Consider the following 282,970-nt stretch of genomic DNA (forward strand, 5'->3'; position numbering starts at 1 on the left):
AATTAGTACGCAATTTTCCAACAATAAAGCTTATTTTCTACGTTTTTTCTAAAATCTTTGAGCGAACTTTCACGAAATGAAACTGTTATATTATTAATAAGTAACCACGCTAACTTTTGATCAAGCTAATGACTTTTTTTCGATAACAAAAAGGAAATAAAAGCACACAGAACTTCTGTAAAAACAAAAATCAATTGTAAAACCTTTATTCACCTCGAATTAGCTTTAAATGATCGCAAACTTTGGCAAAGCTTTCATAAGATGACTTCAAATAATGTAGCCATCACTTAAGTATCCTTTTTGGCGACCACTAATCAGATGGAGAATTAATGTTTTTAAAAAAGAACAATTAAAAAAAGTTCAGAGAAACAAACAAGTATGCCAATGTGATGATATACGTAAGAAATTAATCATATAATTTAATTTATTTTTTAGATGCTTAACAAAAATGCTTTTAACATAAATGAAATAGTTCTAAAAATAATAATGTACTTTTGACATTGACTTAACGTCTTAACATATGAATTCATTGAAGCACCTTTAATTATTATTTTAACTCATAAGAGCTCTTAAAGGAATTTCATAACCAATTATCTCGTTTGAATCAAGAATCTAAAAATTCAGTCACGGATTTACTTACCATAGTTGTTTTGAAATGTTTTTAAAATAATGTAATTTTGAGCCTTTGTGAAATTTTAAAATAAAAAAAATAAAACTTTTTTTTGAGGGAGGGCATTTTAAAAATAATTTGCACTTCCCTCTAATTAGATAATGTTTCCTTTTTGGAGCATTTAATAAAATTTCAACCTCAATCAAATGTAAAAGTTACTTGAAATATTTAAATGTGACCAATTAATTATGCTTTGTAATCATCGCTAATTTTACTTATAATCAACGTTTGAGTTAGAACTATCACTGAATGTAATGGGTTAAAAATCCATTTTTCAATAAAATCAAGCCAACAACACCAAAATCGCTCCAGAACCGCCGACCATCCTTAATGAGATTCAAATTATCACCTAGAACACCCAGGTAAATCTCCCAGAGGATAACCTGAGATAGCGATTTTCCAAGACATTCGATCGTTTCATCGCACCCCCTCCCCTAGAGCTTAATCGAATGATTGCCCACCTCTGCAGAATGCAGAAGAGCAGCTTCCTTTGACATTTCAGTTCCTTCTTTTAAAGAGAAGTAATATTAAAAGGTGTGGATTAAAAGAAGCTGACGCCTCGTGTTTTATTTCTGTTATCAACTGCACTCCATTCCAATTTTCGAACCTCTCAACCCACCAACTCCCTACCTTGCTCCTTCCCCTTCCGCTCGGATGCAAGAAGAGGAGAGAGGAGGGGAGAGGGGAATGAAATGGTGCATGAAATCGTCTGGGGCTGGCAGCATCGAGTTGAGTTGAGGAGGTCTCTTAATAAACTTGTTGGCGACGAATTTTGGTTATTTTGTTTTGCTTAAATTCTATTTTGTTAAGTCGATGGCGTTGCTTTCGTCGATCATCTGAAGGTGAAGAGGGTTACTAGGATTTTGTTTTTCTTCATCTTTACATTAGAAAAATATAACTACCGACGGATCTATAAATTGTGAAAAAAGAGAAAGCTTTCTTCATTTTAGCTTTAAATGATAGGATTTATCCGTAGTAGGTAATAAATAAATTTGAATTAATTAAGGTCAATCCTTAAGAGACGTATATATGCTGTATCAGTAGAATTTTTTTTATAATGAGCATGATATAATATCATAGAAAATTTACGATACGAATCTATTATTATTTTTTTTAATTCTAGAAACACGATAGTTTACGTTTACGATTTCAGTATAAGATTTTTTTTTCCTTTTCTCCCTTTCGATTTTTCTCTATTTGTTTCTAACCAGATATAAACCTATTAAATAATTTCTCACTTTTTTCACAATAACAGGTTTTATGCGTAATATATGACTTTCTGTGTGACTTAATTGTCTCTAAAAAATTTGTCATTATATTACATATTTATTGAAAAGATTTATTGAAATTGATCATAAGATCAGAATCGTGTTTATGCTATTAATGCTATTAAAATTAACTATGATACATATTCCAATAAATCTTACGGCGACGATTTTGGAGTGGCAGTGGAATTGTATCACGAAATAAGAGATAATTATTTAGAATGATTTTACTATGGGCTAAATTAAGACGAAGTTACTATGAAAATTACTCAAATTGAAATTAGAGTTAAAATATCATTACATATATATATGTAATGATATTGTAACTCTAATTTCAATTTAATTAATTTCCAAAGTTTTATCTTAATTTAGCCCATAGTAAGTTCATTCTCTTATTTCTTGATCCAATTCCACTTTCTCTACTTAATTAATTCAAGAGAAGCTTTATAAAATTGCTGAATCGGCTAAAAGTCTAACTTTCCCATACTCCGCGTGAAGTGGTAGAAAAATGTCCAGTAAGCACATTCCTTTTAAAAGACCCCTGTGTTTCCCTTACTTGTGATTGACATGCAACAGAAATCTCTATTGGAATCTTATTAATATACAGTGGTGGAAAATACTTTGAGATCACCATTGAACTTTTTTTTTTTTTTTTTGCATTCAAAAATGCAAATCTTTTTTGTAATTTACATTTACACTTATATATAAAATGTAATAAATAAAAAAATGAATTTAGAATTTAAAATACGTTTATTGTAGCTATAAAGGAAAAATGTGTAATGTAATGAAATGGAAAAAGCTTTGAGACCAGTTTTAAAGAGTGATTGTTTGCATAATGAGATGACGTAACTTTTGCACGATTTTGTGCGGGACAATTGTGAGACTGAAAAGAAACACTTTCTAATCATTTCTTTGAGTGTTGAAGCAACTGAGACTATGGGTAGTGGAAAATTACTGACTGAAATTGAAAAAGGGAAAATCTTAGCATTTCGCGGAAGCGGAATGAGTGAAAGGCAAATTGCTAGCAAAATCAAGAGGTCTAAAACTGTGGTTCATCATTTTCTCTCAGATACATGCAGATATGGTACGAAAAATAGATGAGGAAGGCCATCAAAACTGTCAACCAGAATGAAAAGAAGTGTTATAAGGATGGTTGTTAAAGACAATGCACATTCTGCTGCAATAAAATCGAAACTTAAGCTTCCAGTTACGGCTAGAAAAGTTAGAAATATTCTAAGTAATACGAAAAACATCAAATATGCAAAATTCAAAAGTAAACCTAGACTTGAATAACGTCATATTGCAGCAAGATTGAACTTTGCAACATTTAATGTTTTAAAACCCAACTTGTGGCGAAAAATAGTATTCACGGATGAAAATAAATTTAACCTAGATGGACCTGATGGTTTAAGAAAGTCTTGGCATGATTTGAAACAGGATGCTACGCATTTTTCAAAGCGAGTTCAAGGGGGTGGATCCATCATGGTTTGGGCAGGTCTCAGTGCTAGAGGTAAGACTGATATTGTTTTCACTAAAGGTAATATGAACTCTTTTGACTATCAAGATTTACTGGCGAACAATTTTGTTCCATTAAGAGATGAACTTATGGATCAAAATTTTATTTTACTACAAGATAATGCGTCAGTGCACAAGTCTGCTTCAACTAGTGCTTGGCTAACTGAAAATAATATAAGTTTTTATGGATTTTCCGGCCAAAAGTCCAGACCTAAACCCCTTAGAGAACATGTGGGGTATCCTTGCACGCATGGTGTATGAAAATGGTAAACAATATTATTCTGTGTCTGAACTCAGAGCTGCTATTTTAAAAGCATGGGATAAAATACCGATTCTAACATGCAAAAACCTATCAAACTCCTTCCAGAATCATCTTTTAGAAGTAATTCGTGTGAAAGGAAAACACACTTGAAGTACTAAAAGTTGTAATGATATACATTTAATTAATGTTTAACTTTGTGGTCTCAAAGTTTTTTCCACCCTTTTATGTTATGAAAAAAAAATCATTTGAGCATAATGTATAATTACATTAATTTCTTTATAAAACAATATGAAGAAATTTTTATGTTTTTGTATTGTATATACTATTTAATGTATCTTTTTTTAGTAAAGTTAAAAGTTTTCAATTTCACATGTAGTCTCAAACCTTTTTCCACCACTGTAATATTTTCCCTATCAAAATCTCATGTTATATAAGACGAGGAATAATTTATTTCGCATTTCTTCCCCACTTCTGCTTTTATTCTGCGCTGTGGCGGACGTGCCATGTCCGCGCATTTTTGTAAATAATCATGCGTGCTTCTCCTACATGAAATAAAACGTCACGAAATCAAAAGTCTTTTCACTGTCTTCAAAACTGCATTCTGCTTCAAACAAAAAAATGCATATATATATATATATATATATATATATATATATATATATATATATATATATATATATATATATATATATATATATATAGTGTACGGAGCGTCCCCCTAGCGGCGTTAGCGGTACGGAGCGTCATCCTAGCGGCGTTCGCGGTACGGAGTGTCATCCTAACGGCGCTCGCGTCGTCTCTCAACAGCCAATAAGAAGCTATCTGATTCCCGCTCTAAGAACTGTGTTCGGTACTGTACTAGCGTCCCTCGATGTAAAGCGGCCCAGCCGTTCGTCCAGTTCATTAAATTTGTTTATGTTATATTAGTGTGTGATTTTCTTAAAATGAGCCATTTCTACGCATTAATCTCAACCGGGCTTTCCCCTAGAGCCCGTGAGAGATATTTAATTTGATATATAATCCGATTAGTAGAGGCATGTTTTTCGAGCCAGAGTTAACATACCTCTACATATATATATATATATATATATATATATATATATATATATATTCAATATTCAATATTCTTCAAGTCTTCTTCCTGAGATTTTTTAATTAGATTTTTCTGTACCTTTTTAATATGACTGAAGTAAATCTACATAAGTTGGCTTCATCTTTACTAAGAAAATCCGTATTTTATTCGGCGTTTGGGAAGATTAAGTTGGCGCTGCTACAAATATACCTAAATCCGGATAAGGAAGTCGAAAACAAAAAACAAAATCATAAAATAACACGAATTTTCAGAAGAATGATGGTGAAAGATAAAGACAGATAAAAAACACAAACTATCATGATAATAAAATTTATTTTAACATAACTCATCAACTTTTGTTATAATCAACTTTTATTAAATCAATGAGCAAAGCTATTTTTTATTGTGAAATTCACTTTGTCTTTCCAGAGAATGTGTAATTTTTAAATAAATTAAACACTTTGTAAAAATGAATCTTATTAAAAATGAAAGGTGCTTTTTGCTTTATTTTTGTGCAAAAAAAAATATCAATTTTTTAATCTTATAATAACTAAAAAAAATTGAAATTAGTTCAAAAGCCTTGATTCTCTACTAGGACATACTATGCCTCTTGAAGCTCGATGAAGTTTTTACGCATGTAAACTGAATCGCAACAACAATAGACCAAGCAACAATGAGATAAAATAAGTAATAAAGAAAAATATAAATAAATGTATCCACTTTCTATCATTAAATCTGTATGGTCGTAATATAATTAACCGAAGTTATGACACTGCTGTTTATAATGCTATCATTATTATTATATAGTGTTGATCTATAGCATTATTACCTAAAAAAGGGCTTGCCAAGAGGCCATTGGGAATTTAATATGAAATTTTACTTTAAGAAAAATATAAATGCCGTTTAATTAAATGTAAACAAATTCTCTCAAATTTAAGTTCTAGCATCTTTCACTTCTCCACATTTTCCTTTCACACATCTAATTAATTTAATGATACGTTTTAATGCACAGCTTTAAATATTTCATCAAAATAATAATTAGATTAAATAAAATAAAATTATAATTAATAGTTATATTAGATTCAATTAAATAAGATAATAAATTTATTTCATAATAATGAAATTTTAACATTAGATTTAAAAGCTATAATGTGAATTTTCTATTTAATAAAACTGCTGTAGTAAAAAATTGTTTATTAACGGAAACAAAACTACTAAAAATTCGACGCTCTAGTCTGAAAGATCATAGCATGTTAAAGATATGGCCTGGGTTTATCTGTTTTGTCTTTGAGTTGATTGCATCAACCGTCATAACGTCGTTCTGTGTGTAACGATTTTTGCATTACTTATTTACTGAAAGACATCAGTTTGAAAGCATTATCATAATAAAAGCGAAAATTTAAACTTTGCTTTGAAATTAATGACTGACTGAAAAAAAGCAATTTTTTTATCATAACATAAACAATAATAAAAACTGAAATATTAAATGAAAGAAGGGTATTTAACTAAATGCCATCATGATATCAATTAGTCATTAAAAAATTTTTTGCAAAATTTATTTTAAATTTGCCGGAAAAAATACTACTTAAATGAAACTGGTGCCATTAAAAAGTTATTTTTAATAATAAAATAGAATAAAAATGTTTTTATGTAAAATTCTTCTTCTTAATTATTAAGGAATTGTATGAATTTAAATGATTTTAATTTAAAATATCTAATTAAAATTTTGAAAAACTCTTTTTAGGGGAAATTATTGCCTGTGAAGTAACTACGAGCAAAATTTATTAGTGTTAGGTCCAGAATCCATGTAATGTATTACATGGCATGGTAATGGTGATTTATTAGGTTTAGGTAAAGCCATGTAAAATGTATACATTCTCTGAGACAAGATTTTTTCATCATATAATTTACCGAAAACATGCCAGCCTGAAAACATATTACGTAATACTTACTTATTTATTCGAAAATCACTGAACATTGATCAAAAAAGTTTCTTAAAAATGCTTTCGTGTTCTCGAAAGGAATTCAGTTTGTTGACTTTAGCTTCATTTTGAAAAATGGTATAGCTAACTTTTCACTAGAGACTAAACATTCAATCAAAATTATGGAAACTATACATTCGAAATATGCAATGAAAAAGATGTCTAAATTACAAATTATTCAAATTATTAGAGATTTCAGAAGAAACACGGTAATCACTTGTTTTAAAAATTACTTATTATGAAACATAATTAATTGCACTTACATAATATATAGGTTCTTATTTCTGAAATTGTAATAAAATATAATGAAAAATGAATAAATAAATAGAATCTCAAAAAAGTTATAATAGCAGAACAACGTTGATAATTGTTTCGGTAACATAGCATGGCGAAACATGTATTCTTAAAAATTTTTTAACTATTTAAAAATACTAAAAAATTCGACGTTTGATAAAATTCGTATGAGAATTTATATTTTGATTGGAGTAAAGCTACAGCTGACGAATATTTATAGACTTTAGACCAAAATTTATAGACTTATATTTTTCTATTTAAAAAGAGCACTGACTCATCTTAGTCGTTATGAAATTATATGTTGAAAGAAAAAGTTATTATTATCTTTTATATACTCTGCTTTTGAAGTATATGCTCATTTAAATAATTATTTAGTAATATGAAAACTAATAACATAAAAAATACTGTTCTTATAATTTAGAGCAGTATATTGCAAAGTATCTTTAAGTAGCAATGGCCTAAAAATTCTGCATTACTATATTACTGTAATTAAATTCTCAACACCTTCGAATCGTGGTACTTATAACTAGCTTATCAGAATTAGTATGAAACTTTTCTCATTTGCTTATGGGTTTTAAATATTATCATTGTAGTAAATATTTCAAAAAATTTTACAGTATGTTGAGGCCGTGCATTGGTTTTACTCACGAGAGTCAAATATCAGTTCAAAAATACGCATACAAGGATTACAATTGCTAAGAAAACTCATCGTTTACATTTTGTGTAATCTGCCTCCAGACGTATATGACTTTAGATCTCAACAAATGGTTCAGATATTTCCTAGATATAGGATCTACCTCTCCTTTTCCACGATATATATCATTAGCAGGACAAAGATGAGCCCTATAGTGATGTACAAGGACTTGACTTGCTGGTACGAATCTTTCTTCTGCCCCAGGCAAAAGCTCCCATACATGATGAACTCCTGCCATCACAACTTCAATTGTTTTAACAACATATTTTGTGCGCACAAGAAAAGGGTATATCCAGTTTTCCCTTCTGACACTACTCTGTGTGATGAATGGCAGGATATAATCCGGCAATACATCCTGTCTATACTCAGAACAGAAGACAGAACTCCTAAAGACGAAACTACCTGTCCTCCGACCAGCTTTCTCGTGAGAAAACAGCAATTCTTGCACATTCATAACATGCCGTGGAGTTATAAATTCATCTAAATCCACAACTGCAATGTAGGAATTGCTGCCCATATGTCTGTAAATGCAATCATTGATACTGGCAATTTGCCCCAAGGACCACATGTCCTTGATTTCAAATGGTAAATTCCATGGAATCAATTGGACTGAATAACTAAAATGTTGTAAATGATTTATTAATTTCCAAAGGATTTCAGTTGAGTCGTGGTTGTAGAATGTGAAGTGAGTTGCTCCTAGAGCTTCGTAATAGGCTATAAATTCAACAATTCGGAAGATGTTTGTATAATTAAATATTGGCCGTACACAAACACCCATTGTAAATGATGATTTATTTTTTACTTGGTGAACTTTCATCCAGTTCAGCTTTGATTGCCATGACTTGTTCCATTCTGAAGGTACTAATGATACCATTGAGGGTGGTTGCTTGTTCGACGGATTGCAGAACACGTAAACAGCCCTACTTTCCTTGAAATGATGCTCCATTAGAATTTTGTGAGTGGATTCCACTTCTTCAATCACACCAGTAGCATCTTCAAGCAACAAACATTTAACACCAGGCAGACTGCGGTTACCAATCTTTGCACCAGCAATAATTCGAACAAAAGGCTCGTTTGGAAATCTAGTATCCCAATATGAAGCATAGGAATAAACACCATCTGTTACTTCATGCCAGTCGTCAACATATTCCTCATTCACAAATTTGTACACAAACTGATTTCTAAAATTTACAGATTCTTTTCTGATTTTGCCACTGAACAATTTGATAGCAGGGTCGTGCATCCAGTTTCTTGTTGCAACATAACCATGGAAGTTCAAGATGTATGTGAATTCTTGGGTAATGCAAATGAGAAAAATGAGAAAAACGAAGCAAGAGAGGCATGAAAGGCGAGAAAATATGCATTGAGCTAGTAGTGGACCCCATGTTTTACTGCTGCCATTCAGATTGTTACTTGATCGTTGCAATGAAGACTCATATTGAACAATGGCCTGGAAAATAAGATGAACGTATTACCTTCATTATCTTTAATATTTAATTCTAGTTGGATAATAATTTATAAACATGTAAAGTCTGTGTGTATATAAATTTTAAAAAAATGATTGATGCAGTTTTAATTAGAAAATATCAGAAATTTATTTTTCGAAATAACTTGTGATACTTAGTCGACACATTCATTTCTCCTACAGGGCAATTATCCGACATGTCTTTTAAATCACCGTATATTCACATTAATTTATAAAATCTATAAATATTGTATAAATTATTGTTTAATACATTTATTGAAATAATTTATTACAGAAATGAATTATTCATTTACTTACTATACATCAGTTTATTAAGTTACTAAATCTGGTAGGCAAATAAATTGAAAGTTTAAGTTCTCTAACATCACAATATTGTCCAAATATCCACTACTGTAAGCATTTTTCTTACTTTTCCACTTTGAGGCTGCGATTCTTTTTGTGTCTCCGAAAATCGAATGGTCAACAAAAGTAGAAAAAGCAATAAAAAAGATAAATAAAAGAAATGAACTAATAAGTAAGAAAAATGCAAATTTAGTCGATTCATTGCGCACCCCATGAAAGCCAACTGCGTACATAATTGATTGGTTGATTTGAAGAATAAAGCAACCTTTCTCTTTTTCAATTTAAAGCGCTTCAGCTACAATCAGAACAGGCCAAAATATGAGCACTGATAATTATTTTTTCACTCCCATCCCGTTTTTGTTCTTCCTGTTTTTTTTTTCTGTTTCTCCCATTGGAGGTTTATGAGTTTTAGTTTCGATTTGGCTTGATACAATAAATTTTATTGAATATTCATTTTTATTTGGTAAAAGTTACTCTACGAAAAAATGAATTAATGTAATTTTCTAAAACATTATTCAGATAAAACTTTTATGAAGTTTGCTTATTACATGTAAAAAATGATGACTTTCGCAGATCATTTATTGTCATTCGCAGATCATTTATTGTATCTTATTTTATATTCATTTTCGAGCGAGTATTATCGAACTAACTGCGTAAAAACAGAGACGGAAATGTGTGGGATAAAGATGCTTGATAATTTATCTATTAATTTATCACTTTACTATTCAAATTATTTTCTATTGATGAATTTCTATAATATATTGGCTAATTAATATGTTTGAAATGCAACATACTCCATGCGTAGATTTGAAATTAAAAATTGTATGAATTTATATATATCTTTTTTTAAAAAAAATGCTAAAAATATTTTTGCAACGTTGCTAAGCACTGAGATGGCAAAACGCCATTGATGGTACATTCTATCCTCTTATACATATCTAGATATTAAATTCCACTTTTAAATTTATGTAAATCTTCATTAGTATGACAGTTTGAATATTGTCTTTTAAACAAATGACAATGAGATCAATTTCTTCAAAATAGTTCGTATGAGATTTAACCAGGGATTTCGGTTTACATCTTGGAGAGGAAGAAAAGTATTTTTCGTCTTAGCACAATGTAAAAAATCGACTTAAAGATTAGATAACATCTTGAACTAGATGTTTTATTCAAATAAAACGCGATGAGAATAAATTGCATTATCTGATTATTATTTCATTCTTTCATCACTGTTATCTCACAAAGATTGCTTGTTGTTAATTAATCTCTCTCCAAACATTTTTCAGATATACCAAAGCAGGTTGGCAAAAATTATACATTCTGAACCAGAACATCTGCTCTTTATTATCATTTTTACAGCGCAGTTGTTTTTATATGTTTACATATTACTCGATCAGCAGTGCAGACAATAGCTGATGATTATAATGTATGGTAGGCAACAGGATCATTGCTTAATTTTGTACGAAAAAAATAATTTCGCTTCTTAATTTTCTTTTATATAATTTTCTCAACATTCAACAATTTAATAATATACTTTCATGCTTTTACTTAAATGAGATTAATTGAGAATATTTCCTTTGGATTGCTTAGATGAAAGGAAATATTTGATAAAAAATGCATAACTTCCTACATTTAATAGAATTAAAAGTTTTATATTTGATTATCTTTTGATTTCAGCATGAAAGGCTATTTTTCTTTACGCTGTGCATGTAAAAACTTTACATATAACACATGATAATTTTATCAAAAATAATTCTTTCATATGTTCTAAATGTTTTTCTCTTTCTATTGAAAAAAATCTCTATTGCATTTAATTTCGTGAAAGGTCTTACATATTATTCTGGTTGTCCATAAAATGAATTAAACCAAACTTCATATAAACAATAGAATGTAAGTGTTTATGACAACAAGTACGATAAGATAACACATCTATTTCATTTCTTTTGCGTTCGTTTTTAACATTTCAATCGTTTTCTTGATTAAGTTGCAAATGATTTAATAATCTATAATAATGCTTCATAGTATTAATTACTTAGGGTTCATTAATTATGTTTATTTCGAAAAATGTGTCATCAATTCTAAATTTTTTAAATCGGTTTTTAACAAAAATTTATTCAATATTAAATATTATTTGAATTTTGATCAATTAATCGATCAATAAAACATAATATCAAGGTAAACTCATACTAACAGTATAGGAAAATCTGAACGATGTATCATTACGTACAATTAAATAACTGTGTAAATGATTCTAATATAAAATCACTTATACTGGCTTGAAGTAATTATTAGCTTTAAATCTATTTTGAAACAAAAATAATCTATATCTTTCTTTATAAAGCTTTCAGTTTAAAAAGAAAAAATAATTGAATTTTATGGTAATTTGTTTCTGCATTTTATTATTTTCGTTTATGATACAAGGACAAACATTTCAACTTACCATCAACTTCAGAAGTCCTTATCTATTAATAACGATTATATCGACGCGAAAGGCACAAAAGAAGAAAAGAATCTCACGTTATTTCTGGCAATTAGTTTCAGATTCAAAGCTTATATTTCAATATATATATATATATATATATATATATTTAAAAGCATGAGAAAACGTTTTCAATAAATATATATCAAGGATAAAGATAGAGAGAGAAAACCGCAAGTCTAACTAAAATTTATGATAGCTTATATGTGAAATGAACAACAGCAAAACATAAGTATCTTTAAAATATACTCAAGATCCAAGCATTTTTGACTGCATCAACAATTTTACGATCCTTTCCTATCCATTGCGAAACCAAGTAAAGGCAAAGTAAAAGTCATAAAAAAATATTGGAATCCTTTCTATATGAAAGCACCTCACCTGCATCGTCCAGCATAAAATTCCCTGCAGGTCTCTTGATGTAATGTTTTCATACCCGCAACCCAGCACATCTGCACTAGGAGCTGTATTTTTGACTATGTTTTAATGGCATGCAGCGACGAATTGAACCCGCGCGGTCGGGAAGTCCTTTGTTCATCTTATTTAAAAGGTTTTTTCCCAGAAGTGCTAGTTTTTACACTTCTATTGCCGGGTGCATATCCTGATTTCTGCTGTGTTGTCAACTGAGCATTCGTGTGAAAAGTTTGACATCTCACCTTAGATTTCGTTTGACCTTAGTCACTGTCTGGTTTAGTTACCGTCCCGTTTTGAGATTAAATGAGCACTGTTTGAGACAAAATTTGTAATTTCAAACAGAAGTCAGACGACGAGGATGATTCCTGAGTCTGGAATATTATGTTTCCATCCTGCTGAAAATCATAGTAACCTGATAATCAGGCTGGGATTCAGGACTGAAAAATTCTCGATTCTAAATCTGAAGAACTAATTCCAACTACTGATTATCTGCCGCATATGTGGATCTAAAGCACGTTAAATATGAAGCCACAGAGAAAGCAATTTCCGAATGGCTTTTTAAAGAAATTGCATAAAAAAATGCTGCACTCCAAAATTTTAAAATTTTGAAACCAGATGTGAGATTTATTTTGTTACCAAGCATCGTTTTATATATTACATTTTTTAAAGGTTTTGGAAAATTTTAATGCTTTTTTTTATTTTCTCAGAAATTTGATGTTAATAATTCACATCATCAACAGCCAGTGCATTATGTTCACTATAAAATAAACATGGAAAACAAAATAATGAACTTTTTATAATAAAACCATATAATTAAGCATGTCCAAAATAAATTTGGCCTGAAATTATTATAACGTTGGATGTTTGACAATAACAACGTTTGGAAGACGTTCAATATCAGCATAGAGAGATCTCTAATTCTTATATTTAGTGTTTTTTGCAACGAAAGCTGCAGAAATGCATTTTTTTTAAATATCCTCTTAATTTTTAAATATAATAGAGCAATTGATGAATCTTCATAAAAACATTAATATTTTAGAAAATAATCAATACATTTTTTAAAGAGAAGCTTCTAATAAAATAAAATGAATATTCAATAGATCAAATATGTTTCTATTAAAACAACAAAAAGCGAAACCGAAATTCATAAAAACTGTAACTTTGATACTTTAAAATTGAAAGAAAGAAATCGTTACTTTAGTTTCAAATGAATCAAGTGTTGAGCAAGCAATGGGCGTCCATGGACTACGCCAAATCCTGCATTTCTCTTTCTTGTTGATTCGTATTCTAACTTCACGTTTTGTTTCTTTTTCGGTAATCTTCAGAGTAAAAAGGTAAGCAAAGAACATCGAGCTGTCAAAGTAGAAAAGTAAGTAAATTCTATGAAAAGGAAAAATCCACTTAAAAAAAATAATTTCCGTGGTTGATGTAGGATCATAACTTAATAGAAAAGCCACCACTTACTTTTCCCTCGCTTTTATTATTTATGATCAGCTTTAGAAGAAGAAATAAAGTGAAATTTGATCAGACGTCCTGAAATAATTAAATTGGTCGCTATTATTGACTGCATATGCCAAAATGCAAAAAAAAAAAAAAAAAAAAAATCCCAAATTTTTCTCTAATTTGAGTCTAATGTCTCAGTATGCTCCAGTTTTAATTCATAGTCAGTAATTCCTATTGTAATCATGACTGAACTATCCCCGCCTTGCCATAGCATCTCATGATCTGAATGACTACTATTAAAACCGCAAAGGCGGGAACTGCGAATTTCTCATAATGGCCAAGATTGAAATAATAGCCTATTCAACTACGGCCCAAGATCTCTCTAAGGACGAAACGCTCTGTCATCATATTGAAAGCAACTCGACCCCCTACTAAAAATATAATCATAAAGAAAGGAGAATCTGTTTTCTTATAGAGTAACTTCTTATCCATGAAAGCATGGTGCCGACATTATGGAATAAATTATATAATAAAATATTAATCTATTAATTTTAATAAAGTTAGATCCTGTAATCTTAAGTATAGTATATTCTGTGAAGAAAAATTCTTTTCTAGAAGCTATCGTAGTGCATGGAATGGATGTCGATATATGCCATTGTAAATGAATCGATCTGAAGAAAAAATAGCAAACGTATTAACATTCCTACTCTTCTTTGTTTCTTTATTGCTTGGAGTTTTATAAACGTAAAGTCTTGTTACAAAAAAAATTTAAAATTTAGTAAAACTAAAGCACAAACTGCGTACATATGAAATTGATACCATTAAAAAATTATTTTTTTTTATAAATTTTCTTAACCGCTTAACTGTTTATCGAATTTTGATAGTTGTGAGCAAAAAATAAATCATTCATAACGATTATAATTCAATATTAAAAATACTTCGAATACATAGATAAGTCAAGTATTCAATAGATTTCCATTTAAATCAAAATAAGAAAATATTCTGAAAATAGATGATGCAATCTTATTAGATAGTAAAGAAAATAAAACAGTTAAGTGGTTAAAAAGTTTATAAATGAAATGGGCAAAAGTATGCTCTACATTTATAGAGGAAGAATGCAGAAATTTCTAATTTTAAATGAATTAAATTTCTAAATAAAATTTAGAAAAACCATTTCTTAATGATTATCTAATGGGGTTTTTCTACAAATATTGTTTAAGTTTGGCATCTTTTGAACCAATTTTGTGCGCTGTAGAATGTTCTGTACAGATTTTGTGTTATGTAATGTACATGCAGTTAGGCTGTATACAATGACGTTATAAATAATTTATCAAAAACAATTGCATAATGCTCATTTGAATTTCGTATTTCTAGAATGAATTAATGAAATATTCATCAAAATCTTTGGAAAATTAAGTATCGATTAATAATCCTTGTATATAACTAACATTGGGATTAAATGAATTAAATTTGTCAGCTCTCTGTACAGTGATAAAAAAAATAAGAGTTCACAACACTAGGTTTTTTTTTTTTTTTTTGATAATACGAAAATATTTTTAAGTCCGTCACTAGACATCGTCATTCAAAAAGAAATCAAAAAGGATTTCCTTGAAATTATTCCCCATAATTTCTTTTTGAACGCCCCCAGTTTCTTTATAAGAAGATAAAGAAATATTAAGATTTTTGTCTCAGAACTGATTTAACGCATTATATTCAAATATTGTGCCATAAAATTTTTATTATCATGTCTCAGAATTGTTCTTTTTAAAGGGCGGTAAGAAATAAAGCATCCCTATTCAAAGAGAATCAAAAATATTTAATAGCTACGATCATATCGAATAACAATAACAATACAATAGAGTGATAATAGAATATTCAATAAATATGATATCATTATAAAAATTACTATTAATAATCATAATCACAATCGTCTACTATGACCCGCCTGAAGGCATTGGCGAAAATCTGAATGATCAGAATATCGTAATAGCATAGGCGGGAACTACGGCTGAGTTCTACGAGCCATCACCGGTCACGATATAACCCATACCGCAGGAGGCACGTACTCATTGGAAAGGCGAGAACCAATCACCATATCGGAAGTTTTTCAATCCCCATTTCTGAAGTTACTCCCCTTGAAAATTTAGTAAGCATACGAATATCAAATCTCAGCCATCCAAGCAAAACAAAACAACAACCAAAGAAACATTAGTAAATAAGATGCAGTATTTTCTTTATAGGCTCTACGCCTCATGCATTTTTTCATATTCATATTTGGATATTTATGACTTATAGAACTAACTTCGAAACGACATTTTAAGATCCCATTGTTATCCCAATTCAATACAGAGAAATTCTAAATCTGTATTTTTTCCAAAATTAATTTTTGGATTAATAGTAGTGCAACTGTGCAACGGATTGCAAAATGGTGTGATTTTGAACGGTAAATAAGATTTATATAGGAACCTGCTTTGATAGTTATTCTGAAATTGATAGTAAGACTATTAATTTCTAATTAAATGACTTATCCACTTTATTTCGTTTATTGTACTTCTATAATAATAACTATTTATAATTAGAATTACCAGAAATCTGTTTATGCAAAGAAAATACATCTGGCGCTTATTTTCTCTTACCATTCAAATTCAGAATTATCCTGTATCACTCATTTCACGATGCTCTGAAAGGAATGCTGAATTCTATTTTTTATGAATATCAGTTATCTATAGATATTTTAACGAGAAATTAATTCTAAGTGAGCCTTTAAGTTTCGAGCTATCAAGCCTGTCACGGTCACGTATTTATTTGAGTATTCTTCCCTCTGAGGGTTAATAAATTTCATTTTCTAATCATGCCATCGAATAGTCAGTTTTTATGTAATTTTATTTTGTAAGAATCTTTACCAATCGCTCTATTTTGGAATTTTTTTTAGTCTCATTCTTTTTCTTATGCTTCGAAATTAATACAGATATAGTTCGCCATTCTTATGTTATAATGAATAAATTGAAAAGGTGAATGTTAATTCTAATTCTCAATTTATTTTTCAGGATCTAAAAAAATATTTTGCTTGTATAGATACTATTACACTGGAAGTTTTTTTATTCATAATTTACGTCATAAACAAAGCAAGATTTTGCCTTTTTTTTTTTTTTTTCTTAAAATAGGATTTTTTCTCAAGGAGAAATATATATAATAAATTTAAATTCCTAATTAAATCATTTAAATGTTTTCGGATTAATAAGGCTTCAAATAAGAATAAATTAGTATGGCAATATTTCCACACATTTTATGTATTCCTCCCCCCCCCCCCCTACAAAAAAAAAATCCGAGAAAATATGGCGTCATGTAAGAAGACGTGTTCAATTTGTTCTGTTTCTTGCTTGTTTATCTATCAAACTGTCTTTTTCAAAAGAACAGGTGAAGCTTCTTTCGACATCCGTAAGCTGATTTTCCGGCATTAAATTTAAGCCTTTTTTCCTACTTTGTATAAATACTATCATTATGTACCATAAAAATGACAAAGAAACTTAATCTCTTGTAAAAAGCTTATAAGCTGCTTTTCAAACATAACATACATTGAAAAACGTCTAATATGTTCCTCATGGCTTGTTATAATATATTTTACATTTTTTTCATACAAATAAATTCTAATCTTTAATCATAACTTTAACAGTATAAAACTGGTTCGAAAAAGTTGCCATGAAAACATATGAAGGATTTCAGATAGATGAATATAACGTTTTGAAACCTAATTTTGTACAACATAGACAATTAAATAACAGATGCATGAATGTAATGTTTTGAAATCTAGTTTTAGAGAATATAGATAATTAAATAACAGATAGACAAATAAAATGTTTTTGTTTGAAACTTAGCTTTATTCAATATAGACAGTTAAATAGCAGATAGATGAATATGATGTTTTGAAACCTAGTTTTATACAATATAGACAATTAAATATCAAATAGATGAAAATAATGTTTTGAAACCTAATTTTATTCAATATAGACAATTAAATAGCTGATAGATGAATATAATATTTTGAAATCTAGTTTTATACAGTATAGATAATTAAATAACCGATAGATGAATATAATGTTTTGAAACCCAGTTTTATAAAATATAGACAATTAAATAAACGTATTTACAGGGAACCAATTACACTTTGATAAATTTTGAATCACTATTGCTAACTGCACCTAAACTGGTGAAATTTCCCATGCTAATTTGAATCCAACTGAATCTACGGTGCAGTAGATTTCTTGTAATACAATTAATAGAATATTGAGAAAATATGCAATTAACTTTTATAACTTTTTATGAAAGACGCTAAGTCTAAAAGTATAGCTTTTATACGGTATACACCATTTTGGATAGGTAGATAAAGCTGGCAAGGGTACATTTAAAATAAAAACAACACAAAAACGTACATTGTCTCTAGATTTCACACTTGATATTGATTTATTCATTTGATTAAAATTAAAGTAAGTCGATTTAGTTATTATCGTATCAGCTTGTATTAAGGTCACAGTTGATACAAGTATATGGAATTTATTTAAAGCTTTTTAAGAACCTTTTTTATTATTTAAAAATACTTTAACTAATTAAATCTTTACATTCATTGGTTCTCTGGAGCAATAAAAATAGCACATTGGATTCCAAAAAAGGATTTTTTTTTTATCCATTTGACGTGTTTCACTAGAATATGAGCAAATTTCACTGTCATTATTGAAATTCTATAAAAGTGGACTTAGACCATCAGTTCTGATGAAGATTTAAAGTACTGTAATTATATTAACAAATATAATACACTATATTATTTTGTACAGTAGTTAAATGTAATACTAAAGTACAATACACTGTAAAGAGAGAATATTTCTTAGAGTCAAGTGAGCACGAAAACGCAACTTAAATGGAATTCGGTTCTATATTTACCTTATTTCTATATTTACAATAAACCATGATGAGTTGCAATCAACGATTTAATATTCGTTTATAATCATGCTAATAAACTGTTATGAGATACTATTATGAAATGAAAGAATAAAAGCAAATACAACAAGAGTTGTCTCCCTAAAACTTTCTCGCATACTCCCAAATAAGGGTATTATCCCAGAGAACGACTTGCATGGTACTGGCGTATGATAGTTACGAAATATTAACCTTTGGCATGAGTATAAGGTTTTTACTGAATCTATCATGTCCTCCTTGGCGAGTTATTTGGCGATTAATTCCTGCCATGCGGTTAATAGTATCCGAAAATCAAATTTGTGTTTTTGATCCGTTTTTACCAACTGATTGAAACAAAAAATTGACACAGATCACAAAATTCCATATTACATTTCTTATATTTAAGTCATTGCGTCTTTGAGTTATCATGTTTATATGTTTCTGAAAGTACAGACCGACAGACGATCAAACTCTTTTTGGATTCGGCTCAAAATTTGAAAGATGTCTCGACTATAGATGTTAATTACATGTACCGAATTTTATCTATCTAGCCGTATTCGTTTTATAGTTATTCGCATTAAATTAAATTCGAATAGATAGACAGACTTAGCGGATTTTGCTCAAAATTTGCAGAAACCCAAATATAGTATAAATACCGTATACCAGATTTCATTCGTCTAGACCAAAGCGTTTTTTTTATCTTTGTCACAGACATATAGACGGACGTTTTCCAAAAATGTGGTTTTTGAATTCAAGGAGGCTTAAAACGTAGAGATTCGTACTAGTAAAATGATAATTTATCATTTGTAATTTATCATTTGTACTAGTTCATGTATTGAGAAATTTTCTCTAGATATATAGAAAATATCAATAATCCTACTTAGTACATAAATGTCTCATTGAAACAGTAAAGAATTTTATCATTAGTTAAATATTTAATAAAATTCCATATTTGACTGCAGAAATTTTTATCAAGGAAAAACTCTGTTAGAAGAAATAAGACATCTGAAGTGAAGAACTAATTTTATACAAGTGTTGTATCTCTTCTTTAAATTTTTTTCTAAAAAAACTGATAATATATCTTTTTTGTACATTTCTGTTAGTAGAATAATCCGATTTTGAAATACCCCAAATAAAAGATAAAATATATGAAAATACTGCTTTATATTTTATGTTTTTTTATTCGAAACGGTAGAATTTTGTCCCGCCATTGATCTCTCATTAAGCTATGAAAAACTGAAATGTCATCCATGAAAAGTACTTTTGAAACAGATGTTAAAAAGACCCCGGAAGAAGAGAACACACAAAAACGTAACCCAAAACCACACCCAGCGAAGCGTGCTTCATAATTGGCAGTTTTGGTGACAATAACATAGTCTTAAAAGAATAATCATTTATAGTGTGGTTACCTTGACTACCGCTCGCCGAGTCCATGGGCGGTTTATAGGGTGAATGGCATGCTTGGTTGTCTAGCTTTTGTCTATTAAATGGTATATGATTCTGTATACCTCTAAAATTCTGAGCTAAATTTGTTTAGTTCAGACCAACATATGTTTATACTTGCTTTCAAACTAAGCGTTAAATGAAAATATACAGAAAGGCCAGTCCTTTTAAGAGGAAAAAATAAGTTTATATGGATTCAGGCGTCTGGAACTAATTCGTAGAATAATTCCAAGTGTTCTCTTTATACATAGATTTATTCTCTTTATTCATTTAAGTTCTCATTTATCTATTGCTTAAGAAAATTGTAGGCTCTTGGAGATGAAACTCCTAAAATAAATTACTTTTAAAATCCGTTTTGAAATTTATCCAGCTAAAAATAAAAGGTGGATATAGTTAAAAGTTTAGGATAAAATTAGTATTAACTGAAAATATAATAGAAACAATGTTGATGATTTATAAAATAAAACTAATTCTATGAAGGTAAAAAGATTTAGGATGATTTATTCTGTGAATCAGTTATTTGTGTATTCAGTACAAAATTAATAAATTTTGTAAATCTTCAGGCAGTTAAAAACCGAATTTTAAACCGAAGTCTTGAATTTTCATCCACAATCCTATAATTAAGTTTTCTAGTTTATCATGTATTTTTTTAATTATTTATGTGGAGTACATATGTGAAATAATAATAATAATAATAAAATGGTATAGCAGAATTTGTATTCCGAATTCAACAATAAATTGTTTCTTTATTATTTATTGTCAACGAAGAATCTATTTGTCCGTAAATCCATTTGTTTCGTCCAATCAGTTTTTAAACAATAATCGGAAATCTGTAATGCAAGCGCTCTGTGTATTCCGTTGTAGCAGCCTGCAAATTCTTTCTTTGACTCTTTTGCTTCAAGGAGCCTAAGCATTATAATTAATAAATAGTCAAATATTGCAGATTTTCAAAAGCGCATTTCAAGTTTCGTATACATATTTTTTCTTTATTTCATATATATATATATAATTTTTTCTTTTTATAAAACTTATACTGTAGACTAGAAATGTTAGCTTTTAGATATTTCACGTTTAACTAGTTTCAAAATGGAAGCACATAACTAAATTATTTATTTTGATTTTATTTCTGATTCGCGTTGCTGCATTACAATGTGATTGATAATATATTACTACATCCTACATTTTTGTACTATCAACCATATTGTTGATGATTACCAACTGGTTTAAGATTAAAATAATGTCTTAGAAATCGAAATAAAATTGTTTTTATAAAAGTTTTTAAAAACATTTAAAATCGACTATAATTATTATAATTTTAAATAGAATTCTTATAAAAAGATACTAAAAGCCACTGGAAATTCCGATTAAACAGATGAGAATGCTGTCTAGGGCCATTGAGAAAAAGGGAAGGCTAATTTTTAAAAACACATTAGCCTAATATATTAGTCAAAAAATGAAAATTCTATGATTAATAAAATTTTGGTGCAAAGTTAATATTAGGCATCATCAGTATAACTGGTCAATTCCTATTTGTTTCATTATGCTTTCTTTGTTAATGCACTATTTATACTGCATCTAATTGTTATTTAAATAGACAAATGTTTATAAGTAAAGTATCTATTTAAATATTATTATGTTGAAATGTTAATACTGAGCAATCATGAGTCATACAAAATAACAGCTCATGCATTTTCACAAAATGACCAAAACAAAAAATTAGTCTAAAATAAATCAGTGATATGATGATTACGTTTTGAAATGTATTAAAATATGAAATAAATAGACTAATATATTGACAGAAGCTCATATAATACACATTATCCAGTTCCATATAATGTCTGAATATGTCAATGCTAAAACTTCTGAATGAAATGAGTCATAATTCTATATCATTGTTATATCGAAAAATAGAAGAAACTATAATAAATTTCATTTTTGCATGCCATAAAGATAATATTCATTTAAAAAAAATGTTAGATTATCCATAAAATTAATGAAAGCATTTCAGAAATTAAGTAAAACTAAAATATAGGTTCATTATATTACGAGAGAATAGAGCATGCAGTTTCTTTTATTGATTTCTCCCCCACAACAGATTGGGTTCAAATTTGATACAAGTTTAAAATTTCGGTGTCTAGATCTAAATTTATTTATAGTTTATCACTTTTGTTCAATAGTACGTATGTAAAATTATAGTTGCATTTCATTATTACACAATAATTTATTGGATAGTGAAGATTGTGGTCTGGGAAAAAAGACTTGAAGACACATGTTGTCTTTTATGTGGTTTATTGGTAACATCAACAATAAAAGACACATGAATACGCCATAGTATAGCAGGCCTAGAGAACTACACATAAAACTTCTCGGGAGAAAGAGAGTCGAGATCACATTCCACCTAGTACAGGGATCAAGCTCGCCTCTACTGGAAAAATATATATATACTAAACAACAACAGGGAGACCACGTGATACATGACTGACAGCTAGCTCCGCCCAGTAATATCACGTGGTTAACTGAATTCTTAACAACGTATATATCTATGAATAAGACCAACAGATAGACAGCTATCTTTGAAGAATTTAAATAAGCTTTAATTTTACAGCAAAATACTAAATTTCATTAACTCTTTTTATGTGGATAGACACAAAGCATTACATTAAAATTTCATGGGAATACAGAATTTTCATTCCAATAACGATAATTAAATTAATTCTTACAGATGATTGATTTATTTTTAGTTATTGTGTCTACAGATAGATAATTCCGTTAGCTGTCATGATTCCCATTATGACATTTTTGCAACTCAGCGAATACTAAAATACAGAAATTTATCCAAATCTCGAGGTCGAAATTTTTTGAGGCTTATGATACTTTCTTTTTCGATGCTCCTTACTCACGAAAACTGAGTGAGCTTTTATAATACATTTCGAAAAGAATTAATATTAAGGAAATAAGCACACGAAAAGCGAAATGTATACTGTTATTCTCTGGTTGGTGCAAAGCATATATCATACTGAATATGCTCATTTACTTAAGCCTTATGTTCATTTTGTATAGTATACCATACATACAACTTTATAAAAATATACTGCCACTATAAAATAAAAATATCTATAAAATATAAAATATAAAATATAAAAAATATATATATAATATAAAATAAGCTACCTATATACATTTTTTTTTTTTTTTTTGCTTTTCTTCAAAAAAGCAATCTTGCCACGGTAAGGGTTAACATACATTAAAACTGATTATTTGCAATAAAGAAGACTAAGCTAATATTTGAAATGCATTTTATATTTTATATTTCAAATATATAGATAACTTTTTATTTAAAACGATAATATATCCATTTCATTTTGAAAAAAAAAAAAAAAATCTACACCACCAGTTGATGCTAATCCTCACATCATATTATGCCCCGAAAAAAACAGTAATAAACAAAAGTTTGTCATTTTTCAATTCGAAAGGGGTTTTTTTTCTGCACTCGGCAACTACAAGAATTCAGCCGTAAAGCGCTTTACACTTCTGAACTCAAAAGTAAATTTATCCGAAATACCCACGAGGGAAAAATACCACTTCCCAAAAATCTGCACGTCATTGTTGATATTTCTGACAGATGTTCCCACTCTATTGGGAACATAAAACCAACCGGCTGAAACAGAGTCGGCTATTTTGATCTCGCTCGACATGCGTGAACAAAACAAAGCAGAAATAAAAATTAGAAAATCCCAATTAAACGCCCTATTAATTAATGAAGTGACACTGAAATATGTTTTAAAGGATGTTAGAAACTTTATTATTATTTTAAATAATTGTAAATGATTTTTAATGCAAATAAATAATATTGCTCCATAGAAGAAAATAATTGTTATACGATTTGGTGTACATTCAATACATTATCATCTTTTTATAACAATTCTTAATTTGTAATTTTAAATAAAAATGTATGTTAAAAACTTTTTAATAATTCCCTCAATAGTGCATTGGTTTATTCGTATTCCTTTTAATGTCTAAAATAATCAGTCTCATTTATTCATTAATGCGTCAATTTATATCACAGAATTTTTTAAATAAAATAAATTTAATTCACATGGATTCAATAAATAGGTCCCAATCAAACGTCATAGCAATCAAAACTAAGTTCTTTCTCAAATAAAAGTCTGAACATTCCTTTGAAAATGTAAGTTAAAAGAAATAAAAATTATGATGTATAATTACAATTTAAATAATTATTTTTATTCGTATCCATTGTGATAAATTTATTTAAAATATTGAAATATATTAATAATGAGAAATAGCCTTCGATATGAGAATGACAAAGTATTGAAATTTTCAAAATTTTCAAATATTCTAAATTCTAAGAATATTGTTTGAAATTATTAGCTCACTAATGCAACAAAATTATTATAAAATATCATTAAAAAGTAACATATCTTTGAAAAAAATTAAGCAAAGCCCAGGCCACAACATTGTACCTGTAAAGTAAGTAGTTAGTTACATTTTGAAGTTCTACGAAATGACAGCAGGCTAATGAACATAATCCGACGAAGGTCATTAACTAAATTAATTAGTAAACTGATTAAAGACTCACTGAATGTTTTTCTTGTTTGTTTTCTCAATGGACGTTTTTTTTCTCTGCTCTATTTCTATTTAACCCTTTAAAGGGCCATTTTTTTCTAGTCATATTATGTTAAAATATTTTTAGGCTTGAAATTAGAATAAGAAAAGGGATTCATTTAGCTTAGTAGAAAAATTTAATTTAATTAATTAAATAATTTGGTTAATTAATAATTAAGTATCAAATCAAGACACATCATTTTGTGCAAAATAAAGAACTAAAGCATCTAAGTTTCTGTCTTTCTAAAAACAATTTGTCAGAACTTATGCCAACCTACATAAATTCATACAAAGATTGATAAATTTGGTATGAAGCATACTTCCCACGGCCCTAGAAAGGGTTAAACTAAAGATGAATAAAAAGGAATAAAGCGTTTGCCTCTACCAGCTAGACCATTTGACCTAGAGCTCCAAACATGGCACATATATACTTTGGAGGGTGGGAATGTGCACCCACCCTCCAAACTATTATGCTTGCAATCTCAATTAGAACATTAATTAATTAAAAATTAATTACAATTTCAGTGCTTTTCCCCTAATATTACAACACAAAAATGAGTTTCATACCATCTTAAATTTCGAAATAGTTAACAGATTAACTTATTAATAAATTTAATTATTTTATTATTAACAGATTAATTTATAAATAAGAAGCAATTCCCTTTAAAATGATACCAATTTTTTTAATGACACTAATTTTTGCCGTATAATTTATTTTTATTTTTTATTTAATTTTTACAAAAATATGTTAAGCATATTTTCCAATAATTTCTTTCACTGAAAATAAAACTAAAATTTAACTAGCACGAGCACGTTACGTATGTGTAAGAAAAATTTGCTTTTATTAATCTGTTTCACTTCGTTGATAAAAACTCAAATTTAAAAATTAAGATAACTCTCAATACAAACTAAATCTAAGAAATAGGAATTTTCAGCACATATCTGTCTGAAATGAAATAAATATGAACTATGATGTTTTCTTGATAAATAAATGCAAGAAAATGTTTTTCATTATCATTTAAAATATTTATATAATTAATTCAATAATTTTGTATTGTTTAAGGCAAACGCAATTTTTAAATGCAGAATTGGGATGCAAAATCTAAATTCTAACCGTTAGTAATCAACATATACTTATACTCGATAAAATTGTAAATTAAGTAAAAAAAAGTGTATAAAGTTTAAATCAATAAATGTTCTGATGAATTATGGCTTTTAGATTTCTATGCAATTTCTCGGTCCTATGTATCATATTTAATCAAACATTATTGAGAAATTAACAACTTAAACAGAAAAAAATTTCATTTATTATGGCTAAAACTTGTTGAATTATGAAACTCAGAATATAACTATTTTATGAAAAGGTACAATTTCAAACCACTCCTTCAACTTCGCGAAGAAGATAGCTAAGCAGATTGACCTAAAACGATGAATATTTTCTACTGTCCTAAAATAATATTCTTCAGATTTGGTCGCACATTGAAACCGTTTGTTTCCCTGTTATTATTGCTATTTAATGGTTAGTGTCAAGAATACTTTACTGAACATGTTTCAAAGGGCCATGTAAGATTTAGACTTCCAGAAGTGCGTTTACTATCTGAAACAAAATAAAATATATTCTTTATATCATTTGAGTATTTTTTCATAGTAATATACACCTATCTCAGATAGGTAATGGATTGGGCCATGATTAGAGTAGGCACCTTGTTAATAAAGTATTTCAGAGAACTGGTGATTTTAAAAAAATGTCCATAGAACATTAATATTAACATGAAGATGTGCAGAACACGCCTTTAGTTTAAACAAACAATTCGATTTATTAGAACGAAGCAATTCACAGCACAACGAGACTGAGAACTTATCCATCAATGACGGGGCTCAGTTTTTATACATATATAGAACGAGCAATCCAATTTGAATATTTAAGAAAGGTTTCGAACCTTCCCGATCTTAGATGAACAATAAATGACACATTAAATACAAGAATTCCAATCTGTGAATAAAACACCGTGCCTGGGGTTTGAACAACGGACCAACCAATCCGAAGTTCTACCTACTGAGCCATGGAGATTGCTAGTTTTTCTGGTTTATGCGACATTATCATAAAGAACAAAGAAAGAAATTTATGAAATTGCATTTCATCCAAAGATTGAATACATCTAAAAAACTCAGTTCAATGCAAATAAAAAATTAACTTTTATATACTCTGTTAATATATTGATATTAATTAAACTCGTTTTAAAAAATATTTTCTAAATTACAGCAATATATTACTCAAACTGCAATAGTATCCCTATTATAGTCTAGTATTTTTTGCTCTTAAAGTGAAATGATGTATCATCTACTTATATTATCGGAATTATTACAAAGAAAATATAATATTCAAGATAAAAATCAAGATTTTCAAATTTTAATGTCTTATTTACTACCAAATTAACATTAAGCCATTAAGACTAAGTTTTATAAAATTACGAACGTTAATCGTAGCTAATCTTTAAACGCAGTTGGTCTTGAAGTCTGACGATTTTACAGTACCATAAATATGCAGTTATATATAAATGATTTAATTAAAATTAAAGATGAGTAAGATTTAAGATGAACTCGTTAAAAGATACTTGCGTATAATAGCATTACTAAGCACATTCATGGTCTAGCCTACTTATCATTGTTTTACCTAATTTTTAAGTTTTAATTCAATCATGTTTTATTTTTTGTTACATGTTTATAGTGAGGTAGATAAGCTAAATGTACCAAAAAAGTTATGACAATGTACAGACTGCACAGGTCCATCTTTCAAGCTTGGTGTATTTGGAGTTTGGAAACATTGCAAAATGCGCTCATAAAATTTAAGCTTACATGTTATGTATATAAATAAAATTTATTTTGTATGTTCTATATAGAATTAACTTCTTCATACCATTTTAGTTACGATGATAATATTGAAAAATTTAAAAACCTTGAAAATTTCCACGTATTGTGTATTTTTAGTAATCTTGGTCATTAATGACTCTCATGGTATTCAACGTATTAACCTGAGAAGAGATAAAATTAAAGCTCACATCAAAGTACGAAATTAACGATGTCTACAATAGTTAACAAGGCTGGCTAATTTTAAAAAGAATTAACGTTAAATATGTATCAACAAAATTAAAAGAGACCTTAATTTTTTTTTAAATGTTACATTAATGTCTTATGATAATGTAACAGTAATATATTAAATTTCTAAAATTTTCTTAACCTAATTTCTTTCATATCATTGTTAGATATGTATTAAATGGCTTTAATATAATGAATTAAAAATGTATCTTTTTATAATGTGACTTGAAATTATAAACGCTAAATAAAAGAAACTAAACAGCAACCTATTTTTTTTTCAAGCTTTTGTTTCCAAAAATTTTTGCGTCATCCTTTCCGTGTTCTTTTTGTTCCTTCTACATGAAAGCAGGTGTTTTACAAGCCAACAAGCGTCACCCCATATGAGCAGACGACGAGTAGAACAAAAACAAACACGACTGTTGTCCATTGAGCTGGATTTTTCGGAAGACGTCAGGAACTTCAAGGGTAGCTGGTCAAGCGCAGCGACATTTAAATATCATAAAGAATGCGGGTCAGCTGCAGGGGTGAGCCCGGTTGAGCATTCGGTCATCCCATCTTCAATGTGCAAGATTAAACGAATGCGATGGAAATGGATTTGGAAATGCTCTTTTCGGATTTTCAGCTGAAACATGGTTTATAGAAGGTTAGTACTACTAAAAATATTGTATAAAATGGAACATATATTTTGTATATTTATTATTTACGGCTATAAATATTTCTAATTTTATCTAGTTATTTAAGATTTTAAAATTTTAATGCAAAAAAGACCTTAAAATTTGCCCATTTTCATTTTTGATAATGAATAATTTGCGATGTAAAGTTTGAAAACGTCTGAGTTTACATATATATGTGTATATATATATATATATATATATATATATATATATAATGTTTTATGGTTCATAAGTAAGTTTATAAGTTTAAAGGAATAATACAGTATTGAAATTCATAGATTAGTCAAATGTTTTTCGTTTTTTTAATTTGTTTTTCAATGATTATTCCATTAACTAAGTCTGCAATGGTGTTTAGAACAGCAAGACATCTTGCCAAATTTAAGAGTTATCATAGCAGAATATTGCAGAAAAATAAATACACACTTCGAATAAGTATTAGATGAATAGTTAATAAGATGTATAGAAATTTTAAAAGTTAAAATAGTTTATACAAATGAAATAACGAGAGTATTTAAATTATTTATTGTTTTGTCCATGATTCAAGTGAATTAATTATAATTCTTAATTTATTTAATATTTAATTAATAAATGTAAGCAATTTAAGAATTTGTAATTTACTTATAAAGCAGTGCGGAATAAACAAATAATTAAATATAACACAAATATTGAACAAAACAGAAAATAACATATCTAGAAATGCAGCCGAATTTAGAAAATAAACTAATAAATTTAATATGCAATACTCGAAATATATAAGGAAATAATAAAAAAATTTGGATTAAAACGATAAATGGCAATACTGATATAAACTATATCAAATAGTGCTATAATTGAATATAATATAGAAAATAAAATAAATTGTATTCTGAAGTAAATTTTCAATAGTCTAAAATCTCTAAAGCCTGTTTGTAATAAACTCTACCTAATACGGGTGAAGGTTATTTGTCTACCATTTGGTTGACAAATAACCAAATGAAATGGTCTATTCTCAGAGCAGATTGTTCTGTGAATAGACCTTAGGCCTTATTTGAAGAAGGTATACTTTAGATGCTAACAAGATGTGCACCTTAGAGGCTTGTTTTATTATATTTAATTACTATTGACCACTTTTTTGCTTTCTTGTATTCGAAATATAGAGAAAGCATCGTAATCGTCAAAAATTCGAAAATTTGATGAAATTCCACGTTTTAGAATTTCCTGATTTCGAAAAACACATTTTTGGCAGTATATCTCTCTATCTGTGACTAAGGTAACTCAAAAATGTTTTGAGCTCGACAGATGAAATTTAGTATAACGTCTTTACAACAAATTTGTAAATTTCTATCTAATTTTTAACAAAATCTGTTCAGAAGTCTGTTTACTCGGCTCTTCGAATATAGGCTAACACAATATTTACAATACGAAGAGAGATAAATGGATACAATTTGGTACATAGATTTAACATCAATAATGTAGGCACCTATCACATTTTGTGATTCTAACATTCAATAAGAAATTGAAAGTCTTTTTATCTTTACCTTCGGAAGCATGTAAACGACGACAATTGCAAAACGCAACAACTTAAAAATATCAAATTTGGTATGCGATTTTTTGACTATAATTGTAGTTCTGCTTTGAATATGGATTTCAGTCGGTTGCGAAAACATATCTAAAGCCTAAATTCGATTTTCTTGCTACTATTAACTGCATTCCAGAGATTATCAAAAAACGATAGATTCAGTAAAATATACACGTCAAATGTTGAATTTTCATTACTATTGTACGCCAATGAAGTTCTCTCCCTTATCCAATATCCACAATTCTTTGTGGAATCGTGGGAGAATAAAATTTTTATTAGAGTTTGAGAGAAAGTTTCGAAGAAATCCCACCCACTGGTTTTGGTTACAACTTTCTAAAGAAATTATTCCTCAAAATATATTTTTAATACATTTTATCCTTCCAGTGATATTATTTTAAGTTCTGTAGAGTACTTTATATTAAATAAAAAAAATAATAATATCGCTGTGCTGTCCCTTCGTAAATCAACAAAGATCAATAACGCAATCAACACTTCTATCTACAAGGTCACGAAATGTTGTTGAAAATGTTTTTTTTTGTAGTAGAAGGAGTTGTCTTTCCCTCCTCTTTCCTTGCCTGAGTATAGACAAAACATGACTCTTGCGTCAGCAATCGTGACAATCCAACTCCTGCCTTACCCATTACGGACACTCAAGGTTATTTCAGAAACTGGCAGATATTTGCTATTGATTTCTCTATTTTTCTTTCTCCTTAGCCACATAATTCACCATTCGCTGCATTAAAAGAAAATTCGAAATTTTTAAGGTTTTAATGAATTAGATTTAAGATGATTTTTTTTTTTTTACAATTATTCAAACATTTTAAATACGTTTTACGCTAAAATACTTCGTTTGCATTTTAGGATGGTAATTTAGTAATGGTAATTTAGTTATCTTTCCATTAAAATTTATTTATTCGACGTCACTTTCTGTGGAATTTTATCAAATTTTTATTCCTGCTTCAAATTTTATGTTCAAGTAGGAATATATTTTTGAAGGTTCTTTTAAATTCCTTTTTCAAAAAAAAAAAAAAAAAAAAAAGAATCAGCTACAGTACTTTAAATAGAACATAACCTATAATAAATATAGATAATAAAAAAATTAATTAATTTTTTAAGTTCATATAAACGGTATCTTTCATAAATATATAAATATAAAAACAATTTCTTATTCCGCATAATTATCTTTTAACTAATCCTTGTATTAGCTTGAATTAATGAAATTATTTTTTATGAATTTTTTCCTTTATATTTATGACATTTTTACTTAAAATTAAAGTGCTTTTCAAATAATTTCAATGATAAAGCAGCATTTGTTAAATAGCAGCTTATAACTTTGGATTCTTTGAGACTATAATCGAATAATTCATTTTCAGTTCTATATATCAAGAATAGATTTTATCAATTGAAAACGTTCGAGTAGTATATTTCATCCTTGATTTCACTTTTGATTTTGAAATTAATAATTTTATTTTTTAAATAAATATTTTTTTTAATATTCTCCTGTTTTATGATAGTTATTTGTACGACTCTTCTGTTTTATCAACCTTCTATTTCAAAAATAACAATTCATTATGTTAGGATATTTCAATCAAAAATTTCTTCTTCAAATAGTTTTAATATTAAATTATCTTTATAAAATCCAACAACAACAACTATTTCAAACAATGTCATTTTTTAATTTTTTTTTATAATTGAATTGTTATAATTAATAATATGAGATTTAATTAGAGATGGTCGGTGAAAGTATTTAGTTATAAACAAAATAATAATAATGTAAATAAAATATAATTAATAATGATACTAATGTAAATAAAATATAATTAATAATGATACTAATTTAAATAAAATATAAAATATTTAAAAATGTGCAACAAATTTTAAAAAGACAAGTTTAATATGCAATTAAATATTATGATAAATTTCATATGATGATTTTGAATTATTGGCATTTATGTCGGAATTTTTTAATAATTTAGTTTTAAGGGTTTTTGAAAAAAAAAATTGCAGTCACCTTTTAAATAAGAGAATTCAAGTCTTATTATTATTTTTTTATATTATTTATAAATTCATTCAATCATTATTTTTCATTGAAACTCATCTTAAAGAGGCTAACTAAAGAGCCTATTTCTCTTTAAAATCTCGATGAATGAAAATGGCTGCTTTGGCGATTTTTCATTTGAAAAGATCTTGTGATGCCTCTCGAAAATTGAAGATGTTGTCTTCTCAAGGAAAAAGCTGTTCTTAGCAAAAACAAGTAAATTGGATATTTGAACTCTGCTTACGTACTCATAAGAGCAAAAGAATTCCAGAAATAAAATTTCCTCTCTTCACCCGTCAATCAACTTAAATAGGAAGCTGCAGTCAGCAAATAACATAAACGCGCCAATTTATTGGCAAAATAGGATTTCCGAAATACTAGGATGTTCAGATTATGTTCTTGAAAATAATAAAAATTCTTTTCTCGTAACACGCTTTTTTAAATGTCGGGATTTTTTTTTTCTGTATGGTTTGCATTAAGCTTCATCCACTATATTTTGTATCTGACCACTCTAGTCGATTTGTCGATTCTTCAATTGGAGGATGTTCAGAGAAATTTATATTTTTCGAAGGAAAATAGCAATTCAACCAATAAAAATGCAATGAATTTTGGAAGATCAGTGACTATATATATGTGTGTGTGTGCGCGCGCGTGTGTGTGTGCAAACATATTTTAACAGTTGCGTGGCAGAATAGAAAAAAAAAAAATGAAATTTTAAACCTGCGATTTATTTCCCCACGAGAGTGATAGTTTACATATGAAGAATAAGTGGTAATATGTACGTCAGTCTACATCGCGATACAAAAGCGAAACAGTAAAAGAGTTCAAAGTTCTTCCCCTCAGTGATTTTACAGTGAGATTTTGATAGGGATTTCTGTGCCATGTGTAGTCTTAGGAAAGGGAAATTTAGGCATCTTTAAAAGAATGCTGTATGAATAAAATGAATGAAATAATTAGAATGAATAAAATTAATGTAATGAATAAAATGAAATAAAGCAACAAGACTCTCTAACCATGATGATAGTATTTTCTGTGTCGTAACATCATTTTGCAGATAAATGGCCGAAAAAAAAAACAAAGTTGGAACTTGACTTCAATTTATTTTCTCCCCCAAGGGTATTATTTATGCATGGGTAGAAGTGATAAAACGCGTGTGTTTATATTGAAACACAAGAGAAAGAGTGTGTGAACTTTTTCCATAATGGTTTTACTAAGAGATTCTTATAGGGATTTCTATGACACATGTCAATTCAAGAAAAGGAGTCGTAGGTATCTTTGGAAAGTATGTCATAGGCTTTATGGATTTTTAACCCTTCATTCGCAGCGGGTAAAATGCTGAAACCATCAGTTTTCTAGAGCACGTGTAGAATTAATTTTAAAAAAACGGGAATCGGATCAAGAAATAAGAGACTAGTTTAAAATGAAGTTAATGTGTGTCTTAATATGAGATAAATTAAGACAGGAATTAGGAAATTAATTAGGATTTAAATTAGACTAAGAAATTTTATTACATATATGTATGCGCGGTATAATTCTGGTAGATGCATGGCGGAACGATGCCCCTTTTGATATAGACTTCAATTTACTTCTCCATGAGAGGACAAGGTTTGTACATGGGGACTCAGTTGGAATTCGCTCATTCAGACCAGAAGACAAGAGTAAAAGTGACAGAAATTTTTCCCACCATCGATTTTACCAAGATTTTCTGATAGGTATTTATTTGCCACGTGTCGACTTAGGACAGGGAATCTTAGGGTATCTTTGAAAGGAATGCGTGGTTGTTAGGAATTTTTTTCCCTTCGCTCGGAGCCCGAGAAGCAAAGAGTAAAGAAATGTTTAACATATTTATATATATAATGTAAACACATAAGTTTTAAGCATTTTCGTGGTTGTATAGAGGTAACACTTTGGTAAATTTTAATACTTCGCTTTTATTCCAAATTGGCAGGCATAATTTATGTAGAAGCAAGAAGCGTCATACGTCAGTCTATAAGATACGTCAATCTACAGCAAGAAGCGTCATACGTCAGTCTATAAGATACGTCAATCTACAGCAAGAAGCAAGAGCATAAGAAGAGTGAAATATTTTATACTGTGTGATTCTGATAGAGATTCTTTGACAAGTGTGGATTTAGTTAAGAGAACTATAGGTATTAAAAAAAAATTGCTTAGCATAGCAGATTTTTACCCTTCACTCGGGGCGTCTTAAAATGCTGATTAAAGCAGTTTTACAGAACTCATGAAGCATTCATTAAATGAAAAAGGCGGATTTGGATCAAGAAATAAGAGAACATTTTAGAATGAAGTTAATATGAGCTAAATTAAGAAAAATATAGGCTAAATTTGGAAATTAATTAAGATTTAAATCAGATTTTAAAATATCATATATATATACATATATAATGATATTTTTTATCTAATTTAAACTTCATTTATTTCCTAAAATTTATCTTAATTTAACCCATATTAATTTAATTCTTAAATGTTCTCTTATTTTCTGATACAATTCCACCTTTTTTTAATGAATTCTACACGCTAAAACAGTTGACTTCAGAATTTTAAGCTAACATTTTGACTTCAACTCCTGGTGAAGGTACAAAAATTCCTGATGCTTCAAACATTCTTTTAAAGGTATCTAAGATTCCTTTACCTAAGTCAGCAGGTGGTAAAGAAATCCTTATACAATCTCATAGTAAAATCACTGAAGGGACACATTTCCCTCTCTTTTTGTCACAATGTAGACTGGCGCATCTCCTTCCAATTTTTTTTCTGTACAAATTATGACTCCCGTGATGAAATAAATCGGTTTTATTTATATAACTTCGATATATTTCTCTCTCTCTCTCTCTCTCTCTCTCTATATATATATATATATATATATATATATATATATATATATATATATATATAGAAAGAAAGAAGGACTATAATCTCTACGAAAAAAATTTATATTATATATATTATAATTAAAAGTTTATAATGAATAGTTTTGTCTTCAAAAGTAGATTTTTACCTTTAATCCATCTGGTTTTCATTATTTGGTAATCGATTATCTAATAATTGAAGATGAAGGAAAACTTTGCCATGAAGATGTAAAGAAAAAAATAGTTTTAATGGCAATCGAGATTTAACTTTCTATTTGTAGATTCCTGTTCACTATTGATATGATTTGTTTTAGGTGGAAAGTTTTCCATCTGGTTTTTATTGTTTGGGATTCGATTATCTAATAATTGAAGAAGAAGGAAAACTTTGCGATGAAGATACAAAGCAAAAAATAGTTTTAATGGCAATCGAGATTTAACTTCCTATTTGTAGATTCCTGTTCACTATTGATATGATATGTTTTAGGTGGAAAATTAAACCATTCGCAATTCATGATGCAGTAATCCTTTTTGGATAATACAACATTAGAACTTTTCCCATGTACTGTTTTGTTAAAATAAAATATTTAAAAAAAATCAGTTTTTTAGTGCTCCCCTATGGCATACTGGCTCCAGTATCGAAATTTTATGCTCCTACAGTTCTACTTAACGTCATTTAACTGAACTTAAGATTCTGTATTGAATTTTATAGCTTTATTCATCGAAATTGTAATTAAAACTATGAGTTATTACGATTTTTGAATAGTTAAAACTTTTAGCTCTGAATGTTTTGCATCGCTACAAAATTTATTTTGTATTAAAAAGCAGGTTTACTGAAACCTAGGACTTATCTACATTCACTTTTATGTTTAGCTTTTATCACCTTCAAAAGATTTCTTTGCATTTTCTTTAAGTAACCTCTTGGTAACTAACTCTTTAAGTAAAAACTTGGACTTTACAACAACAATATTAGCTTTTCCCCATAATTTTAAAAAATAAATTCGCAGGGATAAAAATCTTTTCAGGTACTCAAAAGCATTGTGAGGTTGAAAAAGAAAAAAAAATTATATTTTTACTCTAACGATGAAGATCCTTCAACTCCATTACTTTTCAGAAAGATGAATCTATTCTTACACGGTTCTACTCTTAATTATTGCGCGAGCACTTTACAAGTCTAGTTTACCTCCATAACCATCTTTTCAACAAATTTGAACTGTTTACAATGCAATTATATGAAACTTCCTAGAGAGATTCTTTACTTTGTCTATTGTATAGTTAAGGTAATCTGATACATGCAAAACTTCACATTGCAACCATGCAGTACTTGAAAAATCTTGTCATATGATATCATTCATCGTTCTGTAGAGTCCTCCATCATAGCTTTCTCAGAGTTCTATGTATGCTCCTCATCAGTGTTCTATTAATTGTCTTTTCTATGTACATTACTTGGATTAATAGTTTAATGTTCATAACTGTTGTCAATATATAGTATAAATATGAGCTACTTTAAATTTTATATTGAATATCCGTCATTATTATAAAGCAGTTTTTGTTTTACTTCAGATTATTCATAGAATCCTCTTTTAGTCATTCTTTAATATTTGCTCTTGCTATGAAATCCATACCATACCATACATATTTTACAATCTATTCATACAGCTATCTAAAATAAGGCCGGCGTCCTGGCATAGGGGTAGTGCATCTTCCCCGTGATCTGGGCGTTCGGTTCGAATCCCGGTTCGGGCATGGTTGTTTTTCATCTGTGTTCTATCTGTGAGGTGTGTGAATCTGCCTCCCTGTAAAAAGGGGGTGTGCAAGCGAATGTGTGAGTGTCATCTTCATATAAGCTAGAAGTCAGACTTCTGCTCTCGGGTGCTCAGGGGTCTTTACCCTCAGAAGCTACTGCACCCCCTTTCCGTGGTAACGCGGACACGACATCATCACCATCTAAAATAAGGATACTTCAATTTGCAATACGCAGCATACGATTACAAATAAGATATATTTAAGAAAAATGGTAAATTTTACGGAATCAATCTAACCATCTTTTATTAAATTTTAGGATAAATACTTTAATTTTTTTTAAATAAATGTTTAATTTTACCATATCTTCTCATTTAAGATTTATTTATTTTTGCACAAATTAAAAATTTTTTATGCATCAAATATGTAATTTGTAATGATGTCGCTCAATTAGTAACACCAAACATGCGTCTGCAAATAATTATTCCAATATTTTTGAAGATAATTTTAAGATTCATGACTAATTATACAGAATTCATCTACCATTTGTTGTTAAATTTTAGAATAAAAGCTTGTATTATATGAATTAAATATTTAATGAAACCTTATCTTCTTAATTAAGATTTATTTATTTAATGCGCATTTAATTTTTTATGTATTAGGTATGTAGATTGCAAAATCATTTTTTTAGTTTTATCATGCATCCATTTCTAATTTGAACAATTAGCTTAATATGTTTATTCTCAATATAGTTTTTTTATATGACATTAATAAATGTTTCTTAGTTTGCTTTATATTATCGCTGTTATAAATTAACGCCGTTATATTGTATCACCTTTGAAAAAAATGTAATTTCATCACATTTTTTTTGTTTTGTTGGTTTTAATTGTAACCCGAGTTTCTGTTTTTCTGTTACATATTTTTCATCAAATAATTAATACCTTCATCTGTTTTTATTTTTGTCATTGAAATTTTGAATGTGTCATGGTGATATATATATTTTAACTATTAGTAAAAACTCAAGCAAATAGTTAAAACTAAAATTTCTGTTTGAAGTTTCAGTGTTGCAGAACTTATGTCGCTGGCCGTCGTAGTGGGATTAGTATTTATCTGGAGCAGTGGATCTGATGGCCAGGTTTATGGAAACTATAGTTTGAAACACGACAACATCAGTCTTCGTCGTGAAAAGAGGCGAACCCAACCACAAAATGGATTCTTCTTCCCCATTGCCATGTACACAGTCCGACATCACAGACCCCGTAAGCTTTGTTATGCACATTTAATAATATTTTGAAATTAAATTTTATTCGCTGGAAAGACCGCTGATTAGGCTTCATTTCGAATTCGCATTCCTATTTCAATTAGCAAATAGTTCATTCAAAAAGCCCTTACCTATCAGAAAGGAATTGGAGGCAACGAGTGGATTTTCTGCATTTTATTTCAGAAGCAGCTAACACAACTACACAAGAACAAAGCGCCCATAACTAGATAACACATTATATAGATAAAGTCTGACTCAATGTAAACACATCCCATGAGAGGCGCACAGCGTCATCGAAAAGAAGAACCTTAGACTTCAAGGGTGCAAGTAATGTTTTAAGAGCCACTATCCTGAATAATATTTCTTGATAAACACCCAACAATTTATCCTTTAAATTTTGGCAAAGGTAAACATAGGGACACATAGTGTTATTTAGGCAGAAAAAGATGGAACCTTAAAGAAAGCATCATTTTTTATTAAAACAAACAATTAATGTCTCCAATTTTGTCTTGGAATCTCCAATGTCTTCAATTTTTATTTGAATATTTTTTTTGAAATTTCAGAATAAAAGAAAATTTCGAATTGTGTTTTATCATGTTTAAACATGAACTTAACCGCTGACCTGTTTTGCTAGTATGCCATACGTGCATCGATTTATCGCATTTTGATAGTTGTAAGAAAAAAAAGTCATTCATAAAGATTATAATTCAATATTAAAACTACTTCGAATGCATAGATAGTCAAGCATTCAATGGATTTCCATTTGAATCAAGATAAGAAAATATTTCTAAAATAGAAGGTATCATTTTAATAGATAATAAAGAAAATAAAGCAGTTAAGTGGTTAAGATGATACTTACATTCATTAAATTCACTTTACCCTCTGCCTAACTCTAGTTTATGAAATTATTTGCAATAATATGTTCAAAATTGATAAACATGAAAATTCCATAACAAACTGTGAAATCTCTAATAAATAACTGTCAAACTGAGAGTAATCTTCGAAATTATTGAGCATAACATTGACAAGAAGCCTCCTACAATATTGTGTGACCAGTTTGAAAAGCGTACACGAAAAGAACTACATAGTTTGAAAAAGGTTGATTTTTCCCTCATTTTATCGATTTTTTTCGATATTAAACATAAATTGAGATAACTATTACGCTCATTAAATTCAGTTTACACTCTGCCTAACTCTAGGTTATGAAATTATTTAACATAATCTGTTCCCAATTAATTAATAATCATGAAAAATCCATCAAACATTGAAATGTGTAATAAAATATTGAAATAAATAACTGTCAAACTGAGAGTAATCTTTGAAATTATTGAGCATAACATTGACAAGACGCCTCCTACAATATTGTGTGACCAGTTTGAAAAGCGTACACGAAAAGAACTACATAGTTTGAAAAAGGTTGATTTTTCCCTCATTTTATCGTTTTTTTTCGATATTAAACATAAATTAAGATAACTATTACGCTCATTAAATTCAGTTTACACTCTGCCTAACTCTAGGTTATGAAATTATTTAACATAATTTGTTCCCAATTAATTGATAATCATGAAAAATCCATCAAACATTGAAATGTGTAATAAAATATTGAAATAAATAACTGTCAAACTGAGAGTAATCTTTGAAATTATTGAGCGTAACATCGACAAGAAGCCTCCTACAATATTGTGTGACCAGTTTGAAAGCGTACAAGAAAAGAACTACACAATTTGAAAAAGGTTGATTTTTCCTTATTTTAACTATTTTCAGTTGTTACTGAAATTTTCAGCTTCATTAAATAAGTAATATAGTTGAGGAGACAAGCTATTTAGTTATTTACTTATACTCAAAATTGTAAAATATTTCAATCTTTATTTAAGAATATTGGTATTTCATTATACAATTTCAAGTCAGTTGAGCTTAAACGTGTTTCCGTTTAGCGAGCATTTTGTTCCAGACTTATTATGAAATGTTTTGAATTTTACTTATTTATTTATTTGGATTAAGACAGTGGCAAGAAAGGACAATTGCAATTCGAACCTCTTCATGTTCTGAACAACTATTTCTCTTAAAACTTTCTAAGTTACATTAACTCCTCAATCAGAGACTCCAAACGTTTGGATTGACGGCAGCTATTATCAAAGGAAAAAATCCAATTATTTGACAGAACAGAAGTACTTGATTGATTTATAAAAAATAAAAATTCAAAAAATTATGCATTTGGCCGAGTTGAGAAAGCCACATTAGTAAGTAAAACCCCGTAAATTAAATCTTGCTTGAAGCTTTAAGAAGGTGATATCTTCTACAGTGTGAAATATAAATTAATATACTTAATATAATTTTGCATATACTTTTCTGCTTGCCTCCTTTTCCCTGTAATTGACAAATTATTTTATTGAATCAATAAATGTTACAAAAAGCTAAAACATGTGTTACAAAATGTTTATAAAACTTAATCTCTTTAAATATTAAATCAATCAAAAATCAAAACATTTTTTTATTTAGGCATCAAGCAATTTTGTACATGCTACTCACTGATTGTCTACTTACAATGACGTCAACGGGATGTATAACAATTAAAAGAAATGTTTTCTTAACTCATTTACTCATTTTGATAAATTCAAAATAATTATCAAAGTATTCGTTGAACAAAAAAGAGGAAACATTACTCCGAACCAGTAATTCCTTTTTTTAATTGAAAATTAGATTTAATAAAGTTTTGCTTCCAAAAAATGGCTTATTCAATAATAAATCCATAAAATATATCCATATAATTGCTCATAATGCAGAAGTGTATGCATATTCATTCTGCTCTTATTTAAAAAGTAATATAGTGATTAACAAAGTGCGAAATTAAATTTCTACTCATCAAGGATGTATCTCGAATCAACATAATATAGTATATATATTTAATACCTCAAACAAATATATATATTTATTTGAGATATTTCTTCGTACAAATATATATATTTAATTACCTCACTAATACTAAATATTTTTTGGCAGCCAATGACAGAGGCAGAGCTGTCCGCCCGGAAACTTGGGAATACCGTGGCCAGTACTTCTACGGGTTCCGCCCCAGACCGAACAGTGGACGAAGGAGGGCTGCTAGACTTCTGGCTGCAGGCCTGCCCCTTCTTCTTGCCCCTCTACTCAGCATTCTTTTCTCATTCCCAGTTGTGATCCCAGTGGCGCAGATGACAGCCGTCACCACTGGAGCTACATTTCCTGGTCACTATGGCCGGCGGAGAAGACGAAAAAGGTCTGAGCCACCACCTTACTCACAAGAAAAAGCAGCTCGGTTGAAAGAGTTGGAAGTAGTTACTGATTATCTGCATCAGGTGATGTACCAAATATATATAAATTATAATGACATGAAAATATTTTTCATTTAACCAAAAAAAGAAATCCTTAAATTTAAACAATATTTAAAAACCAAAAATAATGAAAACTCTTTATTGGTCTCATTTTATAAAAAAATGTTGTTTCTTTAAGTTTCTCGTATAAGTACACAGTATGGCGCGATTCGTGTGTAACTATGCAGTTGAGTGTGAACAATTGATAATACGTTTTTGAACATAATTTATTTTCTTTGTGCTTGAATTTGAACGGACTATATTGTTAGGTTGCATATTTAGAGTATTAGACCACACATAAAAATTCATTTTTCTAATTAGTTGGATTGAATATTAATAATGCTTTTCTACGAAATTTGCCAAAATTCGAAAGAATCTAGCACTAACACTCTTTTTGAAATTTCAACTGTCTTATTTGCACAATTTTAGATTTCTGGTGTCATTAATTTTATCAATGTTGTAAGATCCCAAAAATTCGATCAACGAAGCTACGCGTAAATATCACTGCGAAATTTTTTAAACTTTTGCTAAGTGTCATTGAGTGAATACACTTGCCGCATGTTTAATTCGATAAATACGCTCTCCCAGATGGGTTTGGGTGACATTAGAATACGGTGTCTCAACCCCAATACCGTGCACGAAGCACATCGTTGGGGAAATGGTGGAACCCGAAACTTATCTACTGACAGCTACCCACATAGGTCTTAACCAAGGGAAACGCCCAAACCACCCGTTTGGCAGTGCAAACAACGATGGCTAACTAGAGCCGCGGAATAAAGTCATTTACCCATGAGATGATCTGATGGATAATGTGAATATTTTTAGGATCAAGAATGAATTCACCAACAATGTGCTTCGTGCACGGTATTGGGGTTGAGACACCGTATTCTAATGTCACCCAAACCCATCTGGGAGAGCGTATTTATCGAATTAAACATGCGGCAAGTGTATTCACTCAATGGCACTTAGCAAAAGTTTAAAAAATTTCGCAGTGATATTTACGCGTAGCTTCGTTGATCGAATTTTTGGGATCTTACAACATTGATAAAATTAATGACACCAGAAATCTAAAATTGTGCAAATAAGACAGTTGAAATTTCAAAAAGAGTGTTAGTGCTAGATTCTTTCGAATTATGGGAAAATTCCGTAGAAAAGTATTTTCTGTCCGCTAATATTCAATTCAACAAGTTAGAAAAATGAATTTTAATGTGTGATCTAATACTTCCTGGGGACTCTTAAAGGATGTTCGAGGTTTAAAGTTTGCTTAAAAGACATCAATCTAGCGGAATTCCATTTTATAAACCTTTTTTAAAAAAGGGCTGTCATTGCGTTTTTGAGGAGGTTAGACAATTTTCTTATTTTTGAACGAGAAACTGGGGCTTTTAAATATTCTGAGAAGTATTCGAATGATGTTTTAAATAATTAGATAATAAGTAGATAGAACATAATTCCAAAACTGTTTTGGGGATGAATCAGGGGAAATTTTCCTTTTTTTTATGAGTATTTTTCAAGATTTCAAAGTCATATATTTTAGCGAATATAATACAAATTCACTGTGTGCTTTGTGTACCAGAATATAAAAAAATGTCAATAATTTTGACGCCGTTTTAATTAGAGTGAACCGCACAGGTGAAAATTATGTTACTAAGAAAATTATCAGTTCCTGTAGCTTAAGGACTAATTTAAATATATACCATTTGTCCATCCTATTGAAGAAAAAGAAATGGTTGTCTCACAGTGTAAGATAAGGCATGCTTTGACGTTAGATGTCACTCGTATCTTTTGATTGTAACATCGCATGAATTTTCTTCCTTCTAAAATATATGTTAAATTTAATCTTTGACCAATATTTGTTTCAGCCATCGCTAAGTTTAAAAAATATGTAATAGGATGTAAAATTCACAACATTAACTTAGCAAATATTTTAACTAATACTTTAACTTTAGAAATTATAAGAGTGAATTTTTATAAAACATTTTTAATACATGTGTTAATAAATTTTACAAATGAGATTCTACCTATAATCTCAGGTGCCGTCCTCGTCATCTGAGAACCGTACCAAAATAGCCCTTTTGTTGCTTTAAAAGGGACGTTAATATTACCAAACTAAATGAAAGCCTCTTATTATGAATATGTTTAAAATTCCGTCCGTTATTTATTTAATGGTGAATCCTCTAATTTTTCACCCGCTTGCATGGATTTGTCAATTTGAGGGATGGGTGATAAAGTTCTTGAACTCAATGTTCTTAACTTCTGGACAAATACTGATTTGGGTGAATTCAATCTTATTACATTCAAATGCTTAGTGTAAATACGGCATTTTCATTTGGCAAGTAAGTATAGATATAAATATAATAAGATATGCTTTTATTATCAAAATCGAGTTCTGATCTCCTACAACAAAAACCGTCTTTCCACCCTTTCTTTGAAACCAGATCCATGATACCCATAAATTATATATATCCAATGGTATCCCATAAATTATGTACTCTGAAATTGCGCTGAATATATCGACTACTTTTGTTGCGTGCCTTTCATGGCATTGGTTGATGGATGGTAGAAAAAAACAGGCAATTTATTTTTTTGTTTCGAAATCAGGTAAAGAGAAGAAAAACTCTTCGGTAATATGAAAAAAAAGAGTGTAATCATACAAAATAAGTCAAACTCAGATTTCCTAGTTTCCTGCCGACCGACACACCAACAAATCCTCATTGGTTGAGACGTAATATGAGAAATATTTTCAAAAAAGATATAGCTACTTTTTCTTCACCTGGAAAATAAATTCTAGGTGCAGCATTTTATGGAAGTGGCTCGAGGCCTGTAATCCGTTTTTGTCAGATTTTTTCCTTCCAATCCAATTGGTCCAATCTTTTTGACAGGTGTAGAAGTTCGCGTGACCATTTCTGGACATAATCTATAGAAAAATGAAATGAATTTTTCCTGTTCAAATCAAAGGATAAAAAAGATTTATCCTAGATTTATTTTTAGGCAACTAGACGAGGATAACTAAAATAAAGATAAGGACAAAAAAAGATCAAATTAATAAGCTTTAAAGCTTAAGAAAACGATGAGTATAAAACTAGTTTAGTGACATGAATCAGAATTCTACAAATGACAAAATTCGAGAAATATTTCGCCATATATCGTGGATAAGTACATTGAGGAATTTTGTTGAAAAAATATTTATACTTTTCCTTTTCGAGCACTATGGATGATGTTCCATTAAAATTTTTTCTATCCTTTCTAATCCCAATGTTCCATCAGCAGATGCTGTTACTAGAATTATGCAGATTATATGTCACTTAACTGTTTCTGTTCAAATTCTACGCTGAAATCACCTTGCATATAGTTTAACTTCCATGCTTTATTATTTTATTCATAAGGGCTGGATTTATGGTTAATAATAGAAAATAATTATAAGCACTTATGCCTGAAAAATAACAACACATTTTATAGCTTAATGACTTAAGAAATGAATAAGAATTATCTTATTTTATCGCAGAAATCCATGTTTCAAAAACAGATTTCAAAATATCAGTCTCAAGTAATTGAATCATTTAGTAATTAAATTTCTTTTGTCTTTAGTAATTAAATTTCTTTTGTCTTTTTAGTAATTAAATTTTTTCTTTCTTTGTGTTAGAAATTCTGTTCTCTTATTTGCAGACTATCATTTCTAAAAATACAAAATATTGTTTGACTAAGTGTATCACTATAAGTTGTATTTTATAAGAGGAACAACCAAACATTGCCATTATGCAAAAAAGTCCAATTCAGTTTCTCAGTAATTTGTTTAATAATTCAGTAATTGCTTCATTTGAGTTTTTGTAATCTTTATCTAACTGGCATTACAAATTCTTTTCCAATAAAAAATTTATCTTTTTCATGTTGGATAATACAACTACTGCTGCATCAATAAATGTTTAAGATTTACCCCTTTACACTCTCAGAACCATCACGGGATTTAAAAGTCGTCGATTAAAACGAGGATTCTCCCCTTTTCTCGGGAATATAATTATAGCAAGAGGTCTAAACACCCGCATTTTGATGGCGGGACGTACCTCCTATGTAAGAGTTTGGGTTGCGCCTATTGATGATCCTTAGGACTCTACTCCCCTTTTACGTGTTATTGTAGTGTCGATTATCATTCAAATATTCTCGGATACATAGACAGATCGTATTAGTTCATTTGGGATTTAGACTGCAATTCGCCCGCTCCCACTGAATAAATATATCTCCTCTATAATCCCTTAATTGATCAGGGAATTGATTGGAGGGTTTTTAGTTATCCATCATATGTTATGGCTAATTTGTCTGATAATGGAGAAAAAAATAAGAATAAGAAATCGAGGGGCAGTCGTTACAAATCTCAAGCTTCATCTCGAAATTACTTGAAAAGAAGTAAAAACGATTCTATATTTTCTCCCCAAATCTCTATAGTAGAAAGAATTTCATCAAATTTTTAACGCCATTCAGACATTCCAATTTAAATGCAAACTGTCATTTCAATACCATTACCAACAGCAAACCATTTTTTAACAGAATTAATTCATTCTGAATTGATTGAAAATTTTTTAATCACTTCATAATTTACAGAAATAAGAAGACAAAGCATTAAAGCACAGTATCAGAAAACATAGATATGAAGAGCATATACCAAATTTTATTGGTCTATCTCGTTACAATTTTGATGTATTTTGTTCAACAGAGAAGTTTGTAAAAATATAATTTACATCTTTTAATTTAATTTGACTTAGATTGTGTTTTGTAACGATGGAATTTTGCATCGGATTTTTTTCTTTACATTTGTACAAGCTTTGTTTTTTTCGTTCTCGTTGACGAAGCAATTTAACACTTTCAGAATTTTATTATTTGTTAACTGATTAATTTAATTAAACTTTGATTTTATAGTTATGGCGCCACCTGCTAATAAAAGTGTGGATGATTCATTTCAAAATTCCATAACATTTACAATATTAAGTTATCAAACGCATTTAAGATTTAAAAAGTTGAAAATAATGATAACAATAAAGTTTTAAAGAACGCATTTATTACTGTACACAAATTTAGAAATCTTGTTTAAATCAAAAATTGGAAAAATCGATCAAGAAAATCTTAAAACTTCGAAAACAGCGTCATATGATAATCAAAATACAATAAATATCAAAAAGTAATCGTGATTATAGCTACAGTAACTGTCTTTTAAAAACTCAAGTAATTAAAAAAATCGATAGAAAATATTGATTTTTTGAAGATTATATAATTTTATATTATTTCATATTATTAATGTGCAATATTTTTTTTATATTTAACTAAAAAAAGGTAAAATATATGTAAGGTTATTTAGAATCCAGTCGGCTAAATAATATGTAACATTATTTTGGTTTAAGTAGAATTCAGGTTCAACCAGTGAAGAGACTTTGTATTTTTAATTTCGTTTTATTCTATTTCGAGTGATAGGCATGATTTTTTACAAGTACGCGCAGCGCTGCACAAAAGCAGAAGTAAGAAAGAAGCGAAAAAGGGCAGAACAAATGATCACTCGCCTTATATAACATAGGATTTCCAGCCACGAGCCAAAGGAATACATGTGTTGATCTTTGACACCTTTTCAAGGGCAACCAAAGATATCACTTTCTCTTGATACGTAGTACTGATGACGCATTGTTTTTACAGAGGAATTAATTAAACCGAAAGTGGAATTGGATCACAAAATAAGAGAATATTTTAGAATGAAGTTACGATGGGCGAAATTACGATAAACTTTGGAAATTAATTTGGTTTAAATTACAGAGCTTAAAATATCATCATATATATATATATATATATATATATATATATATAAATTATTTCTGAATTCGTGAATTCTAAAGGAGATTCATCAAAATTTCGAAATCAAAATTTTGCAATTGAAATACAATAAATTACCTTTTATATGATTCCCATAAGTAAGTAATTTAAGTTTAGATACCGTTCAATCCCAATCGCAATTGATTGCAATCATAATAAATCATTTCGTTTATAAGACTCTAAGGGCGGGTTGTTTCTATTAAAAGCCATTTTGCTCTTTTCTGAAATTTGTCAATTTTCTTAGTCATTTTTTTTCTATTTTATTATCTTTCTATCCTAAGGGGAAAACTCTGTCTTGTAAGGTAGCGTATAAAATCCCTCCCCTCCATGCCATTTCAAACAAAGGATGCCATAATGGTAGAACATCTAGGAACATCCAATGCCTGGAAGGTAAGGAATGGACAAAGAGCGTGTCAGTTCATTGTCACTTCTTTGGACTGGTCTGTTTGATACGCCCATCATTCTTCAATCTCTATGTCTCTGAGTTTCACGCTTTTTACTATAGTGAAACTCTGGCTATTTTTCAAAAACTTGAAATGTCTCAAAGGTGTAAAGCACATTAATTGGAAGATGAAATGATATTTTAAAAAGAATTCGACAAGGATGTAGGATTAACAAAAATAGAAGGAAAGAATATTGATGTTCCATTTAGAATTCTGTAAACTATTGTTTAGCAGCAGCTTCTGAAAACTCCATTTAATAAAAAGGATTTTATGGCCAATTTTTTGGGCATTTTTTATGAAGTTTGTAGCCCAAAGTAGTGCATGAAATATTCCTGCGAGGGGATCCATTACAGATTCCTTTCAATGAAACTAAATTAAAAGATTCTTATTTTTCAGTTGGATAGTTTTATAAATCCAAAATGCGACATGGGTTTTCAAGTGAAAGCGGACAATCTAACAATGTGCCAGACGAATTAATTAACAATTTTATCGCCAAAAGTGCTAAAATTCTACTAAAAGACATTACAATAATGATGAGAGGAATCAGTCTTAAGAATTGTGAAGCAGGGTCCTCCTTAGAAGTGCATGGTCCTATATTATATTAACAATATTCGATAGACCTGGTTCCCAATTAACCTTCAACCACAATATAAAAAAATTATGAAATTTTATAAATATAATTTTATAAAAAATTATAAAAAAAGCAAGTTTATTAAGGAATTAAGAAATATATATATTTTTTATTTTATTGTTTGAACTGTTCAGTCATTAATTATTATTATATACTTTCTGGTATCTTAAAATAATTTTTTGTGACATTCTCTACCAGAAGATACAATTTATATGCAGTGACATAGCGAAGGTAATTGACACTTGGAGAATAATATGATTTTTTTTCACACACACACCCATCATGAACATTGAATTAGCATTGTAAATGGCGTCCATGGCATGATATTGCTTTATCGACTCATGTTGCATAGCTTAATCGCGAGTGATTTGCTCTATGGCGCTTTAGGAAAAATTTTGTAACAGCAATATTTCTACTTTAGTTGTTCCAATAGTTAGACTAAGAAATTAGAATACGTCTATTTCATAATAAAAGAAATTTAATAATTGTACTGCATAACATTCAACTTCTCTGTAGTAACCTGAAAAAGACTTTGTGACCAGTCTGTATGATTTGTAAACATAAATAATTTTCTGATTTGAATCAAAATTATTGTTATTTAAATGACTATGTAGAAAAGAGTTAAATCATATTGTTTCCGACTATCAGAATTGCTATAAAGGACGGAAAATAATTTTCTGATTTGAATCAAAATTATTGCTAGTAATTTACTATGACTATGTAGAAAAGAGTTAAATCATATTGTTTCCGACAATCAGAATTGATATAAAGGACGGAAAATAATTTTCTGATTTGAATCAAAATTATTGTTATTTAAATGACTATGTAGAAAAGAGTTAAATCATATTGTTTCCGACTATCAGAATTGCTATAAAGGACGAATAATAATTTTCTTGTTGTTTAAGAAATATTATTTCAAAATCCAGCTGAAATTGAATTTTTTTTCATTATTATTGTGCCTGTGTTTGTGCCAAACAAGCAAACAAAAAAAAATCTTTTTTTCTCATCTGAATATTTAAAAATTCTTCGTTTATTATTTATCTATTTTATTATGAGCTTCTAATGATATATCTGAATATATTTGTGAAGCAATTTTAATTCTATTAAAAAATAATGTTTTTGTATGCAAATAATGCAAAATAATGAGAAAAAAATAATATTGGAAGCTGCTACAAAAACTGAATTTACCCAAAAATGCAAATTAAGTAAAATATCTAAAAATGCAACAAGAGAAAATGACAAGCATAATTGTCATTTTCTTAATTGTTTAAGCATAATTGTCAAAGAGTAATTCTGTCATAATATTTGATAATTTTACTAAGTATGGCATAAAGAATAAATAAAATATGTAATATGAAACAATAATAAAATAATATTTATTAATAAAAAATGCATAATTTTTTAATAAGAATAATAATAAACTTATATAAATTTCAAAAAAAAAATTCCATTGAATTTTAATTGTATAATCTATAATCAATTATATAATATATTGAATATATAATTTTTCTTGAATAGCAGTCAGAGACGAAAGGGGATCAAGGACCTTAAAAAGTTATTCAATAACGTTTATTTTTAAAGCTACAATTTGCAATATTGACTTTAAATAAAATAAAATAAAATGTCTTTTACACAAAAGATAGTTCTACACAATATTTGTAGGAAATTCAAGAGGTCAGAGAAAAATTCGAATTATCAATGAATTAGAATTAAAAACGTCCAAATTAGCTAGGTTGCACATTAATAGCAATTATTTTAGGTATTTTTTTAAATTTTAGGTTTAATGTGGAAGTCTTTGTATTCATTGATCATAAATTCTTTTTGCAGATTCAAATTATTTTCTGTATATTAACGGGAATACATTTTTATAATTAGCTATCCTAATTTCGGTAACACTTCAATTTATTTGCCCGATTAAAATATAGATGTTTCTGAGCTACGTTCAGCAACCATAAATTTATTAGGTTCCATTTACTTCGAACTCTTTTCTCACAAATGGTGGTAAACCGGAAACATTTTTAAATTACATAGACTAGGCAGACTAGTTACTGCCTAGTCTATGCAGGCGTGTCCACCACGAGAACACTTCCAGACAAATGTCTACATTTACGGTGGTTACTAAAGAAACAGATTACTGTAGAAAGAGGTAGGTAGAATTAGGTATAGGTAGAAATTCATTTAAGTTTCTTATATTAGCACATTTTGATACAAATCGGCTATTTTGGTATTATTACATGTAATATTTAAAAAAAAATCAAAAAATAATTCACTAAGATAAGATAAGATAAAAATCATTTGAAAACTCGGAACTGAGAATATCTCGGATCGAGAATATCTGATATTCCTTTCATATGTATATAAAGAACAATGTAAATCAAATAGAAAAACCGAATAATTATTTGTATGTCTAAAGACTGCACATAGCTTACCGGCGGCCTGTGGATCCTTTTACGCATATCACAGTCCGCCTCTCTCTCTCTCTCTGTGTGTGTGTGTGTGTGAAAGAGAGAGCTATATATATATAAAGAAAGGGAAGAATTTTCTCAGATTTACTAAGTCTTTTTGCGTCTTTTCCTAAGTAATTAAACAAAATATCAAAAATGTTATACAATAAATACGCAAACTCTTCTATGGAAGTGTGCGGGTTGAGGTTCGAACTCACAACGTTAGGGTTCGTTGCCGAGTAACAAAGCCACTAGACAAAAGAGTACACTCTTCTCCGGAAGTTGTTAACTGGCTTATAATGTCACCACCACAACAGTCCCCCACCAGTGAGTCGGTAGAGCTTATCGCGCCAGTTATGGCGAGCGACGAACGTGATTATCGCGCCAGGCGTTATGGCGAGCGACGAACGTTATAATCGCGCCAAGTGTTATGGCGGGCGACGGCGAGCGTGTGTGAGTGGTTGTTGCCGGTAGATGGAGCCACGACAGCTGAATGAAGGATGCGGTTGTTCAGAACCAGAGTCACCAATGTGCGGGTTGAGGTTCGAACTCGCAACGTTAGGGTTCATAGCCGAGTAACAAAGCCACTAGACAAAAGTATACACTCTTCTCCGGAAGTTGTTAACTGGCTTATAATGTTACCACCACAGAAGCTTAGCAGCAAGGACCACTCTGATTTCTTATGGCTTCTGAGGCCAACTGTAAGACGGAAGGGGAACCATCCCTCAATATAGAAAGCGTTAGTCTTCTGTATAAGGTAACTAAAAGACATCTCTTTCCTTTTCATCGAGTTGCATTTCAGCATAAAATTAATGGCTTTAAAAAATGCAACATATATATCAGCAGATAAATTGCAGTCACATATAAGTAGCACATGGAAAGATCTTAAAATTAATGATAAAAAATAAATCGATGTTACATTTTACTTTGAATAAGTTGAAATGCATTTGCGTGGCATTCCGGCTTTGGATCTTATAGGAAACAATCAGTCCTATCAACTACATGCTGGCCTGATATGAGGAATGCAATGACACTTCATATGCAATATGACAGTTATCCATAATTGATAAATCAGGTGCCTCATGGCAATTTAAGCGATGAACAAGTATAATATATATATATATATATATAAGTAACCAAACTAAAGTAAGAAATATTTTGAAAACGAAAACGAAACTAAATAGTTTCGGAATCGCAACTAAAAATTATTTCTTATTCAAACTAAAAACTAAAAACGGAACAGGAAAAACATCATAGTATTTAGAGCGCGCAAATACAGCTACTTCTAAAACACAGATGAATTGAGACAAAAGTAAAAAATCAAGTTAATAGGAAAACCAAATTGAATTTAAAAAAAGTTTTGTTATTTCAACTTTAAAATAACAAAACTTTGTAATTATCATTCCAATCTAAACTCTAAAATTTTCAAAAATCAAATTTTCTCACAATTTAACAGGATTAAAAGGGTTTGCAATAATAAAAATTCCTATATTGAAGCATCAAATATCCTCATTAAAAATTTAAGTAATAATGAATTGCCCAGAAATTACTGTAATATCAATTTTTTGATTAAACAAGGTATGGTTTGGGATTAATCTTTTACCTAAAATAAAAATAGAACTTTCCTTGCATAGTAGATCACTCAATAGATGGCGCTGTGATCCTACAATTGTTTTTACCTTAAATACGTTAGCTTGAAGGTGTTAAAAAGCGGGAATCACAATCGATAGCTTAACATTTCTTTGCCTGCTGCTGGTATGTCCTTTCCTTATTGTTTACATTACTGGTTTGAGTGTTATTATATGGTATTTTTGTAATTATTGTTATTTTTGTTATTGTATTTTTGGTTATTAGTGGATGTTTTCTTTTAATTTATTGTTTTGTATTTTCCTTTCTGTTAAAATGGTATATCTCTTGTGCCTAATATCAGGGGATTTTCGGGTCACGAGGAATCATTATTAGACTATCTAGTCTGCATTCCTTCACAGAAAAAAATCCCTTTTTTTGAATCCCTGCCTGAGGGTTGCCCTTGAAAAAGTCTTCATGCCGGATTCTTTTTTTATTTGGTTTAATTTGATTTTCCTATTAACTTGATTTTTTTACTTTTCTATATATATATTTAAAAAGTCATAATTGACTACATTGAAAAACGTCGAGTTAGTTTTATTTGCCAAGATGCTTGTGAAAAAGAATAGAATGAACTTATTCGATTCATAATGATATATTCATTATTAAAAAAAATCATTAGGTCAGATTAAAGACTTTTTTTAACAACACGTGTACTTTCATGGGTATAGGTCGCATTAAATTAGAAAAGCACTCACTCAAGATAAATAATAAAAACATGATTTTTCTCATTTTGATAATAAATGTTTAGTTTTAAAATGTATTTATTATTTTCCAGATTATAATATAATATATTAGTATTTTAAAAAATAAAATTATTACTTTTAAATGAATTTGCATTAAATTTGTAATAGTCAAAGTTGTTTATTTAAATTTCAATTTCACGTCTTTTCATTTTTACATCATTTTACCTTAGTCCCTTGAAAAATGTGTAAACTGTGCTTTACTTACTATTCCCTTCTTTTCTTAACTCTTCCTACGAGAGAATTTACACAGAATAAGACTTAATCATCTTGTGAAGCAAACGTGCTTCGTACAGTGAAAACTTTCCATCGTTTCCATGAATAATGTTTCGTTAATTGCCTTGCAAGCTCTAAAAGCATTTTAAGCAGGTTATCTGCACTTCCCAAAAGTCATTCGATGGTTCAGAATTATTAAGCGGTCGTCCCGTAATCCGATAATGAAGTTTAAAATATTTTCGGCCCCAAATCCGATGCATTTCGGAGATAATTTAATGGATATTTGGGAATTCATTGTATTATCCAGATTAGTTCAACACATTTCATATCTCGGAAATGAAATGAATTTCGGCAGCCTTGCCATAATGGTATTCAGAATCGAAGCTTTATTTACTTTGTTTGAGAGAGTAGTTTAAGGCTTTTTTTTTAAATTTCAGATTTAAAATTAAGCCAATTTAATATTAAGTAAAACAATATGAAAATTATTTATAAAAGAAGACCTTATTTTTGTCTTATTGTAGGAGCGAAATTATGCATTAGATTTTTTTAGTTCTATGATTTATTCAAATTTTAATGCAGATTATATTTATCTTTTTAAAATTTGCTTTGGTATCCAAAAAAAAAAAAAAAAAAAAAATGCGGCGTAACTAGGATGTTTGTTGCTATTTAGAGGCCTTGGTGGCCTCTAAGCCTACCGGATCGGAACCGGTAGGCTCCAAGTTCGAGACACGATTCCACCTAAAAACCACCGTGTAAGCAGGTCTGGTGCACGTTAAATCGGTCGGGGCCAAAAGCTCTCCTGCTAGAGTAGTACGGAAGTTTGGTGAGGTGGTGCCAACTCAGGTGTCATCTTCGTCATCTGACCGTGGTTTGAAATAAAGAGGACCGTCCTAAATTAGTTCTAGCGTTGTTTTGAAAAGGTGCGTTGATATAACTAAACTAAACTAAACTTCTCGAGCATTTAAGCAAAGAAATTATAGCAATCGCATAATAATGGAACTTCGATAAATGCTCACGTTTTAGATCTAACCAGAGTTTGAAAAAAAAGTTTCTTTTTTGGGGTGGGGGTGGGGGAATTATGTCAGTTGGATTTTATGTCTGTCAACTCAGAAAATCAAGAGCAAAAACAACTAGATGGCTAAAATTTGATATAGGGTCTTTATATCAAAGCTGTGGTCATGTTTCACTCTTTAGAGGAATATTTGTCAAATGGTATTTTTTTCTCCTGAGAGTGTGCCCATGCTCGTACGAACAGGACAGCTACTTACCATAAGTTAGAAAGCCGTTTTATCTTTAGAACAGAAAATTTGCTCTTCGGGGACACCTCGTAATTGAGGTTGAGAAGGTTCTGGCATGATGGTTGGTTCTCGCCACCCCTGTGGGTATAAAGAAAGGTGGGAGTTGGCTCTTCCCATCAATGACGGAGGTACTTCTTTAGGGAAGTGTTGTACCGTGGCCGGTGATGGCCCATAGGACGCAACCACAGTTCCCGCCAGTGTTGCTGTCGCGATGGTATGGTCCTCGAAGTTTTTCCGTGTGTCTTCGGACGGGTTGGAGTGGTTAATCTATGAGTTTAGAACTGTAAAGCTATCCATGGTGTTACACTAAATTCCTTAACAGATTGTTTGTCTGTTTGTTCCCATTTTTGTTAGTATACTATCTTAAAGGCATGAAATATTTCGCTTTGTTCATTTTTCGAAATAAATTGACTATAAGAAAGACGCCCCAAAAGAATAATTGACTCCATTTGCAGCATTTTTATTGATATCGGAATTGCTTTTTTTTTTCCTTCTAGAAATGAGTCATCATAAAGTGGATTGTCAGTAATGTCAGTAATGCCTTAATTCCTTTGATAAAAAAAGAAGAAAATTGAGCTAAACTTGAAGAACCGAAAGTTTTATAACAATTCAGAAAAACATTGTGGTGGTAACTTCATAAGTCAGATAACAACTTCCGGACATGAGTGTGCACTTTTGTCTAGTGGCTATGAACCCTAACGTTGCGAGTTCGAATCTCAAACTTGCACATTGGTGACCCGGACGTGATTTGAACATCTTAAAATATACAGTAATAACTAACACAATTATCGCACACATCTTGATTATATTTTTCACTTTGATTGAAATACAAATTCAAAACTAAGTATATTTGACAATAACAAATTAACAGTAATACAATGAAACATAATTAAGTTAATGAGTATACGGGATTTGATATTGAAAGGGAAGTTCTGATACGATCGATACTCTGCACTCTCTGTCGATACCTATATTCGAATTTAAGAGATATGACAAGGCTTAATCTTCTATGTATCAAACGTTTTCTTGAGTATCTGAGTTTTTGCATGTCTACGTAAGTTGGAGAGCGCAAATATTTTCATTAAGATGGCATATAAAGAAATTATCATCAATCAAATATTATCTTGAAAGAAAAAAAATGATCCACTTCCTTACAAGTTTTATACGAGTCTATAATAGAACGTACCTATTTGGTTTATTTCTCTTGATTGCAAATGTTATCCCTTTTTATTAATAAAAGGAATTCAGTGTATTTCTGAAACCTAAATCTAAAACAAGAGAGAGAAGAACGTACCTATTTGGTTTATTTCTCTTGATTGCAAATGTAATCCCTTTTTATTAATAAAAGGAATTCAGTGCATTTCTGAAACCTAAATCTAAAACAAGAGAGAGAAGAACGTACCTATTTGGTTTATTTCTCTTGATTGCAAATGTAATCCCTTTTTATTAATAAAAGGAATTCAGTGTATTTCTGAAACCTAAATCTAAAACAAGAGAGAGAAGAACGTACCTATTTGGTTTATTTCTCTTGATTGCAAATGTAATCCCTTTTTATTAATAAAAGGAATTCAGTGCATTTTTGAAACCTAAATCTAAAACAAGAGAGAGAAGAACGTACCTATTTGGTTTATTTCTCTTGATTGCAAATGTAATCCCTTTTTATTAATAAAAGGAATTCAGTGCATTTTTGAAACCTAAATCTAAAACAAGAGAGAGAAGAACGTACCTATTTGGTTTATTTCTCTTGATTGCAAATGTAATCCCTTTTTATTAATAAAAGGAATTCAGTGTATTTCTGAAACCTAAATCTAAAACAAGAGAAAGAAGGATTTAGCTTTAAAGACAATCTTATACGAATCTTCTTAAACAATTCCAAAACCATATTAAACCAAACGTAGTTAGTGTTTTAAAATTCTTTGATCACTCAATCAGAAAATAACCATAGCATCCATATTTAAGGTTTTCTAGCTTATGAACAAGACCGCCATTGTGTAAAAAGTAATAACTCTTTTTCAATATCCTGAACAAGTAAGTTTTTCAATATTAGAAGATGCTAGCGTCTTTAATCAGAATAATATCACTCGGCACTTCTTTTTTATCTCTTATTTCAGTGCAGTCTGACATGATAAAAAAATAATCTTTTCTTTTTTGTATCGAAATTGATCAAAACTTCAGCTTTTAAAGGACCATTATTTGCAGTGATAACTTTGACAACGTAATTACATTTTACAACTTATTACATTACAATGTATTACAACGTAATACATTTTTGTTTTCAAAATAGGAGTATGTGAGTGCATTTACAAATTTAAAAAAAGAAATAATATTTGTAAGAAACAGTTTTTAATGTACTGCCTTGAAGTTTTTCGTACGGTTCAGCTACTATGCTCTACCTGAAAAGAATCTGTTCTTTGTGGTATAGCGAAAAATATTATAAAACATCAAGTAGCTTAATTTTTACAGACTCGAAGACTTAAATTAAAATACCAACAATAAATATTAGTAATGAATATTTTGTTTCTTAATATTTTAGGAAAGAAATTCTACTTTCATTCTGAATACATAATTATACAGAGTTTTGAATTCGAATTTGAATGATTAATATTTTATATTAAACAACGAATCTGTTTGAATAGAATAGATTCGTTGTTTAATATGAAAGGGATTTACAAGCAAAATATTTATATTTTTCAAACTAAGAAATTCTCCTCTTTTACGTTTAATGTATCTCTAATCAGAAAACTATCAAAACGTTTAGAATTTATTTGAAAAAGAAACAGAAAGTAAATTTATTTAAACATGTTTAAATAAAGAAACAACGAAGAAACACTAATTTAATTACAGTTCAGTCACTAAACACATGCATTATTAATTTTGAAATGTAAATATAAAGTAGTTAATAGATAAAAACATTAATAAAAAAAGCCAATTTGAATTTAATTCCTACTTTTAGGAGATGTTAGGATTAAAAAAAATATATATATATTGACTTTTTCGCCTCTTTTCTAATTTTTATTTGAATGTTCTGGAATCAGTATCACTGATTTAGTATTTTAATGTAGCTAATTTTTTTCCGATAATATTCTGAACGTAATTCTAATTAATTCTCTGAATAAATTAAGATAATAATATTTAGAAATTCCCTCAGATATAGAGTTTTTAATTATTCAACATTTATTATTGCATATATAATATAAATGTATGAAGGAATCACGTCAGCTTTACAGCCATACCAATTCTCTAAGGAAGCGATGGAAAAGATATCAATGAGTACAATTTTTCATTTATTTATAACAATTTCTTGTCTTTAATATTTTTTCTTTATCACTTGATTTATATATATTTATGTGTGTGTGTAATGATATCTCTAAATCTAAATTAAATCCTAATTAATTTCCAAATTTTTATCGTAATTTAACCAATATTAAATTCATTCTAAAATGTTCTCTTATTTCCTGATCCAATTCAACATTTTTGATTTAATTAATGCTACTGAAGTTCTGTAAAAGTACTTAAATTAGCGGTTCTCACGCTTCGAGTGAAGGAATAAAAACCTGTTGATCTAAACAAATTCTTTTAAAGAGAATTATAGATAATTCTCTTTCCTAAATCGACACTTGTAAAAAAATCGTTGTCAGAATGTCAAAGTTTATAATGACTAGGGAAAACGATTTCGTTCTCTTTACGCTCTCGTCTGTTCTTGTATCATTTGTGAAAGGGCGTCAGTTCGTCCTCGTTTCTTGTAAGTAAATTATGCTTCCCGGGATGGAATGAAAGCGAAGTTTAAAAAAAAATTCAAAGCATCTTCTCTCTCTTTGACCACGCAACTGCTCAAAAATATGTGTTTTGTACACACACGCTCTCTCTCTCTCTCTCTCTCTCTCTGACACACACACACACACACACACACACACACACACACACACACACACACACACACACACACACACACACACACACACACACACGTGTGTGGTTAGAAAAATAATGGGAACACTTGTAAATGAAAGTGACATTTGTACTATGTAAGCAATAATGTATAATCCTAGCTGCCAGTTTTTTAATGTACAAAGTATATGTCATGGTAATATGAGGTAGCTTTAGGAAATTGTATACGTCTTGCATTTTTGTAAATAGTTTAAAATGCTGGACCTCACAAACTTTCAAGGAGGACAAATTATAGGACCACTATTGACATGGGGAACTGTGACATCCCAGTTTTAGGCGTTTCTAGAAATATGGTTCTAAAGTCATGACAGCATACAAACAGTAGTACAAGGAGAAGCTGACTGAACGAAACTGACAGCGACTTACAAAGCCCTAAAAAGTAAGGAACGATAGCCAAAATGGTGGGGGAGGTCAATCACTAATGGATTCTCCAATGTCAGCAGTTATAGTTAGGAAGCCCCCTTATAAACTGAATATTTATACAGTTAATATGACATTTGGCACTATCACTTGTTGCAGGTGATAATGCCAAACGTCATATTAACAAAACATTATTGATGATATGATCAGACGAATCATTTTTCACAGTTTTTCCTATAAGTGAATGGGTACATGTTTAAGGGACAACCACATAAGTTGCAATCGTGATTGTCTGTTTCTTGTGATCAAGCATGGTGGTGCCAGCGTCCTGGCAACCTGCCCATGATCTGGACATCCCGGGTTCGAGTCGCGGTTCGGGCATTGTTCTTCTTCTTCTATGTTCGATGTGTGAATGTGCCCCCCTCTGAAAAGTGGTTGTGCAAGCGAATGTGACGCATGAAGTAGCTAAGTCGTACTATTGGCCTAATTGGCGCTACTGAAAAAACAAGAGACGCCCACTTGGCTTAAATCCCTGACAGATAACTGTCAGCGGGCTTGCAAAGTGTCATAAGTAACACCACCACCAACAACAAGCATGGAGATGGATCTATCACGGTTTTGGTTGCAGTGTAGTGGTTTCTGCTCGCCTTATCGCAACCCTGAAACGAAGGATCACTGAAGAGAAGTAAGGAGAAGCTTTAGCTAAGTCCATCCTGTGATACAAACTTTGTTTCCTACAAGAGATGGAATTTTCCACGATAATATTGCTCCTCTTCATGCAGCCGGATTTTACCAATTTACTTTTGCTGAACACGAGAATGTAGTGACATGGCCTGAATCCGGAATCCATATCTGTACCGTCATCTCTACCAAAGTTTTCGCAATATATCCATAAAGAATAGTACAATATTTTTCAGAACATTATTCAACATTTGTATCATTCGATTTCCAGGCTAACCCAAACAATATTTAATACCAAAGGTAGAACTACTTTTTATTCATAAAAATTCTTATATATGTTTGTGGTCTTTCATTATTTGATATATATATATATATATATATATATATATATATATATATATATATATATATATATATATATATATATATATATAAAGAGAGAGAGAGAGAGAGAGAGAGAGAGAAAGAGAGACTTTTGAACATTTTAAAACTTAGCTTTATTCCATCCCGGGAGACATAATTTATGTACAAGCAAGAATCGACGATACATGTCAGTCCACGATACAAGAAAAGAGCAAAAGAGCGAAAAGAACCAGAAATATTTTTCCTGAGTGATTTTACCCCGTGAGATTCTGATAGGGATTCTTTGATACGTGTAGACTTAAGAAAATAAAATAAAGGTATCTTTTAAAAGAATTTGCTTAGCTTGACAGATCTTTATCCCTCCAATCGCCTCCCGTGTCAAAATGCTGAAATGCTGATTAAAGCAGTTTCACAGAGCTCGTGTAGCATTAATTAAATAAAAAAAAAGGTATAATTGGATCAAGAAAATACTTTGGAATGAAGTAAATATGAGTAAGATAAAAATTTGAAAATTAATTAAGATTTAAATTATATATATATATATATATATATATATATATATATATATATATATATATATATATATATATATATATATATATATATATATATATATATATATATATATATATATATATATATATATATATATATATATATATATATATATATATATACAGTCAGTCACAAAAATCTACATACACTGATCAAAATAAAGGTTTCTCAAAAAGCAATTAAATTTCAATTTTAAAAATCATATCACTCCTTCAGTTTTCTTTAAAAAATTTGTTTTCCATAATAAAAATATTCAGAAATAATAATTTCTAGGTAATTTTGTGATTTGTATAGTAATTATCAAGTCGCAAAAGTCTGCATACACCTGATTGGCGGACGGAAAAAAATTTGCATACGAAGTTATTTTGGAAGATTGTCTTAGTTTGAGGTTACATGTTTCGTTATCTATTCTAATATTCATTTCCCGAGATTTTTTGACATTGTAACTTCAATAAAATGAGCCAGGGAAAGGAAACATCTTTAGAACTTCGAAATATGATAGTAAGAATGAAATGTGAAAAGAAATATTATGCAGAAATTGCAAAAATTGTAAAAAAAAAAAGTCGGTCAACTGTTTAAACAATCTACAGAAATTATGTTATGTGCTTAACAAATATCGATGTGGTTGTCCAAGGAAGCTTAATGATCGTGATGCAATAACCATAGTAAGAAAAGTGAAGAAAAATCCGAAAATTAGTGCTCTAAAATTAGCGAATCAAATTGCAACAGCTAGTGGAAAGAAAGTGCATCCAGAAACTGTTCGTAGAATTCTTCGATCAGCCGGCTACAATGGTAGAGTTTCTATACGAAAGCCGTTCATTTCATCTACTAACAAACAAAAGAGACTTGATTTTGCTTCTGCACATATTGTCCAAGATTTTAATTTTTGGAAAATAGTTGTTTTTACAGATGAGAGTAAGTTCAACGTGTTCGGGAGTGATGGCCGCGGAAAAATCTGGTGGAAAAAAACAACAACAACAACAACACAGAAATGAATCCCGAGAATTTGACTCCAACTGTGAAACACGGTGGAGGCAGTGTTATGGTTTAGGGAGCAATGGAGGCCACTGGGGTGGGCAATTTAGTGTTTATCGATGGCATAATGAATCGATTTGAATACCTGAAGATTTTGCAAGACAATCTACTTCCATCGGTTCGAAAATTGGGACTTGGGAACAACTTTGTCTTCCAGCAAGACAACGACCCAAAACATACAGCTAAGATTGTTAAGGAATGGCTACTCTATAAAACACCCAAACAGCTCCATTCGCCGCCACAGTCCCCAGACCTTAATCCCATCGAACACTTTTGGGAGGAAGTTGATAGGAGAGTTCGGGAGCAATCGGTAACAAGCAAGGAAACCCTAAAGAAGGCAAGAGAGCTTGCATGGTCTCAAATTACACCTGAGACGACAAAAAATCTGGTTATGTCGATGCCAAACCGAATTCAGGCAGTTGTTACTTCAAAAGGGAGGTCTTACAAAGTATTAATGTTACATTTTTTTGACATTTAATTCTGAAAGTTTGTATTGTTCTGTCTATGTATGTAGTCTTTTGTGACTACATAATTTAATATGTTGTTAATTTTTGTTATATTAACGAATTTGTTCATAATTTTTTTGTTAGATATGAGTTATTATCCAAGATGTTAACGAAAATAAAGTTGTATATTCAAAAATATGAGTAAAGTGCTAGATCTGCGAAAATTAACGGGTGTATGTAGACTTTTGTGACTGACTGTATATATATATATATCTTATTGATTCCTGATAATGTCCGAAACTATTATCATTCAGAAAATTTTTACACTATTTCAAAAATTATTTTTTTATTATATTATTTTAAGATCATGCAAATTTTTGCTGGATTTTTTTAACGTTTTTTTTTTGCTTAATTTTTAACAATAGATTACGTTGTTGCCCTCAAGTTCAAACCATTTTCATTGCTTCATTAACTATCTAAGCGCTTGAGTATTTTCTGTCATTGAAAAATAAAGAAAGCTGATGTTTAATATATGTGTAGTTTACGAGACTGATAAAGAAAAGTGAAATTATATTACTGCGAAAATTATAAAATAAATGAACCAAACATTTACGTATTTATTAATGCTATGATATCATGAATCTGGTCTCCATTGGAAATTAAACAAAGCATTTTTATCATAATTAAAGCTATACATCTTTAATGTCAGGTGATTTTACGGTATTATGGATATCAAGTTATATATAAGAAATTTAACTAAAATTAAATAAAAGATAAAAATTAAAGTATTTGATTAACGAGGATGGCGGATTTCTTTTAGGTATTTTTACGAAATGTTTACTTATAGTGATGAAATTTTGTACTCGTATGTTTTAAAATATGTCAAATGTCTTAAAAAAACTCTCAGAATTAGAATTTATATTATCTTTTTAAATTAAAAATATATAATTTTTAAAAATTTAAGACTGTTTAATATTTTTTTCTATTATTTTTCCTCTTATTTTCATGAATGAATTGATTTGAAACAAAATTAGGTATGATTTTTTTTAATTTTACTTAAAATTTTATTGTTTAGAAATGTTTTTTGCACATGCTTTTAATTTTTATAAGAATTTTGCGCTTTTTATAAAACTAAAGTTGATTTTTAACTATCTAAAAGATTTCTACACATAAATTGCATACCCAATTTCCTTTCAATGTTAGATCAAAATCTTCATTATCAGTTTTATGAAATTTCTTCAAAGGTTAAGACACCTGGGACATTTCAAACATATTTCAATCTAATTAAAACCTGGTTTTTAAGAAAAACGTCATTCAAATGTACATTTATTCTTCTAAGTATGCGTTTTGTTTAGCACTATATATTTATAAGGTTGCTTTAGTTGAATATAAGCGCATATTTTGGTGATAAAACAATTTTTAAATAAAAGTCGTATTTCCGTAATTTTTTGAGTATTTCTCAATACATCGCTCCTTTAGAAACACGAAGAATAAATATTCTGAAACTCAACTTCACGTATATTTCTTCAAAGGATGTTTAATACCCATACACACATGGCAGAATTTAATTCCTTCATTAAATGGGAAGGCAGAACAACAACTGATATTAGAAATTAGATTCCGAGCCCAAAAAGCTTGGGAACTTACAAATTAATCTAAAATTAACTGCTACGTTTTAATTGAAACAAATTTATTTAACTTGTTCCTACCCTCCTTAGGAAGCTCTGGGAAGTTAACATTCATTTGTCCATGTGGATTCACTCAGCTTACCAATTTGATTAAGGCGCTGATTGGGAAGGCGGGAGAAGTTGCCATCCGTGATATAGAAATTTGAGAAGATAACTCTTCAGTCATATTATGTTTAACTTGGAATGGCACGGTACCGTTTCCATAGTTACCATTAAAATGTGAGCCATCTTCTGATCATCGGCGGTTCTTGTGATGTATATTGACAATACAAGATATTCTGTTTATGGACTAGCGATACGATATTTGCTGAAGAAATTCAATTTTACGGTAGCCGAAGACGCTCAGAAAGACGATTGATTATCTGCCTTCGTATTAAATTGAAAAGAAAAAAAATCTTTGATATAAGGATACTATTTACAAAGTTATACGAAGAGCACAATATTTTTGATGCTTATTGAATTTAATCACTTCCATATTTCCATTAATAAATGGATTTTATAAAGTGCCAGTTAATTATTACAGTTAATTCAGTTACGCGATTGTATTCCAATAGCGAGCTAGGAATTTTAACATCCCACTTACAACTTCTTGTTTTAAATTAGTTTTCGTCTAGAAAAGCTGAAAAAAATTGGACATACACAAGAGATTTATTTATCTTATCTCTTTTATTTTTTTATGATTTTTTTATTATTTATTGTTATGGTTATAATATCAGTTTCATTAATCTTTAACAAACTAAAATTTTGTAAGACGATTCAGTATCATAAATTTTTGAATGCATTTGATAATTTTTTAAATTAAGCCCAAAATCTAATTTTCTTAATTGAATGCGACAAAAAAAATCTTCAAAATAAAGTTGTTTCTTTAAATGTCATCTTAGTGATAAGTTAAAAACTATCAAAAATGATTTCATATGAAATTTTTATGAGAAAAACTTAATTTTATTACATTTTTTTACCAGTAAAATTATTCCAATTAAAGTATATATTTTTATTTTCTTTTACATTAAGCACACAAAAAGAAAGTATTGTAATTTTGATAAATCTCCACGTTTTAGACTTCCCTAAATGTGAAAAACAAATTCTTAGAATTATGGTTGTCTGTATGTTGACGCGATAACTGAAAAATGCGTTTAACTAGATGGATAAAATTCGATATATGGACCATTTGTTCCAAATTTGTAGATTTCTACAAATGTTTGTTAGAAATCCATTCAGACGAAGTATTTATTCGATCATCCAAGTATAAATGAACTTGATAGCCACCAAACGTAAATAGCTGGTTACACGAAATTTGATAAACAGATTTAGCATTTAAACTGCATCAAGTTTGAAAACAAATCCTTCAAAGAGTTAACCTTTTACCGATTTCTACTTTGCGATACATGTAAATGTAATAATTTAAAAACTCAGTGACTTTAATAAATGAAATTTGGTACATGATCTTGTGATTACAATTGAAGTTCAATCGATATGCGAAATAATCGGGCAAAATACATAATTGATTTTCTGATACTCGCGTATTAATCGAATGCCAAAGATTAATCGTCAAAAAGAAAATTGCCTAACATATCGCACTAGACTCACGTCAAAAATAAATATTTCATAATTATTGTTCGAGTAACTTTGCCATACAATTAGTACCTAAGTACTGGTTTTCTTTGCCATACAATTAGTACCTAAGTACTGGTTTTCTTTGCTAGACTATGAAACACACAAATCTCATATGTAGGAATTTGAAAATTAAAGTCTGCGCATTTGATGTGTTCACATTCTTGCCCACAGTCCATAATTTTTTGGGCGGGAAAAAAGGGACAGTACTTTTTTTAGAGAGTATCCAAGAAAGATTTGGGGAGTATACTCCTGATTTCTGTTGTTTCTTATGGCACTTGCCACAGACAAGCCCGTTGTTTGAAGACAGCCGATTTAACCTGAAGGCAGCGTCTCTTGTTTCAGTAGCGCCAACTAGGGCCAAGAGTACGACTTAGTTACTCACGCATCTCTCATTCGCTTGCACAACCCCTTTTTACAGGAGGGCACATTCGCATCTCTCACAGATAGAACAACGGAAGAACAACCGTGCCCAAACCAGGACTCAAACCCGGTACGCGCAGATCACGGGGAAGACGCACTACTCCTATGCTAGGACGCCGGCTCCTGATTTCTTAATATATTCATAACTTTGACATATTCAAAAGGACAGGTTTTTTCTGACAATGAATTGATAATTCTTGGATTAAAAATCTGAGCTTCTGGTTTAATTTTGGTGTGAAATTATAATAAAAATATTTGTCTTGTTTTTTATTTATATACTCTCTCTATAAGAGATCTCTGAAACAAAACTTTTTCCTTTAAATGACAATAAAAAATATAAAAGAATTTAAATACAGAAAATAAATAAGTTCTACATTTTGATTGATATATGTCTTTTGATACTCTAACTTTATATTCTGCATAAGAGATTTTTTGAAACAAAATTTTGCAGTTAACAGTTAAGATTGCCATAAAACATTAAAACGCATTTAGATACAAAACATAAATAAAAATAAACTTTGCTTTAATTTATAGTCTTTTTTCTGCAGGTAAATTACGACGAGAAGCAGCAATCACGAGTGATGGTGAATTATCTCCAATGCAATGGACTTCTTAGTCCTGAAGACCACTGTTTGGAGAGACTGTCTTGTGAATTCGGTGATCCTGCCAACGAAAAGGCGCCAGAACTCGAAAGGACAGTCACCTCCATGTAAGAAACTTGTTTATATTGTTGGGTAGATGAAGTTAGCGTAGATAAACCGTGTGTTAACTAAAGACAAAGATAACACCTTCTCATCTCAACTCGAATCTTTATTCAAGGAACTAAACATTACATCTGTTTTTATACGTAAAACGAAATAACTCAAATCTTCCAAATTTAGAAAGATACAGAAATTATAAGAACATTCTAGAATGAAAGAGAAATAAAAGAAAGTAAATCAACAACAAAGCAATTTTTAGGTAACTTGCATGCAGTCAGATACGGACTTGCGAACTGTCGCTTTCAGTTCATAGCTTTCTGCCACTGAGCCATTCAGTCCGCGTCAAGTTAAAACAAGTTTCACTAAAATAATTTTCAGAAGAAATAAGATGGTAATTTGTTATTGACAATAACTAATGATAACAAATAATTTTTGACGATGTATTTTGTTAATAAATTAAAATACTTATACTTGTTTAGATTAAACTTCATCAAATTCAAAATTTGCTGCATTTAATGCTCAATTTAAATGCTCATATTACTGCATTTCTTTCTTTCTGAAAATATTTGGTTAAACGCACTATAAAATTTCAATTTATTTTTAAAATATTGTCCATTCGTTTGTGAGCTGTTAGCGAATTACTCGGAAAAAAAAAAGGGAAAAAATAGCTTAATATCCGAATCTCGCTCTAGTGAAAGGCTTGATTCCAGCTCTTCTTGAAACGTACCGATCTTGTATTCATGAAATCGCTCACTTTCAAAAGTGGTTTCTAAACTTAAAAAGCACTTTATGCTAACTAAACTTGACGTTTCTGTCAGTTGAACACGGCACATTTTAGTTAGCTCCACCAGGTTTTGCTTTCCGTTGGAATGGTGTGAAAGTTTGGAGAGGGGGTGTCAGCTCTGGTGTCGTCCTCATCATCTGACTGCGGTTCAAAATTACGAGGTCCGTCCCAAAATAGCCCTAGAGTTACTTTAAAACGGGACATTAATATAACTAAATTATACTAAATTAAACCCCCACGTTTGGTCATTTGGCATGTTAATTTCCAAACACCTTGTGTATAAATGTTTCCATTTGTTTCAGTCTCCTTGGTCATATGCTGGGCAACGAATTCATTCCCAAACCTTTCAAGAAGCGTCTCAAAGCTGCAGCTACTCACGGAAGACACAATTCCGGCAAATGCAACAAATACTTCTGCCACTACGTCGACAATAATTGGGACTTCACCTCCACGTATCCCCAGTCTTCGGGAAATCCAGAAGATATTGATCACGGAGAGCAAGAGATTCATCCTTCACAAGGCTGATGTCACCATTATTCTTCATCCATATTCATGCTTAATATTTAAGAGATTTCGATTGAAAGTTATTTGGATCTTGTAAATTAAATCCTTCGTAGATTTTCAAAAGATGATTTATTTGAAATAATAATAACCATTTCTTGATGTTATTTAACTAAAACTTTAAAAAAAAATTAGCTGAATTCAAAATTATGCAATTAATATTGATTACAATGAAAGTGTGGCAATAGTGGATTTCCAAAGTAGTTTGGATGTTATTACCAAATTGTAGGAAAAATGTAGATGAAAATGTTTTTTTTATATATATATATTAGGTTCTTTATATGAAATGCAAATAATTCTAAGAATCTTTTTTAGAGAGAATGTAGAAAGAGATAAAAACCAATATCTAATGAACCACCACATTACATAGAGCTCAAAGACTTAATTTTTCACTACAAACACGACCTTGAAAGTTTTATATTAATATAGGCTAATTTAGTATAATTTAAGCCGATTTCTGTTTAAATGTGGGATCCAAGATGTAAAACATTATCACTGAAGATTGCTGATTGCCTCGCTTTACATAATGAATTCCTCGTTTGAGTAGGAAACCAGGTCCAACGGTGTGTAGATCTTGCACGGCTAGTTTGAACCAGCTTAATAGTGAAAAGTTTAAATACGATTAAAAAACTTGACAACTAAATTGTAAACAGGAAGAAATCTAGTATAATTGGTCCATGCTAGGTAGAGCAGAAGTACATAACAATGGGGCTAGACATAACATATATAGGTACATAACATATATGGTATATAGACGTAACATATATGGTACATAACATAGCTAGGCAATATGATTATAGAGTAAACACATTAGTAGTAGAAGGAGGATTTAGATTTTGGCCAGAATGGAGTGTAGATTAGTCATTGCAGAAAAGTTAACTAACTGAAGTGATTTTTTTTTCTTTTCCACTGTCCTCCTTTAAAAGGATCATTTGAATTATGGTTCCAGTTTTGTCACTGGCCCATGCTAGGTACAGCAGAAGAGCATAGCAATAGGGCTAAATATGATTATAGAGTAAAAATAGTAGTAGTAGGAGGGGGATTTAGATTTTGGCCGGGATGGAATGTAGATTAGTCATTGCAGAAGAGTTTAACTAACTGAAGTAAAAAAATTTTTTTCCACTGCCCTCCTTTAAAAGGATCATTTGAATCAGGGTTCCAGTTTTCTCATTGGTCCGTGCTAGGTAGAGCAGAAGAGCATAGCAATAGTGCTAAATATTATTCTAAAAGGATAATGATAGGATTTAAGTATTAGTTTGAATGGATTGTAAATTATGTTCATGATCACCTAGTAGAGTTTGATTTCGATGAAAGTCGATAATTTTTATATCGAAATTTCTCTATCTCCACATCATTTGATTATCCGCAGAGATTTATTTACGATTTGGCTGTTGCCTAAAGCCACTGGAGATTCAAGAAAATCGATCGAAAAATATTATGTCTTATTTCCAAATAATGAATTTTGCAAAACATACAGATTTTATGAATACAAAATATCAGATCAAGATTTGTCTTGTCATTTATAATTGATTAGATTCCTATTTCATTGACGTTTGCTTAGTTATTACAATCTTTATAAAAATTATCATTTGCTTAGGTATCAATTTATACGGATTTAGATCACGCGAAGTCATGAATCCTAATCAATGACTAGATAAAAGCATATATCTTTTCACTAAGTAAAATACTGAATAAATTCATTAACATATTAATATGAATCTAGATATATTTATATAAAAAGTGCCTATTAAAAAGTGTTTCTAGGACCTCAAAATGCATAAATCCACTGCTGATTATCCATTGTATTAATGATCGCTTGAATGTTATTGGAGGTTTAGAATTCGCTTTGACAAATCGTACTTCAAAATTAGATTTTTACAATCAAAGATGTAGATTTCGCGTCATGATTGATTGTTATTTGCGAAAACAGCCTATTTTTAAAAAAAGTTACTTTTTTGACACCAAAAGTTTAAAACAAAAAAATCAAAATCTAACTGCATTTATCATATAATAAATTGTTTTAGCATAAAAAATAATGAAAACTCTTTGATTAAATCTGTGACATTCGCAATTATTTTGAGCATAGATTTTATTCGTCTAATTTCAAATAACCCTAAGTCTTTTATACAATGAAAATTCAAAAACATTTTTAATCTTTTAACCTTGTTGTTCAACTATTTTAAGCATCCATATATTCGTTTTTGAAATTGTAATGACTTTCTTATAAATTATTGAATATTCATAAAATCTTTTAAGCTACCAACAATTCTTAATTGAATTCATATTTTATTTAACTTCTACGTTAATGTGATTTTTAGATGATAATAAGATGAAATTTCTTATTTTATTATATTATTTTTATTTTATATCGGCAACCATTCTGGGAAGAGCAAAAGATTGAATTTATTCTTTTGAATTCTCATCCATCATATTTTATTTTTTTTCCTAGGAATAATTTTAATTTAAAAGAAAATTGAATATATGCATATATGTCGGTACCTTTGAAGAGTTAATTTCATCGAAAATATCTGAACAGATTTCTCTATTAATAATAATTGAAGTTTATGTGAATATATTTTTAAAAGATAAAAAAAAATAATAATTTTTACTATCACTAATTACTACAGTAATTGCTTTTCTAAATATATTTTCAATGACATCTTTTATCTATAAATGATTAGAATGAACATATAAGAATTATTTCTGCTTTCATTTATACATTTTTAGTTCAACTTTATCAGTATGAACTCAGGGACAAAAACAAATATATTGCTTATAAGCATAATTGCTCTTTAGTTTATATATCAATAATTAACTATACATTATTTATTTTATTAACATTCATAGTTATTTAAGTTCATTTATCAGTAGTAATTATGTTTGTTTTGTCACATTTTACTTATAATAAACAAAAAAATTATATATTATTGATTAAAATTTTTAGAAACAGTCACGAGAATTTCTTCATTACGAATTAATGCATACAAATAGAATTAAAGGTAAAAAAATAGATAAATATGTGTTAATTTACAATGATTGATAAATAGAACAGAAAAAAATTTTTACAATGGTTTTTTTTTTCTAGAAAATTAACTCCATCCACAATAAATAATTTGTATGATTAATTATACATTTGGTTTGAATGCCATGCATTTTATATGGTTATTCATATATTTTATGTAAAATAACTTACAAAATACCTCAATTATTTTATTTTGACCTATAAATACCTCAACATTTTTCATTATTTCTTGAATATAATTTCATCATTTATTTTCATGTAATACAATGTATTTCTTTTAGTTTTCTAAGGAATGTTTATTTGGATTTTTATTTATTTATTAAGCATTTAGTATTGGAGTATTTAAGAACAATAAAATCAATAAAGTGACCTCTGATTCTGTTGTTTTGATAGATTTCAATTTAAAATTCTTAAAGAAAATTCTCAAAATATGTTTTACATTAGTTTACGAGAAAATTATCTGTGTCATCACAAAAGAAAAAAATAATTTTTACAGCAAGTTATAAGTAAACACGTTATAATTACAGTAAGACAGGGAATAAGTCAGGTGTATAAATAGGACTCCATCATTTTTAATTTAAAAAAGATTTGTTTGATATAAAAACTAAATTGATTGATTTAAAGTTATTACAATTACAATAATTTTTTATATTTACAGGATGTGTGTAAACTTGCATTAACCACCATGCTGGTCATGTTCCATATTGATATCCTCCGCCAGAATACCTGAAGATAGTAATTGCATTTTATTTTCACTTTGCATTAAGCTTAAAACGACCGTTTTGTCCCTTGAACAATTTTCAAACTATTTTGGATTTCAAATGACAATAATTATCATTATTGTAAGATCCTAACATTCTGGCATTATTTCATTTCACTTTACATCTAGATATGTTTACTTTTTTATGCTTTATAGACCCGTTTGTGATCCATCCTTAAAAACTATCCAGTGTATTTATACATAAAACTAGTTTTTGAATTATTGAGTTCATAATATAGAGGAATATTTGTACCTGCAGGTAGATAACTCTGAACCTATATACATATCTATTTTTTGACAAGAAAACCACATGACGAATTTCTTCATCCAGCTCATGGCCTTTTAACATTATTTAGTTGATAGTAGATAGGCAAAACTTCATTTTTTTCGCATCAAGAACTGAGATTCATAAAAAATTTCAATACTTTCTATTCTCCTTATGTATCATGTGTTCTCACACGCATATGTTCATATGGGAGAGAACATATGTGTGAGAATTTCAGTAAATATTATGACCTATTTTTATATATTTATATCTCTATAAATAAGTAAATATTTCAAAATGAACAAAATTCCAGCAATTTTCACTTTAACTTTTAATTACAATCAGTACGAAATTGATTTCGCTAACTTAAATTGCGTTCTGATAAAAACGAGTGCTCGAAATTGGTCTTTCTCTTAGCTAAAAAAGTCTTAATAAAGAAAGAATGCATTTCGGTTTCGATTAAAGGACAATTTTCGATGCGTGACACTCAAATTAAATCTTAAGATTATCTTTACGATAGAAGCAATGCTCTAAATAGAAAAATTAAGTTCCATTAAATGATGGCTTCCAAAATCATCCCTCATCATGGATGAAGCCTTTTTTCATTTCATTATGGGACAGGAAGAGGAGATAAATCAAATGCCATGGCAGAGAGGCAGTCGATTGCCGTTTTGGTAATTACTTTTTGCCATCCAATCAGCTGGATGACAGAAAAAGCCAATTTTACGTTTTTGTCACGCATTAGTAGACTTTATTCCTTCTCTCGTTTAATGATTTTTCTCTCCATGTTTTATCTTTTATCGAGGAAAGAGATTTCGAGAGACAGTATAGAGGAAAATAGGTCTTTCATTTACGCTAAATGATATAAAAATGATTTCTGATTGGTTTGTCATGGTTAATATAAGGCAAGATTTAATTTTTAAGGGCGTTTGAAAGATATTTAAGGTAAAGTTATTTGGCGAAACTTCTTCCTGCCTCATTTATGAAAAGCTGTGAAGGCAATTTAAAATAAGTAGTCTTCCTATAGGAATCAGCCTAAAAATTACTGTCAGGAATAAATGAATGTCCATTCTCTTAGTTCGAAAGAAATGTTTTTGAAAGATGGATGCCTGTTTATGAATACAAAAACTAAAAAATAGAACAATATATACCTCCTACATCAACGAGTGTTCCGAATTGTTTGCTTAAACTTCTTCCTGCCTCATTTATGAAAAGTTGTGAAGGCAATTTAAAATAGGTAGTCTTCCTATAGGAATCTGCCTAAAAATTACTATCAGGAATGAATGAATGTCCACTCTCTTAATTCGAAAAAAATGTTTTTGAAAGATGGGTGTCTGTTTATGAATACAAAAACTAAAAAATAGAACAATAGAACAACAATATAAACTAAAAAATCAACGAATATTCCGAGTTATTTGCTTAAATTTCTTCCTGCCTCATTTATGAAAAGTTGTGAAGGCAATTTAAAATAGGTAGTCTTCCTATAGGAATCTACCTAAAAATTACTGTCAGTAATAAATGAATGTCCATTTTTCATTCTCTTAGATGGGAAAAAATGTTTTAGAAAGATGGATGTCAGTTTATGAATACAAAAACTAAAAAATAGAACAATATATATACCCTCTACATCAACGAATATTCCGAGTTATTTGCTTAAATTTCTTCCTGCCTCATTTATGAAAATTTGTGAAGGCAATTTAAAATAGGTAGTCTTCCTATAGGAATATACCTAAAAATTACTGTCAGTAATAAATAATATCCGCTTTTCACTCTCCTAGTTCGAAAAAAATGTTTTTGAAAGATGGATGTCTGTTTATGAATACGAAAAATAAAAAAATAGAACAACATATATCCCCTACATCAACGAGTGTTTTGAGTTATTTGCTTAAACTTTTTGCCCCATTTATAAAAAGTTGTGAAGGCAATCTAAAATAGGTAGTCTTCCTATAGTAATCTACCTAAAAATTACTGTCAGTAATAAATGAATGTACTTTTCACTCTCCTAGTTCGAAAGAAATGTTTTATAAAGATGGATGTCAGTTTATGAATATGAAACTAAAAAATAGAACAACATATATCCCTACATCAACGAGTGTTTCGAGTTATTTACTTAAACTTCTTCCTGCCTCATTTATAAAAAGTTGTGAAGGCAATCTAAAATAGGTAATCTTCCTACAGGAATCTACCTAAAAATTAGTGTCAGGAATAAATGAATGTCCATTTTTCATTTTCTTAGAAGGGAAAAAAATGTTGTATAAAGATGGATTTCAGCTTGCGAATACGAAAACTAAAAAATAGAGCACATAGTAAAGCAACATATACCATTATGAACAACAAATATGTATTGATCGGTAAAAAGTCCTTACATCACACAATACGTCACACTTAATCACAGCAGCATACGCAACTTATTCATGAGTTTTAATTTGTATAATAATATAATGTATTTGATTTTTTTACTTCATTACACGTTTACCATTGGTGCATAACATTGTGAAATGAATGATAAGCATTAAATAAAATATTAAACTGTATGAGCACGAATAATTCTTTGAAATGTGTTAAAATATATCCCTACATGCATAAAAAAGCAAAGCAGATGGTGGGAAATTTTTAACTCACTTAGCTCTGAAGAGTTATTCAAATCTACAGTGGCTCCCAAAATTGAGTATACACTTTACTCTTTCTTCTTTAATTTTATTCTTTTTGATCTTAACATTCCTATTTATGGCCAATATTTAAAAGAACGACAAAATATACATTAACAAAAGTATTAGGCTAAAAAACAAAACGGTGGAATCAATAATATTTTTATTACAGTAATTTTTATGTCAAAGTTACAAATTTCAAAGTCCAAAATTGAGTATACATTTAGCAAAATCTGTCAACAAAAAGAGAAAAAGATAAATTAATATTTTGTTGCATATCCTTTTGCATTTAGAACAGTTTGTAAACGATGTGGCATTGAGTGGACAAGTGTTTGAGTTTTTCGCCTGATATTTTCGACCATTCTTCTTGTAATACTCTTCTTAAGTGTTCCTTGCTCCTATTATCGTGCTTTTGAACTGATTTTCTAATTGTGCCCACACATTTTCAATCACATTGAGATCTGGAGATTGTGGAGGGGTGTGCAATTGCATTTTACAAGTATACAACAACCATAACTTAGCCATTTTAGCTGTATGTTTCGGGTCCTTATTTTGTTGAAACAGAAAACTTGACCCTAAACCCAAATTCTGGACACTTTGTTTTAAATTGTTCTTCAACATATCCAAATATTTAATTTTTGTCCATGATTCCATCAATGAAAACTAAATTTCCCACTCCTTTTGCAGACATACAGCCCCATACAAGAAGTGAACCCCCTCCATGCTTGACAGAAGGATTGGTGTTTTTAGGAAGAAGTTCAGAATTGGGGCTTTCTCCAAACATAACATCGACCATCACTACCAAAAACATTGAACTTATTTTTTTCACAGAATATTACTTGATTCCAGAAGTCAGGAGGCTTTGAAATATGACTTTTAACAAATGAAATTCTTTTCCCTCGATTTACTTTGGAAATGAATGGTTTTGTTCTGGCTACGCGACCATTATAATTTGCTTTTCGGATTTACTCTTCGAATTGTTTCTGCAGAAATACACTTTCCAATTGTTCTTGAAGTAGATGTAGCAATTTTTGTAGCATTCGCTTTAGGATTGTTTGCTACCTCTTGAATAACTCTTCTCTTGATCGTGGCACTGAGGATTTCTTTTCTTCCTCTTCCAAGTTTATTATCAATTTGTCCATACATTTTATACTTCGGGGTAATTTTTTGAACTCATCCGTGACTGCGTTGAATTTTCCTTGCAATGTCTCGTAGAGATTTACCATCTTCAGACAATTGAATAACAAATTTCCGAATTTCAACATTTGTTTCATTTTTGGAGCTCATTATGATAACCAAAACGTTTGTTTTCGCTTGGAAATCAATGATTACGAATTAAAGTAACAAAACTATTTTACTTATTCATTTGGAAATAAATAACGGTAGTCAAATCACATATTTTAAAAAGTGTATACTCAATTTTGTGACTTTGGAATTTGCAACTTAGTCATAAAAATTACTGTAATAAAAATATTATTGATTCTTCGTTTTGTTTTTTTAGCCTAATACTTTTGTTAATGTATACTTTGTTGTTCTTATAAATATTAGCCATAAATAGGAATGTTAAGATCAAAAAGAATAAAATTAAAGAAGAAAGAGTAAAGTGTATACTCAATTTTGGGAGCCACTATTTGTCTAATTTCCATGTTTGAACAAGAGTGTGCAAATGCCACCTGTAGAATAAACGTTATGGGGTGGATATTGCAAGTTACATTTCCCCATTTGAACCGTACAATTTAAAATTACTTCTTCGGTATCACTTATTCAATTAGTTATTACAAGTATTAAATAAAAATAATTCGGGTTAATTCTTTCTACCTATACAGAACCATCCTAATCATAGCACATGCATGTTTCCCGAAATACTTCGCAAATGATGGTTTTATTTTCTAGCAATACTAAGAGTATTTGATGTCTGTGTAATGATATATACATGTAATTAGCTGCCAACAGAGTGGGCTGTAAGGAAGATTAAGTAAAGAAGAAGTTTCGGAAAAGATACAGAAATTTACCGGATTTAATTGGTTCTCTCTGATAACATCATTACATTTCTGTTTTTCCTGGATGTTCTTACCAAAGACACAAACGCCCTTTTCTTGCTATTTGGCGACTAAGGTCTTCGTCTTCCTAAATCTTCTGTGGAGTGCAGTGCTTTTAGAAAGGGAAGGTATATATTATCTTATGGAGAGCACTTGCCCATATCTGTGCATCTTTTAGGCAAATCTTGAAAATGATTTTTTTTTTTTTGCTTTCTTTTAAACTTATCTATATATATATTTTTACCTATTCTGACTCACATTTTGCTCTATCATTAAATAATAAGTTTATTTACTTGCCAACAGTGTTATAGAATCGTCAAGTAGTGTTGTTGGAAAATATAAAATTTAGGCACTGGTAGTTTGAATAATGTATGCATTTTGCTTTCCGTAATATATATATTTATATTATCAATATTGAGAATATTTGTGTCTATGCAACGATACAGACATGTAACTGAATTCATTAGTGAGAGATTAGCACATCATTTCACGACAGATATTACGTAGAACAACCGTGTTGTCACATGCTGGATTGGCATGCATCGTCTGTGTTGAGCGCTTATTTGCAGAATGTCCTTATGCCCTTATATCTACACGAAAGAAATTTTGGTCGGATAGCGTTGTAGAATACGACTCCGTAAGATTTCGGTAAGTGCCTGGGCAATTTTCATCAACGATATTTTGCCTTGGGCCAAAATTAGGAAGTAGAAGTGCACAGAACGATATAGACGAGCTGGTGAAGAAATTGCCAGAAGCCGAAGAGTTTATGGAGCTTCAAACCATTTTCTATGTCACGACAAAAAGTTGCAGGAGAAATTTGGAAGAAATAGTAGATTCAACAGAATGACAACTTTTAGGTGAAATAAGGGAGATGCTGAAAGCACAAGAAATTATTGCATCGTATATTGAGAAGCATCATCCTGATAAAGCAATAGATATGCACGCTACAAATTCTTCTAACCCAAGTGCTATGTGTAATTCAACAAATTTTAAAGCGTAGTTACAAAGAAATATCTTTAGACAATTTTCTTGTAGCTAAAAGTCAAAAATTATAAATTTATTTGAATGTATTTTTTCAGTGGAACGGATTGTCTTAGTTTACATGGATTCCTATTGAAAAAAACATTATTTTGCTTAACGAATGTTTCGCTTTACGAGTAAGATTCAGAAAGGAATTATGTTTGTAAAGCTAGGTTCCACTATATTTACATTTTTGTACTCTTATAATTACTGCATAACATGATTTCAAGAATGATAAATTTAAAAAAATACTACATAACATGATTTCAAAAAAGATAAATTACAAAGTTAATACACAACATGATTTCAAGAATGATAAACTTCGAAGTTAATACATAACATGATTTCAAGGATGATAAACTTAAAAAGTTAATACGCAACATGATTTCAAGAATGATAAATTTACAAAGTTTAAATTAAAGCGGATCATTGTGCAGCGTTGGCTTAAATCGAAAGAAATAAGAATTTACATTTTTCATCTCAAGAGGAGTTATTAATAGAATGTCCGCAGGGAAACAAAGCCGCATGAAAGTCGAGAAGATATCGATCGTATTAAATGCGAAAACCCATAAAAATTAATTTATCAATTACTTGAAATTCTTTTGACTAATACACCAGAAAGATGGATATTGAGTCGAATTAAAATCAAGCAATATCTGAATACTGCTTTGCAAAAGAATTTAAATAGATAATTCTATTTAACGACATCATATCTTTAAACAAAAGTGGCTAAAACACTGACATCAAAATGAAACAGAATCAAAAATATTTTGTAGCAACAAAAATCGCTTAGAAGACAAAATTTAAACCTCGGCAATTCTAAAATCGTGCAGTTTGTTTAATTATTAATTGTACTGTTTAATAACTGATTAATTGTATTGTATTAAGGTGTTTCCAGCCCAGGTGTTAGTAAAAATTAGTTCGACCATTAATTAACCATTTCTTTCAGAATTTTCGTTATTATATAGATAAAGAGAAATACTGCCCATGGTTTTATGAAATCCATTACGCTATGAAAATATGATAAAACTCCATCGAGGACATCGAAAATCCAATCGAAAATATCGAGAATCCAAAAGAAGCTTTAGAAAACAATTAAGGCAACCACATTTCAGAACATTTGAGGAACATTTTCAGAATAATGAAGGCAACCACATCGAACATTTCAGGAAAATGACTGTATTGTCATATTTTGCAACAGAGCAATGTATAACAAACTCATTTATGTATATGTCAGATAATGGATAGAAAACTGCAGATCCTTTTAGATAACTCGCCTAGGATTTTTTTTTCTAAATTTAAACTTTATTTCACTATTATTATAAGCGTATACAAGAACCAAAAAAAGGACTTGCGTGACTTTGTTTAATAATTTCTCAAACAAATATCTCATAGCAATGCGGATTGAAAGCAAAAACTGTCACAATTTGTTATTTTCTGCAGTAGCAAGGCCAACGAACTCGCAGCTATACTTTGTGAAGATATTGAAACCAAATTAAACGAAGCGAAAAACATAAAGCATTTGAATTACCAGCTTAATCAGAAATAACTACATTGATGCCGTATTTAAGCAAAGTGAAAATCGAAACGATAGAAATGTTGTAAAGATAGAAATTCAATCAAACGCTGGCGATGTTGCAATGATTGAAACGAACTGAATAGTAGAAGCTGAATTGCAGAAATAGAATCAAATAGTGGAGCAAATCGAATCGATCTTAAATGATTGCATTAAAGCATTGAATGATTGAATTTCGAGGCAAAAGAAATCATAAACGTTGGAAAAATTTATTCACGTATATGCATTCTGGAGAAGGAAGAGAGAAGAGGAAGAGTGCATGTCTAGATGGTCTTAATTTAAATTAAAAATAAATATTTCCTTTCAGCTTAGTAGAATTACCACTAATAGAGATAGACATTTTATGGTGACAGAAACAATAAAGTCAGACAGATTACAAACTTTTATAATCAGAATGCTCCTGAAAAAAATTTTGAAATAATAAATACTCAATACAAAGGGAAAAATGAATTGAAAATTGACATATCTATCTATCTATATATATATATATATATATATATATATATATATATATATATATATATATATATAAACTTAATATATAATTTTCCTTTCTGAAATTATAAAAAAAAGAGATTATTTCATGAAAAACCTTAAAAAGGAGAGGAAAAAAATATTTTATAATAAATTTAAACTTATCAGTAAAAAGAAAAGCACAATATTTTTCTGCAAGGCTGATACATATTTCAAATTTCCAAAAAGGCAATTCAGCTGAAAAGTGAGCGTTTCGGGAGACTTTTTGAGCTGCCCATCGTTTTTAAGAGTGGAAATAATATCAAAAATGTATTTTTATAAGCCTACTTCCTAGCAACTGAGGCTGTACTGGCCTGGTGGTTAGGTATCTTGTAAGCTGGTCTAGTGCAAGTTAAATCTCTCGGGGCCAAACGCCACCCCACCGATGTGGCATGGAAGTTTGAAGGGGGGAGGCCAGCTCAAGTGTCATCCTCGTCATCTCACCCCGATTATTCTTGCAGATACAATTGACCATCTGTAAGACGTATTTGCGAAGCATATATAACTGCTGGGAAAGGCTTCGATACTTTTAATAGAAGTCCCCCCCCTTCACACGCCTCTTCTGATTACTATTTTCTAAAACTTTAACAATATATTCATATGACAATCGAAATGTCAATTTAGAAGAGGAATTTCTTTCATCCCTGCTTTTACTTATAGTTAGTTTTCCTTGTAAAGATCAAAATACAGCGAAAGCCCTTTTTTGTAAACATTTCATTATGTACAAGATAAAACAGAGACAGGGTGGCGACGTAAATAGTGGATCTCTAAAGAAGTCCTTTGCCCTGAGAGGAATAGTCTCGGGAACAAGGAATATATTGGATTGTCTTCATCTGCAGTTTATCTTTAAATGACTGACACCCACTTTGTGATATCTTTTTCTCTAATATGAATAAAGCAAAATGAAACGGTGAATGGAATGTTTGGATTTTTTTAGACATTCCACAATGTTATCCCTTTTTTAATTTTTTTTAACAAATCTTTGAAAATAAAAATAAAGTAAAAAGAAAACATGTAGATCTTCTAAGAAGCAACGGTAATTGTTGACATCGTATCCATTAGAAACATCAGTTACTTTTTTAAACGGAGCTTCGATGGTGATTTCTAAAGACAGGAAAAAAAAATGCAATATATTTTATTTTGGGAAAAATTATTGCTTTATGTTTTAATATTAGTTAAATAAAAGTTGATTCCAGAAAGCTTTTTAATGGAAAAAGTATCGTTGAAGATATTGCTTAAATAAGGATCTGAAAAATAAACATGCGAAAAATGAATGATTTAAAAACTTAGATTCGAGATATGCTTATTTTTATGAATATATTTGAATTATGAAATGAGACCAGTTTATTCTAAAATTAGAAGTCATTTTTTGAGTTTCAGCATACCTTCAATATATTTTTTTTTTAATAAGAGTATTTACTTTTAAGAACTTTTCCTCCGAACGATTTCATGCTTGATTGTACTCAAAAATAAATTTTTTTTGCTCATTTTTATGCAATCATTTCTCTCAATATGATAAATACAAATATTTTATTAACAATTCCTTATTTCAACGTCATTTTAACTAGACACCTTTATACCTAAGTCATTAAAAGAAGCATTTGGAATTATTTAATTTTTGTATTAAGTAACTAAATGAAGAAGATAATACACGTATTTTGCATCCCGATTACTTATAATATTAAATAGGCTTTTGAATATTTCAGATATCAATTCATTCACCAAATTAAGATATTCTTGAAAAAAACCTTTAAATGTGTGTAACAAACTGTTACATGATGCATATTTACTCTTTGTCACCAGATTTGTGCCTGTAATATTTTATTATCTTGAAATAGTTATAATTTAATAAATAAGGTTGCAATAATAATAATATTTTATAATTTTTAACTGTTGTTATAATAATAATAATAATGTTTTAAATTTTTTAACTGTTGTAATAATAATAATGTTTTAAAATTCTTAAGTGTTGTTGTAATAATAATAATAATAATGTTTTGAAATTCTTAAGTGTTGTTGTAATAATAATAATAATGTTTTAAAATTTTTAACTGTTGTAATAATAATAATAATAATGTTTTAAAATTTTTAACTGTTGTTGTAATAATAATAATAATGTTTTAAAATGTTTAACTGTTGTAATAATAATGATAATGTTTTAAAATTTTTAATTGTTGTAATAATAATAATGTTTTAAATGTTTTAATAGTTCCATTTATACCTTACGCTTACTCCACGAATTAATTTTCCTTATTATCAGTTTATAACAAAGTAAATCGTCTTAGAATTCTTATATTGCAAGAGAATTATTTTATTGTTCTAGTGTTTGCCAAAGTTGTTATTAGATTGATATAAATCACTTACCAGGTTTTATTCAAGGAGTTATTGTAGTGAAATAAAATATAATATATAAACTGTATTTGTTTCTATTTATCTGTTATGACTATATGTCCATTTCTGCATACAATATTATTGAAGCAGTTATTTGGTTTCCTAAATATTCTTATAACTAAGTGAATGTAATGAAACCGGTGAAAGGCTGTCCAATTACATTAGATAAGGTGTTAATATCATCTTAACATTTTCTCACACATGAAATCTCTATTTTTGCAAAAAGTTTTAACATCTGAATATGGAATTTTTTTAATTGACTTGTCTGCGATCCTAGGCAACTGCCTAAATTGTCTAATTGGAAATCAGTCACTGTATATAAGGTTTACTGATTTGGGATGATATTTCATTTAGAAGTGTTTCTAGCTCTTTTAGCAATTGTCGTCCAATTGTTGGGGAAGCATAATTGATATGAGGCGGACGTTTAGTTTTATGTAACAAGTAATTTATTTTTACTTGACAATTTGCATTGGGAACTAATGATAAGGTAGAGTTCATTATATATAGTACGAACATTATTTGTATAAATCTTTTTCAGTATTTTTAAGTACTTGTGTAAATACACTAGGGTAACAGATAGATGATTAACAGATAAGTGAAAGATGAGTACTATTTTGTAATATTCAACTGTTTCACCCACATCGCAAAACATACCTTCAAGGAAATAAAAATATATTTCTAAATTTTCTCATTTAAACATCCTTTGCGAGAAGTTGAGATCTGGAAAATTTGATTATTAGAAATCTTAAATTAGTGAAAACTGAAGTCATTATTTTTATCGTTATTTGCAAAAATACAATTTACTGCAATGTGCTAAGCAATTTAAATCAATTATATGAATTAATTTTATAAAAAAATATTCATATTTCAAGCCCTCACTAGATGGCAGCAGGAACTCACTGCATCTAAATAATTGGCGCGTTTAAATTACGTAGTAGAAACGAGATGAAATTTGAGCTGCCATCTATTATCAATTTATAAGACTATTATCACAATTAAAATATGTAAAGTTTGAATTTTTTTATATTTCGGAATTTTAAAAAAAAATTCGTCGTTATATAAATGTTTCAAATGTCATAATTTTGAATTTGTTTCCCTTAAAACTGAAATAAAATAAATATAGATGTATTTTCCTGTAATTATTGCATTGTTTTTTTTTCTGGACAAATCTACATTGACTGCAAATTGTATCGAAAAGGTAGAATACATTGGTGTAGCAAAAGCCTGTTGGGGATAAAGGTGGTGCGGTGATGACAATTATTTAGTATTATCAAAGTGAGAAAAAAAATCTCTTTTTTTTCTCACTTTGATAATACTACAAGCTGAAAGTAAAAAAATGTGAGTCTCCCTTCCCCCGTCCGGTTAAAGAGGAAACAAATTTAAAATATAAGGAGCATTTTTTTTTTTAATATTTGTGCAAGGATATTATTCATATATATATATATATATATATATATATATATATATATATATAAGATATTAATGTCATGACAGATCTTATGTGATAGAAATAGCCTTTGTATTATACGCCTTTAAATAGTTGAAACTTTGCTTATAATTGCAGGTAAATTAGAGAGAAGGGAAAGCATTTTGACAAACAGTTATATTCTTATTAATAAATTACCCCCCTTTGAAAATCAGTTGGCCATGGTTATGTTTAATTTCAATTAAATCTCTTATGCGTAACTTGATGTTCGTGATACCTCAATATTTAAATAATTTTAACGCGACAGACATTAAAGGTTAATTAATAGGTTAAAAATATAATCAATTCCTAAGCTAAAAATTTCTATTTTTACTAGTTTTCACAGTATACAAATTTTATCATATCATCTGAAATAAGAAATATATATATATATATATATATATATATATATATATATATATATATATATAGAGAGAGAGAGAGAGAGAGAGAGAGAGAGAGAGTTTTGTATGTAAATCTATATTCAAACAAATTAAGATATACAGCATGGCCATTATTTAATATAAAATCACGAGCAAATAACTATTAAATTGCATGAAAAAAATAAAAATTATAGAACTGTACGAAAAAAAAAAATATGAAATTTAAGAAGTGCCCCTGTACATCTTAATTTTCATAAAGGTGTTTCATTAATATAATCACATCTCAAAATGGATTATAAATTCTTCGAGCACAAAAGATTTTTGTTCTTCATTTTGATTTTTTTTTTTTTTTTCACCAGATACAAGTCTTAATAAGATCTGCCTAACGGAAAAATGAAAATTTTAAGTAAAAAAGTAAAAGCAAACAGTAATTGGATTACATAGATGCAACCTCAGACATAATTAAGACAAATAACTAAATTGAATTTGAAAGAATGCATTATCAAAGATAAAAAATTGTTTATCAATTATTAATCGGTTTTATTTTTATCACTTGGCAAATAATATGTGACAGGTTTGATAGGTAAAATGCATCAGACACTCATTGAATTTCTAACAAGTGTAAATTATTTAGAAATTCTTTTTATAAAAAAGCCCTTATAAAATTCTTTTTATAAGGGCTTGAGAGTTTTAATACTTGAACACAATCTCATCAAAATTATTTAAATAAATTTTCAGAGTGCACTTTGAGCTGACAAGACTTTAGACTTAAAAATTGTATTTACAGCATATAGTAATACAAAATAACAGCTGATTCAACTATCATGTTCATTGAATTAATTTCGTAATTAAACGATGCAATAGGGTTGATATAAATTTTAACAATCATCATCTATATAATATCTAGAAATATTTTGAAAAATTTGTCAAAACTGGAGAAATTTGTCAAAATTGTAAAATTGTATAAATCATTGAAAACATGATTTTTTTTTTAAATTTTAAGCTGGTGTAGAATTGTGTTATAATATTTCAAAAGTTATCATTCAAATAAGTCAGATTTTTCTTGATTTTTGATCAATTAAAACTAATTAAAGTTTCAAAATTAACTAATTCAATTTCATTTCGAATTCAATTTCTTAATTTCTAATTCAGTTTTGAACTACATCACAGGCATATACATCTCCGCTTTTAGTATTAGTAATGATAACTGCATCATGTATATTAAATACGGACGATTCTTTCATTTAAGAGGCATCGTAATGATATAATATATTTATTATTAAAATATTTTTAATTATTTCAAAAAATTTTAATGAAATTTTGTTAAACTTGCTCATAAAACATCTGATATATTGATCCTTCGATTCAATTAAACAGGTATTGGACGAGAAAGTTGAGCAGTTATTTCTGCGTAAATTTTAAATTGTGCTGATATTCTTCGAATGAAATATGTGCATTTTAATTGATCAGGCATTAAGTTTTGAAACATAATTTCAAATGCTTTTATTTATTTTAATTGTATTTTTATCGCTTTTATAATTGCTATACTATTTATTTCTTAAAAATAGTTTAATTAATCTGTTGAATGATTTAGGTGTATTTAACGGCTACTTGACTATATTATGTATAACTGTGTTTTTATAACTATATAGATTTAATTTCAGCTCTAATTAAGGGGCAGAGGAAGGGGAAGCATAAGGATTGGAGTTTTCAAAAAAGCGGCAGAGGGCGCTGCTTTGGTATTTGCCTTGGGCGCCATTTTATGTAGGTACGCCTTTGTACATCACTTAGGAGAGGCATTTCATTCTTACAAGAACCCCTTTGCTTTTGGTCAGTAAATTACATAATTGTTTACATCCCACTTGCACCCTCCTCCTCTTAGAGCTCAGGTGTCGTCCTTGTCATCTGAACGCAGTTCAAAAGTATGAGGTCCTTCCATAAATAGCCTTGGTGTTACTTTAAAACGAGGCATTAGTATAACTGAACTGAAATAACAACGATTTCCTCCAGAATTATTCCCAAAATATTTGTATTCTTATGGAAATTCATTAGTTCAGGAGATTGCTGCAAAGACAGAATGTTAGAACATTGCTTCCGGTGTCATTTATAATTGCTATTCCAATATATAAACTTAATTACAGTATTTCATGCACAATCTCAAAAACCTAAATCAACACATGTCAAAGGAAGCCCTATCATAATCTCATAGTAAAAACCATTGGAGGGAAAAATTTTGCTCTCTTCTCCTCTTTCGCTCTTCTGCTCTTGTGTCGCGATATAGACTGACATGTCGTTTCTTTCTTGTACAAGTTATGCCTACAGGTATGGAATAAATAGAAGTTTTAAATTGTCAAAAGTTTCTTCTCACTTCAGCCACGCAACTACTAAAATACGTTTACACACACGCGCGCTCATATACAGTGGTGGCCAAAAGTGTGGACATTTTTTGAAAGTTTCATGTTTTTCAACTTTGCGTGCTTGTAGAATATATTAATTTTCACTTAAATACAAATGTTTATATATCAAAATTGAAGGTAATTTAATGTAGAATTTAATAACAAAAACAGTATTACAATATCTGTATTACAAAAAAAAGTTACTCTCATTTTAGTAAGATCTATCTTAGATTTGCATTTTTTTAAAGTGATACTTACACAATCAATACTTAGTAGGATAACCCTTATTTTTTAAGACAGCTTCACAGCGTCTTTTCATCGAGTGAACGAGTGTTTGGAGTTCATCTTTCGTAATCACATGGTGTCAAGAATCAATTATAGATTCAATAAGTTGTCTTTTATTGGAGGGACGTTTTTTTCGTACAAGAATTTTCAAACGTTGCCGCAAATTTTCAATTGGATTGAGATTAGGACTGTTTCCTGGCCATGGTAATACATCTATGCCTTTATTTTGAAACAATGCTTTGTATAATTTTGCTGTGTGGCATGGAGCTGAATTCTGCTGAAAAATAAATGGTGATTTGTTGGGGAAGAAATCCCTGATGGAAAGTATCAATTTTGGTTCCAGGACAGTTTCAATGTATTTTTTGGCATTCAGGATGCCATCAATCACTTGAATTCGGCCCACACTATCTGCAGAAATACATGCCCAAATCATGGCATTTGTTGTAGTTTTTATAGTTGCTTCAATGCAATCAGGATGAAGTCCTTAGAGTAGGTTACTCTATGTCTCACATATTTTCTACCATCACTACCAAAGAGCGATATTTTAGTCTCGTCGCTCCAGATTACTTGCTTTCATTGATTTTCTGACCATTTAATGTGTTCTTTTCACTTAACTCGTTTTTCGCGTTGCTTTTGATTTAAATATGGTTTTTCCTTGGAATTCTAGCTTGTAGTCTAAATCCTGATAACCTTCTTCTTATTGTTCTTGAACTTACTGCAATAACCGCTGCATTCATTTAACATCTAATGGCATCTGATGAAATTTTTCTATCTTGAAGGCATAGCCGTTTAATTTTTCTATCGGCAGTAGCACTTGTGCACTTTTTTCGGCCTGATTTAGCCTTATTTTCCACTGATTTCGTTTTTTCATAACGTAAACAGAACTTTCGTACACCAGAACAAGTCACTGAACCACCAACTTGTCTTGCAATTTCAGCATAAGAGAGGACAATTTCTCTCAATATGACAATTCGGCTTCTTTTTGTAGATGTGCAATCAGTTCTTCTTGTTGTTGACATTGTTTAAAATTAGTTTAATTAGAAAAAAGGACTTAAAATATTCAAAAACAGCAATACTCTATTTAATTGTACTTGTATGCATCATTCCACAAAATATTTCCACAACAATAACTATTTTACATACCAAATAACCTAAACTATAGTTACAGACATTTAATGGGGTCCTCAGAACAGTGTTTGTGATTGGCTAGTACGCTTTTATTGCAAAACACGTCATTATTCAAAACGATTTGTGTTTGTTTGTTCTACTAAAATGAGCGTAACTTTTTTTTAATACAGATATTATAATACTGTTTTTGTTATTAAATTCTAAAATAAATTACCTTCAATTTGATATATAAACATTTGTATTTAAGTGAAAATTAATATATTCTACAAGCACGCAAAGTTGAAAAACATGAAACTTTCAAAAAATGTCCACACTTTTGGCCACCACTGTATATACATATATATATATATAATATATAAAAATCTCGTGTCACGGTGTTTGTGTTCGTACTCCTCCGAAACGGCTCGACCGATTTTTATGAAATTTTTAATGTGTATTTGGTAAATATGAGAATAGGTCATAAAGTATATTTCATAACGTTAGGTAATTAGGGTATTCCTATACGGATTTTTTTTTCTATTTTTTGACTTTTTTTTTTATTTGGCATCAAAAAATACCTATAGCCCCAAATTTTCACCCTCCTACCCCCACCCTCCCATCTTTTTAATCACGATTTTAATATATGAATGTAATTTAATATTGTATGAACTGTATCCAAATAATTAACCCGTCGTTGGTGTTGGAAAAAGAACGAAATGATCTACGTATTGTATGACAGATGGTGTTCCGTGCGCCCGGCGATGGAAAAGTTGCTGTCTATAAAAATACTGGATGCATAAAATTGCCCACTCATTTCTGCACTATCGTTGATTCGCAAAATGCTCTCATTGATCGCATATTTCCCGATGTACGCGCAAAATACATAAATCATGCTTGGTTGGCAGAAAGAGCCATTTTGGCAGCAAAAAATATAGACGTCGACGATTTAAACTTCAAGATACAGCAATCATTGCCAGGCGAATTGGTATCATACAAATCGATCGATACAGTTTGCAATGCTAACGAAGCTGTAAATTATCCAACAGAGATTTTGAATTCACTGGATGTGCCAGGCATATCACCACACCTTCTACGACTGAAAGTTGGATCGGTTATTTTACTTCGGAATTTGAACCCAGCACTGCTGTGCAATGGCACGGGATTTGTCATTAAAAAAATTGATGAAAAACGTTATCGAAGCCCCCGTTTTGAATGGCAAATTCCGAGACGAAAATGTTTTGCTGCCACGAATTTCAATGATTCTCAAAGACGTGCAGATTGAATTCAAATATGTTCAATTTCCTATTAGATTGGTATTCGCAATGACAATCAATAAGTCGCAAGGCCAAACAATGTCTGTTTGCTGCATAGATTTGGGCACACCATGTTTTTCACAAGGACAATTAACGTGGCCTGTTCTCGCGTGGGCAAACCATCTAGCTTATTTGTGTTGCCTAAAGATGGACTTACAAAAAATATCGTACACTCAATTGCTTTTCGACATGAATATTGATTTTCTTTATTTCATTTTTATACTTTAGGATAAAAAATATATTACTTTTTTCACTTTACGCATATATATATATATATATATATATATATATATATATATAATGTAATATTTATCCACTCTAATCATTCCTATTAACTAATCTCTAAACTGTTGTAAACAAATGCTTCGAGTTAAATAATATTTGAAATGAAGGAAGAAATTATATTTTATTTTGCATGAATCAATAAATATATATATATATATATATAATTCCTGAGTTAATCATTTTTATCACTACTTTGGCTATTTTAGAAAAATCACTGAATGGCTTTTTTTCAGGTACAATCCCACGAAGGGGTTTGGGGGCACCTCGTAATTGAGGATCAGAAACTTCCGGCATGGTGGTTGGTTCCCACCACCCTGGTGGGTACACAAAAAAGGTGGGGGAAGTGTCTGGCTCCTCCCATCGATGACGTAATGTACTTCCTTAGGGAAGTGTTGTACCGTGGTCGGTGATGGCCCTTAGGACTCAACCACAGTTCCCGCCAGTGTTGCTGTTGCGGCGGTAAGGTCTTCAGATTTTTCCGTGTGCGGTGCCTTCCGAGGGGTTGTAGTAGCCAGTTTAAGGTAAGGTACTTTCAGGTACACCCATGTAAGTCCAAATAACGGTTAAGAGAGCTCTACTGGCTTGTGTAGTAAAGGAAAAAATATATATATATAAAAAAAATAATTTTTCTCATATTTTTACTTTAGCAAAGATTTATTTACCTTTTATTTAGGCAGCTAACTGATACGTCTAAAGCAGCCGATACAAGTTCAACACGTGGAACCTGTTTCGGAATGAACATATATTTAACGATTAATTATTGAAGTCATTCAAATTTAATATGCCATGATGCAATCATTTTCGTATGTCTATTTATATGTCTTGTTTCTAACCTTTTGGTCAATCTATGAAAAATATTGCCACATAAAATGTTTTAATGACAAATACATCCATTAAAACAACAATTTAATGAAATCAATTCACAGGACGTAACAATCACACCATAAATGTAAAAGTATGCCTTTTTTACATCCATTCGCGCGTTAGAATACTCCCTGAAATTATATACCTAAATTAAATATCTCACTTACTTGATGAATATTACTTGAATTTTAATGACTCTGTATAGAAGGAACAAAAAAAAACTATATTAAAATTTAGTAAATAATTCCAGAAAATAACTTTGGACTTGTCACTTTCGAAATATTTATACCTTTGTATTCACGTAATATTTTGCTGGAATGAATACTGAAAATCTTTTTTTGAATTCTCGGAGAACTTTCTCGCAATTTTCGTTTGCTTTAGATCAGCTTTTCCAGAAGGATTTCAAATTTGGAAACAAAAGAAAGTCTACAGTGTAAAAAATGTATATTAAAGTCTTTTTTTGATATGCTTTGTAAAGTACTGATCAGTATGTAAAAATTCTGACAGTTTTTATTTAATTATGAGCAATTAACGTCTTGTTCAATAATCAAATGGTAAGGAGCACGTTTTGCTGCAATGTGATACATCTAAAGTCATAATTGTGTAAAATGAATTTATATAGATGTCTAGATTAGCTTTATCAATCTCAAGACGTTTTAAAAAATTATTTGCATGAATCAAAACACGCTCATCAAAAAGTAAAGATTGTCCATTCATATAAATAGCTGCACGTTTTCGGATGCCTTTGAAAAAAATTCAGATCGATTTTAAGCGTCTGTTACTATTTATAGAGCTATAACCGCTAGAACAACCTTCTCCATACGTTTGTCCGAAAATTTAAAATGTTTCAGTAAGAGGTTTTGCCGAATTTAAGCAATATATAATATGCACTCATTTTTCTTCCATTTCAAAATGTATAATTATCGATAAATTCATAATATTCTGCTTCATTTTATTTTTCATAAAATAGTTACAAACTGAAGTAGTGTTCTCGCTTAAGTGCAGCTGCAATTTCAAGGTTAACGCTGTGTAATTTTATTAATAACGAAACTGATGGGTTTACTTATTAAAGCTTTAATTTAACAATTTACTTTCTGTTTAGTCTTACCTTATCGAAAATTTTCTTTCCCGAAGTTACCGGCAATCGAGAATAAAATGGAAAATTTTGAAAATTACTGAGATATCTGCATTAAAATTAAGTCTTAACGTTGTAATTATCAGTTGTTTCAGGCGCAAGGAATAAACCTCATTTGCTGAATGTATATTCTTTTTCTTATGATGATATAAATCTCAGAAGTGTTTATTAACATGTAATTTATAGAAGTATATGGTATTCAGAAAGTCTTGCACTGATATATAAAATTTATTATAACGGGCTATTGAATCTTTAAAAGTTAAAATAGACCTCGAATGTTGGACAGATGCCACTCTCCCTAACATAAGAAAAAATTCTTAAACTTAAATAGATTTTTGACTATAGTTTTATAAGACAATTTAACTTTATAGTTATAAAATATGTCATTGAAATAATTTTCAATAATTAATACATTTGTAAAAAAATATGTCCGTGTAATTTGTAGAAAGCAGAATTTTCTCCTGCAAAGTTTTATCGAAAATAAGCAACTTCTATTAATAAATGTTGTACCAATTTACTCTTAGAGAATATAACTTGATAACGCAAAGTGATAAATAGTTTAATAGATTTACTGAAGTTATTTTATTTTTTTATGTTGTTAAAACATGATTACTCTTTAAAAATATTTTTATGATATTAGCAAGCACTGAAAAAAAAGTATGCATAATTAGGCTTCTTCTTTGCATTTATTTTCTTTATTGCATATGTATGAGCACACCTGGAAAATTTCATATTGATATGTGAAACCATTTTTGTTTAATCCTGCGCTTAGATTATATAGACTAAAATGCAGTATTGAGAAAAATTACTTTAAAGTAAAACTTCCTGAGTGAAAAATCAACAGTGATCTTCATGTTTTTTAGTATATATTTTTAAAAAAATTAACACACTCATATGTGCAATACCAAAACAATGTTCGGAAATGTTTCGGCTATCAAATGAAATAATAATAACAATAATAATAAAAATTGAAAAATTAAAAGTTTCAAGGTCTTATAGCCCCTTAAAAAAACTATTACAGATGCAGAATTACTTCTTTTTTTTATTTTGATCCTTATTTCAAATATTTTTTATGTATAGTTCTCACACACTTCAACGTGTGCATTTTTCGCGACTCTGAGAATAGCTAGACGATCTTCAATTTCGCGCCAAATATTCGCCATCATATCTGTGTTTACCAATGACATCGCATTTATTATTCTTTCCTTTAACGTGCCCGTATTAGGGACTAATGCTGCAAACATTTTACAACTCCGTCCTCGTTTGCACCCATATGCCTTTTTAAATCTTTTTCCCACGCTAATCTTGGGTTATTCTCACGAAACCACAGAACGGCCTGAGGTTATTCCATTCATAGACACCATTTCCAGTTACCGATGATAGTATCACATTAGATAATATCGCACTGGGATAAAAAAATTGTTTGAAATGACGATCAAAATAAAAAGTAAAGTATGTCTCTATCTGAAATAGTTTTTTTTTCTTCCAAATAAATGTTCTTTATTAACTGAAGACTTTCGTACCTCTTATGTACATCCTGTATTCCTGTATCATTGATAATGTAACAATGATCTTTAAGGATACTAGGAATCGGAAATACAACTAGGTATACTGAAGAAATTTGGTTTACGTTTCACGATTAGAAATGTATATCTAGTATCGAATTCTTGATCTAATCCATGAAAGTGTTGAATGCCTGTTAATCTTCATATTTATAAGCGAGCAAACGATTTGCCGATTTGATGGATGGGTCACGGAGTTGTAGAACTCGAAGTTTTTAACCTTCGGACATAACAGATTATATGGGTATTGACATGACATAAAGATTACTTAGCAACTGCCATGCAAACGATATGAAAAACTTAACATGATGCATGAATTAATTTCAATAAATAATCACAGTATTAAAATCGGAAGCATATGTCTGATTTTGAACTAAATCCATTGAAATTTGTAGATATGGATTTATGTAACCAAAAATACAAATGAAAGGAGGAATGAACTTGATATCAAACTTGTAAATCTCCAAATAAATCTTTTAATCTTGTAAATCGAATGAATTAACCCAGCAATCAATGAGAGAAGTGTCATATGCATGTTGATTCGCTTTCCTGCTTTATATATCAAAATAAAATATAATAAACTGTGAAAGACAAAGGAAGAATGCTATTTTTGTTTGTAATTTTTGGAATTCATGTTCGTCTGGTTGTACATTTTTTTTATGTAATGAAAAATTCTTCTTACAAAGTAAATAAAATAAAAATCAGACATCATACAGAAGCTAATGCATTCTCGATATAACTGTAATTGTAACTTCATGAAACTTGTTAGGTTAAACCAATAAAAAGGATTTATCTATTGTTAAATTTGTCATTTCTTTTATTTTTAAACGAAGAAACATGAAACATATTAAACCAAACGAGACAATTTCGTACGTAGTGCAATTTTCAAAACACAAATTTTAAGATGTAATCGGTTTACAAAATACTAAAAAATAAATATAATTGTGCTTTCTTGTTATTTAATCACTGAATAGTATGCAATAGGCTTTACAATCGTTAACAATAATTTTAAAAAAAATCATTGGTATACTTATAAAACTAGATTTTTTTTTTTTTTTTTTTTTTTTTTTTTTTTTTACCACAGCGTTACACAACTGGTATTAATATAAACGGCTTGAAGTTACCTACTCATTCAGATAGACAAATTAATTAACATAATTAATGAGTTGTGATCTCAAATTTTTCTTTACGGAAAACCAAGATTTTTAATTAATGCGTATTCTTTACATTGACGTGTATCAAATAGAAAATTTAATATCAGTTCCGAATTCGCTCTGTTTTGATATATAGTTAATTTTATTTATTAAAATTTCAGCTAGAAAAGAATCAACCCACTAAGGACCCTATATTAAACAAATCTTAATTGAAAATAAAGCTTTTCTTCAACCATTTTTATTTGGCCCGTTTTGGAAAATTAATCAAACATGATTAAGTCTATCTTTAATATGAGAATTTTTGATGAAGTGATTTATGCTCTTCCGATTAAAAATTTGTCTTTCTTTACTTTAGCAATCTTTAAAAGGCAGCTTTTGTATTTGATCTCATTCTAAAGACGTTTCATTTAAATCCTGAAGTTTTTATTCGGGATGGCGTGCATTGGTTCAATTGTTTTTAAACAAAATTTCTGATCAATCATTCAAAACGATTTCTCATAATGACATTTTAAGGCAATGAATTTATCAGGCTTGGTTAAAAGAAATAAAAATTCAGACGAACGCTATTGTTAATCAGATAGAAAATTTATTTAAAAATATTTCTTCTCATTAATTATTAATAAACTTTATTAATTAATAACTTTTTTGTAAATTAAAATTAATTTATAAGTCACTATTTTTTTTTGTTAATAATACAGATGTTTCACATTTTAATTTAATCTGAGCTCAGCACTATTTTAATAGGAATAACAAAATCAGTAAATGTTAAATAATTAAAGATTTTTTTAATAAAAAAATATAGTAATATGAGTTTAAATTATGGGAATAATATTCCAGGAAAATAATCAACTGATGTAATTTGGCTGAAAGAATTGCATTACATGTGATTTTTTATAGCTATAAAAATTTCTGGTATACCAGACGGACCATAGAACTTGTAAATAATCTGTCCTCAACATCTTGAAGATATTTTTTTTTTCGTTTTAGACTTTAATGTATCTGGTAAAAACATTTTTTAAATTATTTCTACCTATCTATGAACACAATAAATCAGAAATGGAGTAAAACAAAGAACTGGAATTTAATACATGATTTTGATACCAAAATTATGTTGTCGATATATTTTTGTATGTCAGAATAGAATGATGGAACAAAAAACAAAAAGAAAGCAATCAGTGTCAAATTTTGGATATATTCAGAAAGACGGTCGATTATGAAATTGTTCAAAATTGCAACAAGGACGTGCATAAATTTTGATATTTGATCCTTGCACTAAAACTGAAGATTTCTACTTATTTTTGTACTACATACGAATAAAGGCAGAATACTTTTTTATCATTTAGAATGTTAACTCAAGAATGCAAAGAACTAAAATATAAAAATTTTTGTTTATAGTCTTGGTACAGCAAAATTGTAGAAATGTATCAAATTTTGAATCAAATATTTCAAAAGTAATGAGTCCAAAATATATATTCGTTTCCCTTTAATACGAAAGCTGAGTTCAAGAAATATCCATACTTCATAATACCAGAAATTCTAAGGACGAACAATTTTTTTTTTTTAGTTGTTCTTAACTTGAATTTTAATTCTTTGCATTTTCTACTCTATTTTTTATTCGGTTTTGTAACATTTAGATCGTTATTTTGATATTGTAAAAACTGAAAAAGAAATGTTATTGACATCGTGCAATTACCAAAAAATTTTCATCCTTCGAATCCTTTTTGATTCTCGTAAAGGATGAATTTTTCATCAAAAATGAATTAAAAGAAATAAATGAATTTAATTTACAAAAATGTTCATTTATATTTTTATAAAAAAAGAAACAATTTTTATTCCTCAGCGACAATCAAATAAAACGCAAGATAATGTAAAATCCATTCAAAAGTTTAAAATTTAAAGAAATTTATTGTTCATCAGATCGTAAAATCTGTCGTGCGTGTTCCTTCCATTTCAAATGCAAAAAGGACGAGCCTTTCTTGCCTCCATATTTAGTCGAATGTCTCGGTTCGGCAGACACGCTTTCAATAAGCAGATAGATTCGAGGGAAGTTTTAATAAATCAGCAAAAAAGAGGGTTCCGCTGAAAACTGATACCCGAGAGTGGGATGCTGATCGCGCCGCTCAGGCGGACCACGGTCAGGAGATTCAGCGCCTTTTGGCGAAATGGGACTCTAATTTGGCAACGAATCTCTTGCTTTGGCGAGAGAAAATTCAAATCTGCTAAAACGCATCCTGCGGAATTTTTTTTTTTTTTTAAGTCTTCAGTATTCATGAGCATAATCGGTTAATATGATAATGTTCTTAAATTAAAAAAGTACTGTGGAACTTAATAAATTTGAAATAAATAAATGCACAATAAATATGCATTTATACATATATAAAAAAATCGGTTCGGAACAATTAAATTCATAATAAATAAGTGTATATGAAAAAAAAAAGGCAAGAAAATGCTTTAAAAATTTATTTTTAACTTTAACAGTTTTTGTAAATAATATAATTAACATAGAGTAATAATCCATTTAAAATTTATTTACCATATGATGCCAATAATAAGTAAGTAATTTCTAAAAATAAATTAAGTACATTCCTTTCATTATAAAAAATTTCTAGAATTTGATCAATTCCAGTATCTGAATTATTATCAATAAAAGAAATTGGAAGGAAATAAAAATTAAACGATGCCATGAAATGAAATTAAAAAATACGATAATTTAAAAAAATTAACAAAAAATTTATATCTTTAAGCCTAAATCTAAATTAATGTGTAACAAAATAACTTAAAAATAAAAATTAAACCCTTACTATCAACTTTTTTTTATATATTTTATCAAAACTTCCCTTTTTAATAATGTTTTAAAAAATAAATAAGGAGCGAAATTAAATTTGTTAACGAAAGCTATAAGTAAAGAGCAACGTAAAGGTAACAGTTGTTAAAGTTAACATCTATTAATGGATAGCGTCTAAAGTGTATATAGACAGGAAAGAAATTCTACATCTGTATCAGGTACAAAAGTATCAGGTGAAATTATCACATACCATCGAGTATCAATATCTACCTTTCAATTGATAGAGTGAAGCTGGGTTCAACTCAATTTTACTGACAACAAAATTTCGAATTGGTTTAAGAGCTCGATATAGGAGAGAAAAGTCTAGGAAGTACATTATTAAACAATGTAAAATGGTGCTTTATTCAAGTTCAGAGATTTGTTCTTCTTAGAAAGAAAATTATTATAGTTAGTAGGTCGTATCAAAAACAAACAAATTCTTATAATTATTTCTTATAATCCTTTTAATGCTGAAAATACTTGATGCGATACACAAACAAATGCAGTTATCACAACATAAAAAATGATCTGGAATTTTTTACTATAAATTTGAACATATTCGGATTTTAACAAAAAAAAATCAGTAAAGTATGTAAACAATATATAATCTTTAATTTCATAATGGCTGTAAATCAAAACTCTAAATATTCTAATCAATATTAATGTTACCAGTAACGTCATTTATTAAACAGGAGGCAATGTTCAATCAAAACTCTAAATATTCTAATCAATATTAATGTTACCAGTAACGTCATTTATTAAACAGGAGGCAATGTTCAATCAAAACTCTAAATATTCTAATCAATATTAATGTTACCAGTAACGTCATTTATTAAACAGGAGGCAATGTTCAATCAAAACTCTAAATATTCTAATCAATATTAATGTTACCAGTAACGTCATTTATTAAACAGGAGGCAATGTTCAATCAAAACTCTAAATATTCTAATCAATATTAATGTTACCAGTAACGTCATTTATTAAACAGGAGGCAATGTTTCAACTCTGTGAGTACAAATTCAATGAATAAATAATGCCAACGACTTAGTTAAAAAAAATGGTGGATTTTATTTTTATCCCACTCAAAATCCCATCTGCAAACTAGAGGTGTTGCAATGGCACGTGAAAGTGAACTATGCTCCGTAATTTGTGGTCGCGTGTTTTGTGTTTCCACTTTACCCGCTTCACTGCATTTTCTTTCCCTAGAGTGGAAACCTTAAGTAATTTGCATCCCGATAATTGAATTTCTCGTTTTGCATAACTATTTATCTATTTCTCAAAACTGTTAAATTTGTTTTAACGTTTAAAAATGAGATTATTTAGATAAAAGATGATTTTATTTAGATAAAAACAAAAGTATTTTTCAGTCCCTAAATAATGGAAAACAGTATAATGTTGCTAGAAAAATATTAAATAATATAAAGTATCATCCAAAACATTCTATCTATTCAGATTGTGCTTTTGTCATTTTTATTTACTCGTGTATTGAATATAAAGAGAATACTGCAATAGTCAAAAGAATTCAACTCGAGATTTTGACGATTCTCCACTTCTTTGAGTACGAAAAAACAAATTTTTGTCATTTTGTCAAAAAGCCTGTCTTTGAACATGATAATTCAAAAACGCTTTGAGCTAGGTGAATGAAATTTTATCCACGGATTTCAGACAAAATGAAATTTTGAAAGAATCCATTCTAAGGAAGATTGTCTGTCTGACTTTTCAAATACAAGTGAGCTCAATATAATTTCAAAATGTAAATAGCTAGGTAAGTATAATTTAGGACATGAGTTTAGAATTCGAAATGAAGATTCTTATCGAATTTTAATTAAATCAATTATGACTACAATTGTAGTCTCCTGTCAAATTTTAGTTACATTCGGTGGGGAGAAAGGTGCTCAAAATAAATATTGACACTATCAATTTGATTAAAAATATTAGATTCTAGCCAAAGATATCTGTTTCACAACTAATGTTCGCCAATGCCTTACATGACATTGGCGACCTTATACAATGTTGGAAGGGAAGGAAATTTTGAATTCCATCCATCATAAGGCATTCTGTCTGTTTATTTTCTTACCAATCTATATAATATGATCCAAAATTGTAAGGAGTTGTACAAAAGTACACTACTACTACAAGTATATTACTATACTACAATAATATAGTAATACTATTGTAATACTAAATTTATATATCTGCTCCAAATTTTGCTGCAAATTGAATTGGCGATAGAAATAGTGTTCTAAAATTCATATTCGATTTTTTTGATTTCACGACATACTGAAATAAAAATACGACATTAACAGAAATGTAGGAAAATGCATATGTATATATATAAACGATTTCCTTCTATAGAAATTGGCGAGAAAAATCAGTGTGATGCTTCTAAGCAATGTAGATTATCAATTTCAATCGCCATAAAATATTAAATTACAACATTGTTTAAAAGTGTCGTATTTAACTTATTAATTATTGTTAATATTATGAACTGTAATGAAATTACTTCATAAATTTCTGTTACATGAAGATTAGGATTATTATTATCCTTGTAAATGTCATTATACTTATAAAGATTCAATGCTGACCTTTGTTAATTCCGTTATTCCTGACCAAGTTTTGGCGAATTACTTCTTCCTAAACTGTCACATTTAATTTCCGCGCCTTCTAAAAGGGCCCTTGGCGATGTCTTGGCGTACCGCAACTTGTTGGATGAAGAAACAACCCTTGAAGAAAAACCATCCCAGAGCGGGAGTTCTCGAAAAAGTTTTCCACTATCGCATATGTCACATGTTCCTGTCTAAGAACGTCAACTAATTCGGTGGACGGAATATATCATTTGGAACTTTAAAATATACAAAGAATATTTTATTATATCATGGAAATAACTGGATTTTTATTGTGATAATTATCGTCTGCTTTAAATTTTCGAATCAAGCATTTTTTTCATTTGGATAATAATCGATGTTAATAAATTCTTTTCTTTAGAATTTTCGTTTGATGAAGAAACTGAAGAAAAGAATGAATCCGACATTGAAAACTTATTGAAAAAGAAGAAAATTATGGATTTAATACTGCGATTTAAAAAAAATTAGATGATTTGATTAATGAAAATATGTTTTTCAAAATCTTTTAACTATTATATTTGTTAAATTAGTTTTAAAAAAGGGAGCATTAATTTTATTTTCCTTTTATGAATTCTTTACGGTGGTAAATTAAAAAATATATATGTAATTATTCATCTCTATCTGTGATAAGTTTTTAATTAAATGAAAAATGAATCCCTAAAACATTTTTCAATGATTGTCAAATTATGTTAAATATGGTTTGACAAATTGATCTTTGAATAATTTAATTCAAGAATGAAATATTAATTGGCAGTAATATATTCTAGGAAGTTTCTGAAGAAATTATTGAACGATGGATCGAATTTTCTGTTCTAACTTGTTTGAAGTGCTCTCCTTTTGGTTTAGTTGTTCACAATGCAAAATAAATCTGAGGACGTTGTGGTTATTTACATTGATTTTATTATGCTCACCATTGAGGTCATTATGCTTTAATGTGGATACAAGGACAGCATTGGTGCATCAAGGAACGAATGGATCAATGTTCGGGTTTTCAATCGCTATGCACAGAGACAGAGACTTCAGTTGGTAAGTAGTTTCGTTTTCACTTGCTTAAATTTGTCGTCTTCAATTTATTTATCATAGAAAAATAATATAACTATCTATTTATTGCTGAATATTTTTTAAAAATTTCAATTCATTTATATTATATCCGATGTATTTCTTAATGTAATCTGAATTGTTCATTGTTTCTACAGAAATTCTCGAATTTTTATAATACTAATAAAATGCCGCTTCTGCACGTGCTAGGGGTATTCAGATTTTTAATAAATTAGCTCCTTTTTATTGGAAGATTTGATTTTGGTAAAAAAGAAAAAAAAATGCTTTTTGTCGATAAAAATTCATTTTTTTTAAAAAAATTGCGAACACTCCATAACGTGCCAAGTATCCAATTAAACACAGATGTTTTTTTTCTCTGAATTCTAGAATATATAAGGTATTAAATTAATGTGTTACATTCTACATGTAAATCAAACATTGTGCATGCAAATATTCTGTTATTCATTTTTAAAATCATCAATTGTAATATTTTTTTTACTTTATTTATTTATTTTGTGTCAAAGCATTTTTCAGTATAATATGCAGTTACTGCACGCTCTTCTAGGCATTTTTATATTTTCAAGGACAAAACACACACACAAGCACACACACACACACACACACACACACCTTAGTAAGATTTTGCTTCCAATGATTTAGATTTCGAAATATAGAAAAACTATGAATATTCTTAATGAGCCTGCTGTTCTAAATATATTGTTTGAATCTTTCGTAGAAATAGTGTTTTTTGTAAATCCAAAATATATCAGAAGAATCTTTTGTTTATTAAACTGAATTAGAAATCCTTCAAGTATTAAATGAAAAAAATCAGACTTTTCTACTTCTTTTTATATAACTATTTTGGGATTTATTCCATCACTTTATATGAAATGAAAATAAGTACATATATGTTATTTTCTGCGATTTTAATAATATAGCACAGAAACGGATAATTGTCTAGATCTTATCATTACAGCAGAAAGCAGTGTTCAAAAATAAAAGTTGAAGGGGGAGGGGGAGAGAAAAGAAGCCAATTTTTCTGTAAAGATAGCACTTTTATAGCTCTCTAATGGAAGATAACTCCTCGAAATAATGTGGGAAAGACTCAACGAAATTTCTCTCACAATTTTACGTACGCATCTTTTTTTTTTTTTTTTTATCAAACATAATCATGAAGACCTCGCATGGTTATATGGAAAGAATTTCATCTCTGTGATATAAAGGTTTTCTCTTTTTGGAAAAGTAACGAAGTTTTAGAAACTCTTATATATATATATATTATTATTACATGGAAATGCATTTGTATTTATATATTAGAAATCTTTGACTTCTAATATATATATATATATATATATATATATATATATATATATATATATATATATATATATATATATATATATATATATATATATATATATATATATATATATAAACTAATGCAATATAATCAAAAACTGCACGAGTCAGCATATTTTTATTATTTAACTGTAGTTGTAACAATTCTTTATTTGTTATTTCATAAGACGCAGAATTCACAACACAGCAAAATGAAGTAATACGACATTCGTACCATTTTCACGCTAATACTTCGCTTTGCCTTGATCATTATTCTGTCAAAATTATTTCTTTGTTTGAGAAAAAAAAATTTATAACTTTACAGCTGTTCTAAAGAGTGTCGCTGATAATTATAGAAGAAAAATTTTAAGCGCTTAAGATATGGTCAGTTAGATTCTTCAAATGCCAAAGTGTTCAAAATGTCAAACAAACGTCAAAACCAACAAAAAAAAAAAAAACTGTGTAGAATAGTTGCAATACAAAAACATTTTAATTTGTATTCATTATATTAAAAATTAAATCTGAAATATAACTGTTTGTTTCTTATGGCACTTGCCACTGACAAGCCCGCTGTTACGAAGACAGCGATTTAAGCCTGAGGGGAACGTCTCTTATTTTTTATAGCAGCGCCAACTAGGGCCAAGAGTACGACTTTGCCACTCATGCATCATTCATTCGCTTGCACAACCCCTTTTTACAGGAGGGCACATTCACACATCTCACAGATAGAACAACAGAAGAACAACCATGCCCAAACCGGGACTCGAACCCGGGACGCCCAGAACACGGGGAAGACGCGCTACCCCTATGCCAGGACGCCGGCGAAATATAACTGTAAATCTAATAAAGAGAATTTCATTTTGTTGAATGTTCGGTGAGAAAAATTTAGAAAATAAAAATTTAGAAAATTATTATTCAAGGGTTATTAGAATAATATTAATATATTTTATTTAAATATTTAAAAAAATGGAATTTTAGAAGTTTAAACTCTTATTAACATTGGCTGAAATTATATCCATAGTTATATGCTGAAATGATTATGGAATTTCGTTATAAAGTAGACCTTATAAACAAAATAATAAGGTATTATAAGGTAGACCACTATGTAGACCATTTTGAACCAAGGTTCAATAGATAGCAGTCTCATTTATAGATCGGTTTGGAAGCATAGGAAGAATGTAGTATTAATCCAATTAATACTACATTCTCCTTTCTCTGCATGTGAAATCAATTTGTTCTGTATTAAAATTTTAGAAGTACTAGGGGAAAAAATACAATCCAGTTAAATCAATATAATCTGATTTAATAAAATTAATCATTTTATTGAAGCAATATTCTTTGAATTATAAACTGCGCAATATCAAATTCTTATTGAGGGAATCTTACAAATATTTGGATATTAAAAGCATGAATCGACATGCTTTTATGAATGAATAAAGTGAATCGGCAAAATTCACTGTTCAAATATTTGGATATTAAAAGCATTAGCCATTTATTAGCTTCATTAGCTTATTTGTACAGTGAAGGGTGGTAAATGAAGGTTGATTATTGCGAAACAAAATAAATTTCCATTTCCAGTCAAGAATAATAAATGGTTTTGTTTAACTAAGCACTGAAGGGGAACTAGTAGTTTTATTTATTTAATCGTTTACATCGATTTCATTCTTTCTGCTTACATTGTATTTGCTTCTTTAGCTGACTGCTTGCTTCAACTGTGAATGAATGAAATTTAAATAACTAGAGACTTAAATAAAATAATTTACTAATAAAATAGTATAATAGTGCAATAATAAAATAATTCAATAATGTAGTAAAATTGAATAAATATGCAATTTTTCTTTTGGATTAATGAATTGTAAGTTATAATCCTTGTAATAATTGTTATGAACAGAAAATATACGTTGAAAACGCTTGAATATTAAAAATACTAATAACTTTAGCTTTATTAAAATAATTACATTTAGTTTTATTAAAATAATTATATTTAGCTTTATTAAAATAATTATTGGAATTAGAGTATTATTTCTATGATAAAAGTAACTTTCAGGGAAAGAATATAGTTGTCTATATTTATAAAATTATGTTTCAGAATATATTTCCTCATACCGCAAGTTTAAATTCATACTTAAATCAAAAGATATTTAATGCATTAATTTGAATATTTATATTTTCATATAAAGAGAGATAATCCAAATTGTTTTAGTAAAATATAGTAACTTTCTTTCATTCTTATGAACATAATTTAATTTTAAATTCTTTCTAATCCTCCCCTTATGTGTACGAAAATCATATAAAAATGTACAATGAATAAGACGAAGTAAAAGTTTAAAAAATTTCTTAACACGATAGATATCCATCTTACTGAATAGATACCCATCACTTAAATTCTATGTTAATTTTTACCATTATATAATTTCAATTTTAACAGTTATTTTGAATAAAAGTCCACCAACATTTAAATCAAAGAATAACAAATTAAAGAGAGTAAAAGTGAAGCGAGACAAACAGAGTTGGAAAGTGATTTCCAAGCTTTAAGCTGAATTGAGTTCACTGACCAAGATAGTCTAATTCGTGGTCAACTGCGAAAATTTTTGCGACCTAACAGACACGTGGCCAAGAAAAAAATTGTGACAAAAAATTTAATAAATATTCCGTAGTTCAAATTTTAAAATTCCTAATTGCATTTATTTGTTACTAGCCGCCTTTGGCGACCAGCCGGTTCGCCAATCTTAATGTTCGTTAAAGTTTTAATAATTAAATATTTTATGCAATTCCAACTTTAAAAGATTCTTCAGCAAAATATTTTAAAACTTCAAATTTTGATAGTCATATAATTCACTCATAATATTATAAAGGCCTTCAGTCATAACGTGATATGTATGCCTCTAATTTTCTGTTACCCCTCGTAGAATTTATGCTTTAAATTAAAGTGTAAATGATTAATCTGCAATTAATATAATAATATTTTTTACTGAAACAAAGCATTTTTTTTAATAATATGATTACCGATAATAGAGTCACTGAGCGTTTAAACTTTATGAGCACTAAAGAATATCTTTCTTAATTTATGTAATATCTCAAGAATTTGTCAACAAAATTTTCTCAGATTCATCATGAACAGATCGATTAATGAAAAATGTTTCATTTTAAATGCATCAAACACTAAGAAAATAAAATGAATCGTTTAAAATAATCGGTCTAAAACAGGTTTAAAAAAACTACTTAAAAAACGATGTGCTTAAAACTATAAGCATATACAAAAAAATATATAACTAACATAAATACAATTTACTTACAAAAGCATGCAACTAACCTAAAAATAATTTAAATCATCCGTTGATAGTGGTTGTCATGACAACAATCAGAACAATGCGCATGCGTGAATTTTCTTCGCCAGTTAGGTGACGCAAATGCGTGAATTTTTCTACGCCAGTTGGGGTAACGCTATGCAGATTATACATTTTTAATTTCCTTTATTCTTTGTTATTTTAATTCAAAAGTACTTCAGAATGAATCTGAAACATGGATTAATTAACAATGTTTATTTTAAATGCATAAAACATTAAGAAAATAAACAGAATCGTTTGAAATAATCCGCCGAAAAAAGTTAACCCTAGCCTCATTACTGTTGGGAGAAAAAAAAACAAAAAACCTGAAGCCTTACTCATTTGGCGGTGGGGAAAATGGAGGATTTTTTTGGCGGGAAAGTTAGTTTTTAATTAATAATTAAAATTTCAAAAAAAAGGGACCCCAGGTGCACATTCCCGACCTCTAAGGTATACATGTACCAAATTTGATAGCTGTATGTCAAATGACCTGGCCCTGTAGAGCGCCAACACACACACACACACACACACACACACACACACACACACACACACACACACACACACACACACACACACACACATTGAGCTTTATTATACGTATAGATTAATGAATCTTGATATTATGAATAATGTAAAGCAGGATATAAAAATTACGAAAATAAAAAAATGCGCTGAAAAATTATAAAACTTAGAACTGAATTTGAAAGAACAGCTGAAGATTTTAAATCCTTGAAAGAAAAATATTATTTACTTTCTGAAACAGTATCTAAATATATGTAAAAATCTCTTTTTATCTATTAAAAAAAATTTTTTCCTATTATAAAATTATTTTTCTATAACAAATATTTTTCTATTATAAAATTTCTATGCTTATTTAATTTTCTATTATTTCCATAATAAACTATTTTTTATTTATAAAATTATTCTTCTGTTAAAAAATTAAAATAAAAGAGATGAAAATATGAAGTTTAAGAATTCCAAAACAGGCTAGTATGAAATTAAAATTTGTTTCTTAGCTGACAAAAAAGTATCGCAGTAATGTGTGTAAGATGACAAAATGTGACAAAAATTCTTATAAAACTTTTCAAAATCCAATAAGCTGTGATTAATTATGATTCGACGACATTTTTAAAATCTTGTTCTTTTAAACTTTGATATTTCTCAAATTTGCTTTTAAGATCTAAATGCTTAAACTAAATTTCAAATTTTCTCTTTTTTTGCATGTTAATGTGATAAAAGGAACGAAACATCCTTCAATGAATCTTCGGCCAAATTTCTAGTTATTATATTTATGAAATTATTCTAGGTTTATGCTCCTGTAAAACTAACATGAATAAATTTAGTTTAGGCATATATTAGTTAATTAGTTTAGGCATATATAGTTCAAAAGGAAACAGAATTAAATAAAAAAGTCAATTTTTAACAAATTTTTAGTGATTGATAAATCATTCATCCATCAAATATATGTGAAGTTAACTCTATAATAAATTCATTAAAGTAAATAGAAATCAAACATAAAATAAATTATGTTTCGTAAAAGCAATATTTGAAACCAATTTTCCAAATGAGAAGTATTTCATTTAAATTTAATCTGCTGTAATATATAAACGACAATGGTTTTGGGTTTTACCAATTTGCTATTGTTTTATTGTTATCATTTTTAAAGTTCTTCATTTAGTATTATTCAGTTACTCAGTGTATAAATATCCCAATCATGGAACGCTATAAATTTCATTATTGATATTCATTACTTTTTTTGGTTTATTTGAAGAAATCTGCTGCCAAAGCGCATTAGACGCTTTTAGAAATTTATGGGGATGTTGCTCCATCATTTCAAAATTGTTGGTTTTGGTTTCAACGATTTAAGAGTGATGATTTTGATGTCAATGACAAAGAACGGCCTGGAGAACCAAAACAAAATTAGCAGATAATCATTTGCAAGACTTATCGGACGAAAAAGGGGAAAAGTTATAGAAAACCCTAGGATCCTGCGTGATCGGAAAATTCTTTATTATTGAATCTGCGTAATTGTGCGCAGCTAGAGGTTTCAGCTAAACTTCGAAAAGGTCTTCGACCATTCTAAAAGCTTAACCTTCCATTGGGCGCAACTAATCTGTGAGATGAAGTCACGAAAAAATTATTTTGAAACAATTTCATGATTTGTTCAAATTTATCAATAAAAACAGCAAAGAAAAATTAAAATGTTATCTAAAAGCCTAAATATACTCAAATGTAAGTGAAAAGTTCTTTTTAATATGTTTTTTTAACATACATTCAAAAATTGCATTAATTGAGTGCATTAATCTCTTAGATGAATTGCGCCCGATCGTGTTAGGATTTGCATTACGCTCGACGGAAGGTTAAACAGAACAAGTTTTCTTGTAATATCTTCTTTGATTCAGAATTACTTCTTTCTAGTGGCATTAATTTCTTATCTTTTTTCTTACCATTTTCTTCTTTCTAATCGTGTTAATTTCTTATCTCTTTTCTTACCATTTTCTTTTCACAGCTAATGACTTTCCTCACTCTTCGTCCCTGCTTCCATTCCGATAAGGGCCGTCTCTGTGCTGTGGATTTATCTGTCAGTTTTTAATAACGTGGAAGGCTTTTAAATAAACATTCGATAGGGTGGCGCCTCGCCTGTCGGCAAGATTGCTGGCCCGCATGGTATGCGGCGCGTCACTCCCATATCGATGGTCAATGCCATATTTTTTTTTTCATTACATACATCTATTGTATCTATGAATCATCGATAGAACTGAAGACATCCTGTTTGATATTTCCGTCCTTTGTCTTCTATGAAAATGTACTGACCTTCATTTAACTAGGCTTTCTCAGAAAATATTGTATTGACAAGTACGTTCAAGTTTGTTGGATTTTTATAAAATGCAACTTAATGTATCTATGGATCATCGATAAAATTGAAGGGATCCTTCTAGATATTTCCGATTTTAGTATTCCATTAAAATGGAATGACCTTCATTTTGCTAGATTTTCTCAGAAAATATTATATTAACATGTACTTGCAAATGTGTAGGATTTCCATACAATGAAAATTATGTGTCTATGAATCATCGATATAATTGAAGAGATCATATTAGATATGTCCGTTCTTTGTCTTTTATGAAAAGGCACTGATCTTCATTTAGCTAGATTTTTCTCAGAAAATGTTATATTGACAAGTACGTTAAGTTTGTCGGATTTTTATCGATTTCAATTGGATTAACTGAAATGTTACTTTAGGTGACATTCAGGTTTTCTTTATTTCTGCTGTTGTTGTTTCTTATGGCACTTGTCCTAGACAAGCTCGCTAACTTCGTCAGCGATTTTAAGCCGAGAGAGCTTAAAATCGCTGTTTTCAGTAGCGGCATCTAGTATCAAAAGTACGTTTTGGCTACTTATGCGTCACAACCCTTTTTACGGGGCGGACTTCATTCATACATTTCATTCACGCATCCACAGGAAGATGACACACACACACACATTCGCTTGCACAACAACCCCTTTATACGGGGGAGGGGGGGGGGGCTTTTTATCGCATCTCACAGTTAGAACACAGGAAAAGAACAACCATGCCCGAACCAGGATTCGAACCCGAGATAAAAGGGAAGACGCACTACCCCTAAGCCAGGACGCCGGCTCATTGTTTCTTCAATTTTGAAATTTTTTCCCCACTTATTTTAAGTACAGAGATTTTTTTTTATCATTTTTTTTGTAGATAAATGTTTTATGTACTATAATATATCTCCCCATGAAAAAAAGCATGTTTGTAACTTAGGTTTCACCTTGCTATTAGTGTATTTATTGATTAGTTCAAGCATATAATTTTATTTTTCTTAGTCATTTTAAGTCATTGGTATCATTTGGCATGTCCAACAGTCATATTAATAATTATAGAGGAAATTGACCGAATAAAATACATGAATAAAAATTAATGAATGAAAATCACTACATCAGCAGTATAATCAGCTTCTACATTGCTAGGATGCTAATTTTATGACCGAACGATTGTCAAATGCCTACCACACCTTAGAGATTAAACAGCCTCATTTAGCGATTGTTAATACAAATAATATCTTTCACTCAGTGATTTTAAATTAATTTTTAATTGATATTAGTTAAAATAGAATACCTGAGAAATTTTGAAAAAAAAAATATGACTGTTTTTTTTTTTTTTTTTTAGTTATATATCTTAAGTTCTGAAGAAATTTCTACCCCTTACAAATTGACTTTTGTGATCAATTTGTTCCAAAGTCTTGATAGCTCATTAAGCATTTGTACTCTTCACAAGAAAGTTAAATGGTATTTAATGTAATATCTTATTATTGAAATTAAAAATGATTGATAGCATATTCATATTAAAGTATTGATTATGACAAATTTGCCTGTCATTGTTTGGCAAATATTGTATCATAATTTCCACTTTAACAACTGGATTTTGTAAATAATAACAATTACAACATAATTATTGTTTAATAATAAAATGTCCCAAACTTTGAGTTGTATAATTACATTTTCTTAAGTAAAAGATAACTAAATTTAAACCCATCTAGAAATAGAATCATATAGAAAGAATAATTATTTATGCATTTTTAATAAAACTGCGATAATTAATGAGGGTTTTTTTTTTCGAAAAGCCTTCTTAAACCTAATTGTTTGGATAAAAAAATACATATTTTGTTATTATGATAAAGATACATGACTCATTACATTTGTCCTAAAAAATATGTTTGTTGAAAAAATGCTAGAGGATTTTCTAAATTGCTTAGTGCTTTGCAAAATGACAGTTCTCTTTGAAGTAAAATTTATTTTTCAGTTGCCTTTCAGCACATAATTATATATTATTGCACATATAATTTTTAAAATGCCAAAGGAAGTGTCTGAGGATTTTATTAACCAATATTATTCATCATAATTTAAATTTTTACATCATTCTTTTCCCTGAAATCGTGTTGTAGCTCATCACGCACGTTCCAAAGTGCATCCATAAAATAAATCTGAAGTGCATTCCCTTAAGGACCTTGTTATCAAATGGAATTTATTTGCCTAACAGACACCCATTCCGTCAACACACTCTTAAACTTGATGATACCAGCTATTACAAATTTCATACCAACCGCATTACGCAAACCAAACCCCGGAAATCAACTCGTGAATGAAAATTCTTAGTCCTTATCAATTGAACTGACCGTTGGTGACGTGATTACGTGGAGACAGGGGCGAGTGTTAAAAATAATCGGGAGAGCAAAAACCCCAAAAACAAAATGCCTCTTCGATGCAACGAAAGAAAATACCGAGACATCCTATTCCATTTCCGTCCACCCTTTTCTTTATAAAGAGGTGCTTTGTGCCTCTTGTGCGATGTGTGAAGGTGTGGACCGGAGGGGAAACAAAGGGTGGCTTGTTTGGGGAAGTCTACAAGCGAGATGGACCGATTCGACAAGGGGAATTTTCGACGTCGTTGGACGAGATAGCAAACTAAGTGGATGAGTGTCTGGTTATTCGCCGAATGCTAACAGATTGGATAACCAATTTACAAAGCAGTTGTACAATATTTATCAATGTTTCCTTGGATGCTAAATTCGCAAATTATAGTTAAAGTTTCCTTCTAATTATGTAAGAAAACTTTAAAAAAATGAATCTATAAAATCACTGTTTTAGGCTGGAAACCTAAATTTAATTATCAGTATTTCATTTTAAATAACTAACTTTATTAATCTTATGTTATATACAAAGCCAAATAAACGCCATATACAGGATTATTCAAAACAGTGCCACCGAAACGAGTATTATAACTTTTATGTAAACAACAGCTATAAGAAAAAAGTGTAATAAAAATGGAAGCAGATAATTGAATATTATACAAATGGAAGCAGATAATTAAATATAATACGAGTGGAAGCAGATAATTGAATATAATACAAATGGAAGCAGATAACTGAATATAATGTAAATGGAAGCGGATAACTGAATATAATCTATATATATTACCAGAAGAAAGTGTAAAATTTCGATAGTGTGCGTAATAATTATTCTAAATGTCTTTCCTTAGTTCATAAGTATTTTTATAGTCATATACTAAACAATTGACTGCCACCATACAGTAGACCCGATTCCACCGAAGAACCGTCGTATAAGGGGTCTGTTGCACGTTAAATCCGTCATGCCAAACGTCCTCCCGCTGATGTGGGGTAATGTGGAGAGGGGGGGGGAGACAGCTCAGGTGTCGTCCTCGTCATCTGACCGCAGTTCAAAATTAAGAAGTCCGTCCCAAAAATAGTCCTAGTGTTGCTTTTCAACGGGACGTTAATATAACTAAACTTGGCCCCATACAGTAGTGGGGGCTAATTGTTTATAATAACGTCATTTGTAATCAATGTAAATTTGTTTGATTGCTCTATTTTATTGAAGATAAATGACCTTTTCTTTCCTGGCAGTATTTTGCTATACTTGCACGAACTCAAGGTTAACAAAAAGTTAGAGCAAAATATCACCCTGAAAATATATTAAAGAATCCAGTTTAATCCATGAAATTTAATTGAAAATTAAATAATTCACTACAGAAAGTTAAACATTTTTGAAAAAATTAAAATTTCAAACCGAAAGGATTGATGTGTTATCATTTCTAATTACTGCATTCCACATCAAATTTATTTCCCTAACTCTTTTTTCGCCTAAAATATAAAAATAAATAAATAAGTATTAGAAAAAAACTGAAAGGAGATTTGAACTTAAAGCCCTTAAAATCACCGTATGATAATGTTTCAGCTCGCTTTGTGATCTGCAATTTATTTTTACATTTTATTCTTACCTAAGAAAGTAACGGAAGCTTATACACAAAAAAATATACTTATAATTATCAGAACTCGCGCTTGTTTTCAGTGATCATGAATTCATCGTACAAACTGTAAGGGTTTGTACAGAACAGTGTAGCAATCATTAATTGTATAGAATAAGAGATTAAAAGAAAGACAAAGTTTTGATGCTGAATGTCACTTCTGCAGAGCTATAGATTGGATGTGATAGATGAGTTCTATGGCCACCTTGATCTCCCGATTTATATAATCTCGATTACCTTCTTTATAGGGATGTCTTGAAGAGTCTTGTTTATACGATTCTAGTTGATTCAGATGAGAATTTCATTGCTCAATTATCTGTTGCTGCTGCACGTGTGGGTGAAATGCCTGGCATTTTTGAACGTGTAAGCCATACGTGTCATTCACAACGCTTTCAAGCACGTATGAAATTTTAAACTGTAATTATAAACATTACACTTGTCAACAACGCTGTCAATAAATATTTTGTCTTTCTTTTCATAGATTATTTCTAGTTTCTGTGGCTCATCGTGTCACTTGTGCGGAATATATTCCTATACAATAAATGATTATTACAATGTCCAATGCCGAACTTTAATATTTGTACCATGAATTCAGCATTTATCTAATATATAAAACTGCTAAAAAAATATTTTTCTCGATTTTTTTTAATTAGAGAAAATTAAATATGGAAATAAAATTAATATGAACAAAAATCTTTCTTTCCCTCCTAATCCTAGGTAGCTATAAAAATAAATTTTGTCTTGTATGTTTTTCAGGTATTTATAAACATTGATTGATTAAGTATAAGCAAAAAATATAATTAAAATTTTAAAATAAAAGCCATTCTCAGTTGAAAACTTTTACATAAAGAATTACTACGTGCAAAATATGATAGCTTTAACATCAAAATCTGGGGGAAATTCTAAGTAAAAGAAATTTTATATATCCTTTTATAAAGCCTGTTAAATATGAAATATTTACTTAAGAATTAAAAGCGAAAAGATACTTTATTATCAATTTAATTATTTTTCCAATCGGAGATAAACACTCAAAATTGGGCAAATCAAGTTTCAGTCCAAAATTAATCGTTTCCCTTATTCCTGGAAAAGATCGCAGATCTTTCAACTCTATAGATGCATAGAATCATTTTTCATACTTGTCTATGAAAATATTTACTCAATAAATGGAGTTAGATATTGACCTTCACCCCTTTCTTTTAATAAAGCTGAGCATATAGCAAATGTTTACCATCGTCGATTGCTTTCGGCGGGATTCCGAATAAAGTTAATGTTCAAATATATTTCAAATTAAGCGTTCATTTTTCGTGCATACATTATTATTAAATTCAGAGAATATTTTAAAGGTAGTTTCAGAAAAGGTCAATTAAGTGATTGTCATTTATTTTTCTTACTTAAAAATACAATAATTCTTTTTTATTACCTATTTTGTTTTGAAAAAGATAATATAATATTTATTTATTGCCTAAATTTTATCGCAAGAAATAGTTGTTTAATGATTTTCTAGAAAATACTGAACCTATTTAAAAGTTACGGAAAAAAAATTAATTTTTAAATTATAGAAAGCATAAGGTTTTCATGACTGTTACAATGTTATAACTATCCTCCTCAAAGTAAAAATCAAAGTAAATTGCCCCTTAAAGTAGGAGCCGTTTCACTGTTTACATGGTAATTATTTTGTATAATTGTTAAATTTTACTTTATTGCTAATTCAGGCAAGATGTTTCGCAGAAAAGCAATAGTCTAAATTTATTTTATGAAAAAAAACAAAAAAACCTCAGGAATAGGAAATAGAGAGGAAATTATAAATAATCGTCTATTTCTGTGATAACGTGTACATTGTGTAGCTTTGTAGTGTAGAGAATTTAGATAACTCATTTTTGTACAGTACATTTACCCCTTCTCACAACAGGTCCAAGACTTCAATACCGACCAATAATTACTTTAGTGCAATGACCACATATAATTGTTTCTTTTTCTAATTTATTTAGTTTTTGAGTTATTGGGTTCATATAAATAGGAAAAGATCAATTGATGAAAAGTCAATTGTTTAAATTTCATATTTCCAGCCCATTGCATTTGTAAATTATATAGCACAAAAAAAAAAGCATATTGGTAAACTTTTTTTACCGAATTTTATCTGAAATATTTTATTCTACAATGTTAGTGCTAAAATAGCTAATTAAGTTTTGTTTATCTAGCTACTTTATGTCTTTAAAATATCTTGACCAATGACATATTGCCCCCCCCCCCGAAACATTTTTTCGGATTCAGAAAGATCTAAAATATAATTATGTAGGAAAATTTTGTGATCGTTATGATGATTATCATATTTTTTTCTTATTTGGTGCTTGCGAAAGTAAGTCAGCCATCTAACTCTCCGACCCGCCAAAAAGGCGCAAGGATTTAAACCATAAATACTGAATGACCGGACTGCCGCAACAGCAACATTGGCGGGAACTGTGGTTGAGTCCTAAAGGCCGTCACCAACCCTCCCCAAAAGGAAGTACGTCCCGTCATCGATAGGAGGAGTCAGATCCCCCACCTATTAGTGTACCCTCCAGGGTGACGAGATCCAACCACCATGCCGGAAGCATCTCATCCTCATTTCGAGGTGCCATCCCCGGGGGTTTGCTTGAGAAAGTAAAAAAAAAAAAAAAATGCGGTTTTATAAAATATAATCCAGTTATCAGAGACTGAATATGTTACTTTCTAAAAAAAGTTCGATCTATTCCTGAGCAAAACGACAGTATTTGTTAACACGTCGATTGCCGCTTGAAGGGACTGCTTGTGATTCATACCTACTAGATGACCTTTTCTTACTATAGTGAGTAGATAGAAAGGAAAGAATCACCTAATTGGATAAAATATCCATATCACAGGGATAAATCATGGCAATGAACATACTAATGATTTCAATAGAGGCCGCGAAATCTTCTTGATAGTCATTATCATTCATCGTCCCGATCATTCCCATATGCCATTAAAATAGCGCAATGTGGCGTATTGGTATGCGTAAGGATAGAACCTGGGACCTTGTGGTTCGCAGCCCAGTAACATGACCACAATATAAAAGCAATTGCTCGTGTAGAGTAGCTGTTAACTGGCTTATAAACTTTCATCCCAACTCCATTACATGATATTCTATTTCTTAATTTATCTAGATCAATCATTCATGAACCAGGCTTGTTTCAGTCCTCGAGGTAAACACCTTGCTAGAGTGTACTGCTAGACCCATTCTATTTACCCCAGACCTTTCCGTCCCTGTTGCTTTTATTGAAAATGACTCAAGGGATATTGGGACTGACTGGATATCCAATAGTCAACTCTATGCCAAGACAATTCTGACAGGTTCGTATTGACATTCGATTTCGTGCATCGTCTTTGCGTCGATGTGGCATGAAATGATCTTTGACAAAAGCATTTTGTTGATATAAATTAAACTAGCTGCCTTTGCCAATCAGTGTTTTCGCCTAGATTGCTTTTAAGATTGTTAAATTATTAATATAGGTTCGTGGTGAATAGAATATAAGCGAGTTAACAACTACGCATCACGAGCATATGCTTTTGTATCCTGGTCATGTTACTGGACTGCGAACCATACGGTTCCAGGTTCTATCCTCGCGTATCTCAACCACCAAAGTTTTTTTTTTTTAATTCTTTAAAAAAACATTTCACTTTATAACTTGATAAGGCTAAAACACGTGAATTCAATTAAAGCAAAAGTGTATATATTATGAAATAAAAACGGAGATAAAAATCCTACTATGGTATAATGATTGGAAAAGCACATACTTGAATGTTTTGATGGAGAGTGGGAATTCCATCATAGCATTTAAAAACATTGTTTCAGATAGTGTATCAAATTGAATTAAAAATAATTGTGAAGTTAAATAGAAAATGAAATTTTATGTCATTAAATAAAGCCTTTTTTTGTACCTTAAAACAATACATAAAGCTTTTTTTATAAGATGATTGTTTTGGAAAATATAAGTATCAATTTCCATTGGCAAGTCATAACGATTACGGCAAGACTTAAGATTAACATAAGGCGCTGAAACTGAAAAATTTTGGAGCGATTTCTCGTCAAATATAATCGTGACAATTTTTTATTGGAATTTAGAAAAACACATTTATTAACGTTTCTGGTAAACACCCAGAATCGCAGACCTTTAGAGAATTTTTGGACGATTGGTAGGATTTTGACGTGCTTGACGAGAAACCGTACCTTAATCATAAATCTTACCTCGATTACTTATCTAGCAATTGTTAAGTCTATATTTGTGCTAGATTGAGCTTTTTGTTTGAAGCCTATTTTTTGATTTCATTTATATTTTCGTTTCTCTGACTGAATGTCCGTTTTGATTACATGGCGAAATATCTTCAGAACAATTTTAATAATATTTTGAAGCTCCATTAATTAGCTAAGCGAAATGTTTGATTCAGTACAGCTGTAAAAATGTTAAATGACTGCAGTCTGAAATTAGTAAATTTGTATGATATTTTGTTTATATTTGAGTGTTGCCATTCGACAATTAGTAATAAGCTCGATTTCCGTACCACTTACTTCAGTGTTTTATATTTCTAGATAACCATATAAAATATGGATAAACATCAGCATCAACAAAAACGTTATCACATTGTATTTTATATTACTGAACTATATACATTTTTCTTAACAATAAGACGAAACTACTTGCCACTCTTTGATGTAGCAGATTACTTTACTTTGAGGAATATTTATTTACTTTTCAGTTTAGTTACGTTTTTTGGAATCCCTCTTTAAAATAACAAAAGACGACTCAAAAGAGGTCTTATTTCTTTTCTGACATTATCAGACCGTATTTTATATTATTGGACTAAATCATTCGCCTTAATAATAGGGTTGAAACTTCTTGCTAAATTTTGATGTAGTAGATTAACTTTACTTTGAGCAATATTTATATACTTTTCTGTTAAGTTTCTTGGAATCCCTCATTAAAATAACAAAAGGCAGCTTAAAAGAGGTCTTATTTCTTTTCTGACATTATCAGACTGTATTTTATATTACTGGACTGGATACATTTGTCTTAACAAGAGGACGAAACTTATTGCTAAATTTTGATGTAGCAGATTACTTTACTTTGAGCAATATTTATATACTTTCCAGTTTAGTTAAGTTTCTTGGAATCCCTCGTTAAAATAACAAAAAGCGGCTCAAAAGAGGTCTTATTTCTTTTCTGACGTCATGTCTTGAAGTCTTCTTTTCTCAGAAAAGAGCAAAAAAAAATATAAACTTATCGTACGTGCTCTTCGTCACTCTGCGCAGTTTTCACTCATTTTCCCAAGTGAATGTTTGTTTGCATGCTCCTTAATAATTGGGGTAAACATAAGGACCTCGTTTTCCTTTTAATAATATATCTCTATTTTAGATAGTGTTTGGATGAATAAGGACAAGCCTATTCAATTTAATTTTGCATTTGGTGAAAAATTTAGAACACTGATTAAAATCTCTCACAAGTTTTATTTGCTTAACTACAAGAAGTATATCTGAGCAATTATTTTATAGAAAGCTACGTGTTAAATTTTAATTGGAAAAGAAATTTTATATTGAACATTATATAATGAAACATCATATTGCTTATGGTTCAAAACGATATGCGAAGTGATGGTAACTTAGGCAAATTTCGTGGTATCTTTTGTCTTCGAGTTGACAATTTCACCGGCACTTTATACGAGTCGACTTAATTTTAGTCTACGTCAGAAAAAAAAGAATGTTACTTTTCAGTGAATTACGAAGTATGTTTATTACTCTTACTTTAAATTTTTCTCAACATTTATCATGATTAAGTATGGAGCATTTTAAGGTACTAATATTTTTTTTCTTGCATATGAATCATCCAAAGAAAAATTTATAGTAGATAGTTTTGCAATATTAAATATTTGCTGCAATATTAAAAATTATTTACCAAAATGAAATTATTGCATTCTTCAAAATCATTTCATTTCAAGATTTGAAAAATCTTTGCATTTTGGAGCTGTTTAAAGGAAAGGTAAAAAAAGAATTACGGTTATATGTATGTAAACATAATGATTCAACAACGGACAAATTTAGTAGAATGAAATTTTGGTATGCACATGTTTTTATTCAAAATATTGCTTTTACTAGATGCAATAATTTACAATAAAGCAATTAGATCTGAAGTATCTTTAATACTGGATACGTTCTTCTCGATACTTTTCTTTTGTTAAGACATGTTTTTATTAGATTTGTATATAATAATAACAAAAGTGATTAAGTCCTTTTAATTTGAAAATGATTTTGATTAAAATTTGTTGAATATATTTATTTAAAAGTACTTATCTTATTTTTGGAGATTTAGAGTGTTTATTAGTTAATAATTAATTGTTTTCATATCTATATGCATCTTGAAGAAATGAAAAGAAAAAAAAAAAGAATCAGGAAAATCGGGTGTTTTTCCTATTGAAACAATAAAGTAGCAATATATATTTTTTTATTTTAAGGAAACATATTAATTGGAAATAGAATTTAATTTTTTGCAAGAACATTTAAATTCGTCTTAATTATAGAAACGTTTAATAAGCATGGACATTGAATTTAATCCAACAAAAGCTTTGACTACAGTTATAGTTATTCTTTAAGTGTTATCTTCTTTGCTGTTGAGATTTTTCTTTTCAAAGCAAAATCGTCATAAAATCCAGTCAAATAGGGTTATTAATTTTTACACTCTCATATATGAAATATAACCAAGAGAGACTACCGTAATCGTTAAGAGAATTTTATTTGAAGATAGTGACAAATTACCACGATTTATACCTTATGGAATTCAAAATTATCATTGTTAGAATCAATAATATTGTATTTCTAATATTTTAATTTCATGAATGATATTTATGAAGAATTATTAAGAAATCTTAACATTGTAGAAATGAAATCCCTGCCAGAAACTACTTAAAGTTCGGACGGGACTTTCCTGCTACTGTTGGAGTGAAAGTTCAAATTTCAAAAGTATCATTTCAAGCTCTTATCTCTAGAGAAGATTTATGATTCGTTAGATGAAAGATAGATAGACCCTCATTCAGGGACTATCGAGGACAGAAACACCCAAACAATTTTTGCTCCAAACTACCAATTACTGATTCATGATTTGATTTATTTCATCGTTCTTCTTCTCCAAATTAAAAAGAAGTGCTGATATATATGACGAACAAGATATAATTAAATCCTTTTCGGAGATTTGGATATTCATTCAGACTATGTTTTTTCTACTTTGCGTGTTTGTAAACATAATGTCTGTCCTCAATTTAAGGCTGCATGCTTAAGTGCGATCAATCATACAAAAGTAATTTTTAAATTCTTGTTATATATTTCATCGTTGGTTGTTTATTATTTGTATAAATTATTTATTTGAAACAATTTGTTTTGCAGATACAAGATAAACATTTCTAATTTTTAAATCTTTGAGTAATTATTTCTCTATTCATTTTCATATACATTCTCATGTTGTATACTTGCATTATGATTAATTACAATTTCAATATCAGGAAATGGTCTAGTTCTCATTGCTAATTTTTTTTAATACTCGAAACTCTCTTAAAGAAGGCCCGCAATTAAATGCTTCCTCAAGTTAATTTGTCGCAGTATTTGTTACATAAAAATGGTTACTTATATTGATTAAATTAAATCCAATAAAAGTAGCTAATTTTTGAAGTTCAGAAAGGGGAAAGACAGCCCCTAAAATTTGAGTTATGTAATGGTTCCCTTCCTTAATACTATCTTGTATATACGTTGCTAATACATTGTAAAATAATTGGCCCTTTTTAGCTGAATTTGGCTTCAATGGGTAAATTGCGAAACATTTTGTAAATGAACATTGCTAAATAATAAAATGAATGTGGCCAACATTGCTAAATCATATTTAAAAAAAGAAAGCCTTTAAAGAATTACTTGTTGCCATCTAGGTGATTGTTGGATTTTCTACCAAGGGAAAAGGCGAAAGTAGGCCTGTTCCCCAAAAGCTTCCAAGGAAGGCAACCTACCTTCCTGCTTTGGAGCTACATTTGAATTTCTTTATTTACAGCTTTTTTGCTTGCTTCCATAAGGTAGGATGATTCATGCTTGACTTTGCAGTATTCTGAAGAAAAGTGTGGCTCATTTTGTGCTTCACTTTTCAGTATTGCAAAGAAAATTGAGTATGAATTTTCGTTTTATTTCCTTTCATTTATTGGGTCCAAAATTAGTATAATGATTCTAGTGATCAGACTATTTTTGAGATTTTTTTTTATCGAACTTCTATTTTTTTTAATAATCCAGTTCATATATGTACGGAGAAACAGATCAATAGGCAATCAATTTGTTAACTGATTTCATCAAAAATTTAATAGATATTCCTAATTTTTATTTTAGTACTTTACGTAGAACGTTATTACGCAGTTCGTTCGTTTTTGAGTGATACTATTACAATTGTAGCAATAAACAAACAAATTTTTCATCGATTCACTGTAGCCAAACTTTTTTACTACTATGCAGCTTATATATAACAAGTGCAGATAATTTCAATATCTTTTTTGTATAGGAAAAATTTCAAATTCCATTCTTACAACTCGATTCATCTTTTAGTAATCATCAAACACAATCTCTAAAGTAGGGACTAGTAAAGTAAATAGCAATATAAACAGTGAAGTTATAGGCTAAAAATATTTAATCTATAATCATAATTCCAAAAAGAATTTTAGGAAGGTACAACAAATGGAGATCATTCACAATCTCAAGATCAATTCACTATTCACAATTTATTGAGAACTAAGACACCTTTTCTGTTTTTTGTATATGCAAAAAGTATAAATGAAGTATTCAATAGTGATAAACTACATCAAAAAATTACTATAATGAGTCCATTTCTGAATGAGTTCAAAATGTTTTCATGAATTATTGGATCATATAAACCTAGTTAAATGTATCCATTTATTGCACTATTTAATATTGAAATAATTAACTGAAGTATCTTCTACCAATATTTTCAAGATAATAAAATAGAGTTATCTTTGTATTAGGTCACATAACTTAAGAAGACATGTTTTAGTGCAATAAAAACCAGATATATTCGTTTTAGGACACATAGTCTCAGAAGACCTGCCTTAGTGCAATAAAAATCAAATATATTCATTTTAGGACACATAGTTTAAGAAGACCTGTCTTAATTCAGTAAAAATCAGATATTATCATTTGATGCCACATAGCCTCAGAAGAACAGCCTTAGTGCAATACAAATTAAGTATATTCGTTTTATTGCACATAGGTTAAGAAGACCTGTTTTAATGCAATAAAAATCAGATATATACGTTTTAGGACATATAGCTTGAGAAAACCTGTCTTAGTGCAGTAAAAATCAGATATATTCGTTTTAGAAGACATAGCTTAAGAAGACCTGCCTTAGAGCAATCATAATAAGATATATTCGCTTTAGAAGAGCTTAAGAAGACTTGTCTTAGTGCAATAAAAATCAGATACATTCGTTTTATTTCTGTTACCAAGACATAGCAAGAATACTAATATGTGGGATGAATCATTGTTCTTAAACACTTAAAATGAAAGCGTGAAATAGATAACCTATTACTCCACAGCCGGTGACTTTTGGAAGAGATTACACGCTCTGCAAAATCATGTCCCCCAAATCCGCAACACCTATCTATCATCCATGGCACACTTGTGCTAAACGCCGTTCTCGAATGTTGACGTTCCCATCTCGCGAGTTGTATTTCGGGGTGAATCACGGTCCGATGAACAAAGGACACTTTTGTTGTTTCGTAAAGGGGAGAGAATTCCTTAGCAGCTGGCTTTGTTGTGGACGAAGGTGTAAGGATTTGTCTAGTGACACAATGATCTTTGTTGTCTGTTTGACGTTTGACTTTCTGAAGAATCGGCTTTCTTAGAAGATATTTAGATAGGATTTGTCGTTGACAGAAAATAAATTGTGGACGAAAAGCAGACCATGTAACAGTACCTCTTGCATCGAATAATGGAGAATGCCATCGGTAAAAATAATATCAAAATTGTGATTAATTTTAACATAAATTATGTCTTATAGATGGTTTCTATTCAACTGTTGAAAAGTTAGCTTCATACTGTTTGATAAAGTGTAAACTGTTTGGATCTTTTTTTCTAGGACTGGTGTAAATGCTGTTTTAGAATTCTTATTAGCTAGTATATGTAATGCGGAACAATTTTTATATTATGGATAGAATTGATTATTATGGATTTTCAGAATTTTTACTTGTCAGCTAAAGTAATTTTCTTTGGTTCTATCGTTTTAACATGTCACTACTTATAGGATGCACACTGTTTGTAAAGTGCGAAATCTATGATGCAAGAATCAAGTAAAACACTCTTTAGGTAAAATCATTCGATTAAAGGTACCACAATCAGCAGATAGTGGTACTTGGGAAATAAATGCGAATTAGTGGCGGATTTTTGATTAGGAAGCTACCTAGGGCACTAATTTGGGGGTGGGGTGGCGTAGGCATATCCATCAAAATTCTTATTAACTTAGTTGCCAAGTAAGAGTATTTGTGAAAAAGGCAAATTCTATTAAAGACAAAATAACAAGTTAATATTAATATTTTGTCATAATAGTTCAGATTCCAATCTGTCACATAATATGCATTTAATTAATATAATATTTAAAAATATCTGCCTTTTAAAAATGTTGCATGCAAGCATGGATGCAAAGTCCTCATAAATCTTCATAAATAACAAAATAAATAAATAAAAATATAATATTTTTAAAAAATAAAGGAATTTACCGAACAATTTAAAAATGTGTTCGACTGTCGAATTGAATTGATAATTTTTTTTATTGAGCGAACTTCATAATGAATTTTGTCTAAGGCCATAAAATGTTTAAAGTTATCACAAATGATCACCAAGAAAGGTTTTAGCTCAAGTTTTAATCAGAAATTAATCGAAATTGTAACTTTTTTTTTTTATAACTTCAAGATATTATTGCACAAGTTATGTTTACATTGGTTTAAAATAAAATAAATAAATAAAAAATTAACATTTCCAGGGATATTTTTTTCATATAGTTTTCTTTTTTATCCCTATTTCTTTTTCTTAAATTTGAAAAGAAGTACATTTTTAAGTGCATTTCATAACAATATTTCTCATTATTTTTGTTTCTGCATTTACAGACTTGTTCTTTGAGACGATATAAAATAATTGGCGTATATTGTTCACACTGTCATTGCTATATAATTAATAGAAATTTTTTTAAAAATAACATAAGGTCGGACTAATCAAAGCTAAAATTATTTGTGTACCCCACTTCTTTCGAATTCCTTAAATTCAAAAGGTTTGAATCTTCTTAAATTTTTCTTTTTATTCATGCGATAAAAAGTTCATTAAATGACCATTGACATATTCATTCCTCCATACTTAATAACCTTCTCAGACAAAAGTTTCTGACCCTACTTGTCCATCAGACCTAATCGTTCCATTTCGGCTACGGCCAATTGAAAAAGAACCTTAGGGAGCCTCTCCTGCATTTGAAAAGTAATCCGATGCGGCATCTGCGCAGTTTCTGAAAATGATGCGGGGAGTTCTATTACAAGAGCGGTGACAAGGCAGGCCATAAGGTGGGGGATTAGGTTACGTTTGGAGCTGCACCCGCCTTGTATATCATATCTTAATCAGGTAATTGGGAGGAAGGGAAGAGAAATCTATCTTTAGCTTCTGGGAAGAAGATAAACACAAGTTCAGTCTCCATTATAAGGGGAATATCGAATGGTCATTAGAGTAAACAAAATTGAACTCATTCTGTGAAAAATGGAGGCAATGCATGTGATGGCACAATCACATGAGAAACACAACAGCACTTGTCATCGACTCATGTGCTAAATGCAGCACTGAATCATAGAATATGTGTGTACGTGCTATTTAACAACTTATAATTTTTTTTCTTCTTTTTTTCATATTCAAATTCAGATGGGAACCAAATTAACAAGGCCTGAAATAATATGAATAAAAGACTTAAATTTTTATTTAAAAAATCTTATTTATTTCGAAAACAAAATATAAAACACATTAAAGTTAATGTTTTCTTCCTGTTTGTTTGTTTGTTTCTTATGGCACTTGCCACTGACAAGCCCACTGTTACGAAGACAGCGATTTAAGCCTGAGGGGGAACGTCTCTTATTTTTTATAGCAGCGCCAACTAGGGCCAAGAGTACGACTTTGCCACTCACGCATCACTCATTCGCTTGCACAACCCCTTTTTACAGGAGGGCACATTCACACATCTCACAGATAGAACAACAGAAGAACAACCATGCCCAAACCGGGACGCCCAGATCACGGGGAAGACGCGCAACCCCTATGCCAGGACGCCGGCGTTTTCTTCCTGATACTTGACATCTCTTTTCCAGTGCTATTTTCCTTACTTGGAAAGGATATTTGTCCGTTGTAATTGATTTAACGGATTAATTATAGTAAAACTTATTGCATGCATGAATTGAAATCATTGAAGTATATAAATATGTTCAAATAAATTAAAAGACAACAACATTTTTGCAAGAATAATAATCTGCATCAGCTTTATGTTCATCAAACGAGTTTAAATAATTTATGTATATATATATATATAATGAATGTATAGGAATATGAAGCAATAATAAAGGGTCTTTTTATATTACTTGGTTTATTATTTTGATTTGAATTGTAAAGCATATGCTAATGTAATGAAGTAAATTTTCTGATATTTTCAGTTATTTCCATTATTTGAATGGATGATAGCATAAGGTATATAGTTATTGCACATTTAAAATTAAAAAAAAAAATCCGCAAGGTCAAAATAATTTTTGCAAGCAAAATATTAGCTTATATGAAATTGAGAAAATGTTAAATCAAGACATAAAAATATGGAATTGAGAAAATGTTAAATCAAGGTATAAAAATATCTTGTAAAATGTTTATAATTATATATTTTATAGGCTATTTATAAATACTAAGTATTTTTTGACGCAATTTCGGTTACGATGTCAATTCTATTAATAACTAGACGCCTTTGGCGGCCAGCTGGTTCGCTGTGATTAACTATTGCTAAAAATTAAATATTTTAGAAACTATGCCTTAATGAATTCCTTAACAAGACACATTTATATTACTACACATTTGTGACATGAAATTTGAATATGCTATTCTAGGGTCCATTTTTTTTAGGTAACTGCGATATTTCTACTATTTAATATCGTTGATTATTTGTTTCTTAAAACACCTAACCAAACAATTAAAAAAAATGTTAAACTTCAGTACTTTTTCTGGACTTTAACTTTTCCTCATCTTGCAGCTTCTTAAATAATTATTGCAAAAAGTGTTTTATATGCTAGCTTAAAGTATAAATACCTATATTTTCATAAACTTTGGTTTAAATGTTGTAGAATGTATCGTTGCTTTTTAAATCGTCCTTGTTATTTTAAGTCTACATAACATTTCTGAGAACTTTTACCGATGGAGGAAATATAGTAGGCTATGACGACCGGTTGTTTCTTCGGGACTATTTGTTATATTTGATTTCAGTAAATTCGTTAGATATAACTTCATATGTATGATTCTCACAAACAGTCAGATATTCAAGTCGTGTAATTTTAATTGTCTTACATATGCTCCGCTGAATTTATACAAACACCTTTCTACTGGAGATGATTTTCATTACATTATAATACTATTAAAATCTCAAATGTCCGGTCATCTATCTATTAACTTCAATTTTTTTATCCGTCTCGTAAACTGCATGGATATTAAATAAAACCATTCTTCTTTATGTTTCCACAATGAATGAAAAATCACACGCCTAGATAATTGATGAAACTATGAAAAGAGTTTGAATTTCAGAACAACAATATAATCTATTGTTGGAAATTAGCCAAAAAATATTTTCAAAGAATTGCCAAAATTAGAAGAAAATTCGCACGATTAATAAATTGGTATAATTAAAATGACATTTTTTTTTAAATTTTGAAATGTTGTAAAATTTATTTTTGTGCGATAATATTTTCAGAACTTATCACGGAAGAACTCAAAACTACTATTAAGCTTTCCAATATGTGTGAAATAATAAAAAGGTTGCGATTGAATTGTGTGTGAAAATAGTGAATGAATTATTGAAATGGCGCTTCTTTTTTTTTTGTGTCAATATTCTCTACCAGTGTGACATTTTAAAAACATATTCTTTGTAAACAAAGTGCAAATTTCTTTATCAATTCGTTAATTTTTTATAATGAAATTCATAATACTGTATGATTTTTTTTCTAATGGCGTCTCTCACCCCGACAATCAAATGCATCCTGTGGCCTTAGAAATTTTGAACATTTTATGCCTTCTTCGAAATAAGGCATTTAATATTTTATTTTGTTGGGTACCGAGTCACTCGGGTATTTCGGGAAATGAAGCAGCAGACTGTGCTGCAAAAGCTGCTTCTTCATTTCTTTCACAAAATCTGCCATACAGTGATGCGAAGAAGTTCTTTATTCTTCATTATTCCACTTGGCAGACAAACTGGAATGAACAGGTTCATAACAAATTACATACCATCAAACCTTTCACTGGATTATGGCCTGTACTCCCTATACGGGGGTTGGATGTTAAATTGACCCGCCTCCGTATAGGACATACACGTTTTACTCATAAACATCTCATTTGTGGAGAGAGGAAACCCATGTGTCCTACATGTTGTACTGATTTTACTGTAAAACACATTCTTATTGAATGTCCAGATTTTAAATCACATCGTGAGTTATTTTTCCAGTCAACGTCTGTAACTATGCAGGACTTGGTGGGTGAAAAACACCACCCAAAACTTTTTAATTTTTTAAAAGATATTCGCTTTTTTACGTGTATATGATAAATATTTATCTTGGATAAACTTAATCCTTTTTTCAATTGCGCTCTTTTTATTGACTTTGTAATTTTTTATCAGTTGTATCTTGTTTTCATATTTGAGGCACTTTCTTATATTTATAGTTTCATTGAACTTGTGTTTTAATTTTTAAATACTACTCTTGTTGCTGGATATGATTTATTCTTAACCATATGTATGGCGCAGTTTAGCCAAGATTGGCTCTTGTGCCATTAAACCTCATAAACCCCACCCCCACCCCCTAATGGCGTTTTGTGCTTCTTGAGGTTTTGTTTATCATATGGTTTATTTATCTGTTAGATAGGAAATAAAAAGTTCAGCTGCGAATTATATGCTTTAAAATGAAAAAGATTAAAGTATAACATTTGTTTATATATATATATAAGTAACCAATTTAAAGTAAGAAATATTTTGAAAACGAAATCAAAATGAAAACGAAACGAAATAGTTTTGGAAGAATAGCAACTAAAAATTATTTCTTATTCAAACTAAAACCAAAAAAGGAACAGGAAAAACATAGTATTCAGAGAGCGCAAATGCAGCTACTTCTAAAACACAGATGAATTGAGACAAAAGTATTAAAATCAAGTTAATAGAAAAATCAAATAAAAAAAGAATCCTGCCTGAAGACTTTTTCTTCTTGCATAGATTTATTTATTTATAAATGAATTGTGTTTATTGTTATTCTATATTTTTACTTTTTTGTGGTTATTTTCTTCTAATTTGTTGTTTTGTATTGTCCTTGCTGTTAAAATGGTATATCTCTTAGGTCTAATTTCAGGGGATTTTCGGGTCACGAGGAATCATTATTAGACCTTTTGTCTGCATTCCCTCACAGAAAAAAAAATCCCTTTTTTTGAATCCCTGCCTGAGGGTGACCCTTTTAAAAGTCTTCAGGTCGGATTCTTTTTTTATTTGGTTTATTTGATTTTCCTATTAACTTGATTTTAATACTTTTGTGTATATATATATATATATATATATACTAAATAATGATGTATTTTCATATACGAAGGAAATCAAATACTTTGATTTTGAAAAAAAAAATATCACGAAATTGAATTTATTACAAAAGTGAATTCAAATGTTACTGTCACTTATACAATTCAAACTGATGGATGTATTATCTTGATTTAATACTTTAAATTTGGATTTTACTGTGACATGATAAGGATTTCTTTTTTTGTGTGTGTGTAGTAAAACAAGAAAAGAAATTTAAAATAACAAACAATGAATTGCATTCATTAATAGAACAAAGGATCTATTTAATCTTCCGATCTGTTTTTAACACATTATTCTGTGCTACTCAAGGAAATAATCTTTCGCTGTATCCTTCCTGGACTAATCTATAAGCCTGATATCTTCATCGGAAGCTGTGTGAAAAAGACTCGCACGCATTGAGTCGCTAAGAGGCGTGAAATATTTATAAGCCTGGGAGAAACACTGCAGTGCCTACGTGCGAAGTAATAGTTATTAACTAGCACCACGGTTGTTTGGCCATATTTAGACCTATCAGTTTCCGTAAAATGTTGCTACGGAAATTGAAAGAACTAAAAATGAACAGAGTTTCGTTTTGATATCATATCGAGTACAACAAACTTGTCGTTGGTATCATGAGTATGAAGTGCGAACAGTTGTTTTCAAGTACATTATAAAGAATAGGATCTATGTACTGTTCCTTGAGCATTCTGATGCTAACTCTTTTCGACGATTGTACTTCGATAAAGGGTGGTATGATAAAGATGGATTAAGGGATTCGAGCGGTTATTAGTCTTCTAATAGTAATCTGCATTCACCTATATTTTGTACTAATTTTAAATATTTATTGTTCATTTTTAAATATTTTTATATTATTTCAAAATATAACAAAAGTAGAGAGCCAGATGATTCATCGATTGATCACTCATGAAAGATTAACAATACATTTTACATAAACTTAAAATATCTCCAAACTTATATAATTTAATAAAATTATGAATGTGGCTTTACATTTAAAGATATGAAAATATTTCAAATTTTTATTAAATTAGCACACTTTTTTTTCTTTTTTGGAGTTCAATGAGCTTATGAAATTAAGATATTGTACGACGAGATATTTACTATTCAAAGTATTGGTACATTAATATGTCTTGTGTAAATTTCACCTTATTAGAAAAACTTTTCAAAATTGTTTTTGTTTTATAGAATTACTTTTTTCCAATGAAAAAATCGTATTTTCAAACAGCAGTATAAATTGCTTCAGTAAATTTATTTATTTATTTACTTTTATTGAAAACAATAAAAGTTTTGTCAGGATTTATTTCTTTGCTGCACTGCAGCTCTTCAGAACTATAAGTTGAATAGCGTCACTTCTCAACTATGTTTTATTAAGATTATTTACTTATTATTAGACTATTTTAGTTTAAGGTTTTCATTAAGAATTGAATTTTCTATTATTCTTTTCTTTTATTGAGATCAATAATTTTTAGGATCAAGCATGGATAGTCTAAGAAGTATGAGTCAATGATAATTAGAATTCTTAAATGATACTTAATGATCATTTGAAGAAAATCTGCCGAGAACGGACGCCAAAGTGGCTGATTCCATATTTCTAATGCGGAGTTAATTCGAAATAAAGTTGTTTGATACTTTGTATCAAATATTCAAAAGAATCAGGCACACAATATTTTATAAAGAATTTCAAGGGCTCGGTATCAGTAATTGGACTCGATAATCTCTTCGACATCATTCGTTTTAAATCGGATGATACTATATTAATCTGATGCAAAATATCAGGTCGATGTAGCCTATTTCACCACTCTGCTTCAGTGTCGTTATCAGCATGCCTGATGTTTTTTTTTTTAATTATATATATTACGAGTGCAGCCGTTAATGTCTTTTACTCTACGTTTTTGCATACAGTATGGAAGAATCATTGCCTTATCCCTTGCTAATTATATCAAAAATGTCTTCCCTTTCCTCTTCTCACCCACCTGTTAATCATTATCACACCCAAGGACATCGGAACATCGTCATCAATACTTCTTCGAAGAAGCGAAATCCATATTTAGAATCCCATTCGTATGAGTTCCCAGTTTCGTCTTAAGTGCAAGAACCATTATGTACAGAGTGCCGACGGAAAAAGAATCGGTGTCCGACTGCATCAGGTGCAATTTAGTACCACATCAATATCTGATACAGCAAAACCAGTTATCAATACAATCTTGATACGAAATAGCTAACTAAAAGAAAGTGACTCTCAGCAAAAGAAATATTTTTGCCTAGTGAGTTAATCTATTGCTAGTAGTGACTTAGGAAATAAAAAATTATCTACATCAAACGTAGCCCGAGTTAAGGAACTACGCACAGCGATAACAGCACGACCTAGTGACCCGAAACTCAGCCCACAGAATAGTCAGCTTATCTACTGAATAAAGGAGGGGGGGGGGGTATCTACATGCTACTGAACAACTAGAACCTGCTTTGCAAAGCAATAAAGAATAAGAAACTCACCCATAATTTTCACCGAATTTCCAATCTCAAAGCTTATATCGGAAAAAAAGAATAAATAAAAAAATAAAAGGATACAAGAAAGAAATAATGAATTAATTGAAAAATACTAAATGTCCCGATGCCGAATAATCTACAAGCGATAGATTGTCTGTGAAAATCACTGTTGGACTTTATAAATTACATTCGATGACCAAGAAAAGAGCTCATAGCGCGATCCATTAAGCTAAAATCTATCGTGATGGCAACTTGACCGGTTTGAATATTTAAAATAATACAGAAGTATTTCTTTTAACGCTGAAGCATATTGTTCACTTCGTCATCTTAGTACTTTTTTTAATGCTTTAAATGGATGATCTCGTATTTAACAATTATTGAAAACTCCTCATTTAAGTCTAATCAATAAAGTGACAGCTTCGGATTTTTTTCAAAAAAATATTATTAAAATGAATGGATTTTTTACTCATTAGCTCTAAAGTAATGAATAAACACTATAAATAATCTATCTGAACTAGGTTTTTGCGATTGTTTAGCCGGAAAAATTTGAAAGACTTCCTAAAATATATATTAACCCATTTCAATGTTTAAAAAAAAAAAAGATATTCTTCATTTCGGCTTCCTTTCCTCTTTTAGTTTTGGGGCCCTAGATTACCCAGTTTTTTTTAATCCGGATTTATTACTCTGGGAAACGTCACAATGAGTTTTGTACAGTCAACCATTTCTGTTCAATGTGCTCTTAAGTTATGGACGCAGTCCTCTAATGTTGACAACCGTATAACTGTGGTATGAAAAGGTTGAAGGAACTGACAGTGTTGGAGTTCTTCTAAGAACAAATAAGCTTAGATCGAATGATGAAAGCGTGGATCTGTGTCCCTCATTCATGTTGCATTTCCTTTCACTTTTATAAAATCACTTTGTAGTACATAATGGGAATTTAAAATTTCAAAGACAACAATCCTTAAAATTATTCATAAAATGTTTAATTTGCATTCATTTTAATTATAATTTCATATCATTGTTTAGGCTTTGCAAGCATATGGTTGTTCCAGGCATGTTAAATTTGCAATAGAAATTTTTCCAACAAAATAAGGGACAAGGATTACTTACATTCTGATTATTTCGCAAATGAATCGATTTCACGAATAAATTAGCGAAATGCTTGCATCTGTGAATCGAAAAATCCACAAGATGGTTTGCAGGCAAAGAGAGATAAATTTGGTTCTCTTCATGTTAGTTAAGAATCTCGTGCTGAAATTGTTAAAAATGTTTTTAATGCAAACTTGAATACGTAATTTGCAATTAAAAATAAGCAAATAAAATATATACTTTTTTTTCCTGCACAATAAATTTTGTTAACTTAAAAATACGATAAAATGGCTCAACTTTTATATTAAGTTATAATTGAATTAATTATTCATGTGATATCTCGTGAAATAACTGCATCATTAAGTAACTTTTTAACAGCATGCAACATTGTTTTATATCGATTAACTAACTGATAATTATAATTTAACTAAGATTTAATGAAGTATTCCATATTTTTATTACTTTATTCATTTATTTCAAATTGCAAATATTTCTGATCTTTAAAATGAAGTTTGGAACTTTGCTAATTAATAAAATCTTTGTTTTCGTTCAAACCCATTCGTATTACAAAATAAAATGCAAAAGAGTTTTCATTGTCTGATATAAATGGAAATTGTTGCTGCCTGTTAACAAAGAAAAGAAAAGAAAAAATGAAACATTTTGAAAGTAAATGACCATGTATTAATATTCATTGCGATATTCTTCAAGAAAAGAAAAATTGTGTAACATTCTTATAACTTAGATTTATTATAATTAATGAAGATTAAATAAGTCTTGTTTGTTAAATTTCGTGATGATGGCTCCTTGCATGTTTAACTATGTCATTATGTCATCTCCTGAAAAACATTACGTCATTACATGAGGCATTCTGCTAGTGTTCAGTGTATTTCAAAGCATTTTCAAGAGAATTTTGTCCATTCTTAAAAGTCATTTAGATATCAGTGACTTCTCTTTTCTGTTCTTCTTGCTCATTATTAAATAAAACAATAAGGAAAGTTCATTTTGACGGTATTTTCATTTAAACAGTTTTCTTTTTGAATAGGAGAAAAAAAATTAAACTGTTTAAATGAATAATTTTAAGTAGCAGAAAGTAGTTAAAAATAATGAATTAATGTTAGCACTATCTGAGGCGTGCAATCGGTTTTGAACTTTTAACAACACAAAATATAAAGCTACATAAATATCTCATCCCTATTTACTTTATTTTTTACATTAACCAAACAATCACCCCAAACAAACTACTCATGTCTACGACTAAATCTAGTCGTAAAAACTACAGAGTATTTCTTATTACAATTACTATGTAAATTTGTTTAGAACAGAAGATAGTTTTAACAGAATGTTGGATAACAGGAATTCAAATATAAGCAGTGTATGTTAGAAAAGAAGAAGTTTGACATGCAAAACGTGTATTAAGACAAAGAAAAAGAGCAACCTTAGAGAATATAATGTTTATCATAAAAACCTCAAAAAAGCAACAGGATTTGTCAGAGTAATATTAAATAATTTTTGTGCCATGATATCTTCACAAGATAAGTACAAGTCAGACTTTTGGTATGGTCGCAAAAAGTTGTAGCAGCACATTCATGATTTAAAATAGTTTTTGTTTATATTGAACATGTAATTATGCACTTCTTTTTCATTTTATTATCATCTCGTATCTTCCATTTGCCATTTGGAATAACGAAAAAACTTTTCAGACAAAAATGGGGACATTCGAATTGTTTTCAGGTTTAAAGGATTCGATTATAAAATTCTGTTTATGAAAAACAATTAATTAATACTTTGGAAAAATATACCAGAAAACCAATCTTGATGAAGATTTTGATTTTGAAGGTACATTATATTTTTCCCACACTCTTAAAATAATATGTAAAAATAATTTAGCTGAATTTCCCTCATTTTTGCTAGATATTGTTGAAAGAAGTCTAATTACTACAATTTTCGTTTTATCGGAATATTTTTCCAAAAATATAGAATATTTTATTAATTCTTTCATATCGGTGGATGTAATTCAGTTGTTTGAAAAAATTAACTGAATATTTCGATTTTCTTAGGAAATATATTCTGACAGAATATTTAGATTTTTTTGTGGTTCACAATAAATTACTTGCTATTAAATTACGAATGTTTCTGTTATCTTTCTCCGTTTTAACAATAAAATTTTTTATCACTCTTCATCATTTAAAGAAATATATATTCTTTTAGAAATATCCAGAAAAAAAGAAGGGGGGGGGGAGAATTTAAGAAAGAAAAATTTAGAAACAAAAAAAGGAAAGTCTTTTATATTTAAAGGTTTCAGTAGTGACGCATGATTATAAAATTCTATTTATATAAAAAAAAACAACAAAAAAACATTAATTAATAACCTCAAAAACAAACTAGCAAACAAATCTAGGTGAAGATTTTGATTTTGTAATCACAATATTTTTTTCCCGCTCTCTTAATATAATGTGTAAAAATAATACAGTCGAATTTGCTGCATTTTCAGATACTGTTGAATGGAGCCTAATTACTGCAATTTTCGTTGTTCCGAAATATTTTTCCTAGGAAAAAAAGAACTTACTTTTTATTCTTTCACATTTGTGGATGTAAATCGGTTTGTTTGAAAAAATTAACTGAATATTGCGATTTTCTTAGAGAATATGTTCTGACAGTATATTTATTCTTGTGGTCCAAAATAAATTACTTGCCATTAAATTACGAATGTTTCTGTTAACTTTACGAATGTTCTGTTAACTGTCCGTTTTAACAATACATTTTTTTTAACACAATGCATCATTTTAAAAATAGTTTTGTTTTAAGAAATTTTGAGAAAAAAAATGTGGAGGAGAGCATTTAAGAAAGTAAAAAAAATTAGAAACAAAAATGGAAGCTCAAATTTAAAGGATTCAAAAGTGGCAAATGATTATGAAGCTCTGTTCATGAAAAATTTTAATTAATCATTTGAAAAAACAAACTACCAAAAAAAATCTAGGTGACGATTTTGATTTTCTAAGAACAATACATTTTTCTGTTCTCTTAAAATAATGTGTTAAAATAATACAGCCGAATTTACTGCATTTTAAAATATTGAGGATGAAGCTTAATTACTGCAATTTTCGTTATTTCGAAATATTTTCCAAGAGGAAAAAAAAGAACTTTTTCTTTTTAATTCCTTTAAATCTGTGGATGTAAAACCATTTGTTTGAAAAGATGAATTAAATACTTTTTTTTCATAGAAAATGCGTTCTGACAATACATCTAGAACTTTTTTTTATGGTCCATAATAAATCACTTGTCATTAAATTATGAATGTTTAAGCTTTCATTTTCCTTTTCAACAATAAAATGTTTTTAACAGTCTTTATCTTTTATATTTGCTTTAAGAAATATTCAGAAAAAACAAAGATGGAGAGGAGGAATTAAAGACAGAAAAAAATTTAGAAACAGTAAAAGAAAATCTCCCCATTTCAATGAGAAAATATCTGAGAGAAAGGGGGAAAAAAAACTTATTTGCAGAAGAAGCTATCGTGTTCCCTACTGTGTGTTGCGAAATTATCTTCCGCCATAAAAAAACGAAAGCTGGAGTCAACTGCATAATATACAGCTGTCCATGAATATTGCTATGTCACTTTTATGTCACCAGTGTGGTTCTTGAAATACTAGGAGGATCTCAATTAAGAAAATTATGAAATACTAAATAACTGAGCTTCCTTTCAATCTGATATTTTGACTGATAATTGCAGTAGCTTCTAGTATTTTATTGCCTTCTTAATCATTATTGTTTAAATAATACTTGAATTAATTTTCAATTTTGAGACGATAATGAATGCTTTTTTGGTTTTTTTCTTTATTCGCTTCATTTATTTAATTTTTTATATTTTTAATTTAATATAAATTTTACTTTTTTCATGATAAATATCAGATATAGTTGGTTTTGCTTTTTATGATTAACAAAATAGAATTATTTAATAAGATAGACTTATTTTCAAGCTATAACATAAACATATTTGTCTATTTAATCATCTCAAGTTTGAAAAAGTTCTTCATTTTCTATTTTTTGCAATGTAATTACTATCAAATAGCCAAAATTCTTATGCTTTCAGTTAAGAACTAATAAACAAGTGTATTTATTTTTTAAATTATAAGTTGAAGAAATAGTGTAGGGATAATTTTGTCCCTACAAACGGAACAAGCAATAATTTTGTGTCTTGTATGTGACTGAAAGATAATTAGTAATTAATTTTCCTTTGTTTAATTTCTAGGCTAAAATTATTATGTTGCAAGCTTTTTTTTTTAATTCTCTGATTTTTTTGTTGAAAGTCATATGTTGTGAATCAAGAGTTATTTCATTTTCCATATGAGAGAAAAGAAGAATATATTCAAAAAACTTAAATAACAGTTCTATTTTTGTAAATAAATATTTATTCATTTTTTATGATTTGAACTAATTCACAAATGAAAACATAACTTTTGCTTATTTCCTTTGCTAAAAGGATAATGTTGAAATCATTTTTTTAATTCTATGATTTTTATAATGAAAGTCATATATTGTGAGCCCCAAATTATTTCATATTACGCATTAGAGAAACGAAGAGCAAATTCAAAACAATTTAAATAACAGTTCTATATTTTAAATAAATATTTATTCATTTTTAATAATTTAAGCTAATTCACAAAAAAAAAAAAAAAATGAAGAAATCTTTCTCGGGAAAAAAAGTGCTCTGAACATTGTTGTAAATAGGAAAAATTTTCTAGTGAAGAATATTATAGTACTAGTTGACATGCCGGAAGTTACTTGGAACAAAAATACTTTCATATACAACAGTTTTAATGTAAAAACTAATTTTATATAAAGTAATATAAAAAATGCAATCCTTTTATTATGTGCGTAATGGCAGTTCAGCAAATTCTTATAGAGTGCCCACGTTTTAATTCCCAATAAATTCACTGTTTTCACTCTTCTCACATTATTTTAAAAGACATCCTTCATAAAGTGCTTCATCCTCATCTTTTTATCTTTTTAAAAATGATTGCTTTCTTCTATCTTATACAAGTATTGTTCATTTTTTAATGTTTTATAACCTATACAACAGTTTTTTATGCAGATCAACAAAATAGAATATTTGTAACATTAAACAGAATTTTAAATTAATCTTTTAAAATATGACCATACTTTTTTTTTTGTGAACTATATGTTTGCCTATACCTTATGTTTAGCACTGCATAATCAAAAATAGTTTTAGCGCCAGTAAACTCCATTGAACTCAAACCCTTTTTTATGCCACAATTGACTGCCCTTGAACTCTGTCACTTGAAATCGCTTATGATGAAGAGTGCATCAATTATTTCTTTCAGTTCTTTTAAGCACTGTTAAACAACTATTTTAAACAAATTAAAAAAGTTAAAAAAGCTAAAATAGGAATTTCAAAAAAACATTGGTAAGTAGATTAGACTGCTGCCGTATTTTCAACATTTTCTGCGTTAAATTTTTAAAGAATTAATGACAATTGCAGCAAAAAATGTGCAGATAAAAATTTAATATCCCTGAAAAAAATAAAATTTTAATTTTAATTAGAGATTTAGAATAATAATTAGATAATTTTTTTTATCTAATTGATATACTAGTGTTGTAGGAATTAAAATATTTTCATGTATAATATTTTAAAGTAAAAATTAATTTTCCATAAGTTGTTATAATACCCACAATATTATTGTTTCATAATTGTTGTAGATATTACTAAATAACTGCTTTAAACCAATGAAAAAACTTCTAAAAGAAATTAAAAAAATATAGTATAAAGTATAAATAACAACTACATAAGAAAAATTGCATACAAAGGATTTTGATGTCAAAGAAAAGGTAAAATTTTGAATTTGACGATGGCATTAAAATATTCCTTTTAAAATAATTTGTTCTGAATTTTTCGCAGAAAAACTGCAAAATTTCTATTAATTCCTAATTAATTAAATATTTAATTATCTTTTTACTTTGAAAAATGTATAAAAATATTCTGTGTAAAATACTATATATATTGAAATCAGCCCAATCTTTTAGAAAAAGATTTGGAATATACATATATACATGTATAACCATAATGACTTTTATACAAATTAAGTTTTCTGTAGAGTGAAATGTAGCTCATCAGTTATTATCGATTCAATGTACTTATCTCACGTGATGTCACAGTTGCATGACAAATATAACGCTGACATGCCAAATATAACTCTGCTGTACACTAACTTACATTACAGTATGACAGCATACTGTGCAGACTGCTTACATAGTATAACAGTATGTTTAAAGAATTGACGCGGCGCAGTTGACTTTCATCACCTAATCATGAATTGACCACATTGGACAATAATCCATGTTCTAAAATTTCACATGTTCCGTTATCATGTTCTGTATTGCATTCTGAAAATTTCAAATATGTAAAAAATTTTCTATTAATATATAAAGCAGAGTTTCTCACGACATACATTTCTGTTTATTATATTTCCCAACTATCTGTGTCCTTATGGTCCACTTCCGTTGTCATGCTGACCTAAAGATAACAGATAAAGCTATTCGGGTTATGACCAGCTGCAAGTCTGCTTTGTTTGGTGTCCGTCATGACGTCATTACAGAACGGAGGACCTAAATATAGGCAGTTTTTTGGGGGAAAAATTCTCACGGTAACAATGCTTAAAGGCGAACCTTTAAGCAATTTCATGGATATATTAAACCCTTAGAAATGTACCCAATCGAATTGCGATCCAGTAATTTAAATTTAGTTTTCTTCGAATTAAAATATGTGACTATGTTGGTGTTGAATTTTTTGAAGACTGCTCTAAAATAGTTATATTTTTGAATTTTTATATAAAAAAGTTGAAAAAAAAAAACCATGTATGAAACCAAAATATGCAAATAAAATGACATCCCCCCCCCCCCCCAAATTGGAAATGGCTTAAAAAAAGAGGTTATAAAGTAAAAATCTTTCAGTTTAGAAGGTTTTCAAATGATTTGCTTAAAATTTTTCATGTAACTTAAGAAATATATTACCTAGTTCTTGAATTAAAAAATAAGCTGTATTTCTATCCATTCTTTATATATTGGCTTTTGACAGATAAATAACATGAAATTCTCAAATTTTTTCACATTGTAAAATGTTAAAACAACTATAGAATATATTTCTGAATGAATATGTTAATTAATATGTATTACAGGAACTGTGGAACGTTTTAACCATTGTAAATCATTACACCAAATTTGAACAAAATATGCATTAGATTTTAATTTATGAGTTTTTTTGTAAGAAAACTATCAAAGATCAAATGGAGGGAAAAAAGAAGCTTTTAAAGATAAAATTGCATTAAAACGTGTAGAATGCAAATTTAAAAATGAGTGTAACTTCCCAAAAAAGGGACTTAGAAACAAAATTCAAAAAGTTTTATTAAGAAAATTGTATAAGTATTGAGAATATAAAAGAATATAAAATGAAAATTTCATATTTTCTCAAAGAAAGATGGAATTTTTAATAAAGTCACCTACCTTAAAAAAATGAGACATTTTTTAAAAAAATTCAGTGTCAGCGATTACGATTTTTTATACATAATATTTCATTTTCTATAAGATGAGAACAGAAAATATTATCTGATGTATATAAAAACATTTCAATCAGAAGTGTTAGGAGTACAAATGAGGAAAGAATTTGATTGGATCTTAAGAAACAAAGCATTTCTCTTTCCTTTGCATTGTTTTTGAACTGCATTCGGTATTGTTAGCATTAAAATAGGCGCCATTACTTTGATTAGAAATGGTTTACTCAGTGACAGTAGAAATATTTTATGTTGTACGTTTCAGAAATGATGTACACAATCAGGAAAGAAAAGTCGATAATTTATGAATTAGATGTTTATATAGAAATAATGCAATATAAATTATTATTATATTATTAGAATATTATATTATAGAAATGATTATTAATAACAATCATTTTTATTGTTATAATATAATTATAGAAATGGTTATTATAGCAAGCATCAAAAATAGTTTTCTATCCAACAGATGACCGCATTATTTGACAAGAAACATGTAATACTCAAATGTATAAAAAGTTTTTTAGTTTCCTTAAAGTGTCTTATATTGAAGGTTTTTTTTTAAATAGTATAATAGTTATTTGTTTCGTTATATTAAAGTAACATTTTAAAGCAACATTAGGGCTATATTGGGAGGAACCAAACTTTGGGCCACGGTCATATGACGAGGACGACACCTTGCATCCTCCCCCTCTCCAAGTTTCTAAGCCACACCTTCGGGAAGACGTTTGACCCTGTCGGATTTGGCGCTCGCCAGGGACGCTTATGTGACGATTATTCGGCATAGTCAGGTCTCGAGCCTGAAGCCCTCCGGTTCCAAAGCCGCGATTTTACAACAAGCCACCACGGCTCCACTGTAGCAGCTAAAGTAAATTTAAGTGAAACAGATGAGATAGCGCTTTGTCAAGAATAATTATTCAGATTCTTAATGTTGTATAGTTTACAGAATTTATGTTTTTGCAAATTTATTTCTTTAGCAACTAGGCAAATAAATAGTTTTTATAATTAAATGGGACAATTTTCTTTTTAATTTGTGGCGCTGAGGCTCTTGGCTCACTCAATGAAATGATTCCATGTAATGTACCTTCCGATTTCTCATTCATTACATTCTTAAATTATAATTTCAAAAGTTTTTATATATTTTAATATTTTAACAACGTTTTTGTTCATAATTGTCTGAATTCCGTCTAATTCATTCTCGATCATGCAACATGATTTCATTTGGTAGATCAATACTTTCAAAATAAATTCAGTTCTGATTTTCAGGCAGTAAAACTCTGCAGAAAATTTGATTTATAGTTTTAGATCTCCTTGCATATTTCAGAAAAAGAAATTAACTGATTTTATTTTTCTTTCTCTTAAGAAATAAAATGAAAACATTCATAATACCACAATAAAAAATATTCTACACTCAAGTGTAATAGAAATATCATGTTTAAAAAAGTCTCATATACAACTGCATGAGTTCAGTAATCTTTTATCGTATTGCTCAATCTGATCGCGTTGATAGAAGCGCGCTTTTCTCATCTCACATGCCACGGTCTGACCTTAGCATTATTTTCAAGAAATCCTTCTTAGAACTGTAGTGAGCAATGAAATTTGAGTATTGCGAAGTCTTTTATCGAGACGCAACCTCATACTTTCACCCTCAATTCCAAAATAATAATTTTTTAAACCTCATACTCTTTTATTTGAAAGGAAGATTAAAATTTTGGATTCCTGCTTGTAGAAAATATGTAGTTTGATCTGATATGAAAGAAAATTAAGAAATAAGTGTTAAAATAATGAACTAAATATTTTAAAGCAAAATTATACTATATAACTTTTATTTTTAAGTATTAAGAAAGCATTATGATCTACAATTTAAAAACTCCTTAACTACATTTGACATTTTGTTAAATTGTATTTCGTATGATTTAAGATGAGAAGTTACATATTTTCGTGTTGCTCATAAGTCGTATCAATGTGTCAAATTTAATTTACCTTCGCATGTAACCTATAAATGGTTACTCCGACCCGCCCGAAGACACACGGAAAAATCTGAATGACCCGAGCGCAGCAATAGTAACATTGACGGAACTTTGATGAGTTCTAAGGGTCATCACCGGTCATGGTTCAACTCTTTCCATGGGAAGTACATCTCGTCCACATTTTTCTATACCCACCAGGGTGGTGAGAACTAACCACATGCCGGAAGCTTCTCATCCTCAATTATGAGGTGTGTGCCCCCCCCCCCCCAGTGGGAGTACCTTCGCAAGTAAACATGAATTTAGGCCAGATTCTCTAATAATTCCTTCAGTAAATAAGACAATTTAACAGCAACAATGCTTCGTTTTCATCAGTCGCAATGGCCATTGTCTCAACCCATAGCAATGTTAAAGAATTTAAAAGACAATGTAATTTATATATTAGGAAACTAACAAGGTTTAGTCTCTCAAAATTTTCTAGTATACTCTTTAATAAACGTATTTGTGCATTAATTATCGCATACCATTGGCGAACAGTGGTGATGAAAAGATCTATTAGAGTGTAATTTTGGCCATTAATTCCCCGGGATGTGATTAATTCACAAACATCAGAACACCGCATGCGTATTTTGGAACGCCTTTTCTCTGACCAATCAAAACCAAAATTTGACATAGAAGTACAATTGTAATCATAAAATCATATACCGAAGTTCATATATTTAAGTCATTGAGTTTCAAAGTTATCTCGTTTAAAAAATTGTGTAAATACAAATCGATAAACGGTCAAACCCTTGGCAGATTTGGTTCTAATATGACTCATATCTACACTTTAGATGTTAATCTGTGTATCATATTTTATCTATATAGCTCTTTTTGTTTGTAGTTGCTGTGTTAACTCATATTCGGACAGTAGCAGAGATAAACTTTCACTGAATGTATTTCCTTTAGAAATCTAGAAACTTTTGGTATAAAGTCCAAATTTCAATCATGCAATGCAAATCGATTTTCAATTATTGTGTTCATGGTCTCACCAACAGACATATTTCCCAAAATACATTTTTCGGATTTTGAGTGTCTAGAAATATGGCGATATCTAGAGTTTGAATTTTTAATGATTACAATACTTTCTCTGTGTAAACTCTGTGTACGAAAATGTGAATTTTAGAAACTTGGCCCTTTGTTTTATCACGTATCCTTTTAGAACTGAATTAATGTTACTGATTTAGCATTCATAGATTCCTAAAATTGTTTCTAAATTCATTGGATAATAAAACATTATCTATAGATTTAAACTGAATGGACATTGATATTCATTCTTTCTAGCTATTTATGACATATTTAAATTACTGAAACAGTTATAAAATATTGAAAATTAATATATTTTAAAGCTTTGTATCTAATTTTAGACTTTTTTACATGATTTCTTTAGCTTTATAATAATAATTATTATTATTTTATGTTCGTAAAGATGAAACTTTGAAGTCGGCTTCATATCTGATCAGCTAGCATTCTGAAATCTTGTACTGTACTGATAATGACTCCAAGATATTTTGTTATTTTCAGCAACTTATTGTTAATTAATCAATTATTTTTAATTTAATTTTATGGAAGAGACTTATGCCTTTCGATTAGAGAAATAAAATGATTTGGACAGAATTGCTAAAGAAAGATGGAATTATTGAAAAAAGGATATATGAATAATAAATCTTAAAATGTGTTAAATATTTTATAAAATAATAATAAAAAATCTGAACCCCGTCAAAATCATGATGATCTAAAAATAAAATGATAAGGAATTTAAATCGTAAAGACTATCATAAGCATTCAGTAAAGTTATGATATATTATAAATATGATCAAAATTCTTATTTACTTATACTATTTCTATTACCTTCTTAGACATTCATAATGTTTCCTATGGCCTTCACATTTTAAATAAAAAATATTTTATTTTCCTAAATTATTAGTTTTTATTTTCTAGAGTATTAATAATAATAGAATAATAATATTTTATTATTTAAAATGCCATTTGAGTAACTTTATTTCATTTTTCTATGAGCAAGTATCACACTTTAATAATTGATTTTAGAATGAAAAATGCTCTTATTCCCCAGGTTACTCGTGGGAGCTCCCAAAGCACAGACAGAACAACCACATGTTGTGGAAGGAGGCGCGGTGTACCGGTGCAGCATAGACAGTCCGAACATGTGCCAAATGATCCCTTTTGATACTTCAGGTAAGGACACTCAAGTATTTGGCTCCTGTTAATTTTGTATGCAATTGAATAAAAGTTTTACATGATTTCTACACCATCACAAGATGGGTAATACCTATACTTTAACTATAGAAATTGACATTCATATCTTCCAAAACAATTATCTTCAAAAATGGTTTTATCGTAAGACTCTTAAAGAGTTATTTTTTTAATGATATCGATTTCATTTCCATGCTATTTTCTCTTTAAATTTAATATTTTAAAAATTCCATTTGATACACAATTGATTTGGAAGAAAGTGTTTTACTGTTATGATGGTATTAAAACTCGTCCATCAAAAACATCAATTGCGTGCTTTTGCCATTAACACCGCAGCAAGACTTTTCCATCCTCTTTTATTTCATAATGAATACACTTTTTTTATTTGCAGTAAATTGATTCTTTGAATTCATGACATTTTTTTTGTAAGAAATAACAAGGAAATTTTTTAAACTATATATATATATATATATATATATATATATATATATATATATATATATATATATATATATATGTTCATTCTATATAGAATGCTTATATATAGAATTATATAGAATTCTATATATAGAGAGTATAGCTGCATAGAAAGTCTATAATTTGGGAGAACAAGCTGGTCGCCAAAGGAGATTATTTAAGATTATACCCATTGTTGAGATTTAATAATAATATTGCAATTAAATATGTTACATTTTATTATGCTCCTCTTAATGTCTGCAGAATTTAAAATGTATAGGTTGAAAATTAAAACAAAAAAAAATAGTTTGGAACCAATGGTTGAAACTCTGTTCATGTTTTTATCTTTTTATTTGGTAGCGAAGGGTTTGGGGTACTTCTAAAACCTGATACAATTCCTTTGGGAAAGTCTTAGCAACATTTTCAGTAGTTTAATATTCCTGTACGAGGTAGAATAGTATAGATCTAATTTATTTTATGATCATTAACTTTACAATTGTTTATTATTTAAACAATTCTGATGCAGCTCTGTTTTGAAAAGGAAATGTTAAAATTTTGAATAGTTTTATAACGAGTTACAGTACAATAACTTATTATGTATATTTTTCTCTACTTCTTAAAGGTCCTGGCCAAATTAATTTAAGGGGAAAGAAGGAGAATATGGATGACAAATCCAATCAGTGGTTCGGTGCAACCGTCCACAGCTCAGGCGAAAATGGTGCAATCGTGGTAAGCTTTTTTCTTTTTTAAGAATTCAATTTTAGCTTATCCTTTCAATCAAATTGAATAGATGTTAAATAGTAAAACAAATTTTTACTGTACTTTATGTGAGTCTACAACAATTAACATTTGTATTTTCTATTTCTTTACATACGTAATTTTTATTATTATTAAATTATTAATTAAATTCCCAAAAACTTCAGTTTTGTGATAATTTTTAGTCATATATTAAGAATCTTACTAAGTATCAAAATTGAAGTATATTTTAAAAACTGTCCTCTTGTAACTTCAAAAATGGGATGATAATTTTTAATTAATTAAATATAAATGATTGATAGTTAAAATACATTCAATAATTGTATTTTCTATATGAGGACAAGCATCTAGAAATGAATTTGAGAAAATGTATTAACAAGGTTTCATAATATTTAGGATAATAAATTAAGAAATGTCTTAAAAAATCAGAAAAAAATAGCCAAGATAAGATAAGATTTTTATTAATATTTTTAATTAAAATTTAATAAACTTCAACTTTATAAGCCATCAAAATTTTTTAACTGAATCTTAAAAAAAATCTAAACTACCAGAGCTCACAAAAGGAACTAGAATTCACTATCAAATGAATTACAATATTTCCAATTAAACTGAAAGGCCTGCATAATCCGACATCACAATTTAAAATAATGACTTTAAGATGATTTTTAATTTGAGATGAGGAATCTGATAGCTCACTGTATTCTACTTTTCGTTCCAGTATTCTCAAATGGCCACTTTTCGGCGGTTCTATCTCACTAAGGGGTGACGCAATGAAGAATGCGCACCATTTCCGGAATTTACTTTATTGTTAAATGTAAACATCTCCTCCCTTCCTCTTTCCTCTCACCCTTATTTTGCAGAACGAAACCCATCCTAAAGCATGAGCAAAAACGCGGAGAGTTTTAGAATCCGTTGGAAAACACTATTCTGTTCCAAATAATGTAAACATTCCACACATTAGTGTTCATGGTGGAAAAGAAAAATAATGGTTTCTAGATAATATATCCTAAAACACACTTATATCCTAGTCGCACTCTTTTTTGGTATAAAAATTCTTAAAATGTTGCAACAGGAAATATTTTTAAATGACATACTCTCACACAATGAACACGGTATGATGTCAAAAGAGCCTGACAACCATCTAAACTTAAACAAAGATGAACGTATAATCCTATCTATCACATTTAAAATAAACGACATTATAATCTCTTTAAATTAGAGATGAAAAGTCTGGCATTATTGTTTATTTTATTAAGCTTCGCATAATCTAAAGAAGTTCAACTTCTGACATTACTATTAACTCGAGTTGAGTTCTACCAAAATGCCATCCGACGCAAGAGGATTAGGAAAACCGCGTCCATTTTTTTTCAGATTCCTGCATCGCGTCATTCGAGATTCGCAAATAGTTAAGAATTCCTTTCCGTGAAGCGAGTCGCATTACGAGGAATCCGAGATCGCAGCGATAGAGATCGACACGGAGAAGGAGATAATTTTTAAGCTCTGTAAAAATAGCCACATCATTAAAGGGCGGCCTGATGTTTCATCTACACTGCTTCATTTTTTTTATCAGGCTATCTTATCAACAAAACTGCGTATTCGGTTTGAAAATCATGGAAGGTTCATTTAACGTGGAAAAATTTCTCAAACCAGCGTGTTGACAATGAAGAGCTATAGAGTAAAGGATTTCTCAAGTTTTGTAAATAATAGCATATAATTTTTTAAAACAATATTTCTCAACAACAACCAAAGACACTTTCAAACATAACTTTTTATAAAAGTAGAATAACATTACAAAAATGCTTTTTATAAGAGTGGTTTAGTCATGCATTAAATATTTCATTAGTATTGTATAATTTCATTAAAAGTTTTAAAACAACATTTCTAATGTAAAACAACTACATAAACCAGGGAATTTTAAAGCAAAATAATCCAGGAAAATTCGGTCCAGATACAATAATTTGGAAGTTTATCTAATGATAAAGAATTAGTTACAGAGTATTTATATCAGCATTTCATGCTTTTATGATTTCTTTTGATTAAAAAAATATTTTCGCCATTTTAGTTTTATAATAAAAACTTAATTTAAAAAAAACATTAAAAAATTTTTTTGTTATTTTTATCTAAATGAATTTTTTTTTGTCTATTTGTCGCTCTAAAGAATGCAAAAATTTATTATCAAATGTAGTGATGTAATGTAGCAAACAAGTGGCTTAAAAGTATTTTTGTTACGCAGTTAAGTGCCAAATTAATTTGCTATATGAATGGTAATATTAAACATCCTGAAATATATAACAAATATCGAAATTTATAACCGTTTTAAAAATTGCATTGCAATCATATATCGAAATTTATAACCGTTTTAAAAATTGCATTGCAATCATTTTTTTAAAAATTGTGGAAATTATGCATGGTGCATTTTTGTTTAAAAGGTGGCAACTTCTCACTAGCATAATGCTGTAGAATAACAAGTAATGGTTGCAGCGACTTCATTGAAACAGTGGTCACATTGTTGTCAAAAATGCAATTATCCTGGTGCCACGAACTGTGGTTCCTGTGATGTTGTCAAAATGTCACTAATGTGGGTATAATGGCATTTACAGTTGTTGCGTCTTTGTTAATCATTTGCGATTTTTTTTTTTGTGCTGTATAAAAAGCTAAAATTCAGATTAAATTCCACCATATTATTTTATTTATATAGTTTTTCATTTCCTAAAAATTGATGTGTGCCAAAGTTTCTTTATCGTATAAGGGATACTACGTATGCAAAGCAGATAAGTGAAATAATGACTTTCACGTAACAAAAACTATACCCATATATAAGTCAAACAATTAAGCAGTATTCTGAAAGAATTCAAACATCATATTTTATAATATTCTTGAATGATAAATAATCATAGCTGACTACTCTGACCCACTCTGAGGCACAGGGTAAAAAAAATCTGTATGACCGGACGCCGCACAGTATTGGTGGGAACTAAGGTTGAATACCACTGGCTGCCGTACAACCCCGCCCATAAGAGGCACGTCCCGTCATCAGTAGGGGTAGTTGTCCTACATCATTTCTGTACCAACCAAGAAGACGAGAACCAATCACATTCAGAAGATCCCATTCCCATATTTGAGGTGTCTGTCCGGGGGATAAGTAAAAATATAAGTAATGTGATATGATAAATAAGTCTTGAATAATAAGTAATGATAAGTAAGTGTGAAGTAAATATTATGAAAGATAAAGACACCACTATAGATGAGATTGAATTTAAAAAAATAAATTGTTTTGCTTTATATATGTTATGCAACTTCTTGGATTTTGTTTTTCTCTTTTTCAGGCTTGTGCACCTAGGTATGTGTCTTTTTCCAGTAACTTAAAAAGGAGAGATCCCGTTGGAACATGCTGGGTTGTAAGGGGGAATTTCCAAAATTTTCAAGAATACGCTCCTTGCCGGACAGGTCAGTAATTCTCAGAAATATTGCCTTCCATTACAATATTTGAAAATGATCATAATTCTACAATCATGTAGTGTTATCGGAAACACGAATTAGCCAATTATTCGAACGATTACAGTTTCATCTGGATATTTTCAATCTTTAATTATCGGATACAAAATATATTCGATAAATAATATTGAAAAAATATATAATAAAGAAAGAGTACGATGATTTATAATACTATTGAAACAGAATATAAGTATGTTTCGATATATTATCTAAAAATATCTATTGTAAATATATATTTCTACAGTGCGTCTAATGAAAGATCTTTCACTTTTTTTTTCTCTATCTTTTACTTTTATTTATATAGTACACATATAATATTAACAATGGGAGTACACCCATGAACGTTACAGAACTTCAAATCTCTATGGAATTACATTGAAAGACTTTTATTTCATTTTTTCTTTTATTGGTTATTCATTCATATTATAAAATTCGATGCACTACGAACATGATAAAGAACATGGATCAATAAACAAGAGGTATACAAGTTGGAGCTACTAACAAGACGGCATCCAGAAATATTAAAAATCGTTCAATACTCAACAACTAAGCAACGTTTTTTAAGTCGAAAACTATAATTTCCTCCCATTCGGTTAATCGGCTGTAAGATTCGCAGCTCAAGTTTGGCGGAAAGCCAAACATGTGTTGCTGCTTTTTCCTTCCCACTCAAAACTCTTATCCATTCTCTTGATTTGTCTTCTCCCATTTTTTACTTTCTAGTTTACGAAGTATAGAAAAAGTTTTGAAATCGTCAAAAAAAATTCGAATTTCAGATTTTTATGAATCTTCAACTTTTAGACCACCCTGAATTCGAAAAACGCATTTTGTTTCTTTTGACTGAAGGGATTTTTATATATATATGATCCATCTCCATGCAATTTACATCTTTTCAGGCGTCTGAAAAATCATAAATAAACGAACCGCAAGTGAAAGTAACGAGCTTTTTCTTAACACATTTTAATCATTTAAACACTTAGCCATGCTTTCTTAAACAAACTCTTGTCATTTTTAATAGCTTCATTTCGTGAATTTCGGGATCTTCCTTTAGTCACTTCAACCCCATGACTAATCCTGTCGCCAAGGCTAGATGACATTTTCCCGTGCCATTAATAAAATCATTATTTTTTTCTTTCCCCCTTCTTTTTCCCTCTTTCGGTTTTTTTTCATAAATCCCTAAGCGTCTCTAAAATCTCACAACCGTCCCATCCATCACGCCAATCGCCTCATCCCCTATCTCAGTTGCGGTCGCAGAGCCATAAATTTCTGGTAGAGAAACCGTTTGGCGAAGCTGAGAGTCCTTTGAGTAACGATTGCACTTTCAGAAACTTTTGAGTTACTGCACCACCCAGTATAGGATATCTTTGACGTCATCGTGTTTATTTAAACCTTGTTTTTGCATTTGAAAAAGAAAGGATAGTTAAAAAAATAATCAGAGTTTTGAGAATTTTGTATTAAAAAAAGTTCAGAAAATATATGGAACAAGAGTTTACTGTAATATGTTATCTCCGTTGCATTTAGCAGTCTTTTCTTTTGTGATGGAATGTGTGCTTTATATTTCTTAGACGTCATTTCTCCAATGATTTCCAATCAGCTTTTTAGTAATGTTGCATGTCCAAAATATTGGTATAAATTTATTTGAATTTCTTCATCAAGTATTACGAATGACATTGTTTAAGCAATGATGAGAGATTTTTGTATTATTCAGTCAGAACACAGTGAAACATACTATAGAGAATGTAAAAGAAATAACATATGCTACATTGAAGTAATATTTAAAATTTTTTAGATAATATAAAAAAATTCTCAACAATGCGAGTTGCAATGCAATATTTAACAGTGGATGAAGAACATTAATAGAACAGAATAATTAACTTTTATGAGCAATTCTATATAAAAAAATAGGCTGACATATCTTTTTTTTGGATGAATTTTTATTACTTTAGAACTGCTTCGAATAACAACATACAAAATTACGAAACCGAATATGTATTTTCGGCACCTTTTGTCCGGCCGATTAAAACTAAAATTGGACACACAACTACAATTGCAGTCCCAAAAATCTCACACAAAATTTCATACATTTGCATCACTGCGTATTTGAATTATCATATTTACATGCATACGAAAGTACAGATCGACTGCCAGTCAAAACTCCTGCACGGATTCAATTGAAATTCTACATGGATCTGTGACTATTGACTGAGCGAGTATCGAACTTGCGACGCTAGACTCCGTAGTCGCGTAACATAACCACTAGACAAAAGTGATCACCTCTGTCCCGAAGCTGTTAACTGGCTTATGAAGCTAGCGCCACAGATCTATGCTATGTGCTGAATTTTAAATATATGTGCTAAATTTTATGCATTTAGGTCTTTACATTTTTATTGCTCTTTACCTTCTTTATATTTACGTTAGTTACAAATTTGCATTAAATACCATATCCAAAATTTTATCTTTCTAGCCCATGCATCTACTTTTTCAGTTATCGAGCTTATTGATAGACGCTTATTGATAGATTTATTGATAGATAGCTTATTGATATTGATTTCTAAAAAGGTGATTTTGGATTTGAGGAGAAGAATGTGGTGAAGCGTGTCGATAACTAAAATCATAATTTGGTAATTTTTGACGATTACAATATTTCTTTCTTTTTATACTTCATATATCAGAAAATAAAGAGAATCTTAAGAATAATATTGTGTTATGCTGCTATCTAGGGGGGAAAATTCAATCGTATTTATTAAAAAAATCAAATGACTTTTATTTCTTCCGTAGTAATGCAGCTCAAATGACAAATAAAAGAATTTAAGCCTGATTGACGAGAATGACAATTGAAACAGCAGTCATGGTGCTGTCATTCAGTTTTTTCCGTGAGCCTTCGGGCTGGTCGGACAAGTCAGCTAAGATTACTGCGACTAAGCATGTGATGTTGACTCAAAATCCATGGAAATGCAACTGTTTACTTGCTGAACACAATCTTGCCTTCAATCAACCTTCTTTCAGTAGGTTCATAAATGAAAACAAGAATAAAACGATAGATTCATTTAAAATACTAAATTTGTGTCAAAAATTAATATATCGTAACTATAGCATGCCAATGCAAATAAGGCACTCTTTGGCATGACAAATTTATTAAAGAGTATGTCAGAAACTTAGCGAGACCACTTCCGCTGATCTTTCTTTTGCTTTTTTGACGAAAACTGGAAATTTGTGTTTATTTTAAAACCATATGTTTTATCTGCCCCACCCTGTATATAGACTATTTTTGTCAAGGGCTCTTTTAAGTGTAAAAACATTCAACACGGAAGCTGATACTTTCGAAATGGTAGTTACAAGTGATAAAATGTCAACTGGTGAATAACCCTAGAGAAAAATAAGTGCGAAGGAGTACTTAAACGCTCTTTCGCAAGCTGTGTTTTGCGTGCTTTTAAGTGTTTCCTATCTGAAATGGGATCTTTTCAAAAAGCTTTATGCAGTTCTCTCCTGTCCATTTCCAGATCTCGCACCAGTGGTTTGTTAAAATGTAGGTATCTGTTATAAAAGATTACCAATCTCTGAACGGAAACATGATAATAAAGTATAGTTTATGTGAGCGAATTTCTTTTTAACCATCTTGAAAGATTTATTTAATAGCTTATCACAACTTATCTGATGAAATAGTTGGAACCAATGATTCATTTAAAATAAACTATTTCTCATATAAAACCCATATTGACTTGAAGCATAATAATAATGCCACTTTATATTTTTTAGATAAGATTTATTGAATAGTCTTTCTTAACTTTTTATTAGAGTAAATATTAAAAAAAGAAAAAGGAGTGTATTGATTGGAAATCATAACTTGGCCATATTCATCATTTCTGTAAAAATTTATCATATGGAACTTTTCAGTGGAAATGATTGCTTTATTAGTTTAATAATTTCTTGATTTGTTAAAGAATGACTCTGAGTAAGAAAATTGAAGAGAATGAAACTAATATCTCTAAGGAACTGAAATTAATAACTCTAAGGAACTGAAACTAATAACTCTAAGGAACTGAAATTAATAACTCTAAGGAACTGAAATTGATAACTTTACGGAACTGAAATTAATAACTCTGACTCAAATTGATAACTCTACGGAACTGAAACTAATAACTAAACTAACAATGTAAATTTCACTCAGTTAAAAAATTACAATAAAATAAATTAATTTAAATTAAAAAAAATAGCTGAAATATAGTTTAACTCTTACAAAAAAATTCGAACTTCTTTGAATTAACTCAAAAGTCAAAACAGTTTCGAGCTTTGAATTTTTTTTTCTCACTAAATTGGAGATAATACCAAATTTTTTCATTTTATTGATTGTTATTTGTCGATTTTTTTAAATCCTTTTTATGAAAGAATTTTAAATCGAGCTCAGAGCTTTCTAAAATTATAAAATCGAGTCTTAATTTTTTTTAGAAAATATACATATTGTAAATCATTTTATTGTTTTAGTGCCATGGGAGTTAAGCACTAAACCTGCATAGAAATTCAATAGACATTATGCTTTTTTCAATATACACATTCTTTTGTCCGGTATAATGAATTCCTGATTGCTTAAAATGAATGTCAGCTTATGTCTTTTTAAAGTTTTAAACAATTTCAGCTCCTTTCTATACCAACAAAATACTCGTGTTCAGTCAATTAAAATTTTTGTTGATCTAAAGACTGGACGATAGATCTCAATATGCAGCCCGATATTCCAGCTATTAAAAAAAGAATGAAAATTCAAAACAACAAGTATTTTTATAAACAAACAATCAATTTTGAGTGAACTTATTTATTACATCTCTTGACATTATATACTACATTGTGTTTTTAATATATATCAAAACTAAAACCTTATCATTTAGCATCGAACATTTATTTTGAATTTTAAATACTCATTTCCATGATTAATGAATTTTATTAAATATTTTATATAATTTAATGTTGCACTCTTGAAAATTATTTTAAACTTTTAATAAATTCTAACGAAAGAATTGATTGTAGCACAGGAATAGCATTTAAATCTGTGTTCTTTCTTAGCATATATCTCTTAATTTTGTGACATGTAATTTATTCCATATGGCAAAATTCTATGAATAACCCAAACAGATATAAATTCCAACCGTAATTCTGACCGAACGATGACGTTCTTAAATTCTAGAACCATATCTTCCCTTACTCTAAGAACAACTATCTTTATTCTGTAAGCTCTTTGAACCGCACTGTGAAGTTTTGATCTCGGTTTTAGAAGATTGTTTTCGGTTCCACCTTCCCGTCTCTTCAAGTCTGAGTATAAACAGCCATATCTGGTGGACGGAATTCTCCATCACAACAAACAAGCTGAAAAGAACTTTTCATCTTTTACCGCCTTTCCGTCAATGGATGGATTCATTTGGGTGACGAGGGGGTTTTCTGGAACTCAGTCTCATCACGGCGTATCTTTGACACTCCATTGTGGATGTTGGAAAGTTGCCCTCAACTGTAAACATCGCAAGACACATGTTTTCGAGAATTTATTATCTTTTCAGTGTTATTGCCGATCGCGTGTGGTGGTGTTAAGCAGTGTATTGAGGTTCTATAATATTCTAAAAACACATTCAGAGACGTTAAATGCCTGCCAGTCGTCGGGTTTTCCCTTTTTTTTTTAGATTTGGGTCAATTAATTAGAAAATACGAGAAAATGTGTCCTGGAGTTCATTTTGTTGTTAGGTAATGCGATTTGAAATACATTATAAGCCAGTGGTTCTCAAATTTTTTCGACTCTCGACATTATTAGTACACACAGCTTTTTCGTTGGAATCTTGTGTGTGTCCAATAAGTACTTATATCTAGCCAATAATTTTTGCACAGATTTCATAAAAATACTCACATTTTAGTCACACAAAAATTTATAAAAATAATTACTGTAACTAGATCACATTTCTTTTTATTTAATAAACGTATCAATGGGAGAGATGAAGATTTGATCAATACATAAAGCCGTGGATCTAAATAAGGTACATCTTTCTGACGTTGATTTTTACAATTAATTTTTTAACAACCTTGAAGAGTTCATTTTCCCAAAAATGCAATTTAATTAACAGAACAAGAATTAAATTATTTCTTAATTAATTTCTCTGATGATGAAAGCTAAATAATTTTTCACTGCGTTCCTGCTAAGAAGCCGAGACTTCCAGAGCCCTGGTGAGAACCTGAAGATATTAAAGTATAGTTGTATAACAAATTATTATAAATAAATTTCTGATGCAAATGCAATTTTATTCGTTTTTTTATGATTGCTAAAAATGGAGAATAAAATATACTTGGGGGAAAAAAATGAACATTCTCTCATTTTCCAAAATAATTTGTTTTGTTCAAAAGGATATAAGTATAAATGTAGTAATAGCAAAAAAGAAGATACTGATATTTTCGTTATTTTGTTTCGCTATTGTACACAAAGTATTCAATGTAAAATACTTCAAAATATATCTTTTGTCAAATTCGCAATATTTTTAAAATTTCTTTAAAAGCTTTATTTCTACAGATTTAAAATAATAATTAGAGCTAATTAGATTATTTCAACAGATTTAAATTAATAATTAGAGCTAATTAAATTATTTCAACAGATTTAAATTAATAATTAGAGCTAATTAAATTATTTCAACAGATTTAAATTAATAATTAGATTATTTCTACATTTAAAATAATAATTAATCATCTGTTACTAAACTATCAAATAGTGCCGCGTCCTGGTATAGGGGTAGTGCATCTTCCCAGTGATCTGTGCGTCCTGGGTTCGAGTTCCGGTTTGGGCATGATTGTTCTATCTGTGAGATGCGTGAATGTGCCCTCCTGTAAAAAGGGGTTGTGCAAGCGAATGAGTGATGCGTGAGTAGCAAAGTCGTACTCTTGGCCCTAGTTGGTGCTGCTAAAAAAACTAGAGACAATCTCCCACCGGCTTAAAATCGCTGTCTTGGTAACGGCGAGCTTGTTCATAGCAAGTGCCATAGGAAATAACTACAATTATCAAATAGTGAGCGTAGGAGCCGAAGTATAAAGATAAAGGAAAGTGTTAGATATTAGTGTAAAGATAAATAAAAATAAATTATTAATTTAAATAATGTTGATGTGAAAAATATTATGGGTGGAATGGATGAAAAAAAATCAGACACTATATCTAACAATATAAACATAATAAAATTTATTCTCTCTTCTTTTTTTAAAGTCCTTATTATAAAAAAATGAATGCTATTACTAACAATTATAATGTAATTTAAGCAATAAGAAAAACTTCTTTTGTATCAGGCAATAATATATTGCTTTATTCCCTAAAACGAAAAACAAATGGTTTAAACCAAATTGACATCCTATCATGCAATGCCCCCATACCTTTGGCATAAATTCTTATGCTGCACTGGGCTCTGCAATTCAGAAAGCTTTTTTTAGAAAGAAAAGTATTGGTTAACCACAATCGTTTTATACGCCTGCACTCAACTAATGCTAAAAAAGGCAAACAAAGACTTAAATTTCTTTTTATAAGTTCCCATTTCTATTCCCTATTCCATTCCTTTTCTTTCGTGAGATTCCTAAGTGAATGCTAATAGATTACATCATTGTATAACTTCAGATTAGAGGAATAGAGGTTGAATACCATCCTATTAACAAAAGACATCTCTAGAATCTTCTATTAACAGGATTTTTGTAAAATATCTCTAGAATAATGTTTGCTGTTCTGAATGTTGTAGAATACCGTGAGGATATTGTAACAATTTTGCTGTGCCAAAAAAGTCGATAAAATATACCGCATTTTACCGCTGCAGCTCGTTGATGCTAGATGATGTATTAAGTGAAATGAACTTTCTTTACTTTCTTGTACACGAAGTATAGAAAAAGTATTGTTATCGTGAGAACGTTTGAGTTCGAGATTTTAATTATCTCCATGTTATAAACCTCCCCGAGTTATTTATATAATTTATTTGAACAATATATTTTTGAAAAAAGTTTCTTTGTCTGTGACAAAAGTAATTCAAAAACGTTTTGAGTAGAGAGATGAAATTTGATATATGGTATTTACACCAAATTTTAGATTTATATCAGATTTTGAGCAAAATCTATTCAGAGGATGTCTGTCTGTCCGGCTGTTCGAATGTAAGCAAACACGATAAATACTAAACGGAGATATCTAGATAGACAAAATTGGGGCACAAATCTAACATCTATAGTGTAGACTCCTATAAAATTTTGTGGCAAATAAAAAAAGGGTTAATTGATCAAATTTGGTATCCATATGCTTAAAAATATCAAATTTGGCATGAATTCTTTTCCTACAAGGATATTTCAGTGTCAAATTTTGATTTCAATTGCTTGGGAAAAAACACTACTAAAACACAAATTCATCTTTATAGTAATTTTATTACTTTATTAACTGTTGTTTTTAATTGCTATAGAATGATCATTTTGACTCTTTATTGCTTCAACGTGCAGTTTCTTTATGAAAATATCGAATACAGATATTCAAGATGTCCCCCTTTGAGCAAGAAATATTTTTTGTCAGAACATCTTTTTTAGCTTCACGCATGGTAGACTTACCGAATTTCTTTGTTGGTTGAATTTTTTGGTCGGGGTGGATTCGTTGTAATTTCGCAGTCATTCTCAAAGAACAATGTTCTTCGTCGTTCAATAAGCTGCAACCTGTTTTATGAATAAAAAGACCGAAATTGATTGCGATGATCGCCACGATGCTGTGAAAGTAATGCAAAATCCCTAATTGCGCACATTTTTGTATTCACTTTTTTTTCGTATATTAATATTTTGAAGACATGTCAGTTGGAATGAACATTGATGTCACAACTCTAGACAGTTTCGAGAAAGTGCCATTGGTGTCTGTCTTTTTGGACGACTGAAAACTCACCTGTATGGGAAACAGATTCAAGACGACAACAAATTCCTTACGCGTGTGAAGAACTTGCAGTGATCATCAAGAATTTTATAAAAGTACATTCGCGGTATGGTATACAGATGGTTGATCTGTAGTGAAACAAATGAAATATACAGGGTGTTCATTAATTATTGTCGGGGTTTCCATACCTCATAACTTTCGAATAAAAAAATATTACGCAAAAACCGATTACGTATTCGTAAATTACAACTCAAAGAATTTTATTAATGATATTAAAATGTAAAGCTTGCACAATTTGCACTTTGTAGGCATTCAGCTGAAGGCGATTCTTTGAGTTGTACTTTACGAATACATAATTCTTTGAGTTGTAATTTACGTATTGATAATTCTTTGAGTTGTAATTTACGTATTGATAATTCTTTGAGTTGTAATTTACGTATTGATAATTCTTTGAGTTGTAATTTACGAATACATAATTCTTTGAGTTGTAATTTACGAATACATAATTCTTTGAGTTGTAATTTACGAATACATAATTCTTTGAGTTGTAATTTACGAATACATAATCGCCTTCAGCTGAATGCCTACAAAGTGTAAATTGTGCAAGCTTTACACTTTAATAAAATTCTTTGGGTTGTAATTTACGAATACGTAATCGGTTTTTGCTTAATATTTTTTTATTCGAAAGTTATGAGGTACGGGAACCCCGACAATATTAATGAACACCCTGTATATTGAGAGATATTTCCAAAATAACAATATTCCTATCTATAAGAATTCATACTTCTACTGCCTGTGTTTTCCCAGATAAAATCGATTTTGCATTAAATTTGGCGAATTTTTGCATTAACAAAGAGCTCAAGATTGATATTATTTTTCAGGAATAGTAGCTATAAATGCTTTTTAAAAAGGAACGTAAGGCAGTGAAAATTGTAAATCTGATTAAGATTTAAAATTTTATTCTGGAGTGGACATAATACCTTTATTAAAGAGTAAGCCAGAAAGGTTTGAGGACCATTTCCGCTGGTTTGCATAATGTTTTTTATCATTTAATGCGTTCATTAAACACATTCTATGTTAGGTTGGAATATATTGATACAGTGTTTTTTTTGTTGTCAGTTTTATGCATTTGGAATGATTTTTTTAATTTTGAATATACAGTGGCGCTACTCCTGGAATATTTTGATAAAAAGCTATTCTCAGCTTTAAAATTGCTCAAAAAGAAAATAGTCTTTTCTGGAGCATATAAACTTCAAGCACGTGTTCTCTTCTCAGTGAAAACAGTAACATCAAATCCGTGTTTTGGTTGACGCGTCTGAGATATTTCGAGTATTTTCTTTCGTTATCAAAATTATCAATCTCTTCACTTTCGACCGAAGGACGCAATTAAAATTGTGCTCTAAATATCAGATTTGATTATCTGATGATAAATTTTCAGACTGTGAGAAATAGCGGATGCTGCAATGCAGTTACTGCTTTGATGATTGTAGGGCATGTGGGGTTACATAAACTTCTGTTTCATACAAAGAGTTAAGTGCTGTTTAGATGTTACTTTTTTATATATCTGCTGATTAGTGCTTCTTCTATAATTTGAACTAATAATGGTTGTTTTCTTTCTAAGATCATGCTATATTTCATAAGTTTTTCGTGGTTTTGATTAGAAAATGTGTTGCTAGTTTTCTTATTAGTACCTGGGAAACCAAGCTTCGCTCGACAGTTTTTTTCTTTTCTTTATAACATCGTATTTTTTCGGAGAAAATGATTAGATACGAATCACAGTACTGATTACGTAAGAATATTTTTCAATCTTATCGACATATCAACTGGTCACTTAAATAATAAAAAAAAAATCATAAATACCTGAGTTTAGCATGTTATTCGAACTTTGGTTGTGTAAATTAAAATTAAATGCTTTTTCAAAGGTTTCCTAGACATTGTAAAGCGCACAGATTGGCTATAAATACACTTTATAAGTAAACCTTATGATTTCCTTTGTCTAACCAAAGAAAAACATATCCCAGCATTGATTTGCTGCCCAAATTCGGTAATGTTACTTGTACGACAAGTTGATTGGTTAACACAATAAATGCATTGTTGCTATTGGATGTGAGCCGAACATATTCTCATTTGGATAATGTCATATAGCACCATCTCACAAAGTTTTGTGGTATCAGTAGGTCAGTAGGTTATCATCTTATTTTCGAGATGGTTCTCTCTTTATATATATATATATATATATATATTGCTCGTTTTAAAGTTATAAGATGTACACTATCACATCATCCAATTGAAAAATATGATTTCTTTTCTTCTTTCATTATGATTTCTTTTCTTCTTTCATTTCTTTCTATTCTTTTCATTTATTGCAAAATGTCATTCCTATAATTTAATAAAATGAATGTTTTCATTGTCATTTTATACTTTGTTTGCAACTACTCAAATTTTCTTTTCATGCGTTTAATTAGAGTTTACAGAAATTTTGAAAAAAAAAAAAAATTCTTGTTAACCCTTTCGGAATAAATAACGCGCATGTGCGTTTGCGGTGGATTTCCCTCGGGGTAAACCGGTGAATCCTTGCGTCGAACTTATGTACGAAATTATTTTTATTAAATGACGTTACTAATTGTTACAAATGACAAAAAGGCTGTGACATTACAAAAGGTTGGTCCTATGTATTAATATTTCTTTTTCTGAGGTCAGACTGTGAATCAATAAATTTTAGCAAATATAAACAAACAGAAACACGTGTTTGTTAATGTAAAGAGAAACATTTTCTCATTTTCAAGTGTTTTTTATATTTTTCCGCATGTATCCGTTCCAAAGAAGTGAATTTCATACACACACACACACACACACACACACACATATATATATATATATACATATATAAGTATTAGAATCAAGTTAATAGGAAAAACAAAAAATCAAATAAAAATTAAACCAAAAAAATTATAAAAAAATGTATAAAAAGAATCCGGCCTGAAGACTTTTTCAAGGGTCACCCTCAGGCAGGGATTCAAAGAAAGGGATTTTTTCATTTTTTCTCTCTCTCTCTATATATATATATTACTAAAATGAAAGGGATGAATAATTCTTGTTAGCAAATGACAAGATCACGAAAACACATTATTACTATCGCCTTTTCAATAGAATTTTTTATTTTCAAAATAAAATAATTTAAATATGAAAATAAAAGTTGAAATTTAGTTTGTAAAGCGCAAGAATACCACTAACAAACAATACTTGTGATTAAGCGTTCTATACCGGCGTCCTGGCATAGGAGTAGCCCGTCTTGCCCGTGGTCTGTGAGTCTTGGGTTCGAGTCCCGGTTCCGACATGGTTGTTCTTCGTCTGTTCTATCTATAAATTGTGTGAATGTTCCCTCCTGTAAAAAGGAGTTCTGCAAGTGAATGTGATGCGTGAATAGCTAAGACGTACTCTTACAAGTCTCAAAACAAGAGATGCTCCCTTGGCTTAAAGTCGCTGACTTCATGAGCGGGTTTGTCCATGGCAAGTGCCATTAGAAACAACAACAAGCTTTCGATAGAAGGAATTCAATTTTAATTTGATGTAGATTTAGTTTCAACTCAAAGAGAATATATGTGTTGAATATTCAAATTTCGTTTATTTAATAATACTTATAAAGATAGAGTGAATTTTGTGATTTGATAATAAAAGATTTTGAAAAAAAAAAAACCCATTTTTTTGTTTCAAAACGAAACTAAAATAACCAGACTTGGCGAATTGGCAAAGAAATCGTCCTATTTGATTCCTTTTCCTAATCGTGAATAAAATTGATCACAAAAATGTTTCACAGTACTTTTTAAATTTTGAATTGCATTTAAATTTAAATAGTTTTCAGATTAATTATTTCTTGCAGCTTAGTGTCCAATCTAATATAATTTAAATCAACTTATAATTACAATAATTATTTATCATGCTCCTTATTATTATCATTAAATTTAATTTAAAATTTTCCAGAATGTAGGGGTAACCTAGGCTACTGTACTGATAATTTGTCCCGAATTTGCCCATTCTCTCAAACATTCCAATATCTATGACGTCTCGGTTGAAGTTCGATACCCTAGTCATTTACGTCACTTTCTCACAATTCGATGTGTTACAAGCCCTATTTTCCCGAAATGTATGTGTTTTTCGAAATCTAGTTTTTTTCTCTCTTCATATTACTATAGCTGAAAATTTTGAGGGTTTTTTATGTGGCTCGTTTCCAAAAATGCCTTCGAGTACATTCAAATATTAATTTTATAAAAATAAATCAACAGAAATCACAGATGTACGAATGTTAACTACAATGCACGAATGTTAACTACAATTTAACTTGAAACTTGTCATAATCAATTTTTTGTCATATATTTTTTTCTATATCTAAAACTGCGATGTATTTCAAAATTATTGAAAAGATTTAACCATTTATTTAGCATTTACTTGCCTAATTAACAACATAGTAAACAGTTCTTTGTCGAATTGTTGAATACCGTGTTTCTTTTTTCTACGAAACTTTTTCAAACATTTCATCTATCTATAAAATATATTCTTTTGAAATCAGTTTGATATTCATTGAAATCCTTCTAAAGTATTGAAATAAACGTATCTCTCTTTTCACTGAATTCATTAATCTATGTCATAGGTTTTGATCAAAATCGGTATGATGAAAGATATAATTTCTTCTTATCTTTCTGCCCACTCACCTTTTTAAAAAAATATTTTCAACCATTTCTGATTTGGAAAAACGTATGATTTTATTAAGCATAAACCACTTCCGATTTGGAAATTAGTATGCTTTCATAAAGCATATTCTTTTCCGAATCGGTTTAATGAATGTTACGATGCCATCGGCGACGGATCTACCATTTTTGTTTTATCGCCTGTTTATAAATACGAGAGAGGAGCTGGCGGAAGTTGTATTTAAGTTCATCTCCATCCTCCGTTTTATGAAGAACCGGAAGCTGCCTCTTCCTCTCCCGTTCGCTAATAAAAATATTTAGATGAGAACAGAAACATTTTCCTGCCTTAATGGGGTGTTCCACCGGGTGGACAGCTGCACGGTAACATGCCTGCTGCCATGCATGAAGATTTCCAGATAAGACTGTCCAGGAAACAAATGCAAGGAGCATCATTAAAATGTACCATATTATATACTTTTTTCCCGTCCCCTGGTTTTACCCTTCACTTGTATAAATTATAAAAAGAGGAAATATTATTATTATCAGAAAATTCCATTACAGAGATGTTGATAATTATTATATTTTTAATCAGAAAAAAAAAAGGAATTTTTGGAATATTTATTAATTTTGGAATTATACATGCCAGCCTATAAAAACATAAACAGATAAAAAAGAAGACTTTATATATGATATATGTAGATAAGTTTTAAACTGTGTTAAGAAGAAATTCTGATCGTGTCTTAGTCAGTGCCTATGTGAAAGTGATAATTAAAAAATATAACAAAATAGATTAAATATAGAAACACATACACACATTTTATTGTGTGTATATATTTTATAAATATATATTATACTTCAGTTCAGATCCTTCAGCTTGATTTTCTCTTGATATGTTTTCGAGACCCGATTCCATCGCAGAACCGTCGTGTAAGTGGGTCTGGTGCATGTTAAATCCGTCGGGACCACACGTCCTCCCACTGGTGTGTGGAAGTTTGGGTGTCAGCTCAGGTGTCGGCTTCGGCATTTGATCGCTGTTCAAAATTACGAGGTCCGTTCCCAAAATAGGCACAGTGTTGCTTTAAAACATAACGTTAATATAACTAAACTAACTTGATATCTTTGTCCGTGTGTGTGTGTATGCTATGATTCTACGGCTGCCATGGCATGTTGGTAAATTCTCGTCTTTCATACCGCAGGGGTCCATGTTTGATGCCCAAATCCACCGACGAAGTGTCGTGTAAGCGGGTTTGATACATGCTAAAATCATCAGGGCCAGGTATCCTCCCGCTGGTGTATTGTGGAAGTTTGAAGTATGGGTGTGGCCTTATATATCATCTTAGGATCGCATCTCAGAATAACGAGATATGTTCCAAACAGTCCTTCTTTAAAAAAGGACGCTAATATAATTAAATCTTAATCCCTCAAAGTGTATTTAAAAAATTTACAATAAAAATAAAAATAAATATGCATAAAAAATGTGCATGTAGACTTTGCATCAGAACGGTAAATTAGTGTGAGATTTTAGAGCAAATGGGTCTGCTCTCAGATGTACTGTTCAGACTTCATTTTCTTCCCTTTATGACAGAAATAAACAGAAAAATGCAGTGTATAAAGGAAAAAAAATACAATGAAGTCGACATGATATACTCCGACTGCACTTTTTTTTTATTATAAAAAAAGCACTGAGAATTTTGATATTCTATCGAATGCAATTCGATATTGATAAATTATTTAAATACTTAGATTATCGATCAGTTCCATTTCCAATGTGAATTGCACGAATTATTTTTCCATTTATTGAAAAATAATTTATGCTTCACTTCATCATCTCACAAAATTACTTTCTTTTTTCTTTCGCAAAATCAGTTACTTTTTCTTGATTTATAATATCGATTGTTTTCTAAGTTCGTACAATTGAGTTTTCAATATGAATCTCATTATTTTTTTATTAAAAATTTTAATATAATTTCTTAGATAAATATTTGCATTTATTATTATCGAAATTAATAAGTATCGAAATAAATTACAACGGTAATTTATATTTATGATTATCATAAATAATTTTTATAAAAATTAATTAACTGAAATACATGACAATATTCTGACAAGTCTAATTATATGCATAAAAAATTTTTATGCACTAAAAACGAAACAAAAAATTTTCTTCGCTGGAATTTTTGTTAAGAATGTTCAGGAAATCTCAAATTTTGATATTTTACCAATAATGGTTTTAAATTCTGAAAGTAAATAATTTGTATAAAAATATTAATTAAATTTTTAAAATGTTGAATACATATAAAAAAAATTGTTAGTTTTAAATTTTCAACTTATGCTTCTCACCTAAAGGGAGTAGACTAACTGTCCCTGACTAACAGGAAAGTTACCGAATTTTTACTCAGAATTTTAGAGTGGAAAACGTTTCTGAACTTATTCTGTTATTTTTTTTGAGCAAAGAATTGTTCTTATTAAATAAGATTAACAAGATTTTTTTATTTTTTTTTATTTTTATGTGTTTGTGAAGATTTCTATTTTTTTTTTTTTTTTTTTTTTATCAAACGTGTTTGATCACCCTATTATGGACAATTTGCATTAAACAATGTGAAAAAAAAATAATATAAGAAAAACAAAATATATGACTTCTTCCTGGTTTTATAAAAATTTTAAAGCATTTTACTACTAAAGCATATTTCTGAACTATATATATTAGCTCCAATATATATGGTATCAACTGTATGAATAAATAGAAAAGCAAAATATGTATCACTTCTTTCTGGCTTGATAAAAAATGTTTAAACCATTTATTATTTTACATTTCTGAATCTTTATTTAATTCTATTTACATATTACTTTGACTTTGTCTATATCCTTTCATCTTTACCTAGTTCAACGATCTGCAATAAAGTTTTAGAAAATTGGATTAATTTAAATTTGATTTAACTGTTTTCGCATGACTTTAGCTTTTACAAAACGTATTTTTCATTTTAAAACATAAAGCATGTGTTTCATGTCCTTAGATAATACTACTCACCCTTTTCAAGTTTACATTTACTTGTTTTTTGAGTCCTCCCCCTTTCAGTTGGGGTTCCTTGAGAAACATAAACTTGGGAATCCATGTATATACGGTATCAACTGTATAAATAAATAGATGCGCAAGCCGTACTATCGAAAGATACAAGGAGTAAATGTAGGATGGATTGTCTGGGTCAACTGGCTTCAATTCTCTCTCATCACTCACTCTTGTATCTCAACAGCAAGTCAGGTCCTGTCATCGCATACCCCCTAAAAAAGGACCCGAAATAATCATGGGACCGCTCGCTCATAAACGAAGGCTATCCCCACAAAACTCCCCAGATAAGAACTTTCAAAGGCACCTCTTTAAGACGTTTTTTCAGGCTTGATTTGAAGAAAAAACTTTTAATGCTTGGGTTTTCAGAAAACCGCAGACGATTCTGAAGAAAAACAGATGAACTTTCCACTGATTTGTGATGTCAACACCGGAAAGGAAAAGAGAGGCCACGTGGTCGGCACGTGTTTTAAACGATAAAAAGCAACATAGCAACATCACCGGTATTCCGACCCCTCATTTCACTGATTTCCTGTTTTCTGAAGAAATTTAGTGTGAAAATTTCTGATAAGATTTCTCTATTTCGTTTAAATTAAGGGGAATAACAACATAGTAATGGGGAAAAAATAGGCGTAGGTACCTGAATTTGGTTTGCATTTACCTGTTAACCGGGTAATCAACTTATATTCCATTCGTTTTGCATTGAAATATTTCGTCATACCCAGTTAAGAGGTTAATATTGAAAATTTGTTTTATTATGTGAGTTAATAAATAATGTCAATAAAAATCCGCATCAAAAGGGTTCCGAATCAATTAACTCGGCCTAAATTGCTTCTAAATATTTAATCGAGAAATATTTTTTCAACTAATATTTAAGATTTTGGATTTTTAATTCCAATACTATTATTTTAGACATTACTGATTATTGTTAATTTAAAATTTAAATAAATTAAGTCCGAAATAGAATATGCATCAATAGTATAGTTAGAACTGAATATTTTTGGTTCATTACGGATTCGAAGATCAGGATGTTTTTAAGATCCAGAATGGGTCAGCATTCAGAGTTATATAATATTGGATAGGTAACTTTTAGAACTTAGACAGATTTTCATCCATTAAACGATAAGAGAATTTACAATTGGAATTTGAAAGGTGAGAAAGGGCAGAGAGGATAAAATAATGTAAAAAAGAGTAATATTTGAATAAGGACATGGTGGCATTATCACCATTAATACGCTTTGATAATAATAAATTACATTTGTAGAGTTGCATTACTCTATTTTCTCTTTTGGGCAACAGATGGAAATGCCTGATTAGGCACGCATCCCATAATGCATTGCGATCTTGTCTTGTCTTCGTGTTTTGTGTTTGTTTTGTGTGAAATGTCATCATGAAAGAAATGTTCCCGAAAACATGAGTCCTCTTGCTCCCACTACACTGATCATAATGATCTTCATTCCAACGCATATTAAATTTTCACCTGAAAAAATATCATTCATAATAAGATGAGATGAGGTGCATTTTCTTAGAGCCTTGGTTACTGAATATACTGACCAAAAAACTAATATCGTAGCGATTTGAATCATAACTGTATATAGGCCCCGGGAGCTAGTCTCAGGGGGCATCATGTAGCGCCATTATTACTTTTATGTCAGTGCCTAAAATCAAATAAAATGAATGAGTGGGAACAATAAGTTGTACCATGTCTCAGACGTTATTCGCTTTTTCTAAACTACTGAAGACGATAAGAGGCGAAATAACCATATTATGCCCTGTGCACCGCCTACTTTCGATACGCCTCTGAACGAAACATTAAATAATTTAATAAATAACAGAAGCAATTATTATGAAGAAAAGGAATATATGTATATATAATTTCTATTAATTCAAAAACAAGTGCAAATTTTTCTCAGAGTTAAATGTCTATAGCCTATTTATAATTAAATTTTAATCCTATTTTATATAATTGTTCAATCAAACGGTTATTTATTTGAACAAATAACCGCCGGCCGAAGACTCTCCGTGTACATTGTGGCTAGAGCACGTATAAATCTATCTTAGCCACAAAGTCCTCCAAGTCGGGAGGAAGAATCAATGGAGATACTGGATTAGAGGTGATCGTTCCCCGATTCAGCTCTAAATTACGATCTGTGGATGAGTGAATGAATGAAACCATCCTATGAAAAACGGCTGTGACGCATGAATAGCTAATACATACTCTTGGCCCAAGATGGCGCTACTGAAACCAGAGGCGCTAAAGCTCGGCATAATCAATGACTTCGCCATCGGGCTAGTCTATGATAAGTGCCATAATTAGCAACAAGAGGATCAAACGACTATTAAATCAAAAAGGATATAAATGTATTATCAAATGAAAATTTAAAAAAAAATGAAACGCATTCGTCAGTTTCTAAATTTACAAATAATAAAGCACCAGAAAATCATGAATTACTTTATTTCTGTTGTCATATGAGAAACATACGTATAATTTGAAAAAAAAAAAAGACTGGTTTTTGTCGTTACAATTTAGCAAAAAGGATCAAGAATGAAAATAAATTTAAATCTAAAATTGCTTTTTCTTAGCTACAGAAATCATTATATTAATACTTTCCCTTTTATATTAATTAACATAGTTTCCACCAATCTATACATCATTAAAAATCACTTGAATTCAAATATCTTTTCACATTTTATTTCTGTCAATCCAATTTTTTAAGTGGGCAATTAATACGTCACTTTAACATCAAATGGTTCTTTTTTTCCAAAGTGACCACTAAACATAAATTCTGGTTTTATTAATAAAAACATATTTAATTAGCCTCAACGTGTATGTAATATTTCCAGATAATTATACCTAGTAATTACTCTTTTTTATTTAACATTAGTATTAATATTAAAATGAAGACAGATTTATCTTTTATAACGTCATGAATTCGAAAAATTCCATCATTTACCGTGAAAACAACGCGGCTGTTGTATATCCTCTTAACTTTGTCAACGCCGCTGTTAATGAGTTCAGAATAAACACAAAATTTCATTTATTTTATTTTCGAATCTCTCAGAATTGCTCTTGTCACTCACCCCCCCCCCCTCCACCCTCCTTTGTAACTGTAAACCGCTGAGAGATGCCCAGTGTTCACCACTCAACATTTCACCGCGAAGTAACTGTGACGTTTCGCAGAAGGTCGTGTTGTCGAAGTAAAAGATGGGAATTCGGTTATACATTAAGGAATGTGCTATACAAAGTTTCTTTTGTCGTTTAAACGAAACAGATTCTTTATACTAAAAATAGAATATTTATTAGAGTTGATTCTATTCTCTTGTTTTTATTTTTCTAATTTATTTATATTTTTTTGGTACAATTTTTACCATTGAATGAATATTTTTTTAGCGTCGGATTAAACTAATATTTACTCTCAGATTCCGATTTCTGATAGTTTTGCAAAATAAAAAGGTGTCGGTTTTTTTGTAATCTTTTAGCAAGAATGCTACAATAATCTCATATGTATAAGTTTATTTTAGTTTAGTTTAGTTATGTTAACATCCCATTTTAAAGCAACGCGAGAGCTATTTTGGGACGGACTTCGTAATTTTGATCCGTGGTCAGGTGACAACGACACCTGAGCTGGAACCCCTTTGTCCAAACTACACCGCACCAACGGGAGGACTCATATGTATAAAGTGTAAAATATCAGTCAAGATGAGTAAATGAAAATCAAGAAATATTTTTAATAAGTTTTTTTTTTTACCATTTCATTAGATGTTGCAACTATTTAACTCTTTACTTTTCTACAACTATCCCATATCTTGATTTAGTTACATCCTTTTAGATTATTTTATATAACTTTTGGGAGAATCCTAATAAATTAATTTGTAAACTTTTGTGTTAAAAGTAATTCAAACAAATATTTGCATTCTTACAGAAAACAATGAGTTGATTTTCATTAATCTAATAACAATTTTTTTTTAGTATTTCGCTTTTGTTATATTAGTCCCTTTCGTCTATTTCGTTTCTCTTTCTTCTATATTTCATGAAAATTTATCCATCCGATGGTAATATCAGATATTTTTGAATATGATAATATTTTTTTAAAAAAATATCAACATTTTTGAGTCTAAAAATAGTAAACAAGTTTTCAACTTTTCTCAAGGAATATTGCATATGCCATCATGTATCATTCGTGTTGGGCAATTTATGGAAGAATACAGGTGCATAGGTCCTCCCCTTTTGACCGCGAATCCAGATTACAAAGCCATTAAAAGAAAAGCCACTAATTGCTTCAAAACAGGACATTAATCGAAATACATTTCTGATTCATAATTATACTTAACCTATAATTCAGACCAATTAAATCTACCATTGCACCCTACTTTGCATACAAGAAAAGTATAAATCCATGATGTTTTCCACATTTATGTCTTTTAAATTCTAATAGAAAATACTTTTTGGACTATTTTAAACACTAAAAGCGTTCCGTTTTATAATCATATTTAGGAAAAGTAAGTAATGATGAGGATAATTGGGTAGATATTTTGTATTTGAATCTTTTAGCCCGACATAATAAATTGTATTAGTTTTTTTTCTTGTTTTAAATTCATCTAAATGCTGATCTAATGTAAATATCTTTTTTTTTCAGTTGCTTGGGGCTATCATCGTCAAGGTTATTGTCAAGCTGGATTTTCAGCAGCTGTCACTAAAGTAAACTAGATTCATATTCTTTAAAAAAAGATTTGTATTTAGTTTCCAATAATCTTTTCATACTATTACTCCAAGTCATATTAATTTTTTGCCACTTGTTTACAGGATGGAAGACAACTTTTCATCGGAGCAGTTGGTAGTTGGTACTGGCAAGGTAAAAAACTTTTTAAAAATAAGCTTTTAAACTGCTTTTTTTTTCTAAAACCGTAATGCTGTTTAAAAAAAAATTACATAAATCTTTATTATTAATAATCAAGTTTTTCGTGAGTTTGTAGATATGTATTGAGTTATTTTGATGTAATCATATGAAATATTTTACAGAAACATAATACTCTTTGAAAATATAAAATATTTTAGTACTTTTCTTTGGTTTCACAGTTAGGAGTTTAACACGGAAAAATAATATCATTAGATAATGTAATTTTGTAGTATTGAGATTATTTCTTAATTAAGATAAGTTTATCTTCTTTCAAAGTTATAATTTTAATGAACTCAATTTCTAATATTTCATTTATTAATTTCTGATATATATCTTTATCTGTAATTTAACAGGCATCAACATTTAGAATAAAAAATAAGTTTAAAAAGATTTTTATTTTTGAAAATATAAGTATAGCATACAAACATCAGCAAGACAAAAATATAATGCAAACAATATGATCATAGTTTCTTTTACAAAATTTTATTGAGTTATGGTTAGAATCATGGTATGGTAGATATGAAAGTTTCATGGTTTAAAATATTCACATATTCCCCAATTAATCAGTAAAACCTGTTTCCCATAATTGGCAATTTTATCAGCTTTTTTTATTCGCTCAAAGTATTTACATTCATGTATAAAAATTTGCATTTTATGCTTCTCTTAGTTTATGAATACTAAATTTTTAATTAGTTCGGTTTTCAAATAAAGAAGTAGAAATATACTCATAGAGCATTTAATTTTTATTTTTTATATCAGATTGAACTGGCATTTTTTAAAGTTTTGAATCCCTAAATTGACTTGGGTAAGATTAGAGATGAAGTTTTGTTTTATTTGATCGATATTGAGTACAAGGATTTTTTATAATGCAGTTTTATACAATAATAATTTTCATTAATAATGAGGTCTTAATAAATGTCGGAAGTGATTATTTTTATGCTTCAATAATTTCTTTGTCACATTCCTTCATAAAATTTCACATTTAGTGAATGAAGTTAGCAGAATTTTAATTCTTTATCTAAGGTTTTGTTCAGTTTGCAATTAATTTGTAAAAGCATCAAGTTCGGCCAAAGTATTGTTTTTTTTGTTTTTTTTTAGATATAGGCTTTCGATATAGATCTTTTTAGATATAGGATTTGCCTTCATGAAATAGTTTATAAGTTATGTCCAGTTGATAAGTTATGATGACATAATAAGTCAAGAGTGATTCATTTGATATTATTTTTATTTAAATCAAGGCCAGTTATTTGTAGGACTTGCTAATATTAATCTGCAGAGTGCATCACGTCGCGCGAGAGAGTAGTAATCAGAGTGCATCATTAAAATTGAATGACTGACCGCCTCGCATCGCTCAAGAGGGCTTTATGCTTTCTGCGAAATCAATCTTATTACGACTTGCTCCATTAATCGAATTCTGCACAAAGAGATGTAACCATTCATGAAAGATAATATCTATAAGCACTAAAAAATATTAGATTATTATTAGATAAGCGAATTCCTCTTTAGATGTTGATTTTAACGCAAAATTAGATAAATGTTTTGTCTTTTCATAAAATGATTCTCTTGTCTCTCGTTTTTATATTAACGATCTCGACGTGGTCATTAATATTATTCGCAGTACATAACTTATTTTTTTTATAATGGATTTTTTAGTATAATTATTGGTAAAAAAGATTCTGCTATTTTTAGTTTCTGATTGTCGAAAAGAACTTTTGAAATATTTGGTTCAATAATATTCTATAAGGAAATGTAATGCAACGAAAATATTTCATGTCTGCATTTTATGAAAGAATTAGGCTCTTTAGTTTTTAGCTTATGTTTAGTATTTATTTACACATCACTGCATTTGATATGAGTTATTTATAACGCTGTTTTTAATTTTGAAGGTCAGTTATACTCACAGGATCTTCTTTCAAAGGAGACTTTGTACAACACACCGGAAGGGCCAGCTGACGATGATGATAGTTACCTCGGTATGCGTTCAATTATTTTATTCCAAAAAAAAATATTTCTGCGAAATTTAAAAATAAATAAATAAAACTTCTTAATGATGGATTACATTACATATGACGTTATAACGCAGAATAGATATGCTGACAATTTCTTTTAAATGTTAAAATTATTTTAACAATTATATACTAAAGAAAATACATCACTAGAATATTTTTCTCATCTACTCATATTTTTTATCATGTATTTTTTTGGGATTAATCATGTGATATTTAAAATTAAAAGAATATAAGGAACTTTGATCAATTTGATCATTTTTCTATCATTTTGAAATGATGGATTTTTGTAAATAGCTTTTTACTCACATTTTCACATTATAATATTGTGAAATTTGTAGATTTATACATCCTCGATGACATTCATTATTTTTTTCACTGTATGATTAAAATTTAGATTTATTTTGAGCATTTCTATCATTGGCTTATATTGTTACGATTTTTTTAACAACCATATTTTTTAAAAAATAAATTATTTTCATCTTTTTATACTTTAATTGGAGTATTTTTAACTTTAAATTTATATCTGTTTTTAACAATTTTATTTTTCACTTTTAAGTTTATGAATCACTATTAGCGTTTAAGAGGAAAAGATGCGGTGTTCTTTGATTTACTGAGCTAAAATGTATATTCTAATGTCATATTTGTAAAGTCAGTTTTTTTTCTTTAGTTTTTTAAAAAGTCAGAAAGATTACTTTAAAAATTTTTTTAAAGTTTTCTGTAGTTTTTTAAAAATTTTACTCCAATCTTTTGGCATGCTCAATTTTATATTTTTTGATTAGTATTTTTACTTAATTAAATCTATATTTGATTATATGATTAGTATTATAACCGGTATGCTTCTTACAGGTTATTCCATAGCGATTGGCGAATTTACTGGCGATAAAAATCCAGATGTTGTAGTAGGAGTACCTCGTGGACACAGACTTTCTGGAAAGGTAAATCTTAAGAACAATGAAAATTAAATTATTTGAATACAAATGGTGTAATCAGATTTCTTGGGTATAAATTAAAAAGATAGTAGAAAACAACATTGCAAATATTTTATATACATGTATAATTGTATATATGTTGAGCTGAATAGTTCCAATGAAGTATAAACACAAGAAATAAGTATATGATAAATTACAATTTACTTAATAGCAGCAGCGTTAACAACTGCTTCATTGCAATATTTACTTCAATTAAAATTCAAAATTGCACTCACTAATTTTCCATTGACACTTCAAACTATGGTGCATGCTTGGAAGTATTGATTGATTGCTTAGGTTACAGTTTTAAGGCATTGTGGATCTCGTCGCTCGAATATACTGTGACGTTGGAAAAAAAAATATACCTGCCATGTTGGAAATTTTATGCCAAGCATTCTACTGGCGATGCCAATTATACTGATGGTCAAGCTATTCAACGATTATTGTAAAAACGCCATGAAGAATCAGTAAAGGAACAATTCTACTCTCGGGTTTGTGCATCATCCCCCTCCCCTCCACCCCCCCCCCCCCAAAAAAAACTTCCAATAGCCAACATGACCACGTTTAAAATCTATAATAATGTGCGCCTTCACATGACCAAGAATGCTTACAATGTCGTCGCCAGTCAAAGATCAAGATGATTGACTATACTACATATAAGATTGCTTGAAGTATTAATCTGTTTGCTAGTTTTGATTGCCAAATTAGTGTCAAATTCAAGGGGGAAATTTATGTAAATTTCAATTTCTAAATTCAGCAAAAAATATGCTTTCTAAAGCACATACTGATTTGCAAGTTTTGAATAATACTAGAACTCATCCTAGATAGAACTCATAATCTTATTATTCTATTTATTTATAAATACTTTAAATTCATAACCAAGTGTATTAAACAGATTTAAACAGGATATAAAGCTTATCTTTTCTCGTAGTTTTAATATAAATTGTCATCAACTATTGTGAAAATAAGTCCCGTACTCGTAATTTTAATATAAATTGTCATCAACTGTTGTGAAAATAAGTCCCGTACTCGTAGTTTTAATATAAATTGTCATCAACTATTGTGAAAATAAGTCCCATACTGGTAGTTTTAATATAAATTGTCATCAACTATTGTGAAAATAAGTCCCGTACTCGTAGTTTTAATATAAATTGTCATCAACTATTGTGAAAATAAGTCCCGTACTCGTAGTTTTAATATAAATTGTCATCAACTATTGTGAAAATAAGTCCCGTACTCTTAGTTTTAATATAAATTGTCATCAACTATTGTGAAAATAAGTCCCATACTGGTAGTTTTAATATAAATTGTCATCAACTATTGTGAAAATAAGTCCCGTACTCGTAGTTTTAATATAAATTGTCATCAACTATTGTGAAAATAAGTCCCGTACTCGTAGTTTTAATATAAATTGTCATCAACTATTGTGAAAATAAGTCCCGTACTCGTAGTTTTAATCTAAATTTTCATCAGCTATTGTCAAAATAAGTCTCATAACAATTCTTATTATAACTACACCGCTTCATTGTGTTGCCACCATAATGCAGAGCTCATTTTAATTTACTAATTGCTCTATTATTTTTAAAAAATCATTTTGAAGCATTTTTACACAATATAAGCATGACTTTTCTAGGACATAGCATTTTATTTAAGACTTCATTAAACATAACTAATCTGAGGGAAAAATGTCAACAACAGGGAAATTTATCATTTTAAATTTCATGCATGCTGAATGTCATCCAGATCTTAAATTTAATATTGCGGACGGATGTATCCTTGAAAAAAAAATTTCTCATTTTATTTGCAGTTAAAATAAATAGTAGCTATTTAAATAGCCACGTGTTTGCGTCTGTTAGGAAATAATTTTTAAAAAAGAGTGCACAATTCTTCTTATGCTTACTTGATTTGAAATGCTTCTTTGTAATTATGGTTTGTAAGACAGAATAGCCGGGAGTCATATCTTATTCGATCACTGATATTAAAATTTTGATATCGGAATAATGGAAAAAAAAGAATTAAATTCTAAAAAATTATTATATATTTCTTTCAAAAAATTATAGAAAACAATATTTAATCATTATCCTGGTTTCACTACGCATTTAAAAATAAAGCTTTGCGGTAAAAACAAAGAAAATATGAATTTAATTATTATAAATTGATAGTCAGACATATATTTACCGAGCTGCCATCTGTGTATAAAAAATGAAAGTTTTTCGATAATTTTCAAAATTAAATTTATAAATAGTAAAAGCAAAAGATCTTTAAATTACAGCAGAACTACGTTGAATAAAATAAATATTGAAAAGTTCAGGCTGAATTCCCTGATGTGTGGGATTTAAAGCAAGCATCATGTAAAATTATGCCATGAAAACATAGCAAATTTTGGGATATTTTTTAATATAGTATATAAATGTAATGATTTAATTTCACAACGAAATTCTCCAGTTTATTACAAAATTATGCTGCTGTAATTGAACTAATTCTACTTGGATATATCTTCAATACTATCTCGAAATTTTTTTGATATCATCTGTAATATTTATAAAATAAACCATAAATCTGACTTCTTAATTCTTACCGCTCCATTCCTTTATTCATTCATGTCTTAGCATTCAGTGACAGCATTCACTTGAGTACTTGATTATGAAAAATCCTCAAAGAATCGCGTTTGAATCCATTTTGGTTATCAAATTGTAAACTATTAGTTTTAAATAGTTTTTTCTACTCTATGTGTAATCTTTTAATTAAAATTTTATACTGATTTATAGCTGATATATTAAAAACTATGTGCCTTCTTAAACGTGTGGTATAAATTTGTATTGGAATAAGGTTTTTAAATCTGCTCTATCCTATGTAGCCGTCTGAAATTCTTTTTATAAAGCGTATTAATTCCTTAAATCAAATCTGCATTCCATTAAAATACTAATAATTGTGACACATAAATAAGGATCTATGAACTAAATTAAATGTAAATTAATTAATGAATTGAATGAATGAATTAAATTAATTGAATTAATTTAAATTTTGAATTAATTAAGTAAAATTAAATTATGAATTAATTAAAATGAATGAATTAATTAAAATTTTCTACTGATTTATAGCTGATATATTAAAAACTATGTGCCTTCTTAAATGTGGTATAAGTTTGTATTGGAATAAGGTTTTTAAATCTGGTCTATCCTATGTAGCCGCCTAAAATTATTTTTATAAAGCATATTAATTCCTTATATCTGTATTCCATTCAAATACTAATAATTGTGACACATAAATAAGGGACCATGAACTAGGATAAATAAATTAAATTACATAATTTTAAAACTTTCCTTATGATATGCAACCCTGTTGCTGATCCGAGGTAAGACAAGTGCGATGGTTAATTAAATCCGTTACATCACTGAATTTGAATTTAATAGCACAACGAAGAGGTTGTCTGAACGCATGCGATTTAGCTTGATTTATTATATGCTTCAGTCTTCTCTTGAATTTTTCATCTATTCTGTTAATTCTTGAAATTTCATACATTATTTACAGATAGGCATATTCAATACTACCTTATACAGCTTGCACAATATATCTGGTGAACAACTAGGTTCCTATTTTGGGTATTCTCTTTGTGTTACTGATATCAATGGTGACAGGTAAAATAAAGATTTTTTTTCTTCTTCGAAACTAATATTTATTCATATTAATTATTTAGTTAGAGAAAGAATTCATTTTAAAAACACTATGATTCTTCTTATGTTTTATACTTTTAATTTTTATTGAAAATATACCAGTTACTTATAATAAGTAATTAAGTTACTTGTATCCTGAAAGCCTGAATAATACATTTTACCATGTTTTAAAATTCCTTTGAAATTTTAATTTTGAAGAAATTTTTTTTTATTTAAATGTTTATATTGTTTTTAGCTCAGTTTTGTCTCTTATTTACGTTTAAAAAAAAGCATTTATCAAACGACTTTCAGCATTCCGAAAAAAAAAAAAATGGGAAAATAGTTAAGAAGAATTGCTGCCAATAATACTTAACATAATAAATTGTGATGAAAAACGTATTAATTAATAGTTTGGAAAGAAGAATGAATTATAATCCAACTATGCAAGTTAGCAATCCTATAGTAGCCAAAATCTACTTAAAACATTATTTGTTTAAATTTATCACCTTACATTCACAAATTAATTACTTGGTTCACGGCTCATTTAAAAAGTGGAAGACATGGTTTATAATAAATAAAAAGTAATAATGATGAAGTCAGTTTACTATGAATGTTATTTACTACCTAATTCCATTTTGACTTATGCTGTGATATTACGTCCAGTATATTTTTATTACAAAATGTACACTAAATTTTAACAGAAAATTGGGACAGTGTTATTGATATCTTTCACTTGAACATGGTTTTTTCTGTTAAATTTTGGGGAAAAAAAACCAACATTAAAGTGAAATCGTAACGTTTATTTATAAATGCTTATGAAATTTTATTAAAATATCCTCATTTTTTTTTCTCTTCCCAGTAATATAACTCATTGAAATATTATTTAGCATTATTTTTTTCTCTTATTGAAAACACTGAAAAATTACTCATGCTTTTGTGTCTTTTTGAAGGTTAGATGACATCATAGTCGGTGCCCCACTCTACACGGACCTTTTGGCTAAAGATAAAAGCTATGAGAAAGGAAGAATATATGTCGCCTATCAGACGAGGAAGGTATGTGTCTAGGGGATTTTTTATATGAATCATTTTATAATCTTTTATGATATTTTCATTAAGTTTAATGCTTAGTTTTTAATCCAAGCATTTCGAATCGAAAAATGTCACCATGAATCTAAACATACGCTATGAATTTAAATATAAGTCCTCCTGTTTGTTTGTTGTTTGTTTCTTATGGCACTTACCACTGACAAGCCCACTGTTACGAAGACAGCGATTTAAGCCTGAGGGGGAACGTCTCTTATTTTTTATAGCAGCGCCAACTAGGGCCAAGAGTACGACTTTGCTACTCACGCATCACTCATTCGCTTGCACAACCCCTTTTTACAGGAGGGCACATTCACACATCTCACAGATAGAACAACAGAAAAACAACCATGCCCAAACCGGGACTCGAACCCGGGACGCCCAGATCACGGGGAAGATGCGCTACCCCTAGGCCAGGACGCCGGCATAAGTCCTCCTAGAATTGCTATCGAGTTAAGCTCTGATTGGTGATTTGTTACCCCGATTTGAAATTTTTAACATTATTTTCATTCAAATAGTTAATAAAAATACAAAAATTCAATCCATGCACTTATAATTATTAAATGTAATATAAAAATTATGAATTCAACTCACTGTAAACAAAACTGAAATATATTTTTGCAGCAAACAGTCGAATCATAAATAACCAATAATTCACGCTTGGTATTTCCACCTTGGTTATTAGGACAAAAGTGTGATTTATGTAATCTAAAAACTATCGCCTGCTAAAAATGTAAACTATTATTATATTTATTTTCTATGTAGCTACAACGTCCTCTCCCCTTTGTTTTTCAAGAAAGGTAGACTATTACGCAATATCAATTGTCAAGGAACGGCATGAAATCATTGAACAGGGCCTACACAAATATTTGGTCAACTTCAAAACTGATACTGTCTTCAAGTTAAAATCTCAGCAGCATGTGCGTAAACAGACGCTAAAGTGGAGAATATGAAGTCTAAACATTTGACAGATGTTTGGCTGAAAAGAGAAAACTCTTGAAGTTTACTTCATTTTATTTTACGACGGGAAATATATTTTGCTGTGCTGTTGTTTTTTTTTTCTAATAGCACTTGTCATAGGCAAACCCACTGACTTTAGAAGTCAGTGATTTTAAGCCAAGAATATGTCTCTTGTTTTTTCAGTAGTGCCATCTAGGGCCAAAATTACGACTTAGCTACACACACGTCACAACCCTTTTTACGGGGAGGACTTCATTCATGCATTTCCTTCATTAATCCATAGATCGTAATTTAGACCTGAATCAGAGAACGATCACCCTTGATCTAGTACACCCATTGGCATTACTCTCGACATGGAGGACTTTGTAACCGCGATAGATTTATACGTGCGCCAGCCACCACATACACGGAGAGTCTTCAGCTGGCCAGGTTCGAACGATTGACCCAAGGAAAGCGAATCCAACGTCCTACGAATCAGGCGAGACGGCCCAGTGTATTTTGTACAGTCAATGATGACGTGTCTGTTTATATCTCAATACGCGCGCTGTTTACACCTCGCAAGCAAAATGAAAGAATTTTTCCCTGTGTGATTTTATAAAAAGATTAGGATAGGGATTTCTTTGAAACTTGTCGACTTAGGTAAGATAGGTATCTTGAAAAGAATGCCTTCGACGTTACAGATTTTTATGCCTTCGCTCGGGGCATGAGAACCAAAGAATCGGCAATTTTTTAGAGCTACTGCTAGAAATAATTACATCAAAAACTAAATTTTTGATCAGGAAATAAGAGAACATTTTAGAGTAAGTAACATGGGCTAATTTATGATTAAAAAGTAAGGAATTCATTAAGATATAAATAAAATTATCTTTGCATTTGCACGTCTTCCACAACTGTGTTGGCATTACGATTATATAAGGCATAAATCGTCAGTATATCCAAGCGTTCGTGATCACTGAAACAAGTCATTCTTTTAGAAAGCATTCAAGTGCGAGCAAAGAATTTTATTTTCTTGTCCCAATTATACTAGCATTTCTATGATATATTTCAACGATCGACTTCTCAAGTTTCTTTTTCCTTCTTTATTAAGATATTGCAGTTACCAACTAATGAAAGCGAAATATATTATGAGTGAATCCTCAAGCATTCATATTTCAAATCATGAATGTTCTGTGTTGAATGATTTTGAGTTTGATATAATAAATTTGTTTTGCTGAATAAATTTGTATTTCTGTATTCATCTAAATTTGTGATTAGATTCACTTAGAGTTTAAAAATAAATGTATCTATGCAAATTTTGCAGATAGAAATGTGAAACTTTGTATATACATGGATAAATATAAAAGAAAGAAGTTACTAATTAACATTTAACATATAAAAATGTATTCATTTTTAACATTTTGCTACCAATCTCCAAAAAAGCCAAAGAGTTTTCATGCAATTACACAACTTATCTAATGATGCTTTGTTGTTGGAAGCATGTTTAGATGCAATATTTATCGAAATAAAAGCTTGTTCTATTATTTGGGACACCCTGTATACAGGCAATCCATTAAACAATATTTTCTTTTCAGCATAATTTTCGAACAAGAAGCCATATTGATGGAGTTTATTCGAAAGGAAGATTTGGACTGTCTTTAGCTTCCCTCTCGGATATTAATAAAGACGGATATGGCGGTAAGATAATAAATTACATGATATGTTTTAATAAATGTTGGATTTTATTTTCTATTAAAAATGTTGAATGCCATGCACACCATTTGATTAACACTAGTGACTCATAGCCATCATCTAAAAATGACCCCTCTCTATTGTAGTTAAGAGGTACTTTGGCAAACATGGTCATCTATATGGATAAAAAGCGTGAATCACAAATATGAGTCACGATAACTAATATATTGAAAAATAAGAAACTAATTTAAATTATCAGAATGATTTTACTCTAGAAGTAAAATAAAAAAAAATTTACTTAATAGCTGTTTTCTCTTCATGAATGTTATGCATAGTTCTTCAGCTACTGTGCAGTATCTCTACGGTGATGTTCAACATTCTAAATGCCGTGCCATGATTTTATTTCCTACTTTAAAATGTTGAATGCCGTGTGCGCCATTTGATTAACACTAGTGATTCACAGTCGCCATCTAAAATTGATTTCTACTCTGTTAGTTAAGAGATACTTTGGAAAATAAGGTCATGTATATGGATAAAAACTGTGAATCACAAATATGAGTCACGATAATTAATGTATTAAAAAATAAGAATCTAATTTAAAATATTCGAATAATTTTACTCTAGAAATAAAATAAAATAAACTTTACATAATAGCTATTTTCTGTTTATGAACGTTATGCATAGTCCTTTAGCTACTGTGCAGTATCTCTACGGTGTTGTTCGACATTCTAAATGCCATCTGATTTAGGCTAATGCCATGTAATGGATTTTATTTCAAATGTTGAATGCTGTGTGTATATTATTTAATTAACACCAGTGACAGCACCATCTAAAATGATCCTTTCTCTATTAGAGTTAAAAGATACTTTGGCAAAGAGAATCATCTGTATGAATAAAAAGCGTGAATCACAAATATGCGTCATGGTAACTACATTAAAAAAATAAGAATCTAATTTTAAACTATCCGAAGGATTTTGCTCTATAAGTAAAATGAAAATCAAAGTTACTTAATATCTTTTATTTGTTCGTGAATAATACGATGGGTTCTATTAATAAAAGATATGCAATATCTCTACGGTATTGTTCGACATTCAAAATGCCGTACAATATTGTAAAGGTATGTAAAAAAAAGGTACTTTTTTGCTAATCGATAATGGTGGATTAAAATTACTTCAGAAACGTTCTCCACTCGCGAATTATTCTCGGTGCAAAGAAAAAAAAATCTCAATCTCATTTTAGTTTGGTGCAACATATTTCAAACTAAAATGGCACTAGAAATAGTAAATAAATATGAAATAAAAGCATTTATGCATAGTAAATGGGAAAAAAAATGTGTTTGGATGCTTTTTCTATATTTGTGAATGCAACTTTTTAAATTTAATCCATTTTCTAAACAATTTTTTTAATGTTCTGGACTATGAAAATTTCGGTGACGTATTTCTATGTATTCTCATTTGAGTTCGAGCTTCACAGGTTTTACGAAATCCTGATCTATAACAGTGTACTTTTGCTTGTTTTGCGTTGATATATGTCTTGTATTAGGAACGGTCGCTAACATTTATTCTATTTATATATACATAACATTATACATGTATTATCAATATATAAATACAAAAATGGTAATTCTAGTTAGGTAATCTGAGCTATTCAAATCAAATTAAAAGTAGCAGACTTTAACAGCTGGGAACATATTTTCTCTATGGCGGTGTTTAAAACAAATTCATTGGTAGGCTGATTGCTATGATAACTGAAATACAGATTTATACCTTAGTTTTTCAGATGTAAACTTCTTTGAGATAGGAGCAAAAGGAAGAGGCGTATCGTTGCCTTTATTTAAAAGTTTTGGCCTTATGACCGAATGCGTGTGCATTTAAAACTCGATTTATCTAAAATCCACCTTAAGCCCTTGGTCAGTATACCCATGTGTGACAGGTACAACGAATTATTGTTTCTTAAGCATATAAACTGAAATTAAATCATTCAGTGATATTATAATATGATGCAAAAATTTATGCATAATAGAAAAAAATATCTGACGTTGACATGGATTCTTAATTAAATCAATAATTTTTTTAATTAGAAATTATAGAACTGCTCGGAATTCATTCAGCAATAACTTACATTAAAGTTTAAAGCTCATTTTGTATTATGATAAAATTGTTGCAATTTTATTAATAATATATTAATTATTTATAATTATTTTGCGTTAAGAAATAAACTAAAATGTCAGATACTATAAAAATTCTAATAATCAATACTTCAAAAATAAAGTCAAAATATGCATAACATCATTAACAGAAAGATTTCGAATTTTAAGAAACTATAATTGCGTCCATACGTTTTGTACATTTTTAAAAGTGAATGTTGAATTTAAATTAAAAAGGTTCAATAAAAAATACTGATAATTAAGTAGATCTTAGGCATAGGGAACACAACACAGTCGTGTTTCATTTCCGAACACTTTTTCTGGAATTAAAATTTAATGAAAAATGTTGAAAATTAATGTCGTTATGAAACCCTTGCACCTTAACGGGTAGTTTTTTAATATTTAACTATAGGCTTCATGTAATTCTAAGCATTTAAAGTAGATCAATCGAATGTTAAGCACCTAATTATCCTATTTATCATTTTAAAATACCTTTTAGAGCCTTCAGAAAAACTCTTTCCCATTTGATAAGTATAATTACCTGAGAACTGTAAAGGGAAAAGCACCATTGCAATATGGAAGCTTTCTTAAAGGAAACTATCTAATTTAATCCTTTATCAAATGTCTTAGATTCTACAATCCCATATACTATGAATGCATCGAATATTTGACACTTACGTGGAATTTTTGTGTTAAAAAATATTTTTCTTTTATTAGATATTGCAGTTGGATGTCCTTATGGTGGTGACGATGGTCTAGGTGTTGTATATGTATTCCATGGAAGTTCCACGGGCATTGTTACAAAAGCGGCACAGGTAGGCTCCGTGAATTTTATTTTATTCGAAGAAGAGAATAATATAACTCTACTTTGACTGTTGTCCAATTATACATGATAAACCATTTATCACATTCTATATATATTTTATTTATCTTTTGCCTCTCTATTTTATCAGAAATTTATTAAAAGTTGTATGATTAATTCTTAAATAGACTCAACATTTTTATGTATGAATTTTTAAATTTGTATATGCATTTAAATTTAAATATGCATAATTATTTAGTAATTTAAATTTTGTATACATATATATATATATATATGTCTGACATTTCAAAATAATATTGATCATAAAAGGATTCCTTATTTTAAAATACATCCTTTCTTTCATTGAAATTTCAATTTGCTTCAAACTTTGGGACTAAAAAGTTACTTAAAAAACGTATATAAAAAAGAAAAATGCTTTTTTACAATCAAAATTAAATACTGTTTTTTAATTGATAGTTAATGACGATTTGTATTTATCATACAGTAAAAATGATCTTAAAATTTTTGTTTCAAATGATTTATGGCGCCATCTATTATTATTATTAGAATGATCAAAATACGTTTTGGTAATTATTTTAAAAAAAATTTATGTGTTAAGAAGGTAAAGACTTTTAATTTATCAAGAATTTTGAAGATTCAAAAAGAGAGCACTGTCTTAAAATTGGGATAAAATTAACTTAAATAATCAAAAACCATCAGCAATAAAAATTTATTTTATACAATTTTCTCTCAAATGTCCCATATACTTTGTTATATCCTGTATATATATATATATATATATATATATATATATATATATATATATATATATATATATATATATATATATATATATATATATATATATATATATATATATATATATATATATATATATATATCTTATCCTATATATATTATAAATTTACCCTATATATTTCATCCTGTATTATTTTATTATTGACTCTTTATGATTCATTAACAAAATTAAGTTACACAACGCTATTAATACTCTTATATTATATATTATGCTTAGTATTATTTAAATAGTTTTTTTTCCACTAGACGATCTTTTCTGCTGATGTACACCGTTCTGTTCCTGTATCCACCTTCGGTTTCTCTGTTGCAGGTGGCATGGACTTAGATAACAACCAATACACAGGTAATAAATAATATATAGAAAGAAAGATAACGTATCAAATCGGCATAATATAAAATTTGCTACAGTAATATAACGTATTAAAACCTTTGTTAGAATGATATGATATTGACATTGAATTACGGTGAGCCATTCAATTCCAAGAGTGGTTTATTTAAATAACGGCAAATATTAATAAAAAAAAAACTTATGTCTTTTACAAAAATAGAAAAGTTTTCAAAAAATGTTGGTCGAAGGTGGTCGCATAATGAATTCTTAATACTTATTGCTCGGATATCTGGATGATATTAAAAGCTTAAAAAATCTCCCTTTGCGCCTAGTTTCTGAAATTTGATTTAATTATTATCAGTTTGTTGTAATAGAATTCTTAGAAATTATCCAGTACAAATATTTCGCTAATGTTTAATTCTTGATTCGTAAACTTAATTCGTGTTTATCTACAAATTGTAATATTTCAAAAAAATAGTAAAATCGTAGGTTTACTGTGAAACAAATAATAAAAAACCCATTATTTTCAAAACAGCATGTTGCTCATGCTTGAAAAATGAAGAAATACATAATGCCAAACAGTTGCAAGTATAATTCTGTCAGTATGTTAAAATCCTTTTTTTTTGAATAAGTCCAACGATAAGTTACTGTCTCATAAGTAATTGCCAATTAATTAGTAATTAAGTTCTGTTCCAAGGACAAAATTAGGTTTTCATCTGTTTGAGTGTGTGGAATTATTCGTTTTTTAAATTTATGATATATATTATCTCAAGGTCACTTTTTGTAAATAATTCCTTTGACATTAAGCCAAATAAATACCCTTCTTTCAGAATGTTAATATCGAATAAATATTCTTCTTCTATTTATATTATTACTTAAACTGCTTTGATTGCCTATTATCTCTATAATGAATTGCGAGTCGAAAATCTGTTTTACATCCTTGTCGTTAAATATTTTAGACTTAATTTCTTTAAGAACGTAAACTTTTACGTTTTCTGTTATATAATTTATTTAATTTCAGTTTCGAACTGTACACTTTTTGTGACTTTTCTAATAACTTGTCCTTTCAGATTTAGCTATTGGTGCATACGATTCAGACAGAGTTACTTTTCTCAGGTAAGACGTTTTAATAAGAGAATTTTAAAAGTTTCTCTTATAACATTAAGTCTTAAAATACTATCTGTATAATGGCATTTCAGAAAACAATTTTCTTTTTTATACTTGTCCAAAAATGTTTATATGTAAATATTTATCCAAACCAAAAATGATTAATGGATTCAATACAAAAAAAAAGTTGAATGCGATCTTACGTCATGTCTTACAATAGAAATGCATCGTTGTGGAGGGTTGCGTCGGGTTTCAAGTTCGAAATCCAATTACACTAAAGATCTATCACGCATGTAAAATTTTATTTCGTATGATAAACACTCTCTAGCTAGTGTGGGGCAGAAATTTGGAAAGAGGGTGCCAGCACATGTTCTATCTTCGGCATTTAAGTGGAGTTCAAAATTACAATGTGCATACCACAATAGTCTTAGCGTTGCTTTCAAACTGGTTGTCAATATATTTAAACAAAACTAAACTATACTATTGGTTTAAAAATAAAATTGAATTTATGTTGATCATGAGCTTCTCTGTCATAGTTTTCAGCTTGAATGAATAAAGCGCCCTCTAAGCAATCAGAAATATCATTGTAGAAAATTTACAACATAACAAACTAAAATATGACATAATAAGAAAAAAAATTGTTGGTCTTAACATTTTATTTAGATAAATTAAAACATCCAATTAAATTAATTTTGTATGTAAAGGCTAATCTATCATTTTTCCCAAGCATCTTTTTGGCAATTCTAGAGATAACCCTTCATTCAGAGAGACATTACCACATGATAACTCTTTGTTATCTTTAGTTGAAGCCCGTGTGTTTCAAGAAACACAGAAAACTCATACTTAATTAAAAATCTTATTTTGTAGATATATTTTGTTCCTTGTCATTAATATTGTGTTAGATATTTTAATCGAAATCTATTCAAAATAATGATATATATCATCTAATGTTTTTTTGCTTCCGTTCTTCAAGATCTCGTCCAATTGTTCAAACAACTGCCAATCTTAAAATAAATCCAGAAAAGATAAACTTGGATGAAAAAAGTACAACGAGCTGCAAATTACACGACGGAACCATCGTCTCTTGGTGAGTAACAGTAATGATTGCAATGTTTCAACTTAAAAGATCAGAAATCGTAGTCAAAATTGCAATTATGAGACGCAAATTTATATTAATTTAGTAAATTAAAGTATTTATTAAAGTGAAGTAAAGTAAATTATTAATCAATTAAAGTACTTAAATAAAGTAAAGTAAAAGAAACAAACTTTTTGGAACCGCACAATAAATCTTCTCACTTTATATGTATTACCTTAAAAAAATATGAAGCGAAGAAATTTTAAAATTTAATTGAACCTTTCCTTAATGAAAATACATCATTATTTTGACCGGAAATGTATGACATATGATCAAAAATATAATTTTATATTTAACTATCATTACAGCTTGAAAAATTTATTAAATATTTTCTTTTCATTAAATAAAGTCTGCAACAAAATCAGAAAATAAATTTTCATTTTTTTTCTAATACATTTAGTTAACTTATTTCAATGTTTGAAAAAAAAATTGATTTTTCACATTCGCTAGATTTGACGATATTAAAATCGAATGTACAACTATTGTGTTCTGAACAGAGCTAGTATGTAAACATGGTAAATTCGTATCTAACAAAAGTGTTCTCGAATATTAACTTAATTAAGTTTCAAATTTGTAATATTTTCAGAGATTTGTTATCAATTAATTGATTAAATTAATTAAATTTACATTCGATAAATTTCATCGCCAGATGAAGAATTTGAGGGAAAAGAAGCTGAAGATTCTTATTTATAATGATGAATTATGAACGAATAAAAAGTAAAATAATTACATAAAATCCATTTTTTGTATAATAGTAATAATAATGCATTTTAAAATATATTTTTATATTTCCCAAGAAATTTTGATAATGGATATGTTTTATGATTCAGTCTTATTGAATGAAACTGGTTAAGAAATAATTGTATTCTTTTTTTTTTGTAGTGTTGTTGTTTCCTTTTGTTTGGAATTTACCGGAGTTGCAATTCCACCAACAATAGGTATGTTTTTTAATAATTTCTAAATCCATTAAAAGATAGTTTGATTCATAAATACTAGGAAGTTACTATCTATTCTCAGATTCGGAAACTATCCGCGTCTTAGTAGTCATTTATTTCCTCAGAGAAGGGGTGAGAGGAAAGATGAAAGCAAGATATACTTATATTTAGCAATAGGGTGAATTCAGATTATTCGCGAACTTAAGAGGTGCAATAACTGCTCATCTTTCAACGTATCACCCTTGAGCGTAGTACAATCGCCGAAAAGTACTAGCCTCGGGATCTGAAGTGAACAGTAACCAGCATTACTACAGATCTCTTTATTTGAATTATCAAGACAGTTCAACGACTTCAAATAGTCCATGATTTCCACATTGCTGCACATGTTGGTGGCAAAATTAACTAACCTCAATCACACCAATCATGATTTAGAAACTGTTTTAGATTATAGAGGCTGGGGTAAAAAGTTGATTCTTCTCCCCTTTGATCACACAAGCTAAACGCTCAATATCTTCTTTTTGGAAAACGAGACCTAAACTGGCCTAATTGTGATATGACAAACTCTGTTGGCCATATTTTCATCGAATACTTTAGTTTTAATTGTTATAGTTTAACGTTCTTCTTTTTTTAATTTTAAACTTTAAACACTTCGTGGATGAAAAATTGCATCCTAATTTCTAATTTTTTTAAATTTTTTTTCTGAAAGCAGTTAGTATCCTTCGGTGCATTTAAAATTTTAGCATTTTATCTTTTGTCAATTTGTTTTCATTTAAACCTATTATTTTTTTCTATTATTGAAATATTCTTTTACCTTTTGTTTCTGCTATTTTTTTATGTAGTTCAAGCTTTTATCATTCAATCAATCTTATGTTTGCCACAGTATGTCCTACACTGGCCCTGGTGACCTAAAAATTCCCCATACTACCACTATCATGACGACTACAAACGCGCTTGAAACTAATACTAACGTTGTATCGATTATAGCAAAAGGGTTTCAACCAATTAATTTTCAAATCCTTATATAAAAAAATAATTGTTTGACTTAAACTTTTTCATTCGAATCTTAATCAATCCTTCATTTTAATAATGTTTAATGTATTGGTCTCGCATACATGTTTTATATGACATATAAACTCTTCTGTTATAAACTATCTCTATATATCTTAAACACCAAGCATATGGCACAGAAACTGCTCTTATTACCTGCTGTCGAATGGCAACAATCAAATGTAAACTAATAAGCTCATCCATCTGAACATTCAATCCAAACTCATTCATCAATTTCAAGCTTTTGCCATTGTTAATATAAAGATTTAAAAAAAATTCGTTCTTTAAGCTAAAATTCCTAAGTAAAATTTCCAATTCCGTTTTTCATAGCATATACACGTTTTTATTTGGTTTGGCTTATTTAATTAAATTTATGTTATTGCTCTTACTAAACAGTAAGGTGGACATATTAAAAAAAAATGCATTTAAAATTAATTTTTAACCCCCCTCCCCCCAAAGTCGATAATCTGAGTGTACAAGCTGGTCGTGAAAGGTGGCTAGTAATATTTTAAACCAACGATATGACATTAAATTAATTAAAAAGTGTTTGAGATGTTGAAGCAAGACATTTTCTTCTGTATCTGATAAAATAGTACAAACTTCCGAATTTATAATAAAAATTGATTTTGCATATCATACGGCTGACATATTGATCAAGACAAAATTCTATTTTAATGACCTTAATATTCGTCTTCAAAAAATATATCAAACATTTAAAAATAGTTTCCTCATTTCTTTCATCGTGCATATATATATATATATATATATATATATATATATATATATATATATATATATATATATATATATATATATATATATATATATATATATATATATATATATATATATATATATATATATATATATATATTACTTTGGTATACTGAATTGCGAGTTGTTTTCATTTAATAGTTAAACAAAAGCTGGTTCAAATTTTTCCAGTAGAAAGTGTTATTTCCAGATTTCCAGAACAAAATAAAATAAGCAATGTCATTACTGTTAGTGGAATTAGCTTCAAAATGTTTATCGCCTTTTTGCTTTTTTTTTATTTTAGGCTTCATGTACCAGATGAGATTGGATATCGAAAATAAAGCGTCGAGGGTGTTTTTCCTGACTGACGAAAACCAAAACGAGCAGAATGTTTCTGTTAGTCTGCGCAAAGACTCGAAATATTGCAAGAGCATTTATGTTTATTTACAGGTTTGTATTCTTTGTCTAGTCCATAGTCATAAATTAAGCATCCACTCATCTCAGTAAAATGTCTTTAAAATGTCGCGAATTTGTACGTCATTTTGCATCGGCCGTGCCTCATTCGTGTTCTTCAACGTGTAAAAATTCTTTATAACATTGCAAACATTCAATCATTAGAATTTTTAAGGCTAAACATTGAATTAAAAGTGATATAATTAAAATTAAAAAAAAAAATAACATGACAGGATCATTTTATTGCAAATTTCTCAGATAGAGATAGGAATCAAATGGCATTACTGTAAGAATTTTTAAAAAAATTTCTCTTATAATGAAATAATATCGAGTATCGCAATATGTATATTCTAAAGTAAGAATGACATTTTTTAAATAATTTCTATAATAAAAGACAAGAAAAAATAACCACTAAAAAATGGCTGCTCAAAAAGAATTATTACAATAATTCTTTTCCTCATGCCTTATTTGATAATTTAAAAAAAGTTTTTTAATATTTTAAATTCAATTTATATCATCCTAATAATAAACATAATATAATAATTATAAAATCTGATTTGAAAATAGATATGTGCTATTATACTTATGAGATTAATTAAAGTAGTTCTTCATCAGTGATAGCTGATCCATATGGGCTGCAGAATTGCAGCACCACATGAAAATGTTTTTTAAAATCGAACTTTCTCCTCAAAGAGTTCAAAGTTCTGTGCTCTTTTTATCGTTCTGAGAGTCCGATGTCTAACGAAAATGGATAAACAAAGAATAAAAAATGTAAAGAAAAGGTGGGAAAGAATCACTGCCCAAAAGAAACGTGCGTTAGGGCTAGTCGTCTGGGAGCTCACGAAAGCCCAGTAGGCTCATAATTTATTTGAATGGTTTGAAGACTCAAAGCGACTTTTTCTTATTTTGAATTTAGAGATATCAGAACTGCAATTCTGCCAGATATGCCTTGAGGCACGGCAATTGATCCTTTTTTCTCTCTCATCCGAAGATCGCCTTCGTCCTTTCAGTTTTGTACTATTCTTCCTTTTTCTTTTTTCCTTCTTTCTAATTGAGCATTTAAGAATTTTAGTTTCCGACTCTTATCTGGATATTTTAAAAAAAAGTAACGTTGCTGATCTTCAAAAAACATTTTAGTAGTTTTAATTCAGCGAGGCATTGGAGATGAAAAAAATACAAGTCACTCTATACCATATCTACATGCTAAAAAAACTCAAGATCATCAAAATTTCACAGCCAAATTTATTCTAAACATGAATGTTCCCATGACTGTAACTATAAAAAAAATTCTTTAATTTATTTCCTACATTTACTTTATAGTGGAGATGTTGCATGAAATGCCGATAATTTATGTCATCTTGGAAAAAAAAGTACCGAAATTCTAAAAAGCATTTAGAAATACAATAAATTTAGCGATGCTTGGCCACAACCAATTTCATATCTTTCATAAATTTAAAAACTAAGGCTACTTATAGATAAAGTAGCAATTTTTTAATAAAATTTCTTGATAAATATTTTGGTAGCATTGCAAATTTCTTAGAAGGTGAGCCGCCATATTTATCACATTATAAACCATAATTCAAGAGTACCTATGCTTTTCATTGCTTCCTCGAATGATGTGGTAAATAGGTTTCAATGTATGTCTGGAATAGTGCGATGAGAAAATTTAAAACATGATGAAATTCATTACTTTTATATTTGTCACTTAAAAAATTTTAAATTATTGAATTAGATCTAACATTTTAAAAATATATATTAGCAGAAATTTAGTTGAAATGACTTAAAGCATTTTTCATTAAGGTAAATTAAATTAATTCCTAGCGCAAATTCGAACTGATTTTCAAAATTTCAACAAGGTATTATTTTGCTCATGGCTCCATCTACCGACAATAATTGTAACTGTAAAATAGAAGGAAGTTATATTCACGAACCCGAGTCTATTTTTTAAAATTTATTTTATCGGATTATAAGTTGAAATGTGAATCTTTAATATCATAATTTTTTATTGCTTATCCAATATCTGAATTTGAAAGTAAAAAAATGATGGCACGTTTGGTGATAACTATAAAACATAATTAATTTATAAACATTTACATAAAATTAAATAGTCCATATAAATTCTACAAATATGCAGATTACACACAGCAAAACAATTAATACATCAGGTTAGTACTGCAAAACAATTAATACATGACCTTCATATGATTAATATGTACTTTCAGAACAATGTCCGAGACAAACTGACTCCAATAACAGTGGAAGTGACATATCATTTATACGACCCATATCCTGATCTGCTTGAGCTGAAACCAATTCTCAATCAGAATCAACCGAACAATTTAACTAAACAGGTGAGTGAATTATTTTTCTTTCGATGGCGAAAACGTTCAATCTTTCTTTTTTATTTATTCCGGAAATCAACATAATTTAAGACTTTGCATGAGTACATTTCACCTTTATTGAAAAAAGAAAGAAAGAAAGAAAAAAAAACTTAAATATTTGTACACTACTCTCACAGAACACAAAAATTAATAGTATTAACGACAATTTAATGAATCAAAATTAAATCATCATCATTAATGAAAAAAAAATGATTCGATAATTTCCACAAAACATAATTTTATTTCATTGAATTTTGCATCCAATTTGAAATTATGATAATTTTAACAAGATATATCGTCACTGTTTTAATTTACGAAAATAAATTTGATTTAGCTATTTCATGTTGACAAAACGCATGGCAAGTGTGTCATGTTAAAGAATTAAAATCCCAAAAATATAAAAAATAACGCTGTTAAAACGAAATAAAGAATAATGCTATTTTTATTATTTATAATGTTAGTAATATCTTCGGAATAACAAAACAAAAATGAAAAATCGAGGGGGAAAAAAGGAAATTATAAAGTTTACTATAAATAATGTTATTAGAATTTTAATTATATAAAAACAAAATTCATTATTATTTATTTCTGTGATGGAATGAAGATCATTATGATCCATGCAGTAGAAGCTAGAGGACGTATGTTTTCGGAAACATTTCTTTAATGATCACATTTCATACTAAGCAAACACAAGGACAAGAGTTTAGTTTAGTTATATTGACATCCAGTTTTAAAGCGACTCTAGGGCTATTTTGGGACGGACCTCGTAATTTTGAACCGCGCTCAGATGACGAGAACGACACTTGATCTTGCACCCCCTCTCCACGCCAGCGGGAGAACGTTTGACTCGGACGTTTAACGTGCACCAGACCCGCTTACACGACAGTTCTTCGGCGGAATCGGGTTTTGAACCTGAAACCCTCTGGTTACGAAGTCGAAATAATACAACCAGGCCACCGCGGCCCCACACAAGGTTAAGAAAAGACATTCACGCGTGCACATCTTAACAGAACATCATGTCATTCATTATCATAACAATCGAAATGCATTGCGGGGCGCGTACCTAATCAGGCACCACCATCTATTACCCAAAAGGGAAGATAGAGTGATGCAATAGCTACACTTCCTAATTTGTCTTCTTGTTAAATCAAAGACGAAATGAAACTTCTCTCCTCGGGTCGTATTTCCTACCGACAATCAATGAAGAAAATCTGTAAACTCACCTGGAGAATAGTTAATTGAAATCCAATGAAAAAAAGGTAATTTGATCTTCTTTGTTTTTAAATTATAAAGAAATTAATTAATAATTGGTTTTAAAAAGTTAAAAAAAAAACATCAAGGGATTAGAATATCAGATGCAGGGAATTTATTATACGTTTTTAAAAATTTGTGGGGAAAAGAAAGACTTATTTAGAAAAATTTCTGAAAATTCAATAAATTACGTCATTGGCATACACACACACACACACACACACACACACACACACACGCACACACACGCACACACACACGCACTCTCTCTCTCTCTCTCACACACACACACACACACTCTCTCTCTCTCTCTCTCTCACACACACACACACACACACACTCTCTCTCTCTCTCTCTCTCTCTCACACACACACACACAAATAACCTACACATTTTTACAATTTTTTAGTTTGGTAGATCACTGATCCTTTTCTTACAGTTACTCGCATTAGATAAGTTATTGCAGGCAGATATGCGCAAACAACAAAAACAACAAAAATTATTAAACATAAATTTTCTACATTCAATTTCCAAATCCTGGCTTTGAGATATATTGAATCATTTTTGCAATTTCCAATGTGTTAAATTTCATAGATTTAAGTGCGATAGATGTGTCTGGATACATTTGCAACACATTCTTTTAAGAGCATATGTGCTATCTGTTATCAACACCTTTCTACTCAATTTATGCAATGGTTGCAGTGATAATAAATAAGATACCAGTAGATATGATTTAGAGGTACATTACCAGTGACGATTTATTACATGTTTCTGACTTAGCATATATTCATTATTTAAATGATTGTTTATTTAAAATTTAATTTGCAATGAATAATCGGTCTTTAAATATAATAATGAATAACTGTTTATTTTCCTTTATCTTATAAATTTCCACACTCATTGGTGAATATAGGTTGGGGTATTATTAAAAAGTAGCTATGCCCCTTAAAGGGACAGACGTATGGTAAAACGATTTTGGTTTTTTTCTATCTTAATTTAAAACATATCATCGCGCATATTCTATTTGTGTACCATTTTAACTCAAAAGATTGAGCATCAGTGATATTAATTCTATTTCCTACGTCTATTTCTCTGATTGTAACCAGACTTTGAAAGTTTAATCACAATTAATAACGATTCCGGTTCTTTTGTTGAAGCTTTAAAATTAATGCACTAATTAATGATATGTGTAACTCAGGCACTTTTGGTAATGTTAAAATTAAGTTGGTTTTTTTTTTTCTTAAAAAAATTCTTTTTTTATAAATACCTTTTAAACAATGTCTTTAAAACTGTTGCACTTTTTTTTTTTACTCTTCTGTTTAATTTTGTCTCATATTGTAGTACTTTCAAATTTATTATCTCATTTGGCGTAACATAGGCTTTTTCATGACTGTTTTTTCTTTAGCTTGGACTTCATAAGATTTTATTTCACATAATACGTTTGTAAGTTTTTATTGAATTATTATATATTTCATTGCTGTGTTTCGAAGTCATGCTGATTAAAATGTATCAGTTGGCCAATTCGAATTTTCTGCACTAGCTATAATTTTTTTTTTTTGTATCTTTTTAACTTCAAATTCCGGCATTTTTTTTTCCCTGGTTACCATTGTTTTGGTATCATTAGGGCTAAATTCAAACACCGACATTTTAATACTAGATAAAGCATTAAAGAAAATTTGAACATCTCATTTTCAAAAAATGTTATTGGTGTGAATGCAGAATATAAATTCTGCACGCAATTAAATTTTAGAATCAAGGTTCTTAAAATATCTTAAAGATTGAACAAAATAATATGAAATCTCTGTGACATAAACGTAAATGTATTTTTCTTTTTTTTTACAAACATATAGAGCAAATAGATGCAGAGGTGTTTAAGGATCCAGTATGGATTGTTGAAACATGTTTTCTCAATTTTGCTTTTATTTTTGTGAGTTAAATGTTTCTGTTTGAAAATGAATTTTAATATTAAAATCTACTGAGAGATGTTAAAAAGTTTTACAGCGCCATTTATATAAATACTATATACCTCATGGTTAAGCGCAATTGCCTCATACTTTTTCATCTATTTTTCAGAAATAACCTATATTACGAAACTAGTATAGTTTTTTTCTAAATATTATAATATAATTGTATCATGTATCAAAAGAAGTTACTAGTTAGTAAATTTACCAAACTATTCAAGATGATTACACTGTGAGATCAAATATAGTAAACCCACGCTTATACGTCATTCGTTGTTTTACGTCAAGGGACTGACGCAAAGCAACATAAAAAAGAAAAGATGAATGTTTGTAATTTTAATAAACGAATTCGGTTATTTCAAATTTATTGCTATTAATGCATATTCTCTTAAAAGTAACAAATTTAGGATAATATTAGTATTAAATATTACGTAATACTGAAAATAATTAAATTTTCAAAATTAATATTTAATATAAAAGAGAAAGATTTTAGTATTACTGCTTAGTTATATAAAATAAGCTAATTACTTAATTCGGTTATTGCAAATTTATTACTATTAATTCATATTCACTTTAAAGTAGCATATTTAAGATAGTACAAGTATCCAATATTGCGTGATATTGAAAATGATTAAATTGTCAAAATTAACATTTATTATACAAGTAAGAAAAATTAGACTATTACAGGGTTGTATAAAATAAGAAAATTACAAAATTTCGTTATTGTAAATTTAATACTATTAATACAAATTCACTTTAAAGTAAAAATTTAGGATAATACTAGTATTTATTCAATATTACGTAATATTGAAAATAATTAAATTTTCAGAATTATTATTTATTATAAATGTGAGAAAAATTATACTATTGCGGCTTAGTTTCGTATGCGCTTTATTTCATACGCATTTTATGTAATTTATGTACATACAAGCAGGTATTTAATTAAAAAAATTAACCTTTGTTTGATGTATTGATTGACTGTGAACATTAAGTATAGCATTATGAATCGAATTTTCATTGAGTATTTTTTTCACTGATGTTTTTACAAATAAATTGAATTTGGTGCTTTTTAGGTATAAAAAAGTAACTTCTCATTTATTGCAGATGCTTATATTTTCACAGACAATTTGTCTTTTATTGATTTATCAATTGAAGAAACGTTCTTTATTTATAGGAATTGAGAAATAATGTAATTAGTGTATTTAAGAAAAAGGAAAACTAAAGTCTTGTATCCCTTATGTCACTTAAACAACGTATTTTATCAATGCAATGGCTATGAATGAATCAAGGTTGTGATTAAATGACGTATGAATAGTGCCTTACTATATTATATGCAAAGATATATTTTTATATGGTAAATAACTTCATATTAATAGTCTTTGCTATTTGGTGTATGCAATTTCTTAAAATTAAATCTCAACTTTTTGACAAAAAAAAAAATGGCAAGGTGATTGGGAAAGATTGAATGTGCGAAAGTTTTGCACGGATTCAACTGATTTAAAATATATTCAAGGGATAAAAAGGGAGAACGCGAGATGAAATTAAGTATAAAGAGTCTTACATTCTTTCTGATGTTTGTTTTGATTTTTCTTTGTAGGTGAATATCCAGAAAAATTGCGGAAAAGATAACATTTGCATTCCAGATATCAAAATACAAGTCTTTCCGTAAGTGCTTTATTTATGTTCATTTAAAAAGAAGTTTAAAAGTACAAAACTATTATTTAAGACAACAAAGAATGCACTTAAACTATCTTGCTAAGTGGAAAAAAATAAACAAAAGAAATACAATTTTAAACAATTTTCTCTGTATCTTGAATCAACTATTGCTTGATTTTTGTTTATGAAATTTTGTCTATTAAAGTAAATGCAATTTTATATCTTTATTTCAGTCTTATTTTAGAAATATGAGAGTAGCATTGTCTTCTAAAGAAAACCATTTATTGAGAAAACTTCAGAAGAATGATTTTATAAACAAATAAATAATTTTTTAATTTAGAAAAGTGAGTGACAACAAGATCGTATATCTATTTAACATCTATTCTGTAGGTCCCTATATAAAAATTTGAGTCAGATCCAATAAAAGGGTGATATAAACACGATAATTTCAGAAGCATGTAAACATTATGAATGACTTAATGTATCAAATTTGGAATGCGATTATGCGATTGCAATTGTACTTCTGTGACAAAATTTAGTTTCAATTTGTTTTACAAAATGCTTTTAAAGTTCAAATTTGATTATCGTATACTATTAATCACATTTCAAGGATTATTCGCCAAAACAGTCGCCAGATCTCAATAAAAAATGCCAAATTCACCCCAAGCATTAATATTTCATAATTATCCTACGTTAATGCCATGTAAGACGTTTTCTGCCTCATCCAAGGCTCATAATTTTTTGCAGGGGGTGGGGGATAACACCCGTGTTAAAGAGCAAGCAAGATTATTTTGCAGGAACTATCTCCACTGATTATCTTTTATTATACAAGAATTATCGCAGGTGAACCTCTAGGAAAAAAGACTTTTAAATAAAGTTGCTTGATATTGATCAGTAAAAACTAAAGTTAATTTATGATAATAATGCAGTCTTTGCTTTTGTTACAATAAGTGGTGCTAATTTAAAATCTTATTGGCACTTTAAGTCCCATTTTAAATTTTATTGACATTGTATTAATAGTTTCTTTACGTGCTTTGTCTTTTTTGAACTTTAATTGAAGAAAAATGAAGTTTAGTTTGAAGATAATTTACTGACATGAAAATTCTATTTGAAAATAAGTAAAGCAAATGATACTATTTTTCTAGAAGTATTTATTGGTTTATAAATATTAAAAATTGGACCTGCTAGATAGTTTTTAATGAATATGAAATAAGTACGTTTCAATATTGTTTAATAATTATAGTTTTGAATATTTTGAAGCGTTATGAATAATTTAGAAATTTGTTCATCCACTTCTTACTTTTGAAGCAAGTTTTCTCATTTACGACATGCTAAAGAATTAATTTGGAATAATTTCATTTTTTTGTTAATGCAATGGGTTAAAGATAGTTAATTTTTCAATCTTTTTTTTCTTCAAATTTTTAATTTTTTTTCAATATTCGGCATTTGATGAAAATTTAAGCAACACTAGCATTTGATGACGTTTTAAGCAACACTAAGTTATTTGGGGATGATTAATTAATTTTAAACCTCAATCATATGCATGCAATGAGATCCCTCTTATTAAACTTCTACATCACACTAGTGGGGATGCATTCCAAGAATGTTGAAAAAAAACCCCGAACTATACTGAAGATGTTTTTTGAATTCATGCAATGTGAATAGTATTCGCTTCTATACTGTAGGATTTTCAGTGCTGTTAGTTTAAAAGGAATGGATTTTCCACGATGACATTTTTTCTCCAAAGGGCTTGATTTAAATATATATATATATATATATATATATATATATATATATATATATACTTTAATAGCTGGCTTAAGATACTATAACAATCATATATCGCAAAGGAATGTATAGGGGATGATTTGAGGCTCAAACACAGGATATAAGACAAATGAGAGTTAATGGAAAGGATAGATTACATAAAGTTTTAGGATGAACTGAATAACGTGTTCTCTGGCCACCCAGATTTGTCGATTTATAAGCCTCGATTACTTTTTAAGGGTGCATCGGAAGAGCCTTGTATATGCGAATTCATCTGAAGCAGATGAGAAATCTGGTTGCTTGTATATCTGTAGCTTCTAAATGTTTACGCAAATCGCTCCACAGATACTGTCAAGCATGTATCAGTACTGATGGGAGAAATGTTGAACATTTATTGTAAACATTGCACTTGTAATCAATGCGTACAATAAACACTCAGTCTATCCTTTCATCTCTTTTTCCCAGTACTTACCACTCCCCGTGTCACTTGCGGCCATCCATTCTTATACAATCTTACGAGTGTTATAGTATCCTGCACCAACTCTAAAAGTTTGTACCATGAATTCGGTATCATTTTGTATAACTGAAAATACATTTAAGAAACGTTTATATGATGATGAGTACACTAATGTTATTTAGATTTTATTTTTTAGGTACATCTATATTCTTTCAATTATTCACACAATTATCTTTTGAGAATAAAGAAGTAACTGTTCTTAAATTCTTTCAGAAATATGAGGGAATTCCTAATCGGTAGTCAGAAGAGGTTGGAACTAAACGTCATTCTCATCAATGCTGGTGAAGATGCCTTTGAATCCATGCTGTATGCTAACATACCCGTGGATGTAGATTATGTAAACATCGGAAAAGTCAGACCCATGGTGAGTTTTCCAATAATAAGGTGGTACTAACGGTTATAATATAGACTGTTTGTATGAGTTTGAATTGCTTGAAAATTGATGGAGATGAATTACATCATTGAAAAATGATGTTTTCTTTCTTTTAAAATTACATTTATATTAAAAGTCTGTCAAAACTGGCTAAAAAATTTGTGTTTGAGTTTTATTTCTCTGCGAATCCTTCGCTTGGCAACTCTGAATCTAATGACGATGGAAAACAATAAAAGATGATAGATCCAAAAAAAAAAAAAAAAAAAGAATAAATCATTAGAATAATTTTTACTCCTAATAAAGTAGAATATGTATGCTTGCGTATTGACGCTCAGCAAAGCACAGAGCTATTAGATCAGACACAAATGTATTTTGGTAAGCGGAAACATATATCCCGGAGGGATTTGATTTAATTTTGATTAATCAAACAAGCGAGATTTTGGCTTCGTTTAAAAAAGAACTTTCCTAAATACACCATTTTAAAGTTTTTATGTTATGGGTCTTAGGTCCACTGGGATTATTCAAATGCATAATCAGTTCTAGACTATTAGGAGTTCAGATCTAGACTATTAGGACAGATCAATTCTAGACTATTAAAACATCATGGTTTTAATGTCTAGCACAATTTATTGTTCAAATGCACAAAGGGATTATGAATCTATAAGTCATGCATAAAAGAAATAATTGAAATTAAACACAATTAATGAACCCAGTGAAAGAGCAGGTCTTTCAAGGTGGTTAGTATATAATAATATTATTGTTACAAAAAATACACCCACTAAAAATTTTCTGAATTAAAATATGTTTAAATAAGTTCATGCCTTCAACTGAAGCATAAAACCCAGTGCTTCAATGTTAACGTTGTGATAAAAAATGATAATTTTTTTTAAACATTAATTTTTAAAAAAGAATTTTCATATTTCCTTTTGTCAACGTGGCAGTGTTTTCATGTTTCCTGTAAGTTGCATATTGTAAAAGATTTTTAAGCACGGAAAGCAAAGTCTGACGCAATCGAGAGAGATGAAGAAGGCTCTGATTTTTTTTAGTAGTTGCTTTGGATCACATTTTAGTATGTAAATAGTGATTTATTATTTCTTAAAACTTGTGTAATCATTTTTTGATTAGGGTAAATTGATTATTGAGGTGCTTGACTATTCCAATTATTACAAATTCCCGGTTGCGTTTAAAAATTGTAAGCCTTTACAAGCATTAGTTTGGTAATACTTAGAATTCCATCCTATTTTGCGAAATTTTATGATTCTATGCAACATAACATTTTATGAGTTTACGAAATTACCAAGAATTTAATTTTTTTTTTCGTGTTTTAAATGCAGGACATCCCGGTTAGCTGTACTAACAATAAAGATGATGCTGATAACGGGGACAGAAGACTGGAATGTGATGTTGGCAATCCACTTCCTGCCAATACAACTGTATGTTTAATTTTGAATATTTCAAATAATTTCGTCGACTTAATAAGTATAATTTTCTCATTAAATAATAAGCATAAAAATGCGTATTTATTTAAATTTACTAATATTATTTTAAATTTCTAATCCTGATTATTTTGGATAGATCAAGAGATATTAAAAAAATAATTCACCAAATTAAGTCAAAAATTAGAGTTTTAAAATGCAAAAAAAAAAAAAAAAAAAAAAATGCGTTTGAAATAAATTAACCTTCTATTTGGTTTGTATCTTCCTTGATATTGGCGTTTTTGTGTTAGGTGGAAACAAATTTTGAAAAGAAAATAATCATAAATCGGAAATAGTTTGTTTACCGTTGATTTTCATTGCTAACCTATGTTAAAAATTAGAAAGGCTGAAAGTCACGAATTGTTGCAAGAACTTATTTTAAAATTTTCAATATTAAGAAGCTCAAATTGCTAAGGAAACTATTTAACGTGAAATATCTCATTCAGCTTATAAAATGATGTTATTAATTATTTTTCTTTCAGTTTTCTATAAGATATGTGAATATGTTGAAGAGAATAATTTTTTTTTGAAAAATGCTATTAAAACTTATATTTTTAAATTTTTACTTAAATTAAATTTTTAAAAAAAGCATATGAAATAAAAAATATCAATTAGAAGCCAAAAAAAGTAAAAAAAAAAAAAAAAAATGGTGGAAAATAGGTAAAAATTAAAAATCTAATCAAGCGTTTTTTTTCCCTTCAACATTTTTGGACAGCATATAGATAATATGATTTAATTTCTGCGCTAAAAAGATAAGTACTGGAATAAATAATACTGGAGCTTAAGTGAAAGATAGCATAAAATTTTCAATTGTTCTTCATATCATGAGGCATTTAAAATATGATTTTTTATAATGAACGGATTGCTTATTTCGTAATTCAAAAAGTGCAGATTCTTTAAAAAATTTCAACTCCAAATTTTAACAAAATGTTTACATTATATTTCGATTTATGAAGCTTTTTGTAAGAAAATAATACAAAAATTGCAAAATTTGAGATTGTATTATTTTGAAAGAGAGGTTATATTTTGATAGAAAAATGTATTCAACAAAATTTGAGAGTCTAACATATCCAAAATAGTTTTATAATATAAGTTTTATAAATAAATGACTATTACTTTTTAAGGAATGAACATAAAACGAAATCCAAACGATTTTATAGAGGAAACTATTTAGTCATTAAGAATAATGAATAAAAGAGTGTTCGATATTTCCACCAATACTTTATCCAATATTTAATTTTCTTAGAATTTTCAAAATTTGGAATCATCAAAATAATTTCCAATGAAAATAAAGCCATTTTTGGAATGTTTTATTAAACTTTGATTTCAAATAATGTAATAGTGACATTATAATGTTGTTTCATTATAGCGTTATTCAATAATTCTTAAGTTTATGTTTGAATAATTTTTAAAAAGCGTCAAATGATTAAAATATTGTCACATGATCAAATGATTAAAATATTGTTTTATATAATTAATGTTATTTGAAATGAAATTTTATTAATCAAAGAAATTCGTTATTCCTGTGAATCACAAGTATTTCAATATAACTTTCATTAAAAAATTTCAAATGAAAGTTTTAAAAAATATGTAAGCGTTAAGAAAAGAGACTTATAAGCAATACTTAATCGCAATTATTACGAATTTTTGAGTTTTATTTTATTTTATAGCTCTTTCGATATGTATTTTTCATTATAAATTCGTTTTGTCTTTTAGTTGAGCTTTAAAATTTTGCTGGCACCATCGAAATATTTATCAGCCAGCCACGATTTAGAGTTCCAGTTTGAAGTAAACAGGTAATTTTTATTTAGTTTCTTGATCTCAGATTTTTTTGAACTGTCTAAATTATTATTTAATTAATACTAATTGAATTTATATTGTAGCACTAATACGGAAAGAAACACTACCCTTGGTGACAATAAAGCCAAAGTTCAACTACCTGTGCGAGTTGAAGTTAATATAACAATACATGGGTACGTAGTTTAATCTATAAAAATATAAAGGACAATGTTCTCATTATGTTACTTATGTACTAAAAAAAACTACAAGGCTGATTTAGAGCGTTTTTTTTTTGTTTGCATAATGATCCGTGTTGTGCTGAGGATGTTTAAAATTATTGAAATCCTCGGTCTGACCAGTAGAAAGAATGTTGGAGTTTAATAACATAATATCAATAATCGTAGTACTATTATTCGAGGGTAGATGGCGCCACATGACATTAGAATGCGTAGGCTCCAGTGCATTTACAATCTGACTTTCACTCATAAATGAAAGTTAAATTTATCAAGTACCTCATGAATGTTTTCTAGTTACTCTTTAATGTTTTACATTCATTGTGGTAATTTGCTGCATTATGAATTGAAATTAATCACAAGATCGATCGCTGCAAATATGTAGATCGAATTTGGAGAATTCTTGATTTCTCATGACCATTTATATGTTGTATACTTACATATCGGCAAATTGGGGGATTTGTTTGAATACTTGCCAAATGGAATTACCAAAAGCATTGCATATCTAAGAGCATTTCTATAAATTTAAAGTTGAATACAAGAGTAATTAAAATATATGTCACTGAAAACACAAAAAATACTAATATATATATAAGTTTCTAATTTTAATTAAATGTAATTATCAATATCAAATTTGTGATTGCATCATTTAATCTATATACTCAAATCTAACATTAGTATACTATTAGCATATACTAGGTTCTTCTAATACATTCATAAGTGAAAAATAACTGACTAAATTTAACATTTTGCGATGCATCAACAAGTATATATTAAATTTAAACGATTTTCTGCTTGTTTTTTTGTGTTTTTTCATACAACTTGACGTGCTCGTGCTTGGTTCACATGTTCCTTAGCAATTTGCAAAATTAATTATGTAATTAAAAATTTCTATGCCAATGCCTAAAGAGAATTAAATGATTTTATATCGTTGGCTGCACATAGGGATTGCAATACTGGGATACCGAATACCGGTATTGTGAGCCATTTGTACAATTTTGTAATACCGGTATTCACAAGTTTAAATACCGGTTTTTCGGTATTTACTAAAAAAATTTTAAATTCTCTCCACTATATGTTCAGGGATCGCCAACAAAGCAAAATAGTATACGTTTTTGTTTTTATGTCTCCCTAACGAGAGAAATTAATTAACGGCTTAATTAATTGCTTAAATCTAAATTAGCGAAACATGGATTATCCCTAAAAGAAGAAATTGTATCCATAATGTCTGATGGAGCAACAGTTATGAAAAAAAGTTGGAAAGTTGATTGGTGCAAATCAGCAATTGCGCTTTGCTCATGGAATTCAATTAGGACTAATAGATGTATTATACCAAAAAAAATAAAGAACAGAAGAATCCAAATACTGTGAATATAGAAACTTCGGATTCCAAATTTGAAGAGAGTAAGAGTGAGAGTGATATTGACAATGAAGATAATAATGTAATTTTTGAAGAAGTTATTGCTAATGAGGATGAAATATTAACCCATCAAGAATTGCTTCCTATAATTTATAAAATTCTAAAAATTGTTAAGATATTTAACTCTTTAACATCCAAGCACTTTTCAAGTGGCACTCCCTTTAACATCCAGACTTTCTCAGCGTGTCTCTGAAAGACATGGACTCGTCCTAGCTGAGGGGCAGTTACCCCCCGCACTCTGAAGTAATAAAACTGTCGACGCTCTACCTTGAATAATTGCCTTGCGGTTTTCGACAACGAGATTCATTTTCCATCCGTTTAAGAGTTTTAATCTAATGTATTTATATTTTTTAGTGTGAAGTGTTTCGCTCATCATCTTTGCGGGGCATTTTTCTTTTTACAAAAAATTTGAAATTTATTCTATAATTTAAAAAATAGTTTTTTTTTTTTTTTTTTTTCCGTAAGTTTCATGTTAGGCTTCCAAACCATTTAAATAAAAACTGGCTTTACTAGCAATTTCAAAAACATCTTTATGTTCCATTTAATTCTCAATAGGCTTTTACATTTTTTTGTTGCCAAAATTAAATAATATGTCATATATTACCATGTAAAAAATTTTTACATAGTAATGTAAAACATACATTATACATATATCAATGTAATTACTACATTTTTTTTTTACATAGTATAGATGTCAATGCTTTTCAGTGATAAACAAGATAATGTTTTAAATCTTCATTTAATACCGAAATAAAAACAATCGTTGGATAAAAAAAAAATGTTATTACTCTTTTTGAAAGATGTTTCGAAAATAATATGTTCTTTCAACACTCAGCGAAGATTTTTTTTTCTTCTTTTTATTGTCTTTAGCATTTTTTTTTAGTATAAACGATTATCTTTATTGAATTTTTAAATATAAAATATTATTTTGCATTTTCGATAGTGATACTAAGAGAAAAATTTTAGAACTTTAATTAAATTTTTAAAGAAGTTTTCACATTTTTTTTTCCTCAAAACCTTACGCATTCTTGCTTTTACATTAAATAATCGAAAAAGAATGTAGAGTAAGTATAAATTCCAAAAATATCTGTATTTTGCTACTCATTTTTACTAATCTTTTAAAATATAACTATTAAAATTTTTTTCTAACCAAGGGAATATATTACGTCAAACGTTATATATCTCATCTATCGAATTGTTTCGATAGATGAGATAACATATTTTTAAAACTTCATTTAATACTGAAACACAAAAATTTATGAAATAAAATTCGGGGGGGGGGGGAAATTACTCAGCGAAATATATTTCAAAAATACATTCCTTCAGTTTTCAGCCTGAACATTTTACTAAAACATTACATTCTTCATAAACTAAATATGAAGATTTAACACATTTAAAATTGCATTAATCATAAATATTACTTTTTTAGTATGAACTGTCATATTGAATTTTTCAACCTGAATTTCTGATTTTAAAATGTTACGTGAAGTTTTCTATAATATTGTTAAAACAAGATAAATTTTTGAACAAAAGCTTCATATTAAATTTCCACACGAGGGAATCATTTGCAAATTTTTGATAATATGTATATTATATAACATTTTTTGACTCCTCATCTCTATTTCTCTCGTTCACCTGACCCTCGTTAGTTTCATCTCCTGCTTATTTGCTTAGAATAAACGAGAGATCAGCTAAAGTATCATTTTTTGGCCAACCATCATCTTCGCTGATAGATCACTGTCACTTTCATCAGAATCAAGTAAAATTGCTTTAATTTCTTCTTCAGTGTGTTCACGATTTCTTTTACTCATAATGAAGAAATAATAAGCGTTTCAATAGAAAAATTACTCTGATAATCCAAACACCCGATTCACAGTACATAAAATAAAGAGTAGAAATTCACAACTGAAGAGAAATTTTCAGAATGGCATTCTAAAAAGGAACTCAGTATTTATATAAATTATCTCATTCTTTAAAGAGGGCGATAAAAAATACTCCAAATCTTCTTTTTTTTTTTTTTTTGTCTTTAATTCTATTTTAAAAGCGGTAGTTTGTACACAGCCTCAGAATTTCTGACAGTCCTTTGATGAAAGAATAAGATGCAGTGTAAAACGACTTCCTTCAATAGTAACAAGTATCGCTTCCCATTTTGTGAGAAAACTGCGATGTGAATAGGCCGCATTGACAATGCAATGGTTTGTCTTTATATCATTACAATAGTCTTACTACTGGAAAGGTCTTCTGATGCTTGTCCGAAAAATAAACAACGTGTCGGTATCCTTATATATCATTCATCGTTACCAGAGAACTTCAGTGGAAAATTTCTTTTATAAATGGCCATAAAATCTTTCCAATTTTGAGCTAACAACACGTGAAAATAGAAACTAAAACCCTTTTAAAATACAAAATAAACGCCAATAACCTATTTAGTGAATTCCTCCTCAACCCCTACCGCCCGAAGGCACAGGGGAAACTACTGTGAAAAAGCCGCGATTGTCGAAGATAACGAGGACCTCCTGGAGTGTTCAGTAGAATAGCCACTTTTAATACCCATCTCCCCTAAAACGGCTAGCAGCCGCCCCAAACCGCCCCACGTGGATGTTATAGGGTAAATTCTCAAACCGCCCCAAACCGCCCCGCTGGAATCGAGAGGGTTAAAACGTACCCCTATAAAAAATGACATATTGCTAAAATATATACTAACTGAAAATAAAACAGAATATATGTTAATATTAGATTTTAAAACACGTTTGCACCGTGTACTCCTAACAGCACACATCACTATCTGAAGATTATATATTGCATTCAAAAATCGCACAGAAGAAAGGCATATCGAAATAGAAAATGTCTTATTGTATTTACATAATTATAATGATTCTAAAAATGAAAATGAAAAAGAAGAAAAGAAAATAACCAATTCAAATCTGATTAAGTTTAGAGTAAAATTTTTTTACCCACAAACCTATCCACATTCAAAAGAATTCTGTTCAGTTATCGAAGATTATGATGACACTAATGTCGATAGTGAAAAGGAATTGTCTCTTGAACAAAAATTAGAATTAGCGATAAATAAGAAAATTTCAACGAATCAAAATACAATACAGAAATCAGCTATATCCAAAACCATCCGATAAGAAATCGATTTATTTGAAGATGAGGGATTTAGAGGTAAATACTTGAGAAAAGTATATCGCGCATTGCTAACAGCACCACTAACTATCGTAGATGCCGATAGAGCGTTTTCGATAGCTAGTAATTTTTGCACAAAATTACTTTTCAGGCTTAATGACTGTACAATCGATGCATTATGTTTTTTAAAATCACATTTCAAAAATTTGTATTAGTACCACAGACTGAATAGTGATATTTACAATTTTTTGTGATTTAAATAAATAAGTTGTTCCTTTACTTTTTTGTGATTCTTTATATACTGTTATAATTTATAAGTTACAAATTATTTTTTGTGATATTTACCCTTTCTAATAAAACTGGCAAATAAAACAAAGAAACACCTGTGTTTTCTTTCTTTTTCTAAAATTTCTAATACCGGTATTAAGATCTAAAAAATACCGAATACCGGTATTGTAATTTTGGTCCGGTATTGCAATCCCTAGCTGCACATAATATGATTTTCTTCTTCATAAACGAGTGCGTAAACAAAAATTTTTTTATACGATTGCATGCATTTTGCTCTAGTTTCAGTTCTCTTGTAAATCCCCTTAATTAATACAAATAAATGTAATTTCAAATAAAATAATAATTATTACGATATAGCATTTTTTTAGTAAAATATGGGCTTAAAAAATACTCTAAATGCTTATATAATAAAATCAGCATTCCTTTTTATGTACTTTGTGTAGCATAGTTGGAAAAGGGTCTGTCTTGAGTCATATCTATCCCTCTTTTCATTGTGCAAAAATATTATTAATTTTTACAACACATTTTCATTTATTGCTTTATATTAAGGTGCTAATGGGTAAAGCTTCTACATATTTAACTTTGGAAATATATATCTTGCTCCATTTGAAGATGAAGATAAATTTCTTTCGTCGTAAAGAGAGGCCATAAAATTGAATTTCCAAAGGCTATTCAAGTTCTGAATTCCTCTAAGATTTCTTCCTTTGTCATTTCTATTAAATAATTTAATTACCTACAGAATAATATTTGTTTAGACGATAGTAATTTACTTTATTTTATTCCAGAATTTCAGAGCCTCAGATCATAGCATACAACAAGTCGGATGTTTTACCAGTAGACAAAAGTACAGAAAGTGAAGCTGGACCTGAAGTTATCCATGTTTATGCTGTAAGTTGTAAGATTTTATGTCAAAAAAATTTTCTTTGAAGTATATTTTATTTACGTTTTTAAAGTAAACGAGAATGGAAACTCATAGAAAATTAGACACAAAATAAATGGACGCTTTCAATGTTTATTCTCACTTAAGTCCATATTATTCATGAATGTTTGAGACACAATTGTCTTTATATAAATTTTATTTTTTAAGCGAATAATCGTTGTTTATTAGTAAAATAGCCTCTAATATTTCTAAATAATAAATTTTAGACAAGCAGTGAATTTTTATCTTTCAAATTCCACTCGGATCAAAACTATGTAAGGCTGCCTGTAGAGAACAAAGTTACCTTAGCTCACAGGATACAAGGAAAGTGGGAAAAGATCTTTACTAAACCCTGTTAAATTATGTTTTATTGGTAATAAAATTTGAAATTTAGATGAAAATATGAAAAATTACAATAAATTTTTAAACATTAGATTAAAAGGTTTGTTAAAGTCATTAATTTTTAATTCTAATATCTTATTATAAATTATCCATATTAATAATTTTTCAAGCGAGATATTTTAAAAAGTTATAGAGCAGTTAATTATATAGTCTCGTATTATCAGGTTATAGGGATGAATAATGAATAATATGTATCTCTTTTTTAACAATTTGAAAATTCATTAATTAACAACTATATAGTTTCAATGCAGGGTACATTAGATAACCAAAATATTAAATGATAAATTAAAGTTTTGTAAGCTTATTTGATGATAAACGATGATTATTTAAGAAAAGATAAAAATTAAGAAAATTTAAATTGCTTTTCACGATTGAAAGATTGTCGTTAAAGAAAAAAAAATGAAAGCAATGAAATTCTTGCAAGTTTTAAAAATATAAGTTATTTAAAATACATATTACATGGGATAAAAACTCTCATAATCTTTTATTGAAACGAGAATTTTATTAATAAATATTTTGTACTTAAAGAACCCCTTCATTTTGTTGGTAGTTTTAGGAGGAATTTATTTATTAATTTTTGAATTTTTTTTCGTCATACTCTTATGAAATATTTTCACGATGCTGTTTAAGATATCAATATTTGAACGTTTATTTATTTAGGTGGGTAACAGAGGCCCAAGCATGGTCAGGGAAGCCGAAGTGGATATTTTATGGCCCACGTACACACTTCAAGAACGACCTTTGCTATATTTAATGGACCAACCAGAAGTTCAAGGTAAAGGAAAGTGCGAAGAAGTTTCTGGTGTCAATCCTAAAAATTTAAAGGTAATTTTACTTTGAACATAATTTTTATGTTCATTTTCTTTGAATGCGTTGCATATTACTTGAAATAATTTTGTTTCCTGCATCAGTAGTGAAATATTGTTACGAATTTGTCAAAAAAAAAGCTATATGCACCTACTTTATTTTTATTAAATAATATTTTTAATTATTATCTATAAGAATGTTAAATTAATATATTTTTCAAATCTACATGTAAACATAAATCTAATAATTTCCTGACATGCAAATAAGCGAAAAAAATTTCCAAATAAGGCTTGGCTTTCGCATCCTATTTAGAAATATCTAATGAAATATTGTAAAGAAATAAAAATTACAAAAACCCATTGTTATGAATAGCTCATTCTTGTAATGAAGTTACCTATTTTGCACGACTGTCCTAATAAATACTATGATTCCTTATGAAGCAAGATTTACTTAAAAAGGCAATTATAGATGGTCTTGGGAAAAGTTATTTATAGTGGATATTTGCATCAAAAAGGATGAAATAATTCGAAATTTTCATGAATTTTGTATATTTATTTAATAGTTTTACAATTTGATTATTCAATTATTTAATTACTATTCTTGCCAATTAATGGATTTTAAACTTACTCTATCGTCTTAAAATTTTGATAATCCATTAAAAAGAAGTTTGAACTCTGCATTTTTCTCAAGATTAAAATCAAAATATTAAAACACGTTGAATTTCAACTCACGTTGTAATCATAACTTTCTTTTGTCGTAGAAAGTAATTTGTACATGGATATGTAATTTTTATTTCTCGAAGACCTTATCTTCATATCAAAATTCATACAAAATCCGGTATCTTCAAATTGTAACATTCAGTTGCGAATGCAACCTCAGATTTTCCAGATAAGCTCGAATGCATGTATTTTTATTGCAGAAAGTTCCTGGAAATATTTGATTTATGAAATAATAATATAAGAATAAAATCTGTGGAAGTTGCCTGGATGAAAGACAAAATGCAATTCTCAAAGTATGATTGACTAAAAATATCAGGGCATAAAATAATATAATAAATTTATGAATGGAATAATATTGGAATTATATTTTAAAGTTGTTTCAGTTAAAAAATAAAATTAATTTTTTTAAAGTTATCGCCGATTTTCTTTTTTGTGGTTCTTTCTATTGAAATAGAAACTACCTCAATAGATGCATCATCAAAAATGTCCTCAACTGATATTAATTTTCATGTAATGAAAACTTGATCATGGAAATTGTTTTCTATATATTTCGGAGATTTTCAAAAGAACAATATAATGATCAGTTTTCAGCTTCTCTAAAAATAATTCTAATAATGTCCTATTTATAAAGTCATAAACTTAATAAAATTTCTAGAATGTGCCATTATTTTCTAAATCTAAATAACTTATGACTATGTTAAATTTCTAGTGTTGTAAGACACTGAAAAAAAAATTAAAACTGTAATCAATACACGAATTTAATTCAACCCCAATGTAATTTTTGGATTTAAAATACCCTCAATATTATAACATTATAACATTTCCCATGTAATGCAGTACCTTTCAGATTTTTTAATTTCTGTAAAAAAAAAAAAAAAAAAAAAAAAGACCTACATGTATGTAACTTTATTAAAAACATCAGAAGAAAAAGATCTTTATGAAAAGATCTATTAAAAATCACCGATAACTGTTGAATATGGTTTTATATCAAGAAAAATAGACTCGAAAACGGAACTATAAATTGATATATCCAATATGTATTTATAGATAAAGAGGTGAGTATAAAAAAATTTTATTGATAGTTTTTGTTTGCCTTTTTTTCTTATTTTCTTTTCATGTGCATCAATAAAAATATATATAATTTTATATACGCATTTTAACAATAGTTTTGAATGTATATCGTTTGGTGCATATTAACGTGCTCGAAGGCCTAGGTATGAAATATAGAATAAGCTATTGAAAAATATAACGTTAAGGAAATAAGGAGTTATAAAAAGGACTTTTTGCTGCTTTTTTCATTTGAGACAGCATCCTATGTCTTTCTTTGCATATACTGTCTATTCTCATGTACGGAAATCTCCTCCTAACGCATGCCCCCAACTAGTGGTCCGTGTATCATAGCCTCAAAGTGATCTGCGGACGGGGCACGGAGAACATATAAAAAAGCAATAAATAGGTGAACGCAATATAAAAGCGTCCCAAAATGCACATTTTGGCATCCTTTTTTTCAAAAATTTTCCACTAAGGTGAGGATTCTTTAACCCACCTTTATATAGGGGTATTCCATAATTCCGAAGAAAATTTTTTCCATATTTTGTTGCTGAGGGTGATCTACACATGGTTCGGTTTCTGGCTTAATGTTCCCCAGACTTCTGTCTGTTGGAAATACAGAACCCTGATTATCAACGAAATTAGACATTGCAACAATTTGAGATTACTGGTAAAACCAAACAGTTATATATCAGTAAATATACAAATTTAAAATTAAAAATACACACATATATTAAATAAAAAAAGCATCTAACGAGATGAATAATATGATGTCGTTTTAATTAAAATTCTGGAAATGCACACATCCTATTTACTTGTACCGTCCATTGACTTGGGAAAAATAGTCCATAAATAATGGTCTTGGTTTCCTGAAACTAACAATACCTCCGGTTATTTTGCTTTAAACGCCTAAAATGCGTTAGAAAGGTTGTAAACGTGAGGAAAAAATTGGAGGTTTACTGGAACATTTCTAGAAGATATGAAAAATAAAATATCTGATAGTAATACAATTTAAGTAATTTAAGAGTGAACATTAGTAAATCAAATGACACATTTTGCTTAGCACTTTTAGATTAAGATCAATAAAAGGTGTTCGGCTACATTTTTGATGGGTCTTTACTAATTGATTATACCTATTGATTTTTCGATCGTATATTATATGTACCATAAACCAATCAATTTTCTTATTTCCACTTATTACAGAAAGAACAGAAGCGACCTCGAAGCAGCAGCTATTCCATCAGTATTGCAGATCTTGAAGAAAAGCTGGAACTGCAAGAGGAAGAAGATGTTCTGGAGGATGAAATGACGTACTTAAGAAAGCGACGCTCCGTTCCACCCAATCTTACCGACAAGAATTCTGGATTCCAAGATGAAATGGTATAAAAAATTATCTTTGCATTTGGTCTAGAGTTGATGATTCTAACTTATTTTTGTAATTTTCGGTTATATCTCTTTCTTCGAAATTTCTTTTAAAAAATTGATCAAACAAAGTATATATATTGAAACCAATGAAGTGTGTATCATACAAAAATGCAATGGGATTTTCCACCTACATCTCTTATTTACTTATGCTCCATCCTAAATGATGTAAACCTAAATCTCAAACTCTTTTAATAATTTTTTTTAAAATTTATTTCTAGATGCCAAATAGTGTGTTTGTCTGAAGTTCACCTAAATAAATACCATTTTAATACATTTGAACATTTACAACATTACAATACAATACATTTAAATTTTGAACAAAATGTAAAACTATAGTCTTTTTTTTTGTTGAGGGGAGGGGGGAATTCTTCTGTTTCAAAGATAAATTTCGCTGAGAGACTTTTTTTAAAAAGAAATTGAACAAGTATGTTAACTTTCGAATTTTATTGTTTCTTTTAAATTAAATGCTAGTAAAAAATGGTTTACAAAAGTAACTGAAGTGTTTACGGCTACATTACTGAATGTAAAAAATAAAAAAAACAAAATAAGGTATTTTTTATCATTTAAGGCATATTTCTACATTGCAATATTTTACAATAGATTAAGTTACAAATGAAAAAAAAAATATCGAGCATTTTAAGTCATCGATTTCAAACCTTTTACTCTCTCGAATATGAAGTATAGAAGAAATATTGTAATTCTCAAAAAATCTGAATTCGAGAGGGTTGTCCGAAATCTTAAGATTCTTAAAACTGAGTCCGTAAAACACATTTTTGGTCTGCCTGTTTGTGAAAAAGATAATAAAAACGCTTTGGCCTACATGTATGAAATCCGGTATATGGACTTATTTGATATAATCTATCGATTTCTATCAAATTTTGAACGAAATCCATTTGTAAATGGATTACATTCAAAATTTAGGCAGTAGGCAGATTCAAAATTTAGGTAAGTTAAAATCTAGGGAAAATCTCCTATAGGGTGTCTACCTAGCTATTCGATTAAAAGTGAACTCGATATCTCCAAAACGCAAAGAGCTAGATAAATAAAATTTGGTACACCGGTTCAAAATCTTAAATATAGGCTCTGGTCTAATTTTTATCCAAATATGTCTAAGAGAAAACCGTCTGTATGTCTGTACTTCTGCATGCATGTAAACGAAATAATTTATAAGCGGAATAACTTAAATCAATGAAATTCGCAACTGTAACCCCCTGTCAGATTTGGCTTTCGCGCATTCAAAATACTTAATTGCACGATAGATTCTATAAATATTTTAGATTCACTCCAAAATTCTATATTTCTTAATTATTGTACCCTAATGCAATTCAAAGTATTTGCGCCTTTATTTAATGCTCATGATTTTGCACGAATGGAAAGAGATAAAACCTTAACTGGAGAGTGTACGAGAAAATTACGGGGGGAACCAGTTCTGCTAGTTTCATTTAGTTTTTAATGTATTAAAAAGAAATGGCTGTTCCTAAATTTCAATAATTAGATTGTAGTAATCGCAATTTTTATTCAGTTTCTAATTCAAAAAATAATAAATTTAATAAAATTAATAAATAACAGTAATAAATAATAAAATAAGTAATTTTACCAATTCAGCAATTGATAAAATTTTCAATTCCAATAATCGCTGTTTTTATTAAATAATGATATATATTTTAAAAATATAATTTTTAAATACAAAAAAAAATGAAAAATACTTTTATAATTTGGCATGGAAATTACCTTTTTAAAGTAATTTACAATGAAATAATTTGAAATATTTTTGTAAATTTCACTGTAATTTAAATTAATAATACTTGCTAATTACTTCATTAAAACTTAAATTGCTTCATTAATATTTTGCTAATTACTTTATTAAAACATCTAATCTATTCTGCAATTTTATAGTTTGAATTCAATTCAGTAATTTATAATTGTAGTTTTTTTGTTGGAAAAAAAAATTGAATTGTAATACACAGATTCTAATAAATTTCAGGACAATTTTTTTTTTTTATATTTGTGAAGAAGTAAAAAATAATTTCGAAAATTTTTGAATTCAATTTTTATAAATTGTTTTATTTTTCAGTCCTGTGGTCCAACCCTGTGCACGAAGATAAGATGTGCGGTATTCAATTTAACAAAAGACGAACAGGTTATTTTTACCATTCGATCTCGTTTATGGAAAAATACTTTAGATGAGGTAAGGAAAATCTTCCTTTATTCTTTACGTCTGAAAAACCAGGTTTAATATTTTCATATAAATGAAAAAATAACTCATTTATGACGTTTAATATTTCTTTAATTGATCGATTCTCTATGATGTACAGTGATTCTCTATAATCTACTCTGATTGTGATCCAATGAATAGTTTTTAAACGGTAAGATATAGGCATAAAGTTCCACTTATTGTTAAAATCGATAAATATACGAATAAAACAAATAACGAAATTTAAAATTCTGTCCATTTTTAAGTTTTATCAATCGTATTTACCGAAATATTCTTGACATGCTGAAAAGATTTTAAAAGTTTCGAATTTTTACGATTGTTTCAAATAACTTAAAAAGATTAAAAATTAACAGAACTATGAAAGTTTTAATTTCATTAATTTAGATATATGCCATTATTCCAATACGGTTATTGATTGATGGATCTTCTTTTAAGCAACTGTTGGCATTGTCTGAAAACGCCAAAAATAATGAGATTTAAAGTTTCATACTCTATCAGTTTTTGTTACAGAATTTAAACGTTAGTGTAACAAGATTATTTTACTAAACATGATTGATAAAAGTGGGGAATATTTAAAAATTTAAATTTTATAATTTTTTAAGCAAAAATATATTTTCTGGTTCGTAAAAATAAGTGAAAGTGCATTTTATTATAAATAATAATACATTGTTCCCCAGAGGTTTTTAAGGTTGTAGAATAATTAATATACTTAAAATATGTAAGAATGATTTAGCAATTTACTTATATTATCAAAAAATGGTTTTTATTTAAAAATTCGTTGAGTGTAAACTAACATTATAATTTCTCAACAGAAAATTAACATCATTATATAGTAAAATTCAAGAAAGGCATTGAAATTTGCAGGATACGGTTTTATTACTCCCGTCAAGCATCTTTTGACTAATCTGTGTTACATTATTCTGTTAATAGTTATTTCACAGTCTATATTATCAAGTGTAATTTCTGGTATTTCCTCGTCGGAGATATTATTATTACCCTAGTATAAAGATAGGAAGGAAACGAAATTGTTCTTCCAGCTGTCGGAAAACATTACATTTGGCACTGCTTGATAGTTATAATTTAACGAACTGTACAAATTCGTCAAACTTGTTTTGACTAATCTGTTACATTATTTTCTTAGTTGTTATTTCACAATCCTTATAATCAAGAATAATTTTTGGTATCTTCCTATGGGAGAGATTATTCTTATTCTAGTATAAAGGCAGGAAATAAATGAAATTGTTCTTCCAGCTGTCGGAAAACGTTACATTTGGCACTGCTTGATAGTTATAATATAACGAACTGTACGAATCCATCAAACTTTCTTTGACCTTTATAGATTGACCTGCTACATTATTTCACTATTAGTTTATTGTTTCACAATCCATATAATTCAAAAATATTATTTGATAATTTTGGATGAAAGAGGCTATTGCCTCAGATTAAAGAGAGGAATGAAATGAAATTTTCTCCAGCGATTGAAAAACACTACATTTGGCACTACTTGCTAGATATAACTTAAAGTACTGAACAAATCTACAAGTCCTTATTTTAATCCCAATAAATTAAGTTTTAACTTAGAAACCTTTTCATTAAAAATTATCTTATTTTAAGACAGTTTTATCGCAATATTCGTATTTGATTTTTTTATAGCGTCTTCGCAAAATTAAATGAAATCTCGTATTATTTACTTGCATGAAGTTATAATCGATATGACCATGTGAGATTTATTACGATCTACATTTAGATCATGATATTTAGACCATAAGTTATCCTTTTAAATACCCTATTACAAATCGTTCTGCATTCGGTATTTTTTATGCAATTAAATACAACTATTTTAAAGTTTTGCCATTGACTATGAAATTTTATAATACGGTGTTTAGGTTATTATGTACAAGTCGTACAGTTTTATATATTTAACCCATATGATTTCTTCTGATAAACATGCCTATCACTTTAAAAGAATTTGCATTTCTCTTGAACGGAACGTGCATCCACGAATTTTGTATTCACATTTTAAACATTCTTACCTTATTAGAGCAAAAATCACTCAAATGTATTCAGCTTTCGTTCACAAACAAAGACGTCTGAAAAAGCGAAAAAAATCCTATCAAAGATCGTGATTTTCTTTCCGACTTTTCCTTTATCGAATCAACTGATCAAACAAAGATAAAAGATTCGAGTCTCCAATCTGCGTCACCTATCACAGAGATATCCTTTTCAACAGTGGCTGACGAAACTTGAAGCTGTTATATCACATTCACTTAATTATGTTTGATCCAACGTGGAAGTTTTGATAATACACTAGTGACAGAACATATGCTCTGTCACTGATGTTTAGGTTTTGAGCAGGTGTTATTGGAAAGGAGAGTGTTATTTTGGGTGACAGTTTAAAGAATAGTGAGATCTTTTTGTATCATTTCATGACTACTATGGACATGATTGTAAAAAATGGCTTATTAAGTAATTAAATAAATGAAACAGAAAAAAATAGGGAAAAAGAAGGCTTTGCTTAGAGTAATAGTCCAAAGTTTCACGAGATGTTTTCTTCTATAGAACGGCCGATAACATGAAAGTGGGGCAAAGATTTATCAACCCACGAAGGCAGGCGATCTTTTGGTTTATTCGAAAATAAACCTCGGACTTTACAGATCCGGAGAGCTATTATCTTAACAAAGCATAATACATAAAGCACAAAAATATCTTTTTCACATAATATCATGTTTAACATTCCACATTTAGAAACATTTGAAGAATGAAGTTTTAATAGAATTTTAAGGTTTATTGCGCTTTAAAAACTTATATACAGAACTTAATTAAAATCATTATTTATTGTTAACAAAAACAATTTATACTATTAAATTCTAAACAAGCCGTTCTTGCCGTTTTTTTCCAAGCAGTCGAATTCTAAATGCGATAACTTGTATTATGGGGTTTTAGAGGCCCGAACATTTATTTTTGGAGGTAAAAAAATTATAGAAATTAATGAAAGGCCTGTGCTCAATTTCCAAATGAGCTTGAAATACAACTATTAGAAAAATGGAATTTTTCAACTTAAAAACTTTTGGGGGGGATACATTTTAAAATTCCTGAGCCTTGGTGGCTCAATGTCCATCCTTCTTGAATAAAATGACAAACTTTGAAAAAAGGGAGGGGAGGGGGGAGGTTACAAAATACTTTCTGTAACATTTCAGATATTGGGAGTATATAATGAGAGTGACAAAGAAAAGATTAAAGGCATCTACGGGTAATTCGGAAAGTCTTGATAAAATGAAGCGATATAGCTAGAATTTACACATGATATAAATGAATAAAGTTCATAGAAACTAAACCTAGTATTGAATTAGAGTTACCGCAAGTTTTGTATCATAAAAGATAAAAAGGCATTATTGATACTAATTTTTAAATTAAATATTGTTAATCTTTCTTTAATGTAAAATATTTACATATCTCTAAAATATAGGTTATTTTACTCAAATCTGGGAGAAAATATTAAAATCTGGGACGTTTAATAACGTTTTATGCTGTATTTAGATTATAGGCTATAAAAATGGTTAACAAAAAATGATATTCGAAAGCTAACGAAACTTCCGGCTGGCTGAATTTAATATATGCACTCGAAAATTCTTTCTAAATTTTCTCTGATACATAGAATCTGAATATAGAAATGATTAATCCTTTTTTGAAACCACTAGAATTTAATATTATTGGAAGAAGAAGAAATGGCATTTTCTTTGCCCCGTTAAAGTAGAATTACCATATTTTATAAGTAAAGGTTGGAAAGAAAGTTTCTTCGAAAGCTACCTTCTTAAAGATTTAACTGTAATTATTCCTTTACTGTGTTTTATTTTTCGGTTAAAAATTATTTAGTTTTCATCTCTAAGAGCAGCAAAGGCTATTTTTCCACTCTAATATTTATGCTAATTCAGAAATTAAAAATTGCCCGAAATGGTTGACTCAACTGAATTTAATTTGAAAAATAACTAATAAATATCTTAACTAATAAATAATAAAAATAAAAAAATAAATAATATATAAGTAATAGTCTGATTACTTTTAAACAAAAATTTTAATTTATTTCTTAAACGAACTCAATTACGCACCAATCATGCATAATTCTTTTAGAGATACATTTATTTTAAACCAGAGATCTTATTTTGATCTCATTTTTTTTTATTAAAGATTATTCCTATTTGTAGATATTATTTAAAATCCTTTTATAACGTTTACTTTTTTATTATTTTGAGCCTACGAGGATTTACATTCGGGTGAGTATTTAATTAATATACAGAATGTAATGTAATTAATATTATTAATTATATTATAATATTATTGATTATATTAATTATGAATAGAATTTAATATTATTAATTTGAGTTTTAATAAATTAAATAGATTTTATTAATAATGGTAAATGATCCTTTGTTGCATGATTATAATTGTTATTTATTTTTATTACAGTTGGGACTGGATGACGTCCAAATATCATCGAAACTTGTAAGCCGAGTGACTTCACTTCCACATGATGTGGACCCATCTTACTTGGGTTACAAGGCTTTATTTGTAAGTATCTTTTGTTTTACAATAAATCCAGATCACATTTGTAAATGGTACACATGTCAAAATTATTCTAAAGTTTAAAAAAATCATTTGAATTTATTTTTAATTGGAAATCATATCATCATTTACCATCAAATTTTAGTGATTGGATTTTCCTATTCTATTTTGTTCATCAATGCAGTTTCATGAACAAATAAAAATGTAAAATTAATTGCTGAATATCAAGTCAATGATAGGTTCGCAATACTGTATCCTGAGTTAACCGATAAATATCACAAGGTGTTTGTAATTCATATTTGAAACAGTTATAGCTCATAATTGTTCATCATTCTTTCTTTTTGTTCTCATAATGATGGAGACGTATAAAAGAAAAATGATGTCTGTAGTTTCCGAAATCACAATACGTTGTGCAATACAGCGAAATTTCCATCGAAAATACCAGGAAGGTGTCTCGAAACGCATTTGTTTGATCGAAATGAAAGCATTATCCAACTTTTTATACGATCCTATTTATTGATGAGACATGAGATATATTTTGAGAATTAAGAAATGTAAAATAACCATATTGAGCCATCAAATAAATATATATTAGCTCAAAAAGTAAGCTATGCTATTTATAGTCTTTTAATATAATGCATAGTCTCCTGTTTGAATGTATCTCTGTATAATAAAACATTATTTTTGACCAATTAATTTGTTTGGAACCTGTATCGCTATTTACTGGTGCAGTACATTCTCTTTTTCCTGACTCTCTTGATGTCGCCATTGTATTTTTCCAGAGAAAGCAAATTTTAATTTTTTCATGCATATTTAAGTTTTTCAACTTTCTAAAGATGGAATTTTGAAACTGACGCTTATGTAGTCAAAATACATTTAACTATCGTAATATTTTCAGTTTTAATCATAAGTTAAACATATAATCGAATTAAATTTTGATTCCATTTATGTGATGCCATCTGGTAGTGAATTCGAGAAAGAAATTGATTTCAAGACTCTGTAAGAGTTATAATATAAAAATTAAATTAAAGTGGTAGAACTAGAAAACAATTGAAATAAATTGATCTAACGACAAAACAAACTTTTTAAATTGTTTTAAAGAAATTCAAATAATATTATTATTAATTTTATTATATTCCTTATGATTTCAACGACTCCTTTTTATCACTAATAAAAAATTGTCAAAACGTATTTTTATATTGGTAATATCATTCGCATGTATCTTTTCTCTGCTGTTTTAATTTGAAATTCCAACAATTTGGTCTTAATGAAGTTAAGTGACTGTTAAAATTTTAGCACTTCATCTTTCAACAATAAATTAGGGCCCCGGTGGCTTGGTGGCAAGGTCTCGGATCATGAGCCGTAGGGTTTCAGATTCGAGACCCAATTCCACCGAAGAACCGTCGTGAAAGGGAGTCTGCAGCACCTTAAATCCATTAGGGCCAAACGTCCTTCCGATGGAGGGGGGTGCCAGCTCAGGTGTCGTCCTCGTCACCTGACGGTGGTTCAAAATTACGAGGTCCATCCCAAAATAGCCCTAGCGTTGCTTTACAACGGGATATTAATATAATTAAACGAAACTAAAAATAAACAATAAATTGCTCTCTTGAAATTTTTACAATTTTCTTATATAAAAATATAATGAATGTCTCTTTTATTTTCAGGTGACTACAAAAGTGAATCCGGAGAGTGTCGCTCCTCAGTTACATATGGTACCTTGGTGGATCCTCATACTCTCTGTTTCAATTGGTCTCTTGATTTTAGGTTTATTGGCCTTAGTGTTATGGCAGGTATGACCATCATTTAAAATTATCTAAGCTTAGAACGAACCACTCCAAGAACTCTGCTTTCCGTTGATTGCTATTGTAATTATAATATTTCATTCGCATATCTTAATTATTGCGAGAAAATCAAAAGGTGAACATTACAAGGGCTAATCTGATATTTATTGCACATCTATTGATTTTCATGTCAAATTGTCAATGTCATATAAATGCTTAGTTACAGACTAAATGCATAAAAACAACAATCAAAAATTATATTTTATTGTCTAAATTTAAATTCTATTGAAATGGTATTTTTCAAATAAAATGTTTTTGTTTTAAATTTGTATTAAATTTAGAGGACTATAATAATTATATTGGTTTTTAAAATTTTTTAAAAAATGTATTTGACAGGCTTTGTTTTCCTATTTTTATTATACATCCACATAATATATTTTTAGCTGTTTTTTTCCATGTCGTTTTTTTTCATTTTCATGTAGAAATCTTATAATATAACAAAAAAACTTTTGTTTAAATATATTTATTTGACTTTCAAATGTTTCATTACATGACGATTGAGATTTTTTGGTATTTGAATGATTGCACTCTACTACTCTTGGAGTTTTGATTTCACATATGCTTTTGAAGATATTCATTTTTTATCTTTTTATAAGTATGAAGACATTAAAAATATTAAATATTTCCTAGTAATTATGTTAATATGAAGCGATTTTATTGCAGTTTAAAGTAATTTAAAGTATTACATAGTAAGTTTGCAATGAATTTAAAATTATTAAATTGACTGTACACACACAATATGATACACAATTGATTACTTTCACATTTTTCACACACAATTAATACACACAATATGATACATAATTGATTACTTTCACATTTTTCACACACAATGTGATTCATAATTGATTGCTTTCACATTTTTTTACACACAATATGATACATAATTGATTTTTCTTTCACATTTTCCACACACAATGTGATTCACAATTGACTGTTTTCACATTTTTTGAATATTTAGTATTTATATATGCTTAAATAACATTAATTTTCATCTCGTTCGACATGATAATGTAATATATATTCTATATTATTATTTTATATTAATTATTCTTAAACATCGTGAAAGTTTTTGTAAACGAATAAAAGTTGTGAAAAATGCAAAATGTTTTGAAAGATTAAAATCAATTTGGTCTCAAGAAAATTAATATAAAACTAATGACAGCAATCTTCCTGAAATTTTCTTATGCCCTTCGTCATAAATATATTATTTCCTTTTTACTCTAAAAACTGTGGATTTCGAGCAAGGCTTTGAATACCATGAATGCTCATTTTTTTTTATTTTCGAAGTCCCTTGCATGTGTTTTCTTTACTATGCAGTATAGAGAAGAAAATCAAATATGCATTTTGCATGCTTTTTTTGTCATTCAATTGAAAGCAAAATTTGTCAAAAAAAAAAAAAAAACCCTATGGTTTTAGTAATGTATATGTAATGTAAATTTTAGTTTTTAATGTTGTATATTAAATTTTATCCACGATCTTTGCGTTTCATATTTACCATATTCACTTGCACTCAGACAGGCAGATAGACAAATTTTTCCTTTAAATGTATTTCGTTCAAAATTTGGCAGAAATGCACAAAACCTAAATGACAAATGCGTCAAAATCTCGAGTTCGTTTTTTCTTCACTATTTCCATATCTTTTCTTTTGATAATCTGTTTACGAAAAAAAAATGATTATAAATATGCACATTTATAAGTATTATCTTCCATTATCAATTTAAAAGTGGCATGCAATCATTATGATTAAAGTCCACTTCCTTTACTTATTTCAGGAATGTGCTCCTATGTAATCAACAATTGACTGTTTATATAAGATGATGATTAAAAAATAATAATATCCAAGAATTTTTAAGAAAATTATATGTTTTATTAACATTATATCTAATATATTTTATGTCTATTTTTAAATTTTCTTATTTTTTTTCCAGCTTGGCTTCTTTCGCCGAAGACGCGTGGAAGACCAGATGCAGGAACCTCTTCATCATCCATACAGGAACGGTTATTTACTCGGAAGAGGAGACGAGTACCTCTGAACCTTGCCAAGCACTGTTCAGTTTCCTCATTCATCAGAATCAGAATCATTTCTACTTATTAGACTCACCAGTGATTCTCATCCTTGAGTCTGGAATGAATCTGAAATACCGAGTTGATTCGTAAGCATCATTTTCCCCTACAGAACTTTGCCCTATATGCAGCTATTTCGTCGTGACCAGTGATTTTGCCTCATAGATTCAATCTTGCAAGGCATTTACCAACTCGCTTGAAGAAATTTCTGCTGTGAATTTTCATGTCACAGATTTATTTCGTCTGATCTCTGCTAATAGGTTGGAGTAATTATTTATTTAATATCGTTCATTTTCGTTAGAATCTTAATGACTCTCATTTTGAGCGTTGTAACACAGAAATGAGTTTGCACTTTACAGACATTGTGATTACATATGCTGTCATTGCTTTGATGCGCCCCTCTGATGACTCACAGCATAGATCGAATGTATCTGGATAAATCAACAGCCAAATCACATGATTTTATAGATAGTGATTTCTAATATAAAGTTTAACGGTAAGATGAATATGAGTTTTAGCTGCCGAGTACTGAAATCTTCTGAGTTTGAGCGTGTTTTTGCGTATCAAACAGTCTAAATGTTTATGATTCCTTTGAATTTGAATCTCAGCTGCTGAGTTGTGAAATATAATTTTGAACGAGTTCCTGCGTGTCAGAAAGTCTGAATATTTATGGTTCCTCTGAATCCGAATCTCAGATGCTGAGTTGGGAATCCTTTCAGTTCGAATGAGTTCCTGCGTGTCAAAAAGTCTGAGAAACTATGTGTACTTAAATTAAACTTGAAAGAAAAATCAGTTTTTTCAACTCGTATCTGCTCATCAGACTGAATATTGTACTGGCTTTCTCTGTCAGATCATGGTATAACAATACGGATAAGCCATAGAAATTGTAGAAACGTGTAGTAGTGAAAACCTCACCAATACTGTTGAATACTCATATTTAAAACCATATATATCTTATTTAACGAGACTTTATTAATTTCATATTTTCAGCATTAATAGTCAATAAATTTTGGATCTCGTTTCTAATTTACCTTCAGATACTAAAACTCAAATTCTGATATAATTCGGAACTGATGAACAAGCAAGTTTTAAACTCCCTAAGAGAAATTTGCGTGAATATGTGTATATAATTTTAATATGTCTCACAAAATAACTAGTCTATGAAACAAGAAAGAAACTTAACCAAAGATTCGGAGGAAAGAAACTGTGTAACTCTTCTTCTGAAATTGGAATGCAGTTGACTTGTTTCATAAAACATGCGCATTTATTATAGACGGATATGAAACAGACTATTAAACATGTAATTTAATTTCATAAATTGAATTGTGGAATGAATTATGGATTTACTTTTATCTGAAATCATAAAATTTTTGAAAAAAAGGCAATTTATGTATATGTGTGAACATATTTGCTGTTTTACAAATTTCGAACCAATTGCCAGTTTACGGGCATGAATTATTAATATTCTGCGTTAATCTTGGAAGTAAAAAAGCAATATATGTTTTATATGCAAAGTGTATTCTTATGTGTGTTTTTTAATTCCTATGCATGGATTTACTTATTCTCATTTTTTATCAGATCTTCGTATTTTATATTAAAAATACTTCTTTGAATTTAATGGCAGATTTAACTAAAACAGTATGCATAATGCTTTATAAATCAATTAAAAATAATTGAGTGCTTTATATTCTTTATAAATTTATTATAAATTTTATACAACTGAATTCGCAATTTTATCTTTATTACTTGTGTTTCATATTGTGCATTTCGTTTAGGCGCAATATATATGAGATAAGTGATATAATTGAAGCTTCTTAAATGTTTTGTACCCGAATTTAAATGTTTATTTATTTATTTATCGTGGATCAACGTGCCATATTTTCTCAGAGGAACAAATTCAAAATTATTATTGTTGTTAATATTATTAACTAATTTCGATAAGAAGTTAATTATCAAATTAATATTAAGTATTAATCTAAAGTGATATTACTTAATAAATGAAAAAAATAATAAATAATTTTCACAATAATTAATAATGTAATTAACATCAGCATGTTTTATTCAATAACCATAATAAAGTAAATTCTAATTGAATTTCTGACACAACATATTAAACTATTAAATAAATTTAAAAAAAAATGAATGAATTTTTTTAAAACACTTTTTTTCCTAAGATTATTCCATTAGCTGTTTGTCATGTGTCAGATAAATGTATTAAAATTATATTTCTGAAGTCTTCTGAAGTATATATAGATTTTTAAATAATTATTTTTAATTAGTTCTACTACAAAAGTTGTCACCATTAATATTACAAATAGCATTATTGCATTAAATAGACCTTAAAAGTCTTAAAAGACCTTAGACCTTAAGTCTATAAATATCCAGAATGCATTTCTGCTTGATCAAAATTATGTTATACTGGTTTCTTGTCATGTATGTTAAACTTAATTTTGGACAGTGAGGATGATATGAAATCTAAAACTGTTGAATTTTTCATAAAATTTTATTTTGAAAAAATAGTTTTATTTACATACATAAATAACTGTTTTATATTTATTACAAAAATAAGTTGTTTGTAATCTGTGTTTTATTTAGTACGTGTGTTAAAATCTTTTTTCTAAATATCAAAACAAATTTTAGAGAGAATCACTCTTAAAAATTCTATAAAATCTGAATTTCAGTTTACATTTGATTTTGATTAATTAAAACGAATTTCAATGATAGTTAAATTTTTAATGTTGTATTTGTATAATACCTTTATTGAAAAAATCTGTCCTAACTTTTTGTAGATATTCAGTCAAAGACGAAACAAATATATCTAGAATTTTAAACGGTCATAATTTTAGATAAGTTTAATGTACGGTCACTTAAGATCATGAACATCATAACTAGATTTTTATCCAATAATTTTAAAATAAAATGTTTCAACTAATGCACAAAATTTTTGTTATATATGAATTCTTGCAAAATTTTAAAAAAATTACTCGAAAATTTTATTAATAAATAATTAATGAATTTTTGTACTCATTTCTGAGAATTTTTAATGCTTTTTTTATATTCTAATAAGACTGTGAATACTTTTTGATAAGAGACGAGAATTTTTATTCGTTAACTTTATCAATATATGTTGTTATATATTTTTTGTCATTTAATTTAGCTTTCGAATTTCGAGGTCTAAGTGCTGGACACTTGATTTCTTTTTTAATGAAACGAAATGAATGTTCTTATCATTGTGTTTGTTTTTATGTTTTTTTTTATATATATATATACAATAAATTAAACATTTTTGTTCGAAATCGCTTGAATATTTATTTTTAAAATTTTAAATATTGATACTTTAAATGTTTGACAAATTGTGAAATATATTTATTCTTATTAAAATAATTAGATATGGAAAGTTTTCACATTGGAAAATACATTTCAAAATCCTCTTTAGAGGAACTTCAGATAAATGTCTTAGGAATAATTTCTTGAACAGATAAAAATTTTTGCAAAATCCTTAATTTCGTGAACCATTATCTCTTTGCTAATAGTTTCCTAATAATCAACATTTATAAATATGTTTGTTTAGTTTCCTATTGATATATTTAGTTTACTATTGATATATTCCTTGATATGTAAGTGGGAATCGATGGGAGGAATTGCTCACCAAATATACATGATATTTAATCTGTATTTGATGACAACACAAAATTTGAATGTTGAACGTAAAACAATAATAAGAAAATAATGCGTTTTATCTTATTTTCAGTACAATTACCGAAAAACGTGATTTATCTTACCAAGCGCAAATAATTTACAAATAAAGTAGCTCCTTTTCTGATAAAGGTAAAAAAAAATTAAGGTTAAATTTTAAAATTAAGTATTTGTTGTATAATGCAATTGCAGATATGCTATATATTGCAAAGCAAATTCATTAGAAGTGTTGCATATTAGTTGCGATATAGGTTAATCTATTACATACAATGTGCCTATAATGAAAGTTCCACTAACTCGAAGCTTTTATAGCTATAATCATTCATTAGAAAGATGTGGTTGTTGTGTTGTTTCTTATTGTACTTGCCATGAAAAGCCCGCTGTTAGGAAGACAGCAATTTTAAGCCTGTGGGGGAGTGTCTCTTGTTTTTATAGTAGCGCCATCTAGGGCCAAAAGAACGATTTAGCTACACACACGTCACAACCCTTTTTACGGGGCGGACTTCATTCACGCATTTCATTCACTCATCCACAGATCGTAATTTAGAGCTGAATCAGAGAACGATCACCCCTGATCCAGTACCCCCAGTTGTATTACTCTCGACATGGATGACTTTGTGACCATGACAGATTTATACGCGCGCCAGCCACCAAGTACGCGGGGCATCTTCGGCCGGCGGGGTTCGAACTCGCAACCTAAGGGACGGCCGGGAATCCAACGCCATCCAAGAAAGATGTGAAATTCAGTGGAGGCCTTAATACATGATTGTCGCTTCACTCACCATAGATTCACACCTACCTGTACGGGTCCATCAATTTTATTAAATGACTTCCATCTTTACTACAGTTAAGGAATAGGAAACAAGAGATCATTTTTCTAAATAGATATTCTGATTATCAGGCATGAATCATGACATTAAGCATGTTAAGATAGTCATTCGAAACAATTAGAGAATAAAAAAATAATTTCAAATATGATCACCTAAGAAATTATTACTTTTATAATCACATAATTTACTTAAAATTATTTTACCGACTTGCTGGATTCTACATTTATTTTATATCTAATCATCTATTATTTATATAATATAGCAGACTAATTCAAAAGAGTTATTTATTTACAAATTATAAAAGCTTTTTAACTTTAATATGGATAAAAAATTCTTCTTAGCATCGGTTGAAATGAATTTAGCATTCATTTGTAGCACCACAAATCTTTAGAGGAGAGTTCTGTTATAAATTTTCCTTTAAGATCTGGGGGTTGAGCGCAGATAGCTCGAGTCGTTCTAGGGTTTATCTTCTCCAGGATCCAGGCCAGACGACAGTCACAACGAAGGTCATTATCTAAATGACATAAAAGATAAACATTCAACAGAAATAAAAGCAAAAAAAAAAAAAAAAATTCTTAGCTGTTATATAAGCAAAGGTTTTAAAAAATGAAAACTTAAAAAAAAAAACACATCTTTAGTAGTTTATTAAAACTTAATATATCTTATAATGCTTAGTATTGTTTAGTTTTGTTAATTTACTATTATAAATATTTCGGACTTGAAATCAATTTTTCAGAAATTCGGTACTATGTCACACCAGTATTGAGGCATAAAAATTTAATTCATCGATTAACTGATAATTGAGTTGTGAAAAATATTAAAATAATGAAATGTCATTGAAAATAAACAAGTGTGCAACATTTCGAAACTCAAACAGGAATCATGCGAAGAATCAACCATTCAATTCCGTTTTTACAAAAATTAAACAAAATAATTTTAAAAAATATATAAATTGATTGCTCTCCTCAGTTCTTAAAATATTTCTATCGTCTTTACTACTATAGAAAGTTCAACAAACAATTTAAGAGGAATTTGTAATTGTTGTACTAAATCGTCTTCATTGGAAAATGAATTTCATGAAACTGTTGCTATTATACAATCGTATCACTTTACATAGCACAAATTTTTAAATTTAAGCAACAGAAATGAGAGTAAAAAATGCATGCATACATTATAAAAGTATTTGCTGATTTAAAATTATGCATCGCAAATGTGAAATTTCTAAACTAATATATATATATATATATATATATATATATATATATTTTAAACTCTTAGTTTAATCCAAATTAATTTCCAAAAATTTATCTTAATTTAACCCATCTTAACTTCATTGTAATATATTCTCTTATTTTGTGATCCAATTCCACTTTCGGTTTAATTAATTCCTCTGTAAAACTAATGCGCCATCAATGCTACGTATCAAATGAAAGTGATACTTCATTTAATACGTTGCCCTTGTCAAAGGTGATTCCATCGGCACGTGGCCGGAAATCCTATGTTATATAAGGCTAGTGATCATTTGTTCGATCCTTTTTGCTCTTCTTACTTCTACTTTTGTGGTGCACGCTGTGTCTGCTTGAAAATAAATTGCTTTCCCGAGATGGATATTAAAGAGAATTAAAAATACAACGTCTCGTTTATGTCTTCAAACCTGCACTCTGCTTCAACCAAAATAATGTTACAAATTCTTTAACCGTCAGGATTCTAAAAACCTTTCACACACACACACACACACACACACACACACACACACACACACACACACACACACACACGCACACACACACACACACACACACACACACACACACACACACACATACACACACACACACACACACACACACACACACACACACACACACATATATATATATAAACTTCTTCAAAGAGTAAAAATTTTAAACTCGAGTTATTCAGTTATATTAATTAATAAAATCTTTATATTATCGTTATTTATAACAATATAAAATATAAATATTCTAAATATTGCAAAAATGACAGGGTAATAACACGCATTACAAAATATTAAGTTTTATTAGAGATAACGATTAAAGTGACAAATGAGCCTGTTTCCACATATCGAGATTCATTTTTATTATTTTAAACCCAAATCTGACTCATTCCGCAACCGTCCTGTATTAACAGCAAAGAAAAAATTCTAATTTCTCAAAAATATCATGTGTCGACAGTCTATAAAAAATCTTTTCTCAGAATTAAATTCATAAAGTTCTTCTTTGTATTCAACATTTGAATAAGTTATCTCATTAAATCATTCATGAGATTTCAATCACACAAAGTATCTAAAATTTGGTCTCTTTTTAATTGAAATAGTTTTGAATAGAGTTCAAAATAGAAAGTGGATCTATTATTTTAGAGATTTTGATTTTTTTTTAATGTTTTTATGAAAACATCTACTCCAAGACCGAAACTAGAATATAATGTCAACATAAATATCCATTTTAGGAAGGAGACAGGGGAATGGGGAAAAAGTATGTTTTTATCGATAATAAAAATAAAAGCAAAATGTGAAAAGGGACACAATTTCACAATCATATAAATTTGCTATGTAAAAATTATGCCTCCAAAAAGGGTATATCTTAAGTGATGCATGTTTCATTGTTTGAAAAATCTTGAAATAATACGCTTTACTCATTTTTTATACCAATGTCTTTCAAATAAAAAAAGAATTCCCTATTTCCTAAGTGAAATAAACTAAGAAAAATTTCTTTATATTTTGAATAAAACATAATTTAAACATTTAACGAATCAACAATTAATATAAATATTTTATCAATTGAATTTAGAAGAAAAAAATACACTGAAAATACTAAGAAGAAAAAATACACATATACAAAATATATGTTTCATTTTCGCATTTTTAACATTTACATTGATTGTAGAAAAAAATATTGAATATTGCAAATATTTTTTATAAATGTATCGCGTTTTTGAGCTTCCACAATTCACTTATTATGATTTTCTTCTTTACATTTATGACATCGAACATACATTTCATTGAGGATGGCAGATCTCTATGCTGGACCACTTTCTCACACGAAAACTTTGCATATCTAATAAATCTAAGCCAAAGTAAATGAGGTATTTAGATGTAGTGTACGCCAAATAACAATTTTTGTCTGACTCCTTTTTGTGTAGTGTATTCATATATATGCAATAAACTGTACTGCCACAGCTGGAGTTGTAGAATGCGGATTTTTCCAGATCTGGGTAATCTTGAAAGCAGACTATGATTGTCAAATGATATATAGTTGGTTAGATATAGTTAATGATACATTTGGAGAGTCTATGATTTAAATATTTTTTTCAAATGGTAATTATTGAATAGATATATTCTCCATATTCATTCTGCACAAAAAAATTGACAATATGAATTTAAATGGGGGAATTCACCGTCTATATATTTGTACATTTTGACCTCTAAATATAATGCTACCATAACTAGGAGATGTAAACTATATTCTTTTATATTTGTCTGGAAATATTATTCAAAACTGTTATATATCTAAGAGTATTTACTGTTTATCATATTAATCGTGTAAACTCCATAAATATCATATTGAAATGAAAAACATGACTTTTTCCAATACTAGAAGGGATGAAATTGTATCTTTTATAGATATCAGTAATTAATAATAATTCCCTACCAATGCTTAAAAAGTATAATAATCCTTTCAATAAAAATTTTAATTCACGGGATCTGGTTCACATCGTCTCTTAGGAAGTGTAGTGTAAAAAAAGCATATGTCAATTGTTACAAAATATTTTATTTGAAAAAGAGAGGCTCAGGATAATAAAAGTTTTTAAAATATTTATCTTTTTCTTTGAATATCTACGATTTATCAAGATGGCAATATAGTCTATTGTGTCTTAAAAATACTAGGATCCTATAAGTAGCGCAGCGAGGATAAATGGCTTGTTCCCATTTCTTAATTACATAAGTTTTAATAACATGAACTGTAATAAGTTGTCTCCGTAGAGCCCTTCATACTATCGACTGAGACATCAATACAACACTTATTTCATTAAAAATATAGAAAAATTAAAAGATATTTGTCTATTTATTTATAGATTTTAATGAATAATATTTTCTCCCTTTCATTTGGATTTTATTGCCCTAGAACTAATTTGTAGAATGTCTCATTCGATATTTATTCAGAAATATAGATATTCATCGTAATTCAGGTATAAATTACAGCCAAAGAAAAATTCTTACTCATAGCTGAGAAAGCTTGCAGTGTCTCCCAAACTGGAGCAAAGACTTTTTCATCCAGTACCAGAAGCTTGTTATTCGCTACTGAAAGGGACTCGAGCTGAGGCATTTCGACGAACATGTCCGTTGGAAACTGTTCAATTTCATTACCACTGCAACAAGAAAGCATGCACATTTATAATTCTTTTTTTAAAAAATCATTGATGAAAAAAGATATCACAGAAAACTCGCGACTGATCAACATTATAAATTTAAAATTAATTAGCACTATATCAGCTGAATCATATTGATTGGACAAATACCAGCTGAAAAGTAGCAATATGTTTTTTTAATAAAGAGAAAAAGTGCTCATAATATTTAGCCTATGGCTAAAATTTGTTAGTACATTAATTAAGCCATGTTCACATAGATATACATAAAGTAGTCATAAATTTTTTTTTACCGATATATGGCCCTCTAGCAGCTGGTTTAGATGAGATATTTCATATATAGTTATTCAGAGGTATAATCTTGGGATTCTGTGAACGACAATAGAATGGCATACATGTTTACGGTTAAAGACATTTGCAATTTTTTTCTATTGAAGGTTATAAGCGGAACGACAAATTAAAGTGAACACTTAGCAAAGGATTAAAGAACATTTTTATATTACACGAATGCCTTGAATTTAACTTCAAGATGCTATTGAATATTTTCCCTTAAAAATGAAAAAAAAAAAAAAAAATTAAAGCAATAGATGAAATAAAAGTTTCATTTTTATTCCTAGTTTTGTCTTTAGTCCTTATTGTTGATTCTTTTCTCTAAAGTTATTTTTCCTGTTAATCAAACATCTGATTCTGGGATTAAACAGCAGGTGCGAGAAAAAAAAACTTAATCAAACAGTTGCACTATGAGTCAGAAATACTACATTTGTGAGTAATTTTTATATGACAATAATTGGACCTTTCTGTAATCTTATATATATATATATATATATATATATATATATATATATATATATATATATATATATATATATATATATATATATATATATATATATATATATATATATATATATATATATATATATATATATATATATATAATTATTATTTAAAAATTTTATTGCGACTTTTAAATATAACTAAATTTTTATAATAAATATTTATTACTCGGTACTAAATATATGTATTGCCCTATTTTAAAAACATATTAGAAGTAAAGAAAAAGTAAGCCCCTTATGTGGCCTTGCACCCTAAAAAGTTAATTATAAACCTAGTAAATTTGTCGGTTATAAAATTTACAAATTAATGTCTAAAAACATATGATCACCTTTTGAAATTTTTCCTTAATTGCGGCCATGAATAAAGTGTGCACACAAAAATTGATTTAATATTGTCATTGAAATTGAAATCAAAGTACAGGAAAATATATATTTTTCCGAACAATCCTTCTTGGATGATTTGCCCATCATTATAATTATCTTTGTTTATTTATGCCAATTAACTTTATTTATAAACTAAAAGATAAATATCTTAATAAATACTAAGAAATAATTAAAAGAAGAAATAAATCATACATAGGACATCTATAAATATTTGAATAAAATTTTAAATTATTATGTAAAGAAGTAAAATAGGCTGAATATTTTGTTTATAATAAAGTAAGAATTTAGAAATTCTTTAAAATCTAGAGTGATTCTCTAAGAAACTATAATATTTAATGAACGTTAATTTTGTTTTTATTTCACTTTTATCAGATTAAAGTAATTATATATTAAATATTTCTGAAAAAATTTTTTTATGATAATAAAAATTCAGAAATCAATAGAGTGTAAAAGAGTATCTTTCAATAGGTTAAAAAGGGGTTTGAACCTGCTGAAAAATGTTAAAATATTTTAGCAAGAAGTGAACGTAACAGAATTCGTATTATATTATTAATATTATTAATTCGTATTATATTATTAATATTAATTTGTTGCTAAAGCTAATTCATAAATACTAATTCATTGCATAAACTTATATTAATTCATTGCAAAACCATCGCCACTAATTTTCGTGATTTAAATTGAAATAATTGGGAAAAACACATTGGAATTATGAATCTGGCGAAGCATTGAGTAAAAGCGACATTTCATGAAAACAAACGGAGAGAGAGATAGTTAAAAATTATATTCAAAAATCATTAGAATTTTGAGATACGATATTACAGAAGAAATGCAATTGTTTTAATTACATAAAATACCGATTTTTTTAAAAATTCAGCATCCACATATTGACCATAACATTCATATTTTGTCTTTAAAGAGAAAAAAATGTGATTTAAAGATTTTGAGAAATAATGCAATATGTTTGACACGCATTACTTAAAAGAAAAATATTGATGCAAATTGTTCATAAAAATTATTTTTAAATTAAAATTAAATTCTTTCCAATTTCTTAAAATTAGAGGAAAGAAGTATGACAATGAAAGGGGTTAAGAAATTATTTAAAAGATAATCGTTTGGAATTTTAGATGTTATAAAAAGATTTTTGGGTAATATTAATTTGGAAGTTACACTGGAAATATTACAAACGTTTATTTAATTTTTAATTAATCAAAATTCTATTCAAAATTTCAAAAAATCCATGTTGAAAGTTTCAGTTTGTCAAAGAATACTAATGATAAAAATTTGTTAGCAATGGATTAAGAATCTCTTTTATAGTAGAGAGATATATTTATCTTTATTAGTAGTACAAATAGAGATGTAGATAATGATTTAACTTGAATTCATTGCAAAATTTGCGTAAGATAATTCTTTTTATATAAAACGCTTTTTTTTTTATCAAATTTAATACTACAGTGAAAAAAAATCCATTATAACTGTCGAAAATTATAGGCTAAATGCGAAAGTTCCGACCTCAAAACCTAAAGACTTGAGGTTCGAAACTCGATTCTAATAAAAGATCCGTCGTACATACTGCAATAGTATATACTAAACTCGATCCCATGGACCAATCGCCTACCCGTTCGAGAAGTGTGGTTATTTAGAGTGCGTTCGTCGTCATTTGACGGTTATTCAAAATGATGAGATTCGGCCGAAAATAATTCGTGTGTCAGTTTCAAACGAAACGCTAATAAAACTAGAAAAAATCTTACGACTAATATATTTCCCTATAGTTGATTTAGTTGAAACATTTAAATATATCAAAATTTCGATCAATAGTTCGATTACACTTATATGCAAAATTTAGCAAACTTTTTGGATTTTTGTGCTATTTAGTTCATATATTCAAGGATGTAAATTGATTTTTTTCAATTTTTTAAAGTAAATTCTAAAAATTCACGAAATGGTATTTTCGTTGAATTCAGTACCTTCGATATACCTAACTTCAAATAATAGAAAATTTGGATAATTGTGGCAAACATTAATATTTTATTTGAGGAGGAATTCTTTTTCATTTATTAACTAAGATTTTCAAAATAATAGAATTTATATTGGACATTTATTTCATTTTAAAGGTATTAATGGCGAACCTATATCATCGTAATAACAGGTGTCTTAACACAACAACGGCATCAGAAAATTGTGTACATAAACAGAAAATGTCGCTAATTTATCCTTAAGAGATTTTTTTAATTGCGCGAATCTCCACCTGTTTAACTCGAGCTATACTAATTGGAGGTGTTGCGAAAATGAATTACACAGCTGAATCAAAACGCTTTTCAAATTCTTCGAATGGCGTTGATTCATTCGTACCCGAGGCACTTCAAATGAATATGTTTATTTAATTTTAGAACCAATTGCGTATTTTGAGGAGAAACGTGAAGCAAATAGACATCATAATTAAACGTAACACATCTTGCAGTTAGATAATGGGCGAGTTTGTATTATTATTGAGACATTAATGTCTTTAACCGCTCAACTGTTTTGACCGTATGCCATACGTGCATTGATTTATCGAATTTTGATAGTTGTAAGCAAAAAATAAACCATTCATAACGATTATAATTCAGTATTGAAATTACTTCGAATACATAGACAAGTCAAGTATTCAATGGATTTCATGGATTCAAATCAAAATAAGAAAATATTCCCAAAATAGAAGGTTTTGTAGGGGATTCGTATGAGTGAGAATAGAACCTAGAACCTTGCGGTTCGCAGTCCAGTAACATGACCACAATACAAAAGCAATTGCTCGTGAAGCGTAGCTGTTAACTGGCTTATAAGCTTTCACCACAGTGTCATTTTATTAGATAGTAAAGAAAATAAAAAATGATAAAGGAATAGCAATAGACTCAAATGACGAATGATATAATTCCTATTTAGGTAAAAAAAAAAACACCCTAGTTTTCGGGATGCTTTGATAGCAGATTGGAGGTAAGATCCCATATACCGGGTGCAATCGCAAAATACCTAACATACACATGTTGACGGAAGTCTAATCTATTGGCATCAAGCTATATTGCTCCTGTGCATTGTAGAAATTTGTAGAAGGGAGAGCGAGTTCAGGTACCGTCCTTGACATTTCAAATTTAAGATTATCAGATTGATTCCGCAAAGTCTTCCAGTTACATCATTAAAAGAGAAGTTAATCTCTGTCTAAACTAAATATTTAATTTTTTGTTTATAGAAATATTAAAAAAAAAATAGTTCAATCAAATATATTTAGAAAGTTTGTTAAAGGCATTCGACATGCACTTTGACACAAATTGCCCCTTTATATTTAAATAATAAATAGAAGCAGTTTTTTTAGGTGGCATCTAAACAAGAAGAATAAGAGACAACAGAAAAATAAATGTGTTAGCACTTATTACCTGAAATCGAGGTTCAACAATTCTAATGCTGGTTTTGGCAACATAGTTCTCTTCATTTCACGAATGGCGTTGTCTTTCAGATACAAATGCGTCAGCTTTTTGAAACTGGAAAATGCAAATGGATGAATAAAAGATATCAGGTTATTACTGAAGTTTATATCCATGATTTTTGAAATATCTATTTGCCCTAAATCTTCAATGCTGTCTAAATTAGCGTATATTACATCCAATCTCACCAATTTCTTCAAATTCCTAAAGATAGACCAGTCCCATCCATTCATGATAGTACAGTTATTTATCAGAAGAAATTGAAGATGATTTTCGAGGCCTTCAAAAGCCAGATCTGTGTCAGTCAAAGCCATAAGTGAGGTATCTTTGATCTCTAATTCGACGAACTTCAAGCCCTTGAAGGCATCAGAAGGTATGTAGTTAAAGATGGAATTCTGTATAACAAAGGAGTAGACATAACTCCTTCTAGTTAAGGAACTGGCAGCTTGCACTAAATCTAACTCGTTGTCCAGATTTGAACAAGTGATATAAGCATCTTCAGTTGCTGGCCAAGAGCAAGTACAAGGATGTATGTCCTCTGGAGGCGGGCACCCAGTGGTCAAAGCAATGAATAAAGTTAAAATAATTACGTCAAGCATCTTGCTTATTGAAAATATGTTTTCTGCTGACAAGTTATTTTTTTAACGTTGCAGATAGCACTAGACGTTATCCTATGAATGAGTTTATCATAAAGAAAATTGTGCTTTCGGGAAAAGCTGATAAGAGAAATAAAACATCTGGTAATTTTCCAGCTAAGTTATCTAATTGTTTTTTGAAAACAAATAACATTGTACTGTGGAACAGTTTACAGTACTTTTTTCTGTAAATTATACATTTATAATATTATCGAGTTTCCGACATAAATATTGGTATGTCTGTGGCCTGTTTCAATGGGTTGGATAACATTTTAATTTTAAAAATTTATAACTTTAATAAAATTTTGTCAATGATTTGTAGAAATCATGATTATTTCAATATTTCACATTAATTTATTAAAGGTAACACTGATATGTATAGATATATGCAGTCAATGTGTGTGCACAGATCATATTGCTTTAAGCTAAATATTTTTTTTTTACTGAATTATCAATAAATTCTAAATATTTATGTATTAAAGATCAGATTATTGATTATATATCATTTATTTTTTTATTTTAGTAATTTAAAAGACTAATTCAACAAATCTTAATACGAATGGTTAAAATTCTCAAAATATGATTAAGCTTTAATGACGCAAAAGTAAGATTTGATTAATCTAGGTCAACAGATTAAAGTTTGCCAAAAGAGCATGAGATATATTGTAATAACAGGAATTTCTTTTAATTATCCATTCTTTCTTCATACTGAAAGGAATAAAACTAAATTTTTATGTTCTTAACAGTTATTAACATGTTTAGTTAACTGACTAGTTTTAACTTGAAGTTAACTAATAAAAATCAATTAGTAGTGAATTCACACAATTATATAAAGATGGGCAAATAACATTTCAATGATGTTGTGTCCGCGTTACCACGGAAAGAGGGTGCAGTAGCTTCTGAGGGTAAAGACCCCTGAGCACCCCAAGGCAAAAATCTGATTTCTAGCTCATATGAAGATGAAACTCACACATTCGGTTGCACAACCAATTTTTACAGGGGGGCACATTCACACGCCTCCCAGATAGAACACAGATGAAGAACAACCATGCCCGAACCGGGACTCGAACCCGGGATACCCAGATTAAGGGGAAAACGCGCTACCCCTATGCAAGGACGCTGGTATAACATTTCAATAATATTTTGTATAATAAAAATATGAGTGATTGAATCCATTGACAGGAAGTGTCATATGATTCTAATTAAAGAGATTCGCTATCAGTTTAGATATCCATTTTAATAGCTCAAAATCCAAAAGTTAGTTTTAATTCTGTTTCGTAAAATTGATAAATTGATTGGATTCAAACAAATATCCTTAATTGTTTATTGGCGTTACAACACAAATAATATAGAGCTGAAAAATCCTAAGAAACAAGTAGTTTTTGTATCTATGAAATACTATGTAAGCCAATTAAGTCTGTAAAGCCAACGGGGTGCTGAACTAGAAATTTCTAAATAAAAATGCATTTTGTGATTTCTCGAATACATAAAGGATAAAAGACATTATTCATATTTATGATGAGGAATATTTTTGTTTTATTTTCATATCAATAGAGTGCGATGCGTTAGTTTAGATAATTATTCTTAGGAAATCAATATTATAGTATGAATATTTAACTAATCTTCGTTTTTATAGAAGGGTCCAAAATTAGAAGACCCGATTTCATACAATTCATTTTTTTTAAATTTTATGTCAATATTGAGTTATTTTAGATAGTGATTTTTCCACAAACATAGAAGTTCAACTCGACAGAGACCATTTTGCGAAATATAAATATCCTTAATTAAATATGATGTGCAAAAATTTATTAAACATTTTCAAAATAGTTTAAAAATTTTAATCATCTTTTAAACAATATAAATAATACTGAAGAATTTAAAAATATTTTCTCAAATATGTATTAATTACGGAAAAAAAAACATTTGCTTCATTTAAAAAAATGAAAATTAGAAAAAAAAGCATTCAATTCCAGAATGATTAGTATGATATAATAAATTATGAAACATAATCAAAATTTAATGAAAATTATAAAATATTAAAAGAAAGTCGTACACCTTATGACATGAGTACAAATCACCTTATTTTTAAATCAGAAAAGAATCTTAGTAAATACATTTCATGTATTTCATGCATATAAGGAATTCCTTCATCAATTTTTCATTCACTTTCTGATGTATTAGTTTTGAAATTTTGTATTGCTTTTTTGTTTTTTACATCAATACAATATTTTAATAATTTGGAAATATAATTAACAATTAATACATAATTTAAAATATGTATATTAGTTTCGTACATTTTGCGCCAACTGTTAGTCAAGTTGTGAAATATTAAACTTTGCATTACGTAATATTTATTATTATGAGCTGCAAAATATATTAAAAACTGGGAAGTAGGAAGTATTAAAATTAAAAAAAGGATTTAAATTACATCTCTAGTAAAGTTCTTAAGAGTAAGAAATGCCATTTTGACGGAAAACAGTAATATCATGAAAAATTTAATATACGGTGAATATCATAAAAAAATTCAAAACATTTAATTAAATCCAAAATATGTTACAAATATGATTAAATTTGAATTTGAAGGGCAAAATCAAGAACATTTTTATGATATATATTAGAGGTTATTTAAATTATTTCGTATTATATTTAAAAAAGAAATATGCATTATATACGTATTTTCAAATATCTATATCTATGATATAGAAAATTTGTGATAATATGACAGAAGATCAGCCTGAAAAGTATCACTGCATAAAAGTATGATTCTTCCCCTGACAACCCATCTCGCAAATACAGAGAACTACAACGGCATAATTTTCAGCCGTTTAACATTTCATCTTTTAATGTATTGCCACAGTAGTTATAGAAATTCTACTATTACATTTCGCGCTTTCAGGTAAGAAGAATTCAAATTTCTCTTCCACTTTTTTTTTGCCAATTTCATCTGAATTAGTGATTCTCAAAGTGCCACTGGGCATCTAACAACCTCAATATTATTTTAAATACCAAAAAATTTATAATTTTTATGTTGTATCAAAATGAAAAATTAAAAAAAAGGTAAATTCCAGTAATTTGTAAAAAAAAAACATATTTTTGTGCCTGATCTACTGAATGGGTAGAATCTCAAATGTAGCTTTTGGTAAGGTTTTACTGAAACCTGTTGCCAAAACAAGTAAGAAAAGGAAAAAATAAAAATAAATTGGACCTCGTTTAAGTAGTGAACAGCTGTGCCTAAACAAATATTTATGTAGTATTTACTTTTCATTTTTTCTGAATAAAATCAATTTTTCGTAATTTTACTAAGCATGTAGAAAAAAGAATTAAAATCCAGTAGCAGACGATCAAGCATTCAGTTTGTGTGAGTCATTCCAAACAATTTATGCATCAGCCTCATTTGGCATTTTACGCTGCAACGAATCACGTCTTCTTGCATCTTCAATTTCTATCTTCTGCTCCAGAAGTAATGGTAATTCACGAATAAATAACACCAGAATAACGTTCCACTGAATCATGCGTGGAGCGGGAGATGCATAATTTCTTTGCCTCCAGCAGTTCGAAAACTGCGACAGCAAACACAGCTGCCAACATGGAAAACAAACTTTATGACATCGGACTCGTGTTGCTTTCATGCAAAGCCAAAGCTGCAATTCGGCAGAACTCAACTCCGATATTATTTGCAATTCGTGATTCCACTACTGAGCATTCGGAGAAGCGGTTTTCCAACAGAAATGAACAGGAACACCGGAGAAAAGCTCATCCAATTCCGCATGATTTAAAACCACGCTGCTATCGAATGATGTCGCTGATTTTTTTCTTGGATTTTTATCAGTATGCTGGAGTCATTATATATATATTCTGTTTCGGTGTTCTACAACAGATGAAGAATTGTAAGTCAATTTTCTAAATAATTTCATATTCGGTAAAGAGTATTATTATCAAATAAATTTACTGTCTTGTTTTGGTTGTATTATAATTCAATTGAATGTAATTTAATATAAATAATTTTTAACTTCTCAATTTTAGTTTTAAAAATCATAAATTAATTTCCATTATATTGTTGAATGAGCTAAAGTATTACCATTTTTAGAATTTTTTTAATAACGAAAGAGAATTCCTTTCCTAGATTTGCTTGAATAAATATACATTAGGACTATTCAATTGCATTATGTTTAGTTGTTAATTGGAGAGATTTGGACCTCTTGCCATTAATCTATAATTTAATATAGTTCTACATTTCTGATGTAAAGACAAGTAGTATAATAATACCTTGCAGATTTAGACCAATGATGATTATTGTATTTATGATTCTTAATTTATTTTTTATTGTATTTACAGGAATTTATGATTATTGTATTTACATTAATGGAAAAATAACGAATTTTACATATCCTGATTCTGTTCAAAATTTTATAGAAATCTGCAGTTTTATTTTAAAGCAAATCTAAAATTCTGTAAATCGAATTTCAGCCGCCAAACATTTTTTTTAATAAATTGATTGTAAAAATAGACAATGATAAGAAAGGCTATTTGAACTTGGGAAATTCTACAATATAAAGCTTCAAGAAAATTTCTGAGGCAAATCTTTTGACAAATACAATATTTGTATGCGAAAGATTAAAAACAATAAATACGAAAAAGGCACAATTACACTATATTAAACAAAAGAGATAATTTTTTTTATTATGTAAATTTTGTCAAATGCCATACTTTATTTTTGTATATGAAAAAGCAGAACTAATTAATACAAAAACATATTAAATAGGGAAAAAAATCACTATATTAAAAAGAAAAGAATTTCTTTTTCGAAAAGAAACCCATTTTTTTCTGGAGATTGAAAAAAAAAATCATATGAACATGAGGCACATATATGACTAAATTAGAACTATAATTATAATTATAATGAATGCATATAAAATTATTCACTAACTTTTGAAATGGTGTACTTATTATAATATTCATTGCTGATTTACATCATATTCCTATTCTTTTCTTCATTTCACATTTTTACAATTTTTTAATCTATTTTATAATTTTATAAAAAATAATTATTTTTTCTTCTTAATACAATAATAAAGCCTTTCCATATTAATAATTTTCCGGTTTTGATCCTTATTTTTTATGATAAGGATTGTGAGTGAATGTTCCTAATGCTCCTAAATAATATTCTGGCATCGGATACGGTCACACGGACGCTGTAAAGCCATAGATAAACCACAATATAATATTGGCCGATATTCTTCTATAATTCTAAACATTGAAATAAAACTTCATAGTCAAAAAATTATCTTCCATATATATTCCAGATTTCGAAAGATAAATATTTTATTTTATATAAATCCTTCTACTAATAATAATGTGTGCGCTTGTTGGTCCTCTACTGTTCAGACTATTTGACCTGCAACTACAAAATTTTATACATATATACCTTTTACGATAAAAAATTTAATTTAGAAATATTTATTAATAAAAATTTCTTAATTTCGAATATGTATTAATTAAAAATTAAGTTGAACTTTCACGTTCTTCCACAATAACTTCCGAAAATGATATTGCACAAAAATAAATTCAATTTTCAAAATTAAAAAAAATATTGTATTGTAATAATATCAGTTTTATAACAATACAAGAGTTTCTTGTATTTTGGCAATTTTTAAAAATATGTTTAAATAATGTCAATTATTTTTTGTCTAATTTCCAAAAATATATTACACTGTTGCCTTAAAAGTCAAATCTTTTTTATTATTTCATCAAATATATAATCATGTGATTTTTTTCCATTGTTAAATGCTAAAAAGAAAAGATTCTACTTAATACGTGTGTAGTTTACAAAGCGAATAACGGAATAAAATTACATTATAATAAAATTTAAAAAATAAATAAAACCGGACGTTTACAATGATGTGATGTCATAGGATTGGTTAGAAGGGTTCATGTATACAATGAGCAGAACATGCATAAGGAAATTAAAAAATACAGTTTTAATGTTGACAAATTGATGGAATCATAGGCATGAAGTCATATCTAAACAATTTAAAATTAAATGTAATCAATATTAGTTGAGCTCTAAAATCAAATAGTCTGTTCTGTTTCATTATATTATTCGGGTAATTCCTAACGTAATTTCATATTGGTGATTCTTATTCTACATATGTCATCAAAAGAGAATATATGATTTTTATTCAATATATTAAATTTCGTTTTATGATGAAATACTTTATTATTGATTAATGTTGTTATTATTTTGTAATTTACTTCTTAAAGAAGTGCTTTCTGAAATTTATATTGGCATAAGATAATCAAGAATATACATTTGACAATATGACTCTTATTTTATATTTTATAATAGCCCCTTTGAAATTATTGCAATTTTCATTAAATTTAGATTAAACTAATTTATCTCAGAATATTCGTTAAACTAATTTAGCTTGAGATATTTGACGCCTAGCTTCGAATGCGGCTATTTTACAAGTATACAAATATCGAATATGTCTGTTTTGTTTCCTTTTTTTTGACCAATTAAAAATAATTGAATTATAATTGCGGTTAGAAGATCAGATATCAAATTTTATTTATTTAAAACATTGTGTTCTTGAGTTATTGCGTCACATGCAACATAATTTAAAGCATGCATACATCTGAAAAATTGTGCCCAAAATTTGAATCGATGTATTAAACTTTTATATTAAATTTTTTTCTATCAAATCTTTTTTCTCTTTTAGTTAGCGTTTTAAAAATTTCTGAATTGATTTTGGACAAAACTTTATAGAAATCTACATATCTGGATATTGGAAAAATATCAAATTGGATCCCTAAATATAATTTTTATCAATACATGATTGCGAAAATGGATCTGTGTGAATGTAAAATGGATTTAAATTTAATATATTTTCAATATCAACAGTTATGTTATAGTTTCAATATCAAAATATATCAAAATTTTATATATTTTAGATTTTATGATATTACTTCATATATTTGGTCTACAGATTTCTAATGGAAAAAAATGCAAGTAATTTAAATTTCATGAATATCAATCTTATTTTAGAATTTATATATCAATATTTTATATTTATAATATATCAATATTTTAGAATCGCGTTTGGAGGAAGTTTGATCGCGTTTGGATAGTTAGGACGTAAAATATATCTATCCTAATATTCTAACTTAAATGAATATTATTTGTTTTTAGTTTTAAATTCACAGTTAAAATATTTTCTTGAATAACAATCTCTAGAAAAAGTCTGTGCAATAATAAAAAGATTTTATTAGTTTAAAATAAGGTAATCTAAAAATTAAAACAAAATAAATAAATGAACGAATGTAGAAACCAACTTTAAGTATTTTAATAAAGCGTTGTATCGAAATAAAATTTGATCAGCTTATGCAAAATGATTAAACATCCCAATATTTAATCATTTTGAGATAATATTTAATATTTTATCTAGTTGAAATAAATATTTTAGCTTATTACATATCCGGAATAAATACTGCATCAAACTGAAATATTTCAGCTCTTGATGCAATATTCGGATTTTCTGTCTTTTTTACTTCCAAGTAAATAGTTAAATTTTTATTTAAATTTAATCTTGGAAAAATTAAAAATTCACTCCCGTAACATTGATTATAAATCATATTCACCATTTCGGAGCTGAAGGTTTTACACATTTTGATTGAAGAAGATACATTTGGTCTTCAAATAAAAAAAAAATGCTAATAACGAATTTTTGCTTGTTCACTTTGGTATTTAATTATTTATAGACCAAATAGCACATGATTAATATTTTAAAGTAATTATGAAGACATTAATGAACTACTTAGTTATTAAAATCAGTTATGATTATTTTATAAATTTCTTTGAATGGTACGAGACCAACTGAAATAAATTTATGGGCATATGAAAACTTTAGAACTAAAACGAAAAACTGATAAAAATAAAAAATAATAAAATATCTTCGTGAAGTCTTTTGATGTCTTTCTATATTTTAGGAATATTTTTAAAAATTCCATTATACGCATTCCTTTGTTACTCTAATAATTATTAGTTTAATAAATGATTTGCACACGAAAGATAAATATTTCCTAAATCGCTAGAAATCGTGATAGATATTTGGATTTCTTAAATGTGTTCAAATAATGATTAGAAAAAAGCATCTGTCTAGTCTTTTTCTCCCATTATTTAGTTCAATGAAAGCGTGGAGAAAGATAAAAAAAAATAATCTCAACCAGGCATTTATCATAATCAGTGGATTTGTGGATCTGTCATGAACTTCAGATTATTCAGTTTTTTTTATATATAATCTAGCAATGTTTATCTAAGTAAACAGAAAAGAACATCTTTTTCCATAACTATTTATATATTTTAGCTATTTTATCATGATACGAATTAAAGAAAGCATATTTTCTATTAATTTCTAGATAGCCGAATGTTCTGGATCTGTATTGTAGCTCCAATTAGGATTAGATAGACAGTTTCTGGAATTTAAAAGGCTTTTAAAGAATCCCTTTGGAAAATTTCCAAAAATAAAAACTTCTCTAGTTTAAAATATTTTTTCTTAATTTAGCTAAAAACTATTTAAAGCAATTCTATTTTATTTATTATCAATTATCAATTAAAAGTGTTAGTTTTGCGCATGCGTTTTTTGGTGTGTGCATTTTAGAATCCTGAGGTCACGGTTTTATATTTTAATAGAAATGAAATCGTTATATCGTTTTCTAAAATCATAAAAAAAATCTTTAAATTTATAAAATATTCCTTCAAGCCATATATTTTAACGGAAATTAATATACTGTTAATGCAATTTATGCGAAATTCTTTTTTATTAAAATATAAAGAATCATTTTTTCCCAACATTATTCCTAACAAAGGAAACTACAATTTCATTTCACAAAAACGTTAAATAGGAAAGTTTAGTTGTATAAGTAAGTTTCGAGATGAGATCTTTGCCGATTTTTAATATTGGTTAGTTTGTTGTATGAACGTTCCACTTTAAAGCAAAATGCGGACAATTTTGAAATTTGACTCTTTTAACTTTGAACATTTTCAGTTAATTCATTCATTTATTTCCACATTGCCATTTTAATATAAATATTAAATACATATTTGAATGTAACTGTTATGGACTAGTATTCAAAATTATCTTTTAAAATATCGCATAGATCAGAGAAAAAATGTACCACAAAAACCTTTATCATTAAAAGTTGTTTTAAATTTTGTTATGACTTAAAAATCCTGTTTGATTTGTTATAATTTTTGAAATTACAGCCTTTAAATATCAAAATTGTGTAGTGAAAAATACGCATTAAAAATTGTTAGGGGAAAAATTATTTTTTTAGGTTTTTATTTGATTTTTTTGTTGTTGTAATGAGGAATTATGTTGTTGATTTTTTTTTCAAACTGATACTATTAAAATTATTATTTATGTTATTACGCTAATATATAATATTCTATGAAAATTTTAAAATTGCATATTTTTGATGGTTATACACAATTTTAAGATGTTTTAATTTTAAGATTGATCAACCCATTAACTATTTTAATTAATTTTTTGTACTAATAGCACCACCTGAATAGCAATGAGTTTAGGAAATATTTAATTTCATGGCTCAATAATATTTAAAATAAAGAATAATAAACTAAAGAAGAAAATTAGACAATAATAAAGCAGTAATTTCCATTTATTAGCACAACAATAAGTATACGTTCTTAAAAACCGTTTATACAAGATTTATTTATTTAGCTACAACTATTAGCTCCATAATGGATATTTCATTCTTAAACATACATTATAAATTGCATGCTTATGTGAAAGTATATGAGAGAATAAAAATTTGATAGAATCAATACAGAGGAAGTCCATTTGGCTGACTGTGTGAATCCAGATGAAATCGGTATCTGTAAAATCCAAAGAGCTAAAGGGATAAAATTTGTATACAAGTTTAGGTTTTAAAACATTAATTCTTATTAAATTTTGAACCAAATCAGCGAAAGGATTGACAATCTGTCAATCTATACTTTCACATGCTTATAAATGCAATAATTCAGAAACCCAACGATGTAATAAAATCCACCATATAATCTTATGAATAAAACTTTACTGCAATATGTTCAGAGTCAATTTTCTTTTCAGCCAGCCGGTAAAAAGACATTAGTATTTTTACTAAATCTATATCCGCACAATAGTTTAGTAAAATGTCATGCAAAGGTTCTGCGACTTTACCAACGCCACAATTTTATAAGGCGAAAAATCGATACATTTCTCAAAAACCGATTTCCTTTAGTTTAAAAGTCGATGCAAGGCATCATTGGATAAATGCAATAGTTTAAGAAATTACAATCGTGCAAACTGATTAGTAAAATTAGGAAAGAAATCTTGCGTAATACTGCTTAAATTACCACTGTAAATCGAAAAAAAAAAAACAACAATAATTTGTCACTCAAATGCATTACAAACGCAAGTGAAAAAGAATGGAATAACATTTCCTATATGGAGAAATCAAAACATTAAAATGCTATATTCAATTAAAATTCAAATTTTCAAAGGAAATTACCTATTGTATAAGGCAAATTTCTATGAAATATTTTTGAAAAAAAAGTTTTGAGTTCTTATCAAATATTTAAAAAAAATATGAAATGTTTTGCTTTTTCTTTATTATAAGGAATAAACTATGAAACAATATTTTAAATTTTACTGTAAAGGTAGGAACTATTTATGTAAATTTCAATGAAAAATAAATTTTAGGCAGATCAATTTCCCTTTTTGAAGCTAAACGAAAACAATTTTGGAACAAGCCGGTAAGTTAGACCTGTTGTCAAATAAAACAGTCAACACTTAAGAAGAATTGCGTTTATTACATGTTATCAAAAGAATTACGTTTATTACATGTTTAAAGAAAGCTTAATTTATGCACACAGTTGATTTTTCACGAGTATTTTGAAAAAGACTCCCTATTCACAAACCGTTCTCAAATTACGCTTCGATACCGAAGCAGTGCTCTAACTTTCGTGTTAATTATAAGTTGAAAGAATGATAGGTTCATGTATACAGCAGATTTTGTATGGAACCGATTCTCAAAACCGCTTTCCTCCAGATTTCCTTCTAAATCAATGCTTATAATCAATGAGAACAAGAATTTAAGAAGGTCTTTGATAATATATATAAAGTTTATAAAGAAATAAAATCTGTAGAATTTTTTTTTTCTTAATTTATCAGATGATGTCAAGGCAACGTTTTTTCACTTTCATGTACACGATGTGTTTCGTGTACAACAAAGTATTATAATCATCAAAATATTGGAATTCGAGATTTTGACGAATTTCCCCGTTTTAGACCAACCTGAGTTTGAAAAACACAGTTTTGGAAACTGTCTATCTAGAGTCTGCCTGTCTGTGAAAAAAAGAATTCTTTTAGCTAGATGAATGAAAATTATTTCAAATTTCAAATACTATCAAATTTTGAGCAAAATCTATCTAAAGGAAGAATGAATGTCCATCCTGCTGTTTGAATATAAGTTAACACAGTAACTATAAAATGAAGACAGCTAGATGGTACACCGATTTAACATCTATGATGAAGACACCTATCAAAATTTGAACCACATCCAATTAGAAGTTATCCATCTGTAGGCCCGTACATACAGATGGATAACTACAGATTTTTACGCAAAGATACCTACGATTCCGACTTGTATTTAGTCTAATCCATGAGTAAAGAACTAGGCTGAATGCAAGTTCTTTAGAGAATTCATGGTAGAGAAATTAAATAGACCAAAGAGATACAAGATCTACAAAGTACCTAAGATAGATTCATGTCTCAAAAATAATTGGTGGTTGGCTTTTTTAGAGCCACGATTGCTCACCAGTTTATGACTTATAGTATTTTCAGTTTTTTTAAACTTAAAGTAGGGTTTAACTTCAAATATTTTTATACGGGATTCATCGCAACTATTAGTGGCTTATAAATGCATGGCCGTAAGGACCTATCAATTTAACAAACTTTTATTATTACTTAAGCTTACTGCAAAGATAACTGATTTACATTTGTGTCTCACATAGAGGAAATCCAGGCAGTCTAGGTAGAAGCCTAGGAAGAGGAGTAGTCCTTTCAATGAATTTGCAGTACCAAATTCATTCTACCTTTGGATTGGTCTTGATTGAAAGAGCACCCAAAGGATACAACTCTTAGCTTTCTTCCACCAGTTCATGTTCCATAGCCAAAACATGCCCGAACCTAAGAGGCAACTATCAGGATTGTGACGATCTGTCAAGTGGTATTAACACAAAAACTTCAAGAATTTCAAAATTTCAATTTTTTTTAAATATAAAATCGAAATTTTCTTGTCAAAATCTTTGTTTTTAACGTTTCACGAAAATTTAAAATATATTTATCCTTTGCATATTGATAAAATATAAATATATTATTTGTAGTACATAAGCTATTTTTATATAGGATTTTAATATCAAATTCTTTTCTATATTTCATTTTCTTGTATTTTTATTTACAGTTTTTAAGTGACATCTTGTACCTAATTTTAAAATTGAACATGCATTTGTTTATTAAACTATAAAAAGTATATTTTTTAAACTATGAAAAATATATCTTGCATTATTTCATTGTTTTGTATGCTTTTCAATAAAAATATACATATAAACTTTTGGTATATACTTTGGTATATACTTCTATCAAAATAAAACAAATTTATTTCAGTTCTCAAAATCTTTGCTTTATGTTCTCAAAATCTTTGTTTTTAACATTTCATGAACATTTAAAGTATCCTAAACATATTGATAAAATCTAACGATATTTTTTGTAATGCATGAATCATTTTTATATAGGATTTTAATAGCAGATACTTTTCTATATTCCATTTTATTGTATTTTTTTACAGCTTTTAAGTGACATTTTGTATCTAATTATAAAATTGTATACTCATTTGTTTATTAAACTATAAGAAGTGTATTTTTTAAATTATTAAACTATTTTTATAAATTATGAAAAATATACCTTGCATTATTTCATTGTTTTATATGTTTTTAATGCAAATATATTTATAAACATTTTTTATATGCTTTTCATTTTTTAATAAAATAAAAGAAATTTAAAAATAGTTTTGCTTATTATATTATTCTAATCTGAGTGTAGAACCTAAAAGTATTTCCGCTTATAGAAAAATTGAATATTAAACTTTCGCATTGATTTATTGTATTTTTTAATTTAATTAATTTAATGTTTATTTTTAAACAAAATCTTTTAAATTTCTATTTTTTTTCACATCAATTAAGTATTTAAAGGGATTGTATCTTTAATTAAATACAAGTATCGCAATGTTTCAAAACTAACATTATCCTTTTCTTTACATATTGTCGCTGTTTTATCAAAATATCGTAAATCAGAAACTACACACACCATGACATTCAAAATTTCAATGTAATAATTGGAACTACAAGCGATTTATTTTTAAGTGTATCAGTATTATATGGGAACAAACAGCGATCACATATTATATGCATTCAATAATTTGAAGCTTGTAGCAAAATCTATACAAGTGTTTAGTATTAGTAAAATGCATCGATAAACTTGACATACACACATTTTGATAAAACTGTGGCGATATAAATAATTAACTATATATTTTTTTATTATTTCAGGACTTATTTTTATATTATTGCTTGCTTTTACAAATATTCCTAAATATATTATTTATTTTTCTTTATATAAATTTTCAACTGAATTATTTTCTCTTTGACATTCTATATTTATAGTTATAATATGTAAACAGAACCCGATTAATGTGTATAGTAAAACATTTTGAAGGAAATCAAATTATTATAATAAATAAAATAATTTTATTATAATAAAAAATATTTTCTCATAATAAACAAATGAAGCTCAATATAAATATTTGTTTATATTATTTGTTTATATTCATGAATTCTTTGTACTTTTTTATTTTTGAAATATATTTAGCTACAACTGTGTTTGAATATATTATTTGCTTTTTAAAGATCGTAGAACTCTGATTTATGAACCGATAATTTTCAGTTACAATGCATTAATAATTTTTATTCATTGACAATTTATGTTACAGTTTCTGTTATATTTATGTGTTGCATTACTTTATAATGGTTTTGATTTTTGCCTAACTTTTCATTTTTTTGAAGTAATGATGGTTGTTTCTTTCTGTTTTACTAAGATTATTATTTTTTGGATTTAAACTTGTGTTGCATTTTACTTTATAACTGTATTTGAAATTTTGATATTATAGATGAAAACTCTCTGATGAGAGACGAAATTTTTATAAAGTATAAAACCTTTGACATATAATAATATATTTTATAAATGTTGTGAATATTATTATTTGAAGTTACTTTCAATTTCTTTTCCTATATTTAGAATTTTAAAATAATCCATAATTTTTCTAGTCGTTTAATACCATTGTGAATATAACATTTGAATAAAGGCTGTTTGTAAAACTTTAAAGGAAATCAGAAATAATGATATATATGTTATATTTTTTTAGCAAGTAATAATACATATTTCTATAATTATTACAGGTGCTGCTCACTTAATGAAGACTGATGAGACAATGTTTCCCGACAACATTCTTCTATATATTATTCTTTATTCTTTTATTTTTTATGTTAATTAATTCATTCTTAAACTCATCAAATGAACATATTTTTCAAATGTGTGATTGTTTTCCGTTATCCTTTTCAAGCACTGCCTTCTAAAAAAAGTGTTCTTGTTCTACCTTCAAAAGAAAAATAAAGTTTTTCTTTTATCTTTATGCTTTAAGAAATAAAATTTGCGAAAAATATATGATATCAAATAAATAAAATAATGAAAAGAGAATTACATTTGATTTAATGCATTTCTGTGAAATGATTTTTAACGATTATATTATTTATTTTGTTAATTATTATTTATATAGTTATGAGATTTGTTTTTATAGACTTATGCAATATTTTATTTCATTATTCAATATTATATTAGTTATACTATTATTATTAAGATTTATTTATTTTAATAGAATTACTTAGAAATTTTTAGTTTGGATAATATTTGATCAGGTTAAAGTTACAGTAATGTATGTAGGACACATTCTTGTTTTGAAATTATAAAAGATTAAAAGGTATTCCAATTAATTTTGGAACAAAAATTTCGAGGTATAATCTTGATTTGAATTTACTATAGTATTTAAATAGAATATAATTTTTACAATGAATAAAATTTCACTGCTAACGAACATGATAAATAACTATGTGCATAAAATTTACACCTGTGTTTTTATATAAAAAAATAAAATAGATATCATGGTAACAACAAAATGGATATTCTTATTAACAAGAGGGAGTGGTGTCTTCGAAGCTTTCTTGCGTAATATTTATTAAGGTGCTTCTTCCTCCTCTCGCAAAATACAGTGAACCTTGGGTAAATCCATGAATGCCTTGAAGGCTTAGATTTTTATTCCTGTACATAAAGAGTTGTATCTTTCGTAGTTTAGTAAAAAAAATATCTTTATTTAAAAAAATCCAAAAATTTATTTTTTTAGTCATTGCGTTTTTTAATTATTGCCTTTTCTTGCCTTCATAAATGTATATGAAGTCTAATTATATTTTATTTAAGTATTTCTTTTTTCATTTTTAAAAATTTTTTTCTCATTAATTCAAAAGAATGTATCTTTTAAAAGATTTTGGACTACTCAACATGTATTGTGAGTAACAATAGTAATTTATTTCATATTTTGAACAAATAATAATAAATAATTAACTATATCTCTCTTGATAGTAAATTAACAAATCAATTTATCAGTTTTATATTAAACATAGCACACATATATCTGTCACGAATTCATACAGAAGATAGTTATAATCTGTTTCTGAAGAACTTTCTTCGAATTCACGTTTTCATTCGTTACTGGACTCATAATCTAGTTACTAATGATTTTGAATACTTTCTGCAGAAATGGTTATATTATTAGAAATCTTATGTAGATATTTGTAATAAGCAAAGGGCGTAAACCTTACTCGCAATTTATAAATAAACTGAACAAAATTTTCATTTGTAGCTAAATCTTCTGATGTCATTCTTCTGCAATTGATTGAAGCTTTGACTTCAGTTCTATGCTCTTTTAAAAGATTGATTTGTATACATCTAATTACTGTGTCTAAAGGATTTTTTTAAAATTGTCTTATACTACTGTAATTTTAACTCGCCCATTTAAACGGATTTTTTCATTAGTTTTCAATAAAAAATAATTTTAAATATAGTTAAGAAATTTCAGTAACTCTGTAAAAACATCAAATTTGAAATTTGTTTCTGAAAGATGCTGAGTGAAAAATTTTAAATTCAGTAGAATTTCCAAAATCACAGAAAATCAGATTAGAAACATTACGTAAAGTAATGAAAAAATATTTTGAAATTATCTGCCAATATAATTTAGGCATTTTTAATTTTACAATTACATTTTTCCCCTCAAAATTGTTAGCAAAATAACAGCTACCATGCTTTAGATTAGAAGAGAAAAAATATAGTTTTCTAGAAAATTTAGGAAAAAAATCTAGTTTTTTAGATTAATTATCTAGTTTTTATCTAGACTAGAATCTTTTATAGAATGAATAATCAAGTTGTAGTCTAGAAACTTTTTGTATCTAGTTTTTTTAAACTAATATTTTTTAAAAATTATATTCAAATACGTTTTAAATATTTTACTTTGTAATTCATCAATAAATTTATATTTTCATGTCAATTTGATGCATTTTGGAAAGAAATATGAATATTCGTATTGCTATTTTTTATATTTTATAAAATAATATGAATTTTCGTAGAAAAGTCATTTATATAATGCATTTAACTTTCCTTTTTATCTACAAAATTATATAAAATAAACAAAAGCTATTCTTTATTTTTTAAATATATCTGTCATAGCTTTTACTGTTGGTTATTGATTTAGATCTTGAAATATCTTGCAGGGCGTTTTTATTGTGGCAGTTGTAACAGAGTCTTTACATCCATGGAGCCTTTGAAAAAACACATGTTAAGACACAAATTCGACAGCACCGAGAAACGACATCAATGTACCTTATGTTCATACTCTACAAACTACTCGAGCCATCTGAGGCAGCATATGTTCACCCATAGCGGCGAAAGACCTTTCAAGTGTACCGAATGCAGCGCAGGTTTCACTCAGAATTCTTTGCTGCGCAAGCATTTACTCACCCATACTAAAAAGACAGCTGTGCTAAAATGCGAATGGTGTTCTAAGACTTTCAAAGATACTAAGCAATTACTAAAACATGTGAAAATTCACAAGAAAGAAGATAAACCTTTCAAATGTCCATTTTGCAATAAAAGGTTCTCAAAAACCTCTAACCTCAAGAAACATGAAAAGAAACACACCAAAAAGAAGAAGTCATCTGGGAAGAAGAAAACGTCTTCCAACAAAGATGGTAAGACCCCAAACAAAGGTAAGAAAAAGATATCAGATACTAAAAAGAAACATGTTAGCAGCGATGATGATTCATCTTCGAATGTCGACGATGATAAAATAATACCTTTGCTCAAAGATTCTTCAGATTCGGATAGTAATGAATCTTCTTCCTCATATGAGAGCACCATTTCAAAAGCTAATAAACAAAAGAAATCTCATAAGGAAAATACATCGGGAAATAAATTGAATAAAACAAATGAGAGGAAAAAGGCTTTAAAACATCAAGAGAAGCTGAAGCAGAAAGCAGACAAGGAAAATGACCAACAAAATAAAAAGGAAAATAAGAATATAGTTCCTTCTAAGAAGAAAGCATTCCCAGATTTAAAGAAGCTTGTTCTACCTGAGAGCAAAAGAGCTTCCATCATCAATAAAAGAAAAATTAAAGAGAAACCACCAATCGATGAGAGAAGAAAATCGTTGTCTATTGATAAAGTTACAAGACCATCAACTGAAAAGAAGCGATTTATTTCTGAAAGAAAGTATTCTTCATCCCAAGACAGTGTGGAATCTCTTTCTCTTAAAAGAGATAGAAAAGCATCATCAGAAAGAAGATCACCTTCGCTTGAATCTATTCGATCTTCATCTTCTGAAGGAATCAAATCTCCAACTTCTGAAACTATTAGATCACCTTCTCCCGAAGGAATTAGATCACCTTCTCCTGAATCTATTAGATCTCCATCTCCTGAATCTATCAGATCTCCATCTCCTGAGGCTATTAGATCTCCTTCTCCTGAAAAGAAAAAATCACCATTGTCTGAAAAAGTAAGATTCATTTCAGATCAAATCACTCCTATAGCTGAAAGAATAAAGTCGACCCCTGAAAGAATCAATATTTCTTCACTGGATAGATTAAGATCTCCAAATGTTGAAAGAATACAATCACCAACTCCAGACAGAACAAGACCTCCAGCTTTTGAAATAATTCAAACGCCAGCTCCTGACAGAATTATATCACCAGCTGTTGAAAGAATGAAAGCACCAACTCCAGATAGAATTAGATCTCCAACTGTTGAAAGAATGAATGCGCCAACTCCAGAGCGAATTAGATCTCCAACTGTTGAAAGAATGAAAGCGCCAACTCCAGAAAGAATTAGATCTCCAACTGTTGAAAAAATAAAAACGCCCACTCCAGAAAGAATTAGATCTCCAACTGTTGAAAGAATGAATGCGCCAACTCCAGATAGAATTAGATCTCCAACGATTGAAAGAATGAATGCACCAACACCAGATAGAATTAGATCTCCAACTGTTGAAAGAGTGAATCTACCAACACCAGATAGAATTAGATCCCCTACTGTTGAGCGAATGAGAGCACCAACTCCAGAGAGAATTAGATCTCTAACTTTTGAAAGAATGAAAATGTCATCTTCTGAAAATCTGAGTTTATCCATTGTTAATATGATTTCATCAACTAAATCTGAAAGACAATCACCAGTTTCACTTGAAAGAAAAAAATCACCGACTCCTGATAGACGGTTATCACTTCCATCACAACCTTTTTTTTATAAGAAAGGGCCTCGTACTCCTCCATCAGAATTTGCGGAATAGAAACATTATATTAATTTAAGCAAATGCATTTATAATTTTTTTTAAATTTTAAATATTTTTGGACTGTATAATCTGATAATAGAATAAAAAGACAATTCGTTTGTTTATGAAAACTTGGAAAGCGAATGTGAAAAAAACCAATCTGTGATGAAGCGATGAAACTCGATTATTTTTAATCAGTAATCGGTTTGTGTGAATATAAATTATTTAATTTTGATAATTTAATAAAACATATGATTATTGTTTTGATGAGCAATGTATAATCTAAGCTTAATAGAATACGTAGTGTAGATATTAAGAACAATCAAAGTTACATATTTTTTTATAAATAAATACTTTTTATAAATATTTTAAGAATGTCTAGATGCAGTTATGCAATTAGAAACAAATCCAAGGCCCACATTTGATATACAGTCGCTTCAGTTAAACATTATAGAAGAATTCAAATATTGAAATATTCCAAATTAATTATTGTATGTTAAATAATCTATTGTCCAATTTGTGGAGCAGTTTACTCTTACACAAAATGGTATGCATTATTAATAAAAATTAAAAGCAGAAAACTATAAATTTATAAATTGGTAATTGTTTCCAATCTGCATAACTGTGTGCATATAATATGTAAATCATGTGAATAGATATGTAAATAACATAACATTTTAGTTTTGATACCATTTATGTGAGTATTTCATTGTCAATGACTGTCAAACGTATTCTTGTTTCAGGAAATAAAATGTCATCCATAATTTTAATTTTTTAATAAATGTCAAAATTTGTTTTAATTTCAGTGCTTATTTCATAAAGAACATTTCAATTTGAGTAAAATAGCGAATCAACACAGCGATTAAAAATAACCCAATAGTTCTAATCTAGTTCTGACATACATTGGATCGACATTAGTGCCTGGTAGAAATGACTTACGTAACATCAGTTAATAATATTCATTAAATATTTTAATGTTAATATTTTCATTTTAATAATTTATTTAACTTTTGACTTGATTATTTATGTAATTTAAAGGATTTCTAAGAGAGCAGAACTTTCTAAGCACTTTAAAACTAAGCCACAATGTTTTTATTATTTTTCAAGAATACTTTGAAAAATAATAATACTTTTTTTTTGCTTTTTAAAAGCTTATTAAATGCTTAAATGCTTATTATACTTAGAAGATTGTACTTTCTCATTGATTTTTCTCAAGGTCAACACAGATATTTTGATTCGTAATTAAAATAAGTAGTAATAATCGTAGTAAACATCCATCAAATTTTTAAATAAAAAATGTATTACATGCATTGTGGGCAAGCAATATATATTAGAACAGTCACAAATAATTAATGTCCGAATTTTCTCAAAAGAAAATTGTTAAAAAAAAAACCAATTTGTGTAAAAATAAAATTGACGAAATTTCAGTCAGATAAAATAACGTCAAGAGTTTCATCAGTTCAATAATTATTTAAATAAAACAGTTATTTTCCCCCAAATGCTTATACTTTCTGATATAAAATTAAAAAGATTTTATTTAAATTTTGTTTAAATTGTTCCTGCATTCAATTTTCACCTTCGCAAATTTTGACTAACATTGAGGTAAAAAAAAAAAATACATACAGTTTATTTCTTCAATGGGATATATAATTTAACATTTTCAAAAAAATAAAAAAAGGAAAATATCCAGATTTTTTTAAATTTTAATTTGTTCTGCTTTTTTTTCTTCTTTTTTTAGCATGAAATAGAGCAAGTAATGTGTTTTTCAATGAATAGATTTTCCATCAGATTGGTGCATAGAATTGATTAGAATTGGGAGATAAAATAAAAACGTACATATCAATTACTTATTTCAAGACGCTTTGTTGTTCAATTAGTTTGCCAGGACAATTCACTTTAAAAATTTCATGTAACTTTGTTTTAATACCTTCTTCAGCAAAATATTTTTAAACTCCCAATTTTGATAGTTATATATTTCGAATTATTTTAAAAACCCTTCATTGTTCTCCTCATTGTTCTTTGCATTTCGTTAATGCTCTTATTATATTTTATATACTCAAATATGTAATAAGAAAGAGCTATAGTTTAAATATTGTGTTTTGAAATGAAATGTAAATCAAAATATTAATAAAAACAAATATTATACTGCAACCGTCTGAACATGGAAAAAATAAGCCAAATCTCCATATTTTGATCATCAACAAAGTAATATAATTCTGGAATGAAGTACCAACAGTAACATTGCAAATGATTTGAATTTCGCTTAAGAAATGAAATGTATTATTATGGAAAAAAGTTAATTTGTTTTTAAAAATTGATTCAAAATAGGCAAAGTAAACTAGCTGAGAATTAATATAATTGAAAAGATGATGTCTTGGATTTTAAAATGGTGCGAAATCATTTTTGTGCTATAATATATTCGGAATAATTTCTCTGAATCGCAGTAAAATACCATAATCTCTTTTAATTTTCATCTATTTAAAAATTTTAATACCAACACACGCATCTTTTCGTCATCATAATTAATAGATATTGAGGTAAGATGAGATTGATATCGTTAAGAAGTTTATAACGTTATCAATTTTATGTCTAAATTATCATAACAATTGTATAAGTCGGTAAATTGAATTAATAAATAGATTTGTAAAACTGAGTTACCAAAATCAATGAAATAACTCTGAGTACGGATTTCAATTGTATCTGTGGCATGTTTTGTCATTTAGCAGCTCTTTGCGAATCATTCTATCCCTTCTCTTTGCTTTTTATTTTGCTCTTATGGTCGTCTTGAATTAATTAGACACCTATTTCGGATGTTATGACTTGCAATCCTTGAAAGCTAAATACTTAGCCGTTTCTTTCAATAGATGATATTTTTGTGTCAATAAAAAAAAAGAGATCAGATTATTTGAGCTACAGCTATTAAATTTTGCACGTATATGCTTTGGAAGGAAAATTATACAGTTAGGATTGTCTTTTTTCGTCTCAAAAATTTAACTAACTAAAAAATAAGGTGAATTTCGCAGGGGGCGGAGAGTGTTCCTTGATAACGTACGAAAATATAATTGCAGAAAAAAAATTTAAATTGTTTCAAAAATTTAAAAAAAAACAATGTTTTTCATAATGATACAAATTTAATAGTTATTAAAAAAATTTTCCAGAATTTTTGAAATTTTAGAAATAAATATATTATTATTTTTTTTAATTTTAATTTGTTTTCTTTTTTAATGTTTAACAACATGCTACATATTTGCTCTAAATTCCAAATTGTTTTTATTTATTCATCAAATATTTTTAATCGCATGATTTTTTTCAATTATTGAAAGATAAAGAAGAAAGATTCTGTCTAATATCTGCATAGTTTACAAGGCGAATGAAAAAGTGAAATTACAGTACCCCGAAATTACAATCATGTTTTTTATATCGCTATGATGTCTTGGAGCTTAGCAGTATTTAAATGGTTCGCATAAACAATGATTAGATCAAATGTAAGAAAATTAAAACAACACGATTTTAACGTCAGCCATGATCTGGATACGGTTCACAAAAATTCCATTCATTCAGAAGAAAGATGTAAAAGATGCAAGAAATAAACGTCAAACAAAATTTCAATGAGCAGAAAAATAGGCTTAACCTTTTGCCAAATGGGTAATTGTTATGATTACCTAAGTAAATTGATGACCATATCTTCCTAAAGTATTAACTCTCAAAAAAAGATTTTTACGCTATCTTAAAATCCAAAAGAGTGATATCAATTTCAACTCTCTGCACAATACTTTCAGTGCTATTCAGTGTTTTTTTTTAATGTACTATGCAATTTGTAACAATTAATTCTTAATGTTGTAAGGAAATTCAAATTTAGCCATCAAAATATTCAATCGCGTGCTTTTGCCAATGTTAAAATTAGGATTTAAAAAAAATGCTTTCTTTGGATATTATTTTCGAAGTAAGATTTTCACTTCTGCTTTTATTTCATAGTAAACACAAGTTTTTATTTGTGTACGTTATGTTTTAGTTTAGTTATATTAACGTTCCCTTTTTATAGCAACACTAGGGCTATTTTGGGACGGACCTCGTAATCTTGAACCGTTGTCAGATGACCAGGACGACACCTGAGCTGGCAGCCCCCTCTTCAAACTTCCACTTCACACTAGCGGGAAGACGTTTGGCCACGACTTTTAACGTGCACCAGACCCGCTTACACGAAAGTTCTTCGCTGGAATAGGGTCTCGAACCTGAAGCCCTGCGGCTCCGAATCCGAGACCTTACTACCAGGCCATCGCGGCCCTTGTATACATTATGATTTATGTAATTTAATTCATATTTTTAGATTTTATGAAATAAAGTGAAAGTTTTTAAAAAGATGCTTTTTAAATTAATATTTAAGCAGTCTGAAATGTCCATTTCAGCAAACAAGCTGATTCGTCGAAGCCGACCAATTAAAAAAAAATGTAGTAAAAATAAAGAAAACATTGTAGAGAAACGAAATAGATATCATTAAAATGTTTAAAAAATATAGTGCAAAAGCTATATATTTTTTTTTTGAGATAATTGTTTAGGAAAATACGGGCGCCATTTTCTGCAAGTAAATCATAGAAATACCCATTCTAGGAATGGTTAAGCCTATTTTAGATCTAGATTAAACATCGTTTAACGCAAACAGTTGCCCCGGTGAGACAACTTTTTTCCATTGTCCCATTGCTTTCACGTGATATTTCTGAGGTAGACGTGGTCTTCTACTGCGCGCAACGGTTGGCCTCGTGGGAACGCCGCTTATGTAATAAGATCAATTTTTGGGCCATCAATGTTAACATTTGATATATATATATATATATATATATATATATATATACAGGTGCTTTATCAAAATGATAGAAACACCACTAACAAATACAAGAATATGACGTATGGGCCACCTTTAGCATGCAATACAACTTGCAATTACTTGGAAATCAAATCAGTCAAATGCTGAATAGTATTTAGAAGAATATTGTACCATTTTTTATGGACATATTCTGGAAGTTTCGGGTGAGATGTAGGTGGAGGATATCGATTCTAGAAAGAAGGCTCTAAAATTAATCTTAAAGATTCAATTATATTGATATTGAGGGACTGTGGGACCCAAGAGAGATGTTTCCCTTCATTCCCTTGCTCATGAAAGTACGATTGGACAAGTCCCACTACGTGAATAGGAGAATTATCATCCTTGAAAATCCCATCTCCTGCAGGAAACCATATGGTACAAACATTATAGGATGGACTTCATCAGCTTAATCTTCTCTATACTTCTCTCCAGAGATCTTTCCTTTCAGGATTACAATTGGGCTAGCTAAAAATCACGACATAGCTGCCCATACCAGGCCAGATCCACTCCATGCTTGATAATTGGAAACAGACAATCACGATCATATGCTGTGCATATCTCCTTGCACACGACTTGTTGTGGGGGAAAGATGATTCGTCTAACTATACAATTGTCTTCCATTTCTCAAAGGATCGGGTTATGTAGTTATGGCACTATTGTACACGGCGTTTGGCATTAAAATCAATAACAAGTTGGCTAGGGGCATGCTTCTCTACAGTAGTTAAGTTTAGTTATATTAACGTCCAGTTTTAAAGCGACTCTAGGACTATTTTGGGACGGACCTCGTAATTTTGAACCGCGGTCAGATAACGAGGACGACACCTGAGCTGGCAGCCCCCTCTCCAAACTTCCACTTCACACTAGCGGGAAGACGTTTGGCCACGACTTTTAACGTGCGCCAGACCCGCTTACACGACGATTCTTCGGTTGAATCGAGTCTCGAACCTGAAACCCGCCGGTTCCGAAGCCGAGACCATACCACCAGGCCCTTTCTCTACAGTAAGTGTTCGGTTTATGAATGTGCTTTTTAAGTGTAATTATTCAAAATGGAGAATCTGACGCTGATTGAGCTTCATGATTATTTTCGTTACCTTTGTTTTCTTTTTAAAGATTATATTCCATTTCTTCCTTCTCTTCACAATTTTCCGTATTTGGTCTGCTATTTTGATTTGTCGAGTTTATCTTGCCGAGCTGCGTCCACACTATAATGACTTTGGACACTATACCTCTAGAAACTCATAAAAGATCAGTATTTTGGTCGCAGTTGCTCCAGTTAATATGGCTAAAACAATTTGACCACCTTGAGTCTGTGACATTTTACGCTTTTGACGAAAATCCAAGACATACACAATTTTAAAACTACTTTATATTATCATGATATATACTTTTTACATTAAAAAATTAATTTTTAGGATTATATTTTTAATTCTTACGAAGTGTTTTCTTAAACTTCACTTTTATTCCCAAATGTTTCCATTATTTTTATAAGCAACTGTAATTATGTTTTGAGGTTTTTCTTTAGTTGTTTACTTGGTTGTATAATTTTTTTCAATAGATGGCGATGGTTATGGATGATGCACTTTTATATAGCATAGTAGGCGTTCCGCGGCATTTTTTATATAATTGTATTGTTTTGTATAACTGTATTGTAAGAAAGTTTTTTTTTATCGTCATTATTTGGTTTTTTCGATGTACATTGTGTTCAAAGGTAAGGCAAGTATATTTCTTTCATATTCATTTACTAAAATTTCCATTTGGTGTATTGGTAGAAAAAATTAATTATGGGTTTTGCTTTTCTTCCAAATGAGAATTTGTTGATATAATTCTGCTGCTATTTGTATTTTATGTCGATCAATACCTTTTCTAGCATCTCTCGATTTAAAGAGGTCTTCGTGTCCAAAGGTGGGGGGTAGTTTTCGGATAAAAGTCGGACCCCCGAAAAAAACTCATTTGAATCCCTAACTGGAACCAAATCATGCTAAAATTGTTTAAGTGGATTCCTTTTTAATGCAACTGATTTTCTTTATTAATTCATATTAGTTTTCGTTTTTTATAATACCTACATGTCTTTGGCATATTATCATGGGTATTTTAGATGCAGGAACATTTTTTCTAATTACAATGTTTTCTGTGAGCTTATTTTGATAAATATGAGTTTCATAAATACTATATTTCTTTCTCATTAACTTTATGTCAATTTTTTTATTGGACATATATATATATATAAATTAAAAGATTCATGATGAAAAACATCTCTTTAAAAATACAATGCAGGATAGATCATTGACTTAAAGCTACCGAATTCGTTGTGTAGTTAATTTTTGGATAGTTGGCCTCGTTAAGAAAGAGATTTTAATCAAATTAATTGAAATTAAAAGGCACTTCAGACCAAATTTATTGAAATAAACATTAATTTATATTATGCAAAAATTGCACCATTTTTACGCAAATCTCTTTTCAATGCTATTGTGACGATTAAATGTGAAAAACAAGTATATACATACTGATTTTTTTTTACTGTATCTTCCCCTTTTTCTAATTTTTTCCATTTTTTTTTATTTTGTGGTTGTTGATGGTATTAATGCCGTATGTCATTAGTTAACTGCTCGTCTGTACTTTATGAAAATCATGAAATATATTCTATTGTACATATAAAAATTAGAGGTTGAGTAATTCGATCCTTATATCTTTTTACGAACAAACCTTGATTTTGGAAATATGTTGCGTTCATTGAAGTTAAAATGAGTTAGTTGAAGTTTTAATTCACTTCCTGTTTAAAATTAAACATGAAATTCTATATGAAATGAAGAAAATTATAGAGGGTCGAAAACTATAATCAGCATAGGCATGTAGGATTTCTTGAAGAGTACGAATTATTTGACAATTAAAATTTGAAAATATTTTGTTTAAGAAACCATTGGGATTGTTATATACAAAGGATTTAGTCGAAATTTTTCACAAGCTATAATCTAGAAATATCAACAAATAGACAAAGCGCTAGTGCTGTAATAAGATATATATGTATTTGAGAAGTAATACTTTAAAGTTAATGTAAGAAGTAATGACTTGTAAGTGCGTGTATGAAAAATCAAGTGTGAGTAGAATTAATTAAAGGGGGGAAAGCAATAACATTATTTATTAATAAAATCTACAACCTGTTATTTTAATCGATCATGGTACAACAGGTGTTAATAAATAATTCTGTTTTTATATATCTTCTTTACATTGGCTGAATATGCGTTCGGAGGCGTTGCTATTTTTATACGCTTTGTATAAATAAGCTTCAAAACTGTGGTTTACACAGAAAGGGAAGTTCAGATATATTGTAAATATGAGTATGGGTTTGTTGAATAAGTTTCTATAAGCAAATAAAGTTTTTCATGGTGTTTTCAATATTTTGAAAAGATCACCCAGACTCAGATTTTAAACAGATGTTCTTGATTTACTTTCTGAATTATCACTTGACACGCATAAGATCAATAACTTATTGTTTACAATGTATTATTGTATATGTTGCTTCACATTTTCAAAGGAAGAAATTGTACCTATTTTTAAATATAACAAGATATGAAAAATGGTTATAACTGATCCTTGAATAAAGTTTAAAAATGGTTTTCGAGGTTACTTTAAAATGAGGCGTGTGTTATAATTTACTTCCGGTTTAAACTAAACATGAAATTTTAGATGAAATAAAAAAATCAGAGAGGGACATTGTAGAACGAAAATAAAGAAATGAGAAAACATTTATTTTTTAAAATATGGTGATTCAAAAATTTAAAGTATGATAGCTTAAAAATTTAAGTTACTTAAAAAAACCCCACTATGTTGTTCACATTTAAGTTACATAAATGAGATATGAATCAAACAAATTAGCGGTAATAAGGTGGAAGTAGGGTCAAAAATTTTAAAAATATACTTTTATCACTCATTTATAAATAAAAATATATAAAAGTTGTTTTACAAAAAGTAAGATCAGAAAGGGTAATTAGGAGCAAGCTGATTTGCCAATTTGCCAAAAGATTTAAGGAGTATTAGAATATGAAGCTCTTCATTTTTAGGGACTGAAGTTGGATGAGACCCCTTAGCAAGTGGTTGTGTATAGTTTTTTAAAAATATCCTTAGAAATTACAAAATTATTAATTATATGAAAAAGAAGAAAAAAAGAAAAGATCGTAGTGACATTGAGAAAGGATTAAATATGCTGGGAGAGTCAAAAGAAAGGAAACACCATGATAAATAAAGAAAATGCTTTATTTCAAATAAATTATTGGCTCATAACGTAAAGTATATGCATACAATTATTAACTTATTCATGTAGATGCAACAATTTGTAAGCGTTTAAATCAAACTGCAAGAAATAAATAATAAAACAGAAAAGCAACAAATTTCATGTGTCAAAAAAAGTAAACAGAAAACACTGATACCGACAAAAACCATGAAGGCTGTAATATTAATATTTTGCCTGCTGTCCTTTAGATTTCATCACTGCATTTAATAGTCTACGCATAGATGGGACCAGTTTTGTTAATTCGGGAGGAATTATTTGTCCTTCTTCTATGACTACTTGTTTCAACTTTCTCATTAGAAATTATTCTTTGGCCTACAGTTTTCAAAGATATGCCCATAAATTTTCAATAGGGTTTAGATCTGGTGACCGTGGAGGATGGTACAAAATCTTCGCAATACGATAGAGTAACCGTTCTTTCACCATCTTTGGTGTGTGTTTGGGATCGTTATCATGTTGGAAGATCCAGCTTCGTGGCAATACTAAATTCTTAACACTAGGGATACATTATTTTTAAAAATATTTAGATAGTCCATTTTGTTCATTGTAGAATCAGCAAATACTAAATTACGGGCTCCTGAAGCCGCCATACACTCCCAGATCATCACAGATCCACTCGGAAGTTTTAATATTTTATATGAATACTTATTAAAGGATTCTGCATTTTTTGTTCTCCATATTTTTTCGAGCTTCTGTGTGTCAATCAATTCAATTTTTTTCACGTCATTAATTGAAATATTATTCCAAAAATCCAAATCCTTATTAAGGTGTTTTTCAAACAGCAGACTTTTTCTGGTTTGATTTCGGGGTGAATGATTTCTTACGCGAAATCCTGCTATGTAAACTATGTTCATGAAGAGTCACCCTTATAGTGCTTGCATTTACTGTCTTCGCTGATCTTTACGAGATGCTTTGATATATCTTAACAGCACTTGCAGCTGGATTAGCTTTGACCTATCATACCACTGTTCTCACTTCTGTATTAGTAAATCGTCTTGGTCTTCCTGTTCTCTGAAAATCTTTAATTTATCTGTATTTGGAATATTTGTCAAAAATTATCTTCACTGCGCAGTGACTTCTTTCAACAATATTATCCTGTTTCACATAAGAATTTACAATTTTCCTTCAAAGTTTATTATCCAGTTTTCTTTTCTAGTTGTTTCCTTATCGCATAAATCTAGAAATCTTTCTAGAAATTTGCATAAATTCAAGAAGAATGTAAGTCTTTAACTTATGTCAAGATCCTCTAAGGAAAAAAAATGAAGATATCTGTAAAATTAAAAATTTGAAGCAGAAAGAGTTAGAAGTACTTGCATTATTTTTGAAGCGTAAAATTGGATGATCTTGGGTTCAAGATGATTTATTTCTGTATATATTTAATTTTAATTGAAAGTATACAAATTGTTCGATTCTACTTAAACAAATGTATAAATTATTAATTTGTTATAAATAAATAATATATTTGAAATAACACATTTTTTTAAAATCAAACTTGGGTGTTTACTTTCTTTTAATTCTCACTGTATGTACAAAAATTCAAAAATTTGCTTCTGAAGAAGTCTTCGAATAGGATTGTTATTGATGTCGTCCATATCCGGGATTTGATGTAAACGATAAATTCGGATGCGAGGCATAAAATATGATTTGAAGCTTTGTGGTTTTGGTGGGGGGGGGGGAATTTACATTCTAAACTGAATTATTCTTAATTCAATTGGACCGTTCTCAAAAGGGAATGGGGATGGTGGCAATATTATGCACCGGTGAAGTTTTTCTACGCTGCGAAATACATGTTGGTTATTAAAATATTTTTCTCCATATATATGTGCTTATAGCGGCCTATTTGTTCATCTAACCGAAAGGAAATTTTCGATATAGTTATTTGAAGTCATGAGATGGAGATTTTGAGAATTTTTAAAAGCTTTCATTGTTACAATTACAATGAAAATATGTTGAAATTTTTGAATGGAAGCATCCATTTTTTTTCTTGCCTAAATTTGTCCGATAATTGTAAAACCAGAAAAAGGGCTTGGGAATGATGCATCAGTGAAGAAATTTGGATAAGGATAAAGGATCAAACACAGAGGAGAGGTGCATTGAGTCACTTTGCATAATTCGTAGAGATAGACAGTTGAATCACCAATCACTGAATACTATGTGCAAAGTATAGCTTGTGAAAAAATTTAAAAAAATAACCTGAATAGATTACATCTTCAATCAAGTGTGCAATTTTGTCAGCACGTTCGTACATGTAAACAACATAGTGAAAAAACGGCGAAATCATAAGCAAAGATGAAGCTGTACATTGTAAAACTATAAATAATTTAGTAAAAAAATTTGAAGAAACTGGTTGCACATGTGATAATCATACGTTCCTACTGGATTTGTTGCGGAAGTGCTTAATACCACTACTGCGGGTTTATAAAATATCGCATGAGATGTTGTCTGCAATTTATATGTACCGAAACCGACAGTCCTCAGGTCCTACGCTCAATTCTCCTTATATTTGCTTATCGATTCCTACGCGTTCAAATCTTACAACCTGGAGGCAAACAATAGCACGCCAACAATGCTAATTTTTATCTCGTCAAATATGATGAACATAGCAGATAGCCGCTGTGGATATTATAAAATGTAGAGATGTATTTAATTTCAAAATAAACTCTAAGAACTGTGTTCAGAAGACTTACGAAAATTCTGAGTATGTCGTGCGAGCAGTTTCATATTAATTTAAAGTGACTGTGATTTGACATCGCAAGCGCTTTAAATCTTTTTCAAAGAGATTGCTTACTCAAGTATGACAACAAGCCTAATCACACTTTTCAATATACAGAAATGTTTCTGTTGTAATTCCAGAATTGCAGTAGCGAAATGTCGTTAATGACATTATACGGATGCAAAATGGTTTTTTACCTCACATGTCACCACATATCTGCGACTATATAAATGATGCAACAGAAATTTGATGTTAAAATCATTTCTTGCAGCCTAACAATTTCGTGGCCACCGCAATCCTTAGATTTCTCCCCGATGGATTTTTGATTCTGACGTTATCTGAAATCTGAAATATGCACATTAAATCTACGAGAATTATCGCAATTGAAAAACACTATAGAATGTCAATTACAGATTTTTTCTCTGATGTTACGTTCATTATTGCTGTCAAAAATCAGTAGCGTGTAATGCGTAATGTTTCTCTATAAAATCAATTTCAAATATTATTTATTATTTTTTTCTATTTTATTTTACCTAATTGTATATTGCGGATGCAATCGTAGATGGTAATGCTAGTTTTTAATATTTTCAATTAATTTTTTTTTCTGTTTAACTACTGTTGAGATAACTGGATTTTTAGATTAACTATCAGTGTAATGCGATTCTATTTAAAGTACATTATTGCTGATGTCAAGCTGAATAATGTCATGTGAATTATTTTCTTCTTTATTTCTTAACACAATTTTTTGTTCGAGGGTAAGTGAATTTAATATGAATGAGCATTAAATATGATTAGGTTTTTTTTTATTACAATGCACCAATTATTATTACCCAGAACTCTTAAGTTGTAGCGAAAATTTTTTCCAATCGCTAGATCTGTAATGCGTCGCCAAATAAAATGACCGAATTCTACTTTTGTCGACTTGACGAACATTGACTGGCAACCCCTAACACCAGAAAACGGACTATTTCAAAGTTTTCTTCAGTCGGTGTGCTGTTCCCTTGCGTGCATGCGGCAACCCCATGTTTACTTTCTAGATGTAATTTTTATAGTATTAATTAATTAAAATTTATTTCAAATAGTACTTGACTAATTCCTATAAAATGCATTTTTCCTATAAAAAGTTGAAAATTTTCCTCAATTGTGCTTGTGTAGATAATGTTTTTGAATGCATATCAGTAAATAATTATATCGTTTTTGGTGTTTTCTAAGATAATGTCCAGTTATTATCAAAGGATATATTAGAAAATGTCTATTTTTGTAACTCTATGCAATTTATGTTATGATACTCTCTTTTTAATAAATTAGTCACTTTAGTTTCCCATTACAACATATTTTAACTTTATTAACATGTTAATTACTATTTATATATTTATTAAATTTTATTTATTTACTAAGATTCAGTACTGCGTTTCACATATAAGTACAATTTTATTTATAAGTAAACCCTCAGCATCTATAAATACTGTAATAATTAAATGAATGTATTGGAACAGATGGGTAATTATAGCTGACTACTCCGACCCGTCCAAAGGCACAATGAAAAATCTTGGACGTTGATGACAGCATTGACAGCAACTAAAGTTGTATCCTAAACGCCATTAGCAGTCACGGTGTAACATCTTACGAAGAGGCACGTCCTTAAGCATTCTATCCCAGATTCAATATATAGAGAGATAGAATACAGAACAGAACGCCGTCTCATGCTCCAGTATCCGTGACCATTCTGGTCACTGAACGGTTTGGTGGGCATGTTACGGGAATTTTATTTAATTAACAAAATATTTACAGTAGGAAAACAAAACAAAAATAACTATATACAGAATTTACAATTATATACGAAATTATATCATGATGAGACCGTTTACATAATTTTTCAACTTAGAAATATAATTTGTAGAAATAAACTTAGAAATATAGTGCTGAGAGATAAAATGTGTAAAAATATACATATAATCTGTGTTCACTTATTTTTTTATAATATAGTAGACCAGGATGCAGTTAAAAAAAATCAGATGGACAATAATTTGAGAAATGGAAATGAAGACAATCTCTGATTGATTGAAATGTGTGACAGGAGACTGCGGTGCTTGTTTTTTCCCTTAGTCTTTTTTGGTATGAGACTTGATGTTGAGAGCTATGGAGGCAAGAATAGGTCTGTATTTTCTAGTGGGATTAAGGTTCACTGAAGGCAGGATATTAAAAAAATTTCTGTCTGTGAGAGATAGAATACAGAGAGATAAATAAACAATTACGACAGTCAGAATATTATTATTCTAATATTTTATAATTTTCAGCGTTTAATTTTTTCAAATTTATTTATTTGGCGAACTGTCACATAAATCTTTTTTTAATGAACTGATTTCTGCCGATTCTAAACCAAACGGTCTTAAGCAACTACTTAGGTCCGCTGGAATTCCGCTACTGCATATTACCCCTCTCATTCCTGAGATTATTTTAATTGAGGTACTTCAAAATATTGGAATGCTCCAGTTTCACTTTCAGAGACAAGAACCCCCCCCCCCCTCAAAATCTCAATGACAGTTCGGATTCTTAAGGAGTTGACATACAAATGAATTCCCCATTTAATTGATAACTTCTAAGCAATTATATGGTTGGACATCCTTTAAGAGTTCTTAAAATCTCCATTGTTGTTGTCCAAACCCCTATGCGAGTGCTTTTCTAACGAACACAGCATGCGCCACAGTTTTCAATTAATCACGTTTAACGAAAGCGTAAAGTAATTTGACAGCAATATACAGGTGTTAAGACGACTTCTTTATGTTCATTGAAAGGCGTCTGTGGTTTGAATTTTTTGATAATTAATGGAAGTGCGATCTTTCTATTACCGTCAAGAATAGTATCATAGAAAAGGTCTTCGCATGACTAGTAAAAATAAACATTTTCAGGACCTACCTTTGCGTGTGGGGAAGGGGGGGGGGAGATGCACTTCACTCATTTGGTAAAAACATCTTGCACCTCTTGATCATTTATATCCATGAATGTTAAAAAGATGAGCTAACATGTCGGTGAAATCAAAAAAAAATTATTAAAAGTTTATTAATTACGAAAATTGTTATTGCTAAAAAGTGAATTTTGTTCCAGATAACTTTACAATATGGATTGTTCTAAAATGATTATTTGTAAAAATAACTGTTTAAAAAATTAAATTAGTTTTTTTAGGAGGGGTATTATATTTTCATTAAAAATAAATTAATGAAAAGGATTATAAAGAGTTATGAAATAATAAAAAGATCCCTAAAATCTAATTTTATATTGATTTTTCTTTCTGGTCTCGAATCGCAACAGTTACCTAGCTTTAAGATTAGTTTCGCTATCTGAGTCATCCCAACACAAAAGACTTGAAAGGATAATGGGTGGCAATAATTTCGGACTGCTTTTGACACGACTAACTGATGGTAAGGTCTCGGCTACGGAACCGGAGAGCTTCAGGTTCGAGACCCGGTTCCACCAAAGAACCGTTGTGTTAGCGAGTCTAGTGCATGTGAAATCCTCCAGGGCCAAACGTCCTCCCACTGGTGTGGTGTGCAAGTTTGTAGAGGGGTGCCAGCTCAGGTGTCGTCCTCGTCATCTGACAGCGGTTCAAGATTACAAGGTCCATCCCTTAATGTTGCTTTAAAACGGGAGGTTAATATAACTAAACTAAACACGACTAGCTCCTCAATCGTCGTGCTGATACGTCATACGAGGATCTCAAACTTATCTCTTCTCAAACTTGTTAGATGAAAGTAAACCATTTTGATCTATTATTCGATAAAAAAAAATTACACATAACAGGCAAATATAATTATTCTGAGACTTCTTAACTGAATTCAATAAGATAGCAGATTCCTGAAACGTTAAGTTGACATCGAATTAAATAACAAAAAAAAAAAAAAAAAAAAAAAAAAAAAAACAATTAAGTGGTCAATCCCACTGCATTTGACAGGATCACTTCGATAAGGGAATGCATAAATAGCAATAGTTCAATATTTATTTTCATTCATTTTGGGTCGATTTGTTTTACGCATCTTATTGTTTTAAAATATCCAGTTTAAAAATACTTAATGAATTTATACTAATTTTTTTCTTATTTTTTTCAGAAATAGTCAAACATTTGTTTGGATGACTGACCAAGCCAAATGCCCCTATCATATTGATAAGTTATCAAAGAAAATTTTTAAAATGCTTTTTTAAATTAAATATATCTGAAATATAGGACCAGTTTACTAAACACAATAATGTGGGAATTACTTTTCTTTTAGATACAAAATTAATCAACGGAAGGAACGAAATTAAATTCTGTTGCACGATATCAACACCTTTCCAGAAGTTTGCTTTCGAAACTAACGACATATATAAATATATAAAACATTTGATTACACTTGGCTAACAACTAAGTTAACGTATTATCGAAGCCTTTTCCATTCCCACCATTTCTTTGTTATATCATTGATTCGTCAATGAAATATTCAATAAAATCTCGTCATTGAATTGGAAAGTACAATAAATGACCTTACTTCATTGACTGAGTATTTACTATGAGCTTTATTACTTTCTGCCAAGTTTCAAAAGTGTTAATAATGCTTTTTGACACGGAAAGAAGTTCTCACCGAGAATACTCCGAACACAAGGCATGAGTCTTTTTGGAAATCGATTTCTTCAAAGCCAAATGCGATTGCACTAGAAAATGAACCATTACTGCAGCTGTTGCTTCAACCAGCTGTCATGTGACCTATAGAACTGTACCACAACTGTGAAGTGACACTTATTTCTAACTTTGATATTTTCCTATCAATTTATTAAGATGAAATATACAAGTGAGCTGGAAAAACTCTTCATGCCTCTCTTGCTTATACTTCATGTGGCAGGGATGGAGACACTTTCGGAAGATAAGCTTTTCAAGAATGAGAAGATTCCTGCTATGTTATGGAATTCTCCCAAATATTTGTTCCCTATAATTTTGTTTATATTCATGGCGAGTGAAATTGTATTTGTGATGTTTGTTTTCGCATCAAAAATGGATTTGACTCATTGTCTAATACTCACCATTCAAATGACGGCCCAGATTTCAATATTTCGCTCAAGACACAAAATTTCAACGTTACTCAGAAGGTTTTCAAATATATCAAAAACATTGCATCCTTTCAATAATATAAGACTCTTCAAATTTTTTATTATATTTTACTGCTTTTTAATGTGGACTCTTTGCATTTCTCTTGAAATTAGTGTGTTTAAAACTAACGTCAGAAATCCTCTCAAAGACAAAATAAGAAATTCAGCTTTCATCAAAAAAGACCTGAGAGAATACTTCGTAAATTTTAAGGATTTATCGCTGAAAGTTCATATTTGGGCACTCAGCTTCATTTACATTTCCTTCCCTGGCTTCTACGGTTTTACATGCTTTGTTCTAAGGCAAATAATAGTAAAATTCATTGCAACTTCCCACATATTAATCAAAAGACGGAATTATCTAACCATATTGCAACTTTACGAGAAGATCACCAAGTTGGTTCAATACCTTGACAGTTTTATGGCCTATACTGCATTCATTTTTATTGTAACCAGCATGTTTGGTCTTTTTTTATGTATTTGTTTCTTTGTTTCGTTCAAATCTGGCGATAACTGGGCCTATATATCGTGCATGATAGGGGCAATCCGCCATAGCGTGTTATTGCTGATCGTTCTCATACCACCAACTACTGTAAACGAGGCAATGAAAGAAGCAAGCGATCTGGTTGAAGCTTTACCAGGATGGTTTCCCAATGAGTACAAAACAGTGGAAAAGGTCTTGCGTCAGAAATTTAATGCTGAATCCTATTTAACTGTATGGAAAATTTACAGATTTAATAGATCTCTTCTAATATCCGCTCTGGGAACTTTGCTTTCGTATGGATTTCTTGTAGCAGCATTGTAAGCTTTTCGTTTCTTAACAGCAGAAAATTTCACACTCTCAGCACGATTCTGAAAGCTATATTGAATGTAAAAACTTTTTCCTATTAATTACTCAAGAATTTTTTCAAATGGATAAATTAATGAACTAAAAGTATTAAAATTCATACGGACATTATTTATTTTCAGAACAAATTTCAAGTGTAAAAAAAGAAAAAGGAAAACATTCCGTTCTACTCTGAAAAAGAATGATAAAGATTGATGTTGAAACTTATTTTTGCAGTCAATTAAGATTTTAAATTCTTTTTGAATATATTAACTATTGTTTTGAAGTTATTTCTACTGAAGATTTAGTGTTCCATAATAATGTATTATAATCTATTGCATTTAATAAAATTTAAAGTTATCTGCGATATATTCCAGATAATTATTTTATTCTAAACAATTCAAATGCTCAGTTTAAATATATTTATACATTGTAAATATATTTTTAATACCATAATTATATTTCGAAATGGCCTCAACAATATACAATAATTTGAAATGACTAATTATTTAATTTCACTTATATTGACACCATGATTTACTATTACAAGATAAATGATAATTAACATGAAAAGAATTATAATGAACCATTTATTCGATACGAATTATTAAAATTATAATATGCCTGATATGATAACCTATTTTTTAATTTTCCAAATAAGTCAGATAAAAAAATTGTAAAATTTCTTCGAATTCCCCTTTAAATTCTGAATTGTAATGTCTTGATATACTTTAATATTTTTTATTAGGAAATAAATTGAATGATAAATGAAAGCTTTTTGGTCTCTTTCAAAATCATGTATATTAGAATCATTATTGTTCACCTCTTATTTAAAAAAAAACTGTAATAAATTATCTTCCAAATCAATAATAAAGTATCATCATTTCTACAATTAATAAAGGAGAAAGTGTTTATAAGTGAATTTGCCAAAATCAATAATAAATTATCTTAATCTCTACAAATAATAAAGGGAAATGCGCTTACAAATGAGTCTGATTGTGTATTGGCGCTCTTTGTACCTAACCGTTTGACTTAGGGTTACTGCATTTTGTACAAATCTAATTTTAATAGTAGAAATATGGACTTCGCTGCGATTTTTTTTTTTTTTTTTTAGAATTTTAATAAATAAAAAATCTTAAAAATTAGCTTAATTCTTTTCCATGATTGCCGAAAATATAACAAAAAATTAACATCATATCAAAATTAAAAAAATATCATTTACGATGCCAATTTTATTGCCTGTACAGCTTTGCCTTATTTATTTTTTTAAAACTTCCTCAAGTCTGTTTTTTAATATATTTCATTGTTATAATTTTTCTTTTTCAAAATATAGTTTTTTTTTCCATTTGAAGAAGGTTTATGTTTAAAGAGAGTTAGTTTTAAAAAAATTGATATCCTATTCTAATTACAATCAAGGTTTAAATTCACACGTAAGCAATGATGAAATTGTTTCGAATGCATCAATTTTTAACCACTCATTTTTTTCTTGTTATATAATCGGATGAATAAAGATATATTGTCGTCCTTATATGTTTGAAAGTTGCTTTCTTATTGTAATGCATTGAATTTTCGTTGAATTTGAAATTTTTATTGAATATCTTTCTGCGATATAACATAAATTATGAAACATATACTGCAGTAAACACAAGACTTCAATGCTGACCGATTTTGCTTTCTCTACTTGTATTTTTAATGTTCATGCTTAGTTTAATTTAAGTTATTGAATTAAATATCCTTTATTTAAAAGAAAATTTTAGTTGACAGAAAATAAGAGATGCATAGAACAATGAATAGAACGCTATAATGCTTAAATAGAATGAAATAATGACGTTGATAAAAATTTCAGATACATTTTACTGACAGTCACCAAGAGAAAATATTTAAGCAAAATCTTTAGCAAAGATTAATTCCAACTAAAATTTTATTTATTATTGCATTGAGAAACAAAAATTTCCATAAAAATACTGATTGTAGCTTATGTGCTGATACGGATTTAGATCAAGCGATCGTTACGCCAATAGCTTTCAGTACTTTACTTAAAATTTAGATACCATATTTTATTCAATCATTATATTGATGTCTATTATTCCATCTAAAAAATCAAGAATTTTTATATAAAAGAGCAATATTTGCTCAATGATAAAGCTTTATTGCTGTGTATGAGAAGATTATGAAACCAGCTTTATATCATGCAATGGTGCTATACTTAAATTGAACCCAGAATATTTTTAATTTAGATGTTAGCTATTTCCTTTATTTTTATTCTTGTAAACTCTCAAATTATACACTTATTAATTTCTAATTAAATATTTTCATGCTCTTATTACGATAACTTTTTATGACATGCTTATTATAATAGATAAACTTGCGAATCGATGTTCATTTTACAATTAGCGAAAACCTTTATTTTGTTTTTAATGCAAGTTCATCATAAATTTCTTCATTATAACATCATAAATTTCTTCATTATTTTTTTAAAAATTTATAATCATAAAAATTAACTAACATTGATTTACTATCGAAGTTCATTAAATGAATATAGTCAATTAGATGCCCATATTTTTTCTTGTATATATTCATTTACTTGCCAATGATGACATACTGGTTATTTTCATTGTAATTTGAATTGTCAAAAAATTATAAAAATATTGGTTAATTGGAACTATATGAGGCGTGAAATGAATTTTCTTAAATTTTATTTTCAAAAAAATAACGCACATATCACTTTCAATAAAAGTACATAGGTATGTACTTTTATTAAAAGCACATGTATAGCAAATTTAAAGGATATGATGGGTTGAAATTAGTATTTTTTTGTCTTTATTTATTTGACATATTTGGAACGATTTTATTTTCATAATATACCGACACTGACTTTTTGTCATTTTTTTTTTCTGAACTTCAAGGAGTTTATTCTGATATTTGTAATATTAAGGCTAATGATTAAAATTTGAATTATATACATATATATCAAACGCATATTATAATTATGATATGCATATGTTTTCCCAATTAAAATAACTGCGCTCGCCTGCTTTTTGGAGTTTGTTAATATTTTGTTTTATGAGGAATTCTATTTAACATTTTTGAAATTTAAAAAGAATTTTTAACAAATTGGTACCTTATTTTCTACATATGCATCAGTAAAAGGTTCATAAAAAGATTTTCTTTTTGATTTATTTATTTGATATGTAAGCCATTCTAACATTTAGTTAAGAAAAATTGATGGATAAGTCATTACAATTATAAATCCAATCTCCTATCGGCAAAAGTAAATTATTTTCAGCTTTGGGATTTCGGATTTTAAGTACAGACGGGATATATGTATCTCCCAAATAATCAAAAGGTAAAATTTAATTTTTAACTTAGCAGTTATTTACATTTATTTTATACATCTTTAAATATGAATGAAAAAGTATACGAATCTATAAGCTTTCCTGTAATTTATCTAGGATGAGTAACTAGTGTTACACGTCATGGATAAATTAGAGTAAATAATTAAATAATATAATATATTAGAGCAAGTATTTCTACAATTAAAGTAATTATGGAGATAATTACTCCATTACAACAGAAGAACATTTCATTGGTTTGTAGGGAAGATAGAATACATATTGAGAGTGAAAATTATGAATCTCGTTGCAAATTCTTCTTTTTTGTATCTTTCTACTGTTTGTAGTTAAATTGTAAAGGATTTTCGTAATCATAGTTCACATTTGTCATAAAAAATTATGAGTAAACTAGTTAAAAATGTTGCAAAATAAGTAAGATGGAAATGTTCTGATACCAGATTTAGAAATATCGGTCGGTAGTCTTAAATTAAAAAAAAAGGACGAAAATTCATTGAAAATATTCAAAATCTAAATTCAGAAACTTTGGTATAATCATCTTAGTGAATAAGTCGTTCTTGTTTCTCCCGCTGGTGTGGTGTGGAGAGGGGGGTGCCAGCTCAGGTGTCGTCCTCGTCATCTGACCGCGGTTCAAAATTACGAGGTCCGTCCCAAAATAGCCCTAGGGTTGCTTCAAACGGGACGTTAATATAACCAAACCAAACCAAACCTTGTTTCATCTTTCAGTAAATTACGTACAACATACAGCACTAAACATATCTGTCTTTGTTTGAGGAAAACTTTAAGTAGCGAAAAAGTAATATTCAAGAACAAATATTTTTTGAAATGAAAAGACGTTATATATTTATTTTCTAAAACATCCACTACTTCTAACCGTTTGGAAAATAAATACTTTTCGAATATTATTGGTGTTTGTTATAATGAATGACTTTTGAATATTTTTATAATATTTGGGATTTTTCACTGTTTTCAATTTCAATATTCTAGTGATTAACATAATTCTACGACATTCGTCGTAATTATTGCTCATTCTCTGATGGAAATTCTGTTATAAAAAAAATTGAGTGTTCAACACCTCCCATAATTCTTTATTACTTGTAATGGGTTCTCATAACTATATTTAATTAATTTATAAAATTAATTATATTTACTTTTATAAATTTTTGTAAAATCAAGCCAATCATCAAAAATGTGTTGGATTGTCAGGAAATGTCTTCCGATTTTTATATAAAATTGAAAAAAATTGTTTTTATGTTTGAACAAAGAAATTTATTCAAACACTTGTGCACATATTATTTTATAGCAATTTGCTATCTTTAAGAAGTCTCATTATATGCATTCTCAAAGAACTTCTTTGATTTATATCTGAAGGATGAAAGGTGATATTTATAATTCTCACGAATTGGGACATGTTCCCTTTAGCGAATTAAGCAAAGAATACAGAAGATGACAAATGATAGTTTGAAGGTATGAAATCGTTACTTCACGGATGAAAGAATAAATGTTCAAATAGGCATTTTTAACTATCACAATTAAAAGATAAATAAATAAAACGGCAAAATGACGCCCTTTCTTGAATAATGCATAAAAGGAGCAAAGGATAAAAAAATATTTTTTTTTTCCGAACTTGAAATTTTCTAAAACATTGCAATTCCTTGGAATTTAGATATCGAATTTTACAATATTTCCCTTGTGAACCTTGTATCTCAATATAGAAGAAAATAAGAAGAAAAAAAAACGTTATAAATAATACTTATAAAAAGAGAATTTTGCTGCATAATTTAGTTTTGAGACTGGGAGAAGTAACATTGTATAATTCTGCGGATAATAAATGTGAAGTAGATGCATGAATGTACGTATAGAAAGCATATAGAGTTTAATCTTACTTTGTCAGCGGATTCAGCTGATTTAAACTTGTCAAATATCTACAAGGGGAAAATAAATGAACGACAATAAAAAAGTTCTTTCTCTTCATTCTATTAAATCTAATACTGTTGAATATTGCTCATATTCAGTATCGCATCAAAAATAAACCAAAGATTAACATTAAAATTTCATTATGTATTGACTCTCATCTGCTGAAGTTCACATCAAGAAGTTTTCGGTATGCATTCAGATAACTGACACTATTCAGATATGTTTTTCGATTCAATTTATCTGAAATTTTACTGAAAATGTGAATAGTCAGCCAATCACATGTAAGCATTGTTGTTTCAGTCAAAGAAAGTTCTAGACATAGGATGGTGAATATAAATTTGTTTGCTTAAGTTTAGATATTGTCAATTTTAGCAAATATCTTTCTTTCCTCTTATTATTTGAAAAAGAAATTCGGTTTTATAAGGCGTTGAATGAACCAAATTTAATAATCTCAGTTTGCAATTTAAGGTGCAAATGATTTTTAATAATTAAATAGTGTTAATATCGACATGTATTTAAAACCAACTATGATACTATGTACCGCCACAATTTTCAAAAATCATAATCTATACTTTCCAAAATCATCATGTTTAAAAAAAATTATTTCATCCAAATCAGAAAGTGTAGCTTCAAAATAGAATAATTACAAGTGACAAGCTTACAACTTACAAGCTTTAAGAAGATTATTTCATCCAAATCAGTAAGAGAAATAGAACAATTACGTTTCATTTATCATAAGATAAATAAAAAAATCAAAACTAATTAAAGAGAATTACTGAGAGAGAATAAGAGAGAGTTACTGAAAGAGAATAAAAATATATTTGAATGAATTTTTGATTATGCTTATTTTTAGATTATTTGCTATAAAAATAGTAAATTACTTGCAAATGCTCATCTAAGATCCTGTTACTTTTTTTAAAGAAAGATTCATCCCATGTACGTCATAGTAACGTTATGCTTAATGACATCACTGTGACTTAGATTTGATGTTGTGACATATTGATGTCAATTTACAACAACGGATGAATATCCGTTTCCCGGGAATTGTAACACCATTTTTCTATCTTCACTGCAATTCTCGTGAAATTGTCACATGTTTTTCAAAAGGTATTTAACAGGGAACTACTCCTTTTTTAACAAAATATCCAATGCACCAAAGTAATTTGAATCAAATAAAAAGATTTTTTTGGATCAAATAAAAATTTATTATTTCCTTTAATGCAGTTCATAACAACAATACTTTTGTTGAAATCACTCATTATCACTCAGATATTTCTTCCTTTTCCCATGTATATTATGGAATATTGTCAACATTTAATGAAATGCAAAAATTATTCTCTTATGCGAAATATAAATTTCAAGCATACTTAAAGTCCTCATTACACGCACATTGAATCAAAACGGATTCCTTTAATATATTAATTTTTCTGCTGCAATTTTTTGATTTGAGATTCCTATTATGATTGCGCAGCTTGACTTCGGGGGTATAGTTTAATTCCACGGCTAGTTTTGAAAAAGCTTTTCAAAAATAAAAATTATTTAAATTTGACTGAAATTTTAAAAATAAAAAAATCCTAATTATATATCTATATAATAATTTATAGATATGTAATTATATATCTATAAATAGATCTTTATAGATAAGAGAGAGTTACAAATAAATATATATTCATTAATATATAAAAAAAAAACTTCTCAAAAGGGTTTTCCACTTCTTTTAAAAAAATTATTTAAGTTGCATAAAATATTGGCAAAAAAAAGATTATACAAAATAACGACAAATAAAAAAAAATTTCAATTTTGGAAGAATGAATTAGTGTAATATTTTTACATGCAGTTTTCTATTTTCGATCAAATTTCAACCTCACTTCTTTGCATTGTGGATTTTTTTAATATTCCGAATGCAAAGAAAGAAGTAAACAATTTTGAAACAGGTGTGGATTTCTAAAGCAACTTATCCGATTTCGGCTTATAGGGCCAAGGTGGCCCGGCGGTAAGGTATCAACTTCGGAATAGGAGAATTTCGAGTTCGAGACCCGGTTCCAAAGTAGAACCGTCATGAAAGCAGCCTTAGTGCACGTTAAATCCGTCGGAGTCGAACTTCCTCCCGCTGATGTGGAATGGAAGTTTGGAGAGGAGGGTGCCATCTCAGGCGTCATCTTTGTCATCTGATCGCAGTTCAAAATGACGAAGTCCATCCCGAAATAGCCTAGTATTGCTTTAAAACGGGACGTTAGTATAACTGAAGTAAACTAAACCGATTTCGGCTTAGAAACGAAACAGTTCCGGGTTGAAACACAATAACACCAATAGAGTGCTGTGTATATAGACCTGGTGTGCTTTAAATCCATCAAGACTAAATGTCTTTCTGTTGGCGGGCACTTAAGTTTGAGGAGGAGAGTGTTAGTTCTCAATTTGATCATAGTTCATAATTAAGAGATCTATACTAAAATTAATTGTACTGTTGCTTGGAAAAGGCACGAAAATTCATTTAAATTGTACAGAAACTTGATATGTTAGTTCTAACCAAGAAATAATTAATTTACATCGAAAAAATTAACTACTTTACTGAGTACAAAATAATGTACTAAAATATAAAATACATTATTTATAGTTTGTCCAAGTTATTATTTGTAATGAAAAGCATATGCAACTACTATAGTCAGGTTAAGAGAAAGTTGAAGTGTTAGAGATGGGATTAGTATAAAAACCAGTTTAAAACGAAACTTATGGTGTTCATGAAAAACAAGATCATAATTTGGTGCAAATATAATCATATTTATTAACAAATTCTTCTCTTTTTACTTTGTTACCAAAATTTGTTGAAAGTGGAATATTTATTTTTGATTTATACCATTCATTTTGACAAATCAATGAAACTCATTTTTTAAAAATTTTATACATATTTATTCAATACATTTTAAAACAAAACATAATTACATTAGTATATATACAATTCATAA

The 282,970-nt window shown here is 28.9% G+C and overlaps 5 protein-coding genes across 6 annotated transcripts; 3 read left to right on the forward strand and 2 right to left on the reverse strand.

Annotated features, from left to right (window-relative positions):
• Window positions 1-7,755: 7,755 nt before the first annotated feature.
• LOC129962163 (uncharacterized) lies at window positions 7,756-8,997 on the reverse strand. The gene has a single exon (XM_056075901.1). The coding sequence runs from the start codon at window positions 8,995-8,997 to the stop codon at window positions 7,756-7,758; it is 1,242 nt and encodes a 413-aa protein (XP_055931876.1).
• Window positions 8,998-28,434: 19,437 nt separating this feature from the next.
• Window positions 28,435-70,499, forward strand: LOC129989523 (uncharacterized). Of its 2 annotated transcripts, none has more exons than XM_056098081.1 (5): window positions 28,435-28,670; window positions 37,958-38,160; window positions 41,163-41,497; window positions 66,419-66,579; window positions 67,658-70,499. In XM_056098081.1, exons 1-5 carry the CDS (start codon window positions 28,657-28,659, stop codon window positions 67,878-67,880), a joined length of 936 nt encoding a protein of 311 aa, XP_055954056.1. In that variant the 5' UTR covers window positions 28,435-28,656; the 3' UTR covers window positions 67,881-70,499. The 2 variants fall into 2 exon arrangements, with proteins under 2 accessions (XP_055954056.1, XP_055954057.1); XM_056098082.1 differs by having other exon boundaries at window positions 37,964-38,160.
• A 29,191-nt stretch (window positions 70,500-99,690) lies between these two features.
• On the forward strand, window positions 99,691-226,770 carry LOC129956889 (integrin alpha-PS2-like). Its single transcript, XM_056068905.1, has 30 exons — window positions 99,691-100,573; window positions 143,217-143,338; window positions 144,435-144,541; window positions 147,895-148,015; window positions 169,340-169,401; window positions 169,507-169,555; window positions 171,487-171,573; window positions 172,456-172,544; window positions 176,109-176,215; window positions 177,181-177,283; window positions 179,845-179,947; window positions 182,805-182,902; window positions 183,955-184,051; window positions 185,107-185,152; window positions 186,117-186,230; window positions 187,161-187,216; window positions 189,318-189,463; window positions 191,689-191,817; window positions 196,657-196,724; window positions 199,213-199,363; window positions 200,707-200,805; window positions 202,564-202,643; window positions 202,731-202,820; window positions 208,482-208,584; window positions 209,678-209,842; window positions 212,797-212,973; window positions 215,093-215,206; window positions 219,698-219,799; window positions 221,458-221,583; window positions 223,566-226,770. Exons 1-30 carry the CDS (start codon window positions 100,341-100,343, stop codon window positions 223,668-223,670), a joined length of 3,249 nt encoding a protein of 1,082 aa, XP_055924880.1. The 5' UTR covers window positions 99,691-100,340; the 3' UTR covers window positions 223,671-226,770.
• Window positions 226,771-227,027: 257 nt separating this feature from the next.
• Window positions 227,028-237,955, reverse strand: LOC129956900 (slit homolog 1 protein-like). Its single transcript, XM_056068916.1, has 3 exons — window positions 237,244-237,955; window positions 232,468-232,616; window positions 227,028-228,741 (listed from the first exon to the last, which is right to left on the reverse strand). The coding sequence occupies exons 1-3, from the start codon at window positions 237,888-237,890 to the stop codon at window positions 228,593-228,595; spliced, it is 945 nt and encodes a 314-aa protein (XP_055924891.1). The 5' UTR covers window positions 237,891-237,955; the 3' UTR covers window positions 227,028-228,592.
• Window positions 237,956-254,724: 16,769 nt separating this feature from the next.
• Window positions 254,725-257,698, forward strand: LOC129989336 (RE1-silencing transcription factor A-like). The gene has a single exon (XM_056097816.1). The coding sequence runs from the start codon at window positions 254,937-254,939 to the stop codon at window positions 256,959-256,961; it is 2,025 nt and encodes a 674-aa protein (XP_055953791.1). The 5' UTR covers window positions 254,725-254,936; the 3' UTR covers window positions 256,962-257,698.
• The last annotated feature ends 25,272 nt before the right edge of the window (window positions 257,699-282,970 follow it).

Source organism: Argiope bruennichi, chromosome 2 (genome assembly GCF_947563725.1).
Source record: "Argiope bruennichi chromosome 2, qqArgBrue1.1, whole genome shotgun sequence".
Classification (NCBI taxonomy): domain Eukaryota; kingdom Metazoa; phylum Arthropoda; class Arachnida; order Araneae; family Araneidae; genus Argiope; species Argiope bruennichi.

Excerpts from the sequence above, each read along its gene's own strand:
- LOC129989336 (XM_056097816.1), top strand. The coding sequence starts at position 254,937 with ATGGAGCCTTTGAAAAAACACATGTTAAGACACAAATTCGACAGCACC.
- LOC129962163 (XM_056075901.1), bottom strand. The coding sequence starts at position 8,997 with ATGCACGACCCTGCTATCAAATTGTTCAGTGGCAAAATCAGAAAAGAA.
- LOC129989523 (XM_056098081.1), top strand. Across the intron at positions 38,161-41,162 it reads AGTCCGACATCACAGACCCC|CCAATGACAGAGGCAGAGCT; the intron begins GTAAGCTTTGTT and ends ATTTTTTGGCAG. Across the intron at positions 66,580-67,657 it reads GAAAGGACAGTCACCTCCAT|TCTCCTTGGTCATATGCTGG; the intron begins GTAAGAAACTTG and ends CATTTGTTTCAG.
- LOC129956889 (XM_056068905.1), top strand. The coding sequence starts at position 100,341 with ATGGATCGAATTTTCTGTTCTAACTTGTTTGAAGTGCTCTCCTTTTGG. Across the intron at positions 182,903-183,954 it reads TTGTTACAAAAGCGGCACAG|ACGATCTTTTCTGCTGATGT; the intron begins GTAGGCTCCGTG and ends TTTTTCCACTAG. Across the intron at positions 200,806-202,563 it reads CACTTCCTGCCAATACAACT|TTGAGCTTTAAAATTTTGCT; the intron begins GTATGTTTAATT and ends TTTGTCTTTTAG.
- LOC129956900 (XM_056068916.1), bottom strand. The coding sequence starts at position 237,890 with ATGCTTGACGTAATTATTTTAACTTTATTCATTGCTTTGACCACTGGG. Across the intron at positions 232,617-237,243 it reads TTGTTGAACCTCGATTTCAG|TGGTAATGAAATTGAACAGT; the intron begins GTAATAAGTGCT and ends TTCTTGTTGCAG. Across the intron at positions 228,742-232,467 it reads GCAAGCTTTCTCAGCTATGA|ATAATGACCTTCGTTGTGAC; the intron begins GTAAGAATTTTT and ends TATGTCATTTAG.